The sequence below is a fragment of the Hemiscyllium ocellatum genome, chromosome 28, assembly GCF_020745735.1.
Source record: "Hemiscyllium ocellatum isolate sHemOce1 chromosome 28, sHemOce1.pat.X.cur, whole genome shotgun sequence".
In the NCBI taxonomy this organism is placed as follows: domain Eukaryota; kingdom Metazoa; phylum Chordata; class Chondrichthyes; order Orectolobiformes; family Hemiscylliidae; genus Hemiscyllium; species Hemiscyllium ocellatum.
The window spans coordinates 20,194,297-20,412,034 of NC_083428.1; the positions used below are offsets into that span (position 1 = coordinate 20,194,297).

At 40.0% G+C, this 217,738-nt stretch overlaps 2 protein-coding genes across 6 annotated transcripts; both read left to right on the forward strand.

The window, feature by feature from the left end:
* Window positions 1-31,863: 31,863 nt before the first annotated feature.
* On the forward strand, window positions 31,864-70,880 carry scamp4 (secretory carrier membrane protein 4). Of its 2 annotated transcripts, none has more exons than XM_060845967.1 (7): window positions 31,864-31,955; window positions 56,069-56,108; window positions 63,768-63,896; window positions 65,610-65,766; window positions 65,864-65,965; window positions 66,843-66,960; window positions 69,365-70,880. In XM_060845967.1, the coding sequence occupies exons 2-7, from the start codon at window positions 56,102-56,104 to the stop codon at window positions 69,539-69,541; spliced, it is 690 nt and encodes a 229-aa protein (XP_060701950.1). In that variant the 5' UTR covers window positions 31,864-31,955; window positions 56,069-56,101; the 3' UTR covers window positions 69,542-70,880. The 2 variants fall into 2 exon arrangements, with proteins under 2 accessions (XP_060701950.1, XP_060701951.1); XM_060845968.1 differs by lacking the exon at window positions 31,864-31,955 and adding an exon at window positions 54,976-55,070.
* A 10,776-nt stretch (window positions 70,881-81,656) lies between these two features.
* On the forward strand, window positions 81,657-200,766 carry LOC132829183 (casein kinase I). Of its 4 annotated transcripts, none has more exons than XM_060846543.1 (13): window positions 81,657-81,796; window positions 141,184-141,615; window positions 150,246-150,286; window positions 155,091-155,160; window positions 157,689-157,837; window positions 160,930-161,164; window positions 161,493-161,578; window positions 168,032-168,116; window positions 170,818-170,966; window positions 178,482-178,562; window positions 186,001-186,105; window positions 194,333-194,439; window positions 197,553-200,766. In XM_060846543.1, the coding sequence occupies exons 2-13, from the start codon at window positions 141,432-141,434 to the stop codon at window positions 197,605-197,607; spliced, it is 1,347 nt and encodes a 448-aa protein (XP_060702526.1). In that variant the 5' UTR covers window positions 81,657-81,796; window positions 141,184-141,431; the 3' UTR covers window positions 197,608-200,766. The 4 variants fall into 4 exon arrangements, with proteins under 4 accessions (XP_060702526.1, XP_060702527.1, XP_060702528.1 ...); XM_060846544.1 differs by having other exon boundaries at window positions 170,821-170,966; XM_060846545.1 differs by lacking the exon at window positions 186,001-186,105.
* The last annotated feature ends 16,972 nt before the right edge of the window (window positions 200,767-217,738 follow it).

Here is a 217,738-nt window from a genome sequence, read left to right on the forward strand (position 1 = left end):
ACATAATTGGTTTGTATGTTGCATATCTGCATAACATAGTGTCTAGCAAAAATGTATTAAAAATTATCCAATGGGATTCAAAATATTGATCCATTTCTTACAGGTTATGTTTCAGTTCATATGATAGGATAGTGTCTCACACCACTTACAAACAATTGAACTTACACTGTGTGTATTATTCTTGTGAATGTTGTGTAAAAAGAGAAATGAAACAACATCCAGCTTTATGTTTCTCTTTCAATCATGTGGAAAATGCTTTCCCTGGCACATTAAATTACAGACAATATTTGTTACATAGTTTAGAAAGTTATTTGATTTTATTTTGGTCCGTATTGTAAAACTGTAATTCTATTTTTTTTTAAAAGAATTAAATACATATATAAATGCAAGATGAGAAGAATAGAAAGATTTTTTAAAAGTCTTGTCTGGATTTCAATGACAAGCAAATTCTTATTTTAATATATTGACAATTTAAGAAAAATTGGGTAACAATTAGAGAATGGCTATAGATGTATAATGTAAAGGATGTGTACATGAACCACATTAAAATTATATATTGTATGAAGAGTGGATAAATACTAAATGCTTTGTTCATCACCTTCATCATTTAGAATTGTGTCAGAAGTAAACCATACTTATTGCCATCAATTGTAGTTTTTAATGATATTTGTTAAGGGGTAAACAGTGGCCAAGCTATTAAGGTGAACCCTACATCTTTCTTTCAAAAGAGGGCTATGAGTTTCTTTGCATCATCTAAAACAGCAGACGGGTATTCAATCACTCAATCAATGTGTCAGTCGCTATCAGTAACTCCAGTTGGACTGCATTCCCACAGGGCTTCACTTGATTATCTCTGGAATGGGATTTGAATTCCTTCTAACCCAGGGGAAAATGCTACCACTAAGTCCTGGTTGAAACATGTAATTGATATTGAGGCAATAAACACTGTTATGACAAGGTGAGGATGGGTCACCACTCCCATCTTTTTAGTCCCTCCTTGGTCTTGCAATATTATTTTTTGTATGGAGCTATCACACTTTAATTAAATTTAGTTAACCAAAAAGAATGGACTTTTATTACCCTTCTAAAAAATAATAAGATGTGACCTCAAAGACAAAACACAGGTGCTGAGCTTACAAAGATGGAGGTTGTGGAAGGTGTATCTAGCATAAGTAGACATAAATATATGGCTCAGTGTTTAGCACCGATACCTCAAAGCACCAGGGAGCCATGTTTGATTCCAGCCTTGCATGATGGTCTATGGAGTTTGCACATTCTCCCAATTGTTGCATGGGTTTCTTCCAAGTCCTCCGGTTTCTTCCCATAGTCCAAAGATGTGCCAGTTAGGTAGATTGGCCATGTTAAATAGCCCATAGTGTCCAGAAATATGCAGGGTAGGTGGAGTAGCCATGAGAAATGTGAGGTTATAGGGATAGCATATGTCTAGGTGGGATGCTGTTTGGAGGGTTGATGTAGACTTGATGGGCCAAATGGCCTGCTACCACACTGCAGGGATTCTGAGAGTAATAATGTAAACCATATTTGCAGCTTTCATACAATAAAGCATCTTGTGAATTAAGACAAGAATCTCTTCTTCACCAGTTGATTATTTTCTAACTGATCATGAAGACAGGCCATAAATACAGCATAAATAAAGGAAGGTTGGGGGCAGCAAACTACATAAATCACCCTGGAGAAAGTGAGGTCTGCAGATGCTGGAGATCAGAGCTGAAAATGTGTTGCTGGAAAAGTGCAGCAGGTCAGGCAGCATCCAAGGAACAGGAAATTCGACGTTTCGGGCATAAGCCCAGATTCCTGATGAAGGGCTTATGCCCGAAACATCGAATTTCCTGTTCCTTGGATGCTGCCTGACCTGCTGCGTTTTTCCAGCAATACATTTTCAGCTACATAAATCACCCTACCCAGTATGACACACCGGCAGAGGAATGAGATACCAAATGGTGCCAGCAGTGACAATGTGGCCAAATACCATGTGGGGATATTACCTAAACACCTTTCAACACAATCACTGACATTCTTCCCTCTCTACAGTGGCATAAATTGACCCATAACCACCAAGTTTAGAACTGAGAAGGAACAGGCATGTGGGCATCTCTTGAGCCCTCTAGAGGAAATGGCATGCCATTACATAGAGCAGTCTGACTGAAGTAACCGCTAACAGTGCTAAGAAAATTATAGATAATAGTATGCTTCTGCCTTATTCCCTTTTTTCAAATCCCAGCTCCTTAGCATTTTACCTGTGATGAAGTGCAAGCTACAGGTATGTGACCATAGAATTTGTTTCCTTTCGTCTAAATTTATGTTTTCAGAAAGTCAAAGCTAACATCTAGCCAGCAATGCAACTTCTTCATGATGACTGAGAGCTATAGCAAAATTATGACAAAGAAGCATTGCCACTTGATCTGAGATTTTCACTCAATAGTTCTAACACACCCATGTTGAATCCAACACAAAACACAACATATCAGAACCGTTCAATGTTGTTCACTACCTGTGTCATTTCATAATGTCACCTGCATGTTTCACGGTATTTCATGGTTCTCATTGTAAGCATTCTGTCCACGTCCAGGTGGTGGAGAGAAATCATCAGTAAGGTGTGAAGTAAGTTTCCCTTGTCAGTGAGCAGTAAATTTCTGGTTCTTCAAGGTGGGCTAAAGTTCATTTATGATTGGTTACTGCAGGATGAATATATTGTGGCTGCTGTCAGGATAATAAAATTTACTAAGATGATCAACTAGGCATGTTCTCACACCAACTGGGTGGTAAAAGGAAAGAATAGCTTGAGCATTTGCAGTATATATTCTCATGTGGACCCCCATCTTAATTGCATAGGGCTCCATTGGCAATTACACAATTCCAAAAGCGCTCTCTCCTCCTGGTCAGTGAGAAAACAATGGGATTTTCTTTATTCTGTCACCTGAGGTAACAATAGATGGTGAATTGTGATATGTTGCTAATATCTGCTCCCACCAATGGGAGTTATTACCATAAAAAAGGTGACTGTATTCTTGAATGTAAATGGCAATGTGTCCTCATCCTGTTGTGCAACTGCAATTCAGGTTGAAGGAGTTGGCACAATTTAATCAGTTTCTTCTTGCTGGAATGCATGCATATCAGATACTGTTCTTGTTTCAGATAGAGGTAAGAACTCTGTTCCTTGAAGACCCTTGGTGAGTAGGAGCTTCAATTAAGAGCCCTCATCCTTCTGCCCTAGCACTTCTCCTTTCTACTGCCAGTAGTCCATGTTCAGTTCATGCTTAAGCTCAAGGAGTGCTGCTATATCTTCTCCATTGCTGAAACAAGCCGCTTCCTGACAACCTCTAACATCTCTGATTTTCTTGCCAAGATGCAGCACCATATCCTTGTAATTCCAAAAACATTTATACAATTCCTCCAATAAAACCTAACCCAGTTCTTCCACTGTTTCTACAGCAGCAGAAGAAAGTCAGCACCAGGAACATCAGCGATTCCAATTTCACATCCCTATTTTCTGAACCACATACAAAAATCCAATTATGATGTATACCCATCCCTGTAACATTTCAAAGTGATGAAGGAAGAAAATGATATTAAAATTGGTGAAATGTCAATTGTTTGCATGCCATGCCTTTTCATGTTAATATTACCTATTTAAATTTGGTTTTAAGAACCTTCGGCAAACAATTGTTTTGTCTTTGTGTGAATGAAATAATGATACTATAAACTCAAAGAGTAAATAGGGAGGAACTCTTTTCCCATGGGGGAAATGTTGAGAACCAGAGGACACCAATTTGGGGTGCTTGAACCAAAACCAACACGTGCAAAACCATTACTGTGCAATAAGTAGTTAGGATCTGGAACTCACTGTCTGCTAGGGTGGTAGAGTGTTTCAATCAAGGCTTTCAAAAAGGGCACTAGTTCCAACAGATTCAAGATGGAAATATTTAAGGTAAAGGCTTCGTTGAATTGCTCTTGCAGAGATGAAAAGTGTGGCACTGGAAAGGCACAGCAGGTCAGGCAGTATCCAAGCACCAGAGAGCTAACAATGAACACAATGGTCTGAATATTTATGGTGTTGCCATTCTATAACTTTATGACTGAAAAACAGCTATGACGGAAAAAGTTGGCAATTTGCCTTTGTTACTGCATTCACAGATGATTCCCTATCTGCTCAAAATAATTTGACAAATACTTGAGACATTCTTACCATATTTTCTACTTTGTGCAGAAAGGAGTTTGTGGTTTCAATTTGTTCAAAAGAGCACCTTATAGTGCTTTTCACAACTTCAGCAAATTACTTCACAACTAATTCAGTACTTCAGAATTTAAATACTGTTGTGCGAAATCACTAAGAGGTTGGACCAGGATTGATCCAGACTGCATCTCAGTGCTTGCCACTGCTTTCTTAGTGCCCAATCACCTTGTACCTATCTAGATGCTCACATTTATGCCACACCATTCCTTGCATTGCCCTTTTGTGCTTTGCCCTGACCCTCTGTTCTCTTAATACTCACTCACCTTGTATCTTCTTGGATGCTCATAACATTCCTGCCATAGCCACTCTGTGCTTTGCCCGCTCAGCCAGAGCTACCTGTCTCGCAGTACTTGATTGGTTTATGTATCATCACTTGTACCGAAGTAGTGAAAAGCTTTATTTACAACAGTACATAGTAAGCAAGGACGTACAGAACAAAATATTTAGACAAAGGCATACAAGTAACATTGCACAGGGTGTATGAGAGTTGACGTTAGCAAGATCAGCATTATTTGAGGCTAGAGCATCCATTCAATACCCTAATAAAAACCAGGAAGAAGCTGTCCCATAACTACTGGTGTGTGTTTCAGCCTTCTGTATCTTCTGCCTGATGGAAGAGTTTGTAGGAACTCATTACTGGGTACAAAGGGTCTTTGATCATGTTGGCAGTCTTCAAGAGGCAGCGAGCCTTGTAAATGAATGGAAAGTTGGCTTCCGTGATGGCCTGGCCAGTGCACATCCTCCTCTGTAGTTTCCTACAATTCTGGGCACAGCAGTTGCCATACCAGGTTGTTATGCACCCAGTCAGTATACTTTCAATTGCAAATGTGTAGAAGTTGGTGAGGGTCCTTATGGACATGCCAAATTTCCTGAGCCACCTGAAGAAGAGGCACGTTGTGCCTTCTTCATTATCGAGACTACATGGAAAGACCAGGCCAAATCACTCCAAGGAACTGACGCTCTCCACCCTTTTGACCTCAGTTCCGTTGATGTTGATGGGATGTGCTCTCCTCATTTCTGACCAAAATCAATGATCAGTTCTCTAGTTTTGCCGACGTTGAGAAAGAGGTTGTTTTAATTGCATGATGTCACCAAACTGTCTATCTCCCTTGTCTTGCCTTGCAGACATATAGTCAGAAACCTTGTCATGGTTGTCAGCAGTCTTCAATCAAGCCAAGGGAGACACCTTCAATCAGGGACTTCTGGCACAGTAAGTCAAGGGAACCGCTGATGCCAGTTCAGAGCTTAGGCACAATCAATCAGCTGGTTGGGGCAGTCAGCACCAGGATTTTCTAATGTCACCTTGGTAGTGCAGAGAATATTGCTGACCTTCTTCCTACACAGCCATCTTCTGCATCATGCCATTCATCAGGGCCTCCAAGCACATGTCTACAGAGTAGTGCACCAAATTCCCATCAGCTGCTCTGTCAGGGGCACATATCATGAACCATGCAGGGCAGCACTGGACTGAATAGTTGTCCTGGTGTGCAACAGTCTTTTAAAGAAGGAACCAGTGCCAGACATGTTGGACCATTCTGGGATATCCTGGCAATGACAAGTTCTTGCAGGTATGGCAAACAGGAGAATTGGACCATCATCAAACAAGAGAGGTACCATATAGACAGGGTAGATTAATAGTGCAAGTTTGGGACATAGTGCAAGAAAACCTATTGGGTCTTGCAATAAAAAGCCCTGATGAAATACCATCGAATTGACACAGCCAAAAAGAATACAAGAATCAGCCCATTGTGTTTCTTTGTTTCTGTGACCTTTTAGCTTACAGTGTAACAGAGGTCAATCAATCAAACAAACATGAGATTATCTGATGAACTCTTTCACATAGTATATATTTTACATGTTTTTATACCACTTGATTGAATACAATGTAGGGGTTGCACATTTCCTGGTGTATGCTGATCATTTTCCCACATACATTTTTTAGTGCATGTCATGAATATTCCATTATTTCATTTTGTGGCCCTTTCAAATTCTCTGTAAATCTTAACAATGAAAATGTATCTTATATCTCCCTTTTTTTCTTTCTTCAAAACATCTTCCAACAGATATTGGGCGGCACGGTGGCACAGTGGTTAGCACTGCTGCCTCACAGCGCCTGTAGACCCGGGTTCAATTCCCAACTCAGGCGACTGACTGTGTGGAGTTTGCACGTTCTCCCCGTGTCTGCGTGGGTTTCCTCCGGGTGCTCTGGTTTCCTCCCACAGTCACAAAGATGTGCGGGTCAGGTGAATTGGTCAAGCTAAAATTGCCCGTAGTGTTAGGTAAGGGGTAAATGTAGGGGTATGGGTGGGTTGCGCTTCGGCGGGTCGGTGTGGGCTTGTTGGGCCGAAGGGCCTGTTTCCACACTGTAAGTCTAATCTAAAAAAAAATATGGTTCAATGGCTATATTGCCCTTGTCCAAGTGGTCACATTTTTAAAAATTCTTTCATGGGCTGCGAGCATCACTTGTAAGGTCAGTATTTATTGTTCATCCTTGATAATCTTTAAATTGAGTGACATGCTAGGCTATTTCACAGAGTAGTTAAGAGTCAGCCATGTAACTGTGGATCTGAAACACACGTCAGACAGACTAGGTAAGAATGGCAGATTTCCTTTAAGGAGGTTGAGCAGTCGGCATCAGGATTCTCTTATGTCACTGATCCTGGTAGAGCACACAGATTGTTATGGACCTTCTTCCTACACTGCTGGGCTAAGAATACACTGTCTCAGGAGGCAACGTACTGACAGGGGTTGGTGTTTTCTGGCCCCCTCTGCTGTACCTCGAGAGGAGGAAAGCCCTCTTCTGTATCATCCCATCCACCAGGACTTACAAGTGCCTGTCTACAGAGCATGGCACCAAATTCCCCTTGCCTGCCATGTAGCTTTTTCACAACAATCATCGATTATGGGATTTGAACCAAAGCCTGGGCTTCTGTCATATGAAAAGGCAAATTTGCCAGCCTTACTCTTTCATTAGAGAGAGAGAGAGGTAACTGGTGGTCAGTTAACCTGAGGCTCATCACACCTCAGGTCACAGGGAAAAGATTGAGGATGCAATCCCCCATGGTAACATCAGAAAGTTGTAGAGTCATAGAGGTCTCCAACACAGAAATAGACTCTTTGCTTCAATTCATCCATGCTGACCAAATATTCTAAATAAATCCAATCCCATTTGCCAGCACTGGGCTCACATCCCTCCAAACCCTTCCTAGTCAGATGGCTTTTAAATGCTGTAATTGTACCAGCCTCCACCACTTCCTTTGGCAGCTCATTCCATACATGCACCACCCTCTGTGTGAAAAAGTTGCACCGTAGGTCCCTTTTAAATTTTTCTCCTCTCACTTAAATCTAGGCCCACTAGTTTTAGACTCCCCCACCTGAGGGAAAAGACCTTGCCTATTTACCCTATCTATGATTTTATGATTTTATAAACCTCTATAAGGTCATCCCTCTGCCTCCAACGCTCCAGGGAAAATAGCTCTTGCCTATTCAGCCTCTCCCTATAGCTCAAACCCGACAATCCTGGCAACATCTTTTCTGAACCCTTTCAAGTTTCGCAATATCCTTCCTATAGAAGAATTGCATGCAGTATTCCAAAAGTGGCCTAACCAATGTCCTGTACAGCTGCAGCATGACATCCCAACTCCTATACTAAATGCATTAACAAATAAAGGCAAGCATACCAAACACCTTCTTCATGATTCTATCTATCTGCAACAACACTTTCAAGGAACTATGAGCCTGCACTCCAAGGTCTCTTTGTTCAGCAACACTCCCCAACACCTGACCATTAAGTGTATAAGTCCTGTCCTGATTTGCCTTTCCAAAATGCAGCACTTCACATTGATCTAAAATTAAACTCCATCTGCCACTGCTCGGCCCATTGGCCTCTGTGATCAAGACTCTATTCTATACTTTGCTGTCCACTACAGCTTCAATTTTGATGTCGTCTACAAACTTACGAACCATACCTTCTATATTCTCATCCAAATCATTTATATAAAATGACAAAAATCAGTCGACCCAGCTCTGGTCCTTCTGGCACACTGCTGGTCATAAGCCTCCAGTCTGAAAAGCAATTCCCCACCACTACCCTGCCCCTACCTTCAAGTCAGTTCTGTACCCAAATATCCAGTCCTCCCTCAATTCCGTGTGATCTAACCTTGCCAACCTGTTTACCATGTCAAAAGCCTTACTGAAGTCCATATAGATGACATTCACTGCTCTGCCTTAATCAATTCTCTTTGTTACTTGTTCAAAAAAACTCAATCAAGTTAGTGAGACATGATTTCCCACACACAAAGCCACATTGACTATCCCAAATGAACCCACACTGGTGGAATCACTCTCCATCACAAACCAGACAAATGACTTAACTGGCCCTGCCAGTAGTCTATATATTTCTGTTATACTAGTCCAGCACCAGCAAGAGACTTTGAAACCTACAAGGCAGTCTGGAGATCAGCCCTTCCTGTAGCGTTCAAAATCACAAACACGGTACATTATCTATTTGTGGTCTATTAGTCTTATCTTAATCTGTGGTGGGATGGGTCTTAAAATGACAGCACTAAATTAAGATGCTTTAATTCCACATCCCACTCGACATCCAGCCCAAGAGAAAGCTGAGCATGTACAGCACAGGACATCTGCAGTAAAATACAGCACATGAAGTCCATCGGGGCTTGGTCCCAGCAATTTACAAGATTGAGGTCGGGGAAAGAGCTTTGTGAATCATCATCTCAGAGCGCAGAAGTGCTAGAGGAGGAGATGATCATAGGTATAGAGTTTTCAGAATGGAAGAGATTACTTCAAGGCAAATTACACATAAGAAATTATTGGAAGGGAGGTAGAAGGTGTGAGAGATCACAGGGTAAGGGATATTACAGGGGTGATCACAGATCATAGCAAGGTGATCATGAATATAGTGGCAGAGTTCATGGTAGAAATGGAAACTGGAGGGAGATCGTGAGTTAGGAGGTACAGGGAACAGACAATGTGAAGTGATTGCAAGGAGAGAGGCTGCATGCAAGGGAGGTCTGGAGGAGAGATGAGATCACAGGAGGTTTGCTTGGGTGATGGTGTGGGTGCAGAGTAAGCACTGCTCAAACCATAAATGGTACTATTTCCTAAGCTCTCGAGGAAACCTCATCTACAGCTTTTAAAACTAAACAGCTGTCAAAACCTGAGGAACACATTTTCATTACCATATTAAACCATTGAGCTACTCTTCCAAAGCAGGTTACTCTGATGCCCCAGTTAAACTTGAAATATGCATATTTGAAGTTCTGTTTCCATGCTCTTATCAATTCAAACCACCAGCCTGTTGCTAGGGACCACAATACTTTCACACAGCTAATCTGTGTGGACTGGCATTCACCCACAAGAAATATATACAATATGTTAGATCTCCAGAACAATGAATGATTTGAGTTTATTACTCTTGACATTATAGCAGATTGTTGCCTTCCAGACAGGCAGTTGTAGATTTTTTTCTGTTAGTTAGTTTGATTAATTACTGCTCAGACCATTAAATGGAATTGCTTATAATGATAATATACTGAAGCTTCAAAAAATAACTTAGCCAATATTGTCTTTTTTAATTCAGTGCAAGAACACACCCTCCATTAGCTGATTGCACAAAAATAATGACAACATAGAACAGTTCACCAGTCTGGTTTCACAACCTGAGAGTTTTGGAGCCACCTTATGGCTTCTGGAAATACAACTACAGGGGAACAAACATGAGGATACAATATTTAAAGAGGAGAGACTGTCTTCAGGGTGATGGTGGCCCAGTGATATTGTCGTTGGACTGTTAACCTAGGGACCCTTAATGCTCTGGAGACCTAGGTTCTCCACATGGTCATTAATTTTAAAAAAAACTTAAGAGTCCACAAGTCAATTATAAGGAAAAAAACCTCTATGGTTCACTAATTAATGTCTTTTAGACCGATAGCAATGTGTTGATTCTCAACTATCCTCTGGCGATTAGGGATGGGCAATAAATGCTGGCCTGGCCAGCAACACCCTCATTCTGTGAATTAAAACAAGGACCAAGTTAGATAAATTGTTCATCATTATTGCAGTTTCACTGTAATCCATTAAATATGTAATCATTCTGCCAGGAGAAATAAGCAAAATTTTTTCCAACATTTTTTGTTGCTGAACAAACTCAAGCTTAATTTAAGAATTGCAACAATTCCGGTGACAAGCACTTCAAATTATTTGCTGTGCCAGAGCTCTGATTTAACCTGGGTTTATTCCTCCAGCCAGCCAGTCAGTTCACGAAACCAAGGATGAGTATGTTTATTGGCATACCCTTCCATTCTTTAACAAGTAACAACTTGCTAAAGATTGTGCCAATTCCTTGATTAGATCAAACTGGAACACTTAACTGAAAACAGGCTGTTTGTTACGAATGAAAATTAATCAATTTAAAACTTGTTCTCAGACCAAGGAATAGCAAGGAAAAACGAGTAAGCCCTAAGTCAGTGGTGGGTGCGTTGATGGAGGGGATTCTGAGGAAAAGGATTTATATGCATTTGCAAAGGTAATAACTGATCAGGGATAGTCAATCTGGCTTTTGCATGGTAAACTGTGTCTCATTAACTTGAATTTTTTGAAAAGGTGACAAAAAAAAATTCAAGAAGGTAGAGCGGTAGACGTTATCTACAGGAACTTCAGCAAAGCGTTTGACAAGTTTCCGCATGGTAAATTGGTTAGTAAGATTAGATCACATGGGATCCAAGGGGAGCTAGCCAATTGGATATAAAATTGACTAGAAGTTAGGAGACCGAGGGTGGATGTGGAGGGTTGCTTTTTGGGCTAGAAACCTGTGACAAGTGGTGTGCCGCAAGGATTGGTGCTGGTCCACTAGTTTTCATAATTTAAATAAATTTACATTTATTTATATGTGAATATAGGAGGTATGGTTAGGAAATTTGCAGATGACACCAAAATAGATGTTATAGTGGACAGAGAAGAAGATTATCTCAGAGTATACGGAACCTTGATCGGAATGGCCAATTGGCTGAGGCATGGTAGACAGTGTTTAATTTAGATAAATGTGAGTTGTTGCATTTTGGTAAGGCAAACTAGAACAGGACTTGTACACTGTCAAAAGGTGTGGTGCTGGAAAAGCACACCTGTTCAGACAGCATCCAAGGAGCAGGAGAGTCGCCGTTTCAAGCATAAGCTCTACGTCAGGAAGAGCTTCATACATTCCTGATGAGGAGCTTACATACAAAACTAGGTTGTATCCTCTACCTATCTTCATCTGTCCCTGCTACCCCCTTATCTGCAGCTCCCCCTACACTCACTCCCAGTTCTGAAGAAGGGTTACAGCTGAAACGTCGACTTCTCCACCTCCTGATGCTGCCTGGCTTGCTGTGTTTTTCCAGCCTCCTGCCTGTCTGTTTTGTCAACTGCAGTTTTTTTGTCTCTAACCAAGCTTGTCCAAAACTAGAAAGCATAGGCTTAAGGTGAGAGAGGCAAGATTTAAAAAGGACCTAGGGAGTAATGTTTTCATGCAGAGGGTGCTGCGTGCATGGAAAATGCTGCCAGAAAAAGTGGTAGAGGTGAGTACAATTACAACATTTAAAAGGCATCCATGTGGGTATATGACCAAGAAGAGTTTCGAGGGATATGGACTAAATGCTGGCAAGTGGGACTTGGTCAGAATGGCATTTCTGGTCAGCGTGGACAAGTTGGATTGAAGGGTCTGTTTCTGTGCTGTATGACTATGACACTAAATGGCAAGGATTCAAGTGCAACTTTTTGGAGAAAATATTGTGCACCAACTTGGAGTGCAGGTTCATAGCTCCTTGAAAGTAAAGTCATAGGTAGATAGGATAGTGAAGAAGATGTTTGGTATGCTTTCCTTTATTGGTCAGAGTATTGAGTACAGGAGTTGGGAGGTCATAATGCAGCTGTACAGGACATTGGTTAGGCCATTTTCGGAATATTGTATGCAATTCTAGTCTCCTTCCTATTGGAAGGATGTTATGAAACTTGAAAGGGTTCAGAAAAGATTTACAAGGGTGTTGCCAGGGTTGGAGGATTTGAGCTAAAGGGTATGATTGAATAGGCTGTGGCTGTTTTCGCTGGAGCGTCGGAGGCTGAGGGGTGATTTTACAGAGGTTTATAAAATCATAGAACATAGAAAAATACAGCACAGTACAGGCCCTTCGGCTCTCGATGTTGCTCCGATCCAAGCCCACTTAACTTACACTAGCCCACTATCCTCCATATGTTTATCCAATGCCCGTTTAAATGCCCAAAAAGTCCACCACTGCTACTGGTAGGACATTCCATGAACTCACGACTCACTGAGTAAAGAATCTACCCCCAACATCTGTCCTATAACTACCACCCCTTAATTTAACGCTATGCCCCCTCGTAATAGCTGACTCCATACGTGGAAAAAGGTTCTCATGGTCAACCCTATCTAAACCCCTAATGATCTTGTACACCTCTATCAAGTCACCCCTAAACCTTCTTTTCTCCAATGAAAACAGCCCCAAGTGCCTCAGCCTTTCCTCATACAATCTTCCTACCATACAAGGCAACATCCTGGTAAACCTCCTCTGCACTCGTTCCAGTGCCTCCACATCCTTCCTATAGTATGGCGACCAAAACTGCACACATTACTCCAGATGCGGCTGCACCAGAGTCTTATCCTATCCATGAGGTGCATGGATAGGATAAATAGACAAGGTCTTTTACCTGGGGTGGGGGAATTCAGAACTAGAGGGCATAGGTTTAGGGTGAGAGGGACAAGATATAAAAGAGACCTAAGGGGCAACTTTTTCATGCAGAAGGTGGTGTGTGTATGGAATGAGCTGCTAGAGGAAGTGGTGCAGGCTGATACAATTGCAACATTTAAAAGGCATCTAGATGGGTATTTGAATAGGAAGGGTTTAGAGAGGTATGGGCCAAGTGCTGGCAAATGGGATTATATTAGATTGGGATATCTGGTCAGCATGGATGAGTTGGACCGAAAGGTCTGTTTCCATGCTGTACCTCGATATGACTCTATGGAATGGTTAGATTTGGTGGGTGTAAAATCTGGTTGAAAACAAGAGATTGGGAAAAATAGGAGAAAATAAGCAAAATTAAACTATGTTAAAGTTAAAATAATGTACACACACTAATAATATAATTAGCTACAAATTATATAGGAGTACCTTTATTACTCAAATAGCTTGATTTCAACTTTATAGGATATGAGTTGAAAACATGGAAAATTTTATATTTCATGGGTGTGATCATACACTCTATCCATTAAACAGTTTTAAAAGATAAAACAATTAGAGATAACAATGTTGATTTTGGAATCCCTGCAAAGTGAAACCAAAAATTATGACATTCATAATTAACCAAAGGTTTACTGCCTTGACTGTCTTAAATCTTGCATCAAGTGTTCTTTGCTTCATATAACAGCCTCACTAAGCTAACTGGAGCAGATTTATCAGCCCAAAACTGGGTATCCACAAGCTGCTGTTGCCATCAGGAGCAGCAGAATTCTAAATCACAATGTGTAACCTTTCAATCTGGTATAATCCTTATTCCTCCATCACTATAAAGCCAGGTGGTTCACTGAGGACTGTAGAAGAGCCTGCTGAGAACAGCATTTGATACGCTTGAAAAATAGTGTACAAACCTGCTACAAACAGGACCACATGCATGTTAAACTCTGCAAATCTAATAAATTAGATCAACACTCTGTACCCAGAAATGACAGGATAAAATTAAGCAACTAATGAGATGGCTGGATGAACAGTGTCTTTGGCAATGGAGCTCTGCATGTGAGCGCAAAAGATGACGATGAAGTACTTTCAGCACTTTCACCCAGAAGATTCAATTGGATGACCCTTTCCAACCTCCTCCAGAGGTACACACTATCAATGAAGTCACACTTAGAGTCATAGAGTCATAGAGATGTACAGCATGGAAACAGACCCTTTGGTCCAACCTGTCCACGCCGACCAGATATCCCAACCCAATCTAGTCCCACGTGCTGGCACCCGACCTATATCCCTCCAAACCCTTACTATTCATATACTCCAGATGCCTTTTAAATGTTGCAATTGTACAAGCCTCCACCACTTCCTCTGGCAGCTCGCTCCGTACATGTACCACCCTCTGTATGAAAAGGTTGCCCCTGAGGTCTCTTTTATATCTTTCCCCTCTCACCCTAAACCTATGCCCTCTAGTTCTGGACTCTCCGATCCCAGGGAAAGACTTTGTCTATTTATCCTATCCATGCCCCTCATAATTTTGTAAACCTCTATAAAGTCACCCCTGAGCCTCCGACGCTCCAGGGAAAACAGTCCCAACAGCCTCTCCCTGTAGCTCAGATCCTCCAACCCTGGCAACATCCTTGCAATTTTTTTCTGAACCCTTTCAAGTTTCACAACATCTTTCTGATAGGAAGGAGAACAGAATTGCATGCAATATTCCAACAGTGGCCTAACCAATGTCCTGTACAGCCACAACATGACCTCCCAACTCCTGTACTCAATACTCTGACCAATAAAGGAAAGCATACCAAATAACTTCTTCACTGTCTTATCTACCTGTGACTCCACTTTAAAGGAGCTATGAATCTGCACTCCAAGGTCTCTTTGTTCAGCAACACTCCCTAGGACCTTACCATTAAGCGTATAAGTCCTGCCAAGATTTGCTTTCCCAAAATGCAGCACCTCGCATTTATCTGAAGTAAACTCCATCTGCCACTCCTCAGCCCATTGGCCCATCTGGTCAAGATCCTGTTGTAATCTGAGGTAACCCTCTTCGCTGTCCACTACACCTCCAATTTTGGTGTCATCTGCAAACTTACTAACTGTACCTCTTATGCTCGCATGCAAATCATTTATGTAAATGACAAAAAGTAGAGGGCACAGCACCAATCCTTGTGGCACTCCACTGGTCACAGGTCTCCAGTCTGAAAAACAACCCTCCACCACCACTCTCTGTCTTCTACTTTTGAGTCAGTTCTGTATCCAAATGGCTGGTTCTCCCTGTATTCCATGAGATCTAACCTTGCTAATCAGTCTCCTATGTGGAACATTGTCGAATGCCTTACTGAAGTCCATATAGATCACATCTACTGCTCTGCCCACATCAATCTTCTTTGTTACTTCTTCAAAAAACTCAATCAAGTTTGTGAGACATGATTTCCCATGCACAAAGGCCATGTTGACTATCCCAAATCAGTCCTTGCCTTTCCAAATACATGTACATCCTGTCCCTCAGGATTCCCTCCAACAACTTGCCCACCACCGAGGTCAGACTCACCGGTCTACAGTTCCCTGGCTTGTCATTACCGCCCTTCTTAAACAAACGTTTGCCAACCTCCAGTCTTCCGACACCTCACCTGCGACTATAACTGCATATGGCATCAACAAATTATTGAATGCCTGAGACACAGTTTGTGACTCACCAGGACCGCCTCAGCTCCAGACCTCATTGTGACATTGATTTAAATAGTAACACGAGACCTAAATTTCAGCATTCAGGTGAGAGTGAGTTTCCTTAACATTAAAGCAGTGGTTGATTGTGTGTACCAGAACTGAACATGAAGTCAACAGCAATGGGGAAACTATTCCCTCTTCATACACCATGAATGAATGTAAACAAAATGCAAAAAAATCTGATCAGTAGTGTAGACTTAAAGGAAAATGACTAATTACATTACAACTGTGGTAAAAATATGGGTGTAGATTCACTTGCCACCAATGTATAAAACTGGCATTGTGGATTTACCATTCAAAATAGACATGAGAAGAGGGGTGCTGGAGCAGGGAATGCTTTGTTACAGGGAACAAATGAGATAAAATATTCAAACAAATTAACTCTTAATGGCCAGACTAGCTAATCAATCACCATAAACTTTGGGAAACCTGTGTCAAGGAGGAGATGGCATCACCAAACAGATCTGACTTGCAGAGGTTATTGTGAAACGAGATTGGTCAATTGCATGTTGACTAAAAAACTAAAGATGTTCCCTGGAAAATGCATTGTAGACCAAGTTTGGAAGACTCTAGCTCAGTTCTATAACAAATCTGCAAACCTCGAAACAGTGGAAAAAACCTCAATCTCTATCCTTACATTTTTACCGGTTTAGTCTTGCAACTTTTTGTTTTAAACTCAGAGTGGATAATAGGAGATAAATAATTTTATTTTCATCTTTATAATGGAAAATATGATAAAATATGCCTGACATGAAGTAAATTCTATATAATTTCATAGTCAAATCTAGACACGCAAAGATGATTATACTGAATTTTATTTGGCTCTAATAGAGCTACTAACAAGGTATTCATGTCTCAGGAGATTACTTTCTCTGCAGCAACTAATAAACAGCACTTAGAAATTAATTCCCTTGGTACAGTAAAGCTTTTTAGGAGACTTACATTACATACTACCATTAGACATTTATAATCCTTGACCTTTCTTCCACTTTAAGGTCTAAAACTGCCCTATTAGCATCAATAGGTCCACTTGAAACACAAAGTAAATTACGTGCATTAACAATACTATGTGAATGTGTTCTGAATTGAGCATATAATAAACATGAACTTAGATTATGAAAATGTCCAAATACATACAAAGTGAAATACTGAGGTACACTCACTTCTAGTGGGTGGGTTATGCTTTGTATCAGGAAAGCACAGTTGGAAAATTTGGATGGACAGTTTCATTTTGAAGCCTGAGCTATTGAGATAAGAATATATGATAATGTACAATGTTATCAGCTTAAATTTTATGTTGGATGTTATTTAATGGAAAACATAATTGTTTTTATGAACAGTTGTACTAGTTATTCTCCAACAAATATGTTGCAACCATGTTAAAGATTCAAGCTTAGGAAACCTTGTCAGACAAACAGAACAGTAAATGTGCACATAATGTAGTTTATTTATGAAAGTTTATTTTTAAAAGTCGTCAAGATCTAAGCAAGTTTTCAAAATTTGATGTAATCTGCCACACATTGAAAATGACAAAACATCACTATCAAGAATTGTCTGCAATTTTGTTCTGTGGAGAAAAGAAACCCTGCATCTTCATGTCCACGACTGCAATTGACATCTAAAACTGCTGAGCTAATGTTGTTTGAACAAAATGAAATTCAGAGATTAGGTCAACCTTAGATACTTGAGCAAACTTCCTGGGTTTTGGAGGTGGATTAGTTTTGGTGTAGGCTGATGAGCAAGTCACCAATCTAACTCATTCAAGTGTAACGTTTGGATGATAAGAGTAGCTAATTTGGGAGAGCAAAACATGTATATGGGGAGAGCTGAGAACATTTATAAATAATTCCGTTCAACTTTGTTTGATGTTGTTATCATGTTTTTCTTAATTTTATGCTTACACTGTACAGCCCATTTTCTACGCTGCTTGATTCATGGTGTTGGCCTCTACTAACCAATGCTATTCATCAACTACAAACAAATAAAAAACATGTGTGTTCAGCCTAATGCTCTTGTTGTCTGAAAAGCTATTTCGCTTTGTTGCATGTTATACTGCATGTCTGGTGACTTAAGGAAAACCAAGTAAATGCCCTCAATCAGAGAATCAAGCCTCAAAAATCATCTGAACTTAGGGCTTCTAAGTGCAGCTTTCGTAATTTCTGTTGCAGCTGTCAGCACAACTGGACAAATTATTTCTAAGAGGAAAATGGTTCTTAAGTGGAACAATCTATAATTGAAAACTGCCCACACCACTGAAAATGGGTTCCACAGGATGTGTTTTTGTAGCATTTAATTAACCCTTTGAATGCTGACAGTTTTAAAATAAGCATTTCTTTGCTTGTAAGATTTGCAAGTGACTGCTTTTCATAAATTAGACTCAATTAACACTTTTTTAAAAAATTGCATATTTTCTATTTTTAAATTCAATTTTCACTTTGGTTGAATCAGATCACGCACAACCTTGGTTACATTTGACCCAAGATTAGCTTCCTAACACAGCTCCACAACGTCACTAAGACTGTCCAACTATTCCAACAAGCCCCTGATTAAACTTCAGATTCTATCAATCACAAACTTGAGGTCATAATCATGCAAAATATCTTGCTCTATCTACTTTATTGTTTCTTTCAAAATACTAAAATCCACAATCAAATCACCCCCTGATTTTGTATATTCCAGAGAATACAAAGCAAGATTACACAATCTCTCTTCCAAATTTAATCCATGGATCCCTGTATCATTTTAGTGCATGACACTCCTTGCATGGAAAATGTATCCTTTACATGGTGTGATGCACAGAAATGCAGATACAATCCAACCAGAGCTTTGCATAGTTGTGATAAACATTCATGTTTTTACATTCTAAAACTCTTGTTATAGGCATTCCGTTACCATTTCTGATCAGACTTTTGTATCTGCCCACTACAAGTTATTGATCTGTGCATCTGTGCATGTGTACCTTAAATTTATTTCCTTGACCAAATACCTGTTCGATTCTTCAAAAGGCTCCTTATATCACTCAATGTCAGAGAAAATTATCAAGATTTAAAGAGTAAATTCTGGAGCCTATGGCACAGGATCTTAGTCTCAGATTAAAGAATCTGCTATTTAGAACAGAGGTGAGGAAAAATTTCTGCACTCAGAGGGTGGTGAATATTTGGAATTTTTTAGCCCAGAGTGTTGTGGAATCTCATACATTGAGTATATTCAAAACAGGGTTTCAAAGGTTTCTATCACTCATGATATAAACAGATAATATAGGAAAATGGTGCTGAGGTAGAAAATCAGCCATGACAAAATGATAAAGGGACTGTGCAGTATTCCATCACCAAAGTTGATATAAATCTCAAAGAAGAAAAATGTGAAATATGTATCATTGGATTACAGTAAGAATCCAGCCCTGAGCTGGTGAGGCCACAAAGCGCCATTAAGTTAGAAAGTTGGCCTGTAATATTGGGCCAAAGTGATAATAGCATAGATGGGAGGTGTCAAGTATGGGGTAGTTAGAGAGAAATTATTTCCTTTAGTGGTGAATAAAGAGAGGCATTAAAGGAGCCCAGGACAAGAGGGAGTACCACATCACTTTGAAATGAGATCCAGGCCATTCAAAACTGATGTCATCGTGTACTTCTTCACACAAAGGGAATGAAGTAATGAGACAATGGATTATTCAATGAATGGTAGGACACCAGGAAGCTCAGAGGAACAGAGCTTGGGATCCTTCTCCATAGATCCATAGTTAAGGTGGCATATGGGACACTTACTTTATCTGTTGAGGCATAGATTAAACAAACAATGTGTTCAACCTGAACAGTATTTTAGTTAGACCACAGCTGCAGTTCTGGTCAGTGCATTATAGGAAGGATGACATTGTACTGGAGGAGGTGCAGAGGATATTTACCAGGATTTTGTCGGAAATGGAGCATCTTAGCTATGAAGAGAGGCTGGATAATCTCAGGTTGTTTTCTTTGGAGCAGAGAAGGTTGAGAAGGGAATCTGATAGGGGTGTATAAGATTGCAAGAGGCAGGGATATGGTGGGTAAAAAAATAGCTGTCACTCATAGCCTAAGGTTCAATAACAAGGGGCATATTTTTAAGGTGAAAAGCAGGAGGTTTAAAGGGGACTTGGGCATTTATATTTCACTCAAATTATGGTATGGGTCTACACTGCTTGGGAGGGGAGTTGAGGTGGGAAACCTCGCAACCTTTAAAACGTATTTGGATGAGCACTTGAAACGTCATAATATTCAAGGCCATGAGCCTAGTGCTGGAAAATAGAACTAGCCATACAGACTCAAAAGTCTCATACAGTACAGAAGAATCAACGGATTCTTCTGTACTGTATGATTTTATGAATGGAGGTAATTTCTCTCCATATGTCAATCCTACCATTCCAGGAATCAATCTTATAATCGTTACAATCCCTCCATAGTCACAATATCCTTCTTCAGATATGATTTGAAAGTGCCGGTGTTAGACTGGAGTATACAAAGTTAAAAATCACAAAACGCCAGGTTATAGTCCAACAGGTTTATTTAGAAGCACTAGCTTTTGGAGTGCTGCTCCTTCATCAGGTGGTTGTGATGGATAAAATCGTAAGACACAGAAATTATAGCAAAAGTTTAGTGTGATGTAACTGAAATGATATATTGAAAAAAACTTGGATTATTTGTTAAGTCTCTCATCTTTTAGAATGCCATGTTGGTTTCAGTTTTTTCATATGTAAATCCCAGACCTCTTTTCAAAGTTACTTTCTTAAGTGAACTTTAACAATAGGTGCCATGTCAGCTCAGATCATGCATTGAAGGTGAGGTTAAAGTCTGTCTGTCTGTACCCCAATGTTCAGACTGATTCTATTTCTAAAAAAGGGATTTACAGAGTCTTACATTGATTCATGCAGCTTTTGAGCAAAATGTGATCCTGCAAGTACACATTCACCCCACAAACTTATATGTGTGTGGTTGCATGTAGGTGTGTGTGCGTTGGGGGGGAGGGGGAGGGGGGGGAATGTGTGAGAGAATGTGTATTTGTATGTGTGTGTGTGTGAGAGACTGTAAAGGAGTATAAGTCTGTGAGAGTGTGGGCATGAGTGTGGCGTGTATGTATGTGTGAGCATATGAGAGAGGGTCTGCATACATATATGGGTCTGTGGGAGAGAGTGTGTGAGTGTGAGTGTGAGAGAGAAAGAGAGAGAGTGTAGTGCACTATGATCACCTGTAGTGTGACATGAACCCAAGGTCTACGTTGAGGCCAGTCCCATGGGTACCAAACTTGGCTAACAGCCTTTGCTCGGCCACTTTGCGTTGTTGTCTGTCCCGAAGTCTGCCTTGGAGGACAGTAACATGAAAGTCCGAGGCCGCATATCCCAGACTGCTGAAGTGTTCCCCGACTAGGAGGAAACACTCCTGGCTGGTACTTACCTTCATCAGGTAAGTAGACCAAAACTGCACACAATACTTCTGGCAGAGTCTTAACAGGCCCTGAATAATTGCAGCAAGGTATCGCTGGTCCTGCACTCAAATCTTCTCACTACAAAGGCCAACATGCCATTTGCTTTGTTGATTTGCTACACCTGCCTACTTACCTTCAGCGACAGGTGTACAGGACAACCAGACTTTGCTGCACCTCCCCCTTCCCATCTATCACCCTTCAGATAATAATCTGCCTTCCTATTTTTGATATCAAAATTGATAACCTCACATTTATCTACAATTTACGTCATTTACCGTGCATTTTTGTTTCACGTCTGCCAACCAATCTATTCTACCACCAATCCCACGCACTTGAATTTTACTTGCTAATCTATGTAGGATCTTACCAAAAGCCTTCTGAAAGTCCAAGTGAACTACATCTACAGGCTTCCCTTATCAAGTCTACCAGTTACATCCTCAAAAAATGCCAGATTTGTCAAGAATGATTTCCCTTCTATAAATCTGTGTCCAATTTTATGACTGTTTTTCATGGACTCTGCTATTAAATCTCCATTCAGTTTCTCACTTAGACTGATAACATTTTCCCTATTACTAATTTCAGGCTAACCAGTCTATCATTTCATGTTTACTTTCCATCTCTTTTTTTAAAATAGTAGGGTCACATTAGCTACTCTCTAATCCATAGGAACTTTACCAGAGTCTACAGAAAGATCTTGAAAGATGACTGTCAATCCATCCATTATTTCTAGGGCTAATTGGTTTAAGGGATGTAGATTGTGCTGGGATGTAGATTATCAGGTCCTGGAATTTATTGGCCTTTAATCCTATCAATTTCCCAAACACCATTTCACTACTAGTACTGATAAAAGGATTGGTTACTCAGTTGGCTCAATGGCTGCTTTGCAATAACACAACCAAAAATGTGGGTTCAACTCCCATACTAGCTCAGGTTACCATGAAGGACTGTCCTGTTGCCTGAGGTATGGTGACCATCAGGTTAAACCACCACCACTCTCTCTCATGAGAGAGTAGCCCTATGATCTGTTCAGACTATGTTTAAATTTATCTTTACAAATACTGCTTTCCTTCAGTTCCTCCATCTCACTAGACCCTATGCTCCTCAAAATTATTTGTGTCCTCTGTTGTGACAACAGAACCAAAATATGTACTTAATCGATATTTGACTATGTGATCTGCTTGCATTGCTCACAAGACAAAGCTTTTCACTGTGCCTCGGTACAAGTGACAATAAATTCAATTCAACCTTTTTGTGTCCAATTATAAATTTCTGTTTCTGATTGTAAGGGACCTAAATTTGTCTTCTATTTTTCCACTCCTAATCAAACACTTTGTTCTCTTTTGCTGAAATCTAAACTACTCCCAATCCCCAGGTCTGCTGCTTTTTTAAAAACCAATTTGTATGTCCCTTCCTTGGACCTAATACTTTCCCTAATTTGCCTTGTCAGCCATGACTAGGCCACCTCTCCAACTTTATTTTTGTGCCAAACAGGAATGAACAATTGTTACATTCCCTCATACATTCCTTAAATGTTTGTTATTGTCTATCCACCATTATTCCTAAGGGCCCTCACACAATCAAAAATGTAAATGTTTCCTTTCTCAATACACAATGCCTAGTCTAGGATCCAGAAAATCATCTCTTAAGCTCTGAGAATTCTTCCTCTACACTGTTATTGAATTTTACGCCGATCTATACTGCTTACTAAGCCACAAATCTTAGTATCATCAACAAGTTTGGATGTATGATATCTATTGTGTAATCAAAGTTATTAATGACAGTACAATGACATTAATGACAGACCCTAGTACAAATCCTTGTAGGATACTTTCTAAATCTAGAACCTATTCTCTGTTTCCTCCTGCCTGGTAAATCTCTGAACCAGGTGAATAATTTGCATTCAATTCAATTAACTTTAACTTTAGTTTACAGTCTCCAGTGCGGAACCTTACTGAATACCTTGTGAAAATACATATTAACCACATTTGCTCCCCGTTCCAAAAAAACATCCTCCAGTTTCTCTAGTTAAAGTCCCCTGGTAGTATTTGTGGTGAAAAAATGTATTTATCCATTCATTATCTAGCTAACAGCAGTTCACGGTTGCAAAATTCAGAACAAGGAACAGCATAAACATGAATCAATGCCCAACTGATTCAAGGGAATGTGTTGATGCAACAATGTGTTCTTGTTCTGTATGCCATCATGTATAGTAATACATTGTCAGAGTTAACAAAAACTAAATATTGCAATATTTTTGAATTTTGGAGCTGAAATATAGTTAATGCAATTGTTTTCAAAAATCTGGTCATTTTCCCTCATTATGCACAACTATGTCTTCATCATATACTATTATAGCATCAAAACAAAGCAATTATTTTGTTTAATTTAACCTTTTACACATTACAGAAAATGGAAATACTCTGGTCAACAATAGTTGCTGAGGAAGTTCCTTTATCTTATCTACAATTTACAGTGATGCTAACCTTATTTAGCAAAATGTTTATCATTGCAAACTTAGATATGCAAGATTGGAAATGTTTTACAAGTGCACAGGCTTAATAATGGCAAGCAAATTAGAATTATTAATATTTGGTGTTGCCTACAGGTTTTCTTGTTGTGGTGCTGAGGAAAACCCTGCATTTATTACCTGCACTTAAGCTAAAACTGACACTTTTATTATGGTTGATCCAGTACAAAACACTGCATACATTATTTAACATATTTTAATACAAACATTCAATTGTGATACTTCATATATTTCAGGGGCTAAATGGCTTACTTCTTCTTCCTTTTGAAATATTTTCTAATCACATAAATTTAAATTAGTCACTTGATGATGATCCCTAGTGTGATTCCTAAATCTTGATTGACATAAATCTACTAGTTTAATCCACGAAAATCAAAGTTCAGCTGAATTTTCCCCTTCCTAAGATGTGTGAATAAGTTAGCAAGGTGACTCAATTGGGTGAGAAGTTAAAAGATTTGAATTATTTTAGTCCTCAAGTCTCAGGTTCGAGTTCATAATCTCACCATCAAGTGGCAAGAATCTTTTTCCATGAATTTATATCTTATTAATATATCACAACTTGTCACATTAGCATCACTTCCAACTTCCCTCAAGAGACTCAGCAGGCAAACAGAGTGGGCACCAGGTGACTTGTCTTGTCAGTGTCCATTGCAGGTCATGGAATGACTTTCCCAGACATGACAGCATCAGGAACCTGGGTTCAATTCCAGCCTTGGGTGACTGTGCGTAGTTTGCATGTTCTGCATTGCTTTCCCCCAGGTGGTCTGGTTTCCTCCTACAGTTTAAAGATGTACAGGTCAGGTGGATTGGCCATATTAAATTATCTGTTGTGTCCAGAAATGTGCAAATTAGGTTGCGTTAGCATGGTAAGTGTGGGCAATGGAGACAGGGTGGGGGCCTGGTGCTGGCTGTGGATGAGATGATCTTCAGAGGGTTGGTGTGACCCAAATGGCCAATTTCCATGTTGCAGTGATTTTATGATTTCTTCTGCTCAAGATGTCTCAATGCCTTTGTGGATCCTTTGTCCGTACAACTCAGCATCAGTAAACCACTAACATACACATCATGCTTGCTGTTAGTCCAAATCAGACTCGACACTTCAAGCATCTGCTTTGGAGCTGAGGGGCAGCAGTACTTGGTTTATACTTGGGGAGAGGTGAGCATGTCACTTCCATACAGGACGTTCAAGAACTGACATGGAGCCAGACATCTCAAGCGTCTAAGTCTGCATTTTCGTGAATAATGTCTTTAGTGCTTACTATGAGCCGGCATCCTGAGTTTAGCTTGCTTTTAGCCCACAATGTCCTTGGTACTGAGTTAGAGGCTGGCAGCCTCTGTATGAGTGTTTGCTTTTTAGTGCAGAAGGAGAGGCAAGCAGTTTGTGGCACTGCGGAAAACTAAATAATAAAGGTATTAGACAGAAAGTAGGTGGACATGTCATTATATAACACAGCAACGTAAAAGCTGCAGCGCGTGTGACAAAGGCACCACATATCCTTGAAGTAGATTGTAATGTGTGAAACTAAATGGGGTTTAGTGTTTAGCGAGGTGAGTGCATTCAAAGGCGTATGAACACAGTGAGAGTTTGTTCGATTCCAGACCATGGGGTTGACCATAATTAGTCAGGGTGCTTGGTTCAATGCAAGAATGGGGATCCAACTTCTTGCAATGTGTGACTTTGCCTATGAACAGTCCTCAAGATGGGGATAACATATTTGCCAAGAGATAATTTCGGGGAAAGCCATGGTCAGTTATAGTTGTCCTGCAAAGTTGCTGTGGAGGAAGATGGTTTTGGTAAATCACATGGCTTACTCAATTATAGTCAGGAGTTTATCAATAAACAAAATTGCGGAGTTTGGGCAATTAAGTCTGAGGAAGGCCTTCAGTGCACGAGGTCACTAAGGGATTAATGATAATTCTGGAGCAACTGAAGATAGTGAGAAGGAACCTCATAATTAATAGAAGGGGACTGGAAGGGAGCTCTCAAAGGGAGATTATTCAAGCAGATCAAGGTTATTTTGGCCACAACATGGGCAGACTGCAATGCCAGCATGAGCACAGAAACCACCAAAGTCATAGGCTTTGGGGATAAAGCAAACAAATTGTTAGTGATGAAGGGGATCACTGAAACACAAAGAGTCTGAAAGGTTGTTCAGACTACTGAGGACACAACATGAAACAGAACATGAGGAATATAGAGTAAAATTGATGGGTTCCCAGGTGGATCTGAAAATCCTTTATACAGAAGCAAGGTTGGAAACTCACCATATCACATTAAAAATTAACTGCACAATACATTTTAAAAAAAGCAAGGAATACATGCAAAGTGGGAAGAGTAAGTTACTTTTTGTATGGGGTGGAGTTAGAAACATGCTTTTTTGGGACCTCCAGGGTCAAATTGTAGTAATCTTGCCTTCACTGATTAAGCAATGCCACCCATCTATCTTGAATACTCACTTCATCTGGAGGTCAGTAATTGCCAAAAATTGCAGATGAGGTATTATGACCTCTCTCTCTCATCAGGTAAGCTCAATCAAGTATAATTGTAACAAGGAACTTATAAAGTGGAACCTGATGCTTGCATTTCGCAACAATAATCCAGAATAAATATGGGAATGTAATGTATAGCAACTGGCATATTGTCACACAGAAAAGCAAGTCTAAAATGACGAGCTATAATGTGGAAAGGAGTTCCTTTCTTTGAGAGTTGGGGGCAAGTGGGATCTATGGAGGCTTACTGTCAGATGTCTACTCCCAAAGGAGCATAGAAACTTTAATTGTCCACCGTGCATTTGGTAAGGTTATATATCTAAATCTTATCAAGATTCTGGCCTCCTGGGGAAGACACAATATCACACTTAACTTTCAGGTCACTTAAGGATGCAAGTACGCAGGCAACTCTTCAATTACACTGTGTAGTCTCTCTGACTTTGCCCACAGACTATCTATGCTCAGAACTGAAATATCCAAGTCTTTCCTGGCTTTCTTGTGACCTTGTTTTTAATGAAAAAGTAATGGAGAATGAGAATTTGATTGCAAGAGATCCAACAAGACGAGCAAGAACAACAATCCCCAATAGGTGTTACATAATCTTCAGACTAAAAAGCAGGCCATAATCCACCAAGTAGGTACAAAAAGAATGGCGACAGTGATTACAGGTTTTGCTGCAATTATCTACTAATGCTTCAATGGCAATGCCACTGATCCATCATTTCAGAACTGTGGCAGCTGCTGGATGTGGACTTACACTCAAGGATTTTAATGATAATCTCATCTCATTGGTTGCCAAGCTCACAGTTACCAATAAAAAGTGATGAAGGGTATGCTAAGAGCAACAGTAGGCATTTCTAAAAATGAGGTATCAACCTGGTGAAGTTACACAACAGGACTGTTTGCATGTCAAACAGCATAAGAAGCAAGTGATAGACAGAGTTGAGTGATTCCACAATTACTGGACCAGATCCAAACTCCATACCCCTGTCACAACCAAGTTATGAATGATAATGTATGATGAAACAACTCATTGGAGGAAGAGATTCCACAAAAATAACATTCTTCAATAACAGGGAAGCTCAGGAAGCAAATCTGTACAAAATAGAAGGCTGAAGTACTTGCAACAACCTTCAGCCAGAAGTGCTGAGTTGAGAATCCATCTCGTCTTCCTCCAGATGTCCCCAGCATCAAAGATGTCAGTTGTCAGCCAACTTAATTCACTCCACATGATATCAAGAAATGGTTGGAAGCACTGGATGCTGTGAAGGTTACATGCTTGGACAACATTCCCACAATAGTATTGAAGACCGTGGTGCAGGGAGCCATTCAAGTTGGGGGAGAGAAATGTTGTAAGTGGGGATAGTATAGAGGCATAGACACTGGTCTTTGTGACCAGGATCAAGAGTCCCGAAAGTTGTGTTGCCTGCTTGGTGCTCGGGTTTGGGATATCTCATCTTGGCTGCAGAGGAACTTAAAGCGGGAGGATAAAGATCCAGTGATTGTGGCCCACAAAGGTACCAATGACATAGAGAAAACTAGGGCAGAGGTTCTGCTAAGGGGAAGTAGATTAAAAAGCAGAACCAAATCATCTCTAGATTACTACCCGAACATCTGAAATTCCTGTCTCTGTCTCCACTTATGACCCAAACAAGGGTACATCTCTTGGGCTTAACAGATGCCTGGTATCCAGCAGTCCACAGAGTATTGGAGACCTCAGGCATATTTTTCTCGATCATCCTTTATTGATCAGAGTATTGAGTACAGGAGTTGAGAGGTCACATTGCGGCTGTACAGGACATTGGTTAGGCCAATGTTGGAATATTGTGTGCAATTCTGGTCTCCTTCCTATCGGAAAGATGTTGTGAAACTTGAAAGGGTTCAGGAAAGATTTACAAGGATGTTGTCAGGGTTGGAGGATTTGAGCTATAGGGAGAGGCTGAACAGGCTGGCGCTGTTTTCCCTGGAGCGTCGCAGGCTGAGGGGTGACCTTATAGAGGTTTACAAAATTATGAAGGGCATGAATAGAATAAATGGGCAAAGTCTTTTCCCTGGGGTCAGGAAGTCCAGAACTAGAGGGCATAGGTTTAGGGAAAGATATAAAAGAGTCCTAAGGGGCAACTTTTTCACGCAGAGGGTGGTACGTGTATGGAATGAGCAGCCAGAGGATGTGGTGGAGGCTGGTATAATTGCAACATTTAAGAGGCATTTGGATGGGTATATGAATAGGAAGGGTTTGGAGGGATATGGGCCGGGTGCTGGCAGGTGGGACTAGATTGGCTTAGGATATCTGGTCGGCATGGACAGGTTGGACCAAAGGGTCTGTTTCTATGCTGTACATCTCTATGGGTCAGTGATATCTTCACTAGGTTGTGCCCATCTGATCTAGATATTACATCAACCTCAGTGATTCTCTCTGAGCTGTGGAGTATAGAAGAGTCCCTTGCCAATGTATCCTGAGTTTGCAAGCTTTATCTTTAGAAGTGAAGCTGAGAGGTTCCAGCTACGACTTCTACTTTCTACAGTTTCCCTAGATGCCATCAATGTATGCATGAGAGATTTGGAGAAGATTGATAAAAGCTTCTGCAGAATGTTGCACTGAAAATATGGAGGATGCTTGGTTTTCTTCATGTGATCAGAACTTACCGGCAAGCATTGACAATGTGAGGGAAAGTTCTTGTCTTGCTTGATCTTATGTGCAGCTGGGTTTAAATATAGCACCAAAGCCTTGAGTAGAAGTTGTGGGAACCGAACCAGTATTTGGTAAACAGGTTAATATAGTGGAGCTTACTCCCTGTCAGCTAATGAGCAGTCTTGGTCTTTCCCAGTCAGTTTCACGGTTTTCTTCTTACTGGGTTATGTAACCTGACATACAGTCCAATTATCCTGATTGTCTTGGACATGTTGGTTCAGTTGTTGGCCAGTTTTTCCACAAAAAGTGAAGGAGGAGTATGATGACACTGGATGCAAGAGCACTGAATGGCCATGCATGAGTAGGAGAGGTTGTGACGTGTCCCGAAGTAGTGAGCAGGAAACGTTCATAGCTGTCGAGTATGAGGTGGGTGTGAGTCTTTGAGTGGATATTACGAATGCGATGCTCAGGCTTGTCATTCATCATCTTTGGTGAAAGTGTATGTATTGACAAAGTTAGAGCAAGTGTAATCCTACGTGTAAGGTCGCAAGCAGAAAATGGTGTTATAAACATTTGTGAATCACAGGGCATCGTTGAACTTCTTGCAGAAATTTGGAGAACAATAAGTTATGCTGCTATTCAGACTGAGTCGGGTGGTGTGGCTTCTTCTTGCAGTCATCAGTGAAGATGTCCACCAGCACCTTGAGAAATCTTCCTCCAGAAAATGTGGGAGAGTGCTTGGCTTTCTTCTACACCATGTGATCAGAGCTTACAGGGAAGCATGACAATGTGAAGGATAGTTCCTGCCTTGCAGGAGCCGATGTGCAGCTGAGCTTTAAATAAAACGCTAGAGCCTTGTGAGTGGAAGTTGTGGGAATTGAACCAGTAATTGTAAAAAATGTTTAATTTTGAAACGTTTAGCATTATATATGTCAGTAGGTCAAATACTAAATACAATACACATCCTACATGAAAGGGAACCGCAGTTGATATGAAAAAATTTGGTTTGTGTGTTGCAGTGTCTCAGTCCCTATATATTCAAGATCAGACACTCTCCATTTGGGTGACTTCATTTGTTGCTGCGCACTTTGGAACAATTCAAGTCTATGAAAGACATTACATAAATGCAAATATTTCTTTCCTTAATTAAAGCTAATATTATTGCGATCACTCTATTTCTCAAACACTTTCCCAGTGACATTTTTGTAGAACAAGAACCAATGTTATCCTTGAATCATGGACAGGATAATTCTCTTACTACTTGTGATCATCATATTATGTGAAGGAGAATGGTGTTTTGTTTCTTTCAGTGTAGATTCCTATCAAAGAATTTCAGCCTCAAGCCTTTGAGAGCTTAAAAACGAAGTTAATTATTCTCACTCACCTCAAAAGTAATGCAATATTCCCTTCTTGACCTCTCTCTCACAAGGACACATGTATACACAGAGATTGATTACGTCAAAAGGTACTAACGATTAACTTTGTCCCAGGTTTATGATTTTCAGTGTCCCACAGAACAAACCTGGTTTCTTGAACTAAGTTAGTACTTAACAGTTGAAGTGACAGCTTTGTAAAGCAAAGGTTCTCAGCCAGCTAAGGTGGGTTGTGATTGAACTTCCAGAAAGCTGGTTCCTTAATTGGAAGGGGTTATGTATTTGGGTTACAAGTTTAGTTGTTTCCAAGTCTAATTCAGACTGGCTGAACTAATGGCGTTGGTGGTTTTAGTGGTGCTGGTCGTCAAAAGCAGCTCTCTGATCTCTTAAAGAGTCTAAAAAATATGTGGTCTTGCCATGTGAATTTTCACAAGTTCAAAAGTCTTTGCAATACCTTCATGTTGATTTCACGTGTTGTTGATTTGCTACCTTTGAGGTTCCACGAACATAGTTTAGATGAGGAAAACCAACATTATACGAATGAAGGCTGGTAATGAGTTTTGACTTCTGTTTACCCAAAATGAGTCTCCCTTTTCTCCAGCATAAAACAACGATATAGGCAGTCAGGAAATTCTACAGTCCTTTTGTGTTGGCCCATTCCCAAACAGAGAAGTATGAATTCCCCAGATGACTGGGAGGATTCATACTAAATTAGACATTTTAGCTGAAGTGCTAAAGGTCATTGATTGCAGCAGTCATTTTAATAACCTGCTGGTGTTCCTTTTTTTATAGAGATATTGGCTGGACGTTTATGATAATACACCCGCAAAGAAAATCCTCCCATACAAACAAAACAGGGGGTTGGTTACTTTTCCTCTCAATTCAAATTTGGATTTTATAACAGCTCAAACTGTACTTGCATTTTTCTCTGAGAATCGTTTAACAGAGGTTCCATAGTGACTCACAACACATACGAAGACCATGGGTAAATCCATTTTGCTGCTAAATTCAACTTAGGCTGTAATATTACTACTACACTAACACCTTTATTAAGTGATGCAGTAAGGAGAATGCTAAAGGAGCCCCTAAAAACCAAAATGTCGCTCCTAAACATCATAAAGCAGCCTTTGAGAAAATCTCAAATGCAATCCTGAAGAAATAATTTTCGCAGAGAATGCGGGAGAAACGTGGCAGGTCGAGAAACACGTGTGGAGAATGAAACAGAATTAATGTTTCGAGTCCAGTACTACTTTTTCAGAAGACTCTGTTTGTTTCAGAGGTCCAAAATTCTCATAATATTTCAGAAATCATTTTCGCCCTTACTAATCCGTGTATCAAAACGAAAATTTAGCTGTGAACAGTGATGACACCTTTGAACCGTACGGACGATGGAGCTCTAAACTCGAAACAAAAATGGTTGGTATGAAGTGCCATCAACATTAAATAGTCGCCCACCTCCACAGACACTACCGAGACAACCCAGCCTCTTCCAGCACTTTCCTTCCTCCCGAAACCCCCAAGCAACAAGACATTTGCCGCGTGGTATACCGGGAGTTGTAGTGCGCGGCGCGGATTTTCATATGGAATGACTACATGACCCAGCGTGCCGCGGGTACTGCACATGCGCCGCCGGCGGTGTCTCGTGAGCTTGCGGTGACCGGAAGGAAGTTGAAGTGCGCTCCGCTAATTTTGAACAACTAACGGTACGTAAGGTGACTGAATAAAACGCAAGGACTGCAGCTTTAAACCGTAGCGTGTAAGTAAAAAGAAAATTTACGTTTGTCTTTAATGTATGTGGTTGACTTGGCAGTTAATGATCACCTGATGTGATGGAAACCTTTTCTACCCCTACCGCTCATAATTAAATGTAGAGCTCCGCACAGATGTGAACAAACCTGATGTGCACTTACTAAATTTTCTGTTTTTATTCCATATTAAATCGCGAGAGGCTATGGAGGGATTGGAATTGTTTTTTTTAAATGGACATCGGGATGGCTGTCTTCTGGAAACAGTTAAGAACATAGAATAGTTAAAAGTTAAAAATAACAACACCAGGTTATAGTCCAACAGGTTTAATTGGAAGCACTAACATTCGGAATGCTGCTCCTTCATCGGGTGGTTGTTAGAATAGTATAGCACGGTTGAGGTCTTTCAGCACTCGATGTTGTGCCGACCTTTTATCTTACTCGAAGATCAAACTAACCAATGTACCCTACGTTTTACTTACATCCATATGTCTATCTGAGAGTCGCTAAATGTCCCTAATGTTTCTGACTCCACTACTACTGCTGGTAGTGCATTCCATGTATTTACCACTCTGCATAAAGAACCTACCTCTGACATTTCCCCTAAACCTTCCTCCAATCATCATAAAGCTATGCCCCCTTGTAATAGCCATTTCTACCCTGGGGTAAAGAAATCTCCCGCAATCCACACAATACAGAGGAAACTCAATTATCCAAACAAGATGGGCTGACAGTATTTTGTTAGGCTAATTGATTCAATGCCTCTCCTCTGGGAATCAGTGTTTTCTGAAGTTTCCTGTTTTCTTGTTCTGCCTGCCTTGCTCCCCCTCTCTGCCTCAGTGTAAGGGACTGCAGCGTTGGTGAAGCCCCTCCCTGCCGCTGCTTCACGTTAATGGGATTGACAGAGTGAGTACTTGCTATGCCTGCTCCCCATTCTGGAGACTAGGCAGCAGCACATCATGCACACCCCCATCCCCGCTGTGTACTTTCAACTCCACGTTTCCAGCTAGTAGATGGAGTGAAGCTGCCAGATGCCTCTCTCCTTTTTTGCCCAATGGGACTCCAGAACAAAATGAAGCAATGGAATGGAAATGGCAACTTGATTGGACACCAACAGCAAGACTGCTGGTACGTTGGTGGGGGTGGGGTGAGTGCGGTGAGTCTTTAAAATAGCGCATGCACAAGTGCGCAGCCACATAGTGTTTTGACAAGTTTCCACTCTGCCCTGTACAGGACAATATTGCAGAGATTATCTGGGGAACAGGGGTTGAGAGTACGCCCTTTTTAGCACTCTAGGGAAAGGGTGAGGAGAGAGAGAGAGAGACAGGGCAGGAAGTCAGTCATTTGGAGACAGTGCCTGGGCCCCCATCGATGTCCACAGCATTTCAGTAAGTTAAATTCACTTTTAATCATTGTAAACAAAAGACTCGATCAGTGATAGTGATAATTTTTTTTATCAGGACCTTGAGATCTTCAGATAATCTGAAATTCAGATAATTGATATTTGGATAATTGAGGTTCCTCTGTATCTGCCTCTCATCAACTTGTATACCTCTATCAAGTCACCTCTCACTCTTCCTCACTCCATTGAGAAAAACTCGAGTTCCCTCAAACTTTCTTCATAAGACATGCCCTCTAGTCCACGCAGCATCTTGGCAAATCTCTGCCGCACCCCTCTAAAGCTTCCACATCCTTCCTATAATGAGGTGACCAGAACTGAACACAATATTCCAAGTGTGATGATATAACCACGGCTTTTCAGAGTTGCAGCATAACCTCGCAGCTCTTTACTCAGTCCCAATAATGAATACCAACACACCATATGCCTTCTTAACAACCTTATCAAGTTGAGTGGCAACTTTGTGGGATCTATGGATGTGGACCCCAAGATCCTTCTATTCCTCCACACTGCCAAGAATCCTGCCTTTCACCTTATATTCTGCAATCAAATTTGACCTTCCAAAATAAATCAGTTCACGCTTTTCCAGGTTCCACTCCATGTGTCAGTAATCAGCCAGTTCTGCATCCTGTCAATGTCTCGTTGCAACTTCCAACGGCTCTCCACACTATCCACAACTCCACAGCCTTTGTATCATCGGCAAATGTACCAACCCACCCTTCTATTTCCTCATCCAAGTCATTTATAAAAATCACAAAGAGCAGAGGTCCCAGAGCAGATCCCTGCAGAACACCACTGGTCACCAAGGTCCAGGCTGAATACTTTCCATCTATTACCACCCTCTGTGTTCTATGGGCCAGCCAATTCTGTATCCAGACAGCCAGATGTCCCTGTATACCATGCCTCCTTACTTTCCGAATGAGCCTAACATGGCGAACCTACAGTTGAGGCCATTATAGCCACATATTCAGGGAATGATCAGAGATTTTTTGCTTTTGGGAAGGACTTCAGTACTTGCTCCTCATATTTTTGAAAGCTGATTATGCTGCTATAATCAATCTTAGGAAAATCATTGTGAAAACTGACACTTGTAATTTAGATTTGTGGGTTAACATTGTATATTCTAATGTATACAAGAATTCTAGTTGCAAAGTAATTTCTCAGTCCAGCTCTGCATCCTCCCAATGTCCTGTTGCAACCTGCAACCTACAACAACCCTCCACACGATCCACAACTCTACCAGCCTGGGCCAGACCACACAAAAACCAAGCGAGACAGAACAACAGTGCTTCGTGGAAGTTGCACTGATGATGTTACCCAGTATGGTAATGAAACATCTGCATGTTAGCCCAGCAGTTCAGCAAGCTAACCAACTCCCTCAAACACAACCTGAGCTACAGATCTTCATGAAAATCTTAATGTAACAGCTTTATTTTAAAATGAAGGGGAAGTCCAGGAATTACAGGCCAGTCAGTTTCAGTTCAGTGGTATTGTATGTTAATGATCTACATGTTGGTGTGCAGCGACAAATTTCAGATTTGTTGATGATACAAAACCTGGAAGTATTGTAACCTGTGATGAGTCATAGAGTCACACAGCACAGAAACAGACCCTTATCTGCCAACTCCATTAAAATGAGTAAACTGGTGAAATCCACATTGATCCCATGTGTTTGGAGGGCCCCAAGGCAGAAAATGAGGCATTCTTCCTCTAGGCATCTGGTGGTTAGGGTTTGGACAGCAACTTGCAGAATGTTTCAGAACATCTCTGGGACACACGCATTAAACAATCCCACAGCCTTGTGGCCAAACACTTTAACTCCCCCAAAGATGTGCAAGTCCTGGGCCTCTATAACCACCTGAAACCTGGAGGAAGAATGTTTCATCGTCCACCTTTGTGTTAGCTTCTTTTTCTCGCGATTCTTACACACTTGATGCAACTGCAATATGCCAACTTCTGTGAACTGCCAAAAGTTATTAAGCAAGTACAAGGTTTGGAGGTACCCTTAACACTGTTAGCAATGCTTACGGAGCCGTGTCAAGAGATCTCCCTGAACAAAGAGACCAGTTGTTCCTTGATACAAGATTTCACATCAGTAATGCCCACAAGACAACCCCCCATCCACTCCCCATAATCACATGCCACTCAAAACACAATGTGATTTGATTGTTTATGGAAATAATGAGATATAGATCAGTCCTTAACTTGGGCAATTTATCAACTCGCATTTTATACTAAATAATCCTGTTTTTATGACCTGAGCACAATCAATGTAAAAGTTTTGGTAAATTTCTATGAATCTGCACATCTTGTAGGTAATGAGACTGAGGTTGCATACCAAGAAATTAATATACCAACAACATGTGATGTCAGGAAAAAGTGTATTGCCACCATGTTCAGCCTAAAAGCTGGTAAAGTAAAATAATTACATTTGACAAGAGGTAACTGGGTGAATTATATATTGGTGGCACGGTGGCACAGTGATTAATACTGCTGCCTCACAGCGCCAGAGACCTGGATTCAATTCCTGCCTCAGGCAACTGTCTGTGTGGAGTTTGCACATTCTCCGTGTCTGCGTGGGTTTCCTCCGGGTGCTCCGGTTTCCTCCCATAGTCCAAAAAAAAATGTGCAGGCTAGGTAAATTGGCCATGCTAAATTGCCCGTAGTGTTAGGTGAAGGGGTAAATGTAGGGAATGTGTCTGGGTGGGTTGCTTTCGGAGGGTCGGTGTGGACTTGTTGGTCCGAAGGGCCTGTTTCCACACTAAATAATCTAATCTAAAGTAATCTTGAATGAGTCTGTGGAAAGTAATGTAACAGCAAGTTTCATTGTGTGACGACCACAGGACAGATACTCAGTTATGTCTCAAATAATGAAGTAGGTGAATTACTAACAGTATTCTTGGTAATCTGATGCTCTGTTTACTTTGAAAACTCAAATCCTCTGAGACCAAAATTGTCTTGATTGTACAGATTTTTTAAAATTTCCCTAGTCTGATTGTTATAGAATTATACAGACCTTTCAGTCCAACTCATTCATACCAACCAGACATCCCAATCAGACCTAGTCCCCTTTGCCAGCACTTGGCCCATATGCTTCTCCCACTTCCTCAGGCAGGCTCTCCCTATAACTCAAACCTGGCAATATCCCTGTAAATCTTTTCTGCACCCCCTCAAGTTTAAAAAACATCTTTCCTTCAGAAGGGAAACCAGAATTGAACACAGTATTCTAAAAGTGGCCTCCTGTAAAGCTGTAACATGACATTCCAACTCCTATACTCATTCATCTGCATTGTATGGAGACGCTGAATAGGTTAGAGCTTTTTTCCCTCTGATTCTACTTTCAAGGGGTTATGCACCTGCACCCCTTGGTCTCTATGCTTCACAACACTCCCTAGGACCCTACTCCTAACTGTATAAGTCCTACCCTGGTTTGCTGTTTCAAAATGCATTTATCTAAATGAAACTCCATTTGCCATTCCTCGACCCATTGGCCCAACTGGTCAAGGTCACATTGTATGTTGAGATAAACATCTTCACGGTCCACCACATCACCACCTATTTTCGTGTCATCTGCAAACTTACTAACCAACTGTGTATATTCCCATCCAAATCCTTTACATAAATGACAAAAAGCAGTGGGCCTGTTAAAGTACAGATTTGAGATGGCCCTGGGATCTGTTATGGACTCAGACCCGTAAGCCTCTCTCTTGGTTCATCTCGGAGATCTTTTGAAGTCTGGAATAAAAAACCTCTCCCAGACAAATTAGTTTAATTTTAGTCATCCCCTTTATTTACCAATAACATCACTGTTACAACATAACATTGATACATAAGCTAAACTAACTAGGTTCTAATAACCTAGGAGAAGAGGGTACTAGCTCTTCAAGTGCCCCAGCAGGCTACTCTGATGTATTGATACAAAAGTTTACAAAAACATTGCATGTTCTTAATTATACAGGTAACAGTGAAAGACAATAATTCATAAGGAAGAAGAGTTAATTGACAGGTCTGTGTTCACTTGACTAATCACTCAGGCCCTAAGTCATTCATCAGGTGGGAAAAACATACCCAGATGAGTAAGGCGCCTGTTAGCGAGATAAACTATCATAAAGAGGTATCAGTCTGAGCTAATTGGTAACCTTGCACAGCTCATATGTCAGATACAATTGTTTCACAAAATGGCTTCTTAGCAAGGAAGGCAATCTTTTGACCATAAAATGGCTTCCTGACACATTGTGCCAGAATCTCTTCAATGTTAGGCCTAGAATAATTTTTAAGCTAGGAGCAGACTCCTGCTTTTTAAACATTGAACCATTCTGTACCTGAGGCTGAGATGTTACTGTAAGGTTGCATTTAAACTGATTCATTAGTCTTCAAGTGAAACATGCTTTTTTTTCAGGGTTGTGATTCAAATTCAAATAAGCCATAAGATCTGATTAGTTATAATTGACAGTGGGGCAGTCTGTAAGGTCTGTAGAGTGGTGTGCAAGAACAGCGAGTAAGTTAAAACTTCGTCAATATTACCTTTTACAGTGTTTGTATTTAACAACCTTTGGTGGCTACTCAATGAAATCATTAAGTCTCAAAAAAATGCAATTAAGTTCAATCCGTAGCAGGTAAGCACTAAGAGTTGATTTTCTACTGGCTTCAGCAACCTCAGCGCTAAAATGGTCTCTCTCTCTTTCTTTAGTGTCCTTTTGAACTCTCAAGTCAGGGTCTTGTAACAACAAAGATATTTATCTCTGTGTCTGTCAAGCTTGCAAGAATCCATTAAAATTGACAGGACCTGACGGTCAATTGCAAGGCTTTTGATAGTACTGAGTTTCGTTTCAGGATCAGAATCAAACATTTTTATTAATCTCACAAGGAACAGTAGTGAATGTTATCACTTGGTGTCTTGTTTACATCGATTCACTGATGTTAAGGCAAATGTTCTTAATTGCTTTAGAGCACCTTGTTATCACTTGGTGAGCACAGATGTTTTTATCTTCTGCATTCCTTGAGTTCCCCCTTTTTCTGAGCCTTCCTGCCTGTCTGAGCCTTGTGGCACACTGGTCACAGGCCTCCTGTCTGAAAAGCAACCTTCCACCACCACCCTCTGTTTTCCACCTTCGAGCAGGTTCTGTGTCCAAATGGCTAGTTCTCCCTGTATTCCACGTGACCTAACCTTGCTAACTCCTCTATCAAGAGGAAACTTTGTCGATTGCTTTGCTGAGGTCTATATAGACAGTGTCTACGACTCTGCCTCATTTATCTTCTTCGTCACCTCATCAAAAAAACTCAGTTCAGTTAGTGAGGCACAATTTCCCATGCACAAAGTGATGTTGTCTATCCCTAATCAGGGAGGAGAAAGTGAGGACTGCAGATGCTGGAGATCAGAGCTGAAAATGTGTTGCTGGAAAAGCGCAGAGGTCAGGCAGCATCCAAAGAGCAAGAGAATCGACGTTTCGGGCATGAGCCCTTCTCCAGGAAACCCCACTGCACTATACACACTCACACACACTCAGACCGTCTCTCATACACTCACACATACTCTCTCCCACACAACCTCTCAGAGACTTAAACCCCTTTTTGTATATAATATATATATATCTCTCTCACTCTCTCACACACTCTCTCTCTCTCTCACACACTCTCTCTCTCTCTCTCACACACTCTCTCTCTCTCACACTCTCTCTCTCTCTCTCTCTCACACTCTCTCTCACACACTCTCTCTCTCTCTCTCTCTCTCACACTCTCTCTCTCTCTCACTCACAGAACCCTCCCCACACCCCTTTGCGCCACACACACAGGTTGGTGCAGATCTGATAGCCTAGATGGCCTCTTTCTGCACATTAGGGATTCTATGAAATGTCTGAACATGTTGACTAAAAGAAAACGAGCAGTTTTGTCCTTGCCTTTCCAACTGCATGTAAATCTTGTCCCTCAGAATCCCCTCCAGCAACTTATCCACCTTTGTTTAGGGCTCACTGGTCTATAGTTCCCTGGATTTTCCTTGCAGTCCTTCTTAAATGTTGGCACCACGTTAGCTAACTTCCAATCTTCTAACATCTTGCCCGCGGCTGTTGAGGATACAAGTATCTTAGCAAGGAGCCTTGTAATTTCTTCCCTAGTTTCCCACAAAGTTCTGGGAATTACCTGATTAGGTGCTGAAAATTAATCTACCTTTTATTTGTTTTAAGACTTCCTGCCCCTCCTCTTCTATAATATGAACTCTATTCAAATCCATTATTTCCCCAGCTTCCCTCACTTCCATGTGCTTCTCCACAGTAAATACTGATGCAAAATATTTGTTTAGTGTCTCACCCATCTCCTGTGGTTCCACACATAGATGATTACGTTGATCTTTAAGGGATCTATTCTCTCCATTGTTACCCTTAATGTACTTTAAAATTTATACCCAAAAGACAAAGGACCAGGTTAATATAGATTAAATAACCTGTTTGCAGCTTCTTCTGTCTCTTTTAAAACATTTTCGCGAAGGACAGCATCCCCCTTGATTCTAGTAATTTTTAAAGCTTATTCAGCAGTATATTTAAAAGTCCCTTAAAATGTTATATGTTTAATATCATCCTTCCGTAAAGGTCTGTCCATTGTACAGGTCAGTATCCATGTGTTGAATTAGGCAACAAAAGTCTTGTGGAGGTCTCAAAGGGTTTGATTGTAAATATATACTTTAGCACAAACACCTTTCTCTGTAGCAAAGCCAACTTCTACTGGGGAATAAGGTAGCTTGTTTTCTTTTAGTCAACATGTTCAGACATTTCATAGAACCCCTAATGTGCAGAAAGAGGCCATCTAGGTTATCAGATCTGCACCAACCTCTGTGTGTGTGTGTGGCGCAGAGGAGTGTGTGTGTGTGTGTTTGTGAGTGAGTTTAAAAGGGTTTAAGTCTGTGAGAGGATGTGTGGGAGAGAATATGTGAGAGGGTCTGAGTGTGTGTGTGTATAATGCAATGGGGTCACCTGTAGTGCGACATGAACCCAAGGTCTCGGTTGAGGCCATCCGCATGGGTATCGAACTTGGCTATCAGCCTCTGCTCGGCCACTTTTCGTTGTTACCTATCCCAAAGTGCACCTTGGAGGACAGTCACCCGAAGGTCCGAGGTCGAATGTCCTGGACCGCTGAAGTGTTCTCCAACTGAAAGGGAACACTCCTGTCTGTTGATTGTTCTGTGGTGTCCATTCATCCATTGCCGTAGCCTCTGTTTGGTCTCACCAATGTACCATGCCTCAGGGCATCCTTGTCTGCAGCGTATGAGATGGACAGTGTTGACTGAGTCACATGTGTACCTGCCACGTACAGGTGGGAGGTGTCCCCACACGCAATGTTGGTATCCCTGTCGACACTCTGACACGAGTTGTAACGTCTACCCTGACAAGGTTGTATGATATTGTCCTGAAAGCCAGCTGGTTTGCTATGAACAATGATCTGAGGTATGGTGGTGCCTGCAGCACTTTATCAATGAGGGTGAGCACCTTGCCAAGACCTTCCCCACACCTCTACATCTTGCCTTTAAACAGCCACTAACCCCCAAACAGATCATTGTTCACAGCAAACTGCCCGGCTTTCAGGACAATACCGTACAACCTTGTCATGGTAGATGCTGCAAGACGTGTCAGAGTGTCGACGTGGATACCACCATTACGCATGGGTATATCTCCTACAATATATGTGGCAGGTACCCATGTGATTCAGCCAACGTTGTCTATTTCATATGCTGTAGGCAAGGATGCTCTGAGGCATGGTACATTGGCGAGACCAAACAGAGGCTACGGCAACGGATGAATGGCCACCGCAGAACTAACAACAGGACTGTTCCCTCCCAGTCGGAGAACACTTCAGTGGTTTGGGACATACAACCTCAGACCTTCGGGTGACCATCCTCCAAGGCGGACGTGGCCGAGCAGAGGCTGATAGCCAAGTTCCATACCCATGGGGGTGACCTGAACTGGGACCTTGGGTTCATGTCACACTACAGGTGACCCCATTGCACTATACACTCTCACATACAGATTGGTATGACTGGTCAGCGCAACATCAAGGGCCTGTACTGCGCTGTAATAATCTATGTTCATTCTCACACTCGCCCTCTCACAGACTAAAACCCCTTTAAACTCAGACACACACTCTCACACACTCATACCCCCCCCCCCCCACACACACACACACACACACACACACACACACACACTCATACCCACCCACACACCCACACCCACACACCCACCCACACACACAAACGTATGTTTGTGGGTGAATTTGTACTTGCAGAATTATATTTTACTTTGCTCAAAAACTGCATGAATCCATGTAAGATTCTGAAAATCCATTTTTTAGATTAGAATCAGTCTGACCATTGTGGCACAGACAGCCTCACAGGGAGTTAACACCTTCAATGCCTTACCTGGGCCAACATGACACCAATTGATAAAATGCACTTGAGAATGTAACTTTTGAAAAAAACATTTTGCGATTTACATATGAAAGAACTGATACCAACATGATTTGGAGATGCAGGTGTTGGACTGGGGTGTACAAAGTTAAAAATCATACAACACCAGATTATAGTCCAACAGGTTTAATTGGAAGCACACTAGCTTTCGGAATGATGCTCCTTCATCAGGTGATTGTGGGGGGGGCTCGACCATAACACAGAATTTATAGCAAAAATTTACAATGTGATGTAACTGAAATTATACATTGATTCTGTTTCAATGTATAATTTCAGTTACATCACACTGTAAATTTTTGCTATAAATTCTGTGTTACGATCGAGCCCTCCACTATCACCTGATGAAGGAGCATCGCTCCGAAAACTAGTGTGCTTCCAATTAAACCTGTTGGACTATAATCTGGTGTTGTATGATATTTAACTTTGTTCACCCCAGTCCAACACCGGCATCTCCAAATCAGGTTTAATTGGAAGCACACAAGCCTTCGGAGCATCGCTCTTTCATCAGGTGGTAGCGGACGGCTCAATCCTAACACAGAATTTATAGCAAAAATGTACAGTATGATATAACTGAAATTATACATTGAAAAATTGATTGTCTGTTAAGCCTTTCACCTGTTAGAATACAGTGATAGTTTCACTTCTTTCATGTATAAATCACAAAACCCTTTTTTTAAAAAGTTGCATTCTCGGGTTAACTGTTAATAATGGTGATAGCTAGACAATATGTTGAAGGTGTTAGCCACCTGTGTTCTCTGTCAATGCCATGATGTTTAGTTTGATTCTAATCTAAAAAGTGAGATAATGGAGTTTTACATGAATTCATGCAGTTTTTGAGCAAAGTACAACGTAACCCTGCAAGTACAAATTCACCTCACAAAATAAATGTGTGCATGTGGGTCTTTGTCTGTCTGTGTATCTGTCTGGGTTGGGGGTTGAGTGTGAGAAAGTGTATGTATGTGTGTATAGTGAGTGTAGAGTGTCTTAAGTCTGTGAGGGGGTGCATGTGGGAGTGTGTGTGTGTGTATGTAAAGGCAATGGTGGTCACCTGTAATGTGACATGAACCCAAGGTCCCGGTTGAGGCCCTCCTTATGGGTACCGAACCTAGCTATCGGCCTCTGCTCAGCCACTTTTCACTGCTGTCTGTCCCGGAGTCTGCCCTGGAGGATGGTCACCCGAACATCCGAGGTTGATTGACCAGGACCACTGAAGTGTTCCCCAACTGGGAGGGAACACTCCTATCTCTTGATTGTTGTGCGGTGCCCATTCATCAGTTATCGTAGCCTTTGCTCAGTTTCCCCAATGTACCATGCCTCCGGGCATCCTTGCCTGCAATGTATAAGGTAGACAACGTTGGCTGAGTCACATGAGTACCTGCCATGTAGAAGGTGGGAGCTGTCCCCACGCATAATGGTGGTATCTATGTCCACACTCTGACACGTCTTGCAGTGCCTTCCATGACAGGTTTGTATGGAGTTGTCCTGAGAGCCGGCCAGCTTGCTACGAACAACGATCTGTTTGAGATTTGGTGGTTGTTTAAAGGCAAGTAGTGGAGATGTGGGGAAGGTCTTGGTGAGGTGCTCATCCTCATTGATAAATGTGTTGCAGGTCATGAAGAACATGGCTTGGTTTTTCAGCTCCTGAGAAATACTGAACAACGAAGGGTACCCTGTTGGTTGCAGCACGTGTCTGTGTCCTGAGGAGGTCATTACAGTTCCTTGCTGTGGCACGTCGAAACTGGCGGTCGATGAGTTGGGCATTGTACCCTGTTCTTGTGAGGGCATCCCTGAGTACTTCCAGGTACACGTCATGTTCCTCCTCATCTGAACAGATCCGGTGTACGCGTAGGGCTTGTCCATAGAGGATGGCTGTTTTAATATGTTTTGGGTGGATACTGGAGAAGTGTAGCATTGTGAGGTTGTCTGTAGGTTTGTGGTAGAGTGTGGTGCTGAGGTGTCCATCCTTGATGGAGATGCATGTGTCCAAGAATGAGACAGATAGTCAAGAGTAGTCCATGGTGAGTTTGATGGTGGGATGAAACTTGTTGATGTCACTGTGTAGTTTTATCAGTGACTCCTCGCCATGGATCCTGAGGAAGAAAATGTCATCAATGTCCTGGTGTATAATGTTGGTTGGAGATCCTGCATAGAGAAGAAGCCTTGTTCGAACCTGTGCATAAAAATGTTGGCATATTGGGGTGCAAATTTGGTCCCCATGGCTGTTCGGTGTGTCTGGATGAAGAACTGGTTGTCAAAGGTGAAGACGTTGTGATCAAGGATAAAGGCGATGAGTTGTAGGATGATGTTTGGAGATTGGCAGTTGTTGGTGTTGAGTACTGAGGCTGTTGCCGCGATGCCATCATTGTGGGGGATGCTGGTGTAGAGTGCGGAAACGTCCATTGTGACGAGGAATGTTCCTGGTTCAACTGGTCTGTGGGTGCTGAGTTTCTGAAAGAAATCCGTAGTGTCACGACAGAAGCTAGAGATCCCATGTACAATAGGTATCAAGATGCCTTCAACATAGCCGGAGAGATTCTCATATATGGTCCCATTGCCTGACACGATGGGACGCCCTGGTGTGTTGGCTTTGTGTACCTTTGGAAGGCAGTAGAAGTTGCCTACTCAAGAGGATGAGGGCGCATAGGGAACTCTGAAGGACTGAATCCAAAGTTCTGATCAAATATGTTTAATTCACCGGTGTGTTCTTTGGTCAGATCAGCTGGTAGTTGCCTTTAGTGTTCCTGGTAATTCAGTTGTCGGTACACTTCCTTGCAGTAATCTGTTCTATTCTGAACGACAATGGCTCCTCCTTTATCTGCTGATTTGATGACAATGTTGTGATTGGTTTTGAGAGCCTAGATTGCATTGCGTTGTGAACAGGTGATGTTTTGCTCTACCTTGTGGGTACAGCTGATGAATCTGGCATTTATATATTTCCTGACGGTTTGAGCATACGTGTCAAGCCCAGGGCAGCGGCCCTTCGGTGAGCTCCAAGTTGACACCTTTGGTCGCTCCACTACAGATCCCTGTGGTGACTGTTCCAGTTCATCAGTGGACTCATTGGGATCACTCCTGGCACCTTGAAAGAATTCCTGGAGTCTCATTTGTCTGATGAACTCCTTCGTGTCTGCTGCCAGAACCAACAGGTCCATTCTGGTGGTGGGGCAGAAGTTGAGACCCCTACTCATGACTTCAATCTCTTCCAGTCGAAGGTTGATAATAGACTTCCCCTCAGTGATAATGTTGTCTACTATGGTTCCAGGGGGGCTTTACTATTACTCGTGAGAATGCCAAGTTTCTCCAGTTTTTGTTCTTGGCATGCATGGTGTAGTTTTGTTGCCTTGTCTGTTTGGCAATGTCGTGTAATTGTACTGATGTATCCTGAGTGCAGGCTGTGAGCGTGGACTCCATCTGAATTTCAAGGTTGTGGCGCCTGCTTAGAGTTGGGTGCATGAGATGATTGAGGAGTTTGCGAGAGGTGCGGTGGCAAAGTCTCTGCGCAGTCTGTGTTGTTGGTCGACTTAAGTGGGTTTGTGATCCCACTTAAGGTTTTGGGATCTTTCCTGCTTGCCTGCATTCCTGTAGAAACTTGATGTCTGTATCGATGTGTGACCTTGGAATCGTGTCACATTACAGGTGACCACCATTGCACTATATACATACACAGATAGTTCTACACACACGGACGGGGGCACACAGACACCCACACACACACTTCCACACTCCCATATGCACCCCCTCACAGACTTAAGATACTCTGCATTCACTACACATACACTCTGCATTCACTACACTTTCTCACACTCTCAACCCCCAACCCAGACACAGGCAAAGGCCCACATATTTTGTGGGGTGAATTTGTACTTGCAAAGTTACGTTGTACTTTGCTCAAAAACTGCATGAATTCATGTAAAACTCCTTTATCTCACTTTTTAGATTAGAATCAAACTGAACATCATGGCATAGAAAACACAGGGAGCTAACACCTTCAACATATTGTCTAGCTATCACCATTGTTAACAGTTAACCCGAGAATGCAACTTCTTAAAAAAGGGTTTTGTGATTTACAAATGAAAGAAGTGAAACTATCACGCTATTTTAACAGACAATCAATTTTTCAATGTATAATTTCAGTTATATCACACTGTACATTTTTGCTATAAATTCTGTGTTAGGACTGAGCCCTCCACTACCACCTGATGAAAGAGCAACGTTCCGAAAGCTAGTGTGCTTCCAGTTAAACCTGTTGGACTATAACCTGGTGTTGTGTGATTTTTAACTTGATACCATCATAGTCATTCTAAAAGATGAGAGACTTAACAAACCATTCAGGTCTTTTTCAATATATAATTTAGTTACATCATACTGGGAACTTTTGCTATAAATTCTGTGTCTTACAATCTTACTCTCCACACTCCCCTGATGAAGGAGCAGGGCTCCGAAAGCTAGTGCTTCCAAATAAACCTGTTGGACTATAACCTGATGTTGTGTGATTTCTAACTTTGTACACTCCAGTCCAACACCAGCGTCTCCAAACCAGAGCATACATCTCTACAGGAAGAGAGACTTGAACCTGGGTTTCCTGACTCAAAAGCGGGGACACTACCATTGCATTACGAAAGCCCCCCAGAGCCCAGCTTGTAAATACAAAGTTCACTGAACATCATTTGCTGTCAATCAACTTGAGCTGTTCTGGTTGGCATTAAATCAACCTGTAGCACTGTCAGATTCCCATAGTGTCAGTATCTACTTATATAATTTTAAGTTTACAGTACATTTCTTTCAGTCTACTGTAATCTGTCTGCCAATAAACCATCAAAAGACAAAAACCATTCAATTAAGTTCACTATTAGCTAACTTTTTTCTGTGTCTTTCTAGAGTAATGACAGTTGCAAGAAGTAGATTGTGACTGAGAAACGGAACATTCTACAATGTTGTGGACTTGATTATCAGATGCTCTAAAACTAAATCACAATACTTATTTTGCTTTTGGTTTGTATTTGGGTTGAGCGCATTGAATATTAACAACCAACTCCAAAAAAGTTATTTGTTGATTTAGATATTGTGCACATTAAATGTCCATTAGAATATTCAAAATATTGTAAATCAACCTGTTTTCAAGGTAGTGTGAAAAGTAAATATTAAGTAGCAACCAAATGAGCAGTAATATAGAGCAGTAGCAAGATTATCTTCTACTTGAAATCTTGTTAATTGTTGTCTGTTTAGGTGGTTCTATCATGTAAATTTGGTACCTTCCAAAATACTATTAATAATTAATGTTCTTATTTACTCTGTCCCTTTCCCTGTTGTTTTAACGCTTAGATTCAGGTTAAAGTATAAAGTGCATTTGAAAAAATTACATAACAAAGCCTTGATTTTACTGAGAGATATTGGTTTTGAACTGTTTCTTCCTCATTGTTTTGTTGGGAGGAATTTGTAAAAGTGTCATATTTGGCATTATAATATTCTAGCTGTAGAAAAAAAATAAAATTGTTTTACACTAAACAAGCTTTTGGGACAGATTGCACTTGAGGATAATAAATGTTTAAATTCACCATGTGTTTATATTTCCAAATTGGCTATTATACATCATTGGCAATGCACAAGATAGGAACTAGTTCTTGTTAAAATCTTTGGCTTGATTTTTTTTCCAAAAAAATTAGCACTGATGTCGGATTACTTAAAAACACAACCAGCACAAACAGATGATGTAGCATCAATTTTCAGGCTCTGAATTTACATAGAGGCAGTGTCAGTAACTTGGATTTATAAAGCAACATTTATCAAAAATATTGCAAAATATCTCAATGTACTTCAGAGGCAAAACCTGATAAAAATGGGTAGCGAGTCAAAGAGGATGACATGAATCTAGATTTTGTGGGTAGCATGCAGCACCATAACGAATGGCAATTCTGGCGTCTACATTTTTAAATTCACTCTTGGGATGTGGTCTTGGCAGACTGACCAGCATTTATTCCCTTCCTTAGTTGCCCTGAAAAGATGATCATGAACTGCCTTCTTGAACCACTGCAGTCAATTGTGATAGGTAGACCCACAATTCCATTAGGAAGGCAATTCCACGATTTTGATCGAATGACACTGAAGGAATGGCAATATGCTTCCACTGAGGATGATGATGGCTTGAAGGGAAACTTGCGGGTGGGTGTTCCTTTATATTTGCTATCTTTGGCTTTCAAGATGGAATTAGTCAAGAATTTGGCAAGTGCTATCTTGAGGATCTTTGGTGAATTTCTGCATTGTACCTTGTAGATCATACACACTGTTTCTGAGCACTGGTGGTGGAGGGAGTGAATGTCTGTGAATTTGGTGCCAGTTAAGCAGGCTGCTTTGTCCTGGATGGTGCCCAACTTCTTGAGTTAAACCTGCACTCATCCAGGCAAGTGGGGAGTATTCCATCACACTCCTGACATGTTTCTTGTAGATTGACAGATTTTGGGGAGTCAGAAAGCGAATTATTCAGTGCAGGATTACTAACCTTTCAGGTTCTTGTAGCTATTAGCTATACGGCTAGTCCAATTCAATTTCTGGTTAATGGTAGCCCCAAGGATATTGACAGTGCAATATTCAGTGATGATAATGCCATTGAATGTCAAGGGGCAATGGTTAGAATGTCTATTGTTGGAAATTGACATTGCCTGCCATTTGTGTGGTTTAAGGGTTACTTGTCACATTTAACTGCATTCCCAGTATTGTCCAGGTCTTGCTGTACTTGGACACGGACTGTTTTAAGATCTGAAGAGTTGTAAATGAAGCTGAACATTGTAAACTAATTGATGAACATCCCACTTTGGGGCTTATGAAGGAAGGAGGTCATTGATAAAGCAGCTAAAAATACTTGGGCCTAGAACACTACCCTGAGGAACTCTTGCAGAGATGTCCTGGAGCTGAGATGATAGACCTCCCACAACCATACCCCTGGCACAAAAGAAGATGGTTATCTCCAAATAGTGGTGAATTTTCCTGATTCTGATTGGCTCCAATTTTGCTAGGGCTCCTTGATGTCAAATTTGTCCTTGATGTCAAGAGCATGTCACCTCTGTAATTCAACTCTTTCATCCCATGTTTGGACTAATTTAGTAATGAGAGCTTAGGAGCTGAGTGGTAGAACCCAAACTGATGTTAGTGAGCTGGTGCTGTCTGATAACAGTATTGATACCTTTACTGATGATCAAGAGTAGACTGATGGGACGGTAATTGTCCAGGTTGGATATGAATGTGGAAATCTAGAGGTTGCTTCCGTTGATCTCCCTTTTCTGCAGCGTGTGCTGTTCAATTCCACGTAAGTGAAATTCTTCAGAAATCACTTGAATTTAAGTGAAAATCCAATTTTATGCCATTAGCCTTATTATAAAGACTTTGAAATTATGCTTCATAAAGTTTAATTACATTTTTAACAGCATGCTAAATTCTCAATTAATACCAATCAAACTCACTAATGCAATTTATTTTTGTAGAGGTTTCTGTAAAATGTTTGAAAATTGAAGGACAACCATTTGTTTAACATGAGATTTGAACACAGGGCTAGTCCAAAGATTGTGAAACAAGGACTTTTTATTACACTAACACCAGGCCATCACAAACTAGAAGGGAAATTAAGGATAAACAATACTTACAGAATTACTAAATTGATTACATTCTGCTGAGGAATTCCTTTTGTCTAACTACTCTGGATTAACTGTCTCTACCAAAAGGCATACTATCTTTGTCCAGCTAAAGTCTATTCAACTGTTATGTGAATTCATGTGAGTTTATCCACTTTTTGTTTGCAAAATAGGAAGGCAAATTATTGTTTGAATGGCTGTAAACTGGGAGAAGGGAATGTGCACCTGTTCGCTGGAAGGAAGCATGCAGGGTGCATCATATGGTAAAGAGGACAAAACTGTATGTTGCTCTTCTTGGTGGAAGATTTGAGTATAGGAATAAGGATGTCTTGCTGCAATTATACAGAACATTGTTGAGACCAGACCTGGAATATTGTATGTAGTCTTGATTTCCTAATCTGGGATTGGATGGTCTTACTATAGAGAAAGTTCAGCTATGGAGTGGCACGGTGGCTCAATGGTTAGTATTGCTGCCTCACAATGCCAGGGAACCAGATTCGATTCCAGCATCAGGTGACTGTCTGTGTGGAGTTTGCATATTGTTCCCATGTCTGTGCGAGTTTCCTCCAGGTGCTCCAGTTTCTTCCCACAGTCCAAAGCTATGCAGGTTAGGTGGATTGGCTATGCTAAATTGCCCAGAATGTCCAGAGATGTACAGGCCAAGTGGATTAGCCAAGCAAAATGCAGGGTTACAGGAAGAGTGTAAGGGGTGGATGGGTGGTATGCTCTTTGAAGGGTTAGTGTGGACTCGATGGGGTGAATAGCCTGCTTCCACACGGTAGGGATTCTGTGAAATGTTTGCCAAATCGATCCCAAGGGTGACAGGACTGACCTAAGAGAAGAGTTTGAGTTGGTTAGGATTGTATTCACAGGAGTTTAGAATAATGAGGGGATCTATAGAGTCATAGAGATGCACAGCACATAAACAGACCCTTTGGTCCAACTTGTCCGTGCTGACCATATATCCTAACCTAATCTAATCCCATTTGCCAGCATTTGGCACATATTCCTCTAAACCTTTCCTATTCATATGCCTATCCAGATGCCTTTTAAATGCTGCAATTGTACTAATCTCCACCACTTCCTCTGGCAGCTCATTCCATACATGCCCTCTCTGCATGAAAAAGTTGTCCCTTAGGTCCCTGTTATATCTTTCCCCTCTCACCCTAAACCTATGCCATCTAGTTCACCGCAGGGAGATTCTTGATCATGCCCCTCTTGATCTTATAAACCTGTATAAAGCCACCCCCTCAGCCTCCGACGCTTCAGGAAAAACATCCCCAGCCTATTCAGCCATTCACTATAACTCAAATACTTCAACCCTCACAACATTCTTGTAATTGTTCTGTGATCCCTTTCAAGTTTCCAACATCCTTCTGATAGGAAGGAGACCAGAATTGCAAACAATATTCTAAAAGTGGCCTAACCCACATCCTGTACAGCCACAACATGACCTCTCAATTCCTTTACACAATGCAGTGACCAATAAAGGAAAGCATACCAAACGCCGCCTTCACTATCCTATCTACCTGCAACTCTACTTTCAAAGAACTATGAACCTGCACTCCAAGGTCTCTTTGTTCAGGGAAATCACAAGACGTTATTATTAAGTGTGTAAGTTCTGCCCTAATTTGCTTTTCCAAAATGCAGCATCTCCTATTTAGCTGAATTAAACTCCATCTGCCATTCCTCAGCCCATTGCCCCATCAGATCAAGATCGCATTGTACTATGAGGTGACCACCTTCACTGTCAACTACACCGCCAATTTTGGTGTCAACTGCAAACTTACTAACTATACCTCCTATAGTCACATCCAAATCATTTATATGAATGACGAAAAGTAGTGGACTCGGCAACAATCTTTGTGGCACAGGCCTCCAGTCTGAAAAGCAATCCTCCACCACCACCTTGTCTTCTAACTTCGATCCAGTTCTGTTCCAAATGGCTAGTTCTCTATGTATTCCATGAGATCTAATCTTGCTAACCAGTCTCATAGAAACTTATAAAATTGTAACAGGACTGGACTGGTTAGATGCACATCGATTGTTTCTGATGATTCTGGACTTCCTCACCAGCTGTCATAATTTAAGTATGAGTGGTACTCCATTAAGGATTGAGGTGAGAAGGACTTTGTACACACAGAATGTGAGTCTGTGGAATTCACTACCACAGAAAGTGAGGTCAAAACCAAAACATTGTGTATTCAAGACAGGGGTAGATATAGCTCTTTTGGCAAAGGGATCTAAGGGTAAAGAGGGGAGAGTGGGATGAGGTCATTGAGCACGATGACCAGCCATGATATATTGAATGGCGGAAAAGGCTCAAATTGTTAACTGGCCTATTCTTGCTCTTCTGTGTTTGAACTGACTACTTTCACTGTCGCGAATTGATGCAAGTTCCAAATAACTGCTCTGCTCTTGATCAGTGTCACCACCTACTGCTGAAGATTTTGTTCTACACTTCCCTGCTTGAAACTTGTTATCTTCGCAACAATCCAACGGACAGTGACTATGTGATAGAGTTGTGTGATGTAGCATGTTTAATTGTGCCATCATGCCATTACATTGTGTCATGTTAATGGCAATGTTCTTTCTTGCAAATTGTTTTGGCAAATTGTAAGGGTTGGTATGACATCCAGCATTTGCTCAAAGACCTTCTCCGCTTCTTATCACCTGTGATCTGTCAGATTCTGTGCCAGACCACCCATTGTAGTCAGATGGGTACCAGGAGTCATGTCCACTAGTACTTGTTTCAGTTTCTGTTTCTTGGCAGATCCTCCCTTTGCCATTTTCTAGCACTGGAGCAGGCTTTCCCAACTGGATGTAACCTGTGATTCAGTATGAGGTGCTCCTCAGGAAGCAAGGTATAGACAGTTGTGCAGCATATGTTTGAATTGTTTGCCCTGTCCATTACTAAAAATGATAAGAGGTGATGTATCTCTAAGCAATGCCATAGAACTTGCAAAGCTTTGTAGGATCTTGCTCTTGAATTTGCATTCCTGATCACTGACAATCAGATATAAAACACTGAAATGGACAAATCTATCATCCTCTAAGGCCTTCTGGGCATGATTTAGGAATAGCCTGCAAGAACTTGGTGAAGACAGCCATGAATAGGAGCTTGGCCTGATATCTCCTGGGGTCAAGGAGTGTAAACTCCATTGCAAGTACTTCGAGAAATCTCTTGGCAACAAGAATCTCACACCTGGATGAATTTGCTACCTACTTTGGCCAAATACAATTTTCACTATTACAACAGTAGTTGTTAATATCAGCAGCCATCTCAGACCAGTTACACCACTCTCTGGTCAAGGTACTCATGGCTTGGTGTCCTTCTTGATCACAAACTGATATCAACACTTGAGGCTCTCTGGAAGAATGAGTTGTTTCACCGCTTCTTGTCATGAATCGGCCAAACGGTCCTCTTCCAGCACTTCAGCAATTTCCATGATGGTTTTGACTCATCATATAGCGTTGGGTTAGTGGATGTTGGGCATTCTAGTCATGGTTCAGTCTATCATTGTCCATATTAATCTATTGAAGCTGTCTGAGATCCTTTTGCGTTGGATGCCAAAAGTGAAACCATGTCAAGTTCTAATAGTTTGGAAATGGCTCTGATCGCTCTCAAACATATTGGAGATTCCCTGCAAAAGGATATCTGCACTTGCATTACTTTTGCCTGACCTTAGCAGATCTGGAATCTGACATTCAATGGTCCATTTAAGGCTGTGTTCATCCCAGTTTTCTGGACATTTGAAAATAGCTGAGTGGGTTGTTGTCAGTAAACACTCATTAGAATACTTGTGCCCTTCTGGAAAATTACTGATCTCAAAGTTAGCAGTTAGAGTTCTACACAAGAATAATTTTCATATTCCTGTCATTTAGCTTGCGACTGACTGGCATAAGAAATAGTCTGGGAGAAAGTGAGGACTGCAGATGCCGGAGCTCAGAGTGGAGAGTGTAGTGCTGGAAAAATGCAGCAGGTCAGGCAGCGTCTAAGGAGCAGGAGAATCAACGTTTTGGGATAAGCCCTTCCTGATGAAGTGCTTATGCTAAAAACGTCGATTCGCCTACTCCTTGGATGCTGCCTGACCTGCTGTGCTTTTCCAGCGCTACACTCATCAAGAAATATCTCTCTTTATTGCCATTGAACCTGTGACAGCATTTCCTTGGCACTGGTGTCTGTTTTCAGTATGAGAGGGAGTTTGAAATCTGGATAGCCAAGAACAGATGATGAGACAAGCAGAAAGCTTCTGCATGAGGGAGCAGAAGCAGTCCTCACACATTGGGGTCCAACTCCCTGTTGTACTCTGTGAAGTATCTCACCTCATGCATTCTTTCCTAACCATTCATGTGACAGTCTCAGATTTCTTCAGCAAATCATGAAGTCGGGCAGCCAACTGTGCATAGTCTTGCACAAACCTCCAATAGTTAACCCATTTTGTTTCCTCTCCATCATAGGCCAGGCCAACTGCTTTAGCACTTGAATTTGTTATCATCAGAAGTAATGACTTCCTTGATAACGGGTCAGAAGTCACGCAACACCAGGTTCTAGTCCAACCTGATGAAGGAGCAGTGCTCTGAAAGCTGGTGATTTCAAATAAACCTGTTGCACTATAACCTGGTGTCATGTGTCTTCTGACTTTATCCACCCCAACCCAACACCAGCATCTCCACAGCATCCCTTGGTAACAAATTTGGAGTCATACCTTACTCATAGGAAAATGGTTGTGTTTATTAGACATCACATTGCAAATGCATGATCACTTCCATTAAGAAGGACAAGGGCAGCAGATATAAGAGAACACCACCATCTGCAAGTTCGCCTCCAAGCAACTTAGCATTTTGAGTTGGAAATAGATCTCTGTTCTTTCTGTGTCACTGGTTCAAAAATCCTTGAATTACCTTCCGAACAGCATTGAGGATCTACCTATAGTACGAGGACAGCAATGGTTCAAGAAGACAGCTCACCACCACCTTCTCAAGAGCAACTAGGGATGGACAATAAATGCTGGCCAGCCAGCAAAGGCCACATACTATGAGATTTTGTTTTCAAACACAAAGTGCCCCAATTACTCATACATTTTTCAGGAAAGTTGGTATTTCTGTGGTTTGATTTCCAAGTTAAGCTGGGACAAGCAGGCTTAGACAATAACTAGTCTTGCAAAGGTCTCTTCAAATGTCCAGTTGACGGTAAGTATCTCATCTAGATGCATCAGGAGGGACTGCAAATTTCAATGTATTGGACAGTAATAGTAAACTAATTATAATCATGGGCTAAAGAGAGACTCCAGCAATAATGTGCTCCTTTTGAGAACTTGCAAACTTCCACAATGCTAGCTAGAGGGGAAGCATTCTTGGAGTCTTTGCATTAAGTGCTCAGTAACTGACATAAATTATTAGCTCTCTGTCCATCTTTCTTATGATGACTATAGGGGATATATATGAACTTAACGACTGGAGGATGACACCTCACTCCAATTGCAGCCTGTCCTGGACTTCCTGCCAGTGATGGATGAGACAATGGCATAGGAAATCCTCACTGGATGATCATGTGTAGTCATGATCCTGTTGCTAACCATGCCACAAAACTCAAAGTCATCATCATCATCACTGAATGTCATCCTGTATTCAGTGAAAATAGAAAAAGGTAGCCTCCTTCAACTCACCAATGTCTATTTTTTAAATTAGGTTAGAAATATCTCCTCCAGTGGCAGGTTTAGGTATATCTACAGGAATCTTTGTTTGGAAGTAAACATTTTTTTTGCTGAAATTAGCAGTCTGTCTGGGAATCCTACCCTTTTCTCCCACAGTGATGGATGTGACTCCAGAGCTGCACTAAATGAAAGCTCTGTTACATGCGACACGTGACACTCTAACAAGACCCAATGTTTACTAGTTGGCGATGGCTTGCATAAGTCTTCAGAAACTGTACAGGTAAAAGAACAACCTGATTCATTACTACTCGAATAGTACTTAGCTCTTTTGTAACTAAGATATAAGAAATAAGACAGGTCATTTTACCTCTTGAGGCTACTGCAACACTCATTAAGATCATAGTCAATCTGACTATGGCCTTAACTTTCCTACCTGCCATCACCTCAAACTTGACGACCTTGTTAATCAAAAAGATTAAGTCACTCAGTCTTGAATATATTCAATGATCCAACCCTGTTACTATCTGTAGAAGAGAATTCAGAGATTAATAACTCCGAGAACTTCCTTCTCACCTCTGTCTTAAAAAGGAAGCCATTTATTTTGTATATTTTAATTTTACATTCTTCCCTGAGGGAAATATCCGGTCAGATCCACTGTAAATGTTCTACTTTTCAGTAAAAATTTGAAATAAAATTATCAGGCTTTTCAATTGTCTCCATCCTCAACTTCATCTGCAGTGTTAGAAGTGACAGAATAATAATGAAGGTTCAAGTTTTTAATGTTTTCTGTCTCCAAGATAGCCTAATTAAAATCAGAAACTTGTCCGTGTCTGATCCCTGTAGTGTGATATGTTAAATGTCAATGCATTGTCACTGAGCTAACAATATAAATGTATCTGTACACGTAAATGATTTGTGAATGCGTATGATCCAAAGTTGTAAATAAAACTCTGAATTTGTTTTATCCTTTTCAAATATTTTTGATCTTTAGAACGGAAAGTCGTCAAGACCTCCAACTGAAGACATGACTGGTAAGTTCTGTCGACTTTCTCTGTCACTTCTATGTAAATAATGAAAATACAATATCAAAATATTTGTGTTGTCTTTTGCAACAAAAGTGAAAGTCAAAGTCAATTAAACTCAAAACATCAGCTCTTTTCTCTCCTTACAGATGCTGCCAGACCTAGAGTCATAGTCATAGAGATGTACAGCATGGAAACAGACCCTTCGGTCCAACCCGTCCATGCCGACCAGATATCCCAACCCAATCTAGTCCCATCTGCCAGCACCCGGCCCATATCCCTCCAAACTCTTCCTATTCATATACTCATCCAAATGCCTCTTAAATGTTGCAATTGTACCAGCCTCCACCACATCCTCTGGCAGCTCATTCCATACACGTACCACCCTCTGCGTGAAAAGGTTGCCCCTTGGGTCTCTTTTAGATCTTTCTCCTCTCACCCTAAGCCTATGCTTTCTAGTTCTGGACTCCCTCACCCCAGGGAAAAGACTTTGCCTATTTATCCTATCCACGCCCCTCATAATTTTGTAAACCTCTGTAAGGTCACCCCTCAGCCTCCGACGCTCCAGGGAAACAGCCTCAGCCTGTTCAGCCTCTCTCTATAGCTCAGATCCTCCAACCCTGGCAACATCCTTGTAAATCTTTTCTGAACCCTTTCAAGTTTCGCAACTCCTTTCTGATAGGAAGGAGACCAGAATTGCATGCAATATCCCAACAGTGGCCTAACCAATGCCCTGTACAGCCACAACATGACCTCCGAACTCCTGTACTCAATACGCTGACCAATAAAGGAAAGCATACCAAACGCATCCTTCACTATCCTATCTACCTGCGACTCCACTTTCAAGGAGCTATGAACCTGCACTTCAAGGTCTCTTTGTTCAGCAACACTCCCTAGGACCTTACCATTAAGTGTATAAATCCTGCTAAGATTTGCTTTCCCAAAATGCAGCACCTCGCATTTATCTGAATTAAACTCCATCTGCCACTTTTCAGTCCATTGGCCCATCTGGTCAAGTTGTAATCTGAGGTAAACCTCTTCGCTGTCCACTACATCTCCAATTTTGGTGTCATCTGCAAACTTACTAACTGTACCTCTTATGCTCACATCCAAATCATTTATGTAAATGACAAAACGTAGAGGGCCCAGCACCGATCCTTGTGGCACTCCACTGGTCACAGGCCTCCAGTGCAAAACAACCATTTACTACCACCCTCTGTCTTCTATCTTTGAGCCAAATCTGTATCCAAATGGCTAGTTCTCCCTGTATTCCATGAAATCTAACCTTGCTAATCAGTCTCCCATGGGGAACCTTGTCGAACACCTTATTGAAGTCCATATAGATCACATCTGCCGTTCTGCCCTCATCAATCTTCTTTGTTACTTCTTCAAAAAACTCAACCAAGTGTGTGAGACATGATTTCCCATGCACAAAACCATGTTGACTATCCCGAATCAGCCCTTGCCTTTCCAAATACATGTACATCCTATCCCTCAGGATTCCCTCCAACAACTTGCCCACCACCGAGGTCAGGCTCACCAGTCTATAGTTCCCTGGCTTGTCTTTACCGCCCTTCTTAAACAGTGGCATCATATTTGACAACCTTCAGTCTTCCGGCACCTCACCTGTGACTATCGATGATATAAATATCTCAGCAAGAGGTCCAGCAGTCACTTCTCTAGCTTCCCACAGAGTTCTCGGGTACACCTGATCAGGTCCTGGGGATTTATCCACTTTTAACCGTTTCAAGACATCCGGTACTTCCTCCTCTGTAATCTGGACATTTTGAAATATGTCACCATCTATTTCCCTACAGTCTATATCTTCCATATCCTTTTCACAGTAAATACTGATGCAAAATATTAATTTAGTATCTCCCCCATTTTCTGTAGCTTCACACAAAGGCTGTCTTGCTGACCTATTCTCTCCCTAGTTACCCTTTTGTCCTTAATATATTTGTAAAAACCCTTTTGATTCTCCTTAATTCTATTTGCCAAAGCTATCTCATGTCCCCGTTTTGCCCTCCTGATTTTCCTCTTCAGTATACTCCTACTTTCTTTATACTCTTCTAAGGATTCACTCGATCTATCCTGTGTATACGTGACATATGCTTCCTTCTTTTTCTTAACTAACCCCTCAATTTCTTTAATCATCCAGCATTCCCTATACCTACCAGCCTTCCCTTTCACCCTGACAGGAATATACTTTCTCTGGATTCTGGTTATCTCATTTCTGAAGGCTTCCCATTTTCTAGCCATCCCTTTACCTGAGAACATCTGCCTCCAATCAGTTTTTGAAAGTTCTTACCTAATACCGTCAAAATTGGCTGTTCTCCAATTTAGAACTTCAACTTTTAGATCTGGTCTATCCTTTTCCATAACTATTTTAAAACAAATAAAATTATGGTCATTGGCTCCAAAGTGCTTCCCCACTGACACCTCAATCACCTACCCTGCCTTATTTCCCTAGAAATAAGGTCAAGTTTTGCACCTTCTCTAGTAGGTACATCCACATACTGAATCAGAAAATTGTCTTGTACACACTTCAGAAATTCCTCTCCATCTAAACCTTTAGCACTGTGGCAGTCCCACTCGATGTTTGGAAAGTTAAAATCCCATGTTTTCTAACAGATAGCTGAGATCTCCTTACAAGTTTGTTTCTCAATTTTCCTCTAACTAATGGGGTTCTATAATACCATCCCAATCAGGTGATCATCCCTTTCTTATTTCTCAGTTCCACCCAAATAACTTCCCTGGATGTATTTCCAGTAATATCCTTCATCAGCACAGCTGTAATGCTATCCCTTATCAGAAATGCCACTCCCCCTCCTCTCTTGCCTCCCTTTCTATCTCCTGTAGCATTTGTATCCTGGAACATTACGCTGCCAGTCCAGTCCATCCCTGAGCCATGTTTCTGTAATTGCTATAATATCGCAGTCCCATGTTCCTAACCATGCCCTGAGTTCATCTGCCTTCCCTGTTAGGACCCTTGCATTGAAATAAATGCAGTTTAATTTATTAGTCCTACCTTGTCCCTGCCTGCCCTGACTGTTTGACTCACTTCTGTTCTCAGCTGTACCTGTCTCAGATCGATTTTTTTCCTCACTATCTCCATGGGTCCCACCCCCCCCCACCTTACTAGTTTAAATCCTCCCAAGCAGTTCTAGCAAGTTTCCTTGCCAGTATATTAGTCCCCTTCCAATTTAGGTGCAACCCGTCCTTCTTGTACAGGTCACTTCTATCCCAAAAGAGAATCCAATGATCCAAAAATGTGAATCCTTCTCCCATACACCAGCTCCTCAGCCATGCATTCATCTGCTCTATCTTCCTATTCCTGCCCTCATTAGCTCGTAGCACTGAGAATAATCCAGATATTACTACCCTTGAGGACCTCCTTTTTAAATTTCTGCCTAACTCTCTGTAAACTCCCTTCAGAACCTCAACCTTTTCCCTTCCAATGTCATTGGTTCCAACGTGGACAATGACCTCCTGCTGGCCCCTCTCCCCCATGAGATCATTCTGCACCCTCTCAGACATCCTTGATCCTAGCACCAGGGAAACAACACGGGCAGCACGGTGGCACAGTGGTTAGCACTGCTGCCTCACAGCGCCAGGGACCTGGGTTCAATTCCCACCTCAGGCGACTGACTGTGTGGAGTTTGCACATTCTCCCCGTGTCTGCGTGGGTTTCCTCCGGGTGCTCCGGTTTCCTCCCACAGTCCAAAGATGTGCGGGTCAGGTGAATTGGCCATGCTAAATTGCCCGTAGTGTTAGGTAAGGGGTATATGTAGGGGTATGGGTGGGTTGCGCTTCGGTGGGTCGGTGTGAACTTGTTGGGCCGAAGGGCCTGTTTCCACACTGTAAGTAATCTAATAATCTAATCTAACACACCATTCTGCTTTTTCTCTGCTAGCCACAGAGACGTCTGTACCTCTGACTACAGAATCCCCTAACACAGTTGATCTCTTGGAAGCCGACGTACCCCTCGTTGCATTAGAGCCAGCCTTAGTACCAGAAACTTGGCTGTTCATGCTACTTTCCCCTGAGAATCCATCACCCCCTACATGTTCCAAAACAGCATACCTGTTTGAAATGGGGATATCCACAAAAGACTGCTGCCCTAGGTGCGGACCTCTCTCCTGGAGTTCACCCATCTATGTGACTGTATCTGAGAATTCCCCCCCCCCCCCTTCTATAACGCCATCCATCACATTCTGTTGCTGTTGCACATTCCTCATCGCTTCTATCTGTCTCTCCAACTGATCCACTCGATCTGATAAGATTTACATCCAACAGCATTTATGGCAGATATAATCCATAGTAACCCTTAAACTCTCTTTGAACTCCCACATCTGACAAGAAGTACATATCACTGCAAAGGCCATTTTTGCTCCTTCACAATCTACAGACCCAGAAAATAACACCGTCTTATTCCTCTACAAACACTGTCCCAGGTTAAATTAGTAGCTTTGGCTTATATTTTAAGTTTAATCAAGAGACTTATCTCCAAAAACACATAATCAAGAAAGAATCCACTATAGTCACTACCGCAGCCTTTCTCTTGGACAGACTTAAAACAACAATTAACTTATCTGATTCTGTGAACTTCGTCCAATAGTTCCTCCAAGATTAGTTGTGAATTTCACTGTTAATTTTCCCAGATGCACTCCGATGTCCAGCGATACACAAATCTCTCTCTCTCTCTCTCTCTCCTGCACTATCCTCACCATGTGCTTCCTTAATCTGCTCTTCTCCCTTTTAAACTGCTGTTGTTTTGACTTTTTTTTTCCAAAGTTCCAAAACAATGCAACAACATATAAAACAGTAATTGCTGCTCCTGGAATTCGATGAAGTCACCTCCAATACCTAAACTACCTCAAAAAAAGGAGCTGCTCTAACAGCCAGAAATTTTTCCCATCCTCCATCTTGGATTACCCACAATCCTGCTGAGATTTTCCAGCATTTTCTCTTTTGGTAAAATACACTAAATAACTTGAGTCAGTAGAGCTCTTGGTGGCTGAACGGTCTAGAATTAGGAAGCACAAATATAGGATACATGGTGGAAGAAGCTTTAGATTGAAAATGGGTATTGAGTGACTGCTGAGGGTAAAGCCTTTTTTTAAGAAAAAGTTTGATTAGTGGTGAAGGATTGATGGTTCAATCAGCTACCATTAAGAATGTATATTTAATGATTTGTGAATATGTAGATTATCTGAACCCTTTCAGCATAACATGTTATAATGTCAACACACTTGTCACTGAACAGCCATTGCAAGGATATATTCAGATACTTTGGAATTAAAACATGATTGGCACAGGAGTTCTTGTTTTATTCTTATGCAGGATAAACAAGAACTATATTCGTGTTATGATTTTCACTCAATTCTGATACTTCACGTAAACAATAATTGCACAGAAAATTTCTAATACTACTTCATCAGTCTTCAAAAGATAATTAAAGCCACTTCAGTAATGGAGTAAACTACTATACAGCTGGGTTCGGTCACAGCAAAGAGAAATGGTGAGGTTGTAAATTTGGCCCAAAAAATTAAGCTTTCAATTTCTGTTTTAAAATAATAAAATTGTAGAGGTACTGTACCTTTAAGAGATTTAAAAAACTAGCAAGGACAAAGCACAGAGAGTCCGGACAAGGTAACAATGTAACATTTGGCCGAAATAACTAGCAGCATCTGGGTTGCCAAGAAACAAAAAAAAATCAAATTTGGCCAAACAGTTTAAATTAAGCCCCAAGATACCAAAATCTAATCAAATTTGAATTTAGTATTTTGGTAATATTAAAACCAGTGAAATGATCTAATGTTTTAGGGTATAAAACCAGATATTTGAACAGTTAAGGGGAGAACTGCCAAGCCACCGACAAGTACAGACCGCAAGCAGAACAGCCCTCTGAAAGGTACCGGTCTGTAAGAGCTTTGAACAGCAGAACATCGAAAAGACGATAGAGGAAAATCTGCCGAGGAGGTTACAAAGAGAAGATTTGATTATTTTCTTTTTGTAAATCTTTAATCAGGTTTTTCTTATCAGACTAGTATTGTAGAGTGGGAGATAAAAGAAATGTTTAAGAGAGTTGTAAATAGTTGGTTTCAATGTTCTCTTTTGGACTTAAAGTAAAAATTAACAACTTTATTCTTTAAAATGTGACGTCTGAGATAAGTTTTTGCCTCCAATTTTAACAGATTACAGCACGAGGTGAATCTTTTCTGTGTGGCTGGTTTAAATTAGCAGAGTGGTTACCCCGTGTCATAAGAAAATGCAAAAGCTGTTTGGCACGCTTGCCATCATTGCTCAGTCTTTTGAGTAATTACGTTGAGGTTGTACAAGAAATTGCTGTGGCCTCTTCTGGCATACTGTGTCCAGTTTTAGGTTGCCTAGTTATAGGTAAGATATTATTAAGTTGGAGAGGGTTCAGAAGAGATTTACCAGGATTTTGCTGGGTATGGAAGATTTGAGTTACAAAGAAAGGTTGGATAGGTTGGGACTTCTTTGACTGAAGCATAGGAGGTTGAGAGGTGACCTGATAGAAGTTTATAAAATAATGAGAGGTGTAGATAGAGTTGATGGTAGTTGTCTTTTCCCTAAGATGGGGAATTTCAAGAGTAGAGGGCACATTTTTAAGGTGAGAGGAGAGAGATTTAAAAAAGACGTGAGGCAAATCTTTTACACAGCGGGTGATTCAAATGTGGAATGAACTTCTTTGGAAGTGGTGGACATGGCATAATTACAGTGTTTAAAAGACATTTGAATGGATACATGAAGAGGAAAGGTTTGGAGAGGGATAAGGGCCAGGAGCAGGCAGGTGGGATTATGCTCAACATGGACTGGTTGGACCGAAGGATCTGGTTCTGTGCTGTATGACTGTGACTCTATCTCAAACATCTCTTACCTATGGTCATGCTGTTTAGTTTGAAGCTGTGTCTGCCATGCAGAATTTTCATGTGAAATCTGGTATTGATATGCGTTCGTGAAATTCCTAGTTTGCTAGGTATTTTTAAAAACAGAAATCAAGTACAAATTCCAGATAGGGACTATAATCATATATAATCCTTGCCTTACAATCCATGCTTGGAAGGATACATTATATCTTTCACAAATAAATAGTTGTCAACTGAATTGGTTCAAAGTCCTGAAATTTGTTTACTTCTGTGAAACAAGGTAATTTTGACAATGATCATCTTATAATAGTAGACTGATTCACACTGCCATTGACAGTTGTCTGTGTTACATTTAATGAATCTAACTCATGTGACATGTTGCCACCACTTTAAAAGTGGAATAACAGTCAGGACACACATTTTGTCAGGGAGAGATTTGTCTGAACTTACTGAAAGCAGACACTTGAAAATTCCCATGATTTTACTAAACTAGGAACCGCTACATCACATCTTACATTGAAGAGAACAGTTTGAGTGGTCTATGTACCTTCCACATTTTGTGCAGCTACAAATGCACAGCTTAGCAGAGCATTATTGCTGAGTATTTGCATGTTTTTCTGTCGTATTTTCAGATTTCCAAAATGTTGAGCACTTTGCTTTTGTTCATGTTTGTACCTGTTTTCTGCAACACACATCAAGATCTAATCTAGATGATAAATAGTGAAAAGTAAATGTGCTTGCGACTGTCATGTTAACAAATCTATCTTTTTTTTAGAAAAAACAAACAATTTCCCCCCACTTCCAAAGTTTATTCCTTTGAAACCTTGCTTCTATCAAAATTTTGAGGAAGAGATCCCACCAGACTACTGTCATCTTGTCAAGCGAATTTACCATTTATGGATCTGTAAGTTGTGTTGTTTTCAAACTGGATGATACTTTCTTTTGGAATGGCATATGTTATCAATGTAATGAGCATAATGTTTTGCTCAATGGATTTGTTTACATCTATCTGCTGTCATTTTCAAAGGTAGGATGCTTTAATTATTCCTACAGTCCTAAACTGTGATAATTGTTTACCAACAATAAAACAGAGGGGATGGTAAAGGCAAGTATTTATTTTATCAGCATTCTCTTCCTATTTAATGTGTCTTATGATTAGTGTCCAAGTCAGTCATGTATGACAATCCATGGATTCCTGACTTGTCTGCATCAGACTCTTTTCTAATATTGGACTATAGCAACTTATGGAGGAAGAGACATAGAAACTTAACATAGGGACTTGTATTTCTGTAGCGCCTTTAATGTCGTCCTTAGGTGCTTCACAAAGATGCTTTACCAGAAAAAACATTTGAAAATGAGCTAAATAAAGAGATGATGAGCAGCTTACCAAAGGCTTCATTCATAGGTGGATTTTAAGAAAGGTGTAGAACTTTCAGAAGGAAATTGCAGAGGTTTGAACAAAGGCATCGAAAAGTGTGATTATCAGTGATGGAGGGACTAAAATAGGGGAAGCAGAATTTGTGAAATGCAACAATCTGAGTTGTCGAGTCACAGGTGGGTTACCCTGAGAGAGAGAGAGAGAGAGAGAGAGAGAGAGAGAGAAGCCATACATGGATTTTTTTTTTCAGGAAGTTGAGAACTTTTAATTGTGTAACAGAAATGTTCAGATAATTTTAAGTGCCGTCTTTTCTGGATTGTGGATACCTGAGCTATCTAAATGGCCCCTGTAGTATAAATGTTGCAGAGATTTGTAAATTATTGGTGCCACAACTGTCCTTTTCAGTTTTATTGGATAAATATCTGTTTCGAAGATAGAATTAAAGTTTTGCTGTAGTTCACTTTTGGTTATCCTGAATACTTCCATGGTAGGCTGCTAAAATACCTGCATTTTCCCCCCTTTTCAACCTTATGAAGAGAATCCCACTCAGAAAAACAAAGTATTTTTGCTAAGTTGTCAAAGAATTTTGAGAAGATTTTAGAATATTATTTTCCTCAGTCAAAAGAGTGAAGATTGGGAATGGTACATTATTAGCAGCATGTAATAGACATTTTGGGTAGAAGGCATCTTTGTGCGATACAGTTAATGCAAATCAAATGCTGATGAATCTTACATAATGATTGATTATTTAATGCTTTCAGGCTTCAGTTAATTCCAATCATCTTGGCACATTTTGTCATCATCAATTTGTGAAATGTGTTATCCATCAGATTAGTTATTGAATGGAACAGAACAATGTAGGTTGCATTTGTTTGTGAGACTTTGTTGCCTGAACCAGGGATGCATTTTCCATGCCCAGTCTGAATATGATGTAGTGTGATCAGTGAATTCTGAATGACAATATGATATGCGATGCAATGAATCTGACACATAAATTGTAGTAGCTTGCAGTTGAGTATCAACCAGATTAGATTATAATGAGTGAGCTCAAATGGGAATGCAATATTCTGCAACTGAATAGTATAAAGTTGAGGTATTTGATTTCCAGGCAAAGCTTGCAAGTTTGTTTATTACTTCCTTTTTAATTTTTACATTTCATATATTTGTTTTGCATGTTATAAAACACGCAATGATTACTGATCACAATGTGATCCTAACTGAGCTTTTCTTTGTGTTCAGTTTACAGCATTACCCTAGCAGTGAATTTAATAGGCTGCTTAGCTTGGCTGATAGCAGGAGGTAATGCTATCAATTTTGGCCTCGCAATACTTTGGCTAGTTCTTTTCAGCCCCTGTTCATACGTCTGCTGGCTTCGTCCAATTTATAAAGCATTTAGGTAAATATTTTGGTTTGGAAGATATAAAGGATTTCAGAAAACTTATAGACCCTCCTGTTTGTATTTTCAGTTTGGTTTTTTTTTTGCCTTTTAACAGATCTGACAGCTCTTTTAACTTCATGGCGTTTTTCTTCGTTTTTGCTGCCCAGGTTGTTTTGGCAGCTTTACAAGCAATCGGATTCAAAGGATGGGGAGCCTGGTGAGTAATTATGCTTTCTTCAGTGGTAGTAGAGATCTTTTCCAATATATATACTTTGCTTTACTCTTTACTATCTAGCCTGTTGGGTATTGTATGGTCTTCATTCAAATATGTCGCAGTTCAGTTTTGTTAATGCAGTACTTTATATCTGTCACAAGATGGCAAAATTTCATTGGCAAAAGCTCTGGTGGTTAAAAGTTTTATAGTAACTTTTAACACAGTTTTCACCTTCAGTCTATGGTGAGGTCTTCACTTACTGTCAAAGGCTACAAACAGCCATTGTTAGATGCATTTTAGTGATGGCAATATTTAAAGATCACCCAATATACATCTGTCTTAGAAAATGCAGAATGACACGAACAAATGTAAACAAATCAGCAAAATATCTACGAGGAGTCATTAAGAGAAATCTTTAACAAAGAGGTGCATCTTTCATATAATGCAGAAAACACGATGGCCTCTGATGTGAAACGTACTACCTTAAAAGCAGAAAGTCAAGTGCCAGAGTCTCTGTCAATACTTTCCCCCTTCAGGACCATTAAACTAAAATGATTATTTAATTATAGTTTGTGGGACCTTGTTTGTAATATGGTTGTTGTTTTTACAAATGTTAGCGCATTAGCATTGTTTCAAAAGTTCTTAATTGCCTGTGAAATGTTTTGGGAATCTTGAAGACATGAAAATGTGAATGCAAAATAATTTATTCAATTAACTACGAGGAAGCGAAAGCTCTCCTGAAATTTGATTTTTCTCTGTTTCTATGTTGACATTTTAAAGAAGTAGAAAAAGCAATTGAGCTTTTAAGTCCACAGTGAGTACCAGGTTTAAAAATCCACATGTTTAACATGTTAATTATATTCCTTTTTTTTCATTTCAGTGGATGGATAGCTGCCATAAGTTTCTTCTCAGTTAATGTTGGTGCTGGAGTGGTAATGCTTTTCCCTGCAATCATGTTCACTGCGGTAGCGATTCTTAGTGCACTTATTATTTTCCGTGTAAGTTTAGTCTTTTCTTCTTTAACGTTCATTTTTCTACCTCTTTTCATCATTAAGAATTTGGATGTAGCAGTAGGATATTCCTTGCACTGTAAGGATTTCATTGAGTAACGATGCTGCAAAATTCTCAGTTTGCAACAGTTATAAGGATCCAATGGAATGTTCCTAGATATGATGATCAATTGTAATTAATTGCAGCTTATCACTTGGAAGAAGTAGCTGATCATGAACCTGAACATATCGGTGCAGGTAGACTGGGATTCATCAAAAATGAATGTTGAATTCCATTCTTCTGGTTCACTTACTTTCCAAAAATTACTTCCAAAACTCTGGCAAAACAAGTTTCCTAAACCTGCTGGTCTTAATTTATTTCATTTATGTTTGGTTACCTTTGATACTAATTAAAATGTTGCTTGCCTTTTTTCTTCCCCTTTATCTAGCATGCAGCTATATTTCCAACAGCAAATTTAAGTTTTATAGTCCCTTCACTAGGCTATGATACAATTTATTCTAAGTTTACAAAGCATTGATTCAGTATGATGAATTGTATGTATTTTGATTCAACCTGTTTGGACATGTTAATACATACCTCCTTAACAGGTGGGGCTTGAACCTGGACCTTTTGGCCAAAAAGCAAAGATAGTGATGTTTTATAGAGCTCGTAGACATTTCTATTTAAAAGTTACGCTTTTTGGTAATAGCTTCATGAAGTTATCAGTTTCAGTTGGGATATTGCCACTGCCATGTAGAATCATCACAGAATCTCTCCAGTGTGGAAACAGGCCATTTGGCCCAACAAGTTCACACCGACCCTCTGAAGAGTGTTCCACCCAGACCCATTCCCCTACCCTCTTACTTTTACATTTTCCCTGACTAATGCACTTAACATACACATCCTGAACTGTGTTCCTAGCCTGGCAAAGTATGGCTTTCTGCAGAGTAAAGTCCACTATTCATTGCCAGGAAATGTGCTTAAATCCTAATCTCATCAGAAAACTCACTTCTTTTTATTTTAAGTTGCTTTGAGTAACTTTTTTTTTCAGTTTAAAAATGCCAAATTCAGGAATCATGCAGAATTGGAAGGTTCCAACTCAAGAGAAAGATTCCAATTCCAATTCTAGAGTAGTTGCAAAAATAAGCCTCTACCAAGTAGAATATTATGTGTTCGTATTTGCATTTATGAATATTGAGATTCAATCAGTTTGGGATAAATTTTGAATATTATTAATAATAAAACCAAGCTTAGGTAAGTGGGGCTAGTTAATTTGGGATTATGGTCGACATGGACTGATTGGACTGAAGAGTCTGTTTCCTTGCTGTATGACGGTATAATTCTATTACCTTGTGAATAGGCACTGATCTGCTGGAAACGTTTTTGTACTTTGCTCATTTAAACTCTAAATTTCAATAGTGTGTGACAACCACGAAAAGAGTAGATTCCTAAAATAGAATTGCTATTTTTTTTCTTTTAAAAGAGAAGACCTTTCACAATTATCTTTGAATTCGGTCCCTTAATGTCAGCTAATGGGAAACATTAATGTCCCAATGGTCTGGGACTAATCATTTTAAAAGTTTAGGAATATTATTCTAATTCATTGGACCATTCACCACTTTCTCCTTCCCTGCTTCTGCCTGCCTTTTAATTCTGACTTTTGGTTTTCCTTCTTTGAGCCTCTATCCTTTTGTCTTTCCTCTGTTTAATCCACCCTCTGCAAAGCTCACAATATGAACTAGAGTCATAGAGCTATCTAGCATGAAAACAGATCCAACTCGTCCATGCCGATCCAAAATTAATCTAGTCCCATTTGCCAGCTTCTGGCCCATAACCCCATCAACCCTTCCTATTCATATGCCCATCCAGATGCCTATTAAATGTAATTGTACCAGCCTCCACCATTTCCTCTGGCAGCTCATTCCATACAAGCTCCACCTTTTAGTTGGAAAAGTTGCCCCTTAGGTCTGTTTTAAATCCTTCCCATTTCACCTTAAACCTATGTCCTCTAGCTTTGGATTCTGCTATCCTTGGGGGGTAAAAAGCCTTGGCTATTTATCTATGCCCCTCATGATTTTATAAATTTCCATAAGATCACCCAACACCTACCGACGGTTCAGGGAAAATCAGCCTCTCCCTATAACTCAAACCCACCAACCCTGACAACATCCTTGTAAATCTTTTCTGAACCATTTTAAGTTTCACAGTTTGTAATTCTTAGTTTTCTAACTATCAAGCCAGTTAGCAAACAGAATTCTTCATGTAAGAGGCAGTTGATCGCATGTTAAACATGATTGATGGAAACCTTGCAGAGTTTGCAAATTTTTTGAATACGTAAAATATGGAAAGCTGAGGGCAAATTTATGAAATAGATTTAATATATCTGTATTTACTATTATTTTAATATAACAGGTACACAGAATTTACCGGAGTGGTGGTGGAAGCTTTCAGAAGGCCCAAGAAGAATGGAGTGCTGGCACATGGCAGAATCCACCACCAAAGCAATTAGCATTTCAAACTGTTACTGGTAATACTCTACCCCAATATCCCACAGTGCCAAGATACCCCTGTGGTGATGAGTGGTCTTAGGGTATGAACCTTAAAAAGAAAAGTACTTTATGTAGCTTTTGTGATACCATTTTACATTAAATCTCAAATTAACATTTCTTAACAGAAAGTGTAAATATTTGGTATTATGCTACATACTGAAAATTTAAGCATCTTTCCTTGGAACTTGCACTACAAAAGCCTTAAAATCATGAGTAGTGGCATTGGAAAATGCCATTTTGCCTATTTGTATTATGTATATGTAATTTTTTATTCTGGGACTGAGATTTGTAATCAGGACTATATGCTGTCCAATTGGACTTCAAAAAGACATCATATTTGGATGTGAATACTCCCAAAATTTGTTTGACTTTTAAAAGTTGAAGTATATTGTTCTATTTTTAATTTTATCATGACCTAGAGTTAGACTGCTTTGCCTACTCTCCCCAGTAAAATCTGACCAAATTATAGAGCAGTCGAGCTGGAGAAGTGAAAAATACAGCAGGTATTCAGTGTCATTAAAAACAAAAAATGCTGGAAATATTTGTGTTGGGCAGGACATATCTGAAGGTGAACAATTAATATTTCAGGTTGACGTTGTTTTGTCATGCAATAGGTCATCAACCTCTCTCCATAGTTGCTGCCTGATGAACCGAGTTTACAGAATTTTCTGTTTATATTTTGGATTTCCAGCAATGCAGTATTTTGCGATTGTATATGTGTTGATGTCATTTCCCAGAAATCCACTGAAGGTACTAAAGTTTTGTTTTTGATCACAGTTAATTTCTTCAATTTGTTTTTTTTTAAAGAAATTGTTTATGGACCACAAATCATCTGTTTTGCTATTTGCCCTCAAAAAGAGATGCCAAAATTGTTATCACTAACTTCAAATTGATAGACAGGTGCAATTTTGGCATTCTGCCTTAGGTTCCTGAAGAAGGGCTTATGCCCGAAATGTCGATTCTCCTCCTTTGCTGCCTGACCTGCTGCGCTTTTCCAGCAACACATTTTTCAGCTTAGGTTCTGAATCCTTTGCAACTTCTATTGAATCACTTCTCACATCTAATGTTTTTTTTTCTATAATGGAACTTCATTTACAGATTACCTTGCCAATTAGTAAAGTCCCTGCTCATTTATTTTAATATGTGCAAGTTCCAAAAACATTACCGCCATTGTTTTAATACAAGTACACAATTATACATGTATATATTCGTTAAACAAAAATTGTTTGAATGTGCTTTTGCTCAGGACAGGTGCTGTGGGAGGCAACATGCAGTTAGCCAAGAATTTGAACCATTTATAAGATGACTTATGGATGAACTTAATTATATGTAATGAACATTATTGCAAATACTAGTTTAAGATTGTTGAGGGGGGGGTTGGATGTTAATTGTAAGTAACATTTAGTTACTACTCAACTTCTCATAAATCAAAACTATTTTTGGAAAGTTGTTCTGGATATTAACAATAATGATAATTATTTGAAAATTATGATACAAAGTGTGGGTAGCAGGACGAGAGAGAAACCATTACAAACAGTGGTTCCTTCAATATTGAATCAAATCAATTATGGAGCCATTATTTAGGTACAAATCATTAGTGTTACTGTTTGCATAAGTTTTAAAACAACATGCTGTTTAACAATCCATTATACCTGTTAAGTTTACTTAGCAATTTTTAAAAAAAAACTAAATGCTATAGTTACACTATGAATACTTTGGCCTTAAAATATGATTTAGTGAATAATACCTGAAATGCTGAAAAGCTGTTAGTGCATTAACTAGAATTTGAAACAAATAGTTTTTGTCTGTGTTTGGAAAACACCACAAACAGCAAACATACTAAATGACAAATGATATCTTTAATTAACAATATAAAACTGTAGGCATCTGAAAAATTGTGAAATATTTACATTATTTGATTTTGATGTTGCTCAATGTGAAAATGTATTCTATAATCCTGAACTGAAGTTGAAGGCTTGTTTCCATCAGTCAACACCTAAGCCCAGCACAAACTTTTTTATGTAATGCTTGACCTTAGTTCTACGTAGGCAACTTTTCTTGGCCTCAAAAGCAAAAATATTCCAGGGTATTATTCAACTTAGTAATGCTGACTTGGTAATGTGATTTGAGATTTGACTTTTACTCATGAACTGTCATGAAGTCAGTTAAACTTTGTGTGGCCATATAACTACATAAATCAGAAACAAATCCAAGTTTTCTCATTCAATTGTGAAATATTTTAATCTTTAAAATGTTTACTATTTATTAGAAAATGTTAAAGATAGTTGTATATTTATATTTTCAAAATTAACTAAAAGAATTTTTGAAACTTGTTCGTACTTTTTTGGTTGATTAATTCAGTTGACTTTGAGGGAAACGGATTATCTTTGTAAAATCAGTTGTCTTAAGGGTATGTAATGGGCATTATGTGAAACTGGATAGCAAAAGTATCAGTAGTTCTGTGGCATTGACACCAGTGCTGTTTCACTTGGAAGTCATGCCTGCTGTTGACATCATGCAGTAAGGTCTTATTTACCAATTAATTTACTTTATCACACCAAACGTAGTTATATAATAGTAAATGGGAGCTAAAAGACCAACATCATGGCAGCTACCATTTCAAAGCTATTTCTTTTGCATATCTTTCAAGATCTATTCCTATTTGCTTGCTTTGCAATTAGAACTTAAAAAACAATTAAAGGACCAAAAAAAATTAACTTTATTTAAGTCTGCTGTAAGCCTTTTTAGAAGTGTACTTACCTCTCATGTTATTGTGCTGCAGATGCCAGAGTAAGATGTGTGCCTTTACAACAGTGTTTCTAATTAGAATTATGTTGTAGTTTGAGAAGTTTTCAACACCAGGGATATTGTGGTCCAAGAAGAAATTAGTTTTGCTTTGAACATTTGGAATTTTTGATAGTGAAATCCTTCCTATAAAATTGCAACTTCTTTGTAATTCGTACTGGATCACTGAGATTCTAATTTCAAATTATTTTGAACATTACATAAACATTTGCCTCAATATTTGTTTACATTTTTTTTTGAAAGGAGGAAGTTTAGAAGAGAAATATTTTAAAATATATGCCAAATAACTTCCATTCCATTGTTCAAGAATAGGGTTTAAATATATATTTGGTCAACACAAACAAATGTGACTTTTTGGATGCTTTATTAAATTACTACAGAGACTTATGCACTTATTAACTTTATTAATGGTCTTAAACAGTTGGTTATTTGCAGAATTTGCATATTGTACCTGAAATGCAGGTATGATAATGACAAATATGTAAAATTTATTCATTAAGGATGCATCTGAAAATTCAGTGGACAGAACATGGACCTGTGGATTATCAAAAATATTCAGTTTAAATATTAGTTACTATAAGTATGTAATATCACAGGCTTGCTTTCAATATTTATGTTCTTGCATGAGCTTTATTCATAAATTTCATAGAAACTACATTAATTGAGAATAAAAAGAGAAATGTATTTTGCTAATTCCCAGATAAGCCTATGGGTTAAAATTGGAATTAGTTGTATAATTATTAGCACCTGAATTTATATTGTATGTTTTAGCCCTTGAAAATTACATGCTAAAGTCAGTTGGTGAGCAGACAAGGACATTTTTTTTGTAAAATCTCTGCAGTGATGCTGAGTAGTGGGTGAAAAAGCTGTAGGCCGCATGTTTTTTTTTCATGGAGAAGATTTATCATTCAAATCCTACTTTGTCAAGGCTGTTTGGTTGAAATCTTAAAATACAGGAACCAAGGAGAATTGAAGGTCATCAGCATGTTTGCAGTCATATGTCAACATTCTGGATTGTGAGCTAAATCAGTTCAATGTCCAGTTTAATAAAGTTTAATGTCTTTAAGCTGTGCAAAGCATCCCTTTTTAGTTTGTTGAGGCATCATAAAAACTTATTGATGCTGCAAGGAACATGCACATTCTTTTCAAAATTTGCATTTTTAAAAAATATATGAATAGTGAAATAAAAATTAACTTTTTGCATCATGTACTTTACACAAACAAACAGTTGTTTACAAACCTCTGTTTTGGAATAAAATATATGTATCCAGGTGCAAATATACCCAGCCTAATTCTCATGCAATGGGTTTTTAAAAAAAAAACCAAAAGCTAAACTATGTAAATGAATTGGGAGCGTATCGAATAGCCATGACTTAATTTTGGAAATTGTAATTGATTTGAAGTAGGTCATCAAGTGTGAGCAAATGAGAGGAAGAGCATTGAACTCAATTTTTTACTGAAATTATTTCTATTAGCAATATCACAGTACTATATTTTAAACATGTAAAAATAAAAACTTTGTCTGGTATGCTAATATTGTCTTAATATTGAATCAGCAGTATTTGCTTAGTTGGTGAGACTTAGCACTTGAACCTTTACAGTTTAACTTGCTTTTGTTTTGGTTGGAGCAAAATAGGCTATTGATTCTCAATATTCATAATAAAGTGTAATGTGATATGCATTAAGCAGATGCTTTTGGTTGATGTATTCTCAAGTTATTTATCTTTTAATTTCAATAATATCTTTAAACTTAAGATTTAAGTCAATAATGGATTTTTTTGATGTAGCATTTGAAGTGCAAACATTGTTTTCAGTTGTTTAAACATACATTTCTTTTTTGGTCTTTTTCCTTTATATCTGAAGATTGAAGTATTTTAATCTGAAAGTATTTTTCTATGCACAGGGACATATTTTGTGATCTGAAATTCACTATTGTCTGTTGTGCCAAAAAATTTCAACATTTTTTTAAAAAGTGATTTATTAAAAAGTCCACTATCATTTGCAAATTACTTAAAATTAGAACTGAATTATGAGATATTAACTGTTAAATGTACGGTGTACAATATCTAAGCACTGGAGGAAAAAGAGCTGAGTGACTTTTCTATAGAGACTGGTTATGCAAAGCTGTCTTGTTTCATATCCAGTGTTGCTTTGGAAATACCCGTAGGTATGTTTATTATTTACATGTAGAGCTATTTTTTAATGCACATCCATAGCTGTGAATATACATTTTTCAATCTAATAGAAGTGTGCTTCGGGGTAACTTTTAGCTTTGTTCATTACTCCCTGGTCTTTGTACAGCACTCCTCAACTAGTGTATTATGACACTATAATACACTATATTATAGTGCTGCTTTACATCGTTCTGAATAATGAAAGCCAGGATAATTTCAGAACTTATTTGTAATTCCTAAAAATATATTTTGGCAAGCCAAACAATAGGATTCCCAGCTTGATGAGAATAACTCAGTGTGGTGCTGGAAAAGCACAGCTGGTCAGGCAGCATCTGAAGTGCAGGAGAATAGATGTTTCGAACATAAGCCCTTCATCAGGATTCCTGCTCCTCCTGTGCTGCCTGACTGGCTGTGCTTTTCCAGCACCACATTCTTCGATTCTGGTCTCCAGCATCTACAGTCCTCACTTGCTCCAAGAATAAATCGTACTCTGCTTTCAAAAGAGTTGCAAACATTTCATGACTTAACCACATGGAAACGCGATGAAAGAAGGAAGAAAAAAGAATGTTTTGACAATCCTACTTTGCAAAAAATTCACTTTATTTTAAGCTGATTGAAAGGCCACCATCTGCATCTAGCCAGAATTTTAAGAAATTCAAAGAATTGGAATAAAAACAATTAAGCATCTTAATACATGCTGCATGGTTAAAGCACCTTCATGACAGACTGTGTATTTTAGGATATGTACTTTGGGTTCTACTTTTATGTTGAGGTTTCTTTTGTATTAAACTTAAAACCTAATTTGTTTGACACATCATACTTAGTGTTTTGAACTGTTTTGATGTGTGAAAAGTAAAATTCTGATCTAGGCTCTGAAGCATTCATTTTAGAAAAGTTATGCATAACATTTTCATTTGCCTGAGACTATGGTATAGCACTGCATCAATTAAGATGTGTATGACATTGCTCCATTTCCTTAAGATGTGTTATGCTGCTTTGCTATTTTCTGCTTTTGTAATTAAAAGTGCATGTTTATTTGTGAATTTCATTGTACAGGCTAGACAGAACAATTGAGTAGTTTACAAGTACAATGTTCAATTAACTTCACTTTGAATGATCTATCCACTAAAAGTGAGTTGCTCATATATATTGGCTGTGATCAAACATCTTGCCCATGAGATACTTAGATGGCACTAATATGTATCATATAGTGTTGAATTTTATTTAAAATGCCAAATGCACCACAAATAAACAAAAGGGATTGTTGTCAATTTGCCTATTGACAAGTCTTCAGAACGTAATCACTTGTGTATAAAATGCAGGTTTATTTGAAGTTAATATGTAAATGAAACATAAGTTCTTTTTCATTCTCAACTAATCTAGTAATTCTTTGATTTTATACTTTTATTCACTTGTCTGAGTTTGTCTTAAATAAATACTTTTAAAGATTTAAAATCAAATTACTTTTTAAAACAAATACTGACTTTAATTCACAATTTTTAAAACCCTAATTCTAATAAATGCGACATTCCTCCAGTGTTTGACTTTCATGCCAAATAATTGCATAATTTAGTCTACATGTTCGAAATTGGATATTTAGAAAGGGACTTTGTTAAATCTACAAAGCATGAAAAATAAATTTAAATAAAATATTGCATTGGCTTTTTTAAGGTTTATAAACATTTCAAAATATTTAATTGATCAGTCCCCTTTAAGGCCACATATATTTAAACCTACTTTTGTAGATGCAACTTTTAATAAATATTTTGTGCAAAACAAAATGTAAAGACATTTGAATTCAGATTCATTCTCTTTTGCCATCTTAAGTAGACAATTGCTACAGTATCTATTGATTAACCCCTGATTATCACAGTTAAATATAAGACTATGGAGAAGATTTATCTTTGGATATAGCAATTGAAATATTGTTCAAATTTTATATCTGATATACTTCATTATTGGGTTCCTTTTAAATATTTCACGTTTGGAATCAAGTAATAGATTAAACAGAAACATTGAAAATTCACCATGACACAGCAATCTCCAGCTAAGTAGTTGTAAAAGGAACCGAGCCTCGGGCATAAGCACCGGGAGCTTGATGTTGGAAAAGTTGGCTGCCTGACTCTACCCCTTATCCTCCATCTTTTACACCCTCCTTGTCTTAATTTGTGGGGAAATTGAAACAGTGTGGTACAGCAAAGTCATAGGCTAATTTCCAGAAAATTTTGATCAGTCTTTCAGAGCCAGTGGATTATTTGCAAAGTAGTTCAACAAAAATGTTTTACTACAAAATTGCTTTGTGTTTTGTTCTGCTGTATACTAAAGAATTGATTCCTATCATTATACTTCACATAGTCGATGGTCAGTACCAATGTGGCCTTTTAAATATTTTATTGAAGGAAAACCATGAACATCTGATAATTGAGCTGACAAGCGATTGTTACAAGTTCCAAAGAGATATTCTATTTTCTTATAACTGACAGCTTTACTCATTTGAACATAACTTCCTGTTCTGGACCTTACCTGTTTCAAGGTTTTATTTGTTATGCATGAAATGTTAAGTGTAAAAGGTAGTGTTGCCTATTTAAGGGAAAAGCTATTGTTTATTTAAAAACAAAACAAAACATTAATTATAGGCAAAACTGACAGTATTTTGTGGTCAGAATAATGCATATTGTAAAATTGTAAGCTATAATTGCTAATAAATTGCCTATGTTAATCTATATGAACTACTGTATTTAATATATAATTGTAATCTCTGCTTGTGATAACACCAAGGTAAATTGAGCCAGCTAGAAGTTTAAGGAAAGCTGCTAAAACAACTTGTTCTGGTTGCAGGTGTCATATGATATCTATCAGCTGCTGTATCCAATTCTCTGCATCCCATTTGACCTTGAGCAGAGCTTCTGATCCCTTATTCTCTTTATTACAAAGATTGTCTTTTTGTATCATCATTGCCCACTTCTTCACCACTTTCAACTTATTTGCTATTCGATCCTCATTTATGCTTTTGCTACTCTGATCATCCACTATTCCAGTGCTGTCTGCCCTCCACAACCTTGAGCTCTCTACAGAAATAACTGTACTACAGTGCTTCATGGACATACAATCAGACAAAAACAAAATGGATATTGAGCTAAAGCAGAATGTAGAATAGGTGACCAAAAGAGTTTTATCAAAGCTTGTGCGTGTAACTTTGGACTTTTGTGCCCCACCTTTGAAAGCCTCCCCTCTTCCTTATCAGCTTTTTTGTTATGTGTATGTACTCCTGCTGTGGCTGTCTACACTCCACTCTCTCAACTGAATGGTAGTGTCTTTTTTTCCACTGAATTTTGTTTGTTTTTAAATATTTGTTAATAGTAACCAGCATTCAATCATGATCAGTTTTAGGATCATAACTATTCGTGTTATACATTCAGTCTGAACAATGGAACTGAGGGCATTATGCTAAAATGACAACAATATGGCGAGACAGATAGTGTTGTGGAAGTGGGTAGGCTGTAGAAGGACTTGGATAGGCTAGGAGAGTGGGCAAAGAAATGGCAAATAACATACAATATAGGAATGTATGAGGCTATGTACTTTGGTAGGAATAGAAGTATAGACAATTTTCTAAATGGGAAAGGTTTTTGAAATCTGAAGTACAAAAGGAGTTACGAGAACCCTGAACTAGGACTCCAAAGGTTAAAAGGGCAGGTTTTAGTTGATAATTAGGAAGGCAAATATAATATTAGGATTCATTTCAAGAGGTTTATAAGAGAAGAGCAAGGATTTACTGCTGAGCCTGTCTAAGACTCTGATCAGACTGCACTTAGAATATTGAGAGCAGTTTTAGGCCCTGAAGGAAGAATGTTGGATGAGGTCCACATGAGATTCACAACAATGATTCCAGGAATGAGGGGTTTGTCATATGACAAGTGGTTGAGGAACTTTTAGTCTGGGGTGAAGGGTGAGGTGGGAAATCTGATTAAAACTTTCAGAATATGGGAAGTCCTGGACAGGGAGAACATGGAGATGTTGCTCCTACTTGTCAGAGAGACTAGGACCTGAGGGCATGAAGGGGCAACCCTGTCGAACTGAAATGAAGAATTTATTTAGCCAGAGGATGGTGAATCTGGAAAATTGCCACAGCAGGTGACAGACCAAGTAATTTGAGATTTTAAGACTGAGATCAACAGATTCTTGGTTAACACAGGAATCAGGGGTTATGTGGAGAATGGGGTGAAGGAACAGTCATAATTGGATAGCAGAGCAGACTTAATGAGCTAAATTCTGCTCCTATTTCTTATTACCTTGTGGTGAAACTTAATTAGCATTAATCCTGACTTCAAGAAATGTGGTTCATGACTCTATTAGTAAAGGAATGGTGGAGACATTAATGAGAGGGTGGTGGTGGAGGGTTGTTTTTCAGACTGGAGGCCTGTGACCAGTGGAGTGCCACAAGGATCAGTGCTGGGTCCTGTACTTTTTGTCATTTACATAAATGATTTGCATGCGAGCATAAGAGGTACAGTTAGTAAGTTTGCAAATGACACCAAAATTGGAGGTGTAGTCGACAGCAAAGAGGGTTACCTCAGATTACAACATGGTCTTGACCAGATGGGCCAATGGGCTGAGAATTGGCAGATGGAGTTTAATTCGGATAAATGTGAGGTGCTGCATTTTGGGAAAGCAAATCTTAGCAGGACTTATACGCTTAATGGTAAGGTCCTAGGGAATGTTGCTGAACAAAGAGACCTTGGAGTGCAGGTTCGTTGCACCTTGAAAGTGGGGTTGCAGGTAGATAGGATAGTGAAGAAAGCGTTTGGTATGCTTTCCTTTATTGGTCAGTGTATTGAGTGCAAGAGTTGGTGGTCATGTTGTCGCTGTACAGGACATTGGTTAGGCCACTGTTGGAATATTGCTTGCAATTCTGGTCTCCTTCCTACCAGAAAGGAGTTGCGAAACTTGAAAGGGTTCAGAAAAGATTTACAAGGATGTTGCCAGGGTTGGAGGATTTGAGCTATAGGGAGAGGCTGCACGGGCTGGAGGCTGGAGCTGTTTTCTATGCAGTACTGGAGACTGAGGGGTGACCTTCTAGAGGTTTACAAAATTATGAGGGGCATGGATAGGACAAATAGACAAAGTCTTTTCCCAAGGGTGGGGGAGTCCAGAACTAGAGGGCATAGGTTTAGGGTGAAAGATATAAAAGAGACCGAAGGGGCAACTTTTTCACACAGAGGTGGTGCAGGTATGGAATGAGCTGCCAGAGGATGTGGTGGAGGCTGGTACAATTGCAACATTTGGATGGGTATATGAATAGAAAGGGTTTGGAGGGATATGGGGCCAGGTGCTGACAGGTAGGACTAGATTGGGTTGGGATATCTGGTTGATATGGACAAGTTGGACTGAAGGGTCTGTTTCCATCTGACTCTGATTTAACCATATAAGACCACATGACATAGGAGCTGAAATTAGGCCCTTCAATCATGGCTGATAGGTTCTCATTTCAAGGGGATCAAGGGTTACTGGGAGAATGGGGTTGAGAAACTTATCTATCTCAGTCTTCAATGACCTAGCCTCCACAATCTTCTGTGGCAATGAATTCCATAGATTCTTCATTCTGGCTGAAGAAGTCTCTCCGTTCTAAAAGGTATTCCCTATTCTCTAAGGCTATGCCCTCAGGCCTAGTCTCTCCTACCAATAGAGACATCGTCCTTGTGCAGGCCATTCAGTATTCTGTGTGTTTTTATTAGATCAACCCCCTTATCCTTCTAAACTCCGTGGAGTGTAAACCCAGAATCTTAAAATGCCCATGTGTTGAGTTTTTCATTCCTGAGACCATTATTGTGAACTTCCTCTGAACCCACTCCAGGGCCAGTATATCCGTCCTGAGGTATGGAGCCCAAAACTGAACACAGTACTGCAATTGTAGTCTGTCTGGAGTCTCAGAAGTACATCCCTGCTTTTTATGTTCAAGTCCTCTCAAAATAAATGCCATCATTGCATGTGCCTTCCTAACTACTAACTCAACCTGTTTACCTTGAGAATCCTGGACTAGAACTCCCAAGTCTCTTTGCACTGAAGACTTATGAAATTTTCTTCTCCTTTAGAAAATAGACCATCCATTCCTACTAAACTGTATGACCTTACACTTTCCCGGGTTGTATTCCAGCTGCGACTTCTTCGCCCACTCTCCTAACCGGTCCAAATCATTCTGCAGCCTCACCTCTTTCCCGCCCCACCCCGTGTGCCCTGTCACTACTCTTAGGAAAAGTCATCTTCAAAATAAGTAATTCGCATTTCTTTACAACCTGATCCATTCAGTACTTTTCTTGGGACTTAAAAAGTGCCTCTACCTACCCTGAATACAGACTGCTGCCATTATCTCCAAGTCCCACCTACTCCAGATGTGTCATAATATAGCCAAACATATTTTTAAAACTCATTGCTGCATCTTCCTAGATGTAACCAGCATTAAAGTCACCATGTTGCATATTCTCTCACGCTGTAGCCGCATTGTTGATGACCTCCTAAGGCTGCTGCCTCTTTCAAACATGGCTGTAGGACTGCTTGAGGGAGAGCAAAGTGGGCTAGCGCCACTAGACCAGCAGCTGAAAGCTGGAAAATAAAAATAAAATCATGGCCACGAGTTAAATGAAACGTCTGGTTTAAGAAACTAAACTCCGCCTCTCCCACCTCTTCCAGGAAGTAATGGTTTCAGTGAAAAACACGAGTTTCGTCTGAAAAACTCAGCCGGAAATTAAAACGGGACAGACACCATGAGAAGATCTGACGTCAGAGGCTGCCTTGTCTGCGTGCTTTTCCGCGACATTTTAATATTTTTTTTGTCGCTTAAAACGTGTCCCGCCGTAATACTGTTCCAAAAAAGGCCCGAAGCCCTTTTTCTTTGTCTCTCCAAACGAACGCCAACGACCTATCCGTTTCTTGTCAGAGACGGCGCTAACGGCGAGACCTCCACCTGGAAACTACTTTCCCCTCAACTTTCCTCTGCCCTCTCAGCCAAACTTGAGGAGGTGGAAAGGCCTGATGGACGGGGGCGGAGAGCCAATCGGAGTCGCGGTCGCCCCTAGCAACGCTCCAAAGAGGTGGTGATCTCCGAGGATGGGCCAATCCGCGTGGAGGATCCCGCCGGAGCCCGCAAGTTCGGTGGAAGCTGGCGGCCGGCGGGTAATGCGCATGCACAAAGGAGTTGCCCTGGTGCTGGATTGGAAATAGGTTTAAAAAAAAATCCCAGCGGTGATATAAAAAAACAGCAAGAGAGGGAGACAGAAATGAGGGAAGAAGCTGCTGCAACCCTTGCCTAGAAAAAAAAGGTACAAAGTGTTTCTCATCTCTGAAAGCAGAGCAGTAGAGAGAGAGAGGCTGGTTTTTTCGATGTGGTTCTCCGGGGATTTGTGTATTTTTGTCCTAAGAATCACTTAGGGTTAGGCTCGGTTGTGTATGGCTAGGCCTCCATGGACTCTGCCGCTTTTAAATTAACTAAATCCTGTTCCCTCTGCCTCCGGCGCTGACCCTCCACCCTGCTTCAGAAAAGCTTTCAGTTTGTTGCTTTGGATGTGACTAGAAACACCGACGTCCATGGTAGAAGCAACACTTTAAAACACTGTAAGGGACTCCTTCTCTTCTATTTGTAAATAGAATTTTTCATCGATTTCGCAAGTCCAGGCCATCGATGGTGCATATGCGTTTGTGTGTGTGTGTGTATATATATAGACGTAGGAGAATTTGCACATTGAATTGTACCAAGTTGAGTACTGTTTTGGGTGGTGGCTGTGTTGTTGGGTGAGGTTGTACGTAACATTACCACGGAACCACCAGATGAATGAATTCTATGTTCGATCCAGTTAAAGGGACTGAATTGTCTGTATCTACTCAACGTTTACTGTCTTTTACTAACTTTCTTTAAATGGTTAGCATTAATAGACGGTACCATGGATGGAACAACACCTTTATAAGGCATTGCATTTGTTACTCAACCTTGTAGCACTTCTCATATTTAGCTGTATTTGTTACCATTTTCTATAACACCCTTTCCTACTTCCCTAATCAAAAACAAAGCAAAACCACTGCAACAGGTAGAAATGGCTAATTATTGATTTCCCCTTGGTACAATGCTGTCATGTGTCAAAATGGCTTAATAACTAATGTCATCTTTGGTCTCCCTTCTAAAGACAGTTGGTTTAAAGTTTGAAGTATGAAGTACACTTTAGAGTCAAAGTTACTGGTCAATGCATTGTTGACAGCAATTCTGAATTGCTACTTCCAGAGCAAACAATAACTTTAGAAAGACATTTGAACTTTTAATTAAAATCTTGTCGGTGTTTCAACTATTATGTTTTAAGACTTTTACTGTAACAAAGGATTAAAAAATCTTTGTGTAAACACAATTTTTTTTATATGTAGGACATTTCCTTTTTGCTTTTGTATAGCCAAAACCACACTGGCCACCTATGTTGTATTGAACTTTTAAGTAGGCATTTGTATCTTCTGGAGCCAGTACAAGTTAGTATTTATTTCTATTCTTTTCCCTCGCCCGGAGCCTTTTTGGCTCAACTATCTTTCACTATGAGATTTTCCCTTAGAGGTTCTTCATCTAGCGAGGTAACTCTTCAAGTTTTGTTTGAACTCCTCATGAAATCAATCGCTAATTTCAGGATGAGCTTTCATATACATTACTACACAGTGGACCACAGCATCTTTCTGCCTGTGATTGGTTTCCCTCTCCTGGTAGAATACCTGTGTTGAGAATTTTCAGGAATAATCAAATTAGAAATGCTGATTAGCTGTTCCTAACACTTTTACGTTTTTGTCATAGAGATTCACAGCATGGAAATAGGTCTTTGACCCAAACTATCTATGCAGCCCAGTTTTCACTTAAATTAGTCTCAGTTGCCTGCCTTTGGTTTCATATCTATGTACCTGTCTAAATGTTTCTTAAATGACAAAATTTTACTTGCCTCCACCACTATCTCTGGCAGCCTGTTCCAAATCCTTGCTACCCTCTGTCTGAAAAAAATTGCCCCTTTGGGTATATTTGTATCTTTCTCCCCTCATCTTAAATCTATGCCATCTCATTTTAGACTCTCATTCCGATAGGGAAAAGCTGTTGGCTATCTACCTAATCTATGCCCATCTCAATTTTAGGTTCCTCTATAAGATCATCCCTCTTCAAAACAGATGTACGGTGTAATGTATATCTGTTGACAACTTAATTTGCTCATACTTGTCTGGAATGAAGATCCTCTCGATCAACTTTCAGAACACAGGCTGCTGCCATTATTTCCAAGTCGTACCTGCTCCAAAAGTGTGTCATAACATCTCGACAGAATTTTTCTTAAACACGTTATTTTACTGGGAAGATGCAACAACGAGGAATCCCCTTAATCTCTCCCAGTCAAACTGATTGCTATCAAATGATTTCAGAACATATCTTATGATCTGTTTCATTTTACATTAAACTTAAGATAGTCTCAAAACACAACAATCTTAGAAACCTCAAATGTAAGAACGTAAATCAAATTATGCCCAAACCATGCTATCAGAAAGTAAAGGTTTTCTAGATAATTGCAATGCTTGACTCCCACCTTTCTTTAAATTTTGTCTAAATATACTCAAATTACATTAAGGTTAATGCATATTTTTGAATTATAGAGGTTTGCTGGCACTATATACTGGAAAACACTTTTAAATGCTATAGCTGGAAGGACATATCGTTGATGCTGACGGATCCTATTATGAATGTAAATGAAAAGGAGTAGGAGGGATGAGGGATGGAGAATATCACCAAATGTATCACTCAGTATATTTCATAGTTGCATGTGCAGCTTTTTTTTTGGAGGGGGATGGGGAAAAACATTGCATCTACATTTGCAAAATGATATTTGAAGTATTGTAGTGAATTTAATTTCAGTTGCAGCATAGTTTAAATGTGATTTACCTTCGGAAATTGTTCTCAGCAAGTGCAACTGGTGCCTTATGGGATGGTAGCCACTATTTTAGTTTCTAATATGTGTAACCATTTTGGTTGAATATCCCATCAAAAAGATGAACATGTAAGAGTACTTGAATATTGTTTACACTTGACAGTTTTGCTATTGTATGACAACATACATTTGTGAATAATATTCATAGTACATCTAAGTTGCATGTTATCTCATCATCTCCAGTTTGGCTTTTGGAGTGGATTGTTGGAATCTAAATAACTTCATGTATCCAGGACTTTGAAGCTAACAGTTGCCATTTTTGTGTGGATTTAAAAGTAGGGTTCTACCTCTTCAAGGCTTGATTATTTTTGAGATTATCTCTCATGGCTGTCCTTTTTCTCAACTTTTTCTGGATCACTTTTAACCTAACTGGCATTTCGGAAGTGTTGGATGTTGACTGTCCTTCTCTTTTCAACATATCCTACTACAGGTAAATGCATAGTCTGGTGCATTTTGAGCACATTTTTAATATTGAGGTATCTTCTGTTCCAAAATGTAGCCTGAATGCAAAATTATAATATTAGCATAGCTCATGGTATTTTCAACCTGTGACATGAATCTTTGTGCTTTTAAAGAAATTTTTAATATACCTTTTTTTGCAACTGGCCTATCAGTAGTGAAATTAATCCTAGTGTGGTTTTGTACTTGTGACTGTATTAGAGTAAAGATAAAGTTGTAATGATCATACCAGACCATAGGGCTGCTCCCTCAGTTGTGAGAGAGAAAAACTGAAGGCAGTTTAACCTGAGAGTCAGCATCCTTTGGGCAGGGTGAGAGGTTGAGAAGGAGAGTCCTTCATGGTAACCTCAGCCACTGCAGGAATTGAACCCACAGTGTTAACATTACTGTGCGTCACAGCTGTTTTCACACTAAGCTAACCAACTCCATGGATTGGAGCAAATCACTTGGTACACAAAATCAATACATTTCCAAATTTAACTTAAAGTAATTAGTTACTCCATATCTTTTGGGGAACAATATTTTGATTGCTCACTTAAAATGGATTTTGTATTTGTGCAATAATACTTAATTATTCTAATTATTATTTTATTACAAAAAGACTCAGCTGTCAAGTTATGCCAGTTCATTTGTTAGAAGCCATGATCTTGCCAGAAATTTCTCTATTCAAGTGGTTAGCTAACCTCTTTATTGCAAACCATGTATTCCTTAGACCAGTATAACTTTGTTTTACTTTCGTGAAAAATACTTGATACCGATAGAGACTGAGGAATGTCATGACGAGTCATTTGTTAATAGTTAGTCTTTTAGACAAGACATCACTGATCCTAAAAGGAAATATACTGATACGATAATTTATTGATGTTCTGTGTGCTGACGGACTGTAATTTAAGGTATATTCTTTTGATGGGCAGAGTTAAAAATTATCATTAACTGAATTCTTTAACAAGGCACAAGAAACTAAGTTAGAGATCAATTAACTATTTGGTTGTATTCAAATATGAAATTGATTTGATAATATAATACAGCAAAATTAAATTATGGGGAGTACTTGTAGGGTAGTGAAACAAGTAGGGTATGTTTAATTAGTTTATCACTCAATGCTGTGTTTCCCAGATGTATTTGATATTCCTGCAATATCAAAATTGCAACATGTTCACAATTAGGTAATTCATTTTTTATCACCACAAATTTGGGGTCACAAATTCTGAAGCTACCTTGGAAATATGTTGTGTCAATCGGACTATTGACCATATCTGCCAACAGTTGATATTATGCAATCATGTATTGAAATGTTTGAATTTCTGCATGGAGTCAAAGACCACAGGCCAAACCTGAGAGATTGTTGTGTGCAATAATTTGTATGTACCCAGACTAAACTCTACAGTATGCCTGGCTATATCTATGGATAGGGCTGTGTGCATCAGTCTGGCTTAATATGAAAAAGTGGATCATGCCAATTTCACATGAGATTCATTTAGAAGGATTCCATATAAGTTTACAAAGATGCCAGGCGATGTATGCTCTATATATGACTGATTTTACTGGCACAACACTCCTATTTTCTTAAAGTAATTGTATGTACCCTCTTCACAGTTTCAGGGAGCTCAAACATTGTCTGCATATTATTGGAATAGTTCTGTTTTTAAAAAGCAGTATTTCACTTCTTTGAATATATAATTTGATAGTTATACAGAATTGATTTTCAATTAAAGTTTTTAAACAAGCAGAAAGGGCACCGTCCTTTAATTCCTTTTACCTTTCTAGTAGAGTAAATATGTTCACTTAATTTTGAAAGAGTGAAGGCCTCTAACACACTTGTTAAAATTGTGTGCTGTTAAGATATGAATGCCATTGGCAAATTCAAATACATTGCCTGTCTCTACTTGTTGTTGGAGAAGGCAAGTATGAGCTACCTTGGATAACTATAGTCTATGTAGTGCTGATTGTGGAGGGAATCCCAATCTTTTGACCCAGTAAAGAAGTGGTAATAGATTTCCAAGTCAGGATGATGTGAGACTTGGAGACTAACTTGCGTATAGTACTGTACCCAAGCAGCTGTTGAGCGTGTCATTCTAGGTGGTGGGGTAACCAGTTTGGAAGGTACTGTCAAAGGAACTGTGGTCATTTAGTGGAATGCACATTGCCAGTTTGGATGTATTTTCTTTATGTATAATTCTTCAATATTCAAACAGACATGTGCCTATTTGGTGGAATAAGTTTCCAAGAACAGTTTGGGAATATTTCCTGGGCTCCTTGATATGGTGAGAATATGTTTTTGGGTATGACCTCGAATCACTTACAGTCAAAACATCCTCAGGGTCTGTGTGGAAATCTGTTAATTATGGCCAAACACTAGTAGGATACCAAATATGTTCCTTAACACTGTAGTTGGCAGGAAAACATCACTTTCGAATCCAGTTTCTGTTTGCTGAAATTCCTGGAAGGTGCTCATGCTGTTTAGGATATCCACGTGGATTAATGTAACTGTTACTGAATTGTCAAGTTCATTGGTGCCTGAGTAAAACTTGCACACGTGAATTCATACTTATCAGTTCATAGTCGCTTTAGGTAGAAATCAGGAGAAAGCTGGAGTATTATGTTAAAAGGCCAAGTACACCAGTGCATTCAGAAACACTGGTATTTTCAAAATGCGACAAGGATAAATTTGCTGGGAGAAATATAAATTTGAAATCTCATTTGGAAATTTATACTTTCAAATAAATTGTGTATAAATTATTAATTCTGCAAGTTTGCCTTGTGCACCACTGAAAATATTGTAAGAATAAAGTGCTTTGTGTTTCCTTATTACCAGCTCATTACACGCGTAGGAGTGTACCACAAGCTTCTGCAGAGAAAAAAAGACTTCCTGAAGAAAACACTTTTCATCTGTACTGGTTCTGTTTAGTACAAAAATTGCCATTTTTAAAATTTTTTTGCAACACAATTTACTGTCTATGCAAAGATCAATGTGCGCCATGTCAGTCATTTTCTAATAGCTACAGCATATAAAGAAAGCCAAAAGTATCCATTGTATTCTAAAGTAAATGAATAGTATTAGTTATTTTGGGTCTCTTTAATTTGGGGCCTTTTTAACTTAATTTTTATTTGAGATGCAATTACCATTCCCTTTAATGTGTGCACTTCCTGGGAACATTGGCCAGCTCATCTTACAGAAGATATACAACCAGCATCCATCCAATGAATGAATGTGGGTGAGCCAGCACCAGTATCATTGCCTTGCCAATGTGCATACTGAGTACATTCCAGAACCTCAGAATGGATAACATTGTCTGCCAAGTAATGCTGTGGGGCTATGTTGGAGATGGTGACCATTCAGCCTCCACTCCTGACTATAGAGGAGTGTGTTGAGGATTTCTTAATCTTGTAATTCTAAGGAGATCAATCTTGATGTTTCCCTCCTCTCCTAATTACTAAAGTCCTTCATCTGTGGTAATATACTGGTAAGCCTCTTTCAGACCATTATGAAGAGCTTTGCACCATCCTAAAGCATTTTTTAAAAATCAGCCTGTTCGGAGATGTTTTTACACCTCTGGAGTCAGTGGGACTTGAGTCTGGAATCCTTGATCTAAAGGTAGGGATGCTACCACTACCCCAGAAGAACCCTTTGCACTTTTCATGAATGATATTTTCTAATCAGCTTGTCCAGTGATGTTATGACTCCCCTCCTAGCTCTGAAGAATGGGTGTGACCACGGTACCACAAGAACCTTTTGCATCTTTCCTGAAATGTGATTTCTACAGTTGTGAACCAGCCATTGATTTGAATTTATAGCATGATTGCTTTGGTTTAAAAATGGAGGAATAGAAGATTAAAAACAAAGTAAGCTAGATGGTCATTTTTAACACCGTGTCAACTTACTTGGATGGTTAGTTTGTGATGCAGAATGACGATCATACAATGGGTTCAATTTCTACATCAGCTAAGGTTGTCTACTTTGACTCTCCTCAACCTTTCCCTTAACCTGTTGGTCACAAAACTGCACGTAAAATCATATTGTCGTCCTTTTCCCCCTTCAGTCGAAGCAAAATGCTCAGAGACACAGTTGTTTTAACTTTTTATTCCAGGCCACAGAGAGAGGGAAAGGGAGAGTGCAATCGCCCATATGCACAGAGACATGAGTTCACGGTCTTCTCTAGAGCAGCACTTTCTCAATGAACTATATCGTCATTTTACAGGGAAGAGCATCCAGATGAGGCATCATACATATTAATTGGGTGACCGTTACAATCAACCAGTATCAAAAGGAAAGATTAACCTAACCTCTGTTACCCAATGAATAATTGACTTCACATAATGAATACTTTTCATCTTGTTAACTGATGTTACAAACTGAATGCTACCTCATCTTGTTAACCCATTAACCTTGCCTCCAGCACCCCATTGTTAACTGTAAGTTCTTACCTGATCTGAGTCATGCTCAGCTGAATCTCTAGTTTCAGAAAACTCCTAACTTAACTCTCTCCCTGCCTGCTTATACCCTATGCACATTATCATTCCCTTTTATCATTTCGTAATGACCAATGGCACAGGAGCCGACCTCAGTGCTGAATTAATTTAAATCCTTAATAGTTGGTATTGGGTCACGAAAGCCCATCCTGTTGGAATGGAGTCTATCATTTTATATAAGATGCATTTCAAAACAGCTATTCTCAGGAAAATTTCTTTTATAATTACCCCAACGTAAATAGCCATGTTAATGAATTAGTCCTTCCACCCTCCGAGCCCCCAGTCCCCCCCCCCCCAACGGCCCATCCCTCGCTCTCCTTGATCGATCCTAATTGTTCATCTTTTTGTGGACATAGTGAGTGACATTAGTGGTGACGATGTTCAGGCCCATGATGCATTTGACCTGTATTTTAGGGCAAACGCTGCCTAGGCGGGTATGGAAGTATCAAATACATAGCGATTTTTGCATGGAGAAAAGTCTAAGTTGGTTCTGAGTGATGACCTAAGTGCCCTTCAGGTAGCATTGTCCAACATAAGTCCGCATGTGAGATAGTTACGGTTGTGGGTGGCCGTGCTAGCCCCAGAAGCCAAAGGGAGAAAAAGCTTGCTGCACTGAAACTAGCTGCCTGTCTTGCAGTAAGGGTGGGAAGGTCTTTATAGGCAGCTCAAAATTCCTCCGAGGCATCATGTTTCTGGCAGCTGTGTGCTGGTCCCCAATGCCCCTGACAGGGTACCGTCCTGGGAAGTAGGGTGCCAATGGCCACCAAATGGGGGTAAGGTTACTCTAAGTAGTTTGTGGTTGTACTGTTGAAGAAGAAAAAGCAGCTTGAGTCTGTAAAAAGGGTTTCTGAACAGCGCTTATTGAGAGAGTAATCATGATTAATCTGAGCAAATGTGGTACCAATGGGATATGAGGCTTCCTTAACTCCTCGGCAAAAGTGAGGACTGCAGATGCTGGAAACCAGAGTTTAGATCATTGTGGTGCTGGAAAAGCACAGCAGGTCAGGCAGCATCCAAGGAGCAGGAAAATCGACATTTCGCGCAAAACCCCTTCATCCATAACTCCTCCTCTGTTTTGAGGAAGGGCAAAGCCATGGTCATCCACTGTAAGGGGGGGTTGGGGGGTGAGGGGGTGTTCTTTACAGGGAGGGGTTAGCTTCCAGGGCCTCCTGAAAGCACTCGTCATACGATAGGTGATGTTCTCTCCCTTCCAGGGAGCTAAAGTCAAACTTGCAGCCCCAATGCCAACACGGTAGTTGCCACAGATTTCTTTGGTTCAGGATCAGCTTGCAATCTGATTGGGCAAGCAGTCCATTATAGTCATCAGTTTATTTACATTCTGTATCCCAAATGGGTTCCCTTGTGTTTTGGTACAAGCGAGATCGTCTCCTCTGCATAAATGATAGGCCTAGTTACATCTACCCCGCCTGCAGATCTTCACCCTCCCTTCAGTACCCTGGTTGGAGAGAAATAGACATATTTCTGCAAAGCCGTTCATAATGCTAATCTCCTTTGACAGCCCCATTCCATCACCATATTGGAGGCAAGTGTAGAGGCATGCGGTTATCAATAGCAGGGCTGGCAGTACAGAGGTACAGATTAAAGTTTTTTTTTGTCAGTTCTTAGTCCTTTTCCTCCTCCTCTTGGTCCATCATCCACAGTTTACGGTCACTCGGGTGAATCCAACGATCCTTTCCTTTTAACCTTCACTGTGGTGGAGATTTGGAACAACACCTGGAATGGTCCTTTCCAGCGGGGCCCCAGCTTCTGCATTTCCCAGCCTCAGATTAAGACCCACTCCCCAGTTTCTACTCCTTCCCAGCCCCCATTGTGATCAGCGTGGTTTGGAGGTTTCCTTCACTTTAGCAGAGAGACTTTTGAGACATTGTTAGTTGTTTGAAATAGCACTGCATTTCATCTCCAATTACATGCAGATCAGTCTGGGATGGTGGGGGCTGGTTACCATCCCATGGAGTTCATCCAGGATGACCAGATATTACTGCAGCTGCTGAGAGATCAGTACCGGTTTGGGGAGTAATGCGCATATGGTACTGTTTCTAGAGTGAGTTTAGTAAATTTGTCCTTTAAGAATTCCTTTGCATGTTCCACTATTTCTGCTGCCTTAGGATGATATGCACATTGGAACTGTTCCTCAGTGTTGACGATGGTACACAGTTCTTGGTTTGTCTTTCCAATAAAATGTTGTAATTATCAGCTGATAGTCGTTGAGGGGATTGTTTCTTTCAGGAAAATTTAGGTCACTTTAGATCCTTTGTTATTGGTTGTTGGGAAAGCCTCTATCCGTTTTCTGAATGTATAACAAGGCAATATTTATAGCATTGTACTCTCAATTCTATGAAGTCCAGTTGTAAAGTGTCGAAAGGGCCAGTTGTAATTGGAGTTCTTCTTTTAGTACATTGAATCGGCTTTCCTGGATTAAGCCTTTGGCATATAAGGCGATATCTGGCCCTTTGTTCAGCTGCCTCATTTAGGTGTGGGCTCCACCATGTTCATACTAAGAGTGCACACATTCTCTCCTTTCCCAAGTGAGTGTCTGTGTGTAGATTGTCAACAAGTAAAGGTAGAAGGGTCTCTGGAATGCATGTTTGTCCAGCTAAAGTATGCCAGAGACCCGTGACAGGGGATTGTATACAACAATGTTTCTGCCACATATCCTTTTCTGAAAAGTGGACACGTCTGGACCTCCTCTGGCATGGAGAACTGGCATAGCATGTGCCCATGTCTACTACCCAGGGTTGTGAAGCTGCGGCCTGCTTGGTTGCCAAATCGGCCCCTGTGTTTCCATCAGTAACAACACTACCATTGTGAAGGTGAACAATACATTTTGATGATAACTAGCTTTTTGGGGAGAAGGATGACTCATAGGAGATTTTCAGTATACATGGTGTTGGAGATGAGAGTGCCTGCGGAAGTGTGGAACCCTGTCTGAGCCCACAGGGTCCCAGAGTACTGGGCTACACCGAAGATATAACAAGAATCGGTATAGCTGTTGGCAGCTTTGTCCATAGCCAAAATGCAGGCATGCATAAGGGCAAAGAGTTCCACTTTCTGTGCAGAGACAGCAGGGCACGATGCTGCCGACTCTATAATCTGAGTCAGAGACAACCGCATAACCAGAGAGGCATCTTCCATCCATAGAAACTGAGGCAGAGCCGTCAGCGTAAAACATAAGATCGGGGGTGGCCAGGGGAGCATCCGTTAAATCTTGACTAGGGCTAGTCAAGAAGTGATTTAGTTCTGGGCATGAATGAGGGGGTTCGGAGAGTTCTTCAGGAGGATGAGTAATGCAAGCAGCAGGATTGGTTGGTTGTACAGTAGGGAAAGGTAAGTGAGGATTGTGAAGCAGGGACTATCTCATTTGCTAAGGTGCACCTGTGTCAGACTCTGTGTCTGGTGAGTCAGAAGAGCTGTGATATGGGAAGAGTACACAGTGACAGTGTCCTGGAGGGTCAGGTTCGCTGCAGCGGTGACCATAAGATAAATGACAGGCCGAATCTGGGTGCGGGGGAGGAAGCCAGAGGGCAACTGGATCAAGTTGGTATGCAAAATAAGCCGTGGGTCACTTGCCACCATGAGTCTGTGCCAGGATGACGAATGGGCAGCCATCAACAATGGGCACACAGGTCATAAAGATGTACAGCATGGAAAGAGACGCTTTGATCTAACTCGTCCATGCCGACCAGACATCCCAACCTAACCTGATTCCACTTTCCAGCACCCAGCCCATATCCCTCCAAACCTTTCCTATTCATATACCCATCCATAGGCCTTTTAAATGATGCCATTGTACTAGTGTCCACCACTTCCTCTGACAACTCATTTCATACACCCTCTGCGTGAAAAAGTTACCCCTTAGGATTCTCATATCTTTCCCCTCTCACCCTAAACCTATGCCCCCTAGTTCTGGACTCCCCCATCCCAGGGAAAAGACTTTGCCTATTTATCATATCCATGCCCTTCATGATTTTATAAACCTCTAAGATCACCCCAAAGCCTTCGACACTCTAGGGAAACAGCCCCAGCCTATTCACCCTCTCCCCATTGCTCAAATCCTCCAATCCTTTCAACATCCTTGTAAATCTTTTCTGAACCCTTTCAAGTTTCATAAATCTTTCAGAGAGGCGATGAGATAGGAGACCAGAATTGCACGCGATATGGCTTAACCAATGTCCTCTACTTCTGCAACGTGACCTCCCAACTCCTGTACTCAATACTCTTGACCAATAAAGGATAATGAAAAAGTATGCTTTCTTATCTACCTGTGACTCTACTTTCAAGGAGCTGTGAACCTGCACTCCAAGGTCTGTTTGTTCAGCAACACTCCCTAGGACCTTACCATTTAAGTGTAAAGTCCTGCGAAGATTTGCTTTCCCAAAATGCAGCACCTCGCATTTATCGAATTAAACTCCATCTGCCACTTGTCAGCCCATTGGCCAATCTGATCAAGATCTCTTTGTAATCCAAGGCAACCTTCACTGTCCACTACATCTCCAATTTTGGTGTTATCTGCAAACTTACTAACTATACCTCTGATGCTCCCATCCAAATCATTTATATAAAATGACAAAAAGTAGTGGACACACCACTGACCCTTGTGGCACTCCACTGGTCACAGGCCTCCAGTCTGAAAAACAACCCTCCACCACCACCCTCTGTCTTCTACCTTTTTGAGCCAGTTCTGTTTTCAATTGGCTAGTTCTCCCTGTATTCCATGAGATCTAACCTTGCTAACCAGTCTCCCACTGGAACGTTGTCGAACGCCTTTAATGAAGTCCATATAGATCATGTCCACAGCTCTGTCTTCATCAATCCTCTGTTACTACTTCAAAAAATTCAATCAAGTTTGTGAGACATGATTTTTCACGCACAAAGCCATGCTGACTATCCCTAAGCAGTTCTTGGCTTTCCAAATACATGTATATCCTGTCCCTCAGGATTTCCTCCAACAAGTTGCCCACCAACGACGTCAGGCTCACTGGTCTATAGTTCCCTGGCTTGTCTTTACTACCCTTCTTAAACAGTGGCACTACGTTTGCAAACCTCCAGTCTTCCATCACCTCACCTGTGACTATCGGTGATACAAATATCTCAGCAAGGGGCCCAGCAATCGCTTCTCTAGCTTCCCACAGAGTTCTCGGGTACACCCGATCAGGTCCTGGGGATTTGTCCATTTTTATGCTTTTCAAGATATCCGATACTTCCACTTCTGTAATATGGACACATTCTATGTCTTCCATGTCCTTTTCCACAGTAAATACTGATGCAAAATACTCATTTAATATCTCCCCCCATCTCCTGCGGCTCCACACAAAGGCCGCCTTGCTGATCTTTGAGGGGCCATAATCTCTCCCTAGTTCCATTTTGTCCTTAATGTGTTTGTTAAAAACCCTTTGCATTCTCTTTAACTCTATTTGCCAAAGCTACCTCATGTCCTCTTCTTGCCCTCCTGATTTCCCTCTTAAGTATACTCCTACATCCTTTATACTCTTCTAAGGATTCACTCAATCTATCCTGTCTATACCTGACATATGCTTCCTTCTTTATCTTGACCAAACCCTCAATTTCTTTACACCTACACCTGCCAGCCTTCTCTTTCACTCTGACAGGAATATACTGTCTCTGGATTCTCATTATCTCATTTCTGAAGGCTTCCCATTTTCCAGTCATCCCTTTATCCGCGAACATCTGCCCCAATCAGCTTTTGAAAGTTCTTGCCTAATACCGTCAAAATTAGCCTTCCTCCAATTTAGAACTTCAACTTTTAGATCTGGTCTACCCTTTTCCATCATTCTTTATAACTTAATGGAATTATGGTCGTTGACCTCAAAGTGCTCCCCCACTGACACCTCACTCACCTGCCCGCCTTATTTCTCAAAGCAGGCCAAGGTTTGCACCTTCTCTAGTAGGTACATCCACATACTGAATCAGAAAATCTTCTTGTATACACTTAACAAATTCCTCTCCATCTAAACCCTTAACACTATGGCAGTCTCAGTCTATATTGGGAAAGATAAAATCCCCGATCATAACTACCCTATTATTCTGAGAGATAACAGAGATCTCCTCACAAATCTGTTTCTCAATTTCCCTCTGACTATTATGGGGTCGATAATACAATCCTAATAAGGTGATCATCCTTTTCTTATTTCTCAGTTCAACCCAAATATGTTCTTTGGATGAATTTCTGGCAATATTCTCCCTCTGTACAGCTGTAATGCTATCCCTTATCAAAAACGCCACTGCCCCTTCCCCTCTTGCCTCCCTCTTCCTTCCTGTAGCATTTGTATCCTGGAACATTAAGCTGCCAGTCCTGTCCATCCCCTGAGTCACATTTCTATAATTGCTATGATATCCCAGTCCCATGTTCCTAACCTTGCCCTGAGTTCATCTGCCTTCCCTGTTAGGCCTCTTGCATTGAAATAAATACAGTTTAATTTATGAGTTCTCTGCTTTGTTCTCTTGTTCTGCTTTGTCCATGCCTGTCCTGAGTGTTTGACTCGCTTCTTTTCTCCACTGTACCAGTCTGATCTCTCACCTCACTATCTACCTGCATTTTTCCCCCACCCCCCGCCCTTCATAGTTTAATCCTCCCTGCCAGTATATTAGTTCTCTTTCGATTCGGGTGCGATCCGTCCTTCTTGTACAGGTCACTTCTACCCCAGAAGAGGTTCCAATGATACAAAAATGTGAATCTGTCTCCCATTCACCAGCTCCTCATCCATGCATTCATCTGCTCTATCTTCCTATTCCTACTTTCACTGTGTCATTGATTCCAAAGTATACAATGACCTGCTGGTTCCTTTCTCCCTTGAAAACATTCTGCACCCTCTCTGAGACACCCTTGATTCTGGTTCCAGGGAAGCAACACACTATTCTGATTTTTCGCTGCTGGCCACAGAAACATCTGTCTGTGCCTCAGACTAGAGAGTCCCCTAACAAAATCAATCTCTTGGGACCCGGCATACTTCTCATTGCACTAGAACCTGTCTTGATACCAGAAACTTGGCTGTTCTTGCTACATTCCCTGAGAGTCCATCACCCCCTACATTTTCCAAAACAGCATACTTCTTTGAAATGAGGATAGTAACAGAAGACTCCTCCGCTACCTGCCTACCTCTCTTACCTTTCCTGGAATTAACCCATTCATGTGACTGTATCTGCAACTTTTTCCCTTCCTATAACTGCCCATCACATCCCCTTGCTCTTGTAAATTCCTCTGTCTCTAACTGTCTCTCCAACCGATCCATTTGATCTGATAGGATTCGCAAGCAATGGCATTTATTGCAGATATAGTCCTCGATAACACGTAAACTCTCCCTAAACTCCTGTATCCGACAAGAAGAGCATGTCACTCTACGAAAGACCACTTTTGCTGCTTCCAATCTGCAGACCCAGAAAATAGCACTGTCTTATTCCTCTACAAAACGCTGCTCCAGGCTAACTTAATACTTATTGCTTATATTTTTAAGTTTAATCAAGAGATTATCTCGATAAAACATGTAATCAAGAAAGAACCCACTCAACTCGCTACTGCAGACTTAGCGTAAGGCCACACTTAAAATATTCACTTATCTGTTTCTGTGCTGTGACCTCTCCCAAACAGGTTCTTCCAAGATTAGTTGTGAATTTGACTGTTAATTTTCCCAGATGCACTCTGATATCCAGCAATACGTGAATTCGAACAGCAAAGGTAAAAGGGTCGGTCATTTAAAGGTCGTCCCAGTGCTGGTGGGGAAGAAAGAGCAGCCTTTTAAGGACTCAAATGCATTTGACTGTTCCAAATTGAAAGTGAAATGTGAGGCTGCGTTGGGGGAGGCTAGTGGGTTCAGGATTTTCATAAGACAAGCAGCATTCTGGATCCATTGCCTACAGAAATTAATTAATCCAAGAAAGTTCCGCTTCTGTTTGGGTGTTCCGGGGGTAGGGATTAGGATGATAGGATGCACTCTGTCCTGGGTGAGCGATCTATTCTGAGCACTCAGTAGAATACCCAAAAACTTGGCTCTGATTGACTGACTGTGTTTAACCTTACTAGACTGGGTGGGGTGACGTAGTCTAGGGAGTGACGTGCATTTAAAAGGAAGTTTGTGTCAGCATTATTGACTTCATTGGAATTACTTGCTAAAGGTCAGTCATCAACATATTGGACCAGGGCTGAACCCATTGGGATTTCCAAGTCTCAGAGTTGACCACAACGTTTGAGATAAAATGATAAGGGAGTGGATAAAACGTTGCGGTAAACAAGTCCACTGATATTGTCTGTGTTCAAATGTGAAGGCGAAGAGGTGCTATGACTCTTCTTGTAGAGGGATAGAGAAAAGGGCATGCTGGCCGCAGCGGGAACTTGTCACAAGATGGTGGCAAGGTTAGGAATGATGGCACGGAGGGGCACACCAATGTCATTCACTGACTGAAGATCCTGAACTAGACACCAGTCAGGTCTCCTTAGCTTGGGAAAGCCAAGGATTGGGGCTTTGCAAGGCGAAAGGCAAGGGACAAGAGGGACTTTATCAGGGGGTGGAGACCATCTACTGCTTCCTTTCTAAAGGGATACTGCGAGACACGTGGGACATAACATTTTCCTGTCAGTGGATAATGACAGATTGACAGAGGTTAACCCAATATCTGTCTTGGCTATTGCCCAGACATCAGGTGGTGGGGAGGAGGTGGGGTTAGTGGAACGCTGATGGTGATGGAGGGTTCTGTGGCATCATCAACTTGAGTTGTAGAGAATCTTATTTTCCCCACCCTGAACCATTGTGGATTACCGCAGGGTAAAAAATGAGGTCTGCAGATGCTGGAGATCACAGCTGAAAATGTGTTGCTGGTTAAAGCACAGCAGGTCAGGCAGCATCCAAGGAATAGGAAATTCGACGTTTCGGGCATAAGCCTGAAATGTCGAATTTCCTATTCCTTGGATGCTGCCTGACCTGCTGTGCTTTAACCAGCAACACATTTTCAGCTGGATTACCACAGGGTCAATATTAGTCAGGGCATTAACAACCATGGGGCCCCATTTTTCAGGCCACATAGCTGTCCAGCACAAGCAGTGTAATGTGAGAATTGACACCCAATGACTGCTACCAAAGGAAACTTGGCACTTTAACAGCAAGTGCAGACCCAGCATTGCCATTAACAAGGGCATAGATCATAATGGGTAAGTTCCATGCTAAGTAAGGGTCAAACAGGGCCTTCAATATATCAGAACATTCAGATGTATCAAACAGTAATGTGAGGTTTGAATTTTTCACTGGGTGCAGGATGTTTAAGGAGGCAGGGAAGAGTTGGCAATGTTCAAGACCACATTGAGTGGTCCTTGTGGAGGGATAGAGAAAAAGGCATGCTGTTAATCAATGACGGCGAAACAGCTGGTCACAGGGGGAACCTGCCCCAAGTTGGTGGCAGGGTTAGGGACGATGGTCAGTAATACTAGAAATACTAATGTCCCCTATCCACACAAGTGATTGATCGAGACATTCTCTGCCATTTTAATCTACCAGCAAGGTTGAGGCCCAGAGAGGGAGTGACTGCAAACTGAATAAGGGAACTCTGTTACCCTAACGAACCATGAGTTTAGAGGTCAAAGGGAATTCCTGGACCTGGAGGAAAGACCTGGGAGGAGCAGTTGTTTATCAGTTAAGGGGAATTGGTACTCCGAGCAGATGTCGACGTCTAGCCTAGAGGATATAGCACCAGTGCCTAGGACAAAGGGTAAGCAGGCAGACTTGACCCAAAGGTAAAGGATGGGCTCCTCCTTGGAAGAGGAGGTGAGGACGGGAAAACTTCTACGTTCCGGAGAGGGGTCTTGTCTGCTGAGTGCCAGTCAGTGAGAGAACAGGTTGTGGGCAGAGAAAGGGGCTCAGCGGTCAGGGTTCTGCCTGGGCCTGTTATTGCTGGGGGGAGTAATCGAATGGGTCTGACAGAGGACTGTCTGTGTGGACAGTTGCGCCTTCAGTGGCTGAAGGAACAACAGGTGAAACAATTTGTATGAGGAATGTGTTGAGGTCCAATCCTGATCTCAAATCCCATGTCCCTGAGCCAGGGCGAGGAGGAATGCCTGGTGCATTGGGGGGTATGTGTCGTAGCTGTGGTTGAATGGATTAACCCACCCCGGGACACGGGGCAGTGGTTCCATTTGATAGCCTGTATTGTCATATCATGGGGTTGTATCGCTGATAGGCCTCTGAAACATTTTGTGCTGTACAGATATGGGTGGGTCGAACTTATTCAAACTCCAGAAGTGGGTGAACAGTAATTTCATCTGGGACCAACTTTTTGGGGGTGTTTCGGGGAAAACTTGGGGGAGCATGGCAGAGCTGTGGGACTGATTGTAGGGTGGAGGTGCCTGGAGGTGATTCAAGTTGGGAGTGAAGATTTATCATTGGTGCTATAGAGGGCTTACTGGGCAAACAATTTTCATCAAAATCTTCCCCACTATCAAAGCCTGAAGTCCAGACATGTTCAGGGGCACCTGAGAGACTCTCTTCTCACTTTTGTCCTTGGCAGATTTTGATTTAAGATCATACATTTCACACAATGCCTTCAAAATTTCCCAGTGATGGGTTTTCCCTTTATCATCAGTAGTACGAATATTTTTACATTTAGCGGTGTGTTCCCACGAAATCTGGCAGGATTTTTCATTTATTTGAGTGGCCACTGTTCTCCAATTAGTAATTAAATCTTTCCATTTTTGTGAAATATTAGATTTCCATACCTCAGCCTCCGCTTCTGAGCATTTATCTCGATCCCAAGTTCCCTTGAATGTCCATTGTTCATTTCCCAACCATTTGTTCAGTCGGACACTCAATCTACGATAATTTAACTTATTACGCAGATTATCTTGACAGATTTTTCCTAACTGGGAAGAAAGACCCAATTTATTAAGTATCTGTCCCATTTGCCTAAATGTACCTTTAACCATTTTCAGATTTAACAATGATACCCACAAATTGATTGCACAGGGACATGAGTTCACAGTCTTCTCTGGAACAGCAGTTTCTCAATGAACTGTATCGTCATTTTACAGGGAGAAACATCCAAATCAGGCCCTATACATATTAGTTGGGTGACCATTACAATCAGTGAGTGTCGATAGTAAAGATTAAGCTGTCTACTGTTACACAATGAATAACTGACATCACGTAATGAATTGTTTTCACCTTGTTAACTAATGTTACATACTGAATACCACTTCATCTTGTTAAATGACTCTATATAATGAATACTTTTCCACCTTATTAACCTTGCCTCCAGCATCCCATTGTTAACTGTAAGTTCTTATCCGATCTGAGTCATGCTCCGCTGATCCTCATGTACTCAGAATTTAATTCTTTCCCTGCCTGCTTATACCCTATACACATTCTCAGTCTCATTTGTGACTCTCTCTGGGTGAGCAGCCCTGTGATCTGCGAAGACTGTGGCAATTCTACCTTTATTGCAGTACAACTAGTTATAAAAAAAAATAATGTTTTTATATACAGGGACATTCATGTCTCTCTGTTCATGGTTTATACAATAAGTAGTGCATTTTTCATATTGGATTTGGTTGATCCCCCGCCAGGTGTATCATTTCACTTTTCTCTGTATGGAATTCTATTTGCCATCCTATTTGGTATCCTGAAGCTTATTACTGGAAAGTATTAGAATCAATGTCGCAAAATCTGTATAAATTTGTCAAGTAGAATATATTTAATGTTATTAAAGTGATCTGTGAAAGAAGCAAGGGTGAGAAAAAAAATCAACTTTTCATGCAAGGAGCCAGGGTATGGTATGCATTGCTTGGATGTGTAATGGGGGCAGATTCAATTTGAGACATTCAGTTGGCATTGGATGATTTTTAAAATCCAAATAATGTGCAAGGGGAAATAAAGCAGGAGATTGCTACCTTGTGCCACTGCTCAATTGAAGAGCTGGTGCAGATACATTGGACCAAATGGGTTCTTTTGTGTCTTATGACTTGTTTCTATATGACTACATTCCTTTAACTTTCATGAGCTTTCAGCTGCTGAATGAGCCTCTTACTGAAATGTTGATCATTGTCGTCTTCAAATCTAATCTGACTGGGGGCCTGTGACAAGCAATGTGCACCAAAGATTGGTGCTGGATCCACTTCTTTTTGTAATCTATGTCAATGATTTTGATGTGAACCGAGGAGATATGGTTAGTAAATTTGCAGTTGACGCCAGAATTGATGGTGTAATGAACAGCGAAGAAGGTAAGCTCTGTGTACAACGACATCTTGATTAGATGGACCATTGGGCCTAGGAGTGGCAGATGAAGTATCGTTTAGATGAATGTAAGGTGCTGCATTTTGGAAAGGAAAATCAGCGCAGGACTTGTGCACTTAATGATAAGGTCCTGGGGAATGTTGCTGAACAGAGAGACCTTTTGAGTGCAGGTTCATTGTTCCTTGAAAGTAGAGTTGCAGGTAGATAGGATAGTGAAGAAGGTGTTTGGTGTGCTTTCCTTTTTGGTCAGAGCATTGAGTATTGCAGTTGGGAACTCCTTTTCGGCTGTACAAGACATTGGTTAGGTCACTTTTGAGTGGCTACAGGCAATTCTGCTTTAAGAAAGATGTTGTGAAACTTGGAAAGGTTCAGAAAATATTTTTAAGGATCTTGCCAAGGTTGGAGGATTTGAGCTATAGGGAGAGGCTGAACAGGTTGGGGGTCTGTTTCCTGGAGCGTTGGAGATTATTAAAGGAGGCTTAAAGAATCATGAGCATGAATAGGGCAAATAGACAAAGTCAGAACTTGCTGGAAAAGTTAAGCAGGTCTGGCAGCATTGGTGAAGAGAAATCAGAGTTCGTGTTTTGGGTTCAGTAATCCTTCTTTGAACACTTGTATTTCTGATTTTCATCATCCACAGTTATTTTGGTAATTAAATACGCAAGGTATTTTCCCCTATGACAGAGGAGCCCAAACATAGAGGGCACAGGTGTAAGGTGAGAGGGGAAAGACGTAAAAAGAACCGAAGGGGCAACGTCTTCATGTAGAGGGTGGTGCATGTATGAAATGAGCTGCCAGAGCAAGTGGTGGAAGCTGGTACAATGACAACATTTAAAAGCTATCCGAATGGGTATATCAATAGGAATGGTTGAGGGGGATATGGTCAAAAGGCTGGCAAATGGGGCTAGATTGATTTGGGATATCTGGTCAATATTGAGAAGTTGGACCAAAGGGTCTGTTTCTGTGCTGTACATCTCTGACTCTATATATTTGAACAGTATTCTTCGGTTCTTGTTACCTTAGCAAAAATGTAAGTTGGTCAGACGTGGTGTACCTATTAGCTGATCCACGCTGGTTCTCATTAGTTAACCCATGTTTGGATTAGATTAGATTCCATACAGTATGGAAATAGGTCCTTCAGTCCAACAAGTCCACACCGACTCTCTAAAGAGTGATCACCCAGGCCCATTTCCCTACCCTATGTTTACCCCTGACAAATGCACCGAACATGATGGGCAATTTAGCACGGTCAACTCACCAGACCTTCACATCTTTGGATTGAGAGAGGAAAACGGAGCACCCAGAAGAAACCCACGCAGACATGGGGAGAATGACTATATGTGGAGTTTGCACATAGTCATAGTCATAGAGATGTACAGCATGGAAATAGACCCTTCGGTCCAACCTGTCCACGCCAACCAGATATCCCAACCCAATCTAGTCCCACCTGCCAGCCCATATTCCTCCCAAACTCTTCCAATTCATATACCCATCCGAATTCCTCCTAAATGTTGCAATTGTACCAGCCTCCATCACTTCGTCTGGCAGCTCATTCCATACACGTACTACCCTCTGAGTGACAAAGTTTCCCCTTAGGTCTCTTTTATATCTTCCCCTCTCACCCTATACCTAAGCCCTCCAGTTCAGGACTCCCCGATCCCAGGGAAAAGACTTTGTCTATTTATCCTATCCATGCCCCTCATAATTTTGAAAACCCCTGTAAGGTGACCTCTCACCTCCGACTCTCCAGGGAAAACAGCCCCAGCCTGTTCAGCCTCTCCCTATAGTTCAAATCCTCCAACCCTGGCAACATCCTTGTAAATCTCTTCTGAACCCTTTCAAGTTTCACAACCTCTTTCTGCTAGGAAGGAGACCAGAATTGCACCGCAGTATTCCAACAGTGGCCTAACCAATGTCCTGTACAGCCGCAACATGACCTCCCAACTCCTGTACTCAATACTCTGACCAATAAAGGAAAGCATACCAAATGCCGCCTTCACTATCCTATCTATCTGTGACTCCACTTTCAAGGAGCTATGAACCTGCACTCCAAGGTCTCTTTGTTCAGCAACACTGCCTAGGACCTTACTGTTAAATGTATAAGTCTTGCTTTCCCAAAATGCAGCACCTCACATTTATCTGAATTAAACTCCATCTCCCACTTCTCAGCCCATTGGCCCATGTGATCAAGATTCTGTTATAATCTGAGGTAACCCTCTTCGCTGTCCACTACACCTCCAATTTTGGTGTCATTTGCAAAGCTACTAACTGTACCTCTTATGCTCAAATTCAAATCACTTATGTAAATGACAAAACGTAGAGGGCCCAGCACTGATCCTTGTGGCACTCCACTGGTCACAGGCCTCCAGCATCACCCACTGGCCTTCTACCTTTCAACCAGTTCTGTATCCAAATGGCCAGTTCTCCCATTATTCCCTAAGATCTAACCTTGCTAATCTGTCTCCCATGGGGAACCTTGTCAAATGCCTTGCAAAGTCCATATAGATCACATCTACTGCTCTGCCCTCATCAATTTTCTTTGAATTTTTTTGAAGAAGTAACAATCAAGTTTGTGAGACATGATTTCCCACACACAAAGCCAAGTTGACTATCCAGAATTAGTCCTTGCCTTTCCAAATACATGTACATCCTGTCCCTCGGGATTCCCTCCAACAACTTGCCCGCTACTGAGGTCAGGCTCACCGGTCTATAGTTCACTGGCTTGTCTTTACCGCCCTTCTTCAACAGTGGCACCACGCTTGCCAACCTCCAGTCTTCCGGCATCTCGCCTGTGACTATCGATGATACAAAAATCTCAGCAAGAGGCCCAGCAATCAGTTATCTAGCTCCCCACAGACCTCTCAGGTACACCTGATCAGGTCCTAGGAATTTATCCACCTTTGACCGTTTCAAGACATCCAGCACATCTTCCTCTGTCATCTGGACATTTTGCAAGATGTCACCGAGTATTTCCCTACAGTCTATATCTTCCATATCCTTTTCCACAGTAAACACTGATGCAAAATATTCATTTAGTATCTCCCCCATTTTCTGTGGCTCGACACAAAGGCTGCCTTGCTGATCTTTAAAGGGCCCTATTCTCTCCCTAGTTACCCTTTTGTCCTTAATATATTTGTAAAAACCCTTTGGATTCTCCTTAATTCTATTTGCCAAAGCTATCTCATGTCCCCTTTTTGCCCTCCTGATTTCCCTCTTAAGTATACTCCTACTTCCTTTATAATCTTCTAAGGATTCACTCGATCTATCCTGTCTATACCTGACATATGCTTCCTTCTTTTCCTTAACCAAACCCTCAATTTCTTTATTCTGGATTAGTGGTGCTGGAAGAGCACAGCAGTTCAGGCGGCATCCGAGGACCAGTAAAATTGACGTTTCGGGCAAAAGCCCTTCATCAGGAATAAAGGCAGAGAGCCTGAAGGGTGGAGAGATCAGCTAGAGGAGGGTGGGGGTGGGGAGAAAGTAGCATAGAGTACAATAGGTGAGTGGGGTTGGGAATGAAGGTGATAGGTCAGGGAGGAGGGTGGAGTGGGGAGGTGGAAAAGAAGATAGGCAGGTAGGACAAGTCATGGGGACAGTGCTGAGCTGGAAGTTTGGAATTGGGATGAGGTGGGGGAAGGGGAAATGAGGAAACTGTTGAAGTCCACATTGATGCCCTGGGGGTTGAAGAGTTCCGAGGCGAAAGATGAGTCATTCTTCCTCCAGGCATCTGGTGGTTAGGGAGGGGTGGTGAAGGAGGCTCAGGACCTCCATGTCCTCGGCAGAGTAAGAGAGGGAATTGAAATGTTGGGCCACGGGACGGTGTGGTTGATTTGGTGCAGGTGTCCCGGAGATGTTCCCTAAAGCGCTCTGCCAGGAGGCGTCCAGTCTCCCCAGTGTAGAGGAGACCGGATCGGGAGCAACAGATACAATAAATGATATTGGTGGGTGTGCAGGTAAAACCTTGATGGATGTGGAAGGCTCCTTTAGGGCCTTGGATGGTGGTGTGGGCGCAGGTTTTGCAATTCCTGCGGTGGCGGGGGAAGGTGCCAGAATGGGAGGGTGGGTTGTAGGGGGGGCGTGGACTTGACCAGGTAGTCACGGAGGGAACTGTCTTTGCGGAAGGTGGAAAGGGGTGGAGAGAGAAATATATCCCTGGTGGTGGGGTCTTTTTGGAGGTGGTGGAAATGTCGGCGGATGATTTGGTTTATGCAAAGGTTGGTAGGGTGAGCACCAGGGACATTCTTCCTTGTTACGGTTGGAGGGGTGGGGTCTGAGGGCGGAGTTGCGGAACAAGATGAATTGGAGGGCATCTTTAAACACGTGGAAAGGGAAATTGTGGTCTCTAAAGGAGGAGGCCATCTGGTGTATTTTGTGGTGGAACTGGTCCTCCTGGGAGCAGATAAAGTGGAGGCAGAGGAATTGGGAATACAGGATGGCATTTTTGCAAGAGGTAGGGTGGGAAGAGGTGGAATTCAGGTAGCTGTGGGAATCGGTGGGTTTGTAAAAAATGTCAGTGTCAAGTCGGTCGTCATTAATGGAGATGGAGAGGTCCAGGAAGGGGAGGGAGGTGTCAGAGATGGTCCAGGTAAATTTAACGTCAGGGTGATATGTGTTGGTGAAGTTGATGAATTACTGAACCTCCTCGCAGGAGCACGAGGTCTCGCCAATACAGTCATCAATGTAGAGGAGGAAGAAGTGGGGAGTGGTGCCGGTGTAATTATGAAAGATCGACTGTTCTATGTAGCCAACAAAGAGACAGGCATAGCTGGGGCCCAGATGTGTGTCCATGGCTGACCCTTTAGTCTGGAGTAAGTGGGAGGATTCGAAGGAGAAAGTGTTAAGGATGAGGACCGGTTTGGCCAAATGAATGAGTGTGTCGGTGGAAGGGTACTGTTGGGGACATCGGGAGAGGAAAAAACGGAGGGCTTGGAGGCCCTGGTCATGGCGGATGGAGGTGTAGAGGGGTTGGATATCCATGATGAAGATGAGGCATTGGGGGCCGGGAAATGGAAGCCTTGGAGGAGCTGGAGGGTGTGGGTGGTGTCTCGAACGTATGTGGGGTGTTTCTGTAATAGGAGGAATAGGATAGTGTCGAGGTAGGTAGAAATGATTCAGTGGGGCAGGAGCATGCTGAGACAATGGGTCAGCCAGGGTGGTCAGGCTTGTGGATCTTGGGAGGGAGGTAGAACCAGGCACTGCGGGGTTCCGGACTGTGAGGTTGGAAGCTGTGGGTGGGAGATCTCCTGAGGTGATGAGGTTCTGTATGGTCCCCAGCTATGCCTGTCTCTTTGTTGGCTACATAGAACAGTCGATCTTCCATAATTACACCAGCACCACTCCCCACTTTTTCCTCCACTACGTTGATGACTGCATTGGCGCCACATCGTGCTCCCGCGAGGAGGTTGAGCAATTCATCAACTTCACCAACACATTCCACCCTGACCTTAAATTTACCTGGACCATCTCTGACACCTCTCCATCTTCATTAATGACGACCGACTTGACACTGACATTTTTTACAAACCCACCGACTCTCACAGCTACCTGGATTACAACTCTTTCCATCCTACCTCTTGCAAAAATGCCATCCTGTATTCCCAATTCCTCTGCCTCCACAGTATCTGCTCCCAGGAGGACCAGTTCCACCACAACACAGCAGATGGCCGCCTCCTTTAGAGACCGCAATTTCCCTTTCCACATGGTTAACGATGCCCTCCAACACATCTCGTCCACATCCCGCACCTCCGCCCTCAGACCCCACCCCTTCAACCCTAACAAGGACAGAACGCCCCTGGTGCTCACCTTCCACCCTACAAACCTTCGCATAAACCAAATCATCCGCTGACATTGCCGCCACGTCCAAAAAGACCCTACCACCAGGGATATATTTCTCTCTCCACCCCTTTCCACCTTCCGCAAAGACCGTTCCCTCCGTGACTACCTGGTCAGGTCCACGCCCCCCTACAACCCACCCTTCCATCCTGCCACTGCAGGAATTGCAAAGCCTGTGCCCACACCTCCTCCTTCACCTCCATCCAAGGCCCTAAAGGAGCCTTCCACATCCATCAAAAGTTTACCTGCACATCCACCAATATCATTTATTGTATCATTTGCTCCTGATGCGGTCTCCTCTACATTGGGGAGACTAGACACCTCCTAGCAGAGTGCTTTAGGGAACATCTCTGGGACACCCGCACCAATCAACCACACCACCCTGTGGCCCAACATTTCAACTCCCTCTCCCACTCTTCCAAGGGCATGGAGGTCCTGGGCCTCCTTCACCGCCCCTCCCTCACCAAAAGGCGCCTGGAGGAAGAATGCCTCATCTTCCGCCTCAGAACACTTCAACCCCCAGGGCATCAATGTGGACTTCAACAATTTCCTCACTTCCCCTTCCCCCAACTCACCCTAGTTCCAAACTTCCAGCTCAGCACTGTCCCCATGATTTGTCTTACCTGCCTATCTTCTTTTCCACCTATCCACTCCACCCTCTCCTCCCCGACCTATCACTTTCATCCCCTACCCCCACTCACCTATTGTACTCTATGCTACTTTCTCCCCACCCCCACCCTCCTCTAGCTTATCTCTCCATCCATCAGGCTCTCTGCTTTTATTCCTGAAGAAGGACTTTTGCCCGAAATGTCGATTTTACTGCTCCTCGGATGCTGCTTGAACTGCTGTGCTTTTCCAGCACCATGAATCCAGAATCTGGTTTCCAGCATTTGCAGTCATTGTTTTTACCTCCAATTTCTTTAGTCATCCAGCATTTCCTTTACCTACCAGCTTTCCCTTTCACCCTGACAGGAATATACTTTCTCTGGATTCTTGTTGCCGGAGGCTGGAATTAAACCCGGGTCCCTGGCATTGTGAGGCAATAGTGCTAAGCACTGAGCCACCGTGTTGTCCCCCGATGAAAGTTTTGACCCAGGTGGTGATTTCCATTATATTCCCCACTGTTTTTTGCCACCTTGGATTTAGTTTCTGATTTATCCCCTCCTCCACTTTGTTGAATAATGGTATAACACTAGCCCTAGAGCACCAAGAGTTGATACTGTAGCACATTTTGATTGAAAGTTTCTGCTATTTTTGCTCTTTCTGCAGCATTAGAGACATTCTACTGGGCAATTTTAGATAGACTTTGTGACATAGATTCTAATACATTGCAGTAAAAAGAAAGTGAGCCACATCAAAAATGTGTTGACCATTCTGAACTAAAAGCAAGCACGGTCCTTGAATTGCTTTGGTGCAAAACAGGATGAACATTTCAGAAAATGTAAGTTTGCTCAAAGGAGATATGCGTATTTTCATTTTAAATGCATATTCATGGACTTCAGTTTTGGTTTGATTGATGCAGCAATGTTATTTCAGGAGTTTTCATAAAATAAGGCTGTTAATTGGAATTGTGACAAGTAAGAATATTTGTTTACAGATATTCTGCTTTGAGTGGTGACTTGTTTTATTTATACTGGAAGTTAAACAAGTTTCAGGTTTAATAAAACATTGTTTAATGTGGAATATAAAGAACAGCTTTCTGTTCTCCAGAGATGCTTTTTCAGCAACTCTACTTAAATTCTGTAAATGGGCCTTTAAGTTGAACTATGTGGGTTTACACACCTCTTGACAATATGTTCACTTAGTCACGAGTGAAAGAATATTTATAGCCTAGTGGATGAATGTCCATTTTTTTCAATGCAGAACTTCAGACTTTGAGCCTAGGTCTTAAAATATTTTCAGTAATTTATTTAAAGCTTTTAGAGTCACACTCAGATGTATAGCATGGAAACAGACCCTTCTGTCCAACCCAGAAGGTTTTAAATGTTGCAATTGGACCAGCCTCCACCACATCCTCTGGCAGCTCATTCCATACCCATACCACCCTCTGTGTGAAAAGGTTGCCCCTTCGGTCTCTTTTATACCTTTCCCCGCTCACCCTAAACCAATGCCCTCTAGTTCTGGACTCCCCGACCCCAGGGAAAAAACTTTGTCTATTTATCCTATCCATGTCCATCATGATTTTATAAACCTCTATAAGGTCACCCCTCAACATTCGCTCCAGGGAAAACAGCCCCAGCCTCTCCATGTAGCCCAATAAAAGAAAGTATACCCAACACCACCTTCACTATCCTATCTACCTGCGACTCCACTTTCAAGGAGCTGTGAACGTGCACTGCAAGATCTTTGTTCAGCAACACTCCCCATGACCTTACCATCAAGTGTCGTAAGTCCTGCTAAGATTTGCTTTCCCAAAATGCAGCACCTCACATTTATCTGAATTAAATTCCATCTGCCACTTCTCAAGCAAACTTCTTTGCTATCCACTACACCTCCAATTTTGATGTCATCTGCAAACTTACTAACTGTGTACCTTTTATGCTCACATCCAAATCATTTATGCAAATGACAAAAAGTAGAGGGCCCAGCACCTTGTGGCACTCCACTGGTCACAGGCATCCAGTCTGAAAAACAATCCTTCACCCACCACCCTCTGTCTTCTACCTTTGAGCCAGTTTTGTATCCAAATGGCTAGTTCTCCCTGTAGTCCGTGAGATTTAACCTTGCTAACCAGTCTCCCATGGGAGACCTTGTCGAATGCCTTAATGAAGTCCATATAGATCACCTCTACTGCTCTGCCCTAATCAATCCTCTGTTTTTTGAAGAAGTAACAGTCAAATTTGTGAGACGTGATTTCCCATGCACAAAACCATGTTGACTATCCCTAATCAGTCCTTGCCTTTCTAAATACATGTACATCCTGTCCCTCAGGATTCCCTCCAACAACTTGCCCACCATTGACGTCAGTCTCACCGGTCTATAGTTCCCTGGCTTGTCCTTACCACCCTTCTTAAACAGTGGCACCATGTTTGCCAACCTCTAGTCTTCTGGCACTTCACCTGTGACTATGGATGATACAAATATCTCCACAAGAGGCCCAGCAATCACTTCTCTAGCTTCCCACAGAGTTCTAGGATACACCTGATCAGGTCCTGGAGATTTATCCACCTTTTATGCATTTCAAGCCATCCACTACTTCCTTCTCTGTAATCTGAACATTTTGCAAGATGTCACCATCTATTTCCCTACAGTCTATATCTTCCATATCTTTTTCCACAGTAAATACTGATGCAAAATATTCATTTAGTTTCTCCCCATTTTCTGTGGCTCCACACAAAAAGGCCACCTTGCTGATCTTTGAGGGGCCCTATTCTCTCCCTAGTTACCCTCTTGTCCTTAATATATTTGGAAAAAACCCTTTGGATTCTCCTTAATTCTATTTACCAAAGCTATCTCATGTCCCCTTTTTGCTCTCCTGTTTTCCCTCTTAAGTATACTCCTACTTCCTTTATACACTTCTAAGCATTCACTCAGTATATCCTGTCTATACCTTACATATGCTTGCTTCCTTAAACAAACCTTCAATTTCTTTAGTCATCCAGCATTCCCTATACCTGCCAGCCTTCCCTTTCACCCCGACAGGAATATACTTCTCTGGACTCCAGTTATATCATTTCTGAAGGCTTCCCATTTTCCAGCCATCCCTTTACTTGTAAACATCTGCCCCAATCAGCTTTTGAAAGTTCTTGCCTGATACCGTCAAAATTAGCCTTTCTCCAATTTAGAACTTCAACTTTTAGATCTGGTCTGTCCTTTTCCGTTGCTATTTTAAATCTAATGGAATTATGGTCGCTGGCCCCCAAGTCGTCCTCCCACTGACCTCTCGGTCACCTGTCCTGTCTTATTTCCCAAGAGTAGGTCAAGTTTTGCACCTTCTCTAGTAGGTACATCCACATACTGAATCCGAAAACTTTCCTGTACACACAACAAATTCCTCTCCATCTAAAGCCTTAACACTATGGCAGTCCCAGTCTATGTTTGGAAAGTTAAAATTCCCTACCATAATCACCCTATTATTCTTACAGATAGCTGAGATCTCCTTACAAGTTTGTTTCTCAATTTCATTCTGACTATTAAGGGGTCAGAATAATAGAATCCCAGTAAGGTGATCATCCCTTTCTTATTTCTCAGTTCAACCCAAATATGTTCTTTGGATGTACTTCCAGGAATATCCTCCCTAAGTGCAGCTGTAATGCTATCCCTTATGAAAAATGCCATTCCCACTTATCTCTTGCCTCCCTTTTCCTTCCTGTCGGATTTGTATCCCGGAACATTAAGCTGCCAGTCCTGACCATCCCTGAGCCACATTTCTGTAATTGCTATGATATCCCAGTTCCATGTTCCTAACCTTGCCCTGAGTTCATCTGCCTTCCCGTTAGGCCCCTTGCATTGAAATAAATGCAGTTTAATTTAGGGTGTAGGTTTGCTCACTGAGCTGTAGGTTTGATATCCAGACGTTTCATTACCTGGCTAGGTAACATAATCAGAGGCGACCTTCAAGTGAAACGAAGCTGTTGTCTCCTGCTTACTATTTATGTTTGCCCTGGATGGGGTTCCTGGGATTTGTGGTGGTGTCATTTTCTGTTCGTTTTTTTGAGGGGTTGATAGATGGTATCTCGATCTGTGTGTTTGTTTATGGCGTTGTGGTTGGAGTGCCAGGCCTCGGAATTCTCTGGCATGTCTTTGCTTAGTCTGTCCCTGAATAGATGTGTTGTCCCAGTCGAAATGGTGGGTTTTTTTATTTGTGTAGGGCTACGAGGCAGTTTATTAGTCCTGCCTGCCCTGACTGTTTGTTTGACACTCTCTTTTCTCAATTGTACCAGTCTCAGATTGATCTCTTTCCTCACTACCTCCCTGGGTCTCTTTCCCCCCCCCCACCTTACTAGTTGAAATTCTCCTGAGCGGCGCTTGTAAATTTCCCTGCCATTATATCAGTCCCCTTCCAAGTTCAGTGCAATCCATCCTTGTACAAGTCACTTCTACCCCAAAAGAGCTTCCAATGATCCAAAAATGTGAATCCTTCTCCCATACACCAGCTCCTCAGCCATGCATTCATCTGTTCTAGCCTCCTATCCCTGGCCTTACTAGCCTGCAGCACTGGGAGTATTCCAGATATTACTACTCCTCGAGGACCTTTTTAAATCCCTGCCTAACTCTCTGTAATCGCCCTTCAGAATCTCAATCTTTTCCCTTCCAATGTTGTTGGTTCCAGTGTGGATAATGACCTCGTGCTGGCCCCTCTCCACCTTGAGGACATTCTGCACCTTTTTTAAAACATCCTTGATCCTGGCACCAGGGAAGCAACACACTATTCTGCTTTTTTTTTTGCTGCCGGCCACGGAAACGTCTTGTCTGTAACTCCGACTAGAGAATCCCCTAACACAGTTGATCTCTTGGAACCCAATGTACCCCTTGTTGCATTAGAGCCAGTCTCAATACCAGAAACTTGGCTGTTCGTGCTACATTCCCCTGAGAATCCATCACCCCCTATATTTTCCAAAACAACATATTTGGTTGAAATGGGTATAGATGGGTATAGCGACAGAACATACCTGCACTAGGTGTCTACCTCTCTTACTGGAATTAACCCATCTATGTATCTGAGACTTCACCCCCCCCCCCCCCCCCCCACAACTGCCATCCATCACATACTGTTGCTGCTGTTGTAAATTCCTCATTGTTTTTAACTGACCCTCCAACCAATCCATTCGATCTGATAAGATTTGCAACCATCAGCATTTATTATCTGCAGATATAATCTGCAGTAACCCTTAAATTCTCTTTAAACTCCCACATCTGACAAGAAGCATGTATCACTCTGTTAAAGACCATTTTTTCTCCTTCACAATCTACAGACCCAGAAAATAACATGGTCTTATGCCTCTACAAAACATTGCCCCAGGTTAGATTAATAGTTTTCGCTTGTATTTCAAGTTTAATCAAGAGACATACTTCAAAAACATAATAAAGAAAGAACCCACTCTACTCATTACTGCAGCCTTTCTGTAGGCCACTTAAAACATTTAACTTTCGCTGATTCTGTGCTGTGAACTTCACCCAACAGTTCCTCCAAGATCAGTTGTGAATTTCACTGTTAATTCTCCTGGACGCACTCCGATATCCAGCAATACACTAATTCAAACAGCAAAAGCAGTACTGTGCAGGTTCTCTCTGGTGTCAGATTTTTTTCTTTTTCTCTCTTCTACACTGACCTCACCATGTGCTTCCTTTGTCTGTTCTTCTCCCTTTTAAAACTGTTGTTTTTTGACTTTTTTTTCCCAAAGTTCCAAAACCATGCAACAGCATATAAAACTGTAATTGCTGCTCCGGGAATTAGAGGAAATCACTTCCAGCACCTAAAATACCTCAAAAAAAAAAGGAGCAGCTGTTACCGCCAGAAAATTTTCCTGTCCTCCATCTTGGATATTCTGAAGTTTAGCGCCCCATTTAATCATTGGACAGAAGCATTTAAAGACCAAATCTCTCTGCTGAGGCTCTGTAATCAAACATAAATATGTCATTTCTGAAAATATTATATCTGAGGTGATGGTGTGAAGTGATGGATGATTGAAAGTTTCTTTTTCCCACTGAAAGGCAGTTGTTCTTTTTAATTTTTGTTACTATACAAAAAAGAAATGTTAATTTCTGGATGCAGCAATAACACTTGTAATACACTTTCCAAAATTGTAGATGGTTCCAGTTTGATGTTTTGTGTTGTAATTAAAAACAACTCTTTTAGTTACGCTGGTGTAACTTAAGTTTCTAACTGTTGTCAACAAATGTAAAGAATCTGCACATCTAATTTTCTTACATTTGCTGTTAAAGCTAAGCTTAATTTTGTTTGAGTTGCTAATGGCATTTACTTCCATTTCATCCTGCTTTTTCCCTTTTTTGAGTTTTTTTTTATTTTCAAAATTTTCTCCATCCACTCCGCTATCAAATTTATTTTGGTCTGTTTGCACTATTCCCTTCTTCTGCCCCTCGCGTGGAGAGGGTGGAAGAGTGCAAAGAACTTCCTTTCAATCTCTCCACTGAAATGGAAATATTGTATTGCCAGTTGTCCTTGTTTTCTAAATTGAATTTTGATCTAATTTGAACTGTAGTTTCTTTTAACAGCATGCCGTTTTGTAATGAATAGTCACTTGTCATTTGACAACCTGTACAAACGTAGAAGATCAAAGCAGTTGATTAAGAAGTGTTATACGTTGCAGATGGACTGATTGCATTCTGATAGCTTTTAGACTGGACACTGTTTGCCATAGATCTTCACTCCTGTTTGTTGGGCTGAGGTCCAGCTCAGCAGTTAAATGATAATGTCCTCTTTAGTAGCACAGAGCAGTTTCAGCACAAAGCTTTCTCCTAATACATACTAAATTGTTTTGACATATTTCCTACACAGATCTTATGTGGATAGCTTATTTAGGAAATGGTAAAGTACTGCAGATCTGCCAGCATCTGAAGGTGCCGGTTTCCATGAGTCTTCTGGAAGATTTAACACCTCAACCTGGAATCTATATTTTCTCTTGAAATGCTGACAGCTTTTCAGCTTTTATAAGTTTTGAATATTTCTTTAAGAAATTGAATAAATTCCAGTACAGATGTTATTCTGAGTTGAAACTCAATAAGAATCCTTTTAATATGCATCTGACATTCCATACATGGATTAGGAGTGATTGGTACTGATGCTGAGTGCCTGAAGTGATTCCATTTTTCAGTGTTGAAATCACTCCCCTTGAGAGGGAAGTAAATAATGTTCAATATTACAGCATTTGTTTGTAATAATGTGCAAAACATTTCATCTGTTTTGTCATATCAAAAATAAAAATGTCTAAGTATAAATATATAGCTGTGACAGAAATCTGCAACTTCGCTCACTCATCCAAAATGATAGCTCGCCATAACTTGTCAAGCAAAATCTAACCGAACAACTTTGAAACTTTCTGCTGACACCGAATACATCATAAATACAGTTAGGTTTTGTCTTTGACTTTTTTTAAAATTATAAATAGGGACATTGTTCAAGGTGATTGATGTTATTTCAGAGCAATTTGCAATGTAGAGCATGTAAGTTGAAATGTAACTGCATTCTAATGAAGGTGGGATTAATGTCTTTTACTGAAGAGTAGTTAAGACTTTAACTGGCTAAAATTGAAATCTGGCATTTATATAACTTGTTCTGTGCTGAACTACTTCAATGTAGTCAGTGATCCAGGTGGTACTTTCAAATTTCAAGTCACACTTGTGGAGGAGTACAAATATTAGAGATGTTGAAGCAAAATACTGCAGTTGCTGGCAATCTGAAATAAAAAAAAACAAAATTCCATTGATATTAAAGTTAGGCAGCATCTGTGGAGAGAAATGGATGACATTTGAGGACAGTCAGAAGGGATACAAAATTAGTTTCTGTTATAACTATCTCCGCTAAGAAAATAGTAGGTGACTTAAGGTTGAATTTGGCATCTTTGTAGTGGATAGGGGACACATTCTGCAATGACTGAGAACTCCTGCTGGAAGGCTTAAGGGCTTATGCTCGAAACGTCGAATTCTCTATTCCTGAGATGCTGCCTGGCCTGCTGTGCTTTGACCAGCAACACATTTGCAGCTGTGATCTCCAGCATCTGCAGACCTCATTTTTAACTTGAATAACTAGATGGTGAGTGAGGAGAGTTTGGACTTAGCAAGGTGGTGCCTGCAATCTGTTGACATCTGCTGAGAAGCATTCATACTTCAGGATGAGTCACTGCTTCCAGCAGAGAAGACAATATTGAATATATTCAATGAGAAATTTTATGTAAAGTCAGACTCGAAACAAATTAATAGAAACATAGCCAAATTCTTATAGCTTCAGTTAAATGTTAGTATTAAATGTCTAAAAGACAACAAATTACATGGAGTTTATCTAGAAAGTGGAACTGATTATTTTCTCTAGCATAAGATTATCATTATGAAATCATCTGATAGCTGTTTGTATAACAGCTTTTTGTTCTGTCAAAGGATTATCAGCGTATCTCATATCCTTGATATAAATGTAATTAATGATTTGGGATGGTATTATTGTTCATCTTTGACAAATAATGTGTAATGATGACCTCATATATTTAGTTTCCATTGTGCATAATCCATTGTATAAGGCAGTGACTGCATGGAAGAATTTTTGTATCTTCATTTACATTTTGAACAAATTTTATATTTGGTCCTTTCTTAGTCTATCCTTTCTGAAAGAGTTCAAAGGTGGCTGACAGGCCTGAGCCATTACCTGTTGTTACTTTGACATCAGCATAATACTAGGGGGTTAATTTGGCCTTGTGATTTTATTTTCTCTTTCTCCCTGTGGGACATATTTTGGCGTCATATTTCTTAATTTAATTGCAATCTGTTATTTATGTGGGGAAATCTGAGGCATGTTTTATTCATGATATGATATCATAGATTCATGCAACACAGAGACCATTGTATCACTTCCAGTGGTAAAACCATTTGATTCATCCCATTCCTCTATTTCCCTTATAGCCCTGTAAATATGTTTTATTTAAGATTTATGGTTTCCTGGTTTTATTCATTATTTTTAACTGTTTCTATTGAATCTGTTTCCATAACCTTTTTGGACGGTTCAGTCTGGATTGGAGCTTGCTGTGTTTCTTTAAAACAACTCCAATCATTTTAAATCTATTCTTTGGTTACTGACCTTTTTCTGCCACTGGAAACAGTTCAGTGTTGTTTATTCTTATCAGACCATTCATTTCCAGAATGACTCTATCAAATCTCCATAAACCTTTTCAAATAGGCCAGATCAGTGATTTTTCTTGAATGATTTTGCATAACTTCCTAGTATTTATACTGATATTTTGTTTTAAACAAACTTCTAAATCTATCACATTCAAACATCATATTTGCTGATGCCTCTGTTCCTGACCTACATTTTAAAATTGTTTCATTTTACTTCATATTACCAAATTTTGAAGTTATGCCCTATCAGAGAGTGCAGTGATCCTAATATTGACTTAGGAGCGCTACTTCCAGTCTGCAAACACAACTCGTCTGTACTCTAGGAAACTGTCTAAGGGACAAAAACAAAATTGATGTGCCACTCTACCTTGTAAGTTACTTTTTTCAGCATGTCTGTTGTGTAGCACTTTGTGAAATGCCTTTTACAAGTTTGTATGCATCAACTACAATACTCTTGTCCACTCTTCCCCTGTTAATTCAACAAATTCCTCAATCAAGCTAGTCAACTGGACTTTTCTTTCATTATATCCTTGGTGACTTTGCTGTATTAGTTTGTGTTTCTGTTATGACTCAGGTAGCAGGAGTGCATTGTGTTTCTCTGTCATTACTCTATGGGTCACAACATAAGCGTAATGCTTCTACCCAGATCCTGATGTAGCTGTTTTGTATGCTTTAGTAGACTTAGAACAAACAGATCCATTAACAAGGTTTCTTAAAAAAACAATTGGGGATTTAATCAATAAAGATGCAAACCTGGTTATCATGTATATGTATTTTATAATATGAAAATGTAGCAGAACTATTATCCATTTGAACTTAATACATTCAAAGAAAACACCTTTTTTTGGCCAGTGAGGTATTGGTTCTTATTAAAGGCAAAAAGAATGAGTTTTGAAATGTTCAATGGCTGTCAATCTAATGTTCTAGCACATAAACATGAATGTCACTGTGCACATGCAGTTGTCTGGGGACATTTTTTTGGTAGATGCGATCATTCAGGAGTAGTCAATAATTTTTCCTACAGAAGTTTATCGCATGAGCAGCTGGACCATGACTCCATATGCCACATCGGACCAACTACCAGGATCCTTTTCCAGATACAGGAAAGCCCTGAGTTTGAGAAGCTGTCTTCCAGTAGACATTTCCTCAGTTACTCCAACCAATATCAAACGTTGAAACTAGAACCTGATCTTCATAACTCCAAGTAGATGGTCTCCAGTAAACAAACTTACGGAGTGCTTCTCCTTTTTGATAGATGAAGTTTTCATCTGATAAAGGAGCAGCGCTCTGAAACTTTGTGATTTTAAATAAACCTGCTGGACTATAACCTGATGTCATGTGACTTCTGATTTTGTCCACCCAAGTCCAATGCAGACAACTCCATCACAGTAAACAGGAAGGAGACATGTGACTACCAAGCAATGCCTTGAATGAGGACAAAACGTTCCAATGCCTTTTCATGACCTAACTTTTCAATAATGCTCATCCAGATGTCCACAAAAATGGTAAATTATGAAGGCTTCATTATAGCTTTTCCAAATACAAAATTTTTCTTCTTCATATTATTATCTCCAAAAATTTTCCTATGGCCAGATTGGCTGATTATAGTTGTTGAGTTTGTCTTTTCTTTATCTTTAAATGGGCATGATTTTTGGATTACTCCGGTCCCATAACAAGAAAGATTAGAAGGTTATGGCCAGAGGCTTCTCCATTTTCATCCTTCCTTCCCACATAGAATGCATTTAATTCGAATCAAGTGACTTTTCTACTATGTGGATTGTCAGAATTTCAAGTGCAACAGCTTTATCCATTTTTCTTATCTGCTAACATTGTTGCGTTGGCATATTCTGTCTAAAGACAAGATGCAAACTATTCATGTGCCTGAGTCGCAGGTAGATAGATTGGTGAAGAAGGCGTTTGGTATGCTTTCCTTTATTGGTCAAAGTATTAAGTACAGGAGTTGGGAGGTCGTGTACAGGACATTGGTTAGGCCACTTTTGGAATATTGCATGCAATCCTGGTCTCCTTCCTATCGGAAAAATGTTATGAAACTTGAAAGGGTTCAGAAAAGATTTACAAGGATGTTTCCAGGGTTGGAGGATTTGAGCTAGGGTTCCACAAACTAAGTCGCATCAGAACATTATTTCAATGAGCCAATACACCCTGCAGCACAGAGGAACTACGCAAAGCAGAGGAAAAATCACTTATACTGTGTATTCAAAAAGAGTGGGTACCCAATGAACACAGTCCGCCGATTTCTCAGCAACAAACCCAAACAAGAAGACAAAACACTTTCAGAAACCCGAGCCACTCTCTCCTACATCAAAGACATCTCGGAAATGACTGCCAGACTACTTGGACCCCCTAGCAGCATAGTCCACAAACCCACCAACACACTGAAACAGCAGCTAATGAACTTGAAAGACCCTATACAGACAACAAGCAAAACTAATATAATTTACAAAATACCGTGCAAGAACTGTAACAAATACTACGCTGGACAAACAGGCAGAAAACTAGCCACCAGGATACATGAACAACAATTAGCCACAAAATGACATGACCCTCTCTCACTAGCATCCTTACATACAGATAAGGAAGGACACCACTTCGACTGGGACAACACATTCACTTAGGACAAACCAAACAAAGACACCCACAAGAATTCCTCGAAGCATGGCATTCCAACTCATATCAACAAAAACATTGAGTTAGACTCCCATCGACCACCCCCTGAAAAAAGGAACAGGATATGACATCGCCAGCCCAAAGAAACCCAACCATATAAATAGAAAGTAGGACTTATCAGCAGTGCTTCACCTGAGGCCCACTGAAGATGTTACCTAGTGGGGTGGTGAAACGTCTGGAAACGAACCTTCCAGCTCAGCGAGCAAATCTCCATCCAGAACCTCAATTTGAGCTCCAAATCTTCTCAAAACTCGCTAATTAGATTGCTTGCCCTAGCAGATATTAATACCACGTTGACTGCTATTGTGATGTATCATATTGTGGTTTGATTCCTGATGTTCATTGATGCTGTAAAGTACAAGCTAAAGAGTTTTAAAAGTGAACTGAATCGAATGACTCTCCTATTAAGAGAGTGGCCAATGCAAGGCTGCAGTTAGATTGCAGCTGCTGATTTCACTCCATTCCACTTCCATAGATAGTGATTTGAAGTTGTAGAATATTTTTGCAATCTGATTTATGTCTTATTGTCAAAGTAAAAATGCCATTTAAAATATCTCCCAAACTCCAGATCTGTACATTTGAATTAACGCAACCCTGCAAGCATAAAAAATTTAAACCTAAATAGGATTGTGTCAGAGGCTGGAGGGCTGAATATTTAATGCTTGGAAGCTGGTGGTCTGCGTGTAGTTCAGCTAGAACATTACAGATATTTCTGTCCTTGATTTCTTTTTACTTTTCTGAAAAATCTGTTGAATCCATACTATCTATAAATAAATGCTGCTAAAGCTGAGTATTCTCATGTTTTATGTGCATGCTTAATGAACTCACATAAAATTTAGTAACATACCCACCATATACAACTTATTTAAAATAGTAAGTGTGTGCAAGGTAAAATTTTATTTAGACCAGCCAGGATTGTGCTCTCTTCGTCAGAGCTGTAGTGTTGCGTTCAGCAATGTTCAGTGCCTTGCTGTTTTGATTTGTAATGGTTATTCTCTATGTACCTTTGTATCCATTTAGGCTGACCTTTTTGAAATGTCTTTTTTGTAGAATTGTTGCCTATTGAAATTTCTGCCAATATCAGTGAAAGCTAAGAATTTTTTAAAACAGTAAATGAATTATTTTCAGGTATACAATAAAGCGTTTTTGTCATCTTAACAATTAGCAAGAGTTTTCACTTTGCATCTCAAATGTGAACTACAGCACTGCTTCAGAAATCACTTGTGAGATTTTGGTCCAGGGGAGTTTAAGATAATGTAGTTAGATTATCTGTAGGTTTTTTAGTCATCTAGGTTTACATTGATAACTTGAACATGTAAAATAGTCCTTTTTAAAGTTTAGTTAATGCATGAGTTCACTGGAAGACATCCTCGTTTCTAAGCAAGAATTATAGACATTACAAGGGAGGAGACTTTGTACTCTGAAGTTACTTTATGTATCGAGTGTATCAAGTTCTCACCGATTTTGTTAAAGAAAATCTGCATATTAAGATTGTTGGCATGCTTGGATTATTAACAGGTCAGTTTGTAATTAGATTACTTAGTGTGGAAACAGGCCCTTCGGCCCAACAAGTCCAACCGACCCGCCGAAGCACGACCCGCCGAAGCACAACCCACCCGTACCCCTACATTTACCCCTTACCTAACACTACGGGCAATTTAGCATGGCCAATTCACCTGACCTGCGCATCTTTGGACTGTGGGAGGAAACCGGAGCACCCGGAGGAAACCCACGCAGACACGGGAGAACGTGCAAACTCCACACAGTCACCTGAGGTGGGAATTGAACCTGGGTCTCTGGCGCTGTGAGGCAGCAGTGCTAACCACTGTGCCACCGTGCCAGACATGTTTGTTTATTCACTCACTGGCTTTGGTGGCTGGCCAGCATTTATTGCCCATCCTTAGTTGCCCTTGAGAAAGTGGTGCTACGCTGTCACCTTGAACCGCTGCAGTCCATTTGCTGATAGTAGACCCATAATGCCCTTGGGTTGGGAATTCCAAGGTTTTGACCAGTGACAGTGAAGATATGGCAATATACCAAGTCTGGATGGTCAGTGGCTTGGATGGAAACTTGCAGGTGGTGGTGTTCCCAGGTATTTGCTGTTCTTGTTCTTCAAATTGGAAGTTGGTCATGGGTTTAAAAGGTCCTCTCTAAGGATCTTTGGTGAATTTCTGCAACTCCTCTTAGTGTACACTGCTGCTCCTGCACATTTGGTGGTGGAGGGTAAGGATGCTTGTGGATGTGGTGCCACTGAAGGCTGCTTGATCCTGGATGTTGTCAAGCTGCTTGAATGTTGTTGAAGCTGTACTTGTCCAGGAAGAAAGGGAGTATTCCATCACACTCCTGACTTTTGCCTCATAGATGGTGAACAAGCTCTGGGGAGTCAAGAGGTGAATTACTCGCCACAGTATTTCTAGCCTCTGACCTGGTCTTGTACTTTTTATGTGATGGGTCCAGTTGAGTTTCTTGTCAATGGTGGTTAGCTCATCTCTTGTTGGAAATGGTTATTGCTTAGCGTTTGTGTGGCGCGAATGTCACTTGCCACTTTAGACTGGATATTGTGCAGATCTTGTTGCATTTGAATGTGGACTCCTTCAATATTGTGAGAAGTCACAAATGGGAGTGAACACTGTGCAATCATTGACAAACATCCCATTTCTGACCTAATTATAGAAGGTAGGTCATTGAAGCAGCTGAAAATGATTGAGCCTCTGACACTGTCCTGACAAACTCCTGCAGAGATGTCCTGGAGCTGATTTGACTGACCTTCAACAGCTACAGTCATCTTCCTGTGAGTCAGGTATGACTCCAACTGGGTGGAGACTTTGCCCCTGTTACCCATTGATTCCAGTTTTGCTACAGCTCCTTGATACCACCCTCAATGGAATGTGGCCTTGATGTCAAGGACTGTCACTCTCCCCTCACCTCTGGAATTCAGGTTTTTTTGTTCAAATTTGAACCCAGGCAGTAATGAGGTCAGGAGCTGAGTGATCCTGGTGAAACCCAAAGTGGGCATCACTGAGCAAGATATTGCTGAGGAGGTGCTGATAGATAGCCTTGTTGATGAAATCTTTCACTACTGATGATCAGGCGTAGACTGATGGGTGAGTTGGATTTAGAGTCATACAGCATGGAAACAGACCCATTGGTCCAAATGGTTCATGCTGACCATGTTCCAAATCAAACTAGTCCCACTTGTCTGTTCGGCCCCTATCCCTCCAAACATTTCCTGTTCATGTACTTTTCCAAATATCTTTTTAAATGTTTTGCGTGTACCAGCACCCATCACTTTTTCCTGTTAGTTCACTCCACACACTGTGAAATCATCTGTGGAAAATACAATGCCCCTCATGTCCTTTTTTAAAACTTTCTCCTCTCATCTTAAAAACATATCCCCTGGTTTTGAACTCCCCCACCCTTGGGAAAAGTCCCTTGATATTTACCTTCTCTATCCCCTCATGATTTTATAAATCTCCTCAACCTCCTATATTCCAGTGAAAAAAATCCCAGCCTATTTTTGTAATTTTGTAATTACCAGCAACTTCCTGGTAAATCTTTTCTGTGCCCTCTCCAGTTTAATAATATCCTTCCTTTAGCAGGGCAATCCGAATTGTACGCAGCACTCCAGAAGAGGCCTCACTGAGAATGTGTATTGGGTACGAGCAGGTAGGGAAAGAGGTTTCAAGTTTTGTGAAACAAAAGGTACAACTCACATGGCTCAGATCAGATAAAACTTGCAGTAAACAATGAGGTACTGGAGGCAAGGGTAATGAGTTAACAAGGTGGAAAAGCATTCATTATGTAGAGCCATTTAACAAGATGAAGCATTCAATATGTAAAATCAGTTAGCAAGGAGAAAAGTATTCATTGTGTGAAGACAGTTATTTGCTGTGTGACAACAGATGTCAATAGTAAAGGTTAAGACACTCGCTGATTGTAACAGTCACCCAATCAATATGTATATTGCCTTATCTGGATTCTCCTCCTTGTAAAATGGCTGTGTATAATTCATTAAGAAACTGTTGTTTGAGAGAAGACCGAGAACTCCTGTTTCTATGCACGTGGGTGATTGTTCTCCCTCCAGGGCCCGAAAAGATGGAGATAAAACCATAGTGTCTCTGAGCATTTTGCTTCAACTGAGGCAGGAACATGACAACACTTCAGCCTTTTTAGAGTGATGTGTTGGGTTCTTTCATCTGAGGGGGATATTTGTAAATTCATCTCCACCTAGTAAGCATAAAACTTTTGTTTGCCTGCCCAGTGAAATCTTAAACTTGATCAAATATTATTTGAAATGTAATTCATTCAGTGGATCAATTCATATTTTTATACTGGAGAGTTGGCATCTAGCCACGCAATCTACTTTGCAGATGTTATTACAAAAGTTTGTAAGATTATTTGAGAACTTGGATTTGAAACTGGAAGCGAGATGCAATTTGTGTTTTCAATTCAGTGAAAATCTAACTTTTGCTTTTAAAAAGGTCAAAGTAACTTTTTTAACATGAATTTCAAAATAATATTTATGACCAGTTATGTAACTTGAAATGATCAGTAAGTCACCAGGGAGATAATTGCCCCAGTATATCCATTGACTTGAGTTTTAAGAACTCCAGCGAGAGTGCTGAAGCATTTTTATGCAGAGTGAAGAAGCACTGTTAATAGCAGTCAGGCCTGTGGAGAAGTTCTGAGTTGCCAAGGAGTCAATGTAAAGAAAACTAGAAGCAGAAGGCATGGAGCTGTCGGAGCAGGCTGTTGAGGACATGCCTTTGAGGAACCTTTTTTTTTAAGCAATGCCAATTGCTTTAGCGGTATGTTTTAAGTCTTGGGGAGGGGGGGTGGGGGGGGGGGGGGGGGGGGGAAGCAATTACTGAAGAAAATAATGAGTGGATCCAAAGAAATTTTTCAAAAGAAACCAATTGTAGCTGTGCAAGGAGCTATTGAATGGAGGTAGGAGTGACTCTTCACTGAAGTCTGAATGCCTGTCAGAATATTGCTGAGGTAGAAGTGATGAGATTGTTCTAATAGTTTTTGTATGGTAGAGTATGGTTTGTTTTGTAATTTTTTTTTCCTTTTGTTTTTAAATGTATATTAACAACAATGTCTTGTGAAAATGTTTGTTCTCCATGTAACCATAAAGAAAGCCAGCCTTTAATCTGTCAAGCTAGTTTCCATTCTGGAATCTGACTTGTTCAGTATTACTAACATAACAATGTTAGTACTATTGGTTTGTAATGAATCTAAGCTCTCTCTCTTTAGAGCTGAAAATTGGAGGATAAAGGCAAGAATTGGCTATGTCTACCTTACTCTTCCAAAATGTCTCAAAAATGTCATCTTTTAAAATTAAATATTTAGCTATAAAATCTTCCTTAGGTGCTAAAGCTTTAACTAGAATGAGTGTGACTTCGAACCATAAGAGACAAATCTGCCTTCAAGCCATCTTTCAAATGAATCCACACATCCTGCCTAGATTGTGTAAACCACACTAGGAATTGCCATAAAAAGTTAACACTACTGGAATAGTTCTGATGGGAATGTACTTAGTCTCAAGAAATCTTGCCCATTTATTTTAAGATGATGAAACGGCATAACCTTTTTTGTCAAACTGTGCAATAGTTAGATACAGAAGTAGAAATAGCATTCACTTAAGAGTATAATTGCTCAGTTACATATTTTCATTGCATTTGGGGGAAAAAAGTTGCTTCTGTGTAATTCTGGCATTTTTAAAGTTACTGTGCTAACTCTCTTTCTTTATGCTTGGTGATTTCATTCCAGTCCAGTCCTCCTTCTCCATGAAGTTCCTAACTCTTTCTCCCTGTCTTACCTTTTGAATTGTTGTTTTTGTGTTCTTGGCATTCAATTATTACTAATGACAGATTAGCCCAAATTTTTCACCTTGTATTTAAGGATCAGTCCATTACTTTTTGGTTTTGGTGTACATTTCCTCAATCTAAAAATCTGCTATGTAAAGGTTATTTATTATTTTTTCTAGTATCAGTGCAGTGTAGCATAACTGCCAGATAACAGTGGGAAGGTTTTGTGGTTCCTTTGAGATGCTTTGATAGTGGCCTGTTCTAAGTGCAAGGCAGCAGTCGGATAATTTTTTTTTACAGAATATAAAATTGCCCCTCTGGCTCCCGGATTTATAGTTCTATTCCGGATTTATAGTTCTATTCCAATTTTCCTTTCTTCCCCCGTTCTGAAAAGCAAACACTCAAGTTAGAAACTCATCTAAGTGGAGGTAATCTGTGACTGCTTGGCTTTTTTGCAGCTGAAAGAAGTAAACTTCTATAATGTCTTGCAATAATACACATTATTGTTTGGATCTGAGCTGTCTACTACACTATTTTTTAAAAATCTTTTCTGATTTTGGACCTAGATAGAAGGTACCTGCCAGTGTTGTGCACACTCTATTTAGAAATTAAGACTTTATTATAATTCTCATGGGATGTGAGTGTCACTGGCTGGACCAGCGTTTATTGCACATCTCTATTTGCCCTTGATAAGGTGACAGTTCACCAAAACCTTCTCAAAGACAACTAAGGATGGGAAATAAATGCTATTCAAGCCAGTGACTTGTACGTCCCTTGAAGAATTTTTAAAAATGTTAAATTATAAATATTGTAGGAGCAGAGGCACCTTAGAATCATATAGCATGGGAACAGATCCTTCAGCCCAACTCATTCATGATGACCAGCTCCCATTTACCTGTGTTCAGCCTATATTCCTTTTAAACCTTTCCTATTCATGTACCTATCCAAATGCCTTTTAAATGTTATAATTGTACCTCCATCTACCACTACATCTGGCAATTTGTTCCATTTACACACCGTTCTGTGTGAAAAGGTTGCACCTCATGTACCTTTTTAAAGATTAGATTACTTGCAGTGTGGAAACAGGCCCTTCAGCCCAACAAGTCCACACTGACCCTCCGAACAGCAACATACCCAGCCTCATTCCCCTACATTTAGCCCGTCACCTAACACTCTGGGCAATTTAGCATGGCCAGTTCACCTAACATGCACATCTTTGGATTGTGGGAGGAAACCCATGCAGACACTGGGAGAATGTGCAAACTCCACACACAGTTGCCCAAGGCGGGAGTTGAACCCGGGTCTCTGGTGCTGTGAGGCAGCAGTGCTAACCACTGTGCCACTCATCTTAAACCTATGGCCTCTACTTTTGGACACCCTATCTTGGGGAAAAGGCCTTTTGCTGTTCACCTTATCAATGCTCCTGATGAATTTATAAGACTCTATAATGTCACCCCTCAGCCTCATACCCTCCAGAAGAAAAGGTCTCAGCCTATCGTTATAATTTAAACACTTCAGTCTCAGTAACATCCTCATAAATCCTATTTGCACTTTTCCCAGTTTAGTAACATTCGTCCTATAGCAGAGCAACCAGAATTGTATGCACTACTCCAAATGTGGCCTCACTAATGTCTTGTATAGACATAACAACTCCGTACTTGGTGCTTTGACTACAAGCCATATGCTGTATTCACCACCTGTGACACCACTTTTAACATATGTATCTGCATCCCGAGGTCTGGTTGTAAGTTTGCTCCCTGACTTGGATAGATTTGTTCTTGGTCTGTTGTGTGGGTCTAAGATACATAAATAGCAAGTGGGACAGAACACTGGTGCTTTTTCATATAAGGTTCTCTTCCTGACATTTCACACATGACATGCAATTTGCACACAGCAACTTCTGGACAGTTAAAGTTTATTAAAGTTGTACAAGATAGGTTACCCCCTTTTGCCCCCCCCACCCCCCCCCCCCCCGGCAAGTATGCAAGGTCGAGTCAGTGACGTCCTGAACAAAGAAAGCACATCCCCTTTATCCCCTTGGTCATGCTTTCAGATACTCTGGCTGCTCCCCCACAGTCACGTGCCACTCAAAACAACCCCCAGTCACATGTCACCACAGATACAATGGCAGGATGAGATCAACCTCTGAGATGATTCTAATGCCCTAATCGTGGGGAATCGTTATGCAGGCGATATCACGACTCTAATCTCTCTTCCCCCCCCCCCTCCCCACCAAAGATAATATAGGTGTCCCCTGCCTAGCTTCAGGGGAAGGCAAGAAAGCATTTCTGAATGAAAGAGACTGAATGAGAGTTTAGCTTGACAGTAGCAGAATAAGCAGTAAATAGCCACCCAAATGAAGTGCAAGTCATCTACATTCCTGCATGAATGCCATCCCTACCCACTTTCAGAATGTTCACTCGCAGTTTAACTCTTAAAATTACATCAATATCCAAAGAGAGATTGCTGTTTAATCTTTGAACATTGCAATCGGAGGCTCACTGATGTTACCTCGTGTGATGATGAAACATCTGAGAACAAATATTGCACTTCAGCGGCAATTTACAACCTGAGATACAAATCTTCTCCTAAATCGCCTCCCTAGGTCTCTCATCAATGCTCCCCAGGACCCTAAGTCCTATTCTGGTTTATCTTACCAAAATGCAATACCTCACATTTATCTAAGTTTATCTCCATCTGTCATCCCATAACTCAATAAAAATAGATCAGTCCTTTTTTTTAACAAAGTCCAATAGAATTTGTGTTTTATTATTGTGAGGGGGCAATTAGCCAAAACGCACATACTTCAACTAATGTCTTCTTTGAACTCTGGGGAAACTGGACTGAAATGGTCTATTTAGTCTTCTAAATTCCACTGATAACTAACCTTTCTATCCTGGTAACATTGATTGAATCTGAATCTGTGTTACACTTTTTTCTTTCCAATAATAGGCTGTCAAAGATTAATTGCAGTACTCCAAATAAGTACTTGTACAAGTTCAACATTTATGTTTTGTGTCTCTTGATATATAACAGTTGTACTTTTATTTCATAGTTTTGTATTTTGATGTATAATGTGCTGTTATCTGGGTTGTTCGGAGATTGTGGCAAGTTCCAGAATGTGAAGTAGTTTATTGTATTCAAGTGTAGATCTTTAGTCCCACATTACAATATTCTATTTGCTTAATCTTGTATAGAGTTGGAACTAATTTTTCAGAATAAGCTGTTGTGTTTTTAATTTTTTAGTTATTCAAATATTTTAATGCATCAGAAGAAAGATGGCTATTACAAATACTTTAGTGGTCATTAATTGAACTTATGAAAACAGTTTGCTGTAAAACAAACAAGGGGATCATTGGAGCACAGATGTAACTGTTTATTTTTGGAGTCTGGGAAATTTCTGTGTGAAACATTGCAGTATTTCAGTAATGGCAGGTTAAAATATCTTTTTGAGTGTGACCACTGTTTGAAAAGCATTTTAATGATGTTTCAACAATGGGTGTAGTATTTAGCGTAATGCAGTCCAATTTGTAGTTTTGTTGAAAAACAGTGACTGTACATGTGTTAGCTACTTGCATTTATTAATGGTGTTAGATCACAATGTATTATTTATTGAGTAACCTTATTAACTACTATAACCCTTTTAGTAACAGTAGAAAAATTGAATGCTTTGAGATTTGATTTTAATTTGTCTAGATTCACCAGCATTACCAAAGAATTTCAGAGTTGGAAACTTAAATTCTAAATAGAACCTTCAGAGTAACTGAATATTCACTTTGGCACATGTAGCAGCCATATTGTGTGTAATCTGACCTCTATATTTAAGAGATCAAGTGCAGATTGACTCACTGTTTTGTTGAACATAGCTGTTGAATCACAAGTCTGACCCCGGACTTCAGTCATCTGCCTTTTTTTTAATTCTGTGCCTTTTCATATATGTTGACGTCTGTCCTCCACCTCCTGCAGTGTTTGATATTTTTTAAAATTCATGATGTGTGCATCAATGACCAGGCCATCACTATTGCTCTTTACTACTCCTCAAGCAGGTGGTGATATGCTAACTTGTTAAACTTCTGCACACTAACAATACTGTTGGGTAGGGATTTACAAGAGTTTGATTCAGCAGAAGTGAAGGAACCATGACATGTATGCCATCCCATCCTGGAAGTGACTTGAGGGCATTTTTTTCAGGTGCTGGTGTTCCCACACATCTACATAGAACATAGAAGGATACAGCGCAGTACAGGCCCTTCGGCCCTCGATGTTGCGCCGACCGAATCCTACCTAGCCTATACTAGCCCAATAACTTCCAAATGCCTATCCAATGCCCGCTTAAATGACCATAAAGAAGGAGAGTTCACCACTGATACGGGCAGGGCATTCCATGAACTCACAACCCGCTGTGTGAAGAATCTACCCCTAACCTCTGTCCTATACCTACCACCCCTTAATTTAAAGCTATGTCCCCTAGTAACACCTGACTCCATTAGCGGTAAAAGGTTCTTAGTATCTACCCTATCTAAACCCCTAATCATCTTATACACTTCTATCAGATCTCCCCTAAACCTTCTCTTCTCCAATGAGAACAGCCCCAAGTGCCTCAGCCTTTCCTCATACGATCTTCCTACCATTCCAGGCAACATCCTGGTAAACCTCCTCTGCACTCGTTCTAAAGCTTCCACATCCTTCCTATAGTATGGCGACCAAAACTGCACACAATACTCCAGATGAGGCCGCACCAGAGTCTTATACAACTGCAACATGACCTCAGGACTCCGGAACTCAATTCCTCTGCCAATAAAGCCCAGTACACCATATGCCTTCCTCACAGCACTATTTACCTGGGTGGCAACTTTCAGAGATCTGTGTACATGGACACCAAGATCCCTCTGCTCATCCACACTACCAAGTAGCCTACCATTAGCCCAGTAATCCATCATCTTGTTATTCCTACCAAAGTGAACGACTTCGCACTTAGCTACATTGAATTCCATTTGCCACATTTCCGCCCAGCTCTGCAACTTATCTATATCCCGCTGTAACCTACCACTTCCTTCCTCACTATCCACAACTCCACCGACTTTTGTGTCATCCGCAAACTTGCTTACCCAGCTTTCAAGTCCTTCCTCTAGATCATTTATAAAGATAACAAAAAGCAATGGTCCCAAAACAGATCCTTGTGGTACACCGCTAGTAACTGCGCTCCAAGATGAACATAATCCATCAACTACTACCCTCTGTCTCCTTCCAGCCAGCCAATTCCTAATCCAAACCTCTAATGTATCCTCAATGCCATACCTCCGAAGTTTTAGCATTAGCCTACCATGGGGAACCTTATCGAACGCCTTACTAAAATCCATATACACAACATCTACTGCTTTACCCTCATCCACTTCCTTGGTCACCTTCTCAAAGAACTCAATAAGGTTTGTGAGGCACGACCTGCCCTTCACAAAACCATGCTGGCTATCCCTGATCACGTTATTCCTACCCAGATGTTCATAAATCTTATCCCTTACCATTCTCTCTAAGACTTTGCCCACCACTGAAGTCAGACTCACTGGCCTATAGTTGCTAGGGCTATCCCTACTCCCTTTCTTGAACAATGGGACCACATTCGCTATCCTCCAGTCCTCTGGTACTATTCCTGTTGACAACGACGACATAAAAATCCAGGCCAATGGCTCTGCTATCTCCTCCCTAGCTTCCCATAGGATCCTGGGGTAAATGCCATCAGGCCCAGGAGACTTATCTATATTCATCCTTTCCAATATTCCCAAAACCTCTTCCCTGCATATTTCCAGGGCATCCATTCTAATTATTTGTGATTCCATATTCACATCAGCAACAGTGTCCTGTTCCTGAGTGAATACTGAGGAAAAGTACTGATTTAATGTCTCTCCAATCTCCTCCGCCTCCACACACAACTTCCCACTACTATCCTTGACTGGACCGATACCTACCCTAGTCATCCTTTTATTCTTGACATATCTATAGAAAGCCTTTGGGTTTTCCCTAATCCTACCAGCTAAAGACTTTTCATGTCCCCTTCTCGCTTCTCTTAGCTCCCTCTTTAGCTCCTTCCTGGCTACCTTATAACACTCAATCGCCCCTACTGAACCTTCACGCCTCATCTTTACATATGCCGCCTTCTTCCCTTTCACAAGGGACTCCAATTCCTTACTAAACCACGGCTGCCTCACAAGGCCCTTTACACCATGCCTGACTGGTACATACCTATCGAGGACACGCAGTAGCTGCTCCTTGAACACTCCCCACATCTCATTAGTGTTCTTCCCTTGAAGCCTGTTTTTCCAATCCACACATCCTAAGTCATGCCTCACTGCATCATAATTTCCCTGCCCCCAGCTATAGCTCTTGCCCTGCGGCACACGATTATCCCTCTCCATCACTAAAGTAAAAGTCACCGAGTTGTGGTCACTGTCCCCGAAGTGCTCACCTACCTCCAAGTTTAACACCTGGCCTGGTTCATTACCTAGAACCAAATCCAATATAGCCTCCCCTCTTGTTGGCCTGTCGACATATTGTGTCAGGAAACCCTCCTGCACACATTGGACAAACACCGACCCATCTAATGAACTCGAGCTATAGCTCTCCCAGTCAATATCTGGGAAGTTAAAGTCCCCCATAACAACCACCCTGCTACCTTCACTCTTTTCCTGAATCATCCTCGCAATATTATCCTCTACTTCTCTAGGACTATTAGGAGGCCTGTAGAAAACACCTAACAGGGTGACCTCACCTTTCCTATTTCTAACCTCAGCCCAAACTACCTCAGATGGCAAGTCCTCTTCCATCGTCCATTCCACTGCTGTGATACTGTCTTTGACAAGTAATGCCACGCCTCCCCCTTTTTTACCCCCATGTCTGATCCTACTAAAACATTTGAACCCTGGAACGTGCAACAGCCATTCTTGTCCCTGTTCTACCCACGTCTCTGTAATGGCCACAACATCGAAGTCCCAGGTACCAACCCACGCTGCAAGTTCACCTACCTTATTCCTTATACTTCTGGCATTGAAGTATACACACTTCAATCCACCTTTCTGGTTACAGGCACATCTGTCCTTGATTTTCTAACTTTCATGAGTTTGGGAGGTGCTGTCACAAGAGCTTTAACCGGTTGCTGCAATGCTGCTTTTAGGTGGTGGAGAAACTGCTTTGGCTTTGGTGTTCAGCTTCTTGAATGGTTCAGCTGGATTCATACAGATAAATGGCAAGTATTCCATCACATTTTCAGACCTGTTCCCTATAAGTGGTGGTAAGCCTCAGGAAATGAGGAGCAATATTCCGTCTAAAGCATGCAGCTGCTTAGAGAGTCCATACACTGATTGGCATGAAGACCCAGTGCCTCTTGGCTCCAGAAGTTGCTGCCGAGTATCAAGGTTGGAGGTAAAGAGATATGCATCAAGGGAAAGTGGCCAAAAGACTTTTTTTAGTGATCCCATTGGACAAAAAGGCCAGTACCACACAATGTGAAGTATATCATTCTATGTTAGACATCCGAACAAATAGGTCTTCCTTGAAGTAGTAACATGGGATCCTTTACGTCTATCTGAGTTAGGACTTTGGCGAAATGTCATCCCATAGGTGCTGTCTGTACTCCAGTACCTCTTATGCATTCAACAAAGGATCTCTGGTTTACACTTCACATTTTGATGTCTTCCTTCTGTGTGGTGGAGAGGTGGTGAGCGGATATAAATATCCGGTCAGATTAATCACAATGTTTGACTATATAAATGAAATGTTTCTGCATGGTAATTCATGTAGAATTACAAGAGAGTTTTAGCTAGGTTGTTTAAAGTGGGGAAATGAAGGGAAAAGCATTGAACAATTGGTGTTGCACAAATGATCAATCATTTTCTATTGCATATGAAAGATATTGAAGGAAGTGAGGTAAGAAACTAGAGGAGCGTTAGCCAGGATCTTGCCTAGACTTGGGAGGTACCAAAATATTGGGGAATTGCTACGTCACATCCTTGTTGAAAAAAGGTTGCAAGGTTAAGCCAGCAATTATAGATCTGTCAAATTAACTTAATTAGTTTGGAAAATTTTAGAATAATTATTTGGGAGAGATTTAGTAGTCACATTGAAGTGGAAAAAGTGAATTGAAAAGCCAGCATGGATTTGTGAAAGGCAGAATATATTTAACTAACTAGAGTTTTTGGTGAAAAGGTAACAAAGGGTCAATGAGGGTAATACTGTTTTTATTGGTGCACATGAGTTTTGAGAAGGTGTTTAGTACAGTGCCACAAAATTGACTTGTTAAAGTTAACTCAATAAAAAAGCTGTAGCAATGTGGATTCAAAGAGTGATAGGCAATAGGAAGCAGTGGTCAATCAATACTTGTTGGGGTTGTTTAAAAGATTTTATAGTGGAATTCCCCAGGAATCAGTATTAGCATGTTGACTTTTCTTGACATGTATTAATGATTTAAATGCTGCTTTTCAGGACCCAATTTCAAAGTTTGCAGATGATGCATCTTAAACTGAGAAGGATAGTGTAAAACTTCAAAAGGAAGGACATTAGACAAGTGTAGGAGTGAGGGATAGGTGGCAGATAATTGCAAGGTGATGCATTTTGGTAGAAAGAACATCGACAAACACTGTAAGCTGCACATTCAATACTAAATTAGGTGCAGGAGGAGAGGGACCTAATCGTGTATGTGCATTGAAGGTAGTAGAGTAGGAGAAGGAAGAAGTTAATAATAGTATCCTGGGTTTTATTAATAGGATCATATGATTGCAAGAGCTAGAAGATGATATTTTTACTTGGAGTAAAGCATCTAATGTGCAAGTGTATGGGGAAGAGGCAGGAAATTGGCAGTTGGTAATGATACTTATTAGCAAACCTGGTGCAGATACAGTAGGTCAAATGGTGGCTGCCTGTGCAGTAACATTTGTGATTTTGAAAGCCCAAATATGTAGTTAGCTCTGTTTGCTAATGTTCACTGATAACAAAAAAAAAGAGCTGTTGATTGGTGTCTGCTCTTGAAGTTTTTCCTTTCCCGCGATGCTCCACTATTTCCTAAAGACTTGCAGTTTGGTTTTCGGTTAAATTTGTTCCATGACATTACTCAGCTTTGACATAACTGCAGTGTTTGCCATGCATTTTTTTTTCAGTGTTGTGACAAATATGTGAAATTATCATGAGCCTCCAGCTTCACATTGTTATTTCAGATAAATGGCAGTTTGTTATACCTAACCTGTGTCCTCAATGCTTTACAATGGTGAGATGTGGACAACATTGGCCAGGTAGGATAAAAGGTTGAATGCTATTTTGTCCTTCGATGTCTCCAAAAATATTTTTTAATTGAGCAGTTTTGATATGCTGGACAGTGGCTGGAACTAGAGGAAGGGGCAATATCACTGCACCATAGGAGCACTATGTCTCAGATATATCCTTCACATTTCTTTGCTGGATAAGGTTACAATCAATGAAATTCGGAAGTGTGCTACTTGCTAAGCTGACATTGGCTACATTAGCTCAGTTGGGTTCATGAGATGGATAATGGTTGTGTATACCCAGTCATCATCATTACAGTGAACTCACCCCTGGGTTCCAAATCTCTCTCTCTCCACCTCTATTATGCAGACATAAAGGAGAAAGATTGTGGACGCTGGCAACTGGGTGACAGTTGCTGCTAGAAGAACATGGGAAATAAGAGCAGGAATAGGCTGTTTAACCCTTCAAGCCCACTCCACCATTCAGTGCAAGTATGTGTAGAAATTACAAAAGTCACCTAAATCTTGGCATTTTACTTGCTGTTTTAGTCAGTCAAAGAGTTGTACAGCACGGAAATAGACCCTTTGATCCAAATCACCAATGCCAACCTGATATCTTAAACTGACCTAGTCCCATTTGCCAGCATTTGGCTCTTATCCCTCTAAACCCTCCTTATTCACACCCCCATCATTTCTTCTGGCAGCTTGTCCCACACATGCCCCCTCCATGTGAAAAAGTTACTTCTTTGGTCCCTTTTAGATCTCTCCTCTCTCACCTTTTAAAATTATGCCTTTTTAGTTTTGTACTCTCTCCTATTCTGAGGTAAAAAGCCTTGGCTATTCACCGTATCCATGCCCCTCTTGATTTTATAAATGTCTGTAAGATTACCAAAAAGCCTCTGACACACCAGGGGAGGAAAAATATCTCAAACTATTCAGCCTCTCCCTATAGCTCAATCCCTCCAACCCTGGCAATATCGTTGTAAATGGTTTCTGAATGTTTTCAAGTTTCACAACTTCTTTCCTATAAGCAAGGAGTTCAGACTTAAAAGAACTTTTAGAATACTGCGTTTGAAATGTGGTCTGACCAGTTTTGATTAAAACATGCCTTCACATCAGGAAAATGTGTGATTTGACATTTTTCTAATGTCGGTCATTTTTAATCATGAGTGAAATTTCCGAAAATGCCTTTTATTTGAAAGCAAACTGAACACCAACAGAACATTTTGACTAGTCGAGACATGGGTTTCCTTGGACTGTTGACTGTGTGAAACCTAACTCCGTTTTCTCTTCATTCCTGTCTGTCTTTCATTGTAAAGCTCATTTAACTGATTATGATCTTCAGATTGCTGGGTTTTGTTTCGCCATGGTATTTGATTAGCTCAATCTGCTGGTGCAAGTGATGCTGGTGTGTAATGGATGCATTTAGAAGAACCGGATCAATTTTTCCAGAATTTTTTCTTTCTGTCCAAAAAGTCAAGTTACAATATTCCTATTTGGTTGTCTGGGGAAGAATATACATCAGTGTCCATTTCAAAAAATGAAAGGAAAGGAGAGATGATGCCACCATGAGCGTTGACAATGTGAAAAAAACTCTCCAGGCAAACTCAAAAGGCATTGTATTACAAAAAGTATTGGCTTCACTTTTCGAATAATTTGTTAATTTCTGTTCACTGTGCATTGTTCATATTGATTGAGAAGTGACTTCCTATTGAGAAGAGCTTCCCATGTAAGAAAAGTATGAACCACAATTGATGCTATAATAGTATTTTGCTCCAATGCTGATATTCCCAAGGCTGCTACTGCATTACTGGCATGTATATTAACCTTTCAATGTTGTGGTTCTTTTAGTGATATGGTATTCAGAATTATGGTAGGGTAACGAGCTTTTAAGCTGCTTTACAAAAGAGCTTTTTCCAATTTGATATTTTTCTGTAGCTTTCCCATCTGCTTGACCAATGCCCTCAAGGGTTGAATTGTATTCCAGTTTCAGAATAGAGTTTTTCCTCAACCACATACCTATCCCACATAGCCTTTGCATATAGATTAGTGCTGGTATATTCAAAAGGAATTGATGCCATCCTCCAATTGAAGAACAGATTCTTCACACTTAATAACATAGAACATAGAACAATACAGCACAGAACAGGCCCTTCGGCCCACGATGTTGTGCCGAACATCTATCCTAGATTAAGCACCCATCCATGTACCTATCCAATTGCCTATTACATCATTTATTGTCTCTAAAGATGCGATGACTTTATTAGTGATAAATATGTGTAAAGTTCAAAGGGAGTGAGATGGTTGGAAGCTCAAAATTGCTGCTGTAAATTTTCAAAGTTTGTTGTTAGGGTATTTTTATCTGCTTTGCATTTAAAATTCTTTTTCCTCTTGTGTGCTTTCAAGGTTTAGCAAGTCTGAAGTGGAAAACTGGTCATATACTTAATGGAAATGTAGGAAACATTCTTAGTAAATACACTTTAGAATGGATGAATGTTAAACACCACCTTAATTAGATGGTTTGTAACAAAGTACTGTAGCAATCTAATTCATCTCAGTCCCATAGATACTGAAGGTAGTGGATATTGATAAAGGTAATTTAACAGCTCATGTGTCCCTACCCCTGGATCGGGAGGCCTGGGTTCATGTCCCACCTGTTTCTGTGGTGTGTAACAACAAAAAATCTCTGAAAGGTCGATTAGAAGAATATGCTGAATAAAAATCAAGAGGAAATTTGTTCTACCTTAACTGAGACTGAGGGATAATACTGAAAATCTGGAGTAAAGATTCTCTTCCAGTTAAGTTTGTTTTTGTAAACTTTCTTCCATACTTTGACTCATCACTCACCAGTATTCATGTGTCAGACAATGTTGTTCTAATTATTGTTTGTACTAAGCACTCTTTGAAACTAAATGTCCATTGGTTCCTATTTGCAATTCTGAAAGGAATTGTTTGGAACAGATTCTTTTGGTCTGACCAGAGGTGGCCCTGACCTTATCCAGCATAATTCACAAACAAAAGCAAAGTAGTGCCAATGCAGAATATCAGAAATAAAAGGGTAATACTGGAGAAACTCAGCAGGTCTGACTACGTAGAGTCATGTCAGATGCACAACTTGGCACTATTTTTCTCTCTCCACATACGCTGCCTGACCTGTTGAGTTTGTCCAGCATTTTTTTCTTTTTAAGAAAAGGTTTTGTGAATTATAAATAAACTGAAAGCTAATTGCAGAGCTAATTTTGGCCAGGGCATCTAGGGAACTTCACTATTCGAATTTTGATAATGCTGAGATTTTGTTAAACTCTCCATCAGTAGTAATGTTGCTGCTGTTTCTACTATTTAATTACTCAAATTCACTCTTAAGAGATGCACTTCACTGCTTTTGAGTTCCAAGGGTAAAAAGATCAAGACATGTATGTCATTTCAATAATGCACTAAAATGATACATTTGGGTCAGGGGTACTTCCAGGTTTACTTTTGTTTTTATTATTTAGAAACCCAAATAGTTCTCAGCAAAATAGCCAATTAGATTGTATTGTTTGGCCAACATTTAACCAGAATGAAATGGTTTAAGCTTGAATATTTTTAAATTATAACAAATGCAATGTTTAACAGTACAACTGTTCTCTCTCTAGCAGTACTGGTATGTATGTATGTATGTATGTATATACACAATACAACATTGACTGTGTAGTTATTTTGGAATAGAAAAGCCTCTAGTCACTCAGCATATTAGGTGGTACCTAATATGTTAAGCCAAAACTTTCCTCTGCACAAATGATATCTACCCTGTTGATTTGTTTCTGGGATTTGTTATATTTTGCTTTTTCTTAGAATGAAGCTGTAGGTATTTGAGTAGCTTGTTTGGTTTTTGAGGTAGGAAGGCAGCACAATCCCACTCTTCCAATAGAATTTTAAAGTGAAGTTTATTTTGCTCATCAGCATTGGGTGGGAAGGTCAGCATAGAAATGAACACCTGAGTCGTTGAACAAAATTTTATCAATGCACTCAATTTAAACAAATATGTAATTGAAAGCTTTCTCAAGAAAATTAGAATAAATTGATTCTATATCTGAATAAGATCTTTGAGTAAGTGTATTTTAAAGTTTTTAACCTACTGCAATGCTGATTAATTTGATTTCAGCACATCTGTAACCCTCCTTCTCTTTAGCACTTTAAATCTTTATCTTCTGTTTTCTTTCTCTCTTCTTTGCAATTTATTCTGTCCCAGTGAAGATTAATATATTGTGAACAGTTTGGCAAACCATGGTACTAAAGTACATTTTATGAAGCATTGTTATCTAGTACTGGAAGCAAACTCAGGAAGTGCTCAAAGTTTTAAATTTTGTTTTAGCTCCCACTGCCACTTTGCTTGTCAATGATGACTAGAGATCATGACAGTAGTTGAGCATGGTTTACATATTTAATTCTGATGCACAAGCGAGAAAATAGTACTTCTGTTTTGTAAATTAGATTCAGATGATGATACCTTTCATTAATTGGTATTCTTGTATCTGTTTTTGCTGAGTTATTGTCGATGTGAAGCCTTCTCCAAAAGCATTGTAAAAGCTAAGTGGAACTGTTTGCTGCTATGGTCCACACTGCAAAGCTGCTTTAACTTGGAGGAATAAAGAAATTCCTGTTGCAGTTCACATATCTCTGACTACATGATTCAATGAATTAATAGTAGTACTCTAGGCTTCTGCTGTTGAGAAATATTCAACAATGATTTGTAACTAACTAGTGTGAAGATGACAAAATCCTCAAGGGCTAAATTTGCTTCAATGTTAGGGACTAAGTTGGTCATCTTTGGAATTTTGTGATCAGATGCAATATATTGCTCCAAAATGTTTCCAAGCATCTGACCAAAATATTTTTAGCAAGTTTTATGGATATTTTATCTCCTGCCATCCACTGCATCTAAACCAATCTGCCATGGGACAATGAAAATTTTGATTATTGAATGCCACCCTTTATACAGAACTTCATGAAGTCCTGGATGCTAAGCTCCAGCTTAGATTTGCTACATTCAAAGGTTTTATCATCTTTTTACAACAACTACGGAGACTTCTAAATGGAGGAATTAAAGTGCTCCGTTTTGAGTATGTGGAGTTTCTCATATCATCTTTAGCTATGGCATATATCCAGAAAGCACTGGCTTTGACAGCATCAATATAAGGTAGAATTGTTTTAACATTAATTGCAGCAGTAGGTACTAGTATTGGAAGCAAATTCAGGAATTTAGTTCTGTGCTGAAAAAATGAATATCTGATAGTTTAAGTTAGTCAATGCAATAACACAGCAAATTTAGTGTCAAAATTATTTTCACTCACTTGAATTGAGCAGCTTTGGAATATGAAAATTAGATTATATCCTAAGAGCATTGCAATATTAATTCAGTGCTGTGGAGTGTAAATAAGTAAAGGTATGATCCCATCTGTAGTCTAATCATGCCATGTAAGAAGACATCCAGCAACATCTGCAATATTTGTTCCATAACAAAAATAGATAAAACAAAGTTGGGCTTGTTGGTTCCCTATATCGTTTGTTAGCTAGTTACCAAAAGGAGGAATTTGTGATTAACTTAGAGCAAACTTTTTCTCCTCCTTTTTGATAGCAAAGCTAGGTTGAATTGTGGCAATACAATCTTAGTGCCTTATGGTTTAAACTGCAAACGTTCACAAAATTAAAAAATACAATTCTAATTTCAAATATCGAACATCGAACATTACAGCGCAGTACTGGCCCTTCGGTCTTTGATGTTGTGCCAACCTGTCGTAGCAATCTGAAGCCCATCTCACCTACATTATTCCATGTAAATCCATATGCTTGTCTATTGACGACTTAAATGCACTTAAAGTTGGAGTATGCGCATATTACAAATTCAGCCTTATGTCTTTGGGTGATGACTTGGAAACTTTAACTCTGTTTTTCCCCTCATTAGATGTATCCTGACCCACTGAATATTTCAAGTGTTTCCTGTTTCTATTTCAGATTTACTACATCCTCGTAGTATTTTGCTTATGTGTCAACATTGATCAAGTTGACATCATCCTTCAATTATTGCAAACTCCTACAGTTTTCCTGCAGAATACAAAAGAATTATTAGGCATGTCATTCACTAACATTGAGACTGTTTTATCATCAAAATATGCTCATTGATTTATTTTGTTTTGTAGGGCTACACGAAAGAAGGAACGTGAAAGAATTCAGCTGTTCCATCTGTATTGTCACTTTGACCTAAGGATGTGTTGTCTCTCAAAAGATGTACAAAAGAAGACAAAAACGGAAGATTTGTCGAGACCTTTGGTGGTGCTAAACTTGTAGTAGCCCATCGTTTTAATCGTGATGATATTCTAAAATTCCAAGTTTTGGCATTGGTTTGCATGGCAAAGTAACCGTGGAGAAGCCAGGCTACCACAAACTTATGGATTTTGATAAGAGAGGGGGGAGGGGTGACACGGAAGAAACGAGAAGAATGTCAAAATCTGGCGGGCGCGGAACCAATTGTGGCCGGAGTACAGGGACCAGTTCTGGAGTCTTAATGGTTGGTCCCAACTTCCGCGTGGGGAAAAAGATTGGATGTGGGAATTTTGGAGAGCTTCGTCTAGGTAAGAAACATCAGAATTGCTGATTCCTTTTATTTCCATGAACAATTGAGTTGGATTTGTACGTTTGACTGTTACAAACAGAATGTCTAATAAATAGAAGGTACAGCAATAGTTTTGTCACGAAGTAATCCAGAGACCTAGGTAAAGCTTTGTGGGCCCGAGTTCAAAAGCCACCATAGCAGATGGTAGAATTTGAATTCAGATTTTTAAAAAAATTTGAAATGAAAGGTCTAATGGTAACCATTTTTGTAAAAACTAATCACTATTGACCTTCAGGGAATGACATTCTAATAGTACTTCCCTGGTCAGGCCCAAGTGTGACTTCAGACTAACAGCCATGTGATTGACTCTTTTAATTTCCCTTTGAAATGGCCTAGCAAGCCCCTCCGATCAGGGGCTTGGGGTTGGCAATAAATATTGGCCTAGCCAGTGATGCTTATCCCATTAATGAAATTTAAAGTCATTGAAATAATTGGTACTTAGCCTGGTTACCAAAGATAAACTTGTATATTCTGAATAATCTCTATCCTTTTGTGTTCTGGTGTTCTACTTAGTCCAATGTACATATTGTCACTTGCCTCAGTTTTGTGTAGATTTTAGATTTAGATTTTATTGTAATGTGTATTTGAGTACAGTGAAAAATATATGACGTTGCCATTCTCTGGTGCCATCTTAGTATACCAAAGGCAAGACTAAAAATACAAGCAGAAATAAATGAAACAGTCAAAAGAAAAGGAAATGTATAAATCACTCCCTTACCTGGTTCTCTCCAGAGAAACAAAGCTACAAAGTCCACCCCTCAGTCTGCAGATTCAGGTTCCCTGAGACCCCGCACTCTGCCACTGTTGGAGTACCACCACCTCTACCAACAGGTACCTGAGCCCAGCCCAAAAAATGCTGAATGTTTAAACAAAACCTCAATAGACCAAATAAGGATTCCAATTTAGTGAGTATTGGAAATGTTGTTTGAATTTGGTTGAGTTAGTGAATTAGGCTAGCAAACTGGGTGTAGCGGCATGACTATTAAGGGAGTTGAGTATGAGAATAGGGATGTCTTCCTGCAACTATACATGATGCTGGTGAGAACACATCTGAAGGACTGAGAGAGTTTTGGTCCCCTTATTGAAAGAAAGATATCATTTTATTGGAGGCAATTCAGAGAAGATTTGCAATGATGATCCTTATGTGAAGGGTTGTATTATCAGTAAAAGCTCAACAAGTTGGAACTCTCCTCTTAAACTCCAGTGAGCAATGAGAGATCGGCATTTGTTCATCACTTATTGCCTGGACAAGGAGTTGAGCTACCTTCTTGTGATATGGCAATCTTTGAGGAGTAGGAAAGGCTGTAGTTCTGTGGAGGAGGGAGTTCCTAGATTGTTACTCTATTTGCATGATTTCAGGGTATACATGACTTGAGAATTTGCAAGTGGTGATGCTCGCAAGCATCTGCTGATGTCCTCCTAGGCAATGGAAGTTGTGCATGTGGAAGGTACTGTTGAAGGAGACTTTGTATGTTAGTTACTGTAGGGCATCTAGTAGATGGTACACTCTACTACGTCAGGGAGTTATTAGTGAAGGAAGAGAAATTCAAGATGCTTCTTACAAGATGGTGTTAAGCTTCTTGAGTGTTCCTGGAGCTGCACCAATCCAAACAAGTGGAAAATGTTCCATCCTTTGTAGCCACAGTGAGGGTAAAAATCTAGAAATTCCCTTTCCCACAGAAGTACAGGTTAGGTATTTGGAGACAAAATGAGAATGGATGACTGCCACATTAGTCCAAGCAAATAGGGCCTCCTGTACTGAGCAGTTGAGATGTGCACAAGTTGCTGCTTAGCTGCACTGGGGCTAACAACCTCACTGGTGATGTTCCAGAGGCTTTAAAATAAATTTGCACGGTGATGAAAACCTGAAGGTGAAACTGGTAAAGTAAAGTAAATAAAAATCAAAAAATAGAAGATGGTTGAAGTATAGGTTTGTATCAAATAGGCTCAGTAAAGCATATTTAAAAAGTAGTTCAAGGCAGTCAATCTGAATACACGTGGTATTCGGGAAAGTTTGATGGTTTGAATCACACATGAGAAAATGTTTTTTAAAAATTCCTATAATGAAGACATGGCAATAGGATGACCAGGTTTGTAAACTGATGGTCAAGGATATTCTTCAGCATTTAGGAAGAATGGGCAAAAAGGAAAAGGAGGTGCAGTACCACTTTTAAAGGGCAGAAATAGCATCTACATATACCCAATCTGTTTCAACTCTTCAACATAGGCAAAAGCCATTTCCTGGTTCGTTTCCCAGTAATTTGATCACGACATTGCCCTTTCAACCTCCCTTGTTTAAAATTTAAACAGCCTGACAGTTAACTGTCAATCAGCATTAATTTGTGCATTTTCCAAGGCAATGTCTTTACCAGAGTTCCACCCACCAATCAATCAACATACTCCTCTCATACAGTACAATTGTTTGCTTTTCTCCTTGAATTGCTATTCTTGCAAATTGTGCTGACAAATGCAAGGTCGCTGCTTAACAAAATGTATTTTTCAGCAGTACCCCAGTTCTCTACTGCTAAACAATTATTTAAGTACTTTAGTTAAATATCTAAGTCATGTTTAAGTTCACGCCTTTTTAAAAAAAAACAAAATTGCTCCCAAGTCTGCTGATTGCTTTGCTTTGCCCATTTTTATTCAGGTGTACACTTATTTCCAGTGAAGTCAGTTAGTTACATTTTTCTGTTCAAATAATCTGTCAATATTTTGTAATTTTTGCTTCCTTCTGTATCTATAATCTGTATCTATAATGCCATCTATCATTTGAGTCATCAGCATCTTTGAATATGTGGTTTTCGATCCTTGTCATATTGTGAAGCCCCAACAATGATCATTGTATGTCATAGAGTCATCGAGATGTACAGCATGGAAACAGACCCTTCGGTTCAACCGTCCATGCTAGCCAGATATCCCAACCCAATCTAGTCCCACCTGCCAGCACCTGGCCCATATCCCTCCAAACCCTTCCTATTCATATACCCATCCAAATGCCTCTTAAATGTTGCAATTGTACCAGCCTCCACCACTTCCTCTGGCAGCTCATTCCATACACGTACCACCCTCTGCGTGAAAAAGTTGTGTAACCAGGTCAACTACTTACCTTGCCAATGACATCCATAGATATTCCCCCTTCATTCTTAGTCGCCTTTTCAATATCTAAATAGGTTTCTGTAGCCAGTTCTACTCTTTCCAAATCTATGTTGTCTGCCTGACCTGAATTTAATTTTCAAACGTGCTATCTTAATTATAGGTTCTTGCAATTGCTTGACTACAAATGTCAGGCTAACTGGCCTTCATTCTCTTTGTTTTCCTGAAACACCTTTCTGAAATAGTGTGCTTTTAAAAGGTCTTAAGTTTGAGTAAAGAAAACTTTGGAGAAACACCTATTTGGGACCCTGTTTGCCACCTTTATTCTGTGATTTGTATCATTTCCTTCTCTAGGATCTTGCTATTTTTGCATACTTCAGTTTTATCTTTTAGCCCTTTTAGTTTAATCTTTTATCTCTCTAGTTATCTGACATCTTTGACTCTTGGAGCTCTTTTCTCCTTTTCCTCTGTCGCAGTTAATTCTTTTTTTTTAAATCCATCTCATTATCCTATTTTTTTTCATTTAATAGGTTTGTCTGGTTCCTAGGAACTGTCTCCACCTCGTGTCAGAAAGCAATCTTCACTACCTGCTTACCTTATTCTTTTGATGCTAGCATCTTGGCTGTGTTAGGTTATTGTGTTATGATTGCTATTAGCTAGTCCACTTAATCCAGTCAATATGAAGTTCGAGTTCCCGTTAAAACCAATCCATTTTTACCACCTGATAGTTTGATCTTTGCATTTACACAATCGCAACTTCACAGCTGCTATCAAGAAAATGTCTTAAATTCATGTTTTAATTCTACCCATAAAATCTTCACTACCTGCTTACCTTATTCTTTTGATGTTTGTTTTTAGTCACAATGGCTACTCCAACCCTACTACCATTTTCTGTCTTTCCTATAGATCTTTTAAAGCAAGTGTGTTTTGTTGCATTTTTGAGCATTTAAATGTGTCTCAGTAATGACTACTATGCTATATTCTTCAACTTGAATTTGCACAGTCAAGTTTTTGTAAACTGCTATGCTCCTCTTACTCCCTTGCTCTGAGGTTTAATTTAGATTTCCTATTGCCTGCAACATCTGAAGGATGATTTCAAATTTCTTTTGCATGTGTTTGACCTGTTATCCCACTGCTTTTGTCGTTGGCACATTCCACAAATCGCCCAACTTAACTTAAATCTTTGGAAGTACACCCCGCTTATCCCTTCTGCTCTGGCCGGAATTGCACAAGTCGAAAAGTGTGCTTTTCCATGCCACAGCATGTCAAGCAGCCTTTGAGGAGCAGGAGAATCAACGTTTTGGGCATAAGCCTTTCATCAGAATTGTACAAGCAGAGTCCATCTCAATAGTACAATCCCTTTCTGTTTCAAACCTCTTTCTGGCATCCTTTGCCACTCCTTTTTAGCCATGTGTTGATTTCTGAATCTGCTGAAATTATAATCCAGATATTATAACTTTTTTTTGGTTCATTCTTATTTAGCTTCTAATTCCTTCCTCTTCTGCTTCAGATGTTTAGCTGTGAGATCTCCAGAACCCATGGTGCCAGGCAGACAGAACAGAATTCTTGTTAATTGACACAACTCTCTGCAGTAATTTGTTTGACAGGAATGTCTTCTGTTGCCACATTCCTTCTTACTATCCCTGTCCCCAAACCTGAATGGCCTCCTCCATCATAGTGTTGTGATAAGGTTGTTCATCTATCCGTTGCTGTCGTTTTCTCAGAGGTAGAAGTCTAAAACTGACTGTAAAGTCAAATTTACATATAAATAAAGATATAATTAAATTATTTCTAAGATTAATCACTGGTTAGAAGTGGAGTAACTTTGGAAATGAATAAAAATTCAATTTTTAAAAATTTGTGGCATATTCTTTTTTAACTTTTTGCTTGTGGCCTTTTGAGTTATAGGAGGTGAAAGAATTCAGAATTTTAAAAAACTTAACTTATGGTTTCTCCAGTTGTTGAAATTGCCAGCCACAGACACCAGCCAGATAGCAGAGAGAAATTAAGCCATGGTAGAGCATAATATCAAGAGTTCTGAGTAGGCTATCGTCTGACTTCAAGATCTCCCAACAAAAGGATATTCAAACCCTGCAGTATGGCTGAACCTGTGAGGAAGTGAAATGTTTTCAATCAAAACAAGTCAAGCTGATGCTGCCAGTGAAAAGCCATAGTGTGACATAAAAAGTTGATATCACTAAGGAGCTGAGAGATTCCACCATTTGAGTTGCCCAGTGGTTCTGAAGGATTTAAAAAAACTATCTTGTGCATTCAATAAGTGGTTATCCTGTTCAGCAGCAAGGAGGATAAGAATGGCTGCTATGACAACTTTGAAGAAGCTATGTTAAAGAAATACAAGGCAGCTTAAGCAGAAAACATTCGCACCTCTGATCCAATCTTGCAGGTAAAGGGAATCACACTTGCAAACAGGCTGGGCCACGTGGCGTTTAGTTGGACTAAATCACGATAAGGCATGTCATAGTTTTCCATGTGGTAAGTAGTGAGGGTGTGGCACTTTAGGGAAGGCAACTGTAATTCCAACTCAGTGACTTCACTTTGCATCCTGAATGTAGAAGACCCTGCATCTAGTAAAATTTACCATGTGGAGGATGTTTTGTTCATTATGCTTTTATCTAAGATGTGGACTATGTTCGTTCTTGCTTTAATATAGCTGTAAAGCAGCTCCTCCACTGTTTAGGTATCTCATCATTTTGAGAAATGCTGGCACATTTCGGGCATGACAGGTTACTTATCTGGTTTCTCTTAAGAATACCTTATTTTTTTCAAGAATACCTGATTCATTTCATTTCCAAATGTGATTTGTATTCGCTGACTAGAATTTTCATAATCCCCTCTTTTTTTGAGTCTTGTGACATATCTGTTATTCTTTAACTTTAAAGTTGTGAGCCTGGTTATTAAATTTTTATCTGATTCTACATTCAACAAAGTCTTCACATAAATCTTCAATAAAATTGCTACTCTTCATATATGTTTAGTCATCCCTCATACTCCTGTCCCCTTTTAATTTGAGAATTAATCTTGGAATTATCCTTTCCACTTTTAATAACTGATTCTTTTTCAAATAAGAAGTAAGGACTATAGACACACTGCAGCTGTAATCTCTCAAAGGCTAGATATAATTTTCTGAATTACATTGGTTGATGAATAAAGGAAAGAAGGCACTTTACAAGCTAGTACAAAAGTACTTTTAAAATGCTATCACTTTGTAGTTTCAGAAATAGGGCATTGGCAAATGTTGACCAGGACACTGAACAGTACTGCCCTCCTGATTTGTTTTTGGAAGAAGATCAGGCTAATATTGTACAACATTGGAATTATTACCAGTATTTATTCTTGCACACAAGTCTTTTTTCGCGTTCAAATTGTGATCTGGGTACAGATTATATTGTCATGTTTGGCTTGTTTCAAAGTTTATTTTTCTTACCAAATCTCTGAAAATTCATTTGCATTTCTGCCAAAAAATAAATTTCGCTATGCACCAGTGCACTTGGGTGGTGTTTTAGAACATAATTACCACAAATTTTGAAATTAAAATGTTCTAATCTAATGCAGTTTCATTAATATGGGTGAAGCAGGGTTTTGCCACAAAATGAACATTTTAATAATCTCTCGTTAATCACCTGAGAGTAACCTGCCTTTAAATAACTGAAAATAGCTTTGAAAGACAGTATTAAGTTAGTTACATTGGCGCATAGTTGTTTGGTAGGAGAAAGTGAGGACTGCAGATGCTGGAGATCAGAGCTGAAAAATGTATTGCTGGAAAAGCGCAGCAGGTCAGGCAGCATCAAAGAAGCAGGAGAATCGACGTTTCGGGCATAAGCCCTTCTTCAGGAAGTTGTTCAGTGCTTAGTAAATTTAGAGGTTGTTTGCTGTCGGTGGCAAAGTGATGGTGCTTAACACCAATGTCAGAAGCAATGGGGTGACCGTAGAGGTTTATAAAATCACGAAGAGCATGGATAGGGTAAATAGGCAAAGTCTGGGGTTGGGGAGTCCAGAACGAGAGGGCATTGGTTTAGGGTGAGGGGGGAAAGATACAAAAGAGACCTCGGGGGCAACTTTTTCCACAGCCAGAATGGTACCTGTTTGGAATGAGCTGCTAGGGGAAGTGGTGGAGGTTAGTATGATTGTAACATTTAAGAGGCATTTGGGTGGGTAATGAATAGGAAGGGTTTGGAGGGATATGAGCCGGGTGCTGGCAGATGGGACTAGATTGGGTTGGGATATCTAGTCAGCATGGACAAGTTGGATGGAAGGATCTGTTTCCGTGCTGTATATCTTTATGACTCTGACTCTGACTCTAAAGCTGTCCACAAAGACCTAAAAAGCTTTTTATAGGTTCATTACTGCTGACATGAGTTGTATTCTGTTACCACCTAAAACCCTTCAGGTCTTTAGCAATAATAATATTGAACAACCTGGCAACTATTATATTAAAGAACAAAATCAGCAAACAAGCATCAACCAATAAGGTTCTCTGATGCAATGGAAGCATAAGTGAAATTTACTACTTTTCTTTATAATTTAAAAGAAACTAAAATAGGAGGTCTGGCCATACACATAGGGTTGAGGTTGAAGTTGTATAGCAGTGTAAACATTAAGAAATAATTCATTGTTTTTAAAAAAGTATTTACTTTTTAATGGAATTGTGAGCTTGAGGATTGTTCCTTAAGATTTTCTCGAACTGAGGGATCACTCATAAATAATTCTGACATGACTTGGCATTAAAAAAAATAGGCTGCACTTAATTTACCATTACATTTTTAGGTGACCATAATTAAGGTTAATAAATAAGTGTTGATGACAACTTGATGATTTTGAATGGATTTCTATCTGAGTATTCAGTCATTCATCCTGGGGAGGAAAGCAGAATCTATGCCAGAAATGTGGAGATTTCAGCTTTAACTGCATATTGTGATAGTATAAAAAAACTTTTAGTTTTATAGAACAAAGTCCTTGAGTATTGACAGTTTCATTGTGAGTATTACTGTAAAACTCAGATTATTAAAAGCTTTCAAAACACGTTAATTTGTATTCTTGGGCCTCTTAAAACAAAATTTAAAAGTTTGAATCTCCTCGAGTCTGAAACAGGCACAGTTACTGGAAATTCTCAGTAATGATAAATTCGGTCTCTGAGCATAACCAGTCTAATGGGCAATGTTTTTAAACTGGTGCAAGCGATTATGTAACTTGACTTATGCCAAACATAATTTGTGCTTACAATTATTCAACCTTCTGCTAATTCAGTTGATTTTGGTCGAGGTATGCTAAAGAATACAATTCTACCTAACCAGAACCTCTGAGCATGATTAATATTACCGAATAGCGTCCATAAATTAGTTAGTTTTACAGCTTTTTCAATTAAAAAAATTAAGGGAATTTGCATATCTTTCTTAATTAACAGCAATAAGGCATTACTGATTAGGTGTTTCCCTTCTTTAACTTCATCTTATTTCTTTTGCTTTTCCTTCCTTCTAGGGAAGAATTTATACACAAATGAATATGTGGCCATCAAACTGGTAAGTTTATTTTCCATGGGTAACAGGTATAATAATATATCTGTCTTATTGAACTTAAATTACAGTAATGCTGAATACCTCAACCAAGGATTTCAGAAGTCACTGTTAATATTAGTTTGATTTTAAACAAAAAGCCTGGAATTTCAAGGTAATTTTTAAAAATGCACTCATTATTCCAAATAAAGCCAAATGTTTGAGTAGAAAGAATTCAGATAGAAGTTCCCTTCCTTATAGCACTGTGGTGTACCTTGTTTCCCAAGGACTGCAATTCAAGAGAGGAACTCACTGCCCCGCCTCCCAGGACAATTAGGAATGGGCAACAAATATTGCTCTGTATACATGAGTTTTCTACTCGTTAGTTTGATGTGGGAATTGTCCAAGCCAGCAATTCCCACATCACACTAACGAGTAGAAAACTCCTGTATACTGAGCAATATTTCTAACCCTCTGATCGCTACAGATTAATAGCATGAATTGATCATTTGTATTTCCACTACAAAAAAGATATACTTTAACCACAGAGTTTCTTTATCCAATTAAAAAAAGAACAATTTGACTAGAAATGTTTTAAATATCCTAGTATATTTCCAAATTTGGATTGAGCCGATGAGCCACACTTCACTTTCAAATTGATGTTACCATCTGAATGCCTTGTGAAAAATATCCTACAGCCTGTATGTGATTTGTAAAGTGCAATTATATAATGCATGAAAACCTTTTGCCCCTCATATCCTTCATCATTAGAAGGAAATGCAATGATCTGCCCAGCAGTAATTCAAGAACATTGTTAGGTATTCTATTGAGTAATTAATGTTTACTGTTTTTATAGAATATGATTTGTAAATGTGCTTTCAAAATTCACCAGTGCTATAAATCCCTCTGTCATTAATTTTGTACGGCATATTTGATATTTTGGGAATTGTGCACCTTATTTTCTACTGAATGTTACAATAGGAAATGGTCCCTTCCCTGTAGCCCAAAAAATCTATCTATCTCCTGGTACTTTTCCAAGTGTCTTTGGAAATCCACAGTTGAATCTGCCCCACCATCTTTTTGGGGCAGTCTATTCCAGATTTATGGTGGTCATTTTAACCCCCCCACCTTTTTTGTTTTCCTTGTGATACTTTCGGCTTTTTACAATTGCTTTAACTCTATGTCCTCTGTTCCTTTCTACGTATGAGATCAGTTTCTATCTACTGTCTGAACTACACATAAAATTGAATACCTCTTAAATCATTTCTTGACCTCCCCTTTTCCAAGTAACGCAACCTCAGCGTCAGCAGCTTATTCATGCAACTGAAGTTCCTCATCTCTGAAATTATTAGTCTAAATATTTCCTGCACCCACCTGAAAGATTTCACATTCCCAAAGAGCAGGCCATCTTGGACTGGATATTATCCAACAAGCAAGGAGTAATTCGTGGTGTAGTTGTGAATGACCCCTTGGGGGTGAATGACAATCGTGTTATTCTTTAAAGGTAGAGAGTGAGGTAGTTGATTCTGAGACTAGGGTTGTATATTTTAATAAAGGAAACTACAAGAGTATGAGAATTGAGTTAACTGTGATAAATTTGGAAATTTTACTGAAAAGAATGAAGGTGGATATATAATGGCAAAATTTCTAAGAGCAAATGGATGAACTACAAAAATTGTTTATTCCTGCCAGGCAGAAGAGTGCAAAGAGATCAATCGCCAAACCATGGTTTAAGAGGGAAGTTGGTATTAAATGCAAAAAAAGAGACGTAGAAATTGGTAAGAAAAACAAATCAATAGACCTGGGGATTGAGTGACTCCCTTGTATAAAATTTAAAGTGCATAGGACTGGGAATAGTGTATAGAAAATTGGCTAACAGACAGGAAAGAGAATAAGTAGGTCCTTTTCTGAATGTAGACAGTGACTACCACAGGGATCTGTACCAGGACCCCAGCTAATCACAATATATGTTAGTGATTTCGATGAAAACCAGATGTAAAGTGTCACAGTTTACAAATGACGCCAATCTAGGTGGAAGATTGAGCTATGAGGAAGTTGTAGAGATTTGCAGTATAATTTGGACAGACTGAGTGAGTGGTCGAATGCATGGTCGATGCAATATATTGTGCATAGATGTAAGGTTATTAACTTGGGTAGCAAAAGTAAGAAGGCAGAATATTATTTGAAAGGCTTTGACTGTGGAGAATGTTCAAGATCTGGGTGTCCTTGTGCACTAGTTACTGAAAGCCAGCACACAGGAAGCAAGCGGTAAAAAAGCAAACACTCTGTTGGTCTTCATAGCAGGAGGATTCGAATACAGTAACAAGCATGTCTTGCTGCAATTATATAGAGCGTTGGTGAGGCTGAAATAATGTGAGCAGTTTTGATTTTTTAAAATCTGAATAAGGATGTTCTTGCTATAAAGCGAATGCAATGTAGGTTTACTAAAATGATTCTAGGAGCGGCAGGGCTGGTGTATGAAGATAGTGGGGGAGTCCAGAATCAGGAGTCATAGTTTAAGGATAAGGTGTAAACCTTTTGGGACTTGGATGAGGAGAGATTTCTTAACCCAGAGAGTGGTGAGCCTGAAATTGACTACCACAGAAAACTGTTGAGGCCAAACATTTGTGTTTTCAAGGAGGAAGTAAATATAACTTGTCAGGCAAAGGGAACCAAAGGATATGGCGAGGCAGGGGATTAGGATAGTGAGCTGGATGATGAGCCATGATCTTGTTGAATGGCAGAGCTGGCTTGACGGATTAAATGGCCTACTTCTAATTTCTCTTTTATTCCTCCGTAATGCATGGTGCCCAAAATATGGCATGAAATGCCTGTTCAGGCCAATTCAATGTTATGTAGTGATTCTTCATAACTACTTGTACTGTCCACCTCTATTTATGAAACTCAAGATTATTGCCTTTTTAAGTATTTTTCAACCTCTCGGCTTCAATGATTTGAGTATATGTGTCCCACATCTCTTTACACCTTTCTTTTCCTCATTTTTATTCCTTTATTTTCTTATTTCCTTCTTGGTTATTCCTGCAATTTTATCTTCATCATCAGTTTCTTAAAGGCAGCTCATTGTTTCAATGTGTTTTGCCTAGCAATCTTTGATTTCCATTTACCAGGAATAGATTTTTTTTTTATTCCTCAACCCTCTGCAATCAACCCTTTTACAACTTAATATTTTTACCCAAGGTTATTTCTTGGCCTTTTCCACAGCTGATCTCTAAATGCCCTTGTACTGACACTTGATCTATTTGATGCACTTTATTCACCAGAAGCTGATTAGACAATGTCTCCCTCTTTTTTTTAGGTTGAAAATGTATTGCTTAAGAAAATCCTCTGAATATTCTTGAAAAACTCTTTTCCTTCTCCACTTTACAGCATTACTATCCCAATCTGTATTAGGATAATTGAAGTCCCTATTATGATTAGTTCTTGGAACCCTCTATAATCTTGCTGAAAATTTGCTTCAGATTTACTTATTTTACTTCATACTACTTGGTTGTTCAAAGTTAGTTGTTCATAAATGTAATATGGACGTTTAATGTAATTAAAACAAAAGATGACTTATTGAATAATTATAAATAATTACGCAAAATAATTAAACATTTCAACATAGAAATTCCTCAGCAGAGTTGTTGTAGCAGTTGAGCACAGTACAGATGTGCCTTGTGGTTACCTCATTTACTTTACATCTCAGCTCATTGCTGAAGGAGAGCAAACAAAGGGAAGATGATGTCTGTTCAGCTGCTGAATGCCTCCTAGTGGTCATTATGTGCATTTCTATTCAACGCAGCCTTAATGTTAAAGTTTGTACACCGTTTAATAATTTGACTTAAATTTTGATGGGAGAGGACTCTTGTTAATTAAATGTGAAGTGATTTTTTTTTATTATGTCTGAATTGGATGCAAAATGGCACTTTTTTTCCAACATTGTGTCCAGCTAACTGTTTGTGAAATGCAAGTCATGTTATAGTTCAGTACTTACTCCAACTCAAAGTTTGGGAAAAGGTATTTTCCACATGATAACATTATCACAAAACCTGCAAGCTGTACCTTTTGACCTTGTTTATCCAGGACATGCTAGTCCAGAAGTGGCAATAATCCCTAATTGTAGTTTTGGCCTCTGGAGGTCATAGGTATGCCCTGCATTCTTTTGAAGTATGAAAATATTCTGATATCAAATCAGTTTGTACAGATTGAATTATGCAAAGACATGGAACAACATAGAATCAAAGCAATGAGTAAATGCATTTACTCAGTGCGGTTGAAATATTTTTCAAACGTTTATATTGAAAATGGTTTTAGAAATAAAAAAACTTTGTAATGTATTGATGTAAGTGAATGATAGAACCTTTGCGGTATATCAGAGTTCAGCTCTATAGCCAAAGCTATTGGTATGTTCCTTGGCTATTTCATTCCATGACCACCTGAAATTGGAACTGTTAAATCACTGCTGCATCCTAATGGAGCATATTGCATAATCTGCTAATTAACAAGTTCAGTTACTACTGATGATTTCCTTGTGCAAAAAGATATGGTGCTTAACAAAAAAAAAAATTGGACCCTTATTGTCCGTTTAGTTGATTTTACCTGCTGCCATAAGTTTTTTTTTAAATTTCTGGCATTTGTTTGAATTTTAGGAAACTACTTTTTATTTTGATGGAAAAGGTAAAACAAAAATATGCCCTTGTTCCATCACAACTTATCATTGACCAAATTTGGCTTAATGTAAACTTTAGACAGTTAGAGAAATTCAACATTTATTGTGTTCACAAGCCATTCAACAAGCTCTTAAAGTTACAAATATTTAAATGCTTCCTAGGAACCTATAAAATCCAGGGCGCCGCAACTTCATTTGGAGTACAGATTCTACAAACAGCTGGGAAATGCAGGTAAGAATTGACATTATGTTTAATTTGTTTCATAATTCATGAGGTGGTTGTTTGTACATGCTACTTTTTGTATAATGGTAACCTGAAGAATCAATATCTTTTTAATATTTTTGCTTTAAAACAATTTGATTTCAAGCATTGCCTCCAAGAGTTCTCCGGAACGAGAATTTATGGACCACAGTTAATCCTCATCTATTGCCACTTCACATTTCCTTGTCAGCTTCAAGGCTTTTGCTTACTTGACTCCAGTTCTTCAAATGCAGTTCCTTTCCTGTAAATTTCAGACCCATACATGCCCATCTTTTATTTTATAGTTTCTATGACTTCTGTTCTCATTCATCTCTGTTTTATTGTTATTCTCTCTGCTGTGTTTTTACGCTAATCTTCCCCTGACAAAATGAAAACTACCTTTTCAACTTATCATGAGCATTACCATAAAATAAACCTTATTTGCATAACCTATTGGATCCTTTTTAACCACTGTATTCCGATTTTCCAAAAACTAAAATACATTTTGGGTGACATCATTTTGGACTGGCATTTTTCATTTTCTTAATTTCCTTTGGATCCACTGTATAGAAAACCATGGAGCTCCCTGTGTTGTAGGATTATAATTTTCATGAATAATTACTTGCATTAAGTTTTTCTCTTTGATTTTGGTATTTCCTTATCTGATTTTCAGGCTTATTAAAAATGCTTTAGAATATCCTGCATTAAGGATGCTATTTATAAGGATGCTGTTTGGTGGTCAGGGTTTTGTGTACAAATCACATTATTTGTATTGTCAGTAGCAATTCTAACAAAGGTTGTGCAGGAAGCCAAAATTGAAAGGATTGTAGAGTTTTGAGAAGAGGCAAGGCTGCGGATGCATTTGTAAACTAGAATGCAAATTTTAAACTAAAGGTGCTGCTGGACTAGGGGGCGATATAGATTGGTGTAAACAGATGATTGGTGAATTGGGTAAGGTGAAAATTAGTATAAAGGTAGCAGAGTTTTGTATAAACCAAATAGGGCAGCAAGGACTTAGAATAGTTGAGGCTTGAGGGAACAAAGCGATGAGGTCTTTAGCAGTAGATGTACTGAGGCACCTGTGAACAATACAATCAAGATAGAAATTGTCTATGTTGCAAATCATCTTTGAGAGTAAATGGGGCAGAGAGGCAGTGGCATTATGATAATGTCACTGGAAGCAGTAATTCTGAACCCCAGGTAAATGCTCTCGGGACAAAGGTTCTAGTTAGTGGACTAGGCAGTGACCAAGGATCATAGGGATCAGGTACTTGGCTTCCAGTCTTCTCAATAATATATTAGAGTTAAATCAGGCACTGATGTCCTGTAAGCAGTTTTGGTCTGCTTATTGAAGAAGAGAGATTTCATTTGGAGGCGGTACAGGGAAGATCCATTAATGATCTGTGCTATGGAGGGGTGGTTTTATGAGCAAAGATTCAACAGATTGACTCTAATATTGGAATTTAGAAGAATTAAAGATCACCTCATTCAAGCATATAGAATTCTTAAGAAGCTTAACAGGATAAATGCTGAGAGGATGTTCCCTTGTGCTCGAGTCTAGGATCAGAGGTCAAAGTCTCAAAATAAAGAGGTAGCAATTTAAGACTGAGATGAGGAGGAATTTCTTCTGAGAGTTGTCTTTGGAACTCCATGCCACAGAGAACTGTGGGGATAGAGTCCTTGTGCATATTTAAGCCTGAGCTGGGAGGATCCTTGATTAGTAATGGAACTGAGTGTTACTGGCAAATGGCAGGAAAGTGAACGTAAGGAGTGTTGGATCAGCCATGAACCGATTGAATGGCAGAGCAAGCTCGAAGGGCCAGATGGTCTTCTCCTGTTCTTATTTCTTATGGTCTTGATAACTCCAGGTTTGCAGAAGACAAAGCTGGACAGGAGGGCAAGCTGTGGGAAGTGAAATGGACTTTTAAATTAGCTTTTAATCAAAATACGACCGTGCAATCCTTTTGGAAGGTTTTCAGGTTTTGAAAACTTTTTCTGCAATAGTCACATCGCTAGTTTTTGACTTTTTTGCGAATTTACTTTTTGTTTATTTACTCAAAAAAACCTTAGTCTTTCTAACATGCAGCTACATAAGTATATAATTTGTTGTAACATAGGCGAGCACACCACTTTGATTTTAGACATTCTGCCTATATTCTTAAGAGTTTTAAAATAAGTCAGTGTCCACTGGCAGTCTGACTGTGCTGTGTTAGCATTTTCTTGACTGGAGAGCACCCTAATTGATCTTGGCTCTGACTGAAAGATGTTATCTTTGCCTATGGTGTATTGCACATACATTTGTTTAACCAAATCAAAGAAACATGAATATTAAAAGGTCTTCCAGAAGTTAAAGCTCACTATCTTGATGTCTCTGCATTAGATACATGATTCAATATATCCTTGAAATTGTACTCCTCTTTCATTGTGTTTGTTTATTGCAGTGCATTGAAATTTTCATTTTATGAAGTGAACTTGTCATTAGTTATTTATTAACGCATACTTTACTCGTTTTTTTAAAGAGGGAATTCCTCAGGTTTACTACTTTGGCCCTTGTGGAAAGTACAATGCCATGGTACTAGAATTGCTGGGACCTAGTTTGGAGGATTTATTTGATCTTTGTGATCGAACGTTTTCCATTAAAACTGTATTAATGATAGCCATACAGTTGGTAAGTATGGTTAATCAAATATTGTTTATTTTTGGTTTATAGAAACAGAAGTTAATAAATGCCAACTGGCTGTTGCAAATTTTGCTGATGTGAAATATATAAAGTATTACAACTGTAAATTAAACTGCCATCAGTGGTGTTATCTATACTTTGATTTGCTGCTGCCCTGAGCCAGTGTCATTTCATTGCCCATCCTTAATTACCCTTGAAAGGGGGTATTGAGCAGTTGTCTTGAACTGCTGTGATTCATGGCGAGATATCTTATTTAATTTTGAATTGGTTTATTGTACTCACGTATGCAAAGTACAGTGAATAGCTTTGTTTGCAAGCAATACAGGCAGGTCAGAGTAAGCAAGCACATACAGATCATAGGGTACTTAGACGGAGTGAGGAGCTGGAGGTACGCAAAACAAGATGCATGTTAACCAGGTCAACATTGTTCGAAGTTAGAAAGGCCATTTGTCAGTCTAACAGCAGGGAAGGAGCTGTTCTTGAACGTGTGTGTGTGTTCGTTCAAGCTTCTGTATCTTCTGCCTAACGGAAGAGGTTGTCAGAGAGTATTACCGGGGTGGGAGGGGTCTTTTGATGGCAGCATCTCCGTTGCAGCGCGATGTGTACATGGAGTCCATGGATGGAAGGTTGGCTTCCAAGATGGTCTGAGCTGTGCACACAACCGTCTGTATTTTCTTACGGTTCTGGGCAGAACAGTTGCCTTACCAAGCTGTTAAGCACATGGATAGTATGCTTTTTGTGGTACATCTGTAAAAGTTGGTGAGGATCCTTATGGACATGTTGAATTTTCTAAGCCACCTGAAAAAGAGGAGGCACTGTGCCTTCTTGACTGTCGCATCTCTGTGGAAAGTCTAGGGCAGGTTGTCAGTTATCATCACTCCCAAGAACTTGGCTCTCAACCTCCGCTCCAACAATGTAGAAGTGGCCTGTTCTCCTCCTCTCTTTCTGAAGTCAATGATCAGTTCTTTTATTTTGCTGACATTGAGAGGGAGGTTATTATCATTGCATCATGACACCAAGCAATCTATCTCCTTCCTGTGTTCTGGCTCATCATTGTTTGATATCTGTGCTCCTACGGTGGTGTTGTCGGCAAACTTGTAGATAACATTCACTTGGAATTTGGCTATGCAGTCATGGATGTACAGAGAGTACAGGAAGGAGCTGAGAATGCATATTTGGGGTGTTCCATTATTGAGGTTCATAGCATATCTTCGCTGATTGTGGTCGATGGTCAGAAAGCTGAGGATCCAATTGCAGAGGGTGAAGCCAAGACCTAGGTCCTGGGGTTTTTAAGATCAGTCTGAAGGGAATATTGGTGTTTGAAAGTGGAGCTGTAGTCAATATGTATGTATCTATCCATGTTGTCTAGATGTTCCAAGCATCGAGTGCAGGGCTAAAGAAATGGCATTCCACCTTGGACCTGTTACGTTGATAGGCAAATTGCAGGAGATTGAGGTAGGCTGGGAGGCTCACGTTGACCTCTGCCGTGGCCAGCCTCGAGAAGCACTTTGTCATTATGGATCTTGGTTTCACAGTTGTCATTCCAATTATTTAATATTAAGTTTTCTTTCTGTACAATAGTGTTTCAACAACTTTGACTGAAAAATATGTCACTGGTAATTTCAGAAACAAACAGTACACAAAGCCTGATCCTGATGTTCCAAACCTCTGCTGGAGAAGGTTCTGTAACCCTTAAAAAGTAAAGCTAAGTTCTCTACTTAGAGAGTTCCCTCTAGAGAGTTCCCTTGTTCACCTCCAAATAACTTGCTATTTTCTGTGACCAAAAAGCTGGATTCTAAGGTCTACCCAATGGTGTCAACAATCTAGATTTTGGAATTTATTTTTGATTTTATTTTTGTGGACATCACTGGCTTGACCAGCATTCAATGCAGAGAGGGCAGTTAAGAGCTGAAAATGTGTTGCTGGAAAAGCGCAGCAGGTCAGGCAGCTTCCAAGGAGCAGGAGAATCAACGTTTCGGGCATGAGCCCTTCTTCAGGAAGGGCTAATTCCTGAAGAAGGGCTCATGCCCGAAACGTCGATGCTGCCTGACCTGCGCTTTTCCAGCAACACATTTTCAGCTCTGATCTCCAGCATCTGCAGTCCTCACTTTTTCTCCTGGGCAGTTAAGAGGTCAACCACAATGCTGTGATTCTGGAGTCAACCAGGTGAGGACAGCAGATTTCCTTCCCAAAAGGACATTTAGTGATCCAGATGTTTTTTACAGCAATCAGCAATGATCTCTATTAGGCTAGCTTTTTATTCCAGATCTTTATTGAATTCAAATATCACCATCCACCAAAGTGGGATTCTAACCCATGGCCCCAGAGCATTTGCTTGAGGTTCTGGATTCTTTAGTCCAGTGATATTTTTACAATGCCTCTGTCTCCCTTATAGGAGTAACTGGTATTACTCCAAATCTGTCAATTAGGTGCAACTTTTTAAAGTCATTCTGAGACTAAAATTAAAGCCCTGCTGTCCACACAATCTCCCTGTTGCAAATTGTTTAAATTTGTATTTATAAAAACTGGATAGTATAGTATTTGCTCAATTGACTTTCAGCTCTCGTGTCTTTATTCAAGTTCAGCCCTTAAAGATGGGAAATTTTCCTTCTTTTGGTGCAAGGACCCGTTGTAAAGTGGCTTTGGACAGCTTTTAGAATGATTGAGTGGACATGAACTAAAATACTGCCACCAATTGTCAATCTTACCAACGTCATCCGTTGTTTAATGTGAACGGTGGAAAACTGTCACATTGGTGCAGTATAAGGTGCTTTTAGACTTGGACGGAGTCAAGTTGGAGCGGAGTGGAGTGACGTGTGTCCTTCATCTCCATCTAATAAAAACGTTCAGGTATGAGGGAGAATGTGTGAGAATAAAACAGAAATTGAAGGATAAAGAATTGGAGTATTGAGAAAAGTTATATGGAGAGACAAATTTTGGTTTTAATCTTAATTGCTACTTTAAAGCTGTTGCAGTTTACTGTAATGATGAAATAAGTTTTGAAGTTGCTCTGCAGTTTCAGCTTAACACTGCAGCATTGAAGTGACTGCCTAATCCAAGTTGTCACCTTGTCTTTTCAGATTACACGAATGGAATTTGTACACAGCAAAAGTTTGATATACAGGGATGTTAAACCAGAGAATTTCTTAGTAGGCCGACCAGGGAGCAAACGGCAACATACCATTCACATCATAGACTTTGGCCTTGCCAAAGAATACATAGATCCAGAGACCAAAAAGCACATCCCATACCGAGAGCACAAGAGCTTAACTGGGACAGCACGCTATATGAGCATAAATACGCACCTTGGCAAAGGTAATTTCTTTCTTGTGTAATAGAAAAGGAAATCATAATTTTTGACACCACTTCCTCTATGAACTTGCTGAGAAGTGAAAACATTTATTAGATTGAAATAGAATGACACAATTCCATAAAAAGGTTTAATGGCCTTCTTTGCTCATGTTCTTGTGATCAAGATGGTGTCAGAAGTGTAATTATTAGCATCTTTATGCTGGTAATTGTATAAAGCTTCCTGAAAAATGTCACATTACTTAAACAAATGGCTGGACTACTTTAGTTAAATAATTCGTTAACTTTGCCAAGGTGAATTTGCTTATTTGACTGTTTTGTTTTCTCTTCATAGAACAAAGTCGAAGGGATGACCTTGAAGCATTAGGACACATGTTTATGTACTTCCTGCGTGGTAGTTTACCTTGGCAAGGTCTGAAGGTGAGTGAAATTCTAGTCTAACAGATTTAATCCAATCATGGAAGTAAATGATCAATATAAACCTCATTAGTTAGGACTGTGAAAATGTTGCATTTATGCAATCAATTTCTCTTTCACATCCATTTCAAACATATAATTTAACATGTTAATCATTCTGCGACATGACATCACTAAAGAAATTGAACAGATTCAACTCAACGAGCTAGCAACTTTATCTTAATTTCCATGGAAGAGAAATTAAATATTGTATTATTAACATTAAGTATCATTTTTGTTAACCCATTTCTAAGTGGCAGTGTTTATTTGTGCCAAAACATGAGGGGAGCTCTGTCTATGCCTAGACAGAAGCATTATCAGTTGGCGGTCTCATGCACATGCAAGACTATTCCCCCTTCGATTGGTGGCAGGACTATCCATGTTTATAAATTGATATTTTTTTTTCCCTTTCAGCTCCCAGTGCTGCTAAAATGATGAGCAGGTGAAGTACTTTCAGAAGTGCTGTTCCTGACTTACTCACTAAATAGAACTGAATTATTTTGTATTTTCCTTCTTACAGACAGTGTGGTTAATTTCCATTTTGTATTAACCAGCAATAGATTGAAATCCAGAATTCTAGATTGTTACTGCTTGCGGGGATTCTAAGTGTGAGATTCGATTTACCATCAGACATTCTTAATGTGCCAGTTGCATTTTGAGAACTGTTCCTCCCCGTAGTTTGCTATTTTAAATGTGATTTAGACTGAGTTTGAACTTTGAGACCAGAATTAAATAAAGCAGTTCTTTCTGTAAAGCAGAAACCCATAGATTTTCTGTCAACTTTTTTCGACCATCTCTGCATCCTTCTCTTGTGTTTCAAGAAGCCATTTTTTAATGCTGAAAGATGGATAATGAGGGAACGAGTTTCCAAATCCTTTAATCTGATTTGCATTTAGAGCTGTGATTACATGATTCAGCACATGCAGGTTGCTCGTGATACTTTCTTTTAATAGCACTCTGAACAGGCCACTGAATAGAAATGAAAATCAAAGCAATTAGTTTTAAATTTGGTGGCCATTTTTATATAAACATTATTAGTTCAGTTCATTTTTTCAACTGCAAAATACAGTATAGACTGACATCATACTTACCTTCTGTTAGCATGCTATGCTCATGAAGGTTTCATGCCTCTATCTGAGGGGCAGTACGGTGGCTCAGAGGTTAGCACTGCTGCCTCTCAGCGCTAGGGACCCAGGTTTGATTCCAGCCTCAGGCGACTGTTTGTGCGAAATTTGCACTTTCTCCCCGTGTTTGTGTGGGTTTCCTCGGGGTGCTCCGGTTTCCTCCCACAATCCAAAGATGTGCAGTCAAGTGAATTGGCCATGCTAAATTGCCCATCGTGTTCGATGCATTAGTCAGTGGGTGGGTTACTCTTCGGAGGGTAGCTGTGGATCTGTTGGGCTAAAGGGCCTGTTTCCACACTGTAGGGAATCTAATCTAATCTAATATCCTATCTAGGTGATGTAGAACTTCTAATTAAATTCAATATCTATGCCTCTACATGTTCTCTGGTTAATTAGTCTTCGCCTCTAGATTACTCCTCCATTAATATGACTACTGCACTATTTGGTTGGGCAGTTGCACATGTCATTTGCATAACATAAATCCAAGACCTTTATCCAAAGTAGGAGATCAACCAACTCAAGTTCAATGGAACCACTTCATTCAGTCTTCTGCTATCAACCTCTCGTGAATTACCATTAACCGGAACAGCCACTGCACATGCACAAGTGACATGTGATAAAGACTTTTCTAAGTTTTTCTTTTCCTCTACAAGATAAAAGTCAAGAGTATGAAGGTATACTCCACCGAAAGGATTTGAGCTGTAGGATGAGGCTGAATAAGCTGTGGCTCTTTTCCCTGGAGCTTCAGATGATAAGAGGTGATCTTTAGATGTTTATAAAATCATGAGGGGCATGGAGAGGATAAATAGACAAATGTGGTGCTGGAAGAGCACAGCAGGTCAAGCAACATCCGAGGAGCAGGAGAGTTGATGTTTCAGACATAAGCCCTTCATCAGGAATCTGGCTTCTGCCCAAAATGCTGACTCTCCTGCTGCTCAGATACTGCCTGACCTGCTGTGCTTTTCCACTACCACATTTTTGGAATCTTTCTCCAGCATCTACAGTCTTCACTTTCTCCTGAATAGACAAAGTCTTTTTCCTGTTTTGGGCGAGTCCAGAACTAGAGGGCATAGGTTTAGGGTGAGAGGGGAAAAATTTTAAAGGGACCGCAGGCAACTTTTTCATGCAAAGGGTGGTGCGTAAATAGAATGAGCTGTCAGAGGAAGTGGTGGAGACTGGTACTGTTACAACATTTAAAAAAGTATCTGGATGGATACATGAACAGGAAGGGTTTAGAAGGGTATGGGCCAAGTGCTGACAAATGGAACAAGATTAATTTCAGATATTTGGTCAGCATGAGCGAGTTGGACAGAAGGATCTGTTACCGTGCTGTACATCTCTCTGACTCTATGATAAATGCTGGAGATCACAATGGGTCCGATAGCATCCATAGAGAGACAGCAAGCTAACATTTTGAGCTGAAGTGAAGTGTGGAGGAGACAGCATTTAAGCTGTAGTTTGGCGGCGGCAGGAGTAGTGTGTGTTGGTTGCTGGTGGAGAAAAGATTTTGGTAGTTCCGATTAAGTGATCGGAATGTGACAGTTGCAGAACAATGCGCATCTCTTGCCAGATTTGAAAGAACAAGCAGTCCCACTGGGATGGGATGGGAAGTTGGAGGTTAGAGGACATTATAACAGAATGTAACCATCTAAAAGAAAGGGAAGAAGTGGGAGTTGGTTCACAATTTGAAGGTGTTGAGTTCTATATCAAGTCCCAAAGGCTGTAAATTACCTAGCCTGAAAATGAGATGTTGTTCCTCCAGTCCGCACTGGAGCACTGCAGAGTACCAAGAATAGACACGTGGGCACGCAAGCAAGATGCTGTGTTAAAATGACCGGCTGTGGGATGGTTGGGGTCATCCTTGTGCACAGATGGGAGATGTTCTAAAAAGTGGTCACCTAGTTTGCATAAGCCACATTGAGTGCAGCAAATAGAATACACACTTTTTATTTTGAAGTGATACAGGTAAAATGCCGCTTCACATTTAAAGACTGTTCAGACTCTTGGATGGTGAGCAAGGAGGAGGTGAAGTGGCAGGTGTTGCACCTTCTGCATTTTAGATAAGAAGTTGCTGTGGGGAGGGGGTAGTGGTGTTGATTGTGGAATGAGTTAGGGTGTCCTGGAGGGGACAATCCCTGCGAAATGCAGGCAGCGCAGGCAGGCGAGTGAGGGGGAGGATAAGTTTGGTGATGGCATTCTGCTGGAGTTGTGTGAAATGACGGAAAATGATCCTTTGAATGTGGAGGCTGGTGAGATGAGAAGTGAGGACAAGGGGAACCCGGTCACTGAGTGATTGGAAGGGCCAAGGGCAGAAGCATGGGTGATAGGTTGGATGCAGTTGAGGGTCCTGTCAACCACAGTGGGTAATGGAAGGTCATGGAAGAATCAAGCTATGTCAGCAATACTGTTTTGGAAGGTGGCATCATCCAGGCAGATGTGACATAGGCAAAGGAGCGGAGAGAATGGGATGGAGTCTTTACAGCTTGTCACACCCCATGTCCTGCAGTGAAGGTAGCTATGGGAGTCAGCTTTCAAGATAGTGGTAGGAGAATGAAACAGCACTGAAAATGTTGATGTACTGAAGAGAGTTGTGGGAGGAGGCCAGTGTGAGACTGGAACAAGGATTGTTCTACATACCCCATAAAGAGACAGGCATAACTGGGACTCAGGCAGGTGCCCATAGCCATTCAGGAATGATGAAGGGTTTTTGCCTGAAACGTCGATTTTCCTGTTCCTCTGATGCTGCCTGACCTGCTGTGCTTTTCCAGCACCACTCTGATCTAAACTCTGGTTTCCAGCATCTGCAGTCCTCACTTTTGCCTAGTCCACCTGTATACTCCAGCTGCAATCCCAAAATCTAAAATCAGCAGTGTCCAGGAGAAAGCATCCTATTTGCATATAATATCCACCCCTTTACTGCAGGAAGTATTGTAGTAATTCACCAAACTGTCCAGCTCTCTAATCACTATCATGGGGGATAAAAGTAGACGAGCAATGTCATGGCAATGCCATTGTTTCTAAATTGCATCCAGTCCTACCTTTGGCATACTTGGATCCTCATTGTTACTGGGGGGATTTCCTGGAATTCTCTACTGTCAGTAAGTAAAAAGTGAGGTCTGCAGATGCTGGAGATCAGAGCTGAAAATGTGTTGCTGGTTAAAGCACAGCAGGTCAGACAGCATCCAAGGAACAGGAAATTCGACGTTTCGGGCCAGAGCCCTTCATTCTCTACTGTCACCAAGGTTAGACTTGCTGAACAGTAAAAAGAGGATATATCATCACTTTTTTGAGGCAAACAGGAAAATCATTCAATTCAAGTATTTTTCAGAAGTCTACTTTTCACCTGCCAGAAAGGTGAGGTAATTAGTTTTGTTGAGGGAAAAATCACCAGCCTTGGAGTCAGAGTCTGAGCAACAGCAACAGCAACAGAGTTTATTGTACAAGGAAATAGCAGAGCTCTGGATAGAGAAAGCTACCAACAGCACAGTGGTCAGTTGTGAGTTTTCTCTCAATCCGGAGCACATGTCTCAAGATACTTTTTATACATTTTGTGATAAAAATAGATCAGTGATGCAGTTAGTGTCTCTATAACATGGTTTATTTATTGTGAACATTGCAAAATTGTTAATAGTTTCGGTGGGGTCATTGTCCGTTTCAACGTCTGCGCCGAAGTCCATTACTATAGTAATGGGTGTTAATCATTCTTCCTGAAAGGGACGATTACTGCAGCACTGCTATTATCATTTTGTACTGAGTTCGTATCAAGCAGTTAGCATTTCTATCAAAGGTGTTGGCTGGACCCAGACATTTCGTCGGGCAGTATATGCTACTCACATGTATTCTGTACCCCACCTGCCTTAAACTAAACTAGGTTGTGAGTGCATTGTGCTGGCATTCTGGGAGCCCTAGACAGTGTTTGTGTTTGCTCTGCTTCTCTCTCCATATTTTTAGATTAGATTAGATTACTTAGTGTGGAAACGGGCCCTTCGGCCCAACAATTCCACACCGACCCACCAAAGCACCATCCACCCAGACCCCTTCCCCTACATTTATCCCTTCGCCTAACACTATGGGCAATTTAGCATGGTCAATTCACCTGACCTGCACATCTTTGGATTGTGGGAGGAAACCGGAGCACCCGGAGGAAACCCACGCAGACACCTGGAGAATGTGCAAACTCCTCACAGTCAGTCGCCTGAGGCGAGAATTGAACCCGGGTCTCTGGCACTGTGAGGCAGCAGTGCTAACCACTGTGCCACCGTGGTTGTGGTCCAGCAGCATCTTGTGTCAAGTGGCCAACTGATGGCTCAGCAGCCATCTTTGTGCCTGTGTGCCTCGTGTCATCCTGCCTTGTGCCATCTCCTAATCCTAAATTTAAAATCTGCAGTGCCATCTGCACACTGCCTAATTTACTTAGTTAAGTTTCTAAGGTGTTATGGATACACTTCCTGTCTGCAGTTCATTCAATTCCTTTTCATATTATCTTGAACTGAGTTACGTTATTGCTTGATTTTCTCTTTATACTAAATTACTGTAGTATGTTTCAGTTCTTTTAGAAATGTTGACAACGAAGTAAATTAAAGTATTATAAACACCATTCCATTGGGTGCAAGCTTCCAGTAACTTTTGTAATAAATACCTAGTTTTGCTTTTGACTTTTTCAAAATTCAATGTATATGATGCATTTACTTGATTTATAAACTGTTATCTCAGCGATGTTCAGGTAAAATATGTTTGTTTCATGGTGCATATTCATTCTCAACATATGTTGTAGTTAAATAAATCTTACTGTTACCAAAAACTGACCGTTTGTGTCCTAATATTCACCATTCAGATCTGAACCTGTTGTAGTATGTGTGCATGATTGAGTAGCTGCTAGTCATTATTTTATATTGAGAAGGTGAAACGTGTTCACAGTATTTGGCTGTGGGTACAAATGTATTTATTTCACAGGATAGTGATCAAATTAAACAAACTGAAGAGCGTTGTGCAAGTTCCTGTTTGCTGACATTGCTGTAATTAATTTCCAATCTTATATATGAAATAGTGGATAAAGGTATCTATGTCACTTCAAAATTACCATCCATGTACTTATCCAGCATCTATTAAAAATCTTAGATTTCACATTGTCTTCACACTTGAGTCATTACAATTTAGGTGGCAGACTTTTTACTCCGAGTCACAGCTTATATTAATATCTCAAATCTTGTATCATGCAAATTATTTGCAGAACGTTGTTTTAAAGGTCAAACTGTATCTAATTTTACCTATGATTATCTTCTGTCTGTTATAGGCTGATACTTTAAAAGAGAGGTATCAGAAAATAGGTGACACCAAACGAGCAACGCCAATTGAAGTCTTATGTGACAATTTCCCAGGTTTGAATCCTTCTTTATTAGACCATCCTGCAACCTCTACAAAGAATGAAAGATTTTCATTAACGTGGCACCTTATTACCTCTGAAACATTTTGCTGCATCTACAATGAGCCACAGAGGAAACTCGATTATCTGAAGCACATGGATGGGGGGAGTATTTTGTTCGGTTAATCAAATGCTGGATAACATTGCGATATTGCCAGATAATAGAGGGTCCTCTGTATTCTGAAGTGCTGTTGCTGTAGCTATGTAAGAAACACATCAGCTATTTTATGTACAATAAAGTTAACAAATACCCTGACAATTAAGCTCAGCTCACTTATATTGTTGTTGAGAGAGAGAGGAATGTTTCCCATGACATCTGGAGATGTTTCACGTTCTTCGGGTAGAGTCCATGGCATCTTTAACATCCATCTAAACGCTGCATTGAGCAGATGGTTTTTTGCTGTAATAGCTCATTCAAAGGCCAGCGCTTCTGACAATGCACAATGTCTTATGAGTTTCATAAGAACATGGTTAGGTCATTTAGCCCCTTGGGCCTTTGCAACCATTCATTTAGCTTATTTTTACCTGTCTTGGATCCATATTGACAACACTTTCCTAATCTATGACTTCTATAGCCTATCAACTAGAAGGAGGAGAAAGTAAATGCATGGGAGTTGTAACACCTGAAAGTACCCCTCCAAGTTCCATCTTGGAGCTATATATCATTGTTCCATCACTGACTGGGCCAAAGTCCTGGCACTCTTTCTAGCACCTTACCTCCTCACCATCCCTCTGGAGGGAGCTTCTTCTCCCTCTGCCATAATCCCAGCTGTTAGCAGCATGCTTCTCCACTCTTGAAGCCACCTTCTGAAATCACACTGCCTTCTGGAATCTCCCTTAGCCAAATTACTCCTTATCATCCCCCAAACCCCAACTATCCTTTACCCTCTGCCTCTTTGTCCTACTCCCTCTCAAAATACCTCTAATGCAGCTTCCTCTTCAAATGCCCTCCCTGGAGCCTCCCATGGTTTTTACAGCTTTCCCAACCCCTACCAGCAATCATGAATCCTACAAAAGCCCTCCTGACAACTACCACTTCCCAAATGCTCAGTGCTCCTCCAGTCACGCACTGTTTCCCTGTATTCTCTAGCCTTTCAAAGAATGAGAGCTGATCTATTTGAAATTTGAAAGGTTCTTCTAGTGTGACAGGGTGAAGAGTTCCTCTTGTCGGTGAGTCCAGAACCAAAAAAAGTCTCAGGATAAGGGGCAAGTCATTTTTAGATTGCAATGAGTTTTAACTTCTTCACGGAGTTGAGTATTTGGGAAAACTGTATCCCAGAGGACTATGAAAGCTCAATCACTTGAGCAGGTTCATGACAGTGTTTGCTAGGTTTCTGAAGACCAGTATTCCTTAAAATTCATGACTGGCTAAGTGGTATTGAGATGATCTGGAAGGGTGAACATGCCTATTCCTGGTATATATTCCCAAATGTGAAAGCCAGGCTGTGATTTGGCACTGATTCCGCTTAGAGGGGTGACTTTTTTTCTGGTCGCCCTGTGATTGAGTTTCCCTTGGATAACTTGGGGATTTGGGTTGAGATGAATATCTACTCATCTTAGTTTGGACACTTAATTGACCTAATCTCTACCGTTATTTTGGGTGTGGGTGTAGCAGGGCGTATTGCTTTTTGACATTGCTCTTCAATGCACCGAACTCTTTCGTTGTGTATTCATCTCTTAAATCCCTCTCCGCAGTTCCCAGCTGTGTCCAATTTAGGAAATATTTATTGGTTCCAAAATGGACGACCTCAGTTTACCAATGTTGTCTTTGATCACTAGATTTGTTTGATCAGTTAATCTATCAGTGACCCTTTGCTATCTTAGCCATTCACAAATTTTGCCACCAGACTTTCGTGAGAAATTTAGATATGTGTCTATTCCTTGCTCTAATCTTAATGAAATTTGAAGCTCTTGTCCAGATCTCTAGGGAACACCACTATTCTATTCTGTATTTTCTGTCTCCTAAGCAATTCCCTACCCATATCATGTGTTGCTTCTAATCCCATATGCACACCAAGTATCAGATGTGAAGCACTTTTGAATACCTTCTGGAAGTCCATATAGGTGTTATTTATAGGAACTGTAGTACATTCATGACATGTTCAAAAACTTCAGCTAGATTACTTGTTTCTTCCTTTTTATAAATTCATGTTAGCTCTTAGTCATATTTGTCCAAGTGTTTGTTTAGTTTGAGCATTCAGTCTCTGGAATGGGGCTTGGGCTCACAAATTGTATACTTTTTAAAAATGAATGTAATTTTGGTCCATATCTTTCCCCACATAAATTTTAATTCTCAGTGACTTTAAACGATATACTTAAAATGTAACAGGACAGATAAAAAAATTACTTTTCAGAATGTGAAGATAAATAAATGATTTTAAGGCATTCCGTAGGGACCAGGGGGGGGTGTGTGTGTGTGTGTGTGTGTGTGTGTATGTATATATATGTGTGTGTGTATATATATATATATATCTATATATCTGCTTCATGATTTAACTGCTAATATAGATGTCTAAGGACTCAATAGAAAACAGCTTAGATGCATCCAGGTAAAATTATCTGATTCTACTTTGCACTCGATTTGTTCTTTCTCTTGAGGTGTGTTTATGAATATAACTAGGTGTAATATTCATTCTAAATTTTAATTTCTTTTGTAGAAGAAATGGCAACATACCTCCGCTATGTACGAAGACTTGATTTTTTTGAAAAACCAGACTATGAATATCTGCGAAAACTCTTCACTGATTTGTTTGATAAAAATGGTTTTGTGTTTGATTATGAATATGACTGGGTTGGAAAACCACTAGTAAGTATTTTATAAGTTTTGACAGATATTTTAAAATTAATCAACTTCTCTTGGTCTCAGCCCCTGAAATCTGCAAGAAAATAGTCACCTAATACGTTTCAGAATCTCAATTTCAATCCATGTCTGATTTTAACTTTTGCTGCCAGTGTGTCTCAGCTGGTCGATTGGAGAGCATCTGAGACGTGCAGGGCAACAGGTTCTCGAGTATAACTGCACATATTTTCAACCTATATAAAGGTAAAACCACAACAATCATCATTGTATCTTTTTTTATTTTGAGAACAGAAAAGTTGCCTGTGAATTCTAATTTTTGATCATTATCTCACAAATAATTGTTCTGACCATACATCAAAATTTAAGTTCAGGTGATGCCCTTTGTAATTGAGTAATCTAGCATTTGCCATCTGATAGAGTCCTACACCACAGAGACAGGCTCTTTGGCCCAAACTGGTCCATACCGACCAAATTGTCAGTCCAAGCTAACCCTATTTTCCTGCACTTGACCCATATTCTCTAATCATTTCTTATCCATGTATTTGTCCAAATGCCTTTTAAATGTTGTTAATGTACCATCTCAACCACTTTCACTGGCAGCTCGTTTCATATGCATACCACCCTCTGTTTAAAAAAAATGCCCCTCAGCTTCTCTTTTATTCTTTCTCCTGTAACCTTAAACTGATGCCAGCTAATCCTCGACTGCCTAGCCATCAGAAAAAGACTGAGTGCATTCACCCATCCATGTATCTCATGATCTTACACACTTCTGAGGTTCCCCTCTCACCAATGTCCGATATAACTGCAACATAACTTCCCAACTTGTATACTCAATGACCTGACTGAAGGCCAGTGTGTCAAAAGCCACCTTCACAACCCTGTCTACCTGCGACTCCACTTTCAGAGAACTATGAACCTGAGCTCCAAGATCTCTCTGTTCCATTACACTCCTTGATGCCTTACCATTCACTATGAAACTGCTACCTTTATTTGATTGTTCAAAATGCAAGTCCTCACACTTATCTGTATTAAACTCCATTTGCCATTTCTCAGCCCACTCCCCCAGCTCATCAACGTCCTGCTTGAATTTCTGACGACTTTCCTCACTGTCCACGAAACCACCTATTGTAGTGTAATCAGCAAACTTACTCATCAAGCTTTGTGCATTCTCATCTGTTGTTGATAACAAACAGTAATGGGCCCAATACCCAACCCCTGAGGCACTCCACTAATCTTGTGCAGAAAGAATTATTACTTTGGAAGTGTTTCCAAGAGCAGCCAATATGCATCAAAATGTACACTATTCAGAATTGACATGTTTAGGAATTATTTGAATTCAGCATCTCCCATACCAGAACTTAAATGACAGCAGTTAACATAAGAAATAGGAGCAGGAGTAGGCCATTTGACTCCTCGAGACTCTCCTACCATTCAACAAGATCATGGATAATCTGCCACAGGACTCAACTTGCGTTCAGGGTAAATTCTGACCTGGAAACGTAATAAACTTCGTTAACTGGCAAACATGTTGCGATTTACAGCCAGGTTTAACAGGTTTTATGTAGGTTAAAATGGCAACAAAATGAAAGCCAGGTCTACTGCCTATGGTTCAAAAACTTCTACAGAACTACTTGATGGCCACAAACAGCAGAAGTGCTGCATCTCGTCCACTGTAAGAAGTCTTTAACATGCACTTTCTCTTCCCTGTGTTGTGATTACAGTCCAGATTTATATCTCATCATGATCGCTAAACAGATCTAAGAGATGCATAATGTTACATAGAAAAAACACCTCCCTACATAATCCAGCCTCTACTCCAGCCTTGAAAAGTGCAGCTCCCTCTTTAGGTATAGTGAATCTGTACTATCATACCATCTAGCAGTGTATTCTCAGGCGCACTTTTCTTTGGGAAAAGAAGTGCCAAATAGCCTATCTATTCCTACTCTTATATACCCTAAATGTCAATTTTCCTGGTCCTCCTCCAATTATAACACTGAAAGCATCTATCCACAGGGATGCTACCAAGTCCCTTTCCTCTCAACAAGCCATCTTTATCTGTATGGTTCTAAAGTATATCGACCAAGACCTTTTCAGGAAATAGACCGTGAGCTGAGGCTCTTTTTAAACTAGGAATCGTTCTGGTAACTGTCCTGTAGATACATTCTAATGCTGTTAAATCACCCACAGATGTAGCTTGCCATTTACCATTTTCTGCCGAATGATTCTTTGCTTTGCAATCGTGCTTTAATTTGAAGCAGTTCAAAGGATCAATCCTTTCTTTTCTATTTAGTTTTCTTCTTGCTGACCCACTGTTCACTCTTGTAGCACCCCAAATGCTTGAGTCCATGTTTTTCTTAAAACTTCCTTGAAGCGCACTTTTTCTGATGCTAGGTTAAACATTGTTTTCATGTCTAGAATTTGATTGTTTCCCCATGGTTTTGGAAATGGAGTTCAATATTTAAGGTGTGAAATAACCAGCGCGTTCATCAGTTAACATTTTGGGCATAGACCATTGCATTTGTTCTGATCCCAACTGATGATGTTCAGATCCTAGAGTCTGATCAGGCCTGTTAGACGGTATTTGTTTTTGCCTGTAATATGATGGACCTTCACAGAAATGTAAAGGATCACTGCTGCAGGTTTTGTTTTAACAATAAAACATAAATTTGTTATGCTAAGTAAGTGAATATAAATAGAATAAACTGAACTATTTACGTAGAGCATCCATTTAAAGGCTCTAAAACGCACAGTAAAAATACAATTTAATTAATTGCTATGATATCCCATTGTAGAATCTATGGGTTTCTGCTTTACAGAATTAAATAAATAAATCCGAGAGACAATTCATTCTTCCACCTGTCATGGGATTTGATTTAATTGTGGCTTCAGTTCCCATTTTTGAGAATCTGATAGTCTCCTCTTCAATTTAGCATGTCACCAAAATTTAGACTGACTTAGATTCGCATAATTCCTTCTGGATTTTAACCAAACGCATCTGGGCTGGAGCATTTTAAACTACGTACCTTACACAAAGAAATTATTTTTAACAATTCTAAATTATTTCTCCAGTTCCACTACTTTACACATTCAGTTTTAGCTAACAGCCTTGCAGAACTCACCCCAACTAAAAGTAAGAAACTGTTTTCTGAGGTATTGGTTTGTCCCCAAGCCACCCAAAAATTCCAGAATCTTAAATCTGAAAGTTTAATGCAATATTTACTGTAGTTCATAAGCTCTCCCAGTTTAAACAAATTCCCTTAGCTGCCAAAATTCCAAGGCGCACACGAAAAGATAGCTCAATAGCTGCAGAAATATTTAAAAATCAATCATTATATTTCAACCATGCACAGTCCCTATGTCACTAGTTCAAATTCAAAAAGTCAAACTCCAAAAATAACTAACTAATACAAGTTGAGAATTTTTTTTTCAAAATCCTTGGACTAGGGGGTTTTTAGATAAAGGCTACATTTGGTATTTGGATTCGCCATAGTCCGTTTGGGTCTGTTTGTGTCTGTTCAGACCTTTGTGGAAAGAAAACTTTGCTATTAGGTCAGTTTGGATTAAATGAAAGTTTTCTATGTGTGTCTATGCATAAATTCGGATCCACTTCCAAAATGACCTTTTTGTTTTTTAGGGCTTTCTTGGCATTTAGATGTCAAGTTCTTTTTTTTATATATATATAAATTCCAGGTTTTTAGATAGAAAACCAACAGGAAACATACTCAGGAAATAATTGACATCAAATTATCCAGGGTAAAAGTGGAGATTATCAAGCTAGGAATTATAATAATCAACACAGGTGACTGGAACAGCAAATATGAAACCACAATGTTGAAATATACCGCTAACTAGTGATGGAAAGACTGTGAATTTTTTATTTTATATATGTATGTGTGTGTATATGTATGTATATATATGTGTGTGTTATATATATATATATATATATACACACACACACACACACACACACACACACACACACACACACACACACACACACACACACACACACACACATATATACATATATAAAATAAAAAATTCACAGTCTTTCCATCACTAGTTAGCGGTATATTTCAACATTGTGGTTTCATATTTGCTGTTCCAGTCACCTGTGTTGATTATTATAATTCCTAGCTTGATAATCTCCACTTTTACCCTGGATTATTTGATGTCAATTATTTCCTGAGTATGTTTCCTGTTGGTTTTCTATCTAAAAACCTGGAATTTCTGTCTTCAATCACATTTATTGTATTTGTGCACGATGCGTAACTGTAACAGTGCTGAGCAGTGCAGATTTGAAAGTTAATTTCAGTTAACTGCATTGTCCCTTGTGTGATGAAGACTTGTAATATTATTTGGTAACTTGGATTTCAAAGTAGAGGATAAATGGATTTTTGTTTTCAGTTCTCTGAAGGTGACTTCTTAAAAAGATCAGTCATTTCGAACACTGAGTTCACAATAGCATTTCCAAGAAAGCATAATTTAAGTTGAATGATGAGCTAAGCTCTCTGGAGAGATAATTGAAGTGCTCAGGAAGTTGAGATTTACTCATCAGTAGTGTTAAGTAAGTTTCTAAAGAGAACTGAGTAAAGATACTAAGAGGAAAGCCAGTGAATGAGACATGGCAGATATCTTAAGCAAATATTTCATAACACTCTCGGCAAAAATGTATTCCAGTGAAAAATGAAACTCTAGGAGAGTACCCAAAGTGGTAGAAACTAGAAATAGACAGAGGATTGGGAATTTTTAGGAACTAACAGCAGATAACTGAAAAGACAATAAAGAAGAGAATTTATTTATAAAAGCAAAGTACCAAGAAGTATACAGGTAAAACAGCAAGAGTTTCTACATACATAGAGAAAGAGAATAACTAAAATAGGTGTGAGAACCTTGGGGGCTGCAACTCGGGAATTTATTATAGGGAACAGAAATGTGGTAGATAATTTGAACTGCTACTTTAAATGGGTATTCGTGATAAAAGACACTATAAACATCCCAAAGATAACTAATAAGTAAGGTGCTAATGGGTGGAAAGATCTTGTGACTGCCTTCATCACAAGGAGCAAAATATTGGGTAAACTAGTTGAACTGAAGGCAGACAGATTGGCAGGACTTGATAACCTATATGCAAGGGAAGGAATAAAAGGAATTGGTTCCAGTGAAAATGGAGGCATTGATCAAAATATGCTAAACTCTCAAGATTCTGTGAGGGTTCAAATTGATTAGAGAACCCATAATGTGACACACTGATCAAAAATGGCACAAAACAGAATGATAATCTGTGGACCAGTTAGCCTCACCTCATCTGTAAGGAAAATGTTACGGTCTATTATGAGGGAAGAAATAAGCGGACATTTAGAAAAGCTGAACACAATCAAACGGTCAACATGGTTTAGTGAAAGGGAAATCGCACTTACAGACTTCTGAGGGAAGGTGACACCTAAAGCTTTAATGCACAAGAGTTCATGGTATTGGGAGTGATGTATTAGTATGGATTGAGGATTGGTTAATGCATGCAAAACAGTCTGGATTAATGGGTCATCTTTTTTCAGATTGGTAAAATGTAATGAGTTGGGTGCCACAAGGATCAGCCTGCAAATCTGAGTTATTTACTATCTGTTAGTAAATTGGAGGAGTGGGCAGAGAGTATTTGCTGATGATGCAAAAATAAGTGGGAAGACATGCTGTGAGGAGTACATAAGGAATCTCAAGGAGCTATAGATAGGTTGAGTGGGTGGGCAAAGACTTGAAAGATAGAGTTTTAATGTCAGGAAGTGTGACGTTATACACTTTGCTCGGAAGAATCAAAATGCAGATTATTATTTACATAAAAAGAGACTCCCAAAAAAGTGCATCACGGAGGAATCTAGGTGGTGTTCTTCTAGGCATGCAGTCGCAATGGGTAATTTTAAAAAGAAAAATATATAAGAGGCCATATTATGCATAAGGATATGTGTAGATATAAAACTTATTGTAAATGAGTAGCCGAGCAGGATCTGAGTGGTGTCATGAATGAAACTCTAAGTTATCATGCAGGTACAGCAAGTGATTAAAAGGACAAATGTAACTTTGGCCTCTGTTGCTAGGTGATTAGTGCTTAAAAATAAGGAAGTCTTGTTACAACTCAAGAGCGTTGAAGAGGTTGCATGTGGACTAGTATGTACAGTTTTCATCCCTCCATTTGAGAGAGGATATACTGGCATTAGTGGCAATTCAGAAGAGATTCATGAGACTGATTCCTACAGTGAAGGGATTGCTTACCAAGAACAGCTAAACAAGTTATACATTTTATTCGTTAGAGTTTAGAAAAATGAGGGTGATCTTATGGAAGCATCAAGATTCTGATGGGGATTACAGGGTAGATGTTGAGATGTTTACACCAGTGGCAGAATCTCAAATTACAGTTTAAGGGAACGTGGATTAAAACAGAGATGGGAAGGAATCCCTCCTCATTTGAGGGTAGTGAATGTCTGGGATTCTTTAACCCAGAGATTTGTGAAGAGTAGACCACAAAGTATTTAGGGCAGTGGTAGATAAGTTTTTGCAAGATAAATAAAACATTGAGTATAGGAGTTGGGAGCTCACTGTACAGGACTTTGGTTAAGCCACTTGAAGAATATTGTGTGCAATTCTGGTCTCCCTCCTATAGGAAGGATGTTGTGAAACTTGAAAGGGTTCAGAAAAGATTTACAAGAATGTTGCCAGGTTTGGAGGATTTAAGCTATAGGGAGAGGCTGAAAAAGCTGGGGCTGCTTTCCCTGGAGCATTGGAGGCTGAGTAGTGACCTTATAGAGGTTAATAAACAAAATCATGAGGGGTATGGATTGGATGAATAGACAATTCTTTCCCCTGGGATGGGGGAGTCCAGAGTGCTACCGGGCATAAGTTTAGTGTGAGACAGGAAAGATTTAAAAGGGGCCAAAGGGACAACTTTTTCACACCGAGAGTAGTGCATGTATAGATTGAGCAGCCAGAGGGATTGGTGGAGTCTGGGACAATTGCAGCATTTAAAAGGCATCTGGAGGGGTAAATGAATAGGAAGGGTTTGGAGGGATATAGACAAAGTGTTGGCAAATGGGACTAGATTGATTTAAGATATCTGGTTGATATGGAGGAGTTGGACAGAAGGGTCTGGTTCCATGCTTTATGGCAATGTGACTCCAAAAGTAAAACTGGTCTGTCAAGGCCAACTCTCACTGGAATATGACTTTCCAATATTGCCATCATGTGATCATAACACTCTCTCAGAAAACCTGCCCAGTGTGATCTCTTCTTGCTATCTAGTGATTCCTGCTGTGAAGTATGGATTTATTGACATCCAAGGAGGGAGGAAGCCGCAGGTTTTAATGATATCTTAGCATGTCAACACTTGCTATCAAAGCTTACGTGATGAATCATCATCTGAATGAATGCCAGAGAATTCTGTTTTCTAACTCTTGGCAAAAGAGAAATGATGGAAACTGAGGGAGGGATTAAATTGGAGATATTTGTAATGTGTCCAAATATCATTAATTTCAGCCAACTCCTATTGGTTCAATCCATGCTGACATACCACTCTCGCCACCCAACCGAGATAAGGCACCACAACAAACCAAACAGGTAAGAATTTTGTAATATTTTGATTATAACCAGAATTAGTTCAATCATATGATCTTAATATTGATGAATTATGGAGCTTACTAAATGTGATATAGTCTGGTAAAACTTTGCTACTACATGAACTTCTATGGCTTTTTATTAAAATCTGTAATGTACTTGCTATTTCTAGCAGCAACTAGTTTTGCCAGTTTAAAACTACATGTCACATGTACAATGCTATATTGTAAAATATTTCTCAGTCTTAAAATTCCAAGTTACGTTCCTGTACTGACCATAATAGCACACCAAGAAATGTTAATAGAGGAGGATAAAATGCTCAAGATCCATAATTAATCAGACTGAATGTTCAATTCCAACATGATATCATACAACTGAAATCAGACAATTGGATGTTTGCTTGGTTGTAATAGAGAAGAATGAACATGAATGTTGCTTAATTGTTATAAAATCTCCAGTGCTTCTCTAATGTTTTTTTCCTAAAAAAAAATCTCCTACCTGACCTAGTTTATCTGTGACTCTGGTCCCATGCCTTGTGTTGACTGAATTGTCTGAAATTCTTTAAGATCTACAGACGCAACATCCTGGGATGAGCAATTGACGAAAACTTGCTATTATTTCTGTTAGTCTAAGAACTTTTTTTCAGCTTTTCTGTTGTATTTGGTTTTCACCAAAATCTTTTGATGTGCTCATACAAATGTTATCTCTCTCATTCAGTCTAGTCTTCTCGTAGAATACTTGTCCTTGCTAGGAATCTTTGCTGAAGTGTATGATGTACTATACTTTGTTACTGTTTTTTGGAACTGGATTTAATCCATGAAACACAAATTGGACCATTTTGATGAGTTTGGAGAAGATTTGTAGTTCAGGTTGAGGTTCTGGATGTAAGCTTGCAACTCAGTGAGCGAAGTTCGTTTTCAGATATTTTGTCATCGTACTACGTAACATCATTAGTGAACCTCCAGTGAAGCACTGGTGCTATGGCCCTTTTCCTATTTATGTGTTTAGGTTTCCTTAGGTTAGTGATGTAATTTCCTGCTCTTTTCAGAGGGTGATAGATGGGGTCTAAGTCGATGTGCTTTTTGATAGAGTTCCAGTTGGAATGCAATGCTTCTAGGAATCCTCATGCGTGTCTGCTTAGCTTGTCCGAGGATGGATATGTTGTCCCAGTCAAAGTGGTGTCCTTCCTCATCTGTATGTAAGGATACTGGGGGTAGTGGGTCATATCTTTTTGTGGCTAGTTTTCTGCCTATTTATCCAATGTAGTGTTTGTTACAGTTCTTGCAAGGTATTTTGTCAATAACGTTGGTTTTGTTTGTTGTCTGTAGTGAGTCTATAGCTGCTGTTTTAGAATGTTGGTTAGTTTGTGGGCTACCAGACCTTTGGTATCATGGTAGCCCACAAATCCACCAACACACTAAAACAGCAGGTAATGAACTTGAAGGACCCAATACAGACAACAAGCAAAACCAGAATTATTTACAAAACATCTTGCCAGAACTGTAACAAACACTACATTGGCCAATAGGCAGAAAACTAGCCACCAGCATACATGGACCTCAAGTAGCCACAAAAACACATGACCCACTATCCCTAGTATGCTTACATACAGATGAGGAAGGGCACCATTTTGACTGGGACAACACATCCATCTCGGACAAGCCACACAGACACACTCAGGAATGTGATCTGGATGAAGGGACTGGGGGCATTCTAGCGAAGTTTGTTGATGATACGAAGTTAGGTGGACAGGCAGGTAGTACTGAGGAAGTGGGGAGGCTGCAGAAGGTTCTAGACAGTTTGGGAGAGTGGTCCAGGAAATGGCTGATGGAATTCAACGTGAGCAAATGCGAGGTCTTTCACTTTGGAAAAAAGAATAAAAGCATAGACTACTTTCTAAACGGTGAGAAAATTCGTAAAGCCAAAGTACAAAGGGATCTGGGAGTGCTAGTCAAGAATTCTCTCAATTCTGCAATGTTGTCACTTATCTCAAGAGGGTTGGAATATAAAAGCACTGTTGTGCTACTGAGACTTTATAAAGCTCTGGTTAGGCCCCATTTGGAGTACTGTGTCCAGTTTTGGTCCCCACATCTCAGGAAGGACATACTGGCACTGGAACGTGTCCAGCGGAGATTCACACGGATGATCCCTGGAATGGTTGGTCTAACATACGAAGAACGGCTGAGGATCCTGGGATTGTATTCACTGGAGTTTAGAAGATTAAGGGGAGACTTAATAGAAACGTACAAGATAATACATGGCTTGGAAAGGGTGGACGCTAGGAAATTATTTCCGTTAGGCGAGGAGACTAGGACCCATGGACACAGCCTTAAAATTAGAGGGGGTCAATTCAGAACAGAAATGCAGAGACATTTCTTCAGCCAGAGTGGTGGGCCTGTGGAATTCATTGCCGCAGAGTGCAGTGGACACTAAATGTCTTCAAGGCAGAGATTGATAGATTCTTGATGTCTCGAGGAATTAAGGGCTACGGGGAGAATGTGGGTAAATGGAGTTGAAATGCCCATCAGCCATGATTGAATGGCGGAGTGGACTCGATGGGCCGAATGGTCTTACTTCCACTCCTGTGTCTTATGGAATTCCAACCCAAACTCTACCAATGTACACATCGATTGGAATCCCATCTATCACCCCTTGAGAAAAGAACAGGAAATGACATCACCACCACAAAAAAATGACATCACCAATCCAAAGAAACCTAAACACACACAACGCAGTTCATGACACCAGTGCTTCACCGGAGACTCACTGATGATGTTAGTATGTTACCTAATATGGTGACGAAACATCGGAAAACGAACCTTCCAGCTCAGTGAGTAAACTTACAGCAGAAAATCAAAATTGTCCTGGATGTAACAGGAGTGAAACTGTGCATCCATAAAATGGACAAGCTCAGATGTTGTTTGCAATGTAGCATGTTAAATTTGGCAATTCCATGAGCAATAACAGATGTGTTGGTTCATATTGTCAAACTACTTGCTGTTTCAGAATCTAATAATTGAATCATTGCAGATGCCAACTGGTTTTCAGGCCATGATCATTCGTTGTTTTAAAGAATGATGGCTCTGGCTCAGTAAGCCATATGTCGTCCTCCTATTTATGTTCCTACACACCGTACAAACATTTATATGTTGTCACTTGATAAATAATTGTGTTTCTAATGGTAATGTAAATTATACTTTTGAAATTTCCAGTGGAAAAGAAATGCAAAGTTCATTTATTTACCACTTAGTCTCAGTCTTTTCCCATTAGTTTGAGGAATCATCACACTCTGATTTATCAAATTTACTTTTTTAAAGAGGGTTGTTATTTTATGGGGTGTCTTTCATGATCACATCATGTTTCTTTCTTTGTTGCTGCCATACAAAAGCTCTGTAGTCTCTTGCAACCTGCTTTATTTTGAAAAGGTTGAGTAAAATGAGAACTGACTTGGAGGGCTGCTAATGTTATGCCTTCATTAAAAAGGGAGTGAGGAATAGATAAATTATTTAACAGGCTAGCAGGACTAACTTCAGCAATGGGCCAATTATTATACGGCAATTCTGAGATGCAAGAAAGACTTGGATTAATAAAGAATAGTCACTTGGAAAGGAATGGGTTAATGAAGGATAGTTATCATGGATTTAAAGGAAGGTCATCGCTCACCTACATGATCAAATTTCTTGAACAGCAAGGAATTTTGAAGAAGTTGATGTGATATATGTGGATTTTAGTAAAGCTTTTGACAAGGAACCACTGGTGGGCTTTTGTTTTTTAAACAAAAAGTCACATTAGCTCAGTGACAAGAAACAAAGGTTACTTGATGGATGCTTTGCAACTCAAGGCTGTTTCTGGTAGAGTTCTGCAGGGGTCAGATCTAGTTCCCCTGCTTTTATATAAAAGATTCTAATGGAAGTGTCATACCCTGTACAAAGAAGTTCTCTGATAACATAAATATTGATTGCATGGTTGATAGCCATGTACGTAGCTGTAAACTGCAGCAAGATATCAATAAACAGAAAAATGACCTATGCAATTCATCACAGAAGAGTGAGATGAAGTATTTTGGGAGTGTCAAACAAGGCAAAGGAATACCCATTTAATGGGAGAATGCCAAATGTCGAGGAAGTAACTGACATTGGACTGAAATCTGCAGATCCCTGAAGGCAACAGAACAGGTCAAAAGTTAGTTAAGAAAGCTTTGGAATCCTCTCATTTATTAGCTGAGACATAGATTATAACAGCAGGGAAATTATACTGGAATTGTATAAATCAGAGTGCCACAACTTGAGTGCTGTTGCAGTTCTCGTCTATTTCCTTTCGGAAAGGATGTAATGACACTGGGGAAGGTGTAGAGGAAGTTTTAAGATGTTACCAGGATTGGAAAAATGTATCTGATGAGGAATGATTAAGTAGGCTAAGATGGTTTTCCTTGGAACATCAGAGGCCAAGAGGAAACTTATTTGAGATATACCAAATTGAGGGGGGCCTAGTGGATGAGAAGGATGTTGTTAGTAGGAACATCAGTGACTAGGGGGCATAAATTCAAGTGATTGGTCGAAACATTAGAGGGGAACTGAGGAAATTCTTTTTCATCCAGAGCTAATAAACATCTGGAATTCACTACCTGAAAGTGTCATGGAGGCATAAGCTCTCAACTCATTCAATAGGTGCCTGGATGGTGCTGTGACTTGCAGAGCTATAAACCAAGTGCTGGCAAGTAGGATGAGACTGGATGGCTTGTTGTTCAGCCTGCACAGACATAATGAGCCAAGTGGTCTCTTCCTAAGTGCTGTAAACTTTTGATATTTTTGTGCACTGGTCATTTGCCACCAATTAATTTCTTGCTGTATTTATACCTTGTTTCATAAATGAAGTAATTGCTTATAATATTGTGACTCTGAAGGCAGGCAATACCAAACTGTAATTGAAAGTTCGAACGTATGTTGCACTTGCTAATATTTTTGTTGGATGCTTAGTGGTCAGCAATGGACTATCTCACTTTTATTCCACTTGTAAGTAATTCCTTTAAAACTCAAGATTATCAACCAATAATGTGAGAATTTAAGTTGTGAGGAAGATTTAGAGGCTGCAAAGTGACATTAAAGGTGAGGTACAATGGCAATAAGGTGGCATTTGGAATGTAATGCCTCGTCCTATTCTTTCTTGATTTCTTCTGTCTCATTCACTATGAGCTTTATCTTCATGGGAAGAAAAGTTTCTCATTGAACAGGCTGATTAGAAAATATATACAGAGGTTTTATTATCCACCTCTCGAGCAGGTAGGGCTTGAATTTAGGCCTTCTGACACAAAGGTAGGGATACTACTACTGTACCGCAAGGTCCCCGAAGTCATGACCTCTGTGCCACTTAAGCCCTCTATAAGGTTAGGTTGAGACTGAATTACTAGACCAGTGACATTACCATCACACCACCGCTACGTACCGTATGGCTTTTGTATTTGAGGATTTCTGTTCTGTATGAAACTAATTTTGAATATTAATGGGGAGACAACAAATCTGTGAAAAAGAAAACAATCCAGAAGAAGCTGTATAGCTTTATCTTGTTAATTTTTCTTCTGCAAATTTGCATTTCTGTGAACCTATGACTGCATATACCATGCGTTAACAGTGCCAAATGTCACTAATTTGGAACTTAATTTGGTCCTGATTTCTAATACAATAACCAATGCAAATAATGCCATATATAATACACTAATATCCATTTTAGTAGCACCAGCTTCAAGACAAATGTGCTTCTTTTCAGTGTTCAGATCAGAGGATAATATTCCTGAGTTGAAATATGGTGAAGTCAAATTCACAGGTGCTAATCTTTTTTTTAATAGGATGAGTGTGTTCCACATTTGATGAGAGGTCAGATGAAATCAATGCATCGTGTATGGATGTGACTGTGATTATTTTTAGCCCACTTGTAGTTTGTAATTAGTTTAAGTGGCATTAAAGGAGATTATGCTTCAAGAGTGGTTAAGTATTGATTATATTTTAGTTGTTTATAACTATTTTCAAGTCACGAGTGTAATTGTGGGCCCAAATGTTGAATGTATGAATGAAAATCAACCATATGTGATCTTATGAAATATTGTGCACAACTGTAGCTTAAGCAGTGACTTATTCATTCTTAAGCATTCAAATTGTATTATTTTTTTGTATGTTCATGCATGAAACCATTAGAGTTTGTTTCCTCAGTGTGGCAGAAGTCACAAAGGGAAATTTGACATCTAATGTCACCAAGTTTAACTTGAAGTAATGTCACTTTGAAGTAATAACTGGCCATAGATCTATCTTCAAGATGTTTATTAAATGTGTGCTAAGTTGTCACCTTTTTCTGAGTTGTGAATTTAAATCTGTCTGCGGGCAAGAAAGACATTGTAATGTGAAATGTGAGTTAGAGACTATGCAAACGAAATAATAGACAATATAAAAAAATCAAAGTAAGAAAAAATGTCAATTTTTCAAAAATATTTCATTTGACCGATCCATTTGGTACCGTCTAGACTGGAAGCGGTAAAGAAGTTGTAGTTTACATAAAGTAGTAGTTTATTGATTTCATTTTTAAACGTGTAAGTAATTTTAATTCTGTTCAGTATTTATCCTGGTTTAGAGCTGAATGAGTATAATTGTCAGATTTGTATTTTGATCAAATCTGCATGAATTGTTATTTTATAGCCAAAGGAAATTAAACTTACAAAAACTTAGTTGGTTGCAAGTGAAAATGTCTAAACCTTTTTCCATTCAAAATTTTTGAAAATTGCCCCCACTTAGATCATTTTATTTTCTGATTCAAGATCCTGCATCGTAACAAGTAATTTTTTAAAAATTCTCTTTTATATTCATGGAATGTGGGCAGAACTGGCTGTTGAGCATTTTTAGCCAATCCCTAGGGGCTGTTGAGGTGGTAATGAGCCAACACCTTGAACTGCTGAAGGCTATTGGTGTATGTATTTCATGTACATACTGAAGGCATGGAATTCTAGGACTTTGCTGCTCCTTTAGTGAGGTTGCATCCAAATATTTCCAAGTCAGGACGATGAGTGGCTTGGACGCTAACTTATAGTTGCTTGGATCATAATACCATGGAAAATGAATTTTTAAAAAATCTATGAAGGAATCTGAAGCAAAAAGGGTTTATCGATGGGTTGTTTTTATGGAAGCTAAGTTTTTTTTTCTTGTCTGCTAGAATTGCTCTTGCACTTCGACCATTACTCTTTTCTGTTTGCTTGCTGATGTTGTGTCACTTGTTGTCATAACCTTCATCTATCACTTGTTTTCTTAATGCACTCTGCAATTTTAATTTGGCATATTTACTAATTTTGCTTTTTATATAATTGCTAAATCTGCTTGCATTGGCATGATTTTCCCCTCACTTTTGTTTGTTTTTATTTTGTTTTCTTTCTCCTTGTTTTTCCTCCTTTTAACATTGGCAGTTGGCAGATCGCAATGGAGCTTGGGAACCTCATTCCGGCTGTCAGCCCAGTACACATCATTTGGGAACACATCTGACATCAGACAGGCTCGGAGGTTCCATACAGGTATTTTCCGCACTAGTTGCGCATTCTCATTGATGTTTGCTGTGTTGCTTGCAAAAGTAATGTGTCATCCTTGCATACTAATTTACTTACTACCATACATGGTGTTTGTGTTCTACACTCAAGTCTACATTGTAACTGGATTTCAAGCTATGCTCGTATTGCACTTCCTTTTATAATATATAGTTTAACTGAATGTGATTAGTATTTGATCACACAGCTATGCAGTGCCAGAGTTGGTGCTAACTTATTTCTGGCACAGGACTTCTAAAACATTCATGAAATGGGGGATAAGCAAATATTTTATACTTTGTTCAAAACCTGTTCAGATTTTGGATGTAAGACAAGTGATTAACAATCTGTGTAACTAGCTGAGATCTATAATTGTCATAGGTTAAATAGCAAACAGTAAATAATATACACCAAAAAGTAGTTAGACCACAGCTGGGAGTACAGCATCACCCCACAACAGGTGATTGTACAACAAGAAAGATGTGATTCTACATGAGAGTGTAGAGGGGATTCACCAGGATGTTGCCTGGGCTTAATTATTTGAGCTACGAAGATATGGAGGAGGGAGCCCTCATCATTTTTGTATTTAATGAATTCTTGAAATGCCACAGCATACAAAGTTGGAAAATGAGATCAGGGCAAGGTAGGTGCTGATAACTGGGCAGAGATTTGCATGCTGTAGGACTTTGGTTTTGTTCAGTAACTTGTTTATTAAGATCACATTTTGTTCTTCTGAACTCTTAAAGGGAATAGGTCAAATCAATTTGAGCTTTCTTTGTAAGATGATCCCTTCGTCCCAGGACTGGGTCAAGTCAGTTTTCTCTCAGTTGCTTTGGAAGCAATCAGTTTTCTTTTCCAAATAAGGAGACTACACCTCTGCACAGTACTGTAGATATGGTCTCACCAACTTCCTGTATAACTGCAAGAAAGTGTTCCCACATTTATATTAAATTGTTCTCCATTCACTTCTGTGAAGGTCCAGGGATGTGGGCCATCTGAACCTGGGGACCTGACCGACATTAAGACTGGAAAATGACTTGAGTAACATCCCTATTTAGGGAGGGAGGCAGAACATAGGACATGATAGGCCACTTAGCCTGGCATCTAGCTTTGGTGAGATTTTAGAATCCATTATTATTAAGGATGAGATCACTTAGCAGTGCATGGTAAATGGGGCTGGGACAACATGGTTTGGTGTGTTATGGGTGGTAATGCCTGACACATGTTAGAATTCTTCAAGGAGGTAATTAACAAATTAAACAAAGGAGAACCAGTGGGCGTAACCTGTTTTGGATTTCCAGAAAACCTTAACAAGGTGTTGAACAGGAGGCTGCTAAATGGCAGCCAGTGGTATTTAGGGGCCAGGTATTGGCATAGAATTGAGGATTGGTTGTCTGGGAGAGGGCAGTGAGTAAGGATAAAGGTGTATTTTTGAAGATAGCTTTCACAGGAAAGTGTGTTGGGACCACGATTCATGTCGCACATTAAAGATCTGGACAATAGAACTGAGAGGTATTGTTGCTAAGTTAATGCAAAGATAAATGGAGGAACGCAATGTTGAGGAAGTGGGATGCTGCAGAAAGACTTGGCAGGCCAATGAGTGGGTAAAGAAGTGGCAATTGGAACACAATGTGGGAAAGTGAGAGGTTTTGCACTGTGGTAGGAAGAATAGAGGCATATACTGTCTTCTAAATGGAGAAGAGCTTCAGAATTCTGAAGTCAGAGTTCAGGATTCTCTTGGGGATTATCAAGCAGATTCGTTTGGCGGTTAGGAAGGCAAATGCAGTGTTAGAATTCACTGCAAGAGGACTAGAATACAAAAGCAGGCTTATAAATCTGTGGTCAGACCATATTTTGGAATATTGTGAGCAGTTTGGGCCTCATATCTAAGGAAGGATGTGCTGGTCTTAGAAAGTGTCGAGAGGAGGTTCACAAGCATTATCCAGAGAATGAAAGACTTGTCATATGAGAAATGGTGACAGTGACCATAACTGCCCCACATTTACCATATTCTTGGAGAGGGAAATGAGCAGTTACCAAGGGAAGTTGGGATCCAACAGGAGTTGGGAAGTACAGACTGGAGCAATTGTTTCACAGAAAGGGCACAACAGACGTGTGGAGACTGTTTTAAGGAGCAGTTGTTGCGAGTGCTGCACAAATTTGTTCCTCTGAGACAGGCAAGAAGGGGTAAGATTAAGGAGCCTTTGACTAGAACAGAGGAGCTTCTTGTCAAAAGGAAGAAGGCAACTTACGTAAGGTGGAGGAAGCAAGGATCTAGCACAGCTTTAGAGGATTACACGCTTACTAGAAAGGAGCTCAGAAATGGATAAGGAGGCCAGAAGGGGGCACAAAAAAGGCTCGGCAGGAACCCAAAGGCATTTGTACATGAGGAATAAGAGAGTGATCAGGGAGAAGGTATGGCCAATTCAGAATGGCATACGGAACTTGTGCGTGGAGTCTGAGCAGATGGGGAAGCCCTAAATGAATTTTTTTGCTTTGGTTTTCACCTAAGGAAAGGGACCTTGTTGTGAATGAGAACTTTGAGGAGCTAGGAAACAGACTTGAACAGATAAAGATTGATGAAGTTGATGTGCTGGAAATGTTGGCAAACATTTAAGATTGATAAGTCCCCAGGGCCAGACCAGATTCATGCTAGGTTGCTCCAGGAAGCAAGGAAGGAGATTGCTAAGCCACTGGCGAAGGTCTTTGCTTCCTCACTCTCTGTGGGAGTTGTACCGGAGGATTTGAAGGCAAATGCTCCTCTTTTCAAGAAGGGGAACAGGGAAATCCCTGGCAATTACAGACCAGTCAGTCTTATGCCTGTGATCAGCAAGATTTTGGAAAGAATTCTGAGGGATAAGATTTTATGACCATTTGGAAAAGCATAGCATGATTAAAGGCAGTCATCATGGCTTTGTGAGGGGCAGGTCATGCCTCTCAAATCTTAGAGAAGGTGACAAGACAGGCTGACTAAGGTCAAGCAGTGGCTGTACTGTAATGGACTTCAGCAGGGCATTTGATAAGGTTGAAAATGTGTTGCTGGTTAAAGCACAGCAGGTTAGGCAGCATCCAAGGAATAGGAAATTCGACGTTTCGGGCATAAGCCCTTCCATCAGGAGGCCCGAATGCCCGAAACGTCGAATTTCCTATTCCTTGGATGCTGCCTAACCTGCTGTGCTTTAACCAGCAACACATTTTCAGCTGTGATCTCCAGCATCTGCAGACCTCATTTTTTACCCATTTGATAAGGTTCCCCATGGTAGGCTCATTCATAAAGTCACGAGGTATGGGATACAGGGAAATTTAACTGTCTGGATTCAGAATTGGTTGGCTAACACAAAGCAGAGTGGTTCTAGATGCAAAGTATTCTGCCTGGAGGTTAGTGTTGAGTGGGGTGCTGCAGGGCTCTGTTCTTGGGCCTCTGCTCTTTGTAGTTTTATAAATGGCTTGGATGAGGAAGATGAGGGGTGGGTTAGTAAATTTGCCGATAACCGAAAGGTTGGAGGTGCCATTGATAGTATCGAGGGCAGACGGAGTTTAACCTGGGTAAATGTGAAGTGATGCATTTTGGAAAGTCGAACTTGAATGCGAAATATAGGATTAAAGACAAGATTCTTAGCAGTGTGGAGGAACGGAGGGATCTTGAGGTTCAACTGCATAGCTCCCACAAAGTTGCCACCCAGGTGGATAGAGTTGTTAAGAAAGCATATGGTGTTTTGGCTTTCATTAACAGGGGGATAAAGTTTGAGTCGCAAGGTTTTGCTGCAGCTCTCAAAGTCCTTGGTGAGACCACATTTGGAATATTGTCTCCAGTTTGGTCGCCCTACGATAGGAAAGGTACAGAGGCTTTGGAGAGGTTGCAAAGAAGGTTTACCAGGATGCTGCCTGGTCTGGAGGGCTTGCTTTACAAAGAGAGGTTGACTAAGCTCTGGAGAGGAGGAAGAGAAGTGAGCTGATTGAGGTATACAAGGTAATGAGAGGCATGGATAGAGTCGATAGCCAGAGACCTTTCCCAGGACAGGATTGACTGGCGCGAGGGGTCATATTTTTAAGATATTAGAAGGAAGGTATAGAGGAGACATCAGAGGTAGGTTCTTTACGCAGTGTTGTGAATGCATTGCCAGCGGTGATGGTGAAAGCAGAGTCATTAGGGACATGTAAGCAACTGCTGGGCATGCACATGGACAGCAATGAATTGAGAGATGCGTAGGCTAGGTTATTTTTGATTAGGAATAATGCTTGGCACCATATCGTGAGCCGAAGGACCTTTTCTGTGTTCTATGACTCTGTCTTTCTACTCAGAGGAGTTTAGAAGGATAATGGAAAATCTCATTGAAACTTATAAAATACTGAGAAGCCTGGGTAGAATGGACATGGAGAAGATGCCTGCACTAGGAAAGACCAGGACCTGAGTGCACAACTCTGGGTAAAAAGGCGACCTTTCAGAACTGACGTGAGGAATTTTTTTCAGCCAGAGGGTATAATTTCTTTAGCCAGATGTGTGGAAATCATTGCCACAGCAGGCTGTGGAGGCCATTCATTCAGTGTCGTAAAGATAGTGAGAGGCTCTTGACTAATAAAAGGTTATTGGGAAAAGGTAGAAGAATCGAAGCAGTAGATTTGATGGTGAAATGGCCTGATTCTGCCTCGGTATCTTCAGGTCTTGTAGCAGTGATTATTTATTTTGCTCTCCTCCATTACGGATTCCCCTTTCTCCATTTTCGTCAGTCTGGTTGATTTGCCTCAAGGTGAGCTTTGGAGACTAGAGCACAAAATCTAAGCTGATACAGTAATCCACACAATACTGAGGGAATGTATTTTCAGATGGAGTAATTTTTGATTTAAGCTGAATCCGATTTGCTTCCTTAGGTGGATGAAATTTGTCCCAAGGTATTATTTGAAGAAGGGTACGGGAATTCGCCAGGTGTTCTGGCTAAAACTTTTATTCTCATTGAATGTCATTAAAACAGCTCAATTTCCTAAAGTAAAAGTTGAGAGCTGAAATTGTGATGCTGAGGACTGAGGTAGCAATGGCTACTTTGGAGCTATGATCCTGTACTAATAGTAACGTGTGAGGCTTAAACCCTTGCACATCTTTCAAACTTGTGGGTGTGATCTAAATGACTATACTTGTGGTCTGACTTGTGAATTTAAAACAGTAGGCTTTAAAAAGACAACGAAATCTCCTCAGAACTTTTATCTGTATGAAATCCCCTATTTATTTGAACCTCACCCTTCAATCTCCTCTTTCTCCTCCACCCTGCCAAATCCTTGCAATTCTCACTGAGAGATCAATTTTCCAGCTTTGGAAAGGGCCCCCGGTGGAAGAAGATTTTGGAGCCTCTAGTTTAATTCATAGTTTATCTGCATTTTTTTTTGTGTGTATAAGTGTGGTGTACAAAATGGTGTGTTTCGCTATAGTAGTGTGGTAATATTTCAGAAGTAATGAAGTGGCTTTGAAGAGCATTACAACTTTTATTGTTATGAGGCACGATCTAAATACAGTCATTGTTGGGCTTATGGGGAAAGCAGAGCAAAGAGACTATTTAAATTATTTTTTTTTAAATGTCCATATATAGAAATCCAAACAACTGCTTCTATGTTGCTGGATGCTATCCTGGTGGTTGTTGAATAAGCTAGAAATGACTTGATACGTTTTTCTCTTGCAGCAGTCCGTATTTCATCTTGAAGAAAGTCTGTGTTTGATCACTGAATGAGTGTGCAGGTCACATTATCATAATACACTGGGAAAACCAGCACCAAGACAATTTTTTTGCCTCATTAATTTTACACACCCCTCTAAATATTAATGAAAATCAACTGGAAATAGCTTTGAGGAAAACTGCAATAGCTGACTTGCACCAGCTGTTCTCTGGTCTTGGTCAGCAAACTTCACATCTGTTGAGAATTTGTTGGTTTGCGCAAGGTGTGCTAAAGTGTTTCTTTGCAAGCTACCATCTTTTTCATTGTTTAATCTGATTAAGTAAATGAATATTTCCCTCTATTTTATCAGGCAGCAAAGTACTTCGACTCACATTTCACAATTGCATTCAAAGTAGTCCAAATTTAATGATGAATTCCTCTGGCACCTAAAGATCTCCTACCTCATATAGAAAAGGAATTCTCACATTAAAGTTGTATGAACAGCCACTTGGATACTTTAGTTCATGTATGTGAATCGTTGAATTAGATCGTATTAGATTCCCTGCTATAGTCAGTTAGATGCGAATGATGCTGGAAAAGCATAGGTCAGGCAGCATCCAAAGAGCAGGAAAATCGATATTTCAGGCAAAGCCCTTCATCTGGAAGAGCTTTTCTGATGAAGGGCTTTTGCCCAAAATGTAGATTTTCCTGCTCCTCGGATGTTGCCTGACCTGTGCTTTTCCAGGACCACTCTATTCTTGACTCTGATCTCCAGGATCTTCAGTACCCACTTTCACATAGTCCGTTAGATACCTGCTTTCTTATTTTAATTTTTACATTTTAAATTGTGCTTTGTTTGCATAGAACACCCTTGTGTTTCAAACTAACATTTGAGCAATTCACTTCGGAAAAGTTTCTGCATGTCTCTGTGAAACTCATCAGTGCTACATGTAGGGTTGCAACGAGCTCAGCTAAAGAAACAGTATGAGTGTGTAAATTGGGAAAGGTCAGCCAACCTGGAGTTCTAACTAGGTACAGCAGTACAGTTTCCAGTGCTGTCAAAGGTTTTTCTAACTTAAAATCTGCCTATATGTTGGGAAATTTTGATTGTTGAATTATTTGGAACTGATGGGAAGAATTAGTGATTAGTCAATCCTTCCAGCTTCCATCAAATGAACTGGTCAGCAAAGTTGATCATTAGTGCTCTAGAATTTGCCTCATTTTGAGAATTGCTGATTGTGCCACAAATAATAATATTCTAATTTGTTATTGCTAGTTGCTATCTTCGTACAAATTCTATTATGGACTGGACAGGACAATATTTCATGAAGAAGCTATTCATTGTTCATTATCCATTGAACAGCTAGCAGGTATGGGTTTGAGTTCGTGCCAGGATAGATAGATAAAGAAAGCAATCCATAAGATGCCGTATGAAGTTAATTTTTCCTCCTTACACAGGGGTATGCTGTTTGGATTTTAATCTTTGCAGTAAGAGTCCAGGTGCTTGGATATGAGCAACAGGCTAAGCTCTTGGCCTCTCCCTATCTTGCTTTGGTATTTCCTAGGCAAGAAGTGGTCAGACTCTGCCAATTTGATCCTGTAATCAGTTGCTGAAAGATGTGAGAATATCTCGAAAGAATTTCCAGCAGCAAAATCTTCCTACCAGTAAATAAAATTAATCGTAGGTAAAGCAATTTTTTAGTGGGAATATATATTCAGTTAATTTGCTTTCTGGTAATGCTGATTGAAAAGAGAATGGTGATTATGTAATTACAAGAATTATCTGCTTTTCTTCCTCTACAGCAGTACTTATCTAATAGGAGTAAACCTACCAGTAATGCAGTACTCCTCTCAATTCTGTGTTAAAATCTAATGTTAGCCCCTTGTGAAACTCTTGATTTTGTTTATTCTTCTGGAACCTGAGATTGAAGCAGGGTCCTTTTTTAGCTCTCTGAATTCTTGACATTATGACCATTTAGTGGCTGACCAACTCAAATCTACTTCTCACTTGGAGAGCACTCTCCAATGCTTACAGCTTTTCTGATTTCCGCGAAGTGATTTCTACAGCAATAAAGTAGAAATTAAGAATTCAATAGTTCATGTCTACAATTTTTTATGGATGGTGCAATGTACATTGGAACTTTAATATGCAGTCCTTCACATCACCAGGAATTTTTTTTAATCCTAATGTGAAGCACCGGACTATTGATAAAAGTTGTTTTCTTTTCATGTAGAACTGCCTTTAATAGATTCCATCTTAGTTTACAGGCATCTATTCAAGACTTATATGGAGTTGAGTGATAATTAGCTTATATTGAATACTACTGTAGCATTTTCATCTCCATTTTGTATCCTGATTTGTCATTTTATCAATAGGTACTTTGGAACTGTATTGCCTTTTTTATTCTCTCTTAGATGAAAATGTGTGTGACTTGGGTGATTTAGTTTTGCCATCTGAAAGATTTTTCCTTGATTCTTTAAAAGATCAATATTGTATATCATGATACAATATCATCAATATTGCATGATAAATAAGTAGCAGGAAATTACATCGTTATTTTCTTTTTCTTTTAAGGTGGTGAGCTCAACAAATGGTGAGCTTAACACAGATGACCCCACAGCAGGACACTCCAATGCACCCATTACAGCCCCAGCAGAAATTGAAGTGGCAGATGATACCAAGTATGAATTTTTCCCAATCTCCAATATGAATTACATGTATATATTAAACAAATGCAAGTCTTCAGTAATTGTATATTTTAGCGGCAGCAAACGATACCTCTTGCTTATAAAAGATGTTGTGTACGTCCAGGCCAACCCACATGTGTGATTCTGAAGGTTGGTGGCAAAAAGGTATCAATTTGATCACAACATTCATGCTAAAAATAGACCTAATAATTTTTGAAAAGGCTGCACATATTTTGCCAGCTGCAATTCATATTAAAAGCTGACTTTCTTTATTCAGCTTTACAAAGACTCTGGCAGTAACAATTGTTAACATTCTGTTCCAGCTGGTGTACACAGGGACATACAGTATATTGATGTTTTGCAAAGTAGTCCTTCAGTTTGTGCTTTGCTAGTTAAATGTTGAAAGATTAGTTTCTAAATGAGTTGAGTGTTATTAATGCATGGCATTCAGATCATTTTCCTTCTGCATTGGTTATGTTAAAGTGTGTCATTTGTCTGAGACATTTTGACAATTCAAGCAAGCAGTTTTGACCTTCACCCACAGAGATAGGGATTCTTAATGGCTCTATGTCTTGATTTTGAAGTTAATTATAGTAAAAGCAAGTAAATGCACATCTGAAATAAAAGTAATAAAGTGCTGGAGAAATTCAACAAGTCTGACAACACCGCTTGGGACAGTCTCCAATGCAAGACTGTCACTTTAAAACATTTCTCCTTTCCCATAGTAACTGCTTTTAAAACTGGAAAATTCACAAGAATTAAGTTGTTTCCCCAAGTCATTGTTCGCTTGTGGCTTTTCACAATGTAACCAAGGGTCGCTCATCTTTTTTCCCCTCCTCCCCTATAATTCTTCCCTTCCTGGTCTGTGGGAATTGCTGACCATCTTAACTCTATAGCTTTGTGGTTCCATGCTATTGAAATACTGGTCATTCAGTGTGTAGTCAGATGTGAATTCATGGCATTATTCCCCTCTCGTATTAATTTTTTAATTTCAGCTGTTCAGTTTAAAGACAATGTTAAGTAAAAATTGCTACTTTCCTGTCAGAATAGGAAGAAAATTTGGAGCAACATTGCAAGCTGCCTTTCTCGTACCTAAAATGAAATACGAGAAGTCAGGACTGAGCATTTAGTCTAATTTGACAAAACACGTTGAAATTAGAGGCCGGTGTTCAGCATGTCGTTTTAAAGTATACTGGCCATACCTATGAGTAGGCTAGACCAGATCCAACCATAATTGACTCCCTAATGTATTCTTCAAAAATATGCAGTTTGTCATAGCTTTTCATTTTGCACTCATCCAGGCAATTCACAAGAATCAGCAAAGTAAGTGGAAAATAACACTTAGCTCATGAGAGGAGAGGGCTGATTGGTTAGCATGTGGACTGTGATAGAGGTGTGCCATGGAGGATACAAATTCAAATAACAATTTGATACGGGGTATCTGTTGAATTTTGTCAACTTCTACACCTAGATACGTTGTCAGTTAATGTGTTGGTGTGAAGTAGAGTCAGATGTACAGCATGGAAGCAGACCCTTTGGTCCAACCATTCATGCCAACCAGATATCCCAACCAAATCTAGTCCCACCTCCCAGCATCCGGTGCAAAGCCCTCCAAACCCTTCCTATTCATATACCCATCCAAATGCCTCTTAAATGTTGCAATTGTACCAGCCTCCACCACCACCTCTGGCAGCTCATTCCATACACGCACCACCCTCTGTGTGAAAAAGTTGCCCCTTAGGTCTCTTTTATATCTTTCCCCTCTCACCCTAAACCTGTGCCCTCTAGTTCTGGACTCCCCAACTCCAGGGAAAAGATTTTGACTATTTACGTTATCCATGCTCCTCATAATTTTGCAAACCTCTATAAGGTCACCCCTTAGCCTGCGACGCTCCAGGGAAAACAGCCCCAGCCTGTTTAGCCTCTCCCTATAGCTCAAATTCTCCAGCCCTGGCAACATCCTTGTAAATCTTTTCTGAGCCCTTTCAAATTTCACAACATCTTTCCAGTAGGAAGGAGACCAGGATTGCACACAATATTCCAACAGTGGCCTAACCCAATATCCTGTAGAGCCGCAACACGACCTCCCAACTCCTGTACTCACTACTCTGACCAATAAAGGAAAGCATACCAAACGCCACCTTCACTATCCTATCTACCTGTGACTCCACTTTCAAGGAGCTATGAACCTGTACTTTTTTTGTTCAGTAACACTCCCTAGGACCTTACCATTAAGAGTATAATTCCTGCTAAGATTTGCTTTCTCAAAATGCAGCACCTCTCATTTATCTGAATTTAATTCAATCTGCCACTTCTCAGCCCATTGGCCCATCTGATCAAGATCCTGTTGTAATCTGAGGTAACCCTCTTCGCTGTCCACTACACCTCCAATTTTGGTGTCATCTGCAAACGTACTAACTGTACCTTTTTATGTCCACATCCAAATCATTTATGTGAATGACAAAAAGTAGTGGTCCCAGCACCGACATGTGGGTTAACTTCTATACTGTATTTGAACCTCAGCGATGAGAATCATGGGATAAAGTTCTCCTCTATGTTATTGTATTAATCTAATGCAAAATGAGTTACAATGGTTTTAGCTTGGTGGTTGAAAGGCGCAAGTAACATAAGACCTGCTCATGTCAGTATAGAGGCAAAATTGAGGCTAGTTGAGGAATTAGAAAGTATTCTGATGAAGCAGCTGGGGTTCGACCATTTTTAATAACAAATTGTCATGAAAGCATTTGATAATACTTAGTAATGCTAATACTGTGGATAAAAATATTTTTATGTGCATAAAGCTGCTTTTCTCTGTTCCTGTGGTAGTGAATTTATTTTTCATAAATATATTAACTCAATCTTTTTGGATAGAAATATTATCAGTCAATCAAATACTCACTGACTTTCTTTCCATTTGGTCATTACCTGACAATGTCAGTTGTCATCTTCATCAGTGGAAAGCAAAAAATACAATATCTTTTGCTGATTCTAGTCATGGTCACATTTTGACTGATACCAATAAAAACATTTTAATTGCTTTAAAGTAAAACCTCGGTAGTATCAGAGGTGACATTTCTTAAGATTTGAAATAATTATTTTTTTTAAAGGTGCTGTTGTTTCTTCAAGAGGCGGAAGAGGAAAACCATTCAGCGGCATAAGTGACTCTGGAAACTGCTGTGAGATTTACGTGTGTGTTCTGCGACTTTCCAGTCATACTAAATTCAGAAATCCATCTCTTTTGTGGCAGACATATGCTGTTGTCTAAGATCATGACTTTTCTGCCCAGAATTTTGGGCTTCTGACATTGGTACTCTTTTCTGCTGTGAAGTTCTTACTGGTGGACTTGGCAAATGCACCATGCAAAATTTTTACTTCCTTTTCTGTGGGAGTCCACGAAAGCATCGTCTCCGAAATGTGCATTAAATAGGATTAGTTCTCTCAGTGGGATCAAGGCAGTGTTGAGTTCAAGTTTTTAAAAAGTTCCAGAATCGAAATAGCAGGAATTACTTCAAGGTTTTTGTATGATGTTGATTTAATTTGAAACTCAACTCTCGACATGCTTCATTCATCTCCAGTGTTATGTAATCGCAAGTCATGCGATAACCTTTTTCTTTTTTTTCCCCCCTTTTGTTTTGATCAACCTGAATGCGTGGTGTAGTCACTGTCATTGGGTACTGTTGGGATAAGGAAATACCTTGTAGGCTCCTTATCTTTAATTGCACTTTCGATAACAGTATGTAAGAGCTTTTGGATCTGATTGTGCAAAAACTGTTTCTAAATGTACCTTTTTAAGGGAATACAAAAACAGTAGGAAACGTAGCATGTTTTTAAATGTAATAATGTTTGCAAAATGTAAGTGAAACAGTTACATTATTAAACTGGGTAGAATTAATGTGATAGTTCACAGAAAACGAAATCTTGTTCAAATTCAGATCTAGTTTGAGCTTTTAAGATCCAGATGTCATTAGGGCTGTATGTGAATTGGGGATGGTCATCATCAAAATTTAGCAGCTGAATCATGTGATAAAAGGGCACTTCAGACACAGTATGTCGATGTGCCTTTTAGTGGAGGCACTATTATGTTGGGTCTTGGCAGAACAACCCAGTTAATAGGGTAAAGGTTTGGTATAGTTGAAGGTTTCTGCCATAGTCATGCCATTTTATAAAAGATCAACGCACAGGTTTTGTCAGCAATACCCAATTGAAGAACCAGGTAAGCAGAAAGAGGATTTAATATTTCAAAACATTTGGCATTGACAAGCTTACAGAAAAGTACTTTGGAAGACAAAATTCTTGACCTAGATCAACTTGTTGAGTAAGAAAATGAGAAAAGAACTTTGAAAAGTTTTCAGTGTAGACAGGAGCAGTGAAGAAGGACAAATTAGCAATGATTTTTAAAAACCTATCAGAGCAAGGAACATTCTTGAGGTTTCAATTACTTTGGAAAATTAGTCACCTAAGCTGTGAGTAAGTACCTCAATTTCTGGATTGGAAGCCACAGCTAGTCTTAAGTGGGACAAATTAATTTGTAGCAAGTGTTCATTTCAGAAGTTTACTGATTACCAGTTTTACCCATAGCTTTCAATGTGCTCTATGATGACCGTATAGCCATATTTTTGGTGTGTCGAACTACAAAGATTTTATGCACAATTTTATTTCAAAAATCCATTGTTTTTACTTTGAAAGACATTTCATTTAAAAATTACACCATTTTAGAACCCGCTGTATTTCCCTTTTTTGTTTTAAAGCTGCAGGTTTTTCTCAGGAAATTTGGGTACTTAAAATGGACCCCTGACAAGACTGGGCTATTGACTGATTATCCATCTCAATAGATTCTTGTTAACTCTAGGTACAGGAGAAGCTTGTATTACAAACTTCAACCTAGAGTGAATCATTGGTGTCCTGCACGTAGCTAAGCTTTTAGATTAAGTCCCTTACTATGAGTCATCTTTACAGAAGCAGTTTCCATTGGTGCAGTACTTAACAAGAGGTCCATTTCTGGTGCAGAGAAACACTCATCCACAACCACGTGCAACGTTTTCTTTGTGTAACATTGAATTTTTAGTTGGTTAATTTTTTTTTTGAATGCTTAAGTGTTGTTGTGGATAGTGTCCATTTGCCAGTGAGATGTAAGAGGGAGGCCAACACAGAAACAAAAGGTTAGCTGTTACTGGTCGCCGTGGTGAAATTTATTTGTTCTTGGATCGGGCTAAAATATTAATGAAGAAATACAATTCTAAATGGTTTTTCTAAGGAGATAAACTGAAGTTTTTTTTTGCCTTTTGTTTTCTTTCCAAAATCTCATTGAGTATTTGAAGACTTAGTTTGGCCAGTATGGTTAAAGCACTTCTGAAATCTAATTTCAGGTGTGCCTGGTCCTTTCCATATGTTAAAATAGATGATGATTTTAGGTGAGAATTACACTTTGTAGGTTTTTTTAAAAAAATAATGTTAAGCATTGTGTTCACAAATATCTTGTGGGCTGTTATTATTTTCCGAATATTGAGAATTCAACATGTCAGATATGAGACTGCCCAAAGGTGTTTTTAGTTGAGGCTAGTATTGCACACTTGTACTTTTATTAAATTCCACCCCCAAAATAAACTAATTAACAGTTAGATACTATAGACCTGTCCTGAGAGAAGGCAGAATTGATTTTGGAGTTGCCTAAAACATGCACTTTCATACTGGTGATCTCAAATCTGCACAATCAATGTTTAATTTCCCTTGGACAGTAAAATTATGGAGTCAAGTGATGAGCAAAGTGTATCTTTAAAAATATAAACCTAAAGTTTGGTGGGCTGTTGACGGTCATACCTTATTTTAATACTTATTGTTGTATATAGACTTTCAAAAATTTATGTGGGTAGTTTAAGCTGCCAGAAATGAGCAAAAGTTTGACTGTGAATCATCTCCATTTCCACTTAAATGGATAGAAAGAGGAGTCTCAAAAATGTCAAGGTAGTGCAATGATACCCACGCATGCTGAGCAATGTTTTGCAAAATTCATTTGCTGCCTTTTCTGCCAGGATGGGTCTTTTATTGTCTGGAATGCGATAATCATGATTGATATTATTGTGAACATTAAAAGGCGTATTAATGTTTCAGATTTTGTTACCTTTTTGTGGTGAACCATAATGCTCAGAATAGCACAAAAACTGAAGATTGAACTGTGCACTCTGTATTTTGCCCATAATTTAACACTTGACACAAAATGGTCTCTATCCACAACAAGCACGTGAGCAATTTCGGTATGCTGTCATTAATTTTGGTGACTGTAATAAGTGAAAAGAACCAAATAAAGGGAATACAAGCAATTTATATTTTTGTATATTGTATTCATTTTAGATGTAAAACTCTTTACTGTTGGCTAAACTTTCTGAAATGTTACAAAAACTTAAGATTAATTATTTGCAGCAATTGGATACTGTTTACACTGTACTATCTAGTACAAAACTAGTAAATGTACTTCTTTACAATGAGCATGAAAACATGTAGGTAATTTGAGAGGGATGGTAAGAAATATGTGATTCCCCTATTCGAGTTAACCAGAATGTTAAATGAATGGATCCATATCTTCCTCCTTTCCCATTTTGTCCTGATCTTGGAAACTAGCCCTTCCTTCTGCTGTGGTGAGCATGCAACTTGACCCACTTGCACCTTAAGTTTGTTACTTGTTACTTGAGTTATCCTATTCAATCACAGCGCTGATTTTTTTTTGTCTGATTATATCCAACTAGAACCAAAGCATTAATATGTTTTATAATTTGTGTTCAAAAATGTTAATTTGTTCTTATTTCAGATAATCAGTCTGTCTCTGTTAGTTTGAGTTAATGCAAAGAATGGAAGAAAGACGTGCAGCTGTGTAATACTTTTTACAATTTCAAAGCAGCTCAAATCCAGTGAAGCACATTTTAAAGTGTAGTCACTGCTTTAATGTAGCAAGGTCCCATGACCATATCATCTAGTCATCCTATTGCTATTTTTGTGATATTGAGGAATAAGTAATGATAAAGGTGACTAATTTCAACAAAGTTAAAAATCACATAACACCAGGTTATAGTCCAACAGGTTTAATTGGAAGCACACTAGCTTTCAGAGCGTCGCTTCTTCATGTGATAGTGGAGGGCTCAATCCTAGCACACAGAATTTATAGCAAAAAGTTAGTGTGATCTAACTCAAATTATCCATTGAAAAATTGATTGTTAAGTCTTTCATCTGTTTTGAAACCGTGATAGTTTCACTTCTTGCATATGTAAATCACAAAACTTTTTTTTAAAAGATGCATTCTCCGGTTAGCTGTTAACAATGGGTGATAGCTAGACAATATGTTGAAGGTGTTTGCCCCCTGTGTTCTCTGTCTATGCCATGATGTTTAGATTGATTCTAATCTAAAAAGTGAGATAAGAGTTTTACATGAATGCATGCAGTTTTTGAGCAAAGTATAATGTAACCCTGCAAGTACAAATTCATCCCACAAAATATATGTGTGCATGTGGGTCTTTATCGGTGTCTGTGTGTGTGTATCTGTCTGGGTTGGGGGTTGTGAGTGAGAGAAAGTATATGTATGTCATGAGTGTAGAGTGTCTTAAGTCTGTGAGGGGGTGCGTGTGTGTGTGTGTGTCTGTAAGGGTGTGTATGGGTGTCTGCGCGTCTGTGTATGTGTGTCCGTGTGTATAGGAGTGCCTGTGTGTGTGTGCCTGTGTGTGTGTGCCTGTGTGTGTGTGCCTGTGTGTGTGTGCCTGTGTGTGTGTGTGTGTGTGTATATATATATATATATATATATAGTGCAATGGTTATCACCTGTAATGTGACATGAACCCATAGTCCTGATTGAGGCCCTCCCTATAGGTACCGAACTTAGCTATCAGCCTCTGCTAGGCCACTTTTCGCTGCTACCTGTCCCGAAGTCCGCCTTAGAGGATGGTCACCTGAAGGCCCGAGGTCGAATGTCCTGGACCACTGAAGTGTTCCCCAACTGGGAGGAACACTCCTGTCTCTTGATTGTTGTGCGGTGCCCATTCATCCGTTATCATAGCCTTTGCTCGGTTTCCCCAATGTACCATGCCTCAGGACATCCTGGCCTGCAACGTATAAGATATACAACGTTGGCCGAGTCACATGAGTACCTGCCATGTACAAGGTGGGAGGTGTCCCCACGCGTGATGGTGGTATCTATGTCCACACTCTGACACGTCTTGCAGCGCCTACCATGACATGGTTTGTATGGAGTTGTCCTGAGAGCCGGGCAGCTTGCTACGAACAATGATCTGTTTGAGGTTTGGTGGTTGTTTAAAGGCAAATAGTGGAGGTGTGGGGGAGATCTTGGTGATCATCCTCATTGATAATGTGTTGCAGGTCACAAAGAACATGGCATAACTTTTCAGCTCCTGGGAAATACTAGGTAAAAACAATGACAGCAGATGCTGGAAACCAGATTCTGGATTAGTGGTGCTGGAAGAGCACAGCAGTTCAGGCAGCATCTGAGTAGCAGTAAAATCGGCGTTTCGGGCAAAAGCCCTTCATCAGGAATAAGGGCAGAGAGCCTGAAGGGTGGAGAGATAAGTGAGAGGAGGGTGGGGGTGGGGAGAAAGTAGCATAGAGTACATTGGGTGAGTGGGAGAGGGATGAAGGTGATAGGTCAGGGAGGAGAGGGTGAGTGGATAGGTGGAAAAGAAGATAGGTAGGTCGGACAAGTCTGGACATGTGTCCCCTGAACTGTTGTGCTCTTCCAGCACCACCAATCCAGATCCTGGGAAATACTGAACAACGAAGGGTACCCTGTTGGTTGCAGCACATGTCTGTCTCCTGAGGAGGTCATTATGGTTCCTTGCTGTGGCACGTCGGAACTGGCGGTCAATGAGTTGGGCATCGTACTCCGTTCTTGTGAGGGCATGCCTTGAGTACTTCCAGGTGTCCGTCACATTTCTCCTCATCTGAGCAGATCCGGTGTACGCGTAGGGCTTGTCTATAGGGGATGGCTGTTTTAATGTTTTGGGTGAATGCTGGAGAAGTGTAGCATTGTGAAGTTGTCTGTGGGTTTGCGGTAGAGTGTGGTGCTGAGGTGTCCATCCTTGATGGAGATGCATGTGTCCAAGAATTAGACAGATAGTCGAGACTAGTCCATGGTGAGTTTGATGGTGGGATGAAACTTGTTGATGTCACTGTGTAGTTTTATCAGTGACTCCTCGCCATGGGTCCTGAGGAAGAAAATGTCATCAATGTACCTGATGTATAATGTTGGTTGGAGATCCTGCATAGAGAAGAAGCCTTGTTCGAACCTGTGCATAAAAATGTTGGCATATTGGGGTGCAAATTTGGTGCCCATGGCTGTTCCGTATATCTGGATGAAGAACTGGTTGTCAAAGGTGAAGACGTTGTGATCAAGGATAAAGGCGATGAGTTGTAGGATGATATTTGGAGATTGGCAGTTGTTGGTGTTGAGTACTGAGGCTGTTGCCGCGATGCCATCATTGTGGGGGATGCTGGTGTAGAGTGCGGAAACATCCATTGTGACGAGGAATGTTCCCGGTTTGACTGGCCCATGGGTGCTGAGTTTCTGTAAGAAATCCGTAGTGTCGCGACACAAGATGGGGATCCCCTGTACAATAGGTTTCAAGATGCCTTCAACATAGCCGGAGCAATTCTCACATCGGGTCCCATTGCCCAACGCGATGGGACGTCCTGGTGTGTTGGCTTTGTGTACTTTTGGAAGGCAGTAAAAGTCGCCTACATGAGAAGTACGTGGGATGAGGGCGCGTAGGGAACTCTGAAGGACTGAATCCAAAGCTCTGATTAATGTGTTTAATTCATGGGCGTGTTCTTTGGTCGGATCAGCTGGTAGTTGCCTAGAGTGTTCCTGGTTGTCAGTTGTCGGTGCACTTCCTTGCAGTAATCTGTTCTATTCTGAATGACAAACTTCAGCAAAGAGTGATACTTCTCATTGAGAATGCGAGTATTGTTTTTTAATTCACTCATGCTGTAGTGGTGTCACTGTCTGTCCAGCAGTTATCGCCTGTCCCTAGATGTCCTTGAGAAAGTGGCAGTTAGCAGCCACCTTGAACCACTGCAGTCCGTGTATTGTGGGTGGACTCTCAATGCTGCGGGCAGAGAATTCCAAGACTCGATCCAAAGACTGAGGTAATGGTCATGCATTTCCAATCAGGATGCTAAGTGTTTGGAGGGGAACTTATAAATGATATCCCAGTGTTGCCATTGTCCTTCTAGGTGGAAGTGTCGTGGTTAAGAAGGTGCTATCTAAGGAGCTTTGAATTTCATCTTGTAGATGGTACACGTTGCTGCTGCTGCTGCTGTGCGTCGGTGGTGGAGGGTGTGGATGTGATCCCCATCAGCTGGACTGCTTTGTCCTGAATAGGGTCAAGCATTTTGAATATTGATGGAGTTGCACTTATGCATTGCATAGGTGACAGGTATTCCATCAGACCCCAAGTATTGGGGAGTCAGGAGTTGAATCACTCGCAGCAGTATTCGTAGCTTCTGACCTGTTCTTGTAGCCACTGTTGTGATAATGCTCCTCCTTTAATGAAGTTAGATTGTCCTTTATTTTTCTTCCCAGAGGGATTACGCCATTGAATATCAAGAGAAAATGGTAGATTCTTTCTTACTGGAGGTGATCCTTGATTGCCATTTTTCAGCTCAAGCCTGGATATTGTTGCAGTTGAAGATTGACTGCTTTAGTATCTGAGGAATTATGAACGATGCTGGACATCAAACAATCATTGGTGAATATCCCCACCTCTGACCTTTTATTATGGAGTGGAGCTGCATTGATGAAGCAACAGACTCATTTGTGAAGGTGGCTAAACAAACAGTGACCAGTGACCATGTGCGGTTTTGTTGAACCAAACAAAATTTGTAGGTGGAGCTAGTGAGGTATTTGCATGACTATCCGAGGTGGTATCTGGGGCATATGAGGTGGTGAAGAAAGCCATCTCAAGTGCATATGAGCCTGACCTAAATAAATGTGTTGCTGGGTCAAAATATGTGAATTCCCTCCCTAGCAGCATTGAAGGTGTGTTTAAATCAAATTCACTGCAGTGGTTCAAGAAGGCAGCTCACCAGCACGGTGACTTTCTCATGTGGATTTAGGAAAGCGCAGTAAATAAATAGGAGCAGGAATAGACCATTTGGCCCATCGAGGCTGCCACCCCATCCAGTAAATCATGACCAATATGTCCTCAGCCTCCATATCAGCCATGATTTATTAGATGGTGTGGCAGCTTTGGAGGGCCCAGTGGCCTATTCCTGCTACTCTTTCATGCCAACCCCTTGTGGTCAGTAACTCCCTGATATTTCAAAACTTCATTTTCTCCTCCTTTTTAAGTACCTTAAGTGATCTCCATAACACCTGGACATTGGCAAGACCAGATGTTCACTCTCTTTGGAAGGAGAAAGTCCTTCACATCTGTTTAAAATGCATGTCCTAATTTTCTATAACTTTTCCCTAGACTGCAAATCCCCCATTGCCACATCCACCCCCCTCAGAATCTTGAATGTGTCAATAAGATCACTCCTTACCTGATGATGGAATACCTAATCTGCTTATTTTTTCTTGATATGTCATATCAGGAGTTAAAAAGGTAAAAACAATGACTGCAGATGCTGGAAACCAGATTCTGGATTAGTGGTGCTGGAAGAGCACAGCAGTTCAGGCAGCCTGATGTCTGTCTCTTGAATAGCCTCCAATGCCAATATTTGTTTTAATCACATGGTCAAAACTGTATACAATATTCCAGGTGCAGCCTTACCAATTCATTGTGCAGAGGTAACAAGACTTTCCGTATTTAAGCTCCAATCTCCAAGCAAGCAAAGCCACAATCCTATCTGCTGCCTTAATTAGTTGCTGTGCCCACAAACCCAGATCGGTCTGTGCTGGACATTTTGCATTATCTTTGTATTTAAAGAATCATCTACCTTTTGATTCTTCCTACCTCACTTTCCCACATTAAAATCCATTTGCCTGGTTTTTACCCACTCGCTCAACCTCCCTTTATTTCTTTGCAAATTCCTTGTGTCTTCATCACAATATGCCCTCCCATCTATTTTTGTAATATCAAATTTGGATGCATTACACTCCGCTTCCTCCTCCAAGTCATGAATATAGATGGTAAATAATTGAGGCCCTGGGACTGATCCTTGTGACACTCTCATTCGTCTTTCCATCCTGAAAAAAAAACCATTTATCTTGACACTGTCTTTTGTGTGTTAACCAATTCTCAGTCCAAGGTAATACAATACCCTAATATCATGACCTCAAATTTTGTGCAATAAGTTTTTGTGACACTTTATTGAATGTCTTCTGGAAATCCAAATGTCATGTAGTTTTTGTTTTTATCAATAGTGCTCATTACATCCTCACAGAATTCTAGCAAACTTGTCAAATTCCCTTTCCTAAAACCAGATGGACCTCTGTTTGGACAGGCAGGTAGTACTGAGGAAGTGGGGAGGGAACAGAAGGATCTAGACAGTTTGGGAGAGTGGTCCAGGAAATGGCTGATGGAATTCAACGTGAGCAAATGCGAGGTCTTGCGCTTTGGCAAAAAGAATAAAAGCATAGACTACTTTCTAAACAGAGACAATTCGTAAAGTCAAAGACAAAGGGATCTGGGAGTGCTAGTCGAGGATTCTCTAAAGGTAAACGTGCAGGTTGAGTCCGTGATTAAGAAAGCGAATGCAATGTTGTCACTTATCTCAAGAGGGTTGGAATATAAAAGCACCATTGTGCTACTGAGACTTTATATAGCTCTGGTTAGGCCCCATTTGGAGTACTGTATCCAGTTTTGGTCCCCACACCTCAGGAAGGACATACTGGCACTGGAACGTGTCCAGCGGGGATTCACATGGATGATCCCTGGAATGGTTGGTCTAACATATGAGGAACGGCTGAGGATGCTGGGATTGTATTCATTGGAGTTTAGAAGAGTAAGGGTAGACTTAATAGAAACGTACAAGATAATACATGGCTTGGAAAGGGTGGATGCTAGGAAGTTTTTTCCGTTAGGCGAGGAGACTAGGACCCAGCCTTAAAATTAGAGGGGGTCAATTCAGAACATAAATGCAGAAACATTTCTTCAGCCAGAGAGTGGTGGGCCTGTGGAATTCATTGCCGCAGAGTGCAGTGGAGGCCGGGACGCTAAATGTCTTCAAGGCAGAGATTGATAGATTCTTGATGTCTCGAGGAATTAAGGGCTACGGGGAGAATATGGGTAAGTGGAGTTGAAATGCCCATCAGCCATGATTGAATGGCGGAGTGGACTCGATGGGCCGAATGGCCTTAATAAAAGACTCTAGCATTGTCCTAGCATCAGATGTTGGATAAGCTAGTCTATAGTTTTCTCCTTTCTGTTTCCCTGTTTTCTTAAAGAGGGCTGTCACATTAGATACACTGGAACCCACCCTGAATGAACTGAGTTCTAGCACATTGTGGTCAATGCCTCCTTATTTCTGCAACCAATAGCTTTAAAACTCCTGGATGCAGGCCATCAGGTTCTGGTGACTTGTCCCACTTGATAGAGGCTGTTGCTGTCTTCATATTAGCACCTTTCTTCTCTGTTACCTTTTGGGATGTTTATAATATCCTGCATCGTTAAGATAGCTGCAAGATTTAAATTTTCTGCCATGTCTCAGATTCCGAGTTGTAATCTCCAAGCATCCCACACTTGATTTAGCGACTCTGTTTTTCTATACCCACTGAAGCTCATTCTGCCTGTAGTTCTTACCAATTTTCTCCCTCTTAAATAGCTTTTCCATCCTCTACTCCTGATTCCTAAAATAGTCCAGAAAATTGGGACTATCAAGTTTTTTTTCCACTTCACCTTTTTTGTGCTGTTTTTATTGCATACTCTCTCTGATGACCTTTTGTCAACCATGGGTGATTCATCCTTCTCATAACAAAAATTTATTTAAATGAAAAAAAATCTCAAGTATAATAAAATATTTGCTTCAGCATCTGCTCTGCTCATTGATTGCCTTTCCCTTGGTCCATTTTCCCAGCCCACTTTCAACAACGCTTTCATCATATCTGTAAGTGCCTTTATTTAAGCTGAGGATGTTGGTTTGAGACACCAGTTGCTGACCCTCAATGAAATTTGAAATTCAACCATACTGTAATAACTAACACTGTCCCCCACCCCAAATAATCCTGAACTGAGATCTTTTATTAACTCTATCTAATTGTACATTACTACATCTTATTCCCAGGTAGGTTCTGCAATGTACTGCTCTAAGAAATAATCCTTGATGCTTTCCACAAATTTGTCTTCCGTGTTACCTTTTGTCTATGATTCGTACTGTCAATGTGCAGATTAATTGTCATGGATGATTTTATACTGTCCTCCTCATACCTCCATTATTTCCTGATTTATATGTTGTATTACAGTGAGGCAATTCTTCAGGGAGCTATAGATGACCACCATCATTATTTATTTTCTTTACTATTTCTTATTTTCACCCGAACTATTGCACCTATACCGCTAGCTACCCAATATTTCATTAACAAAACTACCTCCCCTTTTTCTTTTTGCCCTTTCTTTAGGGATGATGAATACTCTTAAATATTGAATCCGCTGTTTCCTTCATAGCTTTCAAATCATATTCATTTATTTCTTGTTAGGGCTGTGAATTAATCTGTCTTGTTACAAATGCTGCGTTCAGGTAGTCTTTTTACTATTATTACTTACTCCAGTTCTCATTATTGCTGCGCTCGTCTGCTTATATTTTCTGGCCTTTTCCTTTTACACCTAGGCTATCTCTTTTTCAAAACAAAACACAACTTCAACTGGAACCCCCATCTTGTGCACAGCACCCAGAAGCAAAGCCCACAACTCATGAGTGAATTTTTTAAAAAATCTGTGGATAACAACAGCCACACAGGATATCAGCACATAATGCCAGGGAATAACGTGCAAACACTGCAACATCTGGCATTTGAGAAAGATTGAAAATACTGTTGTGGCCATATTTAGCTCTATTTGGCTTAGTTGGGAATGTCATAATGTCTGAATTTGTGTTTTCAGTGTATTTTTAAGAATGTCCATCTTGATTGTGATGTCTTCAGTCTTCAAGTATTAATAAAGATAAGGTTCAAGTGTTTCAACGTTAACACCATTCCAAAGACACAAGCCTGAATACATAAGATTTTTAAAGAGCTTGTAGACCCATGAGCTCTGGTTGCTTCCCCGCCCCCACCAAAAAAAACTCCACATCTTTGAAGGCAGCAATCAAGATGGCCTTAAACTCAGCGTGACTAGTATTGGAAAGAAGGAAAAAAAGGGACCCTGCAGGAGGGGTGGGTTTGAAGGGGAAGGCTAATGGGCCTGAGTGATGAGAAGGTGGCCTGCACAGGCATGAAGAGCAGTCAGGACCAGTGGAGCAGTTTGTTTGGTTCAACTCTGCCCTTCCCCTGCCTAGACCCCCAACCCCACCTCTCAGATCTGCCTAGATATCCTGACTGCCGCCCTCCATGGACCTCTCCTCAGACCCCTGACCTGGACTGGAGCATTCTGCCCCAAGTCACTCCTGAAGATGGTCACTGTCAGTGTTCCAGAACTGTAATGTTATTAAAGTTCAGTCCAGACATTTCAACTAAAAATCTAATTTGCATGTAACACACTCGGACAAACAACCGTATAGTACCGACTGACCAACTTATCCATTTTTGTAATATTGCTTGAAGGTGTGAATATTGGCCAGGAAGTCAAAGATAACTTTTTGTTTTCTTTTAAAATGGCTCCAAAGAATCTTTTGTGTTCATACACTTACAAATGGCTGCTTTATATTGTCTCACATTCCTTTCCAACTTGCATACAAATTGACTTCTAAATGGACTCGAGAGCAGAGCCCAGGGAGGCCTGTAATGGGTTTATATTTTATTTTTTCTGTGTGTATAAAATTGATTGAATTGTGTTAGAAGTAAATAGCTTGATTTATTCTAATTTTTCTGTCTCTTGATTCATAAGCTTCCGTTTTATTATTAACAAAAAATCTGCAATGTTTTGTTTCGGCAAGAGACCACCTCATTAGAATCAGAGCAAATCAAAATATGATCTATCAAGCCAAATTTCCACCCGGGATCTGACTTGTTGATAACATCAGCTTGGCTCATAATTCTATGAAGAGGTTTTATACTCCAGGAAATTGTAAGAATTCCTTTCTATCCTACTGCATGCTCTTGATGTTGCAATTGAGCTATGACACTTCGAGTCATAGTCATAAAGTCAAACACCATGGGAAAAGACCCTTTTGTCCAACCTGTCCATGCCAACCAAGTTTCCTCAGCAAAGCTAGTTCCACTTGCCTGTGTTTGGCCCTATCCCTCTAAAACGTTCCTATTCACATACTGTCGAAATATCTTTAAAATGTTGTAATTGTACCTGCATTTACCACTTCCTCTGCACCACTTCCTCTGACAGTTCATTCCACTTATGAACTTTGTCATGTGAACTTTCCAGACCACTCAACAGCTCATGAATGTGTAAAAAGCTGTGCTTGTAAAACACAAACTCTGATTTAGATAATGGTGTTGTTGGGGATTGAGAGGGTAGCAAAATACCCCAGGGATATAATAACTAGCTGAGTGTGTTACTGACAGTTATATTTCTCAAATGTAGTAGCCCTGTGCATCATCTGTGTAAGAACATTTGTTTGATTACAGAAGAAAAGCATTTGTCATTTGCCTTATAGAGGAGTGTAGTTCAAACTGTGTTAAATGGCCTCTGTGGCTTCCTGGGGAATAGCCAATGGTGTAAAAGTGAGAGCTGTGGTTATTTTCTGTGCAGTAGTACGTGTTGTGAACTTTGGCAGCAGCTCTGCCTGAGGAACAGTGTTCATGAGCGGTGTGAAAATACTGCAATGTCCTGAACCAGGATTCCTTGGAATAATCTCAAGTTCACCTGGGTCTATCTGTCTCTTGGATGGCTCCAGCTATCACCCCGTACTGTCCAATTCTTTCTGCACCTGCTGATCCTCCTCCAATAATATGATGTAAAGTGGAACAAATTTATAATGAGAATCCCTTTGTGAGACCTCAATCAGGGTTGTGGGGGGGGGTTGAGAGGAGGTGGGGGTTGGTATTGAAATAGTTGTCTTTCTGTTTTCTGGGAGGAGTAGTTCTGGCTGCTGATGAGACAGCATGAAGGTTTTGAAAGTTTCCTGTCTAACCTCCTTTTAGCAGCTTTCAGAAGCTCAGACAGTACAAGGCCAAGTTGGAAGTATTGCTGGAATGAACTGGAAGGGTGACCCTGATTGACATTTCCACAAAAGCTACCAAGGAGTCCACCCCTACGCCTTTGAAACAATACATTGTGAAAACTATTTTTGAGTAATCTGGCCAGTCTTTTTAAAATCCTTTTAGTTGTGTTTGTTTGTTTCTGTCTCTTGTGTGAATGTGGCTGAAAACAAACATTTCTGGTTTGAAGCACAGATGTTAATTAAATTATCTTTAATTTTACTCTGCGAAGCTTATGTGATATTTAATAACTTAAGTCTTTTATTTAAGATGTTAAATTGGTGTCTGGAGTGAATTATTTGCAAAGTTTTGGATTTTATTATTCATAAATCTGGTTAGGCACCATTGGAGTATCTATTGATGGTCTTTGAAGGTCTTAATTTACTGTGGTGTGAATACAGAGGTAGAAAGGCTGATTTGGTTCAGCTATCTGTCTCCATGTCGTAACAGTTTTCTCTACTGACCTCTTAAGGTTTCTCATCCGTGAGTATGTCAACTTAAAAATCCACCTCCTTGCCTCCAGATCCTATCAGTGCAACCCGCTTCCTGGCTGCTGCATGAGTTCTCGGAGTCTGGGCTCCTATGCAGTTCTTCCCCACCATTGCTTCTCAGCACCCATTCCCACGCATTTGGCTCTTTCTTTCTTAAAACTCCACAAAACTTTCAAATTGACTTTTGTCACTGCATGAAATCTTTTAGCCACTTGCTGCCCATCCTTACTCCGTATCATCTATAAAGAACATAACTTTTTATATGAAAGTCAGCTGTTAACTTCAGATTCTTGCACCAACAATCTCCCGTCCCTAAAACTGTCTCGTTGCAATGACAAAAATAAGATCATGTTTGAATGCAACCTAAGTAAATAGGTGAATGTTTTCCTTTAAGGAGGAAAACAATGATTGAGACAGGATTTATGAGTTATAGACACACTCCATTTGTCCTTACGAGTCACTAATTAGAAATGGATGCTGTGCAAGTCCCCATTCTTCCGCTCAACTGAAACCACATTTCTCCTGCTTGATGTCATTGCATGATTCTCGGATTGTTTGTTTATGGCATCACTGGAAAATATTGGTTTGCTGCCATTACTGTAACATAATGAAAACCATAATTAAATACAACTGAGACAGCAAGCAGAATGACACTTTATGTACCGTTCCATGTGTTAGACTAGCCATTCATTTGTGTCATTGTCAATGAGAATAAGTTAATTGCCCTAATTTTCCTCACTTCTCCTCCAGTCAATTTCTTGCTGTTGATGTTCCTTTAGTGAATGTAAGAACACAGCTATGCAAGTTCAAGCTTTTAAACTTCTTTCCATTCCTACTTGCGTCTGTAATCGTGATATGACAAAAAAATGGGCATTTGTATTAACACATCTACAGTGACAAAACAAAAATCAAATCATCATTCAGGACTGTGACATTGACCATACAGTTTCTCTCTCCTGTATGGCCTGGAATCTGGTGGATCCCAAAAGACAAAAGTAGCTTACTGAATTCTCAGTTTTTATATTGAGTTATGAATGAATTTAAAAGTGGCTTTAGTCAGTTAAGACAGGTCTTAAAATTAATTCTACTAGGAACTAGTTAACTAGTGAGTTGTTAATATCAGAAAATTGAAAATCTTTTATTTTTGACATTATTTTGAAAATAGTTGATATTCTAGGATAATGATGTATACACGTTCTGAGGTGGATGATGAAATAGAAATCGGCTAGAAATCAGTTGTACCATGTGATGAATCCGTTTCCCAATGGTGAGAGTATGCAGTGCTACTGAAACTGATCTGTGACCATGCCAATTCTGAAAAACCATTCAGAGCCAGTAAAGATTGTTGCTGTAGAGGAGGGAAACCAGAATGCTGACATGTTGTATGGAATGGCAGTGCAAGTTACCAGCGTTTAAAAGGAGCTAGCACCTGACTTGTTCAGAGGTAATCGCACTCACTGAACAGAGTCATCTACTCATATGACTCAATTTCTTTAAAATGGATTTATTCTAATTACTAGTGGGCAGCACAGTGACACAGTGGTTAACACTACTGCCTCACAACACCAGAGGCCCAGGTTCAATTCCGGCTTCAGGCAACTGTGTGTGTGGACTTTGCACATTCTCCCCGTATCTGCATGGGTTTCCTCCGGGTGCTCTGGTTTCCTCCCATTGCACAAAAATGTGCAGGTTAGGTGAATTGGCCATGCTAAATTGCCCATAGTGTTAGGTGAAGGGGTAAATGTAGCGGAATGGGTCTGGGTGGGTTGTTCTTCAGAGGTTGGTGTGGACTTGTTGGGCCGAAGGGTCTGTTTCCACACTAAGTAATCTAATCTAATCATTCATTACTGAGCCTTGCATGCTACTCATAATGTTTTTGGATGAATACCCCATATCTGGAGATCTAAAGTGAGAAAGCACGAATTAAATTGAGAGCCAAACATATTTTGTGGTTGTTCCTGCCTGTGCTTTCACTTTATCTCAGTTCCTCCAACACTTATACTGAAAAGCATATTAAAACAAGAAAAATAAATAAGTCTTGTATTTTTCAATGCTAGGTTAATACTGAAAAATTAACATTAATGTAATTTGTAGTTTTATTTTTTCCAATATTAGTCTTGGACTTGAATGTTGAACAATATATTTTGTGTAACATCACAAATATCAAATTCATAATGATATTTTAGCGATGTCATTAATCTTCTGCCATCGGCCTCATTGATTACCAAGTCTGGTTGCTCAGCATTGTGTTTAGTATGATCACTTGCTCAATCCAGTGTGCTGCATGCTCTTGGGAATCATCTAGATTGAATTGCACAGCCTAAACTCATCAGACTGTGTAACAGTCACACATCCACTTTCGGTAGTTTTTAAAACATCTGTTCTTGGAATGTGGACATTGCTGACCAAGTCAGCCTTCGTTGTCAACCCATAATTGTCAATCAGAAGATTAGCATCTTGTGTTGAACCCAGGTGAATGTAAAAGGTTTCAGGGCCCAATTTAAATTACAGTATATAACTTTTGTGCGCAAATCCCTTTATCACTTGCGACTGACAACCTCTGTAAATGTCACTAACCCTACAACCCTCCAAGAACAAAGAAAATTACAATACAGGAACAGGCTGTTCAGCCCTCCAAGCCTGCGCCGATACGATCCTGTATCTAAACCTATCGCCTGTTTTCTAAGATTCTGTATCCCTCTGCTCCCTGCCCACTCATGTATTTGTCTGTATACATCTTAAATGACTATTGTGCCCACCTTACCATCTCCGCTGGCAGCGTGTTCCAGGCATCCACCACCATTTGCGTATCTACGCATATCTCCGTTCAGCTTCTCACCTTGAACTCATGACCCCTAGTAACTGAGTTCCTCACTCTTGCTGGGGAAAAAAGCTGCTTGCTATCCACCTATACCTCATGATTTTGTAGACCTCAACCTCCATCTTTCTCATGAAAATAATCCTAATCCACTTAACCTCTCTTCATAACTAGCACCCTCCATATTCACCATCCTGGTGTACCTCCTCTGCACCCTCTTCAAAGAATCCACATCTTTTTGGTAATGTGGCGACCAGAACTGTATGCAGTGTTCCAAATGTGGCAAAACCAATATCCTTTGCAACTGTAACATGACCTGCCAACTCTCGTACTCAACACTCTATCTGATGAAGGGAAACATGCCCTCTGCTGCCTTGACCACTCTCTACCTGCGTTGCCATCTGAGCCTAGCCAGGTGAACACCTGAACACCCACATCTCTCTGTACATCAAATTTCCCCAGGGCTTTTCCATTTACTGTATAGTTCGCTCTTAAATTTGATCTTCCAAAATGCATCACTTCACAATTTCTCGGAATGAACTTCATCTGCCATTTCTCAGCCAATTTCCAATCTATCTATAGTCTGCTGCATTCCCTTCACTATCTGCTACTCCACCGATCTTAGTGTCATCTGCAAGTTTGCTAATCAGACCAGCTATATCTATCTTCAGATCATTTGATGTGTATCACAAACAAAAGTGATCCGAACACAGAACCCTGTGGAACACAACTGGTTACAGCTCTCTCGTTTGAGAAACCCCATTCCATTATGACCCCTGCTGCCCAACCAGTTCTCTAACCATCGAGCTAGTCTGCCCTGGACCCCTTGCAACTTCACTTTCTCCATCAGACTACGTGGGGAACCTTACCAACGCCTTACTGAAGTCCATGTAATATGAAATCGACAGCCCTTCCCTTATCAATCAACTTTGTCACTTCCTCAAAGAGGTCTATTAAATTGGTAAAACGTGACCTTCCCTGCACAAAACCATGCTGCCTATCACTGAGAAGCCCATTTTTGTTTCCAAATGTAAATAAATCCTATCCTTCAGTGTCTTCTCCAGCAGCTTCCCTAGCCTGACATCAGGCTCACCAGGCTACAATTACCTGGATTATCCCTGCTATCCTTAGACAAGGGCACAACATTAGCAATTCTCCAGTCCTCTGGGACTTCACTTGTTTTCAAGGATGCTGCAAAAATATCTGTCAAAGCCTCAGCTATTTCTTTCGCTTCTCTCGGTAATCTGGGATAGATCCCACCCAGACCTAGGGACTTGTCCACCTTTACTGCCTTTTAGAATGCCGAACACTTCCTCCCTCCTTAGGCTGACTTGACATAGAGTTATCAAACATCTATCCCTAACCTCAGCATCCTTCATGTCCCTCTCCTCGGTGAATATTGATACAAAATACTCATTAAGAATCTGACCCATTTTCTCAGACTCCACACAACTTTCCTCCTTTGTCCTTGAGTGGGCCAACCCTTTCTCTAGTTACCCTCCGACTCCTTCTATACGAATAAAAGGTTTTGGGATTTTCCTTAACCCTGTTTGCTAAAGATATTTCATGGCCCCTTTTTAGCTCTCTAAATTCCTCATTTCAGATTGGTGCTACTTTGCCAATGTTCTTCCAAAGCTTCATCTGTCTTCAGTTGCCTAGACCTTATGTATGCTTCCTTTTTCCTCTTAACTATTCTGACTTTAACCTGTCATCCATGGTTCCCTAATATTGCCATTTTTATCCCTCGTTTTCACAGGGACATTTCTGTCCTGCACTCTAATCAACCTGTTTTAAAAAGCCTCCCATATCAAATATGGATTTACCTTCAAACAGCTGCTCCCAATTCACATTCCCCAGCTCCTGCTGAATTTTCCTATAGTTAGCCTTCCCACAATTTAGCACTCTTCCTTTAGGACCACACTCGTCTTTGTCCATGAGTATTGTAAATCTTATGGAATTGTGATCACCATTCCCAAAGTAAGCGTCAACTGAAACTTCATTCACCTGGCCAGGCTCATTCCCCAACACCAGGTCCAGTTTGGCCCCTTCCCGAGTTGGGCTATTTATATACTGCTCTATAAAACCCTCCTGGATGCTCCTTAAAAATTCTTCTCCATCTAGACTTATAACACTAAGTGAATCTCAGTCAATGTTGGGAAAATTAAAATCTCCTATCACCACCATCCTGTTGCTCCTCCAACTTTCTATAATCTGTTTATATATTTGTATCTCTATCTCTCACTCGCTGTTAGGAGGCCGCTAGTACAGCCCCAACATGAGCAGTGATGCAATATGGGCAGAGCTCGAGTCGTCATGTGTCCTCCTTAAGCACTTGGAGATGCCGGTGTTGGACTGGGGTGTCCTCCTTCAGCACAGCTGTGATACCCTCTGACCAATAATACAACTCCTCCACTTCCACCTCTATCCCACTTGAAACATCTATATCTGGAGATATTTAGTTGCCAATCATGCCCTCAACCAAGACTTAGTAATAGCAATAACATCATACGCCCAGGTACTAATCCAAGCCCTAAGTTCATCTGCCTCACCTACTACACCTCGCATTAAAGCAAATGTACCTCAGACCATCTGTCCCTTTGCATTCATTATCTGCTCCCTGTCTACTTTTCCCCTTCATCACACTGACTTCATTGTCTAGTTCCTTACAGGCTTTAGTTACTATTGTCTACTGACCACCTCATTTGGTTCCCATCTCCCTGACACATTAGTTTAAATTTT

Bases quoted from the DNA above. Each gene is read 5' to 3' on its own strand.
- LOC132829183 (XM_060846543.1), top strand. From the start codon at position 141,432: ATGGATTTTGATAAGAGAGGGGGGAGGGGTGACACGGAAGAAACGAGA. The intron at 150,287-155,090 runs GTAAGTTTATTT...AATGCTTCCTAG, and splicing joins AATATGTGGCCATCAAACTG to GAACCTATAAAATCCAGGGC. The intron at 161,579-168,031 runs GTGAGTGAAATT...TGTCTGTTATAG, and splicing joins TACCTTGGCAAGGTCTGAAG to GCTGATACTTTAAAAGAGAG.
- scamp4 (XM_060845967.1), top strand. The intron at 65,966-66,842 runs GTGAGTAATTAT...TTTTCATTTCAG, and splicing joins TTCAAAGGATGGGGAGCCTG to TGGATGGATAGCTGCCATAA. The intron at 66,961-69,364 runs GTAAGTTTAGTC...TTAATATAACAG, and splicing joins GTGCACTTATTATTTTCCGT to GTACACAGAATTTACCGGAG.